Below are 288,358 nucleotides of genomic sequence, written 5' to 3'. Positions count from 1 at the left end.
GGGTGACAAAACCCTTACATAGCAGGGTGACCGCTATAGAGAAATGATCATTTCTCTGAATTGCTTCGGCACACCCATATGGCTTCTCACCAGCCAAGCATTTTTAATGCTGCAGGGGCTGCCACTGCCAGTGCTTTTTTGAGGACATGTTTGATGTCAGACATGACATATGAACATGTGTATAGGGGGTATATATAGACATATATGTCTGTATATATACCCCTAGACATATATAGGTGTGATAGTAGCAGAAATAAATGCTTGCGCTAATGAAATCATTTACAGTAATATATTTCTGCTACTATCACACCTATATATGGCTAGGTGTCTATATAAATATAATTATGTGTGTATATATACCACTATACACAAGTTCAGATGTTTTGCCTGCCTCAAAAGAACCCCAAAAAATGCCAAAAAAACGCTAGCGTAAAAAAAAAAAATGCCCAGGTGGGTTTTTGCTGGCATTTTTTGGGGGGTTTTGAAGGCAGGCAAAACATCTGAACTTGTGCACAGTACCACTATACACAAGTTCAGATGTTTTTCCTGACTGCAAAGAACCCAAAAAAATGCCTGCTTTGAAACCGGCAAGGTGTTACAGCAGAGAAGCCATATTCCTGTGCTGAAAGTTTTCTAATACAAACAATCCTTTTTTTTTATGGTTCCGGACATGCTACAGAGCTGAAACTTCACAGGTACACCTTTTAGACCCCCCAGACACAAAATCACACAAAAATGTTCTTAAAAATTGTCATTTTTGATAAAAAAGTCAATTATTGAAAAAATTAAAAAAAAAAAAGGAGACTTTGGATTTCAGATCTGGGGGGTCTAAAAAGTGTACATGTGAAGTTTCAGCTCTGTAGCATGTCCAGAACCATAAAAAAAAAAAGATTGTTTATATTAGAACACTTTCAGCTCAGGGGGTTGGCTTCGCTGCTGTAACACCTTGCCGGTTTAATAGAAGGCATTTTTTTGGGTTCTTTGCAGTCAGGAAAAACATCTGAACTTGTGTATAGTGGTACTGTGCACAAGTTCTGATGTTTTGCCTGCCTCCAAAAACCCCCAAAAAATGCCATCAAAAACACACCTGGGCATTTTTTTTTTTTGGACGCTAGCGTTTTTTTTGGCATTTTTTTGGGTTCTTTTGAGGCAGGCAAAACATCTGAACTTGTGTATAGTGGTATATATACACACATACATATATTTATATACACACCTAGACATATATAGGTGTGATAGTAGCAGAAATATATTACTGTAAATGATTTCATTAGCGCAAGCATATATTTCTGCTACTATCACACCTATATATGTCTAGGTGTGTATATAAATATATGTATGTGTGTATATTCACCACTATACACAAGTTCAGATGTTTTGCCTGCCTCAAAAGAACCCAAAAAAATGCCAAAAAAAACGCTAGCGTCAAAAAAAAAATGCCCAGGTGTGTTTTTGCTGGCATTATTTGGGGGTTTTTGGAGGCAGGCAAAACATCAGAATTTGTGCACAGTACCACTATACACAAGTTCAGATGTTTTTCCTGACTGCAAAGAACCCAAAAAAAATGCCTTCTATTAAACCAGCAAGGTGTTACAGCAGCGAAGCCAACCCCCTGAGCTGAAAGTTTTCTAATACAAACAATCTTTTTTTTTATGGTTCTGTACATGCTACAGAGCTGAAACTTCCCATGTACACTTTTTAGACCCCCCAGATACTAAATCCAAAGTAAAAATCAAAAAATCTCTTTTTTTTTTTAATTTTTCAATAATTGGCTTTTTTTTATCAAAAATGACAATGTTTAAGAACTTTTTTTGTGTGATTTTGTGTCTGGGGGGGTCTAAAAGGTGTACCTGTGAAGTATCAGCTCTGTAGCATGTCCAGAGCCAGAAAAAAAGGATTGTATGTATTAGAAAACTTTCAGCTCAGGGGGTTAGCTTCTCTCCTCGGTTTTCACACCTTGCCGGTTTCAAAGCAGGCATTTTTTTGGGTTCTTTGCAGTCAGGAAAAACATCTGAACTTGTGTATAGTGGTACTGTGCACAAGTTCTGATGTTTTGCCTGCCTCCAAAAACTCCCAAAAAATGCCAGCAAAAACACACCTGGGCATTTTTTTTTGACGCTAGCGTTTTTTTGGCATTTTTTGGGGTTCTTTTGAGGCAGGCAAAACATCTGAACTTGTGTATTGTGGTATATATACACACATAATTATATGTATATAGACACCTAGCCATATATAGGTGTGATAGTGTAACGCTCCTGCGTTTCATGTATGGTGTGGATTTTCAGCTGCAGAAATATTCCACTTCAGTAGTCATGTAAGAGAGACGCTGAGATACCATTCCCAACCTCAATGACTCATCATGTGTGGAAGGTCTTAATTCAGCTAGTAAATACACACACTCAACAAGCTGGTTCCTAGAGTGACTTTATGTATGTAGTAACACAGTGATGAAGATTTAAGAGACAGGTTGAGTGGAGGTGGTAGGTGACAGACACTTGAAGGTAAGACAGTAGCAGATGGATGCAGGTAGGTTTAGCAATCATGTATGGTAGCAGATGACAGAGTAGCAGGTGGACATACAAGAGTGATCAACCCAGTGCAGGAATAAGTAGCAGTAGTCTTAAGAGCTAGCAATCTAGATATGCAGATGTGATAAATAGTCTTTACTATGCAGAGCTAGATAGTGTAAGCTTAGTATAAGTTTATAGAGGGTTCCCCTGCGGGGTACTTAGCACTGATAGCAATACAGCCGAAGGTTGGTTCAGGAGGAGCGGATGATCCAGAAGCGGGATGCAGGGATCAGCGCAGCGAGGTTCCGTCAGCGAGGTATGCTTGCAAGCACGAAAGCTTCAAGCCAAGTTAGCATCCAGGTAAGGGTGTTTGAACGAACACATGTGAGTGAGAACCGGCGCTTTAAATAGCCATCTAGTCCGGCGCTGAGTGATGACAGCTTCAGTCTTAAAGGTGTATGCGCACCTTTCCAAAAGAGAATGGTGGGGCGCATACACTTGTGAAAAGAGTAATTTAGGGTACCAAAGGTACCGGAACATTACAATACCCCCCCCCTTAAGGCCGGCTCCTGAAGGCCTCTGGAGCTGGTTTGTCTGGGTATCTCGCATGAAAATTGCGGATTAATCTAGGGGCATGTATTTCAGAGGTGTTTAGCCAGGTGTCGTCTTGGGGCCCATAGTTCTTCCATCTAACCAAGTACTGAAGTCTTCTTCTGTAGATACGAGAATCCAGAATCTCGTTTATCTCGTATTCTTCTCCACCTTCAACTTGTACAGGAGGCGGAGGTGGAATATTAGGCCTTATTCCGTGGTCCGGAACATGGGGCTTCAGTAGCGACACATGGAAAATGGGATGGATTTTTAGGTCTATTGGCAATGTAAGCTGTACTGCAGCTTTTCCAATAAGTTTTTTGATTGGGAAAGGTCCCAAGAACAGAGGTCCAAGCTTTTTGCTAGGGATCTTCAGTCTTAAATTTTTTGTTGAGAGCCAAACGAGGTCCCCGATAGTGTACTGTGGTGAAGGTCTTCTGCGAAGATCATAGTACTTCTTTTGTTGACTGTGAGCGTGTGCAATGGTAGTATTTAATAAACCCAGAGAATCCTTTATTTGGGTAAGATAGTCTGAGGCTACTGGGTTGTTTGAAGGAAGGATGCGTGGTGGAAGAATAGAGGGATGAAACCCATAGTTCAAGTAGAACGGACTCTGCTTGGTTGTACTGTGGGTTGCGTTGTTGTAGGCAAATTCTGCCAGAGGGAGAAGATCCACCCAATCATCCTGTTGGTAAGAAGTGTAACAACGTAAATACTGCTCGATGCATTGGTTGACTCTTTCAGTCTGTCCGTTGGTCTGCGGATGATAAGGAGAAGTGAGCTTCTGCTCGATCCGTAGTATGTGACATAGTTCTTGCCAGAACTTAGAAATAAATTGGGATCCACGGTCAGACAGAAGAGTTTTTGGGATACCATGTAATCTAAAGACATGTTTCATCAGGAGTTCTGCCGTTTGTTTGGACGAAGGTAGTCTGCGAATAGCAATGAAATGTGCCATCTTTGTCAGATGGTCCACTGACACCAAGATGGTATTAAATCCTTTGGAAAGAGGCAATTCTACGATGAAGTCCAAGGACAAAACTTCCCCATGGAGTTTGGGGTATTGGTAGACTGCATAGTAGACCGGATGGTCTCGTAGTGTCAATTTTGGACCTGGCACAGACATTGCATGAAGAGACGAATTTTTGTATAGATGTTTTCATGTCAGGCCACCAGAATTGCCGGGAAATCAAATTAAGAGTCTTTGTCATACCCATATGTCCTGCCATAGGCACATCATGAGATAATTCCAAGATCTTGGTGCGTAGGGTAGGTGGTATGTAAAGTTTGTCGTTGTAGTAGAGGAAGCCTTCTGCATCAGTATTTACTTGTGGTGGGGATGAATCCAAACTTATACCATGCAAAACCTCTTCCTTCAAGGAACGGACGACTCCAATAATGCGTTTGTGAGGTATTATAGGAACGGAAGGGATTTCAAAGTAGTTTTCTTCAGTTAGTCATGATAGTGCATCCGCCTTTTTGTTTTTATCTGCAGGTGTGTAGGTCACTAGGAAGTTAAACCTTAGAAAGAATAGTGACCATCGTACCTGTCGGTGCGAGAGAGTTTTGCTAGTCTGAAGATATTGGAGGTTTTTATGGTCCGTGTATATAATTATTGGTAATTGGGTGCCTTCGAGTAAATGTCGCCAATTCTCCAGAGCCAATTTTATAGCAAGCAGTTCCTTTTCACCCACGGGGTAATTTATCTCGGGACTGCTTAGGGATTTCGAAAAAAAGGCGACTGGATGAAGTGGTGAAGTGTGGGTTGGTCGTTGGGAGAGTATTGCTCCTACTGCCATGTTTGACGCATCTACCTCCAGAATGTATTGGAGGGATGGGTCTGGATGGCGTAATATGGGAGCGGAAGTAAACCTTGTCTTTAACAAGTGAAAAGCTTTATTGGCTTCTTCTGACCATTTGAATGGTTTTTTTATGCTAGTGAGCTGTGTGAGGGGTCTCACAATAGCAGAAAAGTTTTTAATGAACTTCCTGTAGAAATTTGAAAATCCCAGGAATCGCTGTAGCGCCTTGCGTGTGGTTGGTGTAGGCCAATCCTGAATGCAGGATATTTTACTCATGTCCATCTCGATTCCTGTTTTGGATATGATGTAGCCTAGAAAGAGTACCTCGTCTTTATAAAACAAGCATTTCTTCAGTTTCACATAAAGGTTGTGTGCAAGCAATCTCGATAGTACAAGTCTTACATGTCTTATGTGTTCAGACAGGGATCGTGAATATATAAGTATATCGTCCAGATATACCACAACACAGACATCTAGTAAGTCTTTAAAAATATCGTTTATAAATCGTTGGAAAACTGCAGGGGCGTTGCATAGCCCGAATGGCATCACAAGATATTCGAACAATCCGTATCTGGTTCTGAATGCAGTCTTCCACTCGTCTCCATCACGGATTCGAATGAGATTGTATGCTCCTTTCAGGTCCAATTTTGAAAAATAGGTAGCTCCACGCACCTGCTCAATGAGCTCAGGGATAAGCGGTAGAGGATAGCGATCTTTTATTGTGATAGCATTCAATTTCCTGTAGTCGATGATAGGTCTGAGACTTGAGTCCTTATTGCGAACAAAAAAGAGTCCTGCTGCTGTGGAAGAAGTGGAAGGTCTAATAAAACCTTTTTCCAAATTCTCATCCAAATAGGTTTTGAGATGGGAAAGTTCATCCTGTGAAAGAGGATAAACATGACCGAACGGCAATTTGCTATTTGGGAGTAGATCAATGCTACAATCATAGTCTCGATGAGGAGGTAATGCTTGAGCATTTTTCTCAAGAAAAACCTCAGAAAGATCCTGATAACATAGTGGTGCAATCTCATCTGTCACCATAGACAGAATCTTCCCGGAAGACGGGAGGTTACACGTATCCTCGCAATAGCAAGAGAGGAAGGTCAAGGACCGTTCCTTCCAATCTATGGTTGGTTGGTGTGTGTGTAACCAGGGAAGTCCCAACACAATGGGAAAGTGGGGTGAAGATATTAAATCGAAGGTAGTAGTCTCCCTATGAGACTCGTTAATAGTGACTAGAAGTGCTTGTGTCTGATCGGTGATTGGACCAGAGGATAATGGAACACCGGTAATAAGACTTACTGAGACAGGTTTAAGTTTAGAAATAATAGGAATTTTATTTGAAGCAGCAAAACATATATCAATATAATTTCCACAAGATCCTGTGTCAATCATGTCCTTAGTAGTAATCCTGTTCTGGTCCCACTGTAATGTCAAACGAACAAAAATGTAAGGGTTAGTGAATGAAGTTGTCAATCCCCCTAGGAGGACATGTGAACACTCACCCTTCTTTTTGTTGACTAGGGGACAGACATTTATCTTGTGATCGGGGGATGCACAGTACGAGCAGAGATTTTCATATCGTCTTTTGGCTTTTTCCATAGTTGATAGCGGTGGGCGTATGGTTCCTACCTCCATAGGAACAGGGTTAACGGCCGGAATCCGAGAGGAAACGAATAATGGCATTCTCATTTTCTCAGCCTTTCTTTCTCGTAGTCTTCTATCTATGGTAATACTGAGTTGTATTAATGCATCCAGGGTTTTTGGTAGATCCGCTCGGGCGAGCTCGTCCTTAACGGCTTCTGATAGGCCAAGCCTAAATTGGGTTTTCAGAGATGCATCATTCCATTCTGAATCAAGGGTCCATCTCTTGAATTCCGCGACAAAGTCTTCTACAGGCCTCCTTCCTTGTTTCAAGGATCTTAATTGAAGATCGGCAGTACTCTGCCTATTGGGGTCATCATATAGGCTAGTGAGTTCTGCTAGGAACAAGGCATAGGAGTTGAGAAGCTGGTCGTTTTTCTCAAAAAGAGAGTCTGCCCAGGCTCGAGGATCGCCTGTTAGGTAAGAAATAATAGTACAAACCTTAATGTGATCAGTAAGGTAGGTACTAGGTTTTAGCAAAAAAAGTAACTCACATGCGTTTTTAAATTCGCAAAATTTTTTGCGATCGCCTGTAAATACCAAAGGGGGATTTATCTTGGGTTCAGGGGACTGAGCAGAGGTAAGTTGTGTCAGTCTAATTACCTGCTGCGACGGAGCCTGATTGTCTTCTTTTAATTCAGCAAGTGCGTGTATTAACGCAGTTACTTGCTGTTTTAATTGTGTCACCTGAGTGGTTATTTCTGCTGAATCCATTTGTGGGTTCGTTCAATCTGTAACGCTCCTGCGTTTCATGTATGGTGTGGATTTTCAGCTGCAGAAATATTCCACTTCAGTAGTCATGTAAGAGAGATGCTGAGATACCATTCCCAACCTCAATGACTCATCATGTGTGGAAGGTCTTAATTCAGCTAGTAAATACACACACTCAACAAGCTGGTTCCTAGAGTGACTTTATGTATGTAGTAACACAGTGATGAAGATTTAAGAGACAGGTTGAGTGGAGGTGGTAGGTGACAGACACTTGAAGGTAAGACAGTAGCAGATGGATGCAGGTAGGTTTAGCAATCATGTATGGTAGCAGATGACAGAGTAGCAGGTGGACATACAAGAGTGATCAACCCAGTGCAGGAATAAGTAGCAGTAGTCTTAAGAGCTAGCAATCTAGATATGCAGATGTGATAAATAGTCTTTACTATGCAGAGCTAGATAGTGTAAGCTTAGTATAAGTTTATAGAGGGTTCCCCTGTGGGGTACTTAGCACTAATAGCAATACAGCCGAAGGTTGGTTCAGGAGGAGCGGATGATCCAGAAGCGGGATGCAGGGATCAGCGCAGCGAGGTTCCGTCAGCGAGGTATGCTTGCAAGCACGAAAGCTTCAAGCCAAGTTAGCATCCAGGTAAGGGTGTTTGAACGAACACATGTGAGTGAGAACCGGCGCTTTAAATAGCCATCTAGTCCGGCGCTGAGTGATGACAGCTTCAGTCTTAAAGGTGTATGCGCACCTTTCCAAAAGAGAATGGTGGGGCGCATACACTTGTGAAAAGAGTAATTTAGGGTACCAAAGGTACCGGAACATTACAGATAGTAGCAGAAATATATTACTGTAAATGATTTCATTAGCGCAAGCATATATTTCTGCTACTATCACACCTATATATGTCTAGGTGTGTATATAAATATATGGATGTGTGTATATACACCACTATACACAAGTTCAGATGTTTTGCCTGCCTCAAAAGAACCCCAAAAAATGCCAAAAAAAACGCTAGCGTCAAAAAAAAAATGCCCAGGTGTGTTTTTGCTGGCATTTTTTGGGGGGTTTTGGAGGCAGGCAAAACATCAGAACTTGTGCACAGTACCACTATACACAAGTTCACATGTTTTTCCTGACTGCAAAGAACCCAAAAAAATGCCTGCTATTAAACCGGCAAGGTGTTACAGCAGCGAAGCCAACCTCCTGTGCTGAAAGTTTTCTAATACAAACAATCTTTTTTTTTTATGGTTCTGGACATGCTACAGAGCTGAAACTTCACATGTACACTTTTTAGACCCCCCAGATACTAAATCCAAAGTAAAAATAAAAAAAATCTCTCTCTTTTTTTTTTTTTTTTATTTTTCTATAATTGGCTTTTTTCTAATCAAAAATGACAATTTTTAAGAACTTTTTTTGTGTGATTTTGTGTCTGGGGGGTCTAAAAGGTGTACCTGTGAAGTTTCAGCTCTGTAGCATGTCCAGAACCAGCAAAAAAGATCATATAGGTGTTAAAGTTAAAGGAGGGTCCCACATCCCTGTTCTACTGAAAAATTATCTTTTTTTTTTCATGGTTCTGGACATGCTACAGAGCTGAGACTTCACATGCACACCTTTTAGACCCCCCAGATACTAAATCCAATCTAAAAATCAAAAAATCGATCTTTTTTTTTTTTTTTTAATTTTTTAATAATTGGCTTTTTTATCAAAAATTACAATTTTTAAGAACTTTTTTTGTGTGATTAATAGTTAATGGGGCATGACCCAGAACCCTAGGCACTTTTTAGGGGCATTTATTGGGTTTTAGGGCTTAAAAATTGTGTTTTTTGATTACCGAAGTTCGGGTCCCATTGATTTCAATGGGGTTCTGAAATCCGGGCCGAACTTTCGGGAAGTTCGGATGTTCTGGCCGAACCAAACTTTTCAAAAGTTCGATCATCCTTACATGTCACTAACTTTGCAAATTCTGAAGCCAAAGACAGTCAGGAATTTACCCTAAGATAATATGTTAGTTATAGGTGAATGTTACTTGATTAAATCTCATCATAATTTTTCATCCTAGAACTCTGAGCATTATTCCGTATGCTGTAATTACTTTGACACTTATACAGTAATTAAGTTAACAGGTGCTGTATTGAATTGTTTTCTTAGTGAATCACCCTCAATGTGTTGTGCTAGGTGTCACTTGTCCTAATGGCTAGTGAGTTATATAAACTTGCCACAATCTACCTAGTTTTTGATCGTGAAATTTGCTAATTCTTGGTTGTAAACAAACAATCCAGTTAATTAGTTGCCATGTACCTTAGTTTTTTCTTTGATCCAGAATAAGAAATAAACCTCAATTTTTCACTCTTCAATAAAAGCTTACTTCTCAGATACCCCTACAAAAATATTTCCAACAACTTCTCCTAACTGTTTGAGATGTGGTATGCCAAGGGATTGATGCTCCAGATATAGTGGGGTTGCCCAAAGATAAGATCACTTTGTGATAAAATATTAGACATATACCATAAGTCATTGGTGTTCCTAGCAATTACCTTATCATCCTTCATCCCTGGACCCATTTCCTGTCTTTATACTCTCCTAAATGTCTTTATCGCTGTAAAATATTTTATCTCAGCCTAGTTTTTTTCACTGTTTGGATATTGTATTATTGGCCGAGGCGTGCTGGCAGTTTCTAGTGGGCGCCGGCATATAACTTATGAATGGAAGGAAATTAAGTATAGAACCTTCTAGAGGAAATGCTGGCCTTAGTATAGGATGTGGCACCAACCCTTCCTTACTCATTCTCCATTCGATCACCCATGTACAGCTAACCCTTTCACGTATTCATGTAACCATCAATTATTATGTTATTCTTTTTCTTTTACACTGTTAAAAATCATCATTTGGCTAATTTTTTTTTCAATTCCTTCATATCATAATACAGCAGTATAATCATTCCAGCACTAACTATTTTTGTCTTTAACTTGTATGACGCTTAGCATAAAGGCAGAATACATGATTACTGGCAACAGAAAACTGTGTTATAAATGTTTCTAACCAGAGCAGTTTATAGAATAAAACACATTTTTATATGACAATACTAAATTATATAAAAACTGAACACATTCCTACCTAGGCAAGAAGAAAATTGTCAGCATTGACCTAAAAGCAGACAATGTACATTTGCAGCATGTAACTATATAGAAAAACAGGTAAACAGGTAATACTGTTTAAAAATATAAATAACCGGATAATACATTTTGCAGGAAATTAAGCTAAGTGAGACAATAAACAATAGCTGAAAAGTGCAATTCTGTAACAAGTTGATACAAATTACTATTAGCTTGCAGCCTGTTAAATAAATAATGCCCTCTAGTGGTCAAATTTGTTGTTGTGCTCTTGACTAGCTCTATGATAAAAGTAAGTGCAAAGCTAATAGCTCACTTAATGCAAATGCTGCAGATGATCTACTAATTGTCTGTTTAATAAATAGGAGTGTATTCCCCCATCTAATATTTTGTAAAATAAAAGATTAGACCATTGGAAGTTGTCCTTTTCTTGTCTCTAGAGACAATAAGTATACTGAGGTTAGGAGAATAGAGAAGTAGAAATTATCCTTAAGAACCAATGTAAACTTGTTTGTAATGGAAACAGGCAGTGCTGTATATCATAATGTTCCTTTACACAAGTATCTAGAAGTGAGTGACAGAGACTGATAAGGAAGAATGGGACCCTAGCCCAGATAGCAGCCTTGGTTTTCCTCATTCCTATGATAATAAGGATTACAATATGCACAGAAAAGTCAGTTCATTTGCATTGTCTGTACTGGCATTGCAAAGCTTCCTAGAAATGCATTATTAGTTAGAAAGTGACAGGCAGGTCCACAGATTTAACCTACTATTCTTTTCTTGGCAAGAACATCTGCCAGACCCTAGGCTGCTGCCTAGGTTGCATTGTGGATAATCCAGCTCTGGTGCCTGTTCTTTGCTGCATAAGGCCCCTTTCACATGAGCTTTCCGATCAGGTCCATCTGTCAGTTTTTCAGGCGGACCTGATCGGATGCTCCATGCACCCCTATGGGGCAGCGGATGTCAATGGTGACATGTCCACTGACACCTGCTGCTATCCGATCCTGTCCATGAAATCTAGATGGATGGTAACCCTATTTTCCATCCGTCTGGAGGATCTTATCGGAGGGGATCGGATGAAAACAGACAGGCGGTCTGTTTTCATCCAATCTCTCATAGATTTGAGCGGGGCTCTGACAGGTCTGTTTCTGCACAGTGATTGTAGATGGACGTGTCATCCGCCTGCTCAGCGTAGATCGGCAGATCGATCCTTGTTGAGAAAAATGGAGTCCGCCGGGTGGAAAGTCTGCGTGAAAGGACTCTAACACTCCTTGGTGCCTACAGCTAAAGTCATGCACAGACAGAATGACTTTATAGACGTAGAATGTGTTCACTGTGTCATTCTGAAATGCAGTTGTAGCATCTTTCAGCATTGGGTGTGCATTCCTGATTGCTCCCTATGGGGTTTATTTACTAAAGGCAAAACCACTGTGCACTATAAGTGCACTGCAAGTATACTTGGAAGTGCCCTGTAAGTGCTCTTGGAAGTGCAGTCACTGTAGATCTGTGGGGAAGATGTGAAATGAGGGGAAGCTCTGCTGATTTCTATCATCCAATCCTGTGCAAGCAAAAATCCTGTTTTTTATTTTCCTTGCATACCCCCTCAGATCTACAGCGACTGCATTCCCAAGTGCACTTGCAGTGCACTTCTAGTGGACAGTGGATTTGCCTTTAGTAAATAAACCCCATAGGAAAAATAAAAACCCTATGCCTACCACAAATACTAATGTAAGGCCAGTAAAGAAAATTTAAAATGAGCCGTAGCGCTGAATTGTCATATACATAAAGTAGCAGCACATTCAAAAGTGTTTCTTTTTCTGATTACACCATAATTGCAGTCTAAGTTTATTTTTTTTTTTTTAAATCAGCAAATGGGACAGTATTTCTTAAAATGAGAAGTGTCCCTTGTGCTGTTGGCTGCTGTCTTATTGGAATTTTCTGTTCTCTGCCCCCCATTGCCCCACACAAGTAATCTCCTGGTGCTTTGGGGGGTTAATATAGCTAATGGACCTGCTATAGGTATTTGTCAAGAGCGACAACTATGCCCACCCTTTCTGCCCCCCCTCTGATCTATAAGTAGAGGATTGGCGGATGAAAAAAAGGTCTGCCTCCACCATTCATGGAGCGCTTTTCATTGATTCAAGCTATAGTACAGCTTCTACAAATGGAGCAGAGGGGCGGAAAAGGTGGGTATAGTCAGCACTGTCAGTAATACCTAGGACAGGTCCAGTGGCTGTAATACCCCCACCACACTGAAAGATTATCACTGCAGGGGTATGGGGGCAGAGGACTGAAGATTTAAAATAAGACAGCAGACACCACCACAAGGGACCCTTCTCATTGAATATAATTATCATCCTTTATGCTAATTTCAAAATATTAAAAAAAAAAAAAACCCACTAACTTAATACAGCAATTAATACATTTAGCTCATAGAAAAAGAAAGTCAGTTTTTGCTTATGAATCAGTTGATGTAGGACAAAACAGTCTTGTAGCCATTTAATGAGTTCTTGAGTGACAGTAGGCTAAAACACAACATAACCTAACTGTAAATGGATCTGTGGTATAAACTAGGGAGGAAATCACTGGGTGTATTGCTGTGAACATAGTGGCAGGTCTCTTACCCTGTGAGTAGTTCATTATTATTAAGGTAAGTGCAGATGGAAAGTGTGCTGCAATGTTCCAAGGTTTCCTCCCAATTCCACACTCCTGTATACATAGCCCTTAAAAGATTTTTTCATTACATCAAGGCTAACCTGGCACCGCTTACTTGCTCAGGGGTGATGTACAAATAGCTGTGCTTTTGTTAGGCTTTATTCCCTGAAGAAAGGTAAATTCAAAAGGCAATTATAACAAAGAACAAGGATACCCTTGTCCTGCCACATGCCTGTGCAGTGTTACATATGTGTGGGTTTCGTCAACCAAAAAACATAGAACAAAGCAGAAACACTGAAAGGTTAACCCAGAACCAAAGCTTGCATTGCAGCAAAGAGTTTTCTTTAACTGTTTCATCCCAGAATAGAGTGCACTATATAACTAAACAATTTATCACGTTCTTAGAGCCTGAATATTTTTGATTTATGATGTTTAATGGAACAGTCAAATTGATCCCATGTGAGGTGCCCTACCGTGTGCCCTGTTCCCATGTAATGTGCCCTGCTGCCCCCCCCCCCCTGTAGTGTGCCCTCCTAACACCCTGTGCTTTGCTCTGCTGCCCCTCTGTACACTGCTTATATCAAATTTGACCCAGAATCGATCATCTGTGCAGAAAAAGCATGCACAAGTTTCATAATAAACAGGTACATTTTAATATTGATTCTATTATTTAAAGTAGATGTACAGCCAAAGCTCCTTTGGCTGTACTTCTCCTGTGGATCACAGGAATGCAGTTCTTTCTGCACTCCTGTGACCCGTTTTTAACAGACAGCCTGCTGAAAGCTGAAGCCTGTTGTCGGCTGACATCACAGAGCCGGTCTAGACCAAAGAAAGATCGCGACCATATGGTCGGGATCTGCCCACATGCCTGGACCGGCACCTAAGCCATCGGTTGCTGCCCCCTCCACAGCCCAGCGCTCCAGTGAGCGCAGAGGAGGAAGGGGTCAGAGCAAAGAGCCAGTGACTCAGAGTCGCCAGTTCTCTGTTCAGGGAGCACTGAGACCGGAGAGATTGCAGTGTTGGATCTTTCAGTTCTCAGTCTTGGAGTTGGCGGGGGACAGATGCAGCATCCACCCAGGTAAGTATGATTAAAAAAACTCTCAAACTTCTCTTATAATGCTACTTATATAAATAAGCATTATTTCAGAGATTCCCATAGATCTCAAACTTCTTGCCTAGGGTTTCTCCAAGGTAAAAAGGTTGAGACACCCTGCTCTACACACACAACAACTAAGGGTGAGGATTTTTAGAACAGATCTTTCCTTGTTTGCCCCATTACCATCTCAAACTCTAACCTGCTGAAAACAAGTAACAGTGCCCTTTTTTTCTGCCCCTTTGCCTAAGTCTGCCCTATCAATTTTATGTGGCAGTGAAACCGAATGCCAGGAAAAGTAAAAATGCTCTTTTGCACTGGGACTGCACCCATACTGCAAGGGTTAAATGCTAATTTCTGTCTAGGGGACATGGAAAAGCAATTTTACTTACCTGACCCTCCATGCTGCCAAGCCCTTCCCAGAAGCCTCTTCTCTCCTGAACTCCAATGGTCTAAGGTCCTCTGTTGTCATCAAGACAAGGCCCATAGCCCTGCACTGAATGTGAAAACGCTGAGGAACAGGCCACTGCTGGAGCATAGGGGAGCACCGTCTGCTGGGGGCGCAGGGGTTAAGGTAAGTCAAAGTGTGCAGCCTCACTGCAAGAGTGGGTTTTTCCTCTTTTTGTTAAATATTCTTTATTTTTCAAACAAGCAAAGTACAGAAAAACAGAATCAACAACAAAGAGTCACCAACAAAAAAACAGTACATTGCAATGGCAGATCATAAAAACAATCAATGGTCACAGAAATAAGGGGCAGGTTTGCTAAATATGTAGAGTGTGCCTATTGGCCAAACAGAGAAGATTCTCATAAAACTCCTTGCCCAGCTGTCCGGGCCTAACCCCCAGGGATGAACCCACAGGGTGGCCCAGAAGTTCTGTGACAGCTGACATAACCAACTACAAGCCTAGGCTGCCACATCAGTAGTAGTCACTTAGATAAGGTGATAAACAAGATAGTCATTAAAGCAAGAGAAAAGAAAAAAAAAAACGCTCCCTAGGGAGCTGGAAAGAGGTGGATTTATAGAGAAAAAGGAAAGAAAAGGGCGAGAGGAAAGGGCCTGGTAGGAGCATGGCCAGGGTATAGGCATCAGACCGGGGGGAGGGACATAGCAGGAAAAGGCACAGGCCTCATCCCAGAAATCCAGCACAGTTTCCCGGCTTAGGGTTTTTCCATTTACTGGAATTGAGCTTACAATTACCAAACATTTTAAAAGCCCCCACATACATAGGCTTACACATGTTTTAAAGCACTGCCTATTGACAATTTTGGATACTTTAATTTGTTGCCATTTTGCGGAAGGCTTGCAATTTAAACGTCTGAAATACTTGGTATCTATTTACTCAAAATAGTCTAGCAGTGTTCACTAAAATTAATATAAGCGTATTGTTTACTGAAAATAAAGATTTGATTAAACAGTTGCATGCATATTGTTTTTAATTCATCCTCCTACAGCCTGTCTTAGGCAAATACTTATCTTTATTGACATGCCTCCATACTAGTGCATACAGGAGTGTGACCAAGAAGTGGCCTTTTGAAGTGGACAGCCCCAAGCCCTGCATCGGGTCTGAGGATTGGAGGCCTTGCTTACATCTGTGTAATTTCTGTTGTCTCTTCATAGAATTTATCCCTGGAATGGTTCAAAGTAACAAGCTGCCAACTACTTCCAGGTATGGCATAGGTAAATGGTTTCTGTAAAGAAAGGTAATATTCCATAAACAGAGCTGAGTTGATACAGCAAATACACTGTGTTAGATTGAAATCTAGCCAACTCGCAGATGACGCCAAGTGCTTTAGTAAACATCATTCGTTCAGTTTCATGCCTTATCTTTTCCTCCATTTCTAAGGGTCCTGGTGGTTCTCAGACACTTCTGCTTACAAAAGGAAATGTTTTTATGTTTGCTCACCATGGGAAGTCTTCCCTTGTAACACTGACACTTTGCACTGCAGACAAATAACTCCCTTGTCTGGTGGATATAAACATCTACAGCAACATAAACTGATACAAAATATAACAAAAAAAAGACAGATATTTTGCACATAAAATAAATACATGATGGAAAAAAACATGTTTTTAAGATAAAAGACAAATATATAACTGTATTAAAACAATGTATTATGCATAATGGAAAATACCCCCTCCAAATGTATTTAGAAATCTTCTTTGTCCAATTACTTAATGTATTAATATCAGATTTTAAAGTTAAAAAAAGCTACATACGGTGCCTCATCAATATTATCACAAAGAAGTGGATCAAAACCTTGGCGGACTTTACTGGTACCAGAAAAGGATGGTAAGTCACAATTTATAAAAAAATGTTTATTACAAAAATTATTTTTAAAGACATCCATAAAACCATCTAGGGAATGCCTAGTAAAATACCATGGGCCATGCAGTCAAAAGTAACTATCTTTGCTATATATTGCTGGAGGACGACGTGTTTCAGAAACATCCTTAGGACCTCATTATCTTGTTAGCAAAGAGCACTGGGATGCATTCTCCAAAACCCAATATAAAGACGGCGGTATGCTGTATGGCGCAAAGCACAAGGGTAGCTATCAGAGTGTAAAACAATCATCTTAATTAGTGATCCCTGTAGAAAACACCACCTGATATCATTAGTGTAAGTCCATATGCAGCGCTATCACATTTGAATGTGGGTAAATGAAGAGATGAAATTCCTCCACCAACTTCTGTGTAAATAAAGCTCAGTGCACCCCGTGAGACACTCCAATCCCCTTACCAGATGAAGGAATAAAATGGGCAACATGCAGTATATCTTGTAAAATGGACATCAATCAAGCTTGTGACGGATTCAGAGAGGCAATGCAAAGTCATTGCTCGAGCTGTGAATCCAAGACTGCAGCCTCTCAGGAAACAATGATGCAAGATTTCAATAAATCCAACTTTATGATTCACTTTTGAGATGGTGGAACAATGTAACAGTTAAAGTGAAGAGAGTCTGTTCATAGTGACAGTCAGTGCCATCTTAAGAGCATTGTAGGCCCACGGGAAATGCAGTACACTTGGGCCTTGCCTACACAATTACTCACGAGAATAAAAATGCAAATTATCGATAAGGCAATATTTATTGGTCAGCAGTGCCAGGCTAACAACAGCTAGGATGGGAGTCAGACTCGACTGTCCTGTGTGCGCCTGTTCCCGTGGATGTGGACAGACATTTCTGCAGTTGTGGGCTCCCCCTCCACGGCCCAAGTGGCCTGACAGCAGCGCAGGGCCGAAAGGCGCTTGCCACCTGCTAAGTTTGGCTGCGTGATGCACACGGGAATCAGGACTAATGCTTGGCTGGGGCTGGGTCGCTGGGCAGGTGGGGCCCCTCGGGCAAGTGGGGCCCTCGGGCAACTGCCCAGCGTGCCCATTCGGTAAGATGGCCCTGGTGACAGTATGTGCCAGTCAAAAGGGATCACCCCCATATGCCGAGTGTCCCGCAGGGAGGAGTATATAATTCCAAACTCTCTGGAATCTGGTGTTCCCAGATTCTGCTTATACAATCAAACTGAAAAAGTTGCGAACCAGGCGAGGAGCTCAGAGGTGAAGTTTAGTCCAGCAGGGTGTCTTCAAACCCTGTTCTGTCTGGAGATCAGATCCCCTCTGTGATCTGTTGGGTGCTGCACTGACACCAATGAATGAGTTGGGTGTCACTATGTAAGGAAGGACACCCTATCCTCCTCTTAGCTCAGCACCCTGAAGGTTGTCACCCAGCTCAGCACATCTCATTGTGGACTATCACACCCCATCCTGTGTTTGAAGACACCCTGTTGGTGGAAGAATTTCACTTCTTCATTTACCCACATTCAAATGTGATAGCGTTGCATATGGACTTACACTAACTATATTGTTTTTACAATTTATGCTTGCTGCTTGGTGATTCACCTTATTTAGTTTAGCGCAGATTGTCTCTTTTTATATTTACTACCTAATATCAACCAGAAACAAAGAACCACATTAAAGTATTCAATTTCCATAAAGATAAAACCACCTTTCTAAACTATATTATAGATAGGTAGCTAAAATGGTATATTAATATCAGAATCATGCAATGGATCAATATAGCAGTCCATTTTTAAAGTATTGAGACACTTCATCCCAAATGAAAGGCAAATGGGTGGTTTGTAAGGGATTTTAGAGGCGTCGAATATGTCATTCAACACATGAGAAAACATATATTCAGATAAAACATTGCTTTTATTCATATAAAATGTTATTTATAAAACCCTATTCATTAACTATAGACATTGTCAGAGTGTATAAAGCATTCCCATCACAATGCCTGTTACCATCTACCTATAACTTTGTCACTATATTGTGAGCATAGTAGGTTTGTCTTTACAAGTGCATCAATGATCACACGGTAGACTGGTGGCACTGACTGTTACATGTTTCACAAGTGAGTTCTGCTTCTTTAGACAGTATGGATATGGAAATGATACTGTATATATTGGACATGTGCAGTAACGCATTCAGACATTTATGATCCCCCAGGGGACACAAAAAAAAGGCAAGGCAGACTCTCAGCTAAACCTAAAATAATTTTTTGGTCTGCAATAGTAGTGGTCCACTTTAACATAGATTCTATGTTTGCCATGTTTTGATGTAGAAGATTGCTTATGGAGTAATTTTGGTTGGATGTTGGCGACTTGTTATTGCCAAAGGAGATCATATTTGTGCTATATCATACAGACATCATTTACAGTACTGTGCAAAAGTTTTAGACCCGGTTCACACTCATGCGAGTGCCGGGTTCGCATGTAATGTCGGAGCGCACTGCTCCGACATTACATGCGATCAGCTGTGCGGTGCGAGTTTAGCCATACAGTTTGTATGGCTAAATTCGCATCGCACCCGGTGCAAACACGCACAGGAGGCATTTTTGCAGCCGCATCAGGATCGGATCGCACAGCGGTTCACACTTGTGCGATCCCATCCTGTGCGAACTGCACGATCGCACTGCGATATGCGATCAAACTGGGGGTGTCGTTAAGATTACATTGACACCCCCAGCGGATCGCATATGGCAGTGTGAACTGCCGGGGGTGCGTGTGCGATGCGGGAAAAGGCTGCGAATTCGCAGCCTTCCCGCATCGCAATAGTGTGACCCGGCTCTTAAGCAGGTGTGAAAAAATGCTGTAAATTAAGAATACTTTTAGAAATAGTAGTTTATCAGTTTATAGTTTATTTTTATCAGTTAACAAAATGGAAAGTAAATAAACAGAAGAGATGTCCAAATCAAATCAATATTTGGTGTGACCATCCTTTGCCTTCAAAACAGCTTAAATTCTTTAACTCTTCTATGTACACTTGCACACAGTTTTTGAAGGAATTTGGCCGGTGGGTTGTTCCAAACATCTTGGAGAACTATCCACAGATCTCATGTCAGTGTAGCCTGCCTCAAACCCATCTGTCTCTCCATGTAATCTCAGACAGACTCACTGATGTTAAGATCAGGGCTCTGTGAGGGCCAAACTATAACTCCCAGGACTCCTTATTTTTCTTTATACTGAAGACAGTTCTTAACCACTTTACCACTAGAGCATTTTGCTGTCTTACGTCTGGGCCACTTTTTGCGATTCGGCGCTGTGCGAATTTAACTGACAATTGCGCGGTCATGCGATGACGTACCCAAACGAAATTTACGTCCTTTTTTTCCACAAACAGAGCTTTCTTTTGGTGGTATTTGATCACCTGTGCGATTTTTACTTTTTGCGCTATAAACAAAAAAAGAGTGTTTATTTTGAAAAAATAACAATATTTTTAACATTTTTTTATATGAAATTCCCCCCAAAAAAGATGTAAAAACCATTTTTTTTTAAAAATTTTTGGCAAATTTGTTTTCTGCTACCCATGTTTGGTAAAAAAATCGCAATAAGCGTATTTTGATTGGTTTGTGCAAAAGTTATTGCGTTTACTAACTAAGGGAAAGATTTATGTCATTTTTGGTGTTTTTTTTTTTAACGAGTAATGGCGGCGATCTGCGATTTTTTTTGCGGGACTGCGACATTGCGGCGGACAGATCGGACCCTTGACTGACATTTTTGACACTTTTGGGGGTACCAGTGACATTACTGCAGTAATCAGTGCTATAAATATGCACTGTTACTGTAAAAATGGCACTGGTAGGGAAGGGGTTAATTTTATTGGAGAGGGAGGGGTTAATGTATGCCTGGTGCTTACTAACGTGTGGGGGGGGGAGGTGACTGAGTGAGCCAGGGACAGATCGGATGTTCAGCTATGCTGAACACTCTGATCTGTCACTCCCTGTCACTTAGGAGATCCGCCCGCTCTGTTTACACAGGCGGGCAGATCTCCAAACTGGATTCCCCGACGATCGGGGCAGAGCATCGGCGATCGCCGCCGCTCCTCCCCTGGCCCGACTCCCGCTGTGAATGAAAACAGCGGGAGCGCGCCTCCGGCGGCGTGCGAGCGCCGCCTACAGGGGGAGGAGTCTGGCGACGTAGGTCTACGTCGTCAGACCTACAAGAGCCACTTTGCCGCAGTAGTACTACGGTACTCAGCGGTAAAGTGGTTAATTACATTGGCTGCATGGTTGGTGTCATTGTCCTGCTTCAGAATACCAGTGAAGTAAGTGAAGCATGATGGAGGTTCATTGCAAGTTTTGGGCTGCATTTTTGCAAATGGATTTGGAGATTTGGTCAGGATCAATGGTGTCCTCAATGCTGAGAAATACAGGCAGATAGTTATTAATCATGACATACCCTCGGGGAGGCATGGGATAGGCCCCACATTTTTTTCTGCTGCGGGAAAATTACCCCAAACATACAGCCAGTGTCATTAAAAACTATCTTCAGTGTAAAGAAGAATAAGGAGTCCTGGAAGTAATGGTTTGGCCCTCACAGAGCCCTGATCTCAACATCATCGAGTCTGTCTGGGATTACACGAAGAGACTGAGGTGTTTGAGGCAGCCAACATCTACAGAAGATCTGTGATTAGTTCTCCACGAGGTTTGGAACAACCTACCTGCCAAGTTTATTCAAAAACTGGGTGCAAGTGTACCTAGAAGAATAAATGCTGTTTTAAAGGCAAAGGATGGTCACACCAAATATTGATTTGATTTGGATTTCTCTTCTGTTTATTTACTTTCCATTTTGTTGGTTGATAAAAAATAAATTGTTAACACTGCTATTTCTGAAAGGGTTCTTAATTTACAGAATTTTTTCACACCTGCCTAAGACTTTTGTACAGTACTGTATATCCACACATAACTAGCTGATGACAAACTTCCTCAGCTCTAAAACAACTGATATAGCACATAGATGGTATGCTAAGAGAATTCACTAGAGATGCCTCCTCCACAGCAGAGAGTGTCCGCCCATCTAATTGTACAAATTACCCATTTGCCTTTTGTTATATCAAAATTTTGTATTAATGGAAATATTTCTCCAAATGTATGTAGGTATCTTCTTTCTCTGATTAACCACTTGCCGACCTCCCGCCATAATATTACTGCGGCAGGGCAGATCGGCTGCGCCCAGTCACATAGTACTACGTGACGGAGTGCACATGGCTTCAGCGGGCGGGAGGCGGGCCGCAGGGAAGAGTGTCGGCGATTGCCGCTGCCCTCCCGCGATCGTTGGAGAAACCGAGAGAAGACCCGCCTGCTTATGTAAACAAAGCAGGAGGATCTTCTGTCAGACAGGGAGAGAGAGATCAGCAGTTTCAGCTAAGCTGAAACTGCGATCTGTCTATGCCTGTCACAGAACCAGTTAGGGGTCTGATCTGTCTGCCGCAATGTCTCAGTCCTGCTAAAAATCGTTGATCGCCGCCATTACTAAAAAAATAAATAAATAAAAAATCCAAAAATCTATCCCGTAGTTTGTAAACGCTATAACTTTTGCACAAACCAATTAAAATTTGCTTTTTGGGATTTTTTTTTACCAAAAATATGTAGCAGAATACAAATTGGTCTAAACTGATAAAAAGATTTAATTTTTTAAAAAATTTTATTGGGAATGTTTTATAGCAGAAAGTAAAAAATATGGAATTTTTTTCAAAATTGTCGCTCTTTTTTTGTTTATAGCGCAAGATCTAAAAACCCCAGAGGTGATCAAATACCACCTCAAGAAAGCTCTATTTGTGGGAAAAAAAGGACATCAATTGTATTTGGGTATAGGGTCGCACGACCACGCGATTTTCCGTTAAAGTATCGCAATGCCGAATCGCAAAAAATGGCCTGGTCAATAAGGGGGTAAAACCTTCCGGGTCTGAAGTGGTTAAAAAGAAGTTACCAGAAAAGGTAACCTAAAGGTTATCAGTTCTTTTGAGAGTTGCACACTTCCAGAGTGCTGAGAATAATCTCCATAAAGAGACATATATGCCATATTATTAGGAAGACTTAATTGAGAGTTATACCTGTATGTTATCAGGAAGATATGCTATAAAATATTTGTATTACCAGAGATATCAAGGAGAGCTCCAGGTTGTCAAAGAGACACCCGGGAGAAATTCACATTGCCAGAAAAGCTGCCTCATTGATGGCACAGATTAAAGTAGAAGTTCAGGCAATACATCCCAACCCTAATCTATCTAAACCTGTAAAGCAACAATTTTATATTTTATACTTACCTATTTTGCAACCGATCCGGTCCGGTCCCAGCATCAGCTGTCAGCGATGGCATCAGTTTGGAGGTGGGTGTAGGAGAGGCAGCTGACAACGGAAGCCCCATAGTAAGGCATTTCACAGCCGTTGTCAGTCCTCTCCTGTACAGACCCTCTGCCGCTGAAGACTGGAACGGAACGGCTGAAGAATAGGTACAGTCAGGTCCATAAATATTGGAACATTGACACAATTCTAATCTAATCTAATCCTTTGCAGTCAATTACAGCCTGAAGTCGGGAACGCATAGACATCACCAGACGCTGGGGTTCATCCCTGGTGATGCTCTGCCAGGCCTCTACTGCGACTGTCTTCAGTTCCTGCTTGTTCTTGGGGCATTTTCCCTTCAGTCTTGTCTTCAGCAAGTGAAATGCATGCTCAATCGGATTCAGGTCAGGTGATTGACTTGGCCATTGCATAACATTCCACTACTTTACCTTAAAAAACTCTTTGGTTGCTTTCGCAGTATTCTTCGGGTCATTGTTCATCTGCACTGTGAAGTGCCGTCCAATGAGTTCTGAAGCATTTGGCTGAATATGAGCAGATAATATTGCCCGAAACACTTCAGAAGTCATCCTGCTGCTTTTGTCAGCAGTCACATCATCAATAAATACAAGAGATCCAGTTCCATTGGCAGCCATACATGCCCACGCCATGACACTACCACCACCATGCTTCACTGATGAGGTGGTATGCTTTGGAGTATGAGCAGTTTCTTTCCTTCTCCATACTCTTCTCTTCCCATCACTCTGGTACAAGTTGATCTTGGTCTCATCTGTCCATAGGATTTTGTTCCAGAACTGTGAAGGCTTTTTTAGATGTTGTTTGGCAAACTCTAATCTGGCCTTCCTGTTTTTGAGGCTCACCAATGGTTTACATCTTGTGGTGAACCCTCTGTATTCACTCTGGTGAAGTCTTCTCTTGATTGTTGACTTTGACACACATACACCTACCTCCTGGAGAGTGTTCTTGATCTGGCCAACTGTTGTGAAGGGTGTTTTCTTCACCAGGGAAAGAATTCTTCGGTCATCCACCACAGTTGTTTTCCGTGGTCTTCTGGGTCTTTTGGTTTTGCTGAGCTCACCGCTCATCTTTTTAAGGATGTTCCAAACAGTTGATTTGGCCACACCTAATGTTTTTGCTATCTCTCTGAAGGGTTTGTTTTGCTTTTCAGCCTAATGATGGCTTGCTTCACTGATAGTGACAGCTCTTTGGATTTCATATTGAGAGTTGACAGCAACAGATTCCAAATGCAAATAGCACACTTGAATTGAACTCTGGACCTGTTATCTGCTCCTTGTAAATGGGATAATGAGGGAATAACACACACCTGGCCATGGAACAGCTGAGCAGCCAATTGTCCCGTTACTTTTGGTCCCTTAAAAAGTAGGAGGCACATATACAAACTGTTGTAATTCCTACACCTTTCACCTGATTTGGATGTAAATACCCTCAAATTAAAGCTGAAAATCTACAGTTAAAGTGCATGTTGTTGGGTTCATTTCAAATCCACTGTGGTGGTGTATAGAGCCAAAAAGATTAGAATTGTGTTGATGTCCCAATATTTTTAAAGATGTTCCAAACAGTTGATTTGGCCACACCTAATGTTTTGCTATCTCTTTGATGGGTTTGTTTTGTTTTTTTTTTTTCAGCCTAATGATGGCTTGCTTCACTGATAGTGACAGCTCTTTGGATCTCATATTGAGAGTTGACAGCAACAGATTCCAAATGCAAATAGCACACTTGAAGTGAATGCTGGACGTTTTATCTGCTCCTTGTAAATGGGATAATGAGGGAATAACACACACCTGGCCATGGAACAGCTGAGCAGCCAATTGTCCCATTACTTTTGGTCCCTTAAAAAGTGTGAGGCACATATACAAACTAATGTAATTCCTACACCTTTCACCTCATTTGGATGTAAATACCCTCAAATTAAAGCTGAAAGTCTGCAGTTAAAGCACATCTTGTTTGTTTCATGTCAAATCCATTGTGGTGGTGTATAGAGCCAAAAAGATTAGAATTGTGTAGATGTCCCAATATTTATGGACATGGCTGTAGGTACAGTGATTTTTGCATTACAGAGTAAGATAGATTAGGGTTAGAATGTGGCAGAGAGCAGGTTTAGTGTTATTTAGGTTTTGCCTGGACTTACACTTTAATAACATACCATGTTAATGTGGCATTACTACATACCTGTTCAGGAACAGTTCTCAGAGGCTGCCCACCAGGCTTTGGAAGAAGTTTAGTGGCTCTGGGCTCAATTCACAGAGAGATATTTTACTCTTAAAATCTGAGATAAATGAACTCATAGATTTTTTCGCACTTTTTTTTGCAATTCACAAAAAAACGCTACTAAAATAAAGCATGAGTTATTTCACTAAGATGTGAGGTATTTTACTCATGAAACCATGTGGTATTTTATCTCATGACACTATGGGATGGGTACAATGGAGAAAGATTAGAACCCCTGACGTTTTTTTGTAATAAAGAGGTAAATGGTTATGCCAACCTACAAGTGAGTGCGGTCCCTGCAGCATACGTATAAATAAAAAAGAAAAAAAGGTGACTAGAATATCAGTCAAAAGGAAGCTGCTTTCACAGGACACACCTGGTGTATAAAGAATCCAAGTTAAAGAGGTTGTAAACCCAAATTTCTTTTTTTTTCAACCTGAAAGAGAAACCCATAATGAGCTAATATGCATCGCATATTAGCTCATTATGAAATACTTACTTTAGAACGAGCCCCCGTCGTGCCGCCCGCTTACCTCTATGACGGGTGACATGTTCAGTCGCCCGTCTTCCGGGATCGCAGCATCCGGCCATCTGATTAGCCGGAGCGGCGGTGACGTCACTCTCGCGCACGCGCGTGGGAGCCGACGGTCACGGCACGGGGCTCTGAAGGAACGGCACCAGTGGCTGTTCCTTCAGAGAGCATGCGCCAGTGATGTCACTGACTGCATGTAAGGTAAATATCTCCTAAACGGTACATGTTTAGGAGATATTTACAGTACCTATAGGTAAGCCTTATCATAGGTTTACCTATAGGTACAACTTGCAGAGGAGGGTTTACTTCCTCTTTAAATTAAGTAAATACAAAATATAGATGTCAAATATTAAATGTCTTAAAAATCACACACATATATAAATTCCAGTTTCCACCAATAATAAAGACAGCTTTGTCACTGGGGAGATTTGCCTTTACTTCCTGTCTCATAGCCAAAACAAGGAAGTGAGAGAAATTCCTGCTAATTAAAAGAATCCCCAGGTCACCATATCTAGTGTCCCCATTGGAGGATTTACTTTTCTGGGACAACCCAAAATTTGGGATTTTCTGTCACTTTTAAATGATAAAGGTAACAGGACAAATAGAGAGGGTAAATCTCAGGGGGGGGGGGGGGGCACAGACAGCAATAACAAAACCTGTCAGGGGGTCAAATCCATCTTTACTTTATCCAAAACTAAAAAAAGAGTTTTGCCTTTAGTTATACTTTAAGTACATCAGCCCCGATAATTCTGTTTTTTTCCATATTTAGGTTTCTATGCATTACTGTTGAGAAACTGATAAAAAAGGCAGAGGCTACTCCAAATTGGCTATTATATTTTTACATTCCTTAAATACCTCATGCCCGCACCGCTGCTTAACTAACTCATGCATTTATTTATTTATTTCCTTAGTGAACTGACTTTAATGCCGTTTTTAAAAAGTATTTACCTCATGTTTTTGGTCTTTGAGGTAGATAACTCATGAGGAAATAACTGGAGTAAATGTGTCACCTGATTCATTTATCTCTTGAGATGTTCTTTAGTGAATTGAGCCCTCTGTCACTTTTACAGAAAATGGCATTTTATATATTATCTGGCAAATTACTTGTGAGCAACCTTTGTGGTGTAGGTCTCCAGTAAGTTAATTAATTACATTACTGCAGTGATAATTTCATGCTTCTTTCACCCAAACAAGTCAAGTTTAGGAAGCAGAAATCTAAATGCAATGTAACTGATGTCTACAAATAATTTCATCTACAATGGAGCACTGCTAAGCATGGATATTCAAAGCTAGCTATGGGTCATCGACTTTTGTTTTATTTGGCGGTTTGTTAGTACTTGTGGTGTAAGGACATTAGGCCGCTACAGGCTATGAGCTTGAGCTATAAACTACTGCAGTATATGTGACAGGCTCTTGCACTTTCTTCCCCTGCTGAAGCACCCAAAGTGGTCATCTCTTCTGCGTAATAATTGGCCTTTCCCTTTTCAGTAATCTCAAGGTTAAAATTTATAGAAAGTTTACATAGTAAAATTTTTATCCATATAAAGCAGTTAGAACATTAAAGTACTTGAACTACAAATATTACAAACATGTACTAGAAGGTAGTATGCACCAAGCTTTTACTATAGTCCAACCATACAATTTAACCACTTTGCCGCTGCTCACTAGAGCTCTACTGCGGCAAAGTGGCTCTTGTAGGTCTGACGACGTAGACCTACGTCGGCAGACACTCCCCCTCCTCGGCGGCGCGCGCGCGCCGCCGGAGGCTCGCTCCCGCTGTGTTCAGTCACAGCGGGAGTCGGGCCAGGGGAGGAGCAGCAGAGATCGCCGCTGCTCTTCCCCGATCATCGGGGAATCGAGTCTGGAGATCCGCCCGCTTGTGTAAACAAAGCGGGCGGATCTCCTAAGTGACAGGCAGTGTCAGATTGCAGGGTTCAGCATAGCTTAAAGTGCGTAAGGGGTTCTTCACTGTAAGAGCGGTAAGGATGTGGAATTCTCTTCCACAAGCAGTCATATCAGCAGGGAGCATTGATAGTTTCAAAAAACTATTAGATGGACACCTTAAAGACCACAACATACAGGGGTATACAATGTACGGTTAAAAGCAAACACACACACACATCATAGGTTGAACTGGATGGACTGATGTCTTTTTTCAACCTCACTAACTGTGTAACTATGAACCTGCGATCTGTCCCTGTTTCACTCAGTCACCTCCCCCCACACACGTCAGTAAGCACCAGGCATACATTAACCCCTCCCTCTCCAATAAAATTAACCCCTTCCCTGCCAGTGTCATTTTACAGTAACAGTGCATATTTATAGCACTGATTACTGTAGTAATGTCACTGGTACCCCCAAAAGTGTCAAAAATGTCAGTCAAGGGTCCGATCTGTCCGCCCCAATGTCGCAGTCCAGCAAAAAAAATCGCAGATCGCCGCCATTACTCGTTAAAAAAAAAACACCAAAAATGACAGAAATCTTTCCCCCTTAGTTAGTAAACGCAATAACTTTTGCACAAACCAATCAAAATACGCTTATTGCGATTTTTTTTACCAAAAATATGTAGCAGAAAACAAATTGGCCTAAAATTATAAAAAATTTTGATTTTTACATTTTTTTGGGGGGGAATTTCATATAAAAAAATGTGAAAAATATTGTTATTTTTTCAAAATTGTCGCTATTTTTTTGTTTATAGCGCAAAAAGTAAAAATAGCACAGGTGATCAAATACCACCAAAAGAAAGCTCTATTTGTGGGAAAAAAAGGAAGTAAATTTTGTTTGGGTACGGCGTTGCATGACCGCGCAATTGTCAGTTAAAGTCGCACAGTGCCGAATCGCAAAAAGTGGCCCAGACGTAAGACAGCAAAATCCTCCGGTGGTAAAGTGGTTAATAAAATATTAAGCTTCTGTAAGCTTAGGAGAGGCCTAATTTCACTATCGCATCCAGCCCTTACAAGTTAACTGATGTTGTTAAATATAACTAATTGAGTCATTGAATATGTCTCATTAAGGTAATAGTTGGTACAGCTGCCAATCATTGGCTACTCCATTGATTAGGCACAGATCAAAAATTATGTTTGTGATGGACTTTAAATTCTTGCATAAACAGCTTTTATTTTTTCTGTAGATTCTTTTGACATTAATATCCAGCACTGCATTGGCCTGGCTAGTGCTGTAGCTATAAGTCGTTGGGCCCGGATGCAAAAATTAAAGTAAGTGTAGCACTGTCCCCGTAGTGCTTGCTGTATGTTAACCTCTTAGGCCTCCCTCTGATTACCTGCAGACAGTTGCTGGGTTTTTTTTTTTTTTTTTTTACATATCCCTCCTTACTCCTGTTTGCTCGTTACTCAATAAGTAGTACAGGGTATTTGGCTTTGTATTTATTGTGGAATTTGGATGGGAGAAGGGAATAGTGAAATACTCCAACTGAACTATTCATAGTAGATAAGGACAACTCTCACTTGGCCTCACCAGATTACTTGTGGAAACAGACAGGATGCGTTTACCCTACTGCCACTTGTATGGAAGAATTAAGTCTTCTTGCTCTCTCTCTCTAGCAGCAGACTTGATGCAACTACTTTATCTTCAGGACGCTCTCTAGCATCCCCTTGACTGACACCCATCAACTGACTCTTCTAGTTAAAGGGGTGGCCCTCACAGGACAGGCCCCATGACATAGATCTGTACTTACTGTAGGCATAATCAGATCCTTCCCAGTGCCTCCCTTTCTAGTCAGCTCTGCAGGACCTTTGGGTTCTGCTTTTCTCTGACTTTCAGGCCCTTGCGTAGACTACCCAAGGCCACATGGCAACTTCTGCAGAGGAGGGGCAGTCGCCCCCGCCCTCCGAGACCCCACTCTCGAGCCGAAGACCCTAAGCACATGTTCCCCTGGCATTTATACAGTCACCCAGCATGCAACAAGGCACTTTCCTCTTCCAATCACCAGGGCTGTAACAATACATGTGCCCTCACTTGTCAGGTTTCCTCCCACTGTCCAACATGCCTCACTATTGGACCAGTCTGAAACATTCAGACAAGCTGAGGTGCACCTGAGCTCCATGAGCAGACCCTATCATTAGACCCTGCTCCCTGGTTGGTAGAGAACACTTTAAATTTACCTGGCAATCTTCCTGGTAAGCAGAAAAACTATACTCTCTTTTAGCACCTACCTAGGAGGGTGCCAAATAAGATCTCACCAAATGTATCTACCATACACACAAATGCTTCATACATTATAATTTGTGCACAGTAGGCTCTCTTCATAACACATGATGATGATGACCAATGATGACTTCCAATCAAAAAGTACAATGGTACAATAAAACAGAAAAGACAAGCATTTCTGAAATAGAAACAGGGAGAGGATCTCAGTAAGTGGTTTCTACCTATGGTCCCCCTGTTGCTACACCACTGGTACTGGCATTCATTCAGAAGCATCTCCTAAAACAACCTGAACTTCTCCTCTTGAATTTTTTCGAAGACAAGCATTGAAAATGTTAATATAATCTGTATATTTTCTGACTCAGTATAAGTCATATCTTTTTTTCTGCTAAAAGTCAAGTGTGGGTTTAAAAAAAATCCATACACCCCCTCTGTGCTTTTAGTGATCGCGACTGCTGATTGCTCAGTTCTAGGTCTACTCGTAGAAGAGAGAAGTGACTGTCATCATCGCTCTCGGCTCTGCTCCTTCAGCATTTTGTCCTGGGCAGGAGAGGAGGCGGACACAGCCAACTATGGATTTCAACCACGCACCAACCAGAGCCAGCTGTCAGACAGGCAGCTGGATGGATCCTGACAAAATTGTTGAGATCTTTCCAGAATCTGGAGCAGCTGCGTCACATCAGCTGACAGCTGGTTTTGGGTCACAGGAAAGCAAAAGTAAGTGCACTCCTGTGACCCACAAGTATGGCCAAAAAAAGGTTTGGCCATACTTTTCTTTTAATTCGTAGAAGGCACAGCTAAATATTGAGAGGTAAGATGCCCTTTCTAAGTAAATCTGGCAAACTTTGCTTCCTTTTTCTTGATCTTGATATGAAACATTGATGTCAACCAGGGGGGGGGTTTCCAAATTTTCTTGGAACCAGCTAAGTAGATCATGCCAACAAGGGATAGGGTCAGAGCAGTGAGATCATGGCGACATGCCCAGCCTCTCTAACTAGAGGAATGGACAATGCCTTACCATGGGGATTATGTCTTTGCCTTTAGATGGCTTTCTGACATTTGTTCTCTACATTTTTCGTGACAATTCTGTTGGGATGAGCCACGTTGATTCATAATAATAGATCATTTTTCACATAGAAGAGTATTTATGATGATAAAAATAGCTTTGTATATGGCTGCATTTGAAATCCTGTATGGCTACCTGCCATTGAAATGAATATCAATACATGTATAGTACCAACAGTTATTCTGAATAAAAATGGACAGCTTGCTCCCACATTTCTTCTGCACGTGCAGATATGTCCTAGACATTTTATTGTAAAACTGCCATGAGTTTCAACAGTAGAGCTGGACTCATATTTCACTTGATTAGTGAACTTGTACCCAGGAGAGGTTTCAGTTGGTTACAAAGGGAGCCAGTTCTTCGGTGCAGCTGCCAAGACCTGTCTGTGGAGGAAATCATACCAAATTCCCTTACAAATTAAGGTGGATAATTAAAGAACAATGGAGACCATTTAATGGTTAACCCATGGAGCTTTCAAAGACCTTCATTTGTAATGCTGTTCTCATTGATTAAAGCTCTTCAAATGTCTGTGTTTGGTAAATTGTTTTCACCCACTAAGCATTCTAGGAGCAGATTATATTGATTTTCTAGTAAAATTGTTTTCCAGAAATATTATGCTTCTAGCATAGACCAGTTGATATGCAAATCAGCCAAACTTCCTAAAAATACTCATATATTTATATACATTTCAAATAAATGTTACTTTTTCCACAAACCAAGAAATGAATGACAAGTATTTTGTTTACTTTAGTATACCTACTGTACATATGGATCATTTTTCTTTTATGGGAATTTAAGAAACAGCAACAAGTTCATGAATTAGAGCAGCAAAACGCTTACCACACATAGATGTATTTAAAGAGCTATCATAAATAAAATAAACACATATACACTGTATATAAAGTTTTTAAGTGACAGAAGTCACTTTCTGTAATTCTCTGATTTCCCTCATCTGATATTGTAATACTGCACAAGGATTCTTGGTAATTTGATGTCCTCTAGTATAACCTTTCTTAACCTTTTTACTCTTAGAGAAAAGCCTTGAAATATGCTTCAGGTCTTGGGGAACCCTTGCTAAAACCAATTTATTGATGGGAAATGCCCCTTACATTTCTGGTTAGTGGAAATCATGCCCCTTTACGGTGGTGGTCAGACTGCTACCCTTGCAGACAGATTAAAAATGAATGTCGGCCAAGTGGTGTTGACCCTAGATCTATGCAGGCATCATTAGATGGGAGGTCAATCAACCCCAGATTATGGAACCCTTAGCAACCTCTGAAATAATCCTGGTTGAGAATGGCTGCTCTAGAGCAAATCATGGTTTTATGTTATGCTAAAGCCCCATACACACGAGTCGAAATTTGGTCGGGAATTTTCGTCCGACGACCGATCTGACGATTTTCGGCTTGTTAGTATGATGCTTCTGACAACCGACTCCGACTTTTCGGCCGAAAAAAATCTGGTGTGCAGGCTATAAAATTTTTGTCCTCTGTCAAAACACGTCTGATTTTCGTGCAGTCAGTACAGATTTCGACAGGGAAAAATCCTATGAGCAAGACTAGGCATGCTCAGAGAAGAAAGAACACAAAGAAAGCAAACCAACACATGACATCACTTCTGAAGTAGAATTCTGTCGGTCGACAAAATTTGTGCGCAGTCTAGAGCACATTCCAACCAACAAAACACCACTCTGGACAAAAGATGGACGACCGGTCGGCGGAAATTCATTGCGTGTGTACTAGGCTTTAAGAAGATACATCATTTAATCTTACTGCTTAGTAAAATCTTCCAAATAATTATGTTTCAAAACAAAACATTCCAATAGAACTTGGAGGGAAGTCATAAAGAATGGAAATATTCTAACATAAAACAGGTTTCAGATCAATAAGGTAAGTGTTCTAGAAATTAGACTCTTGAGATTCACTTACTACATCCAGATGGCATTGTTAAGTCTGTGACCTCACTTTTATCAACTGCAGTTAAAGTGATCAAGTCAGCACAGGGTCAGGTCATGTGTATCTAAACGTATACTGTACCTGCTAAAAAAAAGAGGAAATACGCTTACCTTTCTGTCAACCCATGTCCTAAAGCGCTTCTGTGATGCTAAGTCCCGACCACTGCATGTATTCATAATTTTTGGGTGTTTGGATTACCTATTTCCCCTCCACATGCTGTGGTTCCTCCATAATGCAGGATGAAAGAACTGGCAGGAGAAACCAATGCATATGGTGAGGAAAACGGGCATAGGAGCTATCTGAATAGTCACATACTTGCAGTGGCCAGGGAGCAGTAAAGCAGCGGTTGTCAGAAGGATAAGTATATTCCATCTTCAGGTATGTTTTTAGATCACTAGTGAGACTATCTGTGTACACTATCCGCCTATAAATAGGGTCTAAATGCCAGAATTTATGCATAAAAAAATAACATTCACAAAGTCAATAGTGATATTTTGCCTATTTATGTATATTCATTTATATAGAAGCCTATTATTATTACAAGTTTTTGGATATGGTAGGGAGTCGGGGACTATACACTCACTGGCCACTTTATTAGGTACGCCTTATTAGTACCAGATTTGACCCCCTTTTGCCTTCAGAACTGCCTTAATTGTTAGTGGCATAGATTGAAAACATTCCCCAGAGATTTTCTGGTGCATATTGACATGATAGCATCATGCAGTTGCTGCAGATTTGTCGGCTGCACATCCATGATGCGAACCTCCTGTTCCCTCCACACCCCAAAGGTGCCTATTGGAATAAGATCTGGTGACTGTGGAGGCCATTGGAGTACATTGAACTCATTGTCATGTTCAAGAAACCAGCGGTGAGATGATTTGAGCTTTGTGACATGGTGCATTATCCTGCTGGAAGTAGCCATAAAGGAATGGATGTGGTCAGCAACAATACTAAGGTAGGCCGTGGCATTTAACTACTTTAGTCCCGGAGGATTTGGCTGCTCAATGACTAGGCCCTATTTTGCGATTCGGCACTGCGTTACTTTACCTGACAATTGCGCGGTCGTGCGACGCTGTACCCAAACAAAATTGACGTCCTTTTTTTCCCACAAATAGAGCTTTCTTTTGGTGGTATTTGATCACCTGTGCGATTTTTATTTTTTGCACTATAAACAAAAAAAGAGCGACAATTTTGAAAAAAATTTCAATATTTTTCACATTCTTTTATATGAAATTCTAAAAAAAAAAAAATGTAAAAATCAAAATTTTTTAACATTTTATGCCAATTTGTTTTCTGCTACATATTTTTGGTAAAAAAAATCGCAATAAGCGTATTTTGATTGGTTTGCGCAAAAGTTATTGTGTTTACTAATTACGGGAAAGATTCATGTCATTTTTATTGTTTTTGTTTTTACTAGTAATGGCGGCGATCTGCGATTTTTTTGTGGGACTGCGACATTGCAGCAGACAGATCAGACCCCTAACTGACATTTTTTACACTTTTGGGGGTACCAGTGACATTGCTACAGTAATCAGTGATAAAAATATGCACAGTTGCTGTAAAAATTACACTGGCAGGGAAGGGGTTAACATTACTGGTTATCAGTGGGTTAAATGTGTCCCTAGGGGCGTGATTCTAACTGTCAGGGGGCGTGGCTTGTGAAGTAATCACAGAGACATGCGATCCTATATGGCAGGATCATATAGCCTCTGTGATCACTTCAGGGAGAATGAGAGACAGCTGTGTTTACATCAGCTGTCTTTCCTTCTCTCACAGCTGCGGGAGATTGCGAGTGGCCAGCGGCCATCGGAGCGGCCGGTCACACACACTGGCTCCCCAGCGCGCTTGCCCCCTAGGTTCTCCTGAGCGAGCGATGTAGTATAACGTCGCTTTGCCCAGGAGCGGCTGCCTGCCGCAGTAAAACTGCGGTGGGCGGTCGTTATGTGGTTAAATTTTGCTCAGTTTGTTCACGGGGGGGCCCAAAGTGTGCCAAGAAAACATCTCCCACACCATTGCGCCACCACCACCAGTCTGAACAATTGATACTAGGCAGAAAGGATCCAAGTTTTCATGTTGTTTACAGAAAATTTGCGTCCATACAACTCACTGGATATTTTCTCTTTTTCGGACCATTCTCTGTAAACCCTAGAGATGGTTGTGCGTTAAAATCCCAGTAGATCAGACGTTTTTGGAATACTCAAATCAGCCCGTCTGGTACCAACAACCATGCCACATTCGAAGTCACTTAAATCCCCTTTCTTCTCCATTCTGATGCTTGGCTTGAACTTCAGCAAATTGTCTTCACCACGTCTAGATGCCTAAATGCATTGAGTTGCTGCAATGTGATTGACTGACTAGCAATTGAACAGGTGTACCTAATAAAGTGGCCAGTGAGTGTATATAACAAGTGCACACAGTGTTCACTAAGTATAGAAATTCATTGAGGTGTGTGCAAAAAGATCTGATCAGGTATCTTTCCTTCCTGTGTCAAGGCCTACCCCTAACAGATATGTAAGCCTCTTCTATTAGTGAGTGGCCCATTCTGCCCTATTTTGGCAGTGGTGCCTAGATTTGTGTGGAGATGTCATAATTTGGGATGTGATTTGCGGTCCCAGTGAATTTTTAAAGCCATAGTTCACTGTGTGGTCTTTGATCTATGGACAGCAGGCATAAAGGGGCCAAAAAGGGTAATTTACTATCAGATATATCAGTCTGGATGTCACACCACTTCCTCAAACTCAATCCATCCAAAACCGAGCTAATAATTTTTCCTCCACCATGTGCCCATTCCCCTGATTTCTCTGTCAATATTGATGGAATTACTATCAGCCCATCCCCGCATGTCAAGGTCCTAGGTGTTGTCCTGGACTCTTCAAGCCCCACATCCAATCGATGTCCAAATCTTGCCGCCTTAACCTCCGCAACATCTCCAAAATACGCCCCTTTCTAACCAAAGACACAACAAAGCTCTTAGTTCACTCCCTGGTCATCTCGCGCCTCGACTACTGCAATTCCCTTCTCATTGGCTTACCTCTACACAGGCTATCCCCCCTTCAATCCATCATGAATGCTGCCGCCAGACTCATCCACCTTACCAATCACTCAGTATCTGCCGCTCCTCTCTGTCAAGCCCTCCACTGGCTTCCGCTCACCCAACGACTTAAATCCAAAATACTAACAACATCTTACAAAGCCATCCACAGCTTAGCCTCCAACTAAATCACCAGCCTAGTCTCAAAATACCAACCTAATCGCTCTCTTCGTTCCTCTCAAAACTTTCTGTTCTCTAGCTCTCTTGTCACCTCCTCCCATGCTCGCCTCCAGGACTTTACCAGAGCCTCTCCAATCCTATGGAACTCCTTACCCTTATCTGTCCAATTATCTCCTACTCTATTAGCTTTTAGACAATCTCTGAAAACCCTCCTCTTTAGAGAAGCCTATCCTACCCACACCTAACAACTCTACCTCCATTTTCTCCATCTGCCCACCCCCTCGGTTATTGCCTTTTGTTTCACTTGACACTCCCTTCTAGATTGTAAGCTCTAACGAGCAGGGCCCTCTGATTCCTCCTGTATTGAATTGTACTGTAACTGTATTGTCTTCCCCCACATTTTAAAGCGCTGCGCAAACTGTTGGCGCTATATAAATCCTGTATAATAATAATAATAATAATTTGCATAAGCCAGCCTCCTCAGTTAAAAAGGAGGGGTGATGGCAGTAAACAGCTATATGTGTTTTTAAAGTTGCTGTAGAAAAAGGATCACAATGGTTAAAAAAAAAATGCATAGAGAAATTTTGAGGAAAGTTAGGAGTCTTTACTTTAACCAGTTCTGGATTGGAAGGATTTGCCCCCTTAATGACCAGGCCATTGTTTGCGATTCGGCACTGCGTTATTTTAATGGAAAATTGCGCAGTCGTGAGACGCTGTACCAAAACAAAATTGATGTCCTTTTTTCCCCTACAAATAGAGCTTTCTTTTGGTGGTATTTGATCACCTGTGTGATTTTTATTTTTTTCATTATAAACAAAAAAATAAACGACAATTCTGAAAAAAACCCCAAAAAAAACAAAATTTTTTTCCACGTTGTGCTATATAACATTCCCAATAAATAAAAAAAAAATTAAATCAAATTTTTTTATACTTGTAGGCCAATTTTTATTCTGCTACATATTTTTGGTAAAAAAAATGGGGGGACCAGTGACATTACTACAGTAATCAGTGCTAAAAATATGCACTGTTACTGTAATAATGACACTGGCAGGGAAGGGGTTAACCTAGTGGGTGATCAAAGGGCTAATTGTGAGCCTAGGGGAGTGTTTACTAACTGTGGGGGGAGGGGCTTGTGAAATGACCATAGAGACATGTGATCCTATATAGAAGGATCACAGGCGCTTTGTGATAATTTCAGAGAGAAGAATGGTCGGCTGACGTTCTTCTCTCTCAGTGGGGAGTGATCGCGGGTGGCCGGCGGCAATCTGTGCCGCCAGCCCCGTGCATCGGCATCCCCGTTGCCTATGGGGGGGGACGTTAGCACCACGTGCGCGATCGACATAGTACTACGTCATTTCGTGCAGCCAAGCCAGCATGCCGCAGTAAAACTGCGGGGGGCGGGCTGCCAATGCTTAAAGGATAAGTTCACCTTTGGAAAAAATAATAAATGCACATGTTTTTGCAGGTAAAAAATGTGTATTTATTATTTTTTTCAGGAACCTGCAGAGCATTGCACCCACGATCAGTGAATCGTGGGTGCATCGTCAGGCTCCTGCAGACACTTGCTGCAGTCACTTGCTACTTCTGTTCAGTAGTTCACTTGCTACTTCTGTTCTGTTATTCCTTTATTTACAGGAATTTGTGAATGACGTGGCTGTGTGGTGGAGCCCTGCACAGTCGCGCTGTTTTTGAAATCTGACAGTGCGGAGAGAGGATTCCCCACCTACAGTCAAAGAGAAGTAATTGGGGGTGGGAGGGACTGTTTGGAGTATGTTACATGTTAAACCCTAAATATGAGTATAACATGTAACATGTTCCAGGAGGTGAACTTTGCCTTTTATTCTGAATGCTAGCTTCTTTGGGCAATTAACCCAACTTTTTGTTGTTAACAGGGGCTTTGTTCTCTTTCATTTTATTTTGTGGATGATTTGCAGTCAACACCTTTTTTTAGCTGCTGCCCTGCCTTAGAAAACTTTTTTATATTTTGCTGCCTAATTGGGCTTTTGTGTCAGGGGAAAGGTCTTTTGTGGTTTTGAGGGTTTTAGTTTTTTGGGAGATACTATTGTTTGTTATTTTGCTAGGACCCTTAAACTGATTTTTTGTATTAGGCTTTTGTTTCAAGGGTATTTTGGAGTTTCCATTTCTTTTATTGGGTATTATTTTTAGTTTACGTTGATAAGGGCCTTTTTAAAGTTTTGGGTACTCAATGCGCATTCACTTGTTACTGGCAACTGTTCTTGGAAGAGTGTGCAACTAGACCACCTCACATTATCTAACTCACATTCACCGAACCCCTTATCACCACAAATTAAATACAATTCAGGCATGCACTGATTAGACATATTGTTAGGTTTGTTAGTATTCTTCCACAAAAAAAATCCATAATTTTCTCAGAAATAACTTGAAACTGACAAAAGTAATTGGCCTCCATCACTATTTATTTCATATTTATTAAATATCAGACTTTGCTTTTGTAGCTCTCATTGAGACTCTTGCACCTGACAACTGGTAGCTTTACTCAATTTTCTTGAGCAAACTGCTCGAGCTGTCTCAGATTTCAAGGGTGCCCTTTCTGGATTGCATATTGAGATACAACATTATATTCCCATAGCTGTTTATAGTCATTCTTGGGTGCTTTTAGCTGTGTGTTTTGGGTCATTATCGTATTGGAGGACCAATGATCTGTGATTGAGACAGAGTTTTCTGACACTAGGCAGTCTGATGTGTTCCAGATATCCTTGATGGACTTTAAATTTTAAGAGATGAATGGTGTGATCAGCCATCGAAGTACCTTAACCTTGGAGGTCAGTCTGTATCTCTTTAGAAGCTTTCCTTGGTTCTTTGTCTACCATGTGCACTATCCTTCTGTTCAATCTGGGGTAAATGTTTTTCTTACGACCCCATTAAGGGCATTTGGCTACACTCCCATGGACCTCAAACTTCTTCACAATATTTGCAGCTGTAGTCATAGGAACATCAAGCTACTTGGAGGTGATATTATAGTCCTTGACTTTGACATGCTTGGGGGCAGGTCAGGGTAAAGGGTGGTCGTCATGTCCTCCATGTTTCCCTCCTCTCTGGGTTCAAAGCAAGGGTCACATGAGAGGCCTACCCCAAGGACACGTAGAGCCATTGTCCTTTCCACCTGTCATGCGTATCACTGTTACCTCACTTCCAGTAACAGTATGGGGTCCTGCCATGCATTTGGCACGTACTCCATGCATGCACTTACCTAACTCTTCCTCTTCTGTACCTGTGCACAGGATGAGGGCCCTGATGGTGCAGATCTACTCCTGTTGCTAAAGGAGACAGATAGTGGCCGAAGGAGTGCCGACAACATCTCCCTCGTTGCAAGAGGCTATCTCACACTTTACGACAGGCTTCCAGAGAATCCTTCATTAATTTTGGTAACCACATTTATTGTCACACTGTATTAACTCTTTAATGTCTTCATACCCCAGTGTGCTTAATGACCCAAGCTGTAGACTATACAGGCCGGTTTCACCATTTGTTTGGTACACCATTCTATCTAGCACTTTATTATTCACAGGTAGCGCCTTTATCAACCTCCTTGCACTTTATTTCACTTCTAACCCCTAGGGGTTTGGTTGTTGGCAGCTTACACCTCTATATAACCTACTTTATATACATTGTTTACAAACTCCATAGCGCTGGTCACTTTTGTCTCTTTACTATACAGGCCGGTTACTTGTATTGCACCTCTTTAGTAACTTCAGGCACGGCAACAGCAACGTTTCAAACATTTTACTTGAAGAATAAGTTAACACGATTGCAGAGACAATCGACAGTCCAAAATAAAGTGCCAACATTTCCAAACATCTCTAGTCCCTAATTTCAGGCTTGTAGCTGTCCCAGCATATCTGTTCAAGCAAAAGTCCAATACTGGTTGAGTCCTGGTTGATGTCTGGAATCTAACTTCGGCTTGATAATGGCCAGCCAGGCTCCAGTAACATCATCAGGCAAGACTGGCAGGGTGGACCAGGCATAGACTGATCTCCTTCTTCTCTTCCCCTTGACTTCTCTCTGCACCATCTCTCTCTCTCTGGATCCAAGTCTCTGTCTCTTTTATATCACACAGGACCAGGGATCGGGCTCAGCAAAATCCACCAAGAAAAACCTGGGAATTACAGTAAACCCCTAACTTCTCACTGGGGCAGCAGTAACCACGACCTGCCTGGATGTTTCTCTTTTGCTATCTCTGGTCCATATTCATTGTGGTGGAAACAATCATACCAAACTGTAGAGTATCTAGTTTTAATCATTTAGATATTTTGTCTGACAAATTACCAGATTGAAGATGTGTGATACTTATTACAGAAAACGGTTAGCTTGAAATATCACTATGATCCAATTTTTCTAAATCTTCTCTGGAGTACCAACAAATCTGTCCAGGCCATTTTAGAATATATTTGTAGAACAAGCAATTGTCTTTTTACACTTTGCTGTGACAAACCAAAGACATGCAGGTATACATGACCCGATTGCTTTTAATTGAATCACTTTTCAAGAGGAATCAAGCATTGTTTCAATGAGATGTAAGGATAAAAACAAATTTGTCTATGCTTTTGTCCCTTAATATATACAGTGGGTACGGAAAGTATTCAGACCCCCTTAAATTTTTCACTCTTTGTTATATTGCAGCCATTTGCTAAAATCATTTAAGTTAATTCTTCTTCCTCATGAATGTACACATAGCACCCCATACTGACAGAAAAACACAGAATTGTTGACATTGTTGCAGATTTATTAAAAAAGAAAAACTGAAATATCACATGGTCCTAAGTATTCAGACCCTTTGCTGTGACACTCATATATTTAACTCAGGTGCTTTCCATTTCTTCTGATCATCCATGAGATGGTTCTACACCTTCATTTGAGTCCAGCTGTGTTTGATTATACTGATTGGACTTGATTAGGAAAGCCACACACCTGTCTATATAAGACCTTCCAGATCACAATGCATGTCAGAGCAAATGAGAATCATGAGGTCAAAGGAACTGCCTGAAGAGCTCAGAGACAGAATTGTGGCAAGGCACATATCTGGCCAAGGTTACAAAAAGATTTCTGCTGCACTTAAGGTTCCTAAGAGCACAGTGGCCTCCATAATCCTCAAATGGAAGACGTTTGGGACGACCAGAACCCTTCCTAGAGCTGGCCGTCCGGCCAAACTGAGCTATCGGGGGAGAAGAGCCTTGGTGAGAGAGGTAAAGAAGAACCCAAAGATCACTGTGGCTGAGCTCCAGAGATGCAGTCAGGAGATGGGAGAAAGTTGTAGAAAGTCAACCATCACTGCAGCCCTCCACCAGTCGGGGCTTTATGGCAGAGTGGCCCGACGGAAGCCTCTCCTCAGTGTAAGACACATGAAAGCCTGCATGGAGTTTGCTAAAAAACACCTGAAGGACTCCAAGATGGTGAGAAATAAGATTCTCTGGTCTGATGAGACCAAAATAGAACTTTTTGGCCTTAATTCTAAGCGGTATGTGTGGAGAAAACCAGGCAATGCTCATCACCTGTCCAATACAGTCCCAACAGTGAAGCATGGTGGTGGCAGCATCATGCTGTGGGGGTGTTTTTCAGCTGCAGGGACAGGACGACTGGTTGCAATTGAGGGAAAGATGAATGCGGCCAAATACAGGGATATCCTGGACAAAAACCTTCTCCAGAGTGCTCTGGACCTCAGACTGGGCCGAAGGTTTACCTTCCAACAAGACAATGACCCTAAGCACACAGCTAAAATAACGAAGGAGTGGCTTCACAACAACTCCGTGACTGTTCTTGAATGGCCCAGCCAGAGCCCTGACTTAAACCCAATTGAGCATCTCTGGAGAGACCTAAAAATGGCTGTCCACCAACGTTTACCATCCAACCTGACAGAACTGGAGAGGATCTGCAAGGAGGAATGGCAGAGGATCCCCAAATCCAGGTGTGAAAGACTTGTTGCATCTTTCCCAAAAATACTCCTGGCTGTATTAGATCAAAAGGGGGCTTCTACTAAATACTGAGCAAAGGGTCTGAATACTTAGGACCATGTGATATTTCAGTTTTTCTTTTTTAATAAATCTGCAACAATGTCAACAATTCTGTGTTTTTCTGTCAGTATGGGGTGCTATGTGTACATTCATGAGGAAGAAGAATGAACCTAAATGATTTTAGCAAATGGCTGCAATATAACAAAGAGTGAAAAATTTAAGGGGGTCTGAATACTTTCCGTACCCACTGTATGTCCTGGAGCTAGGCAATTTTACACTGCTGTATCCTAATTGTTGTAGTAAAGCTACAGTCTGTGTTCTTTGTCTCTCATAATTTTGAGCCTAGCCTTGCTATTCAAAATTGTCCTGCTGTTGGCTAATTTAAACTGCTGTATACTGTACATTATCCTAATTCTTATAGTAAAGCCCCAGCTCATGCTCTTTTTTCTACAGTAAATTTGGGCCTAGAATTTCTATTTACACTGCTGTGTCATCTGCAGTCTCCTAATTCCTGGAGAAAAAGACTTGCCCATACTATTTTTCTCTTTTAGTGCCGGTTCACACAGTTCCGACTTGTCAGGCGACTTGGTCACCTGACAAGTCGCGGACCGTGCTGTGCAATTGGAACCGTTCTAATAGGAGCGACTCAAGTCGCTCCGACTTAGAAAAAGGTTCCTGCACTACTTTTGGACAAAGTCGGAGCGACTTGCATTGACTTCCATTATGTGAAGTCGGTGCAAGTCGCGCCGAAGTCGCGGTGCACAGTGACTTTATTAAGTCGCCCCGAAGTCGTGTTGCCATAGTGTGAACCGACACTTACAGTTCTGCCAATTCTCCTTCATCAAAAATGTCCTGCAGTTGACCAGTTTTACACTGTTCTATCATCTGCAGTCTCCTAATTCTTAATGGGAAATTGGCCAGCAGCAGGATAGTATTGTAGTAGCAACAACAGGAACAGCCTTAGCACACTACAGCGCACTACAACATTCTGACTGACCTGTTAGTGCTTGATGAAAAAGCATGCATTGCTCCTAAACATACCTGGAAGAAGATCCTTCTCTTCAAACTGAAATGAATAAGATTGGGGTGCTGCTTCAGTATGTAGGTCAAGCTCCTTGTAAAAGAAAATAAATGTATTTCACACCCATATATTTGATGCCAGTGTATGCGGTCAATGAGACAGTCTGTCAAAATTGTGCTGATAACACCAGGTGCATCCCCCCTCAAGCATGTTTCCTAAAGGATTTGAAAATACACAATGTTGCCTTTAAAGTAGCATAAAACGACTCTCTCTATCTGCTATGATAGAAGTGTTTATATATATATATATATATATATATTGTGACAGGAAGTCAGGTAAATCTGGGAATGTAGTCACACAGGCAGGAGATACATTTCCACCTGATTTAGGAAGTTCACTAATTACTATAGGGTGTTGGCTAGGAAGGCAGACAAACGTGTGCCTCCCGACGCCGTGTGGGCATGGGAGAAGGATTGCTGCCTCCGGAAGCTGTCTCCTGAAGCCATGTGGGCTGGGAGAAGGAGGACAGTCAGCTGGTGAGCATGGGAGAAGACCCCCTGAAGTGATGTGCGCTAAGGAGGGTAACCAAGTGTGAAGACGTCTCAAAGGTGAGAAAACGAACTATTTCTATGTGAAAGAAATAAAGGAATGTTTGCCATGTGAAGAGGCAAGTCAAGAGACATTCTCATTGTGATGAGTTAAGGACATGTTCAATGGACATTTGTGCTGTGTGAAGAGATTATAAATGGACTATTGAGAGTCTGCTGTATGACCAGCCAAGTCTGCCCAACAGTAGGTTGGGGACAGACTATTAGATAGGTTCCAGTATGTGTGAAGGTAGCTGCCCACCGTCACAAGGATTGATTTTGTTTTATTTTATTTTTGGCTGTTTTGAGGCTTGCAATTGTGTGAAGAAAATTGCATGAATAAATCTGTGTTGTTTGCAACCACTGCTCGGCTATCTCTCTGTGAAAACGCACCCCCAAAGGAGTCATCCACGCCTACCACGGAGCTAATCCCTTACATATGGTGGAGGTATGCAGTGGGCAGAAGCAGAGATCCCTGCAAAGAAGTGCATATGTTTGATGAACTTTGTCTGGTGCACGAGATTGCACAATCTATGTGTGCAGGAGAGAAGATCCTGAAAGAAAAAACGTGTTTTAAAGAGACAGCGGTCTCAAAATTTTTTGATGAACTTTGTTGTGTCTGGTGCAAGGGACTGCACAAACTGTGTGCGCAGGAAAAGAGATCTTGCAAGAGAGAGAAAAACTACATGTGTTAAAGAGACAGTGGTCTGAAATTTTTTGCTGGACTGTGAAAAATTTGTTTGTGGAGTTATTGAAGATGGGGCGATCTAAACGCCTGAAAAATGCAAAGATGGATGAAATGACCGAATTCTATGGATGGAGGGGATGTTACCGTCTGAACGAGCCCCATCCATGCCTAAAGAGAGTCTACTAAAGAGGAAGGTTGTTGTCCCTAGCAGCACTGATGAAACTGCTATGGAGACGCAGTGTGCTCAGATGAAAAGTAAGCTCAAAATGGGGGAGATGCTGAAACAGCGGAGCTTTGCAGCTCAACAAAAGGCTCACCAAGAGAGCATGGCAGGCTGGAAACAGAGAAGCCAGCAGCCAATGGAGGTCATCGGTTTGGAGGAAACCGAGTATGTGTGCAGGGCTGAGTTGGATGCCTTGCAATGGAAAATGGAAGAAAAGGAATGAGCCCTGGAATTGCTTAGGATGGAGCATAGAAACGTGCAGGCTCAGGTGTTCCAGTGGGAAGAATCCACTGCTCTTCTTTTTTCCGAGTTGCACAAACGCAGAGAGACTATAATGAAGAAAGATACCATCCTCATGGAAAAGGAAAGTGAAATTCAGACTTTGCAGAAGCAAAGTATGTGTGATATGTTGGAGTTGCGTAATCAGCTGGAAAAAAGTCTTCAGTCTTTGGAAGCTACAAAAATAGACCTGCGGGAGTCGCAGGAACAGAATGTTGCTCTGAAAACGACATTGTCTTTCAGCGACAATGAGAAAAGTGAAAGAGAGGCTAAATTACTGAGTACTGTGTGTGAGCTCACCACTTTGAGAAGTGTGGTAGATGAATTGCGTACGGACTGTGAAAGTTGGAAAGATGAAGCCCAACGTGTCCAGCAGCAGTTAAAAGAGAAAGAAGCCTGTGTGGCAGAATTACAGTCTCATTCCCAGAAGCTAGCCAATGAGGTGAAAACTCTTATGCACGGTAAAGGAGATTAGGAACACAAGAGAAAAAAAATAGAGGCACAGCTGCAGGAATCGCAAGTCAAGGTGTCAGAAGGTGACCGAGTGTGTGCTAAGCTGTCAGAGAAGGCAAACCGATTGCAGGTTGAGTTGGACAGTGTCATAAATCAGCTTTCTCAAGCAGACAGCAAATCTAGAGAAATTGCGGAAGATTTTTCTATCTTGGAATCGCAGCTGCAAGACACGCAGGAACTCTTAAAGGAAGAGAGGTGTCAAAGGCTGAGTTTGAGCACAAAGCTCAAACAAATGGAAGATGTGAAAAATGGCTTCCTGGAACAATTAAAAGAGGAGGAGGAAGCAAAGAAAAACCTATCAGAGCAAGTCGCAACATTGCAAGCTCAGATAGCGGATGTGAAAAAACGCATGGAAGAAAGCGTTGGTTCATTAGAGTGTGTTGAAGATGTGAAAAAGAAGTTTGATCAGATGCTTGGTGAGGAGAAGACTGTGTCTGCAAAATATGCAGAAGAACGCGACCGTGCAAAAACGGAGGCGCGTGATAACGAGAGCAAAGCCCTGTTCTTGGCTCACTCCTTGGAGGAAGCTCTAGAGTGTAAGGTTGAACTAGAAAGAGTTAACCAACAGCTGTGTACAGAAATGGAAGATTTGGTCAGCTCCAAGGATGATGTTGTGAAAAGCGTTCAGGAGCTAGAAAAGTCTAAGCGAGCCTTAGAACAGCAAGTGGAAGAGATGAAGATTCCGTTGCAGGAACTGGAAGAGGAATTACAGGCAACAGAGGATCTGTCCCAAAGAGGGGATAGTGTGCCTGATGCAGTTTTTAAAAGGATCAGAGTTTTGGGGTCTGTCCTGAGTGAGCCTCAGAAATGTGATGACATGTGGCTGGAATCACCCCTTTGGAATAAACCGTTCCTTCAAAAACTTCAAGCATTGGAAAATGTATCATTAGAGCTTCAGCAAACAAAGGAGCTGTGTAAGAAATGTGATGATTTCTCAGTTCAGGCTGAAAACCTAGTGGAGAAAACTAAAGCAGAGAAAACTAAAGCAAGTGATATAAATCTGGGAGAAAAAAGCAAACGCCACCTAGTGGAGAAAATCAAGTCTGTTGGTGAAAACGTGAAGCAAATGAATAAGTGCCTTTCAGGGAGTGTTTCCAAAATGGAACTGGTGAAAGACGGGTGGCAGAAGTTTGATCGTGATCTTGAGATGCATTCCATGTGGAATTCAGATAGAGAAAAGGAACTAGGTGACCTTGAGCGGTCAAATAGTTCAGCAGAAAGTGCATTGAAGAAACCTGTAAAAGAATGTGTTGCAGTTCCATGCTTCTTCACTGATGCAGAGAGGAGGTCTATAATGGATACCACCCAGATCGCTGGGTTCAAATGTGTTGCCTTTGACCCATATGATGATGGAAGGAAAGTTGATAAAGTATAGACATTTCTTGGAACAAAGCTAAGTAAAGCAGAGGTTCTCAAAGTGTTGTGGAAATCATTTGTTGATTGCAGAGAGAGGCATCTTAAGAATGTTGAAGACTTTAAGACTAGCAAAATTGAGTTGTCTATGGATCACGGTCCTCCATGGTGGATTGGACAGACGGTTATGAGGGACAAGCTGTCTGACATTTATGAGAAATCTGTCAATGAAGATGACAGAAACGAGAAGGAGCAAAATGATGCCAAAAATGCAGTTGAAGAATGTGTATATGAGATGAGAGACAAACTGTGTGGCATTTATGAGAAATCTGTCAATGAAGATGACAGAAACAGTTTCATCCGGAAGCTTGAGAATAATAGGAGGCTTATCAGTGAGAGTCAGCAGTGCTTGACACATGCGTGCCTGGAAATCTGTGTCCCAACCCTAGGGTTGAAACAAGAGGGGGGGGGGGTATGTGACAGGAAGTCAGGTAAATCTGGGAATGTAGTCACAGGCAGGAGATACATTTCCACCTGATTTAGAAAGTTCACTAATTACTATAGGGTGTTGGCTACAGAGCTAGCCAGCAAGAAGTTGAAAGGCCTTCAGCTGTTCAGAATGAGGAAATGAGGGCCTCTATAATTTGTCCAAAGGAAGTCTCAGGATTGCTGCCTCCTGTCGCCGTGTGGGCTGGGAGAGGAAGGCAGACAAACGTGTGCTTCCCGACGCCGTGTGGGCATGGGAGAAGGATTGCTGCCTCCGGAAGCTGTCTCCTGAAGCCATGTGGGCTGGGAGAAGGAGGACAGTCAGATGTGTGCCTCCCGACAAGCTGGTGAGCATGGGAGAAGACCCCCTGAAGTGATGTGCGCTAAGGAGGGTAACCAAGTGTGAAGACGTCTCAAAGGTGAGAAAACGAACTATTTCTATGTGAAAGAAATAAAGGAATGTTTGCCATGTGAAGAGGCAAGCCAAGAGACATTCTCATTGTGATGAGTTAAGGACATGTTCAATGGACATTTGTGCTGTGTGAAGAGATTATAAATGGACTATTGAGAGTCTGCTGTATGACCAGCCAAGTCTGCCCAACAGTAGGTTGGGGACAGACTATTAGATAGGTTCCAGTGTGTGTGAAGGTAGCTGCCCACCGTGGCAAGGATTTATTTTGTTTTATTTTATTTTTGGCTGTTTTGAGGCTTGCAATTGTGTGAAGAAAATTGCATGAATAAATCTGTGTTGTTTGCAACCACTGCTCGGCTATCTCTCTGTGAAAACGCACCCCCAAAGGGGTCATCCACGCCTACCACCGAGCTAATCCCTTACAATATATATATATATATATATATATATATATATATACTGTTTGGAAACGGTATCGTTTTTGGTGAACTACGCTGCACTTAGTACAATACGAGAGACTTTGTGCTCATCACCAATAAAGCAAGCGTTGAAGAGGATGAAGAAGAGATTATTACATTTGATCATGTGTGTACAAATTGTCACCATGTGATTGCAAAGCACGAGTACACCTTCAGTGTGGTAGATGAATACCAGGGCGAGATACATCCATAGCCATTCGAGTTGGATGTACAGTCTGGTTAAGGACTGGGATCTCAAGCTTGTCCCCTAATCCAGAGGTTCTGGTGGTGTCTAATATAAAGCACTGAAGACCTTTATGGTCAGAATTTCTGGTAAGGAGCCATCTATTTCTGGTGACAGATTCACAAGTGGTCATGTTGCTCTTTTTCACTGAAGAAGAACTATACTAGTGCACATTAGTTTTTATTTCATCAATATTTTTTTTTATCAATATTTCTTTCATTATTATTTTCACATGAATTTGTGGACTATTTATGAAGCTTATGGACATTTATATATCACTATTATTCAATAATTTTCGCAAACTATCCTTTGCAGACTCTCTCTCTCTCTGCTGTACAGTGTATTAATATATATATATATATATGTATATATATATATATATATATATATATATATACAGTCAGGTCCATAAATATTGGGACATCGACACAATTCTAATCTTTTTGGCTCTATACACCACCACAATGGATTTGAAATGAAACAAACAAGATGTCCTTTAACTGCAGACTTTCAGCTTTAATTTGGGGGTATTTACATCCAAATCAGGTGAACGGTGTAGGAATTACAACAGTTTGTATATGTGCCTCCCACTTTTTAAGGCATCAAAAGTAATGGGACAGAATAACAATCATGAATCAAACTTTCACTTTTTAATACTTGGTTGCAAATCCTTTACAGTCAATTACAGCCTGAAGTCTGGAACGCATAGACATCACCAGAGGCTGGATTTCATCCCTGGTGATGCTCTGCCAAGCCTCTACTGCAACTGTCTTCAGTTCCTGCTTGTTCTTGGGGCATTTTCCCTTTAGTTTTGTCTTCAGCAAGTGAAATGCATGCTCAATCAGATTCAGGTCAGGTGATTGACTTGGCCATTGCCTAACATTCCACTTCTTTACCTTAAAAAACTCTTTGGTTGTTTTTGCAGTATGCTTCGGGTCATTGTCCATCTGCACTGTGAAGCGCTGTCCAATAAGTTCTGAAGCATTTGGCTGAATATGAGCAGATAATATTGCCCGAAACACTTCAGAATTCATCCTGCTGCTTTTGTCAGCAGTAACATCATCAATAAATACAAGAGAACCAGTTCCATTGGCAGCCATACATGCCCACGCCATGACAATACCACCACCATGCTTCACTGATGAGGTGGTATGCTTTGGATCATGAGCAGTTCCTTTCCTTCTCCATACTCTTCTCTTCCCATCACTCTGGTACAAGTTGATCTTGGTCTCATCTGTCCATAGGATGTTGTTCCAGAACTGTGAAGGCTTTTTTAGATGTTGTTTGGCAAACTCTAATCTGGCCTTCCTGTTTTTGAGGCTCACCAATGGTTTACATCTTGTGGTGAACCCTCTGTATTCACTCTGGTGAAGTCTTCTCTTGACTATTGTCTTTGACACACATACACCTACCTCCTGGAGAGTGTTCTTGATCTGGCCAACTGTTGTGAAGGGTGTTTTCTTCACCAGGGAAAAAATTCTTCGGTCATTCACCACAGTTGTTTTCCGTGGTCTTCCGGGTCTTTTGGTGTTGCTGAGTTCACCGGTGCGTTCTTTCTTTTTAAGGATGTTCCAAACAGTTGATTTGGCCACACCTAATGATTTTGCTATCTCTCTGGTGGGTTTGTTAAGCCTAATGATGGCTTGCTTCACTGATAGTGACAGCTCTTTGGATCTCATATTGAGAGTTGACAGCAACAGATTCCAAATGCAAATAGCACACTTGAAATTAACTCTGGACCTTTTATCTGCTCCTTGTCAATGGGATAATGAGGGAATAACACACACCTGGCCATGGAATGGCTGAGCAGCCAATTGTCCCATTACTTTTGGTCCCTTAAAAAGTGGGAGGCACATAAACAAACTGTTGTAATTCCCACACCGTTCACATGATTTGGATGTAAATTCCCTCAAATTAAAGCTGAAAGTCTGCAGTTAAAGCACATCTTGTTTGTTTCATTTCAAACCTATTGTGGTGGTGTATAGAGCCAAAAAGATTAGAATTGTGTCGATGTCGCAATATTTTTGGACCTGACTGTGTATATATATATATATATATATATATATATATATATATATTTATTTATATTTATATGCAGTATATATTTGCATTGGTACATGCCCCCCCATGACAATGCTTAGCTTCTCATGTCTTTTTTTGGACTGTAGTTTGCCTATTAGCCCTAAAAATGGTCAGAATCATCCCCTTGGACTTCAGTGTGAATAACCGTTAAGTTCTGGTTTGCCAAATTTCAAACAAGATTCGCCAAAACCTTGTTCGAAGAACCTTATATTAGCCCATGCATAGTCATAATAGGAGAAGGTTGTGCGTCCTGCTGCAGGGGCAGGAAGCACATGTCTATCACCTCTTGAAGGATAATTCCAACCTAAAACTAAAATCCCTGAATCTATAAATCTCCATGTTCTGACACTAGCCTATCTAGCCCTGTAAAGAAGAAATCAGTGTCCTTACTTTTTTAAAGCCGATCCGACCCGATCTCCAGCGGCGGAAGCTCTACAGAGGACACAGCCAACAACGGCTGTGAAATGAATTAGATGTGACGTCAACCACAGACTTACTATGGGGCTTCCGTTGTCGGCAGTGTCCTCTGCACCCACCTTCACAGCGAAGCCACAGATGACAGCTCAGCTTGGGATCGGGTCAGATGAACTTCAAAAAAGGTAAGTATACTGATTTCTTCTTTACAGGGCTAGACAGGTTAGTGTTAGATTGTGGAGATCTATGGATGCAGGGATTTTAGTTTTAGGGTAGACGTATCCTTTAAATAGACCAGAGGTTGAGATAGTGGTGGGAAAAAGTATGCATTCACTAACAGAGGTCTCATCCTCAGTAGATGTGTGTAAAGTTACACTGGTTTACATGTTTTTACTTTCCTTTTTAAAATATGTTATGGTTATCTGCCTGAAAAGGTTTTGTAATAGCCCAAGAGAAGAGTCACAACAATAAATCTATTACCGAAAGTAATATGGCAGCCAAAAGTGACCATTTAAGGAAGGTGGACCAGATTAAGTAGGACTATGACTACATCAGCTAACACAGACACTTCTAGACTTTCTGGCATAAATGCATAACCCCCTCAGACAGGTACTTTGGTTTGGGAGTTGAGCCAGAATAAAGGCAATAACCCAGAATAACAGCTGTGTTGTCTATTTTATTTAAATTTACAAGTAGGAATACATCCAGACACAGCAGCTTATGATTCAGGACACAGTCTACTGAAAGGGAAACACATATAGGCATGGTAACTCACAGGACCCCTCACATGTTATTGTCAGATGGTTGGGCAGAGTCTCTGGTAAAGCAGAAGTAAAGTTTTTTTTTTTTTAAATGCCGATAGGCAGACTTTTTATGATGTAAGGGACTGTGTACTTTCCAAATATTCCTACCTGCCTGCGCAGCTTAGTGTACAGTCTTGTGACAATTCTGTGGCAGGGTGTGTGAGTTACTGTACATCAAGACTTCTAACTTGTAAGAAGATCTGGTGAAGATAGAAGTGCTGACCATGGAGGGAAACAAGGATATCACAGTGCTGGAGGGGATCACTTTACTAGGTAGGTGTGCCATAATGTGCAACAATGCTGTGCATACTTGCCTATTATGGCAAAATGCTCTAGGTTGCGAGCAAGTTTAAATTTACTTTGGCGTTACCTTGGTTAATTTCTGCTTTAAGGCTCAGGCTTAGCAGTATTTTGTACACTGATAGAATAAGCACTAGACGCCTGGCAATAAAACCAATGAACAATTGATCACGGTGCTTTAACCATTGGGCAGTGGATCTTGTACTTAGTCCGTTGTCTACCTAAACTTGACACAAAAGGCTTCAGACTCTCTTGCTTCTTTGACAAATATGGGACTTTACACACATCCTAACCTAAATTGTTGGAAACTCCATGCTCAACTAGCCTCTCAATGATTAAATCTCTCTTTTTCCAATTTTTGTCTGCAACATGACACACATTGTGGAGGTAGATAGCAAGTACACCATAGGGTAATGCTTTTTGGAAACTTATAGATGACATTTGGAACTTATAGACTTTTTGGAAACTTGTTCCTTTAGACTCTTTCTGGGATACCAGCTTTGGCCACTCAGCGCACTATAAAGGATTCCTGCCAACATTATGGAAATATACTGTATATATGTAAGGGAAAAGGCCCCTACAAAAAGGGGTACCAGAGCAATCCAGGTAGTTTGACTAAGAACTCACTTTATTAATATTCAATTTATTTCATGAAAATAACTTCACATTGAAAAATGTATACCGCCACCAATCACCATTTAAAAATGACAACGCTGTCAATTGTTCCTGCCAACAATGCCTAACCTGTGCCACAATCCATCCTGATCATTGCTCTATTGGTTACACCCACTCAGCGATAGGACCATTGGTTTCCTGATTGTTAAGCCAGCACTTTACTTGACCTGGAGTCCACAAATGGAAACTAACTGAAAAACAAATATTATACATAACAGCCAGTCAAGTTCCTCCACCCCAAACTCAATCATCAATGCCTTTATGAACCTTGCTTCGTACACTGGTCCAAATAATTTCGTAGAGGGGGGAGATTATGGTGTGGGGTTGTTTTTCAGGGGTTGGGCTCGGCCTCTTAGTTTCAGTAAAGGAAACTCATAAGGCGTCAGCATACCAAGACATTTTAGACAATTTCATGCTCCCAACCTTGTGGGAACATTTTGGGGATGGCCCCTTCTTGTTTCAACATGACTGCGCACCACTGCACAAAGCAAGGTCCATAAAGACATGGATGAGCGAGTTTGGGATGGAGGAACTTGACTGGCCTTCACAGAGTCCTGACCTCAACCCGATAGAACACCTTTGGGTTGTATTAGAGTGCAGACTGTGAGCCAGGCCTTCTCTCTAACATCAGTGCTTGACCTCACAAATGCGCTTCTGGAAGAATGATCAAACATTCCCATAGACATACTCCTAAACCTTGTGGACAGCCTTCCCAGAAGAGTTGAAGCTGTTATAGTTGCAGAGGGTGAGCCAACTCAATATTGAACCCTACGGACTAAGACTGGGATGCCATTAAAGTTCATGGGCGTGTAAAGGCAGGTGTCCCAATACTTTTGGTAATATAGTGTACAATTAAGTACTGCAGCACATATCTGTTTCATGGGAGGCCATTGTTCTACTTCAAGAGGCATGCATTACTACCAAGTATATATGAAAATGTAGATAACAGAGAATTTTGTCATTTTCTAAAAAAATTTCTTTGGATGTCATTCAGAGGCCCAAAACTATGCCTAGGCTTACAAAGTAAGATACAAGTCTAATACATACACATATAATATTACAAAAGTATCTACAAAATTATCCCATGTGTTTGGTTTTGATTTGTCTTCATAAAGGCATCATATTTAACACTTTCCAGTGTTATTTTAAGCACAACTACAAGACAAGCAACAGAAATACTTCCATATTACAGAGTGCATTGATAATTATGCTTATGTTTCTTATCACTGCAGAGTCAACAATCACACACTGAGTTTACACTTGGCAGTTGGCTTGGCCAAGAAGTTAGCATCTGTCTTTAAAAGCTACATGATTATTTTAAGTGGATGCAAAAAAAATGGTGCTAACGAAGAAGTTAGTCCTTGTATTAGAAACAATTTTGCAACGACAAATGTATGTTCAGGTGACACAATAGGGCTGATATATAAAAAGAATGAAAGGGAACTTTTGCAATTAGTAATGTGACTACAAGTGAATTGAAGATTGTTAGAAATAAATAAATATATAAATACAATTATTTAATTAATGAGGGAGGCTAATAACCACTTGCTCTTTAATTTGCGGCAGCAAATGTATAAAGTGGTAATTTTACAGCAACAGCCACCCCATTTGATTAGTGTCATCTATTCAAGAGAAAGGTTTTCTGATTAACTTTCAGCTTCTAAATTGGTGGCAGTGTAACATTTGTAGTGATGACCCCCGAAGAAGACAATTAAAGTGTTGGTAAACCCACAACACTAAAATCAGTCTGTATATGAATTCTTGTTATACTCACTGTGGAACCTAGAGTTTATCCTGTGCATTGTGTAAAATGGCTGTTTGATCCTCCCTTTATCTACAGTCTCCAATAAATTTCCTGATAGTACAGAGCCTTGGGGGGAACCTGCTCACTTTGGTGTGTATTGCCAGAGAGTTTTTTTTTTGGGAGGGTTCATGTGATCGGCATCTAGCCAATCAGCACTGTACAGACAGAGGATCAGGAGTCATGCAGCCTCATAGTACAGTCAAATGCAAAGTAAAACTCCTCCTACAAGCTTTAACCCGTGCTTGGCCAGACACTGATAGAAGTCACAAGACTGCTATATACTGATGATGAGAAACGGTATTTAACAGTTTATATTTACTAAAATAATTGCATTTCAATGTTCTGTGTACTGTGGGAGACCAGATATAGTGAATGCAGGGTGCGGGGCTTAGTAACATTCTAACTTGGTCCCCTTTCCTGCTCAGAGGCTTCCTGTCCTGTTTTCAATCCCAGTGGCACACCAACAAACTCAGGATTCAGTCTAGAAATCTTTTTATGGTTTATTGCAGTTCTCAGCCAAACTCATGGCATTTGACCCTCAATGAGTACTTAAACACCTGGAGCTATAGTCCCTATTCACAGTGTTCAGGGGCAGCTTCTGTCCAGTAACCCTGCAATACTCTTCAGTGAAGTTTTCCCTGTCCAGCCCAGCTTCAACATGTAATTTTCCTCAAGCCCTCAGCACATGGCACTTATTGAGGCCTAGTTATAGTTTTTCTGGAACATACATGCCTACTCCCAGGGGGAAACCTCAGGGGAGTGAAAGACTCTGATCAGCTCCTCCCAAATATATATCTTTTCTTCAGCCACGCCTTCTGTGCCAGCCTCCCAGGGATTGGATAAGGTCCAATAATTTTTCATAACCCAAGTGATTGATCCACCACTCTATTTTTGCTGAAATATTTCTAAAATATTCTTAGAAAGGTAGAATTGTGCACAAATAACCGGATATATGTAGTTAATAATAGAGATACCTCAATTAAATTGTTGCAGCAAATTCCAATTGCAGAGGCCCCTATGGATGATACGGTGTCTGTGTTTGTGCCAGAGACCTGAAGACAAGACCTATGATGATAACTGTTGTCCAACCAGCCTGGAATGCAGACCTAGCTATCTGGCACTAATAGTCTCTCCTTCTGATCTGGGTGACAATACAGCAATAGTAGCAGCCCCAGTCCAGATGGTCTCTAGTATCTTTCTCAGCGGTCTTTTATTCTCTCTTTTGGAGTCTCTAACAGAAGCGCAGCACAGTATGTGTAATAGTTTGCCTCACAACAGTATACATTCTGGCAGGTGCAGTAAAGCACTCCCCTTGAGCAACACAGAAACAGCCACAGCAACACAGTCTCTAGTGGGATCAGCACAGCAGCCTTGTTCAGCTATCAGTAGCACAGTCTATGCCCACAGGTCCCAGCAGTAGTGCTCTGCACATTACCTTAGCAACAATACAACACTCCTGGTCAGGCTAGGAGATGTAGTTCCTTACATTTCTGTAGCCTAGTAAAGCACATACCAGCACAGTCCCTGCTGCTGATCTGTATGTAGCATCTTAAAGCCTCTCTCTCTTCGCTTCATCCTTCCTATTCCAGATCAAATGGACAGGAAGTAATGTACATAATTATACATGATACTGTAATATTAGCAGCTAAAAATAGATGGCGGTAGATCCTACACAGTTATCACAGAATCATGTTAATGATGAAAAGATGACATATGGACATATGGACATGTGTAAGGGTCTGTGGCTACAGCATTATCAACATTATACTTATGTTTGATGTTATATACTTATGTTACATATACTTATAGCAGTATAAGTATAATCTAGATTTTGGATGAACAAAGAGAGAAGGAGAAAGCTATACCATAAGAAAAGGAAAGGGTATCAAGGAGCCTATTAGATTCAATTAGGTTATATAAATTTATGATGCAAAATTAATTGTTTGTTTTTACACCTTGCACAGAGGAGTTCTCATGTTTTATCATGTTTATAGAAACATAAAATATGATTTCCAAATAAAAGGATGTCAACATTTTACAGTATTTGACATAACATGAAATGTATATTTGCTACCCAATGTAGCTGTAGCGCACTCCCTAAAGATCCGCTGAAAATTTTGGTCCTATTTCAACTCTGAGAGCATTCTTCCACTGGCTCAGAAAACAGTTTAGGGGTTCTTTTTAGGGTTTTTTTTTATTAGGAACGATGAACTGTGATAAGAGGAAGGTACATGGGATACCCCTATAAACCACAAACTAAACAATATGAGAACCCCTCAATTTCTGGTGGTACAAACGGAATGTCCCACAGGATTCTTAAAGAGGCTGGTGACTTGTACCCCCTCAAGAGTCAAAAGCTACACACAGTCACTTCCCTCCAGCATTGGGGGTCATCAATTAGCCAAAGGATCACTAGTTGCCTCCTGCCGACATCCAGTGGGCACTTCCTAGTGAGGAAGATGTAGACTCACACCACCATAGGACAACTTCCTCCTGACTCTTTTCAGTTAGCTTCCTCCTGACCCAACTTTATCCCTCGACACAGATCTGTGAAAAGCCACCCCAACTAAGCCTAGCTGGGACCTTGGTGTCTTCCTCAAAGCTTCCTTAAGGATCCTCCACCAGGGGCTGAGCCCCTGCCCACGATTTTCCTATTGCACGACTAGATCCAGGAACACTGCCCTACTGCCCAGACCTCAGACTATTTATGGGCTCTTCCCCACCTTCTGGGCACACCTCTTCAGAGACTGGCTGGAGATTCATACATTTTGTGTGCTTCTTTATGCTCCAGCCACCATTTATTACAACCCGTACCAATACATTGAGTTTGTTTACCACTAAATGGCCTTGTGTCTTTTTCCTGGTGCTAATTTACAGCCAAGTTAAAGGTATCTATGCTCTCTGACCTTATAAGTGCTTGCAGTAACTTTTATTCAACCAGGTGTGTTAGAGAGGCTGAGTTTGTTCTTGGAGTCGAGCTGTAGAACAGAGAACTCAAATTACCGAGTGGCTCCTTCAGGGCTAGGGCAGCATTAATAAACCATTCTCAGATACCTCCATAGAAGACTCTATGATGAAACGAGTAAGGGCATGAGCAACGCGGTCACCTGGGCAACGGGGCGCTAAGTAGGCAGCCTCGTTCATATTCATGGATTTCCGAACGCTGACGAGCGGGACAGAGGCCAGTTAGGCTGTTCCCTACGTCTGCGGTTGCTTTCATGCTTTAATATTCCATGCTTTTAACTGTTTTATTGCTGTAAGTGCATATGTGGAGGGGGGGTGGTGGACTAATAAAGATTTTTTGTCCTGGCGATACTGCTCTATGTGCCTTTATACTTTCTCCATATGCACTATCCTTGAATGAGAATCAGCAACACAGAACAGGATATCTTGCTTGATTTCAAGTGGAGATTGTGATGAGGTCAGTCCGGATGAGCCGTGGGGATTAACCACTTGGGCCCTTTTCTTGCCAGTATCTGGTAAGTGAGATTCCTTAGGGAGAGGTGCACTCGGTGAGGTGAAGGGATTTTTTCCAGTTCCGGGTGACCATCCCACCTTTGGACTCTATGGGGACATTTAGGTTGATATAAGGTTTTATGTGACACCCTATGGACATTGGATGGACTTAGTGTTACATCTTTTTTCAGTGACCTTATATAGGAGTCACTTTAGCGCTGCTTGTGGATATTTACCTTGATTTGTCTGTTAAGCTGATATGAATCTTTGTTTTTATGTTCTATGATTTTAGGCAGCAGCTATCCATTATACCTATTTATGATATATACTTGAAACGCTGGGTGATTGAGATTTATTTGTTTGGTATCTTTCTCAATCCTTATTGTAAACCATTCTCATAGCTACAGTATTTGCCTTGTGACTTGCATGCACATTTTTTCTGTTTGAAAAGGAGCAGGCTATTTTCTCTCCAGGTTGACTGGTATTTATTCATTAAAGCGGAGTTCCACCCAAAAGTGGAACTTCCGCTTTAAATAGTCCTAACCCCCTGACATGCCACATTTGGCATGTCATTTTTGGGGGGGGGGGGGGGAGCGGGTACCTAGATTTGACATGTACGCGCTCCCACTTCCGCTCGGAGCGCCGCGGCGCCCTGAGCAGAAGTTCTCCTCTCTCCCTCCCTCCCTGCAATCGTCTGGGACATGTCAGAGGTCCCAGAAGATTGCCGGCCAATCACGACGCATAGCGCAACTCGCGCATGCGCAGTGCGTACCCGGCTGTGAAGCCGCAAACTGTCACAGCCGGGTGCCCACATCAGTGATGCCGGCGCCGCGGAGCAGAGAGGGAGAAGACGGCGCATCGCTGGACCGTGGGACAGGTGAGTGTGCAGTTAGGCTGGAACTCCGCTTTAAAGTAGAAGCATGGGGTTATGAAAAAAAAAACAAACATCCATACCTCTATGATGCAGCTTTGGTGTGATGCTGCAGTTGTCACATCGGCTCAAAGACCAATAAGTGAGTGATTGCATTACTACTGATCACTCAGCTCATAGTCTGTCCAGAGCAGACACTGCTCTTTGCTCTGCTCCTCCAGGACTCACTGGAGCGCTGGGCTGGGGAGAAGTCGGGTAAAGCTGGCTCCGTCTCTCAGCAATGTGCTGAGAGGCGGAGCCAGCTTTCAATCAGGCAGCCAGGTGGATTCCAGTAATATTGTCAGAACCCTTCCAGAGCCTGGAGCGCTTCTGCCTCATCAGCTAATAGCAGGCAATAGCTCACTATCAGCTTACTCTGGGCCAGAGGAGAGCCAGAGTAGTAGATTGGTTCGAAAAAATACTGATTTATAACCTTTAGATGCGGCTAACAATCATAGAAAATACGTTTTTTTTTCTCTAATGATCATCAGCTCTGTTTAGTAGCCATAATGCAGCGTTTTCGTGATTTACTATATTCTCTATGAATGAGTAACAATTGGCCTATATAGAAAATAGCCTAGTAGCAAATTTCCCTTTGGTATCAGGTAAAAAATGTGAAGGAGGATCATTTCTACATGTTTGATTGACGCACCAAGGTTGTATAACAAAGTCAGACATCTGATGCCCCTGGATTCCTCAGGCCATTTTTGTCCTCACATAAAAAACTATGTTAAAGTATTTGGGGCATTTTTCCATAGCAAAGAAAAGGGTATAAAGCTAAATTTTAGCTAATATTTTATGCTATATAGCACCAGGGACAATATTTACCTGTAATGAAGTATATTCCATGCCTGGGTGGCTGCTGCATTGTATAAACATTTTCTCCCCACTGCCATCAGAATGCAAGAAGTGCAAAGTGTTCTGTGATTGGAGGAGGTGGATCCTGTCATTCAATTGTTCATCCTCCATTTATATTTGCATATCTGGAAAGATTAATACATAGGGAGGTTTACTATAGGATGTGGACGGCAGGAAAGATCACTATGACACATGGAAGGCAGGAAGGATCATTATGGCACATGGAAGGCAGGAAGAAGGGATCACTATGGCACATGGAAGGCAGGAAGGATCACCATGGTACATGGAAGGCAGAACAAATCACTACGGTACATGGAAGGCAGCATGGTTGCATGCAGTGCAGGAAATTAACATGGAATGTGTCTTTTCCCACATTGTGTTCCAGTGTGAATTAACCCTTAGGGAGAGAGAGAGGAAAGGATCATTATGGTTTATGGAAGAAAGGAAAGAGGGATCACTATGGCACATGGAAGGCAGGAACGATCACCATGGCACATGGAAGATAGGAAGGATCACTATGACACATGGAAGACAGGAAGGATCACTATGGCACATGGAAGGCAGGAAAGATCACTATGGCACATGGAAGGCAGGAAGGTTTACTATGGCACATGGAAGGTAGGAAGGATCACTATGACCCCTGGAAGGCAGGAAGGATCACTATGACACCTGGAAGGCAGGAAGCAGGAATCACTATGGCACATGGAAGGCAGGGATGATCAATATGGCACATGGAAGGCAGGAGGGATCACTATGACACATGGAAGGCAAGAAGGATCACTATGACTCCTGGAAGGCAGGAAGGATCACTATGACACACAGAAGGCAGGAATGAGGGATCACTATGGCACATGGAAGGCAAAAATGACCACTATGGTACATGGAAGGGAGGATAAATCACTATGGTACATGGAAGGCAGGACAAATCACTAGGTTACATGGAAGGCAGGAAAGCTCACTATAGCACATGGAAGGCAGGAAGGATCACTATGGCACATGGAAGGGAGGAAGGATCACTTTGACACAAGGAAGGCTGGAAGGATCACTATGGCACATGGAAAACAGGAAGAATCACTATGACAAATGGAAGGCAGAAAGGATCACTATGGCACATAGAAGGCAGGAAGGATCACTATGGCAGATGGAAGGCAGGAAGGATCAATATGGCATATTGAAGGCAGGAAGGATCACTATAACACCTGGAAGGCAGGAAGGATCACTATAACACCTGGAAGGCAGGACATAGGGATCACTATGGCACATGGAAGGCACTGAGGATCACTATGGCACATGGAAGGCAGGGAGGATCACTATGGCACATGGAAGGCAGGAAGGATCACTATGGCACATGGAAGGCAGGAAGGATCCCTATGACATATGGAAGGCAGGCAGGATCACTATGGCCCATGGAATGCAGAAAGGAAGGATCACTATGGAACATGGAAGGCAGGAAGGATCACTGTGACACCTGGAAGGCAGGAAGGATCACTATGACACATGGAAGGCAGGAAGTAGGGATTACTAAGAAAGATAAAAAGCAGGAAGAAAGGATCACTATGGCACATGAAAGGAAGAGAGAGAGAGGGGAGAGTTCCCTCACCCGAGGCTGGCTGGTCTCCAAAATCTGGGGCAGGGACATCAGTATCACTGCTTTAAAATGCCCGGGCACAGGGGGACATGGGGAGGAGGTGGAGCAGACCTAGCCCACCTCTTCTTTCATTCTTCAGCCTATAGAGTAGGGAGCAAGCTAGCAGGCAGACAAGTGGGCAGGGGGGATGAGCAGCTGTGCTGGCTGGACAGTGCACGGTGTGGCACAAACCTGACTGGAGGATTAGTGGAGTGAAGTGCCGAAACATGTTTCGGCACCAGGCTTCACTGCGGGACTGTCCCGGCGAATGCGGGACTGTTGGGAGGTATGCACAATGTTCAAAGTAACCAGAGTGGATCAGCGATGTTTATCACATATGCTTCTACTGTGCCAAACAAAGCAAACCAAGTTGTGTGGGTGACCTAAACTTTCTCTTTAAAATAAATGTATTTGCCTAAATAGTTTTCCTTAAAGCGTATCTAAACCCAAGGACAAACATGCGTTACATTGCAGCCTTAGATGTGATTGCTACATTTCTTTTCTTTTTAGGGCTTTTTTGTATGTTAGCACCTGGTGACAATGAACATAGATATTCATGTCCTAGGGTGACACTTCTGTATCTATGGATGGTGCTGTCATTATAGTACATGACTACAGAACACCCCCTCTCTTCCTTGCCATAAAATAGGGGGAGGTGTTCAGTAGTCCTCAGGGATAGCAGGGCACAATAAAGCTGGTGAGAATACAGCACAGACAGAAAGCACAGGAAAGTATCAGCTCACAAGATTTCTGGCAAGATCAACGGGTATCTTTTGAAGATATGACTTAAAACTCATATATGTATATATATATATATATATTTATATATATATACATATATATATATATATATACAAATAGATATAGATATATATATATATATATATATATATATATATATATATATATATATATATATATATACAAATAGATATAGATATATATATATATCTATATCTATAGCTATATAGATATCTATCTATCTATCTATCTATCTATCTATCTATCTATCTATCTATCTATCTATCTATCTATCTATCTATCTATATACATATATATATATATATACATATATATATATATATATATATATATATATATATATATATATATATATATATATATATATATATGTGTGTATATATATATATATAGATATATATACTGTATATATTTGAATTTGACAGACCAAAAGAGACCAAAAAAAGGGAACATTTTTTTCATACTTTAACCCTTTCTTAACAGTAACTGCAGACTACATCATGCTGCTTTATTTCTCATGTACAGTCAAATCTAAATGTATCCAGCTATCTGACATTACACCTTGGGCAAGGTCATTTCATCCAACCTCAAACCACCCTTCTTCAACATCGCCCACCCTTCTGAATGTACACCCTTCCTTCTAGTCACACCCCTCTTTCAGGATTTTGTTTTTCTTGAAAAGAAATAACAAGAAGAGGAAAAAAATAAACTTTTGGGTCTGTGAAACTGAAAAGTAATCTGGGGGCTGGAATCCAGTCCAAACCTCTTGGTCTCTGCCCCTTCTCTCTTCTTACACACTCCCGCCCCTTGGTCTTAAAGAGAATGTACTCATCCTGAATATTCACATGTTATAAAACTCTCTCCTTTGCTGAGCTGGGCTCAGCTGACTGCTGTAGGGCTGCAAGGTGCCACTAGCAGCTGACCAGACATCCAGCTGTTCCTGGAGGAGAGAATCACATCTGTCTGTTGGCACCAGAAGCACAAGCAACCTGATGCCACACTGATTGCTGGGATTGCAACGGTAAGCTCTAGCTATATTTTCTTGTAATATTACCTAGCAATAGTGCAAGGTTTAACCAGATAATGCTTCTGTCAATGGGACAGATGAGGAGCAATAAATACGTGTGGTAACCAATAGCAACCACTTTCAGGTTACTGTAGCCTTACAAGTTAAGGATAGGTTGCTCTGGGTTACTTCTTTTTGGTCTTATTAATCAAAACTAGCAACACAGCTAACATTTTTTTATTGCATGCTAGAAAATCATACCACATTTTTCCGTCACAGAGCGAAGGACATAACATAATAAAAAAAGAACGACTTAAATAGGCTTCAGGGGTAAGTTAAAAAAAAGAGTAGTAAACAGTTACATTTTTGTAACTGCAGTTAATGTTTTGTCTGGAAACTTGTGTGTTTGATATTATCTTGAGACCACATAGTAGTCTAGATGAATCACCAGGCTGAATGCAGAACAGGTGCATGGATTTGTAGTATGCCATTTTTTTTTTTGTTCTGCCAGTTACCTGTATACAGTATTGAGGGGGTCAATAGAGGAGCTTCAGATTCCAAGGGAAATTTGGTTTAATTAAAAGGGGAAAGTGCACTTTGCCGTAACCTATAGCAACCAGTTTGAAATCATCTCTCATTGATCTCATTGTGCTAAATTGATGACAGGTGACATGTGATTAGAAAAAAAGATTACAGATGACACCTGATTGATAAACTGATGACAGATGACACCTGACTGATAAATTGATGACAGTGGCACCTGATTGGTAAACTGATGACAGACGATACCTGACTTATAAATTGATGACAGTGACACCTGATCGGTAAACTGATGACATGTGACACCTGACTGATAAATCGATGACAGTGATACATGATCAATAAACAGATGACACCTAACTGATAAATCGATAACAGTGACACCTGATTAATAAACTGATAACAGGTGAATCTGACTGATAAATTGATGACAGTGACACCTGATTGGTAAACTGATGACAGATGACACCTGACTGATAAATTGATGACAGTGACACCTGATCGGTAAACTGATGACAGGTGAGACCTGACTGATAAATTGATGACAGCGATACCTGATTGGTAAACTGATGACAGGTGACACCTGACTGATAAATTGATGACAGCGATACCTGATTGGTAAACTGATGACAGGTGACACCTGACTGATAAATTGATGACAGCGATACCTGATTGGTAAACTGATGACAGGTGACACCTGACTGATAAATTGATGACAGCGATACCTGATTGGTAAACTGATGACAGGTGACACCTGACTGATACATCGTAGACAGTGATACCTGATTGGTAAACTGATGAGAGATTACATCTTATTGATCACTTGATGACAACTGACACCTAAGTGGTAAACTGATGACATATGACACCTGATTGGTTGCTATTTGCTTAGATTTACTATTAATTGTGGTGCCCTCTGTACTGACATTTAATAAACTGGAAAATGTTCCTATTGTATCTAGTTACCTTAGGCAGGAATTAGAAGTGCTATGGCTAATGAAAGCTAGGTGTTTTTGGCACTGAATTAGGAAAGAATTGCGTAGCATCAGTTCAGTCTGTGTAAAGCAGGATACTCATGGTACAATCTGATAGTACAATCGGTGAATCTCCAGAAATGTGTGAGAACTTACCTAAGCAAACCACTACATTTTTGGATTTAATCAAGTAGGCTCTATTGGAGGTTGTACAATCATGTTTTATTATGTGTGGTCAGCTTAACAGATCTTTCAAGGACGATAGTTCGATACCTTTGTATTTGCAGGATATTTGTGCTATTATGAGTAGGTATCCTGATGGCTGTCCATTAGCAACAGACATCAAACATCAATCGCATCAAAACCTTGTTTAATAAGTTATAGTACACCGACCAATCAAAGCCAATTAGCCATCAACTTCACAACTGCTACTGAAAAGTAAAATATCATTGCTAGGGGTATACTGCACATGGTATGGTTTTGTATTGCCTTAAAAATGCCATTCTACTCAAAACTATATAATATTGTCAAAAGTGTTGGGATGTTGCCTTTACACGCACATGAACTTTAATGGCAATATTGAGTTGGCCCACACTTTGCAGCAATAACAGCTTCAACTGTCCACAAGGTTTAGGAGTGTGTCTATGGGAATGTTTGACCATTCCCCCAGAAGCGCATTTATGTGGGCAAGAAGGCCTGGCTCGCAGTCTCTTCTCTAATTCATCCCAAAGGTGTTCTATCGAGTTGAGGTCAGTACTTTGTGCAGACCAGTCAAGTTCCTCCACCCCAAACTTTCTCATCTATGTCTTTATGGATCTTGCTTTGTGCACTGGTGCGCAGTCATGTTGGAACAGGAATGGGCCATCCCCAAACTGTTCCCACAAAGTTGGGAGCATAAAATTGTCTAAAATTCTTGGTATGCTGATGCCTTAAGGGTTCCCTTCACTGGAACTAAGGGGCCAAGCCCAATCCCCAAAAAACAACCCCACACCATAATCCGCCCTCAACCAAATGGTTTGGGCTAGTGCACAAAGCAAGGTCCATAAAGACAAAGATGAGTGAGTTTGGGTGAGGAAACTTGACTGGCCTGCATAGAGTCCTGACCTCAACCCGATAGAACACCTTTGGGATGAATTCGAGTGGAGACTGCGAGCCAGGCCTTCTCCTCCAACGTCAGTGCCTGACCTCACAAATGTGCTCCTAGAATAATGGTCAAACATTCCCATAGACACTCCTAAACCTTGTGGACAGCCTTCCAAGAAGAGTTGAAGCAGTTATAGCTGCAAAGGGTAGGTCAACTCAATATTGAACCCTATGGACTAAGACAGGGATGCCATTAAAGTTCATGTGCCTGTAAAGGCAGGTTTCCATTACTTTTGACAATATAGTGTATATGTTATTTGATAATGCTGACACATTGATGAGATACTGTATGGCTGTTGGGGTATCTGGCTTTATCTATCCCACCATAGACTCTCATTACTTTGGAATACTTAGCTTATACTTTTTTAAAAGAAACAATAAACAAGATGCGTAAAACATCTTAATAATGGCCAAAGCAGGTGGGCCCACCTGAGAGATCTTGCTGCTGTGATGAATTATGAGAATGCGAGGGCCACTGTATATATTACTAGATTTGTGAAGCAGGAGCGTGTAGAGATCAAATATACTATGTGTATAAATGTCCAGTGAGAATGATATACAATGCACAGAGGATTGTAAGGTGACATAAACATATTATAAGCAGTGTATTTTTATAGCGTTGAAGGATATTATCTGTGTTCTATGTTCTTATATTTAAAAATATGGGGTACTAGGACTGCAAATTCATGACAAATTGGTGAAAGAGACATAGGACTGGGTCAGAGGTAACCTGAAGTCTGATAATTGTTCAATTTTAAGTGCCTGGGCTCAAACATTGCAGTAAGAAGGTGGGAGACCATAGGGTTGGTTTACTAAAACTGGAGATTGCAAACTCTGGTGCAGATGTGCATGGTAGCCAATCAGCTTCTAACTTTAGCTTGTCCAATTAAGTTTTGACAGTAAAACCTGGAAGCTGGTTGGGTTCTATGTAGAGCTGCACTAGATTTTGCACTCTCCAGTTTTAGTAAAGCTCTCCTAAGTGTGTCCATTCTTGCAGTTGACAGACCAGCAACTGTTAGACTTCAGGTGACCTCTTGCCATCAACCTTAGGAATGGCATTTTTAAGATGTCTATCCTGACGTGTTCTTTTTAGGATTCTTTTCTAGATTTCAAGGATAAAATAAAATACTGACTTTCAGACTGTGTAAAGGAGTGCAGTGTGTCATATGTAATAATTCGTACCATTGCAAAATGATAAAAATAATAAGACCTATGTATTTGTTTTCTTCTTAATTGCAGACTGATAAAGTGTATTTAAAATACATAGTATATCTAATTACTACCATCATGCTGTCTTACCAAAACAAATCCATCATGGACTTTCAATCTAATGGGTCATTTATGCTGTCGGCCCTCCCCTTCTCTCTTTTGATTTCCCTCTGCCTCTAAAGGTTCCTCCTATGTTGAGTCCTAACAGTATGGCCAATGATCTGTACTAGAAAGTTGGTTGATATGTCAGTTTTTAAATATGACAAAGCCATTGGAGATTACAGTATATCCCGATGTCATTCAAAACATAAGGCCTTGTTTTTAGCATAGAAAAACTGAAAGGTCTTTGCCCTTATAAGTTTACATGAATATTTGGACACAGGAAGCATTTTATTGTATAAAAGAGAGCAATACTTGATTTGTGGGTATTCTTGTCTAGCTTGGATACCTTCACAACCTTAGTTAGAGTTTACTGATTAGAAACCGGATGTGGACACTCTTTGGATTCCATCACTCCTCCGCCACAACAAATCTCGGCGTGGAAGACAGATTAATGTACCTGTCAAGAACAAGTATACGTATCTGTCAAAGAGAGGAGGTGGCACTAGGCCCAGAGTGTCCATACTGCGGACACACCATCCTCAGTGTATGTTCAGTCATTTGATAGCTAGGACACTGTCGGCAAAGCAGACGACAGAGTCCTAGCAACAGATAACGTATCCGAAAGTAAATACCAGGGTGAGATGCTGGCTGACATCATTTTCCAAATATGGCCATTGCTTTGCTCGGGTAATTACATCAGTCAGAATCCCTGCCCTATATATATTTTTAGCCGCTGGCCGGCGGGAACTCCCAGCTAACAGCTGAATAGAGCTAAAGATGAGTCAATAGGCTGCCATAGCGCTGGCGGTTCCCGGCTTCATAGCAACCAGAAAGCGCAGTTAGATAATCTATCAAAGTCATAACAACTTCCCAGCACAAAATACCCCACACTCAGCACTGGCGTCTCTCTGTATGCCAGAAATAGAATTTGCCACAGACATACAGGTATATTCTAAAAGTGGCCTAAATAGGAACCACCCAAATTTGTAGCACATATGGGTAACCTGAATGAAACTGTCTCAATGCTTTGTTGCATTTGACACCGGACTTTTTCAATGCGGAAATACTGCTAGAAAAGTGGCAGGATTGCTTTATTGAATTCCTCCCAACCTTCCAGGCATATATACCATTCATTTATTTCTACCAAATTGTTTTAAAAATGTAGATGCAGTTTTGCACAGTATATTGCATTTGCTGTGGTTTTTTTAATAGTATGGTATACGGGTTGTACGTATTAGACAATGTGTATCCAAAGGACAAACTTTTTATTAGCTTTGGATAGAAAGAGATAGGGCCAGTAACATTGTTTTTTTTTTTTTTTTCTTTCTATGTCCTTACTGGGGAAATTCACCTTCTTTGTGTTCTGTGACTAGGAATCAAAGTAAGATATAATCCAAAGTTTTGAATTTTCACTGGAAGTTAGGGTACATTTTCTAGTGGGGATGCTTATTCCAGTGACAACTGTCCAAGAGGGGATTTTCTTTGTCATAGAGATTTCCTCTTACTTCCGATTGTGCCTATAGGACAAGATATGAAGGTTATTCTTTCCAAAAACACACAGATGGCAAAAAAAAAAAAGAAAAAAAGCTTTAACATTCCCTACTTCATCTAAAGTGAAAAAACTTCCCTTTAGATATTCTATAAAGTGTACGTATAGGCAAAGCTTTAGTTTTGGATGAAGTTTGGCAGTATAAGTACCTCTGTCAAGTTTTGCTCTGTGTCCACTAGGGAGACTCTCCCTCTTCATTTTCCCTGGTGACCTTTGTGTTAGAGTTAAAAAATAGGGAAATCCAAAATGCCACAGTTGTCACCAGAACAAGAGTTGAGGAGAAATTCCCTAATGGGTACACCTATTTAAAATTGGAATTTGCCTCAATTCGTGGAGATCATCTCTCATTTTCTGTTGTGTCCCCAGGACAAGAAGCAAAAGGAAATCTTCCCAAAAGGAAATTTCTAACGGGTTTTAACCCCCTTTACCCTATCCAAAAAAAGAAAAGGTTTGAACAAATACACACTTTCAGAAAAATGGATTTCCGATGAAGGATAAAAGAGTATAATGCTCTTTCCCTTATACCTGTTATACCTGTTGTAAGCTATAGGGCCTAAATACCTATTATTTGGTAATAATCAGACTCTGGAAGATCCCTTCATCACATGCAAAATCATAATCCAGTACAAGTTGGGAGGTTTTCTGACTAAATAAAGAACAATGTAGTGCTAGGATCATCTCTGCTGTATGAATAATCTGACATATTCTAACCCAATAAAAGCCCTTTTGAAATGGCAACAGTTGGAAGTCTGAAAAATATTGTTTTTACTATATCTGACGATTATATGAGGAAACTGTTGCCATTTCTACAAGCACTGTGCTGTATAACATGCTTTAAGGGAACAGGATCAATATTTTTTTTTTTTCGGTTAACAAACACTTTAAGCCATAATTGATGGCTTGTTGGATACTTGCAAGATATGGCTTACCTTTCTATCAAGTCTTTCAACTTGCAACTTCAAGTACCTTGTTAAACACCAGTGTTCCTCAGCCCTTGCCAGGACTTAACAACATTCTATGGCAGGTGATGGTAAGCCATACCAAACAAGAAACAATTACACTCAAAACATGTGTTTAATATATGACCCTTTGAGAAACATGCTTCCCACGGCTTGGCAATTTCTTGTTGTCCATCGCAATCAATCAGAATCCTTGTTTATGAATAGCAAGAATTTGTATAGCACACTTTTGATACAGCAGCACTTTTATATGTAGTAACACATTTTTTTTAAATTTACAGTTCAAACATTACATTTTGTTTTTTTTCAATTTAAACATAAGCATGTCAATTATATGTTCCCCAGCCTTATATTCGTTTAAGCTTGTGAGTTTTACCATGGATTTTGAAGTATGGGCCTGCTTTATATAAATTGGAGAAAGCCTGTGCTGCCCAATACATCTTCATATGACAGGGCCCCTTAAAAAACTTAGGCTAACTCCAAATCTAGAAAAAGAATACCTTGACTTGTTCCTGAGTTGCATTTATCAGCCCTTCTTGTGTTGGTATCAGACCCCATGGTATATACCAACTTCCCTATGGCACGTGGTTTCTTCCTATTTTGAAGTACACTTTTTTAAAATAGTACTCCTGATGGCACCAAAATGACAACAAACCCAATTACACTATATAGTGGCAGCAGGACTATGTCCTAGTTTGCAGTGTTTTCTGTACATTGTAAGTAAGTGTAGTGTATTGCTATATATATTTTGTGTTTTATCGCTTAGAATCCTCCAAACACTTCCAGTGTTATGATGTATTAAAGCAAGAGTAAAGTCCGCTTTGTGATTTTTACCTAGAGGTAAGCCCTATAATAGGGTAAAATGTAGGTAAAATGAATATCTCCAACACATGCAGCATTTAGTAGATATTCACCCTGAATGCAGCCGGTGACATCACCGGCGCATGCGTTCTGCCGGTCCGGTATACCGTGTCGTACCTTCAGAGCACCGCGCCGTAACCAAGGTCCCCTACGTGCATGCACAGGAGTGATGTCATCGCAGCTCTGGCCACTCACACAGCCGGTGTCCTCAAACCCTGAAGGAAGACCGGGGGAAGATGGAAGCCCTCTCAGCGGCGACTGCATGCCACTGGAGGGCTTCATTTCAAGGTAAGTATTTTTTATAATGTGCTAATATGTAAAAGTTTTTTTTTTTTTTTTTTTTTTTTATTGCAGCATTGAACTACCATATTAATGTATTTCTAATGCCAAAACTTTTTTTTTTTTTTTCAAATTTTGTAGGGTAAGGAATGGTTAAAACCCCTATCGATTTGTTTTGTCATTAGTGTCCCTTTTGAGAGATTTTCCTTCCCTTTCTGTAATTTAAACACAGCAGGAAGTGAGAATAATTCTGTTCAAAGTGAGGTAAGTCCTCCCTGAGACAGTTGCTGCAGGAACCAGTGTCTTAATTTAAAGACTTTCCCTCTATTTTCTGTTCTGGCAGAAACTCAATCTTTTGGATTTTCCCTCACTTTCTTTCCCAGCGACAGTATACAGCAAGGCAAATCTCCCTAATGTGGACACAGAAAGTATTAAAACATTAATTGGGATTCGAACCCTTTGTTACTCGATCAAAACTATGCCTTTAGATAAACGTTAAGTACAAAACTGAATTTCAAGGAAACAAAAGAGGGCGCAAACACCTAGTGCATTACCTCCAACACCATATACATTTACTAAAAAGCCAAAATCAAACTCACAAGAATAAAGTAACTACAAGCGCATAAATCCCCAACTCCAGCATGGTGGAAAACCATATCACTGTAGTTGGAAGCTGATGTTTTTTTTCGGGAGACAAGCCTCCTTCCTCAGAGCTCAGGAGGCTTGTCTCCCAAAACGCATCAGCATCCAACTACAGTGATATGGTTGTCCACCGTGCTGGATTTATATGACGTTGGTGGTAATGCATTAGGTGTTTGTGCCCTCCTTTGTTTCCTTGTAGTGCTTTGAAGTTTCCCAGCTTTAAGGAGAGCAACGTCGCCAGGAACACTGCCTTTGTACAATTGGATGTGGGATTGTGTGAGCATTGAGGCTTGTTAGTATGTAGTACAAGACTGAATTTATACAACTTTAACCCCTTTTAGTGGGTCTTAATGCTGGGAGGGGGAGGCAGTGTCCCAATCACATGATCACTGCGATTGGTTCTCAGAGCAATAACATGATCGGGAGCCTGTCCCATTGGCTCCCAATAACAAACGGGGACTGGTCAGTGTGCTGGGAGTGCACAGTGAGCATGCTTTCAGCACACAAACCCAGAAACCCATGGATTTATATGAGCATAGGCAGGGGAGGTTAAGGCCCACCTGCCCTGCTGCTACATATATATTTTATGGCGGCGAGAAGTGGTTAATATGGCCCTGTTACTTTTAAGTGTTAACATTAATATTGGCGGCAACTGTGCTGACAGCTCAGACAGAAAAAGGGGAACTATAGTTACAGTGAGCCCAGCTGATCCTTATAAAGCAGCTTATGCCACCTTTTACCCTAATCTGAATACAGTGCCTATTTTGTGTTAGCCATGCTGACTGCTTGCAACGTGATTTCTTACAGTGCAAATGGTAAAACATTAACACTTTCATGGAATGAAAATAAAAATGTCATTTTATGGTCCGAAACGAATTAGAAAGAGTTTAAATACAGAAGAAAGAAAAGGAAAGGATGAAGAAAAGAAAGAAAAGCCTAATGCTTGGGCAGACTGAATGGAAATGTGATGTGATGATATAAAAGGTTGGGTTGTTTGTCCCAGTGTCCTGCTCCTATTCTGGTTGCCACGTGCTCTGGAAGGAGTCTAGGGCTGCTTTGGCAAGGACATTGGAGGAGGTGTTCACCAGGAGTCTGGCAGTGACAGGGAGACTGTGAAGTTATACAGAGGAAACTGTGTATTCAAACCGGGGAAATATTCCTAGCTCAGCATGTAATGTACAGTATAAAAGGAAAAAAAGAATAATTGTTCTCCATGGTGAAAAGAAAGTGAGCGACGTAATCTGCGTCAGCGTCACAATTAACTAAAGCTGGACAAGGAACTTTAATCCTAATTAATAGCATCATGCATACACCGGACAGCTTTTAGCTTGTATAGCCTGCAGGTACCTTGGTGCATAAAAAGGCTGCTGTTTCCTTTGTGGTGTGTAGGAGCTATAGGAAATATGTAGTAAAGGCTGGGCAGGGAATAAAAAAAAAAAAAAAAACTGAATGCATTCTTTCCTATGTGATGTTCTTTTTCAGAAGGACCAGGATTTTATACAAAGTCCTGAGGTTAACACTATCCAAGTGAACATTTTACAGCGAATAGGGATGATGGGACATGATGTAAAGAAACTTGCGGAGTCCATTATGTCTCCATGCTTGATATCTGTTGTTCTTTTAAACATTTAGGCTAATGGGATGTGTGTAATTTGCTGCAGGTTTAGGGGTGACTTCAGAGGTCAGGTTAAGCATTAGGGTAAGATTAAAAGTTATTGTAAGTGCCAGCAGTTAAAGCAAACTGTGCTTTGCCCATGCAGGGGAAAGAAATACCGTATTTTCCGGCGTATAAGACGACTGGGCGTATAAGACGACCCCCCTATTACATGATCTAACGGTAATACTTATACTTAGGTTACCTTGGAGATATTATACTCGGCGTATAAGACGACCCCCCATTTTTGGGAGATTTTTTTGAGGTTCAAAAGTAGTCTTATATGCCAGAAAATACAGTATGTTTATTTTAAAGCCCACCTCCTGCAACTTATATGCACCTTTGCATTACTAACCACTGATCCATTCAGTCTCTGAGGGTAATGGCAATACCTGTTATTTCTGGGTACGGAGGAACATGTGATTGGCCCAGCCCTGTGTAAGCTCCAAATAGAATACTGGCTTGAGTTTACACAGGGTAATTTTATTTATTTTCCATAATCTTTTTTATTTTGAGCAAAATAAAAGAAATCCATACAGTACAAACAATGTAGACAGTAGGTAAAGATCTATGCCAGGTGTGCACACTTTGGGTAAGTGATGACATCAAACTCACAGAATATACAGAGTATAACAATAGTAGTACAGTATTTCAGAGTTTTTATATACAATTACCTGTTGAACAGATATATTTGTTGTACTTATATCCCAGAGCATATTTACGTCAACCCCATTATGCATGGTTTGTGAGGCTTAATGTGATCCATTTGCGGGGGCCAGAGAGATTAAAAAGGGATAGAGTAGAAGAGGATGAGAAAGAAAAGAGAAGCGAGTGGGAAGAAAATTTAAAAGAGGGTGAGGGGAAGAAGAGGGGCCATAAGGGAGGAGTAAAAGCAGGGTGTAGGTGGCTCCCGGACTATACCCACTTCCTTAATCCTGTCCATTCACCCTATGTAGGACAGTAACTGTGAACTACCAACTATGGATCATGAATGTATCTAAGAGTCAAAGATATCATACATGAGGTCACAGGAATGATTTCAAACCACGGCTGTCATCCATTCAATATGTATATAAATAGCGTATTTAAAGCCCCAAAGCATCATGTTTCCATCTCACCTCACCTGACTGTAGGAATGGTGTTCTTAGGGTTATAGTCAGCATTTTTCTTCCTCCAAACATGGCGAATCAAGGTAATGCCAAAGAGCTAATTTTTGGTTTCATCTGACTATTGCACTTTCTCCCAATCCTTCTCTGAATCATTTAGATGTTCATTGGCATGACTGTACATGTGCCTTATTGAGGAGGGGGACTCACTATGTTTGAAGGAAGAAAAATGCTGACTAATATCCTAAGAACACCATCCCTACACTCAAGCATCGAGGTGGAAACATTATGCTTTGGGGCTGTTTCTCTGCTAAAGGTACAGACTGACTTTGCTGCATTGAGGGGCCAATGGATGGGGCCATGTATTGTAAAATCTTGGATGAAAACCTTGATGCCTCAATCAGAACACTGAAGATGGGTCATGGATGGGTCTTTCAGCATGACAATGACCCAAGACATACCGCCAAGGCAACAAAGGAGTGGCTCAAGAAGAAACACATTAAGGTCATGGAGTGGCCCAGCCAGTCTCCAGACCTTAATCCTATAGAAAATTTATGAAGTGAGCTGAAACTTCGAGTTGCCAAGCGACAACAAAGAAACCTTAAGGATTTAGCCACTTGCCGACCGCCGCACGACTATTTACGTCGGCGGTCAGCCCCTCACAGGCAGAGCAACGTAGGGCTACGTCGCTAGCCTGTGAGGGTCTAGGGAGCGAGCGCGCACCGCTGGAGGAGCGCTCCCGCGTGGTCACGGACCCCCCCGCGCGTGTGACCGGCGGACCCGATCATCCGCCGGTCACTCGCGATCGTCGGTGGAGAGGGAGAAAGGCAGGCGGCTGATGTAAACAAGCAGCCTGTCATTCTCCCCTATGTAGGAATGGTGATCACACGGTTCTACTATGTAGGACCGTTGATCACTGTTCCTACACCTCAAGCCACAGCCAATCACAGTTAGAATCACGCCCCTAGGGACACACATAACCCCTCCCTCTCAAAAAAAGTTAACCCCTTCACTGCCAGTGTAATTTTACAGTAACAGTGCATATGTATAGCACTGATTACTGTAGTAATGTCACTGGTAACCCCAAAAGTGTCAAAAATGTCAGTCAAGGGTCCGATCTGTCCGCCGCAATGTCACAGTCCCGCAAAAAAAATTGCAGATTGCCGCCATTACGCGTTAAGAAAAAAAACAACAAAAATAACAAAAATCTTTCCCTTTGTTAGTAAACGCAATAACTTTTGCGCAAACCAATCAAAATACGCTTTTTGCAATTTTTTTTAACAAACATATGGTAAAAAAAAAAAATTGGCCATAAATGTTAAAAAAAATTTGATTTTTAATTTTTTTTGGGGGGGGGGGGATTTCATATAAAAAAATTTAAAAAATATTGTTATTTTTGCAAAATTGACGCTGTTTTTTTTGGTTATAGCGCAAAAAGTCACACAGGTGATCAAATACCACCAAAAGAAAGCTCTGTTTGTGGGAAAAAAAGGACGTCAAATTCGTTTAGGTACAGCGTCGCACGACCACGCAATTGTCCGTTAAAGACACGCAGTGCCGAATCGCAAAATAGGCCCTGGTCAGGAAGGGGGTAAAATCTTCCGGGGCTTAAGTGGTTAAAGAAGATCTGTAAAGAATAGTGGACCAAAATCTCTACAGAGATTTGTGCAAATCTGGTCACTAACTACAAGAAACATCTTACATCTGTGCCTGCCAACAAGGGTTTCTCCACCAAGTACTAAGTCATGTTTTGTTTGGGGATCAAATACTTATTTTACTCACTGAACTGAAACTTAATGTATAACATTGGTATGATGTGTTTTTCTGGGTTTGTGGTTGATATTCTGTCTCTATTATTTAAAATACACTTATGATACAAATTATTGACCCTTCATTTTTTTGTAGGTGGGCAAATTTACAAACTGTGCTGGGGATCAAATAATTGTTTTCCCCACTGTATAGCCTTTTTTTTGGGGAATATTAGGTATTCATCAAGGTACATCTATGTTTGTTGTTTCTGAAAAAATAATATTCAACTAATGGACCTTCACTCCCTAATCTTTGCTGGGTAATACATATATATGAACATCTCTGAGGAAGAGAGAATTAGGGTGTATGGTACCCAGGAGATTCAAAAAGGTTCCATTGGCAACAAGCACACATGAAGGAAAAAACAATTTAGCCCCTTTCATGGACTGGTTTGTTGTGCCTTTAGGCCGAAAATGGCAATACTTGTAGGGTTGGAAGCTCAGACTTCCTGCAGTGTCTACTGGTAGACACTTATGCCAAACCCACCAGGACTCTCCTTTGCACGATGCTCCTAATATGCAACCATGCTCCTGGAATCACCTTCCTTCTGACAACATCAAACTTCAGGCCTATAGAACTCTTTCTTATCAATAGTCTTGCCCAGGCAGCAGGCCCGGGAGGCTCAGATAGACAGTACACTTCCCTCCAGGACAAAGCCCCAGAAGCAAAAGAGCTTATCCAAATGTTCACTGTTCCCAGGGACACTACCCAGCAACATGAGGAAGTAAACGATCACCTGAGCATAAGGGAACTCGCAGAAAGAAGATTATATACTGTAAATTAGGCCAGGGTGTTAACAGTCTGGCAGTACTAAATAAAACATAAGGCTTTTCTGCAAATGGCAAGGCTGCTACATAGGTTTTTGCAAATATGTCCTCTTGATGTATGCATCAGCATAAAAATGTTAAAAACAAGTAATGATACCCTGCCCTAAGATAATAAAACAAATGTTGAATAAAAGAGCTTTTAAAATACAAATAAAAATGACAAGGAGCAGTGGGCAACGGCTACATTAGGCACCACAACCACAAAGGCGGGATCATGCGCTTTGAACCCAGCTGTAAGCAGCCATTTAAAACGTGTGTTGTATGAGTTGTATATGGAGGTCCTTTACAGAAGTGGCACAGATCAGATTGATCAGCAAGACAACTAAGACAGAGGTTATATAATTTCTCTAGTTTTTTAAAATCAGAACAGCACTGACAGTAATAACAATGATACAATGAAGAACACCAGGAACTCTTTAAAAAAATACAGTTTTATTTTTTTACCCCTGTTTTGCTCATGATTCTGCTGATGCACACCAAGGAAAACGAATTTTCTCTATCATCCAATGAGACACGAATTTATGGATAATAAATAACTAAAGGTTATACTGCTGCCTTCAGGGAAAAAAATGAACACTAGGAACATAAAAAATGAGGACCAGCCCCCCATAGGCTTTAACACCTCCCACCTCACGTCTACTTCCTAACGGCTATATTTTTTGATTGAATTGGAAAATGTTCTATCATTAACATAGAAATTGAGGGAGAAGAAAGTAGGTGGGCTTTTTAGATTGTGGTTCCCAAGGGTATACCATAGCATATCGCACATATAAGTCTTATATAAATATAAAAATACATATTTTTATTAAATACATACTGTTTGACATATTAGAGATAAAAAGGTTAAAAATCTCTATATGCTATATATAAAAACAGGACACATATGTATGTGTCATACAAGTAGAGATCATATAGTAACATACATCATATAACAGCCAACATGTTTCGCTGGATGAACCGCTTCTTCAGGGCTTCATATCTGGGTTTAAAGCGCAAACATTTCATCTTAACTCAGCGCGTTAGATGTGTTTCAGCTAGGGTGAGACCGTAACTGACACTTATCCTTGCTGACACAAGGCAGCAGCAAAAGCCATTCAGTAAAATAAATTATCTGTATCAAAGAAACCAAGGCAATCGGCTAGCAGGAGATGAAAATCAAAAATGCAAGAAAAAAGTTTACACTCCAAATAGGTCATCAGTCTCAAGGTGCTTAATCACTTGATATGCTAACTTTCCAATAACCAAACATCAAATAAGAGAATCGCTATGCCACGGGTATCAGCAGAAATGGTGTCTGGGTCTCCCCAGAGGCCATTCCTCCAGCCTATTTTTAACAGCTACCAGTAGAGTCACACCTAATACTGAAAACCCTGGAAGTATGTCCAGCTAGCCATGAGCACAGAATTTCCAAATTCATTTAGTAAACTGGTGTTCTCTCTGCAACAGTCATTTGACTATTACTGTTAGTACAAGACTTCACTATTTAGGTCAGGCCAGGTTTGGGGACTTCTTGTTGAGGGTTGGGGCCAGAGTTGTGACAGTTCACCTGACCCTGTTTACGAAGACTCTATTTTATGGGTGTGTATGACTGGCTATTGTTGTGCTGGGGATTCTTCTCATCATTGTACTTGCAGGTTAAGCTAGGGGGCACTGCTGGGAAAAAGAGCCTTTTTTTTTACAGTCTAAACTTGTTGGGCATTGTTTGACATTGTCAGAGACTAGGGAAAACCATACTCTTTATTATTTGCTTGGGCTGAGTTTCCCTCTTTTACTTGGCAGCAAGGCAGCGATTCTGCCTGAACTACCTTTGTGAACTTCTCGCCATGCCTCCTGCAGCAAGGACTGGCAGATGCACACATGCCTGCGCTGCACACAGTGGCCAAATCCTTTGCATGCTCTGCTGTTCTGTGGAATTAGCGTGCTAGTCTCTGAAGCACTTTTTTCTCAGACGCAGCTTCCTTCCATGCTCTGGAAAACTGCTTGGGTCCTTTAATCCCTTGAGTGACGGATTAAGTAGCTCCATTTTTAAAGCTATATACCTTTATTTACATGTAAGCAATATGTCTGACACCAGTTTATGATCTGTCAAAAGAGAATCAGAAAGCATAGAAAAATGTCCATACATCTGACCTGTCCATCACCTCAAATGTTATGTGCGACACAGTGCTGAATGCAATCGGTGTTCTGTCTCAGGCATGCTTTTCTTTAGCTCATGTTTGCAGATCAATATGGCTTATGTGCTGGTCAATGGAGCAACAGTGTAAGAAGGGCTTCTTATGATCACCCTTTGTTGGAGACCATCTTTTTGGCTCTTCTCTGGATGAAATCATTAAAAGGAGTACTTAAACCACATATGCAAAAAAAAAAAAATAATAAAAAAAAGATCAACAGTGCAAACTCAAACATTTCTATTCTATTTCAAAACAATCTCTTTATTCCTCTAAGTCAGGTTCAAGTTCCTGAACCCACATGTTTTCTTCCACTCCCTTCAGGGAATTAAATATGCCCTAAGCAGTCTAAGAGCTCAAAACCCATTGATAAATTTGCTTCAACATTAAAGTCTACCACCACAAGCTCTATCATAGGTGGAGTCTAAAGGCCTTCACAAACTTATAGGAAGCTTGCATTGACAATGCTCGGCTGTGGTATCAACAGATTATAAAAAAGAGTTTCTCTTTCACCCTAATTTTTCACTTTGTATATTTCCAGTTATTCATGGATTGTTAAATCAGGGAATTATTGTTCCCAATCCTCCAACCGAAAAATGTAAAGGTTTTTATACAAATCTGTTTACCGTTCCGAAACCCAAAGGATGCCTTGCCTCTCTGACTTTTTAGTTCAATGTGTCATGCACAATACAGACTTTGGATGGCTTCTGAACTTTGTGAAGTCATCTATCTCTGTCACATCACTTTGATTTCTTGACCCTTTTTTTTTTTTATACCTTTAATGTTAAGGTCTTTCTATCCCTATGAGAAGTTGACAAAACTGCATATTTTGATTTGGCAACTTACAAAGACCCCTGTATGAACCTATTCAGAACAATTCCTTGACATTGTTATTCTATGCCTTTTTGTTGCCATCACTTTGGCTATAAGGGTTTATGAGTTATTAGCATTGTTCATTAAGGAGCCCTATTTGATTTTACACTAAAAAAAGGTTGTTTTGAGACCGAGGACCTCCTTTTTGCTGAAACTGGTCTCTGCTATTTACCTTCGTTATAATATTGTGTTGCCTTTATTGTGTCCAGCACTGGTGTAACCAAAGGAGATCTCTCTCTCCATTGGCTGGATGTGCTGAGGGTCATCTAGTGGCGCTTTTCCACTGCATAGAACCGTACCGGCTCGGCACGCTTTTGTGCTTTTCCACTGCGGTACCGCATGGTATAGGGTCGGAACAGTTCGGTACGATACGGTATAGGTTTGCTTTTCCACTGCATGGAACCGAACGGTACGGTACGGTACGGCTCTGAAAAAACAGTACCTACTCGATTGTGGTTCCAACAGGTACCAAACTGGTACCATATCCCACAATCCTTTGCATGCAGTCACTACTAGCCACTGATTGGTCAGAGAATCCCACCCACCCCATTGTTATCCCACCCACTTAACTTTAGTACTACTTTAGTGGAAAAGCAAACCTATACCGTACCGTACCGAACCGTTCCGACACTATACCATGCGGTACCGCAGTGGAAAAGCAAACCGGGCCAAGCAGGGCCGAGTAGAGCCGAGCCGGTACTAGCCGGTACTTGCAGTGGAAAAGTGCCATAGGTTTACCTCTCAGGTCAGTGTTTCTTTTAGGCAGATTGATTCCCAATTTGTTATTCCAAAGGTCCAAAAAAGAGAGTTTTTAGCTTCCAGATCCACTATTGATAAGTGGATTCAACAGGTTGTTGAGCAACCCTATGAGTTGCAAGACTAAGTACCTTCTTTTCCAGGTAAAGTTTACTTGATTGGCGTTAGAACTGTGATTCATTCTTAGGCTTTTCATTATCAGGCTTCTGGTGATCTCCAATCTAATGGCACTTTTCCACTGCAAGCACCGGCTAGTACCGGCTCGGCTCTACTCGGCCCTGCTTGGCCCGGTTTGCTTTTCCACTGCGGTACCGCATGGTATAGTATCGGAACGGTTCGGTACGGTACGGTACAGGTTTGCTTTTCCACTAAAGTAGTACTAAAGTTAAGTGGGTGGGATAACAACGGGGTGGGTGTGATTCTCTGACCAATCAGTGGCTAGTAGTGACTGCATGCAAAGGATTGTGGGATATAGTACCAGTTTGGTACCTGTTGGAACCACAATCGAGTAGGTACTGTTTTTTCAGAGCCGTACCGTTCGGTTCCATGCAGTGGAAAGGTAAACCTATACCGTACCGTACCGAACCGTTCCAACCCTATACCATGCGGTACCGCAGTGGAAAAGCACAAAAGCGTGCAGAGCCGGTACGGTTCTATGCAGTGGAAAAGCGCCATATGAGACTTTAACCTCGTCTTCTGCTTACATGTACTCAAAGTTTAACAAGTTTGGTGTATCTGTCTCTGAAGATAGTTTCTGCTGAAAAGATCTGCAAGTGGCTGTTTATTACCCTTGTATTGATTTCTTTGATCTGGTTCACCTGTATCTTTTTTGGTGTGCCTGCCCAACTGTTTAGACTGCTTTTGCCCTTAGTTTCGTATTATCCATAAAGCTGCGTCCCCCATGGACAATGAAGAAATTGGGATTTTTGTACTCACTGTAAAATCCATTGACAGACACAGCTCCCTCTTCATTTGCTATCCTTCTTCTTTGTACTGCTACAGTTAAGCAAGTGTTTGGTGGGAGGGGGTTATGGCCTCTATGGGCCCGGCCTTTGGTTTTCTTTGTACTTAACCTAAACAAATTAATGAATAAACAAAGAGTCACAACCATATGTTACTGGGATTTTGCTTTGGTGTTTTCAGGATTACAATTTGGAAGAATGGGTTGAACTTATTGGCTAAATTGGTGCATTATTAGCTATACTAAAAAGATTAAACTTGATAATATGAAGTATATTTCAAGTTCATATCATATTCCTCAAATCATGGATTATATATGAGTATAATACTCAAGAAAAACTCTATATTGTTCACAGTCTCTACATGGTCAATACTTTTGCTAGGGTACCATGTTCACTTGCTACAAGGAATGCTAGTCTCATGAAGTTGTTCTCTATGAGTATCTGTAGGTTTTGAACTGTATTCTTCCGATTCCCAGCAAAACCTAAGACAGACTGGTAGGTTAACTGACTGCTGATTAGCCTGTCCTTAAGTACATATGTCCATGTTTATATGGCTCTGGTAGGGAGATTAGAGGTCTTTACAGGAAAGGACTAATGTGAATACTCCAGTGCACTGTGGAAGATGTTAGTGCTGTTGAAATATGCAAAATGCTAAAAATTAAAAAAAAGTACAATTACCTTACTAATTGTGTTTAACATTTACCACACATAAAAACAGGGTTAACAGCTGATGTCCAAGCAAGCATCTTAATACAGAGCTAAAATACATATATGGTAGCTCTTTGCCTGCCAAAAGGATTTGTCATATTGTGCAGACAGTTTATGGAATATGGGTAAAACTTTTTTCCAGCTAAACAGGAAAGGCTGACCTCTAAAAAAAAAAAAAATCCTTTTCTTGGACAATACAGGGATGACATTTAGGGAATTAATAATTATTGGGCTTAAAGCACAAATTTGTGTAGAAATAAAACAAAATACCAAAAAAATGTAGTTATATTTTTATTAAAATATCATTTATAGGGCTGCGCATCTTCACTTACCTCACGATTCGATTCGTATATGATTATTAGGGTCACGATTCGATACAATTCGATTCCACGATGCATCACGATGCATCACGATTAACGGAAGTAAGCAGAGCTGTTGCGCAGGAGAGCTAGGCGGGAAGCAGACGCCTACATGCGTCTTATCCAGCAATGACAGAAGAGGGAGGGAGGGGGGAGGACACAGAAGAGGGAGGGAGGGGGGAGGAGCCAGAAATAGATTATTTGGGGGGTCCGCATCGATGCAGAATCACGGGTGGCCGCATCGCGATGCATCGATGCAACGATTATTTTCAACAGCCCTAATCATTTAAGTGGTGTTACCCTTTAAACATGTATTACTTTTATGCATTCCTTGCATTAAAGTAAAATAAACTCCACACTAACTGTTTCCCCCCAATCCTAAACACTTTTCTGACACCTCTCACAGCTCCAGTGCCACCTCAGCTGCAGCACCACGCGTCTTGACTGCTGAGAAGCATAGGCTCATTTATGAGCAGCTAATAAACCAATACCTTGCCCCCCAAAAAGACACAGAAGCTGATTAAGTTGGAAATAGGGCAAGGCCGCAGCTTTATTGAACTTTGCAAAAATAACAACTTTCCAAATGTACCAAACAACAGTGCCAGTCACGGTTATACTGTGAGCACCAGACAATGCCAGTCACAGTTCTACCGTGAGCACCCATAAAACATGAACTTACATGGTCTAAGAGGCCTGTCCTTACCATCAGTGCCAGACAGACATTAGTCTGACCCCAGAATTTAACTTGAGGGCATAGCCCATAAAGCAACATCAATTGCTGGCAAGGTCAAAACCGCCAATAAAGCTGTGACAACATCAATTGCTGGCATGGTCAACTCTTGTGACAGCTGAATCTCCTCAGAGCAGTTGGATGTGCCCCAGCGTAGCCTTTTCCTAGAGTTCAGGCTCCACCCAGTCACCTCAGGTCTTTGTAGCCAATCCCAAGGGAGCTACTTAACTTCTCTTTTAGGTTCACACCCACAGTGATGCCATGCTTCCAGCAGTCAAGGCTCCCTTTCCCTAAAGGAGGTTCAAGGGGCCTTCATTCTTCCTGGTCTCACAGGAGAGACAATAAGCAGTGGGAGCCATAGGCTCCTTCTGCTGTCAGACAAACTCCTGTGAAGAGGGTGGGGGGCATGGCTTGCCAGCACACACAGCTCGGCTCAGGAGCGTGCACACATGGGTGCACCCTTTGCATATGACTTGCTGAGAGGGTATCCAACGGAAGAGTGTGTACCGCTCAGGTGAGTATACTTGGTAAAGTCTCATGTAGGTGCTCGTCCCGACTCACCACCATATATATATCAGAGAGACAGACATATTTGATGCACACCATCACTGGACTTGATCAAATTTAAATCTTTTATTTCTCCATAGTCAGATAAACAGCACAAAGGACTAGAAATCTGTTGACACATTTCACACAATTAAGTGCTTGTTATAAATAAGTACTTAATAGTGTAAATGGCGTAAACAGCTTGCTAGTCCTTTGTACTGTTTGGCTTTGGAGAAATAAAAGATTGGCACTTCAATCAACTCCAGCGGCAGTGTGAGGCCATCATCTCTTTCTCTTTGCTGAGAGGGTATTTAGAAGAAAATGAAAGAGGAAGGGGACCCCCTAAATGGGACTGTAGCGGGTAATAACTCATATATATGTCAAAAAAAGGTATTAATTTATTAATACAAAAATGAAAAGTATATACAGTTTACAAATATATGTTCAAGTACAAAAAATTACTTTAAAATCTCAGAAATGGCGACTGAACAAAGTTAAATTGTGACGAATGGGACATGGAGGAACCTGGGGTTTGGTCCTGGAGACCCTACGCGTTTCAAAAAGTCTCTTCCTCAGGGGCCTTAGACCATTTCTGAGATTTTAAAGTCATTTTTTGTACTTGAACATATATTTGTAAACTGTATATACTTTTCATTTTTGTATTAATAAATGTATACCTTTTTTTTACATATTTATGAGTTATTACCCGCTACAGTCCCATTTAGGGGGTCCCCTTCCTCTTTCATGCTCACTATTCAGTAGAGGGATGAGGGTTTTTTAACTCACCATTCACCTTTTCCTGTACCCAACCTCCATACCAATTTTTCTGTATTTAGAAGAAAAAGGAGTAGAGAGTGCCAGTGGGGGAACTTCAAAAAGAAGATAAGCGAACCCTCTGTGCAATATCATTGCACAGAGCAGATAAGTATGACATTATTTTTTTATTTTAAGAAAAAAAAATAGCCTGCAATATCACTTTAAATGCATTTTAAATGCAACTAGTATAAAAGCTTAGGTTTGGCTTGACTTTAGCCTTTTGTAATCCTACATACAGGAGCACTCAGACTGGAAGTGGGCTGGTTAGCACTAATAACCAGGCTAGCTATGCTGTCAGTCAGGGCTGTGTATATCTCAGGACTGGATGGAAAGGATAATTTTAAGTAAAAAAAAATGTGCCATCTATTTATTTCAACTGTTGTTCCCCAATTCAGACAACCAGAAGCAATACACCTTAACTAATATCCCACCATTGCCATCAAAAACATCATGAACAGGGGTACAGAGCTTACAGGGAGGAGGAAGACTGGATGATGCACAGTAGTCATACATCTGGAGAATTATCGTGAGAAGCCAAAACCTACCAAGATAGTGACTGCGGAACAATATGCACACATCAATACCGCTGCCACAAAATGTCAAGAATCATGCCCATGGTGTAACTGGCCAAGAGCCTTATTTGGTGTAGGAGGAATGGGGAGTGTGAGCTTCCTTTAGTAAGGTGAAACAGTTATTATATATACTAGAAAAAAAACTAAAATTGCTAAGGACCACACTAAGTGAAATAATACCATATGATAAGGAAATAAGACACTTACCATCAGCCAACTGACAAATTGGATTGGCGTGATCCAAGTAACTTAACAGAACAATAAATATACCTGTGCTAAAAAGAAACAGGTATTACAGCCTTCAGTACTACCAGCCACCACTAGAGGGAGACACACCCAGGAAACTACAAATCTTGTATACAATCTGGCACACAGGTTATGTACCTGCTATTTTTACATATGTCTTCAAGTTATCCTCTGAGCTGGAATCCTCCCACACTTCTACTTTTCTATCACCCACTGACTGGCCTGTTGGCAACAGACACACATCACTGACAAGTGAGCATATAGGTAATAGTGATATAATGCAACATTGTCTCTAGGAGCCATTATTTTTTAGCTTAGTACAGAAAAGGCTGCTTATTCATTTTGAATATTTCCTATTCCTAGGCAGGCAGCGCAAAGAAATATGTACAGAAGTAAAAAAGACAAAAATGACATACAGACCTTTGGCTATGTGCTATAAAATAAAAAACAAGAAACCCCCAGAAATAAACACTACTTTTGGTGGGGAAAGAACACTAGAAATCTCGTAATTGCTGTGTTTTTGAATACACTTCCCTTACAAATTACCCAGTTTTTTTTTTCTAGCTACCCAATTTATAGAGGTATGGATGGGAGACGGACTCCAACCTTTGGACAATCACCTTTGGGGTGACACCAGGCTTTTTGTGATGAAAGGTCTTGCTCCCTGAAGTGGTCACAGGTTGCATAGACCGGTTCCAAAGCTGGGTCAAAATTAGTATTTCCATCAACAGCGCATCATCCAGATCGCAATGAGTTCAAACACAACACGAATGTCGTAAACAGAGCCCTTAAAGTTGCTTAGTCAGGCCCTAGGCTGTTGTATAGGGCCAGGACATTCTATTTTGTATCAGTATGTAGCCTATAGCTTGTACTATCAGAAGAAATAGGTCTGATCTCCCTATGACTAATATTTTGGATCTTTAGATAGATGAAAAATATACCCTCTGCAGGAAATTCTTTGAATAACACAACAATATCAGTGTAGGTATAAACTGCAGACTATTAAAATAAATTGGCACACAGTTACTCTCAAGAAGCGCTTTGGGTAATAATCAGAAAGTCCACTGGGTTTGGTGTAAACTTCAAAATAAAAACAATTTTATTATTCAAAAAGTTCCAAAAAGGTATAAACCACTGAAGAATGGCATATATCGTGAATACATTACCCCAAAAGCCCGCCTGGCTGACCCCGAAATGAAAGCCACATGCCCAGATCGATAGATGGAGCCAGTTGGATACCAATCCTGCAGCTGGTGTGTGGCACGTCAATAGCGTGCGTTGAGAAGGAAGGGGGAAGATGGTTGCCGAGCACTGCAAAACAGAAAAGAAGACTGATCACTGCTTAATCACCTGCTGCTGACTGGGAGCCATAGAGTCAACAGACCGGATGGTAGGGGAAGCCACGGTAGCCTGTCGCCTTCACCATATAGGCAGAGGGCAGGAGGTAAGGGGAAGCCTCTGGCGGTGTCGAGGGATGTCAAGCACTGCAGCCTAGGGATGACGTCACTGGCGCAGGTCCTGGCGGAGAATGGTGTAAACACACCACTGACGGTCTCCGTTGATACTACAATCCTGGGCCCAGGAGAGAGATGGAAGTGAGGAGCCAACACTGTATATTGTTTAGGCCAGCAAGAACAGCCCAGTCCATTTTCGGCATCCTTGTTCCCCAGGATAACTTTCCCTTGCAGCTACAGGTCTATTGTTTATTAACCTGTCACAGACCTCCTTGGCACCTAGTCACGCTGGTTGTGTTTTTGATATTAAAATAAATTAACGTTTATTTACAATTAGTCACTTTACAAACACCACTAACATTTTTAATAATATGCTGACACAGGCACTAGATTATTTTCCTAATTATTTGCTAAAGCCTTGGTATGTCTGTTGACTTAAACTAAATATTTAATTTCCCCTACTGTAGATAGCCTAACTCCTAACTAAAATTTGGCAGATAATAATCTGCGTTTGACTAACTTGACTCATGCTGTTGGATTTCCGGGCCACGTCTGTCTAAAGTTTTGTAATACTGCAAATAAAAATGACCAAATTTTGAGGTAGTAGGATATCTAATGGGGTAGCAAAATAGTGCACAGAAAACCAATAATAGATAGAGCTACCCTTCCACCACTAGGTGTAGATTTTAAAATGGTTATTGGCCAGACTCTCCTAAGACGACTAATGGCTAGAATTCTTTCTGGATGATAAAGTGTGTCTTAGATGAGGTGCTCCAGATGATTTTTGATGTAATGAAGTGTGTGTGATCAGATCTAAATGATGTCCCTCAGATGATGTCTCTATCAGATGAACTAGTGTGATTCGATGTGTCCCCCCTGATGTCTCTCAGTAGATGATGGGCATGTCTCCTGTCTTGATGGTGAAGTCTGATCCCCTTTTCAGATGATGCAATGTCTTCCCCTCCCCTCCCAGTCTACTTGACTTGTTATACAATCAGTGGGGACAATACACTCCTAAAAGTCTTGATAAACCTTGCACAGAAGATGTAACCTTCTCTCTGATTGGTGGATCAGGTTACTGTTCAATTATGTATTTACCTCTGCATTAGCTCCCTTGGCCACTGGGTGGCACTCCGAAACTAGAAATGTTTATCTTCAGTTTTCCAAGGAGAACGCATGTTATAGGACAAATTAATATTTTACTATAACAAATGTGATTTGATCTAAAATGTATAGAATGCCTTGGAGGGAATGATTATTTTATAATTTATGTTAGCAGAAATCAAATGGAAAATTACAACTATAAATAGGTGGAATTTCATACATAACAAATAAAATATTAGTCATACACGCAAAGAAGAAAAAGATAATTTGCAAACCTAAATCATTACTTGATTATGGCTACATTATCACCCACACATATATACGATAATGATTCAAAATAAACAAACATAACTAAAGTAAGCTTTATGAATCATTTTTTAGATAATATAATATTTCATCCTAATCAAGTCTTTTCGCATAGTATTTTATATGTCGAAACAGCGATGTGCCTTTTTGTACCTTTTGCCCAAAACGAAATAAGCCTCAACAGTGTCACTAGATTCTTCTTATCAAATGATGAAATGCACAACTTCCTTGCTATAAAGGTTGCAGTCACCTATAAACGTATTAATATTCATGACTGAGTTTTGTGTGTATCGATATCCTTTGAAAAGTGTCCACATATTTTCAAAGTTAACATTTGTACTGCCCTCCTCAATGATTTGAATTATAATTTTTCATAGCACTGGAATACAGAACATGTTCATATTAATTTTTGGTTAAAGTTCTACAGAAATCTTGCAGCCTAAAGCCTAGTACACATGGGCCGAATGTCGGCTTCATCGGCCGGTTTAATAGAAACCGGCCGACTTTCGGCCCGTGTGTATGACAGCCAGTCCAACAGAAGCTGGCCGTTCAGCCAGCTTATGTCGAAGCCTCATACCCCAAAAAGGTGTCCCGACTGGCTTCCAGTCAGCACACCCCCCCCCCCCCGTCAATGGCTGAAAGCGCTGACTGGAGTGTTCTGGCGGGGGCAGGGGGGCTACTAGTAAAACTAGTAGCGTGTATGAGACTTTTGGAGCAATAGCCAGGTTCATTTGTCCTGTTATTTTGTACAATAGAAAGAAAGATGAACTAGTGTGGTTCGATAATTGTTAATAGGACCATGTATCTTGATATGAAATGATAAATATATATATATAAATATTTTTTCCATAAAGTTCTGACAGGTGGTTTTTTAGGTGACAGTATATATTAACTTTATCTACATCACAAGCCTTCAGGGTATCTTAGAAAAATGAATTGGCAGCTAGGTGTTAATTCAGGTCTGCAGGTCTAAGCTGTTTATTTAGATTCTAAATTGTGAACATTTGGCCATATCGCTGAACAATGAATCATGAACATATTTGTGATACTATCATCTCTGCTTCTACGTTTAATGTTACAAGGTACCCCATCTTATTTTAGGACCACTGAAAATATTTTCTCTGAATTTTGTGTTAAATGCAGTTAAAGAACATTTCTTTGCACCTTTTCAAGAAGTAATCTGAACTTTCTCACATTGTTTCATAGAATGTGTGTGTGTGTGTGTGTGTGTGTGTGTGTGTATATATGCATAGGCATTGATAAAAGCACTTTTCCTTGAAGTCACATATGGTGCTTTCTGTAAGTCGTTCCATACACAGTAGTAAGCCTAACCGAGGAGAGCCCCACATGTAATATGATGCCCTCAACGGTCTCCTATTTTTCTTATATACAAGTCTGCAAAATGACTAAATTGTCATACACACACCATCCTTGCAGGATACACTCTTAAATAAATGTTGCATAACCTTTGCTGATTGTTATTGTAATATATCAAACGTAATGGAATTCCTGCTCAGTCATTAACATTTGCGGACCAGCAATAATCTTTTGTAGACTAAATTAAAGGCAACAGTGTGCTGGAGGCAGTTAAATAAGTTTGTAGTTCAAATTTTCTTACATTTCTTGGATTCCACTTTCACATTTAGCTAAGATTAATGTGATTGCTTGGCAAGTCTAAATTACATTTGGTAGGGTAATCCATGGAAATACTTTATATTAGTTGATACAGAAGCACAAATACACATTAGCACCCTAAACTACATTCCTCCAACTTAGAAACTTCAGAAAGCAAAGGAGTGAATTCTAATTCACAGCATGTTGAAATGAAAAACAAATTAGGAACCTTTAGTGCAGGTACTATTGCCATTCTCTAAAACAAAACACAAATTCTAGTCCCTTGTGTTGTGTAAGTTGACCGGGCTGAATACGAGTTCTTGTTTAGTGAGATAAAGTTGTGCTGCCATTCTGAGTGGAAGTTCCTTACTAGCTGAGATTGTTACAGTGAGACACATCAAGTGGAGACTTGGTTGTAGCTGCAGTAGACATCTAGTGGAGGTCAGCTAGTGTGAGAATACATTTTTATAAGAGTAGCACCCTCCTAGTTAGGTTGTTAGGCAAATGTAGTTCTCTTTGATCTCTGTAATCAGTGGGGCAATTGTTGATTGCTTTAGGCTGTTCTGTCTTTCATAGGCTGTAGGTTTGAATATTTACCCTTATTCTAGACTCTTCTAGAACATAGTGGGCTGGAAAGTCAAATAAGCAGTCAGAATATTTATGGGACTCCACCAGCCAATCCCTGGGGAGAAATGTTCAGTAGATGGGTGAAGAGTACATAAATAGTCTAAGGTTTTGAATAGTCAGCTTCTTGTCCTACTGGAGGAGTCCCTAGCCTGAGGGCTTTGTCCCTCTGGGCAGACTGCTGGAGTTTGCTGCATGTTCTTAGAGGTCCCAGCTGTGAGCTGGGGGACCTACTTCTAGAGATCCTTTTCTGGAGCTAATCAAAGGCTTTCAGCTAAGGACCTTGTCTGGAGAGCTCACTGAAGGGTGCCTGGTGGAAGTTAGAAAGGGTCTGGCTGTCCTGTGGCATTGTGAGAATTAACTTCTCCCTCACTGAAGAGTGTCTGGTCGATACTGGAAGGAGGCATCCGGTGATCCTGTGACATTATGAGTACTGGCTTGAACTCAGGGTCCTAGTGACTGTGTGATGCTTCCTTTGGGTATAACACCCAGTGGTTGTTCTGAATTAGATAGCTTTTAAAAAGGACTCAGTTCTGCCATCTAGGGCTGCACAATATTGGAAAAAAAGTACATTGCGATATTTTTTTTTCAACGATATATATTGCGATATTGAGAAAGCCGTCAATCCAGGCTAAAGTCAACAATTACCTAGGGATCAACATGGGATGAGTATTGCAGCAGCCTTCTTCTGATTGTGTTACTGCACTGGCACTGGGACAGCCAGGGTTAATATTGCTGGGATATAAGTCACGGACATGGACTGGACTGGAGTATTGCAGGTAGCAGCAGCACAGCCTTCTTTAATTTAAGTCAGATACAGCCAGGGTTAATAATGGTATATAACTAAAGTCAGATACAGCCAGGGTTAATAATGGTATATAACTATATATTGGTATATACTAGCAGGCCAGGCAGCACTAGGGATAGACAGACACTTGTGGCAGTTGTGGAATCTTGATTAGGCACAGTTACTTTCGGGACTCACAGTGGTGGATGGTAGGAGCCGGTAGAAGAACATCCGTGCAGCCCACACGTTCAGTGAGTCAGTCTGCCCGTGCCGCCCTGCAGCTAGTTCTCTTGATGGGCGGCACAGCGAACCAATCACGCCGCGAGTAGCAGCACAGAGCGAACCAATCAGGTGTGCAGGCACACGTGATTGGTTAGCTGTGCTGCTGCACACGGCACACGCTGCTCACCCCTGGCGCTGAACTGTGAGTCCTCCTCCCCGAGTCCTTCTCCCTGCCTCATTAATATCGCATCCTCGGCGATGCGAATATCGCCCACCCCTGCTGCAAGATAGTCGATAGCACATCGACTATCGTTCAGCCCTACTGCCATCTCTACATATTCCTGCATACACAATGTTAAGGGAAGCTTAGCAAAATGGAGTATCTTCCTTCAAATATTTAGTAAAGTTGGAGTATCCCATATCACCCTACACCCTATCCAAGTTCTTCAGAAATAAAAATCCTAAAAAGACATCCCCTAAACTGAGCCAGTAAACTGTTGACGTGTACCTGGCTAAATAACTGTTGATGTGTACCTGGCTAAATAACAGTGGCTCATTCAGGGGTAGAGCTACATAAGTTTTGAAAGTGCTCAAGGATATAGACCTGATGGAGGACCTCCAATGAGAGTAAACTATGGGAACAGCCATGACGTAGGTTGAGCAAATCAACAAAAGTAAATCGTTGTTGACATAACAGCAGCATGGAACCCACCATGAACTGTGTTAGGACCCTCAGCATTGGTCTGTCCTGCTAAAGAGCATGGGCGTGTGTATCTATCTAGGTGTTAGAAATTAATCTACATCCCCACGAAGAAGCCAAAAGCTTACTTTTAGATACCGTAAATCTTTTTATCATTCTCAAAGGATATACAGTATATTTCTTTCACGCATTACTAATACTGAGAAATTAGGAATAGTTATCCTATTTAGGAAATAACAATGTGCAGTTATAAAGAGAAAAGGCATTATATTTTATTTGTTCATTTCAATTACATGCAAATTTAAAAACACTATATACCATGTGGATGCAATCTTTTTCTCACAATGTACAGTATATACAACACAACATCTATACAACATTTATAAGCATTTCTCTATATTACCCTTGCATCTCTAGCAAAAAGGTCCGGTCTTTAGTGGCTGGGGGGCACTTTTTTAATCTAACTGCTAAATAAAAACAATAGACTCCCTCCAGTATTCATTTAAAGAAAGAACTACTTTTGATTTAGTAATGTTACCCAATTTATTCATATGAAGGGTGAGTTGTATTGATAGGTCTACTTTAAAGATACCTAGTGTCGTTTCCCATAAAATCTCTAAAACTTTTTTGAAAAAAAAAATCGAATTTCACAATATCAGTGACTTTTGATAAAATCTATTACGTCACATAATCCTGCAATCTATACTAGTGGCTTTTGATAAAACTTTTTAGTAATCAAATAATCCTGCAATGTATAAAACAATTTCAACATTACTTTCCATTTACAGTAGGTAGGTGAATGTGTATTTTGGATGTTCTTCTATAAAGGTCCATTTTGTGGGACCACACGCATGGCTGTTTTAAATGTTCAGCCCAGACTTGCTTAAGAAAATGTTGCTTTTGTGGGTATAGCTTTAACCTTCATCAAGTTTTGATTCTGAAGTTCATGTATACCTTTTAGGTGTCAGTGACACATGCAAAAGCAGTTGTTTTGTCCGTGTGTCCGTGTGTAAGGGCCAGTTCACACCACATGCAGTCCAGTGTATTTTTTTTCTGCATCAAAAACGCATGGATAGTTGGTTATATGGTTTTCAGTGGCATAGTTCACACCAGTGCTTGCAGTTCCAGTGCGTTCCAGTTCCAGAAAAAAAAAAAAATAGAACATGCTGCATTTTTCCTGCACTGGACAATACTGGAACGCTGTAAAACGCTTCCAAAAATGCACTGGAACACACTGGAATGCACCTAAACGCACCAAAATGCACTGGAACACAAATGTCCCTTTTTAAGGTTAAGAAAAAAAGGGGGGGGGTTACACTGGACTGCATCAAAAACGCACCAAAAACGCAATGGAACACATTAAAAAGACGTCAAAAACGCGCACACAGAAAAGCATCTGGAATGCATCTGGACTGTGTTTCTATGGTGTGAACTGGCCCTTAGTTGTTCTTTCATTGTGTTCATATGATGTACGTGCAGTAGATGATTATCTGCTTTCAGAATAGTGCGCTTGTTACCTTGGATTTTTATCACGTGTCCTCTACTTAGCATTTAATTTACAGATAAAAGTCTACCTTGCATCTAGGGGAGATCTTTTACTAACACAGCCAGACTGTGACCATCTGTATTGACATATACTTGGATTCCTTGGCCTATTTTTTTTTAGCAGTAATGCTACATGTACTGTATCTACATGATAATTTTGGGTCGAGTTTTGTGAAAAATGTGACATGTTGTTCATGGGCGTATGCATCAGCATTTGGTTTGGTTAGTAATTATTGTTTTTAAAGGGGTTCTATTGTCATAGCATACGTTTCATTTTATAACATTAATGTTGTAATAACAATACAAACAATAGTTATTTTTGACAATCTAGTAAAAGGCTTACTTGAAAAACCTCCTTTCATGTTGTGAGTTCTGCCTGTCTGTTGGCCATCCCTTGTCACAACTTCCTGGATTCTCTGAATGCTTTGCAGCTTCTCCTCTGGTGTTTGCATTCAGTTTCTAAGGACTATGTATCCCATGGTACCTTGCTGCCTGCTATCAGCGAATGCTGTACTGACTCCGCCTTCTGAAACTCCTCCTCTCAGCACCTCTGTAGTTCAGAAGGCAGGCTTTGTAAAATTTGTGACACAGCAGTGCTACCGACAGGGCATAGTAATTACGAGTCACAGATATCATGGAAGTAAATGTGGTGGGGATCTTCACAAAATAAGCTTACACACAGATCGTTTGGAGTAATAGGAGTACAAATATTTAAAATGCAATGTGAAAATTAATATATCATTTTATATTTTAAGAAGAGGTGGCTGAACTGAGTTTTGCAACTTTGAAATGTGTTAGTAAAACTGTACATATCATCGCAACCAGTTGGTAAATTTCATCTTGTTTTATTCCTGGAAAATGAGGCCATTCATTTGGTGGTAAATTGTAAAAAGTATCTCCTGATTTTTTGATTTTTAAAGATAGTAAAAAATATATATATAATTTTTAACTTTAGCAGTGTATTTCTTGCTATTGCTTTAACCCCCCCCCCCCCCCCCCAAAAAAAAAGCAGATAAATTCTACTCCTGTAGTTTGTGGCAATACAATAAAGTGCATTTGTCTTTTTTTTACCCTGCCTAAAACTCTTTGACTCTACCATGGCACTAACCTAAATCAGGTGGGTTTTTCAACTAGTGATCACTGCAATAGCCAATCTTAGGCTTTCACAATGATCATGTGATCGGGAGGCGGTGCTTCTGTCTCCTGATAGTTAGTATGAGACCAGAAGCTGCCTATGACAAGTTGGTTTCTGTACTGAGGGTGTGTCCCACCACAACCACAGGTGCACATATATGCGGCACCTCGGAAGAAGGCCAACATCTATGATATCACATATATGTGTGAGGCTGGTGGCAACAGGTTAAGGTGGGATTTAACCTGTTCTTTTTCTTACCTGTTACATTTACTTACCAAGTATTAAATAAACTTCAAAATAAGCCTTCATTTATCTCTGTCGCTGAAACCAAAGCAGAGCATTTTAGCCTCAAAGTTTGCAGTGGTGGCGGCGATGTCAAACTGGCGGCCCTCTAGCTGTTGCGGAACTACAAGTCCCATGAGGCTTTGCAGTTACAAATATGACTCCCATAGACAGAGGCATGATGGAACTTGTAGTTCTGCAACAACTGGAGGGCCCCCAGTTTGACACCCCTTCCTTTCCGCTGACTGTACACATATATGTGGCCCCACGGAAGTGGGTCTTTATCCATAGGGTTGCATATATGCGTGTCTGTGTTTCAGTCACTGTACACTCCGCTAGTGCTCAATCGCTGTATGCCCCACCCCTGAGTTTGTTTCTCCTCTTCAAAGGAGAATAAGATATATTCTGATCCTTGCTAAATTGTAAACAAAGAAGTGTGTGTAATAATAAAAGAAAGAAAGAAAATGTATTTAGGCTGCATTCACATGTCAGCGTTCGGATCGCGGGCAGAACCGCCGCGGTTCCGCCTGCGATCCGGAGATTATTGCAAATCGCGGGACGCCTAGCGTTGCCCGTTGATTTGCAATAGCCCCCCAAACGCCGAGCGATGTTGCCGCGATTTCCGCCTGCCGAATCGCGGCAACATCGCGCAAACAAAATCGCGGGACTCAATACGCTCCAAAGAAGCTCTTGTACTTCTTTGGAGCGTATTGCCCGCGATCCATACGCTCACATGTGAGCCTTAGATCAGGGTTCAATGTAGGTCAGAGTTAGGGCTAGTGTCAAGGCACGGGTCAAAGGTCAGAGTCAATGATCAAGGTCAAAGGTCAGGGTCACTGTATTTTAGGTAGGATTAAAAACATTTAAATTAGTTTCAGTTACTGTCAGTGACAGTGTGTTTAAGGTGGGATAAAAAAAAAAATGTGCACTATTGTTTCTGGGCCATACTACAGGTACAAACATCAAATAACATACACATATGTGGTACCACTTCAAACGTCAGCATCAGGAGAATTTATTTTGGGGTGTTCTAGCAATAGCAAGAAATACACAGCTACATTTTAAAAAAACATTTTTTTTTTTACTATTTTTGGCCAGTTTTCATTTGATAAAAAATGGAAAAAAATATAAAAAAATAATCAGGAGATACCTATTACCATTTACCACCTTATGAAGCCCCAATTTTTCCTCTCCTGGATACACTAGTAGTTGCATTGATATATACAGTTTTACTAAAACATGTCAAACTTTTTGGCCATTAGGATTTGTTTTACCCTCTCTCATTAACTGGTTCAGGACCAGCTCATACTAGCAACTTTGTGTCTACAAATCTGTTTATTTTCTCTGGTGATTGCAACTGGCTACAGAGTTGCTGCTGTGGCTGACTACATTGCTGATCTAGGCAGCTACAAATCTCTAGTGTGCCATGATCATCAGCAGCTGCATTGGATTACATTAGAAGTTACAGAAGCTGGGAATTCTATTGGTAGCACTGAATGCTACAAAAAGACAATCGCTCAGCAACTGAGCTACAAATCACGTGGGATTTCTGTGACATAGATCATTTAGGCCTCGTACACATGGGGTGTCTGTTAAAGCCCCTCTGAATGCCAAAACTATCATTTAGGTCTCGTACACATGGGGCATCTGTTAAAGCCCCTCTGAATGCCAAAACTCCTAGTAGGAAAATGCTGCTAAAAAAACACTCTAAAAGCCTTATATTAAAGTGATTGTGAAGTCTTGTGCTTTTTTTTTTTTAAATAACAAATATGTCAAACTTACCTCCACTGTGCAGTTGGTTTTGCACAGAGCAGCCCGTATCTTCTTCTTCTCAGGTCCCTCTTCACTGCTCCTGGCCCCTCCCTCCTGTTGAGTGCCCCCCACAGCAAGCAGCTTGCTATTGGAACACCCAAGCCGAGCTGCAGCTTTGTGTGTCCATTCAGACTTTTGGCCCGCCCCCTCACCTGATTGGCTACCTGACTTTGATTGACAGCAGCGGGAGCCAATGGGAAGGAAAGTCCAGGACAGCCGAGGGACTCGTGGACATCTCTAGATAGAGATGGGACTCAGGTAAGTATTAGGGGGTGCTGGGGCGACTGCTACACACATAGAATGCATTAAGATAAAAAAAAGAACTTCTGCCTTTACAACTCCTTTAATATTAATAAAAAATGTGTTGCACTATCAATATAAAGTGCATAAATTCAATCAAGTAGGAAATTCATTTATATTAAAAACTGTAAAATAGAATGTGTTAAAAAAAATCATAAATAATCCAGTAAAGTCCTTCAGAAAAATGAAGTAGAGAAGTGTTCTTGTGCAAAAAGTTAATTTACACTTGTGTATAAACAAAAATCCATATTTCAGTGTGTATAACAAAATCTTCACACCCAGACATGCACACCCAACTCTCAAGTTGCTTACCAGCTACTCTGACCCCAAGATGGTGGTCTGGCTGCATTTTATTCATGTATCTCCATGGGATGGATGGATATCAGGAGCCAAGATTCCAAGATGAGTTACTATACAATCAGGATGTTCAACAGTGGGCACATCTACTCTGGCCCCAAGATTGGAGTCTTCCAGCACTTTATCCCAGTATCCCCATGGGATCGATGGAGATCAGGAGCCAAGATTCCAAGATGGGTTACTATACAATCAGGATGTTCAACAGTGGGCACAGCTACTCTGGCCCCAAGATCAGAGTCTGGCTGCACTTTATCCCAGTATCCCCATGGCATGGATGGATATCAGGAGCCAAGTTTCCAGGATGGATTACTATACAATCAGGATGTTCAACAGTGGGCTCAGCTACTCTGACCCCAAGATGGGAGTCTGGCTACATTTTATCCCAGTATCCCCATGGGATGGATGGATATCAGGAGCCAAGTTTCCAGGATGGGTTACTATACAATCAGTAGTGCCCACTACTACAGTGATTGTCAGCTTTTCCGCAGCCCCTTAGGTATGAAATATGCATACTTGCATATCAAGGTGGACCAATGTAAGTTTGCAATACAGATAATAACTCATATAGTATAAATGTAAATATAGGAGAAAGAAAATGCACATAAATATAGGAGAAAGAAAAGTGCTGAGACCTGGCTTTATTTTCTTATTCACTGCTTTTATTGTGAATATTGAGGATGAATTGCTCTATAGTGGCTATAAGGAAAACTTGGTCCCAAGAGGGGGTTTAATACAGCATGCATGCAGAGAAAGGTATATAAAAGTCAAAAAGTTTATTGTATATACATAAGAAAAATATAAAACACAAACAATAAGGCTAGGTGTGAAACCAGGCCTGTTTACAAATACAGATAAATATACAGAACAGACAGAGTTCAATCATCTGTGCCGTGACACATTTTACCAAATTCACTAATCAGCATACAATAAGCCAGTAGACAGTGATTCGGGAATAAGGTGATCCCGACATGTTTGGAAATCTGTTGTTGATTTCTTCTTCAGGGGAAGTAGCACAGAAATGTCTGTTATTAAAGATATTTGATATACTGTAATTAGATCAACAATGAATTAAAGTATTAAGTGCATAAATAAGTCATCCAACAATGTAAAAATAAACCACAGAGTAACTACAAGTGTTACAGTCAAGAATTTTAATTGTCTGCGCATGTGTAAAATGAACCAGGCGCTTAAGAAGAACACCTACATGCGTATATGTATACATATACGTTTTTTAGACTTACCCTGAGTATGTCTGTAAACAGTTAGGGCAAGGCCAGCATAGTAACCATCATGGAGTTACAAACAATCCTCACTTGGTATCTTCAATAGGTCTATGTGAAAATCACAGCACGGTCTATATGATGGTACAGGAGTCCAGAGGGAAGCCTCCCATCCAAAAAGTTATAAGGATAGTATCGTAAGACAAAAGGAGAAGGTGGATCCTCAAAATAGGATGTTTTGTGTAACGCCACAAAGAACGGGTTCATAAAGGACTGAGTCCCCCCAGGGAATCATCCCACGGGAGGGGGGGGGACCTCTTCCTCCGCCCTGGAAGGGTGATCCCACGGTGAATCCGCCGCTGGAACCACCCTTATCGAAAAGCCGACCGCCCTCCGTTTAAAAAAATACCAGGGTTATGGCAGCTATCTGCTGCCATAACACTGGTATTTAGCTTTAAACGGCCGACGTATATAGTCGCTGGGCGGTGGATAGACTTTACTTTGTTGTGCTCCTTAGAGAATGTGGTGATTATCCTAGTCGTGTTATCTTCTTTTGGTTTTGGTTTTGGAAACACTAAGTCATGTCTGTCTAGTTTTTGAACTCTGTTGTAAGCTCTTTTAAGAGACTTTCTACTGTATCCTCTCTCTAAAAATCTCCTCTTTAGTATATCCGCCTCCAATGCAAAAGATTCTGGGGAGGTACAAATAAGTTTGGCCCTAAGATATTGGGAGTAAGGAATGGAAGTGATTAACGCCTTGGGATGGGAGCTTTGGGCATGAAGGATGTTATTACCCGGGGTCGGTTTGCGGTAAAGGGCACACGCAAAACCCGGGTCATCTGTCTTAGAAATTTGCACATGCAGGAACGTGATTCTATGTGCATCATGTTCCATTGTAAATTTAAGATTAAATATATTTTTGTTCAAAGTTTGTAGAAAACTGTGCAAAAGGGTCTCCGTGCCATCCTATAATAACAGGAAATCATCTATGTATCGGTACCATGCAAGTACATGGTCCAAATACATAGAGAAACCCTCCTCTCCAAATAAAGTGCGTTCCCACTCCCCCAGGTACAGGTTGGCGTAGGCCAGGGCACAACACGTGCCAATGGCCACGCCCTGTACCTGGAGGTAGTGGGACCCTGCGAACGAGAGCAGGTTGTGACGAAGTACATATTCTAATGATTATATAATGAATTCATCAAAGGACTTTTCCTTCCTATGATCTTGTGACAATATATGTCTGATGGTTGCTACACCCAAATCGTGGGGAATTGAGCTGTACAAAGCCTCGACATCCACAGTGGTGAGTATGGTGTTGGTTGTAACGTGGACACACTCCAACATTTGGAGAAGATGGGCTGTGTCCCGCACATAGGAGGGCAGGGATGTGACAAAGGTCTCAAATGTTCGTCGATGACTCGACTAAGATTTTCAGAAATAGAACTATTCCCGGAGACAATGGGCCTCCCGGGAGGGGGGGGGGGTTGGACATTTTTGTGCACCTTCGGAAGGGCATAGAAGGTAGGCATTTTAGGATACGTAGTACGTACAAACTCCCATAGTTGCTTAGAAATCACATTTCCATAATAGGTCAGATCCAATAAGGTATAAAATTCCAAACAAGATTTATTAATGAAAGATTGGTTAGTGCGTTTGTACCATTCAGAATTTTGGAGCAACTTTAAACACATTCCCTCATATAGGCCATTATCCATAAGGACGATATTACCTCCCTTATCAGCCAACTTAATGGTGAGCGAATTGTTCTCAGCTAGGGATCGTAGTGCATTTTTTTGTGATAAGGTGAGATTACTTTTGGTGTCTAAATTGGATCTTAAATTTCCAATATCCTTATAAGCAAATTTCAAAAAGGTAGCTACGGCTTGATTGGAGCTCGGAGAGGGATATAACGTGGGTGTTTTTTTAAACTTAGAAAGTGAAGTGACTGGAGGAGGGGGAGAAAGTGATGTGTCCAAATCAAATAACACCTCCAAATCCAGCTCGTCAATAATATTAGTGGATTCACTTTCCTCCAAATCCAATATTTTTAAACGGGCCTGGTTTCACACCTAGCCTTATTGTTTGTGTTTTATATTTTTTTGATGTATATACAATAAACTTTTTGACTTTGATATACCTTTCTCTGCATGCATGCTGTATTAAACCCGATCTTGGGACCAAGTTTCCCTTGTTGCACAATTTATTAGGGGGACAGCATGACACCTCATGATATATATCATCCTACACACAACTCTTTCCTTTAATCTTAATGACAGGTGTCAGTAAGGGCTTATTTGAAAGCCTTTATGGGCTTGTTATGAAAATGGATATATTTAAATGTCCAAACCCTGGCCACCAATGAACAGTCTCTGTCACTCCCTTGAGAATACAAAAGCAAGTTATTTTTTACTTGCATTTGCTGACATGTATTTGTCTGTTCTTTGAACTGTGCTGTGTCTTGACCTATTGCAGTATAGATTTTTATAGAAAAACCATCAGTCAGTGAAGCATTGTAGGAGAAGTTTACATGAGTACTTTATGGCAAACAGAGCTATTATAACTTGTTGGATAAAACCAAAAAATAAAGAGAAAGGGTAAACTAGAGCAGTATAGTTTTGCTGTAGAAAGAGAAATAGAAATTACTAACAGGTGGTAGCAATGCTTACTATAGCACCACCTACTGTACAATCAATATAGTCCTGGTAGGATGAGTTGTAACTGTTTCTATAATCCGACATATTATTTGAAAATGCTTTTTCATTTGCAGGCTAAAAAAATTGCACTTTACGTGACAGGAAAAAGACTATCTGTTAGTTCTATTGCAGATTATTGCAAGAAGGACTAAAGGGGGGTACACACTATAAGAAAATCGGGCCAATTTTCAGATTTTCCTCATTGTTTCATAGCAAGTCGGAACCGAGGAAGGAAATGAAGTAGGAAAATTCTCCTATGACAAAGGCTTTTCTTTGTTGTTGTTTATTATTTCTGATCATGTGGCAATCTTTACGTTTTTTGATTTTTCTTGTACGAAAATTGTAAGAAAACGGTACAGCTTAAACAAAAATTGTTTGGTTTCTGTACAAGAAAAGCTTTGGAGTTTGTCCCTTCAGAAATTTTTGGTTGGAATTGGCTGTGGAAAGTTTTGTACACAGAAAATCGTACAATCGTTCCTCGGACAAAAATGTTCGCCCCATTCTCATATAGTGTGAACGACCCTATAGAGGCTTGGTGCTATGCAGCTCAAAATTAAGCAGCCCTGGGAGGGGGGGGGGCTTTGTTGTAAATTCCTGTTTATTAAGTTTTGCAGCCCTGGGGTTTTATAAGTACATAAGCAAATCCTTACAGTTCTTGGAGGACCAAAAGGTTTTTTTTAAAAGGGGAAGTCCACACTAACACTAAAATCCCTACATCTACAGGCATAGATGATCTAAGACTAACCTATCTTGCCCTGTAAAGAAGAAATCCATGTACATACCTTTTTTGAAGCCAATCAGGTCCAATCTTCAGTAGCGGAAGCTTTTCAGAGGACAAGGCTGACAACAGCTATGAAATGAATGGGAAGTGATGTCACCTATGTGGGGCTTCTATTGTTGGCTGCCTTCCTCTGCACACACCTCCACAGCAAAGCCACCGCTGACAGCTCAGCGTAGGACCGGACCAGAGCGGCTTCAGAAAAGGTATGTATACTGATTTCTTCTTTACAGGGCTAGATAGGCTAGTCTTAGATCATTGATGCCTGTAGAAATAGCAATTTTAGTGTTGGGGTGGACTTCCCCTTTAACTGTCATCACAGTCAATTTTCTCCTATGGCGGAGTCAAGTATCAAAGGTTTACAAGCTGCTGTTAGTTTGCAGTAAAACATGGTTTTCATGAGTGTTCCACAGGAGGTCACAATAACTTAGCACTCTGTGACCTTTTGGCCTGCTAAAATAGACAAATTACAAGTCTTGAATGGCACTACATACTAGAAAATCTATTACTGTGGCCAGCTCTCGGAGGCACCCTGGTAGTGGACTTTGAAAACGTTAATGCAGCAGTTATTAACATGTATGTAAATCCAAAACCATAAATGTAATCTATTGTAGTTTACCAGTCCATGGTGTGTTGACTGGATTCTTTTTCTTTTTTTTAATCTTCCTTTACTTTATTTTCTCCCAGTAATCCTGCAAATAATACTTTTTCTGTAGCTAGGTGGCTTTGTCACTCCTCCACTCTATGGAAGGAGTCATGATTGTCACCCTAGGCTGCTCGCCTGATATGGACTATAAACATGTCTGTATCTCCATTACTTGGGGGGCATGGCAATTGGTAGTTTACATAAGATACAGTAGCTAGGAAGGAAGATGTTCTTTGGTACAGCTCCCAGGAAGTGACAAGGACACTGCATTTCTGGCAAGCTCAACAGGTATTTTCTGTATTTGCTGAAAGTGCTCAAAAAAAAGGAAATTAATGCAGCCACCACATTTAAACTGCAATATATTACATTTTTCATCTTTGGATTAGTTACCTTCCTTTCACACTTGTGCAACTTGTCATGCAACTTTGGACATCAGAGTTGCACGACATGTTGTTCCCAATGTTTTCCAATGATACTCATTCATATATGCGCAACTTAAAGTTGCAGCAACTTCAAAGTAGTTCATGCACTACTTTGGTCCTACTTTCATGCAACTTGAGGGCCATAGACTTCAATGGTAACCCTCAGAAGTTGCATGAAAGTCGTACCTGAATGTTATACAATGTAACTTGTGTGCAACAGTTGTCCATTAAAACTGGTCAAAGCCATAGTCGTATCCAAGTTGCACCCATCCAAAGTTGCGTCAAAGGTGCATCACTGTTGCACCAAAGTTGCACTCCAAAGTCGGCGCAACTTTGGAGATGTACAAGCGTGAAAGGGGCCCAAATGAGCTGAATCAGCGTCTATACCTGTTCTGTTTCACAAGGACTTGTTGGTAATTATTTGCTGCCATTTGTTCCAATTTACTTATTTCCCATTTCTAACTTATAGATCTATGTTTTTTCTCCCCTAACTCCTGATTTAGTGACTTTGCTGGTCATCCACTAATACAAGTGCAAGGGTTAACGTCCACTTCCTAAAAATGTAAGTGTTCCAGCAGCATGTAATACATGCTTCCTGAGTTTAAAAGTCACCTAAGCATGACATGTGCCTTGTCTGCCAAAGACAGCCAGCAGTGGGAAAAGAAACTCACTAATAAGTTCATCAGGCCACACTCATTGGCATCAATAAGTCTTTCCTGTGTGATAATTCAGTTAATGACGATATAATCATAGCTACATGGAAAAAGCAATGAGCAGTGCCAGGTTTATTGGGTATTCTTGTGTCCCACTTCATAGACTAGCTGCCCACCTCAAGGACACTCCCTCTCCTTCCTGTTACATTCCTTTGTGAAATGTCCCGAAGGGAAAAATGACTTTGTGTTGATTTGTCTGGGCTGTGTGTTCACCTCCAAATTAGTCTTTTATGAAACAGACGGGCTCAGAAGACTTAATTTCATTAAAAACATTCTTTTCATATTTTTATAAAGCCCGGAAAATCCACGGTGCTTATGCAGGGAATGCAGTCGGAATGTAAATGGGCTTATTGTGTATTAGGTACTGTATCATATAAAGCAAGTGGGTTCACGAAGCATGGGAGCAGAAAAAGTTAACTATATGGGAGTCTGCATCTCAGGATGTCAAATGTACTTAGTACCATCCATAAAATACTTTAGCTGTGTGTTAACAATGTGCCTGAAAATTACCAATATCCATGTTTATGGTGGTCATGTTAAAAAAAAAAAATAAAAATTCTGTATAAAACGGCAAACAAAATGAATGTGTTAGGCCCCTTTCTCACAGGGTGGATCTGCTCGTCGGACTCCGCTAGCTCAGCAGGGGTCACTCCGTGATCCCTGCTGAGCAGGCATATGACAGGTCCGTCTCTGCTCACTGTGCTAAGATGGACCTGTCAGAGTCCTGCTCTCCTCTATGGGAGATTGGATGAAAACAGACAGCTTGTCGGTTTTCATCCGATCCCATCCAACCTGACCTGTTGGACGGATGGAAAACGTATCGCCATCCGTCTGTTTTCAGCGGATCTTGTCGGATCATATGACAGACGGGTGTCAGCGGACACATTTCTTTCCATGGAGGATAATGGGTTGCCCAATCAGGTCCGCCTGAAAAACGGACAGGCGGACCTGATCAGTCCGATCATGTGAAAGGGGCCATATGGGCCTACTAAAAGTCCAAGAAGGTCAGGGCAAGGGCCAGAGCCAGGATTTCTATCGTTTTGTTATCCATTGACAAATTTTTTTATTGTAAGGCTGCACAGATGAAACAATAAAGAAATAATTAGACTTATTACACATACAACAAAATATGACCCAATATTTGGCATACACCATTAAGCGCACATGGGGAGGAAGCTAATTCAAATTAACAGTACTTTATCATACATGGGCTGCAACTACAATAAAAGAGACCATATTAAAACATAAGTGTCAATGAACTGAAGTGTAAAACCACTCTAGTAGCGCTCCATCAGTAATATACACATTACTTAGAAACACCTAATAGTGAGTTGTGACCCTATTAAGTCAATTACTTAAACTTGTGAAAGTGTCTCTAGGAAAGTGAAATCCATAAGATGATAGTTGATATCTTGATGCTCCGTGAATCCAATCACCAGAATTACACCAAGTGAGTCCCACTCCCCTTTGACTCAACACTCATCGAAAGACAATGTATATTTACCAGTTGATCAAAGTCACACCTAAGATTTCATCCAGGGGCTGGTAATCTGCAGTAACAGGATATACAGTATATCAAGTGCTGTAACGTAAGTAGGTAACAAAACAACCCCACAAAGCGTAATACCGTTCATTTTTTTTATTTTAAATAAACCTTCCCCCTTTTAAAATTACACTTACAAACAATGAAAAAAATTTAGGGTTTACAATCAATCAACATATAAAGCAGTCAGATTTACACCATGAGTCTGTAACTGGCATCTCGCAGCACTCGCTCCTCATTATGCGGCGGTGTCCGTCACATCCGGCTACGCGCCCACGTCACTTCCGGTTGCTGTATGGTCTCGACCTGATGCTTCACACTATTATCTTACGGATGTCACTCTCCTAGAGATACTTTCACCTGTTTGAATAATGGACTTGATAGAGTCACAACTCATTATTGGGTGTAATAAAGTCATGTTTATATTATTGATAGAGCGCTACTAGAGTGGTTTTAAGTTTTAGGTTGTTGACACATATGTTTTATTATTACAGATACTGTTACACAGCTATTGATTTTGTAGTACTACTTTATATGGTAATGATTACCCAGCGTGTATATATTTTTTTCTTGTTATCAATTATCATTCAAACACTGTTTGAACTCAAGATTTTAAACTTAATTACTAATGTATCTACTTGAAGTGCTACCAACCTCAGTCCCTCTGACACACCTTTTTAAATGTTGATTGAAAGTCACTGCAAGCACATATAAGGACAAGAGTATAGATACCTTTAATTTTGCTGTGGATTACTACCAGAAAATAGACACAAGACCATTTAGTGGTAAATGAAATCAATATATTGGTAAAAGTTAGAATAAAGGGTGGTATGAGCATAATTGAGCATGCAGAAGGTAGATTCGGACACAGTCTGCTAGACAGTGCAAAAGTTATACCAAAGCAACTTAAAATAGGGTTCTGTAGGGGTGTTTCTTGGCAGTTAAAGTGTTACTAAACCCACAACAGTAAAATCAGTCTGTATATGCAGTAAACCATGCTTGTTATACTCACTGTGGAACCTAAGGGGTTAATTCTGCACATTGTGTAAAAAGGCTGATTGATCCTGTCTTCTCTGATCCTCCCCTTCTTCCACAGTCCACAATCCATCTCCTGATAGTACAGAGCAGGGCAATCTGCACATGCTCAGTTTGGTGTGTATTGCTATAGAGTTTTTTATTTTTTCTTGGGGGGTGGGAGGATGCATGTGCTCAGTGCAGGTTCAATCGGCACTGTCCAGGCAGAGGGTCAGGGGTCATGCATCCTCATAGGACAGTAAGAGGAGAATGAAAACTCATCCTACAAGCTTTAACCAGTGCTCGGCCAGACACTAATAGAAGTCACAAGACTGCTATATACTGCTGATGGGAAAAGGTATTTAGTAGTTTATATTTACTAAAATAATTGCATGTCCATGTACTGTGTACTGTGGGAGACTCCCCCTCGAAACACTTCAGAATTTGCAGACCTGTGTGTCATCTTTCCAACATATAACAAGCTTGCATAGCAGTTCTGGCATTTCTCCAGCTCAGTCTCTAGTGGAAGCAGGTCATGACCTCAAGGCCCTTTCATAGACCCAGCGACACAGCTGCAGTGGTCCCTGCGGTTACAAGTATAATCACTTTGGGTTGCCTGGAGCAATTCCGGTCCTCAGCACAGTATAAACGGTATCCTGGTTATGTTCTGGTTATTTCTTAGTCCTTCAGCACACAAGCTCCACTTGCTGTCCCCAGATGTAGGCACAGCAAGGGGGCTTTTTAGTGGTTCCGTTCTTTTCTCTTCCTCTCTTGCCTCTGGGTTGGTCCCACAACACAGAGCCAGGGGTCCTCTTACACTCTCACCCCATATTGCATTGCTGCCTCCAGAAGAATTTGCCCAGGAACCTTCTCAGATCTCCCCCAGGGCTGAGTGGATGCTGTAGTTTAAGCCCCAATTACTCTGTATTGTACTGAGATCTAAGGGGGCCTACATGTCCCATGATCCCCCTCCAGTCCATTGTAATTGGCCCTCCAATGCTTTTCAGGAAGGAGGGGGGAGCAACTAGGGGAATCATGAAGCTCGCCCTAAAAACAAAGCGGAAAGCGGCACCCCTCTCCTCTGCAGAGGTGGCTGGGGCAGAGGGGAGAACGAGGGATCCACACAGAGCAGTCCAGCCTGCTCTGCCGCTGTTTACAGTGGGGCCACTTCAGCCGCACACCCAGTGGGGGAGGGTTGAAGTAGGAGAGCGACGGCAATGTACTTCTCCAGCATCTACGTACACACTGTATAATATTATTGTATTTGCACAAGTTTTGTTTATTTTTATGAAAGATTGATCATTTTAAACAATTTTTGTGGGAGGCTGGGGGAGTGTATACATATGCCCCATACATAGAATTACATGGTTCTCTTTGAGACTCCAATGGCATATCAGGATGGAACTCAGAGGGTATGGTAAAAAATTGAAAAGGACTTCTTATGGTGTGTGCTGTCCAATAAACATACATGCATTGCTCAGGCCAAAATGGGAACGTACAACATATCTGTTGCAGGTGCTCGCCTTGGCTCACCACCGTAGACATGAAAATACCAGAGTTCCAGCACGGTGTGAAACATTGACCTGTCTGCCTGTCCCCTGTCTGTTTGGTTTTACGATGAATAAAGGAACTTCATAATCTTATCTCAGCTGTGGAGTGCGGCCGGCCGTATCTTTCTCTGGTATGGTGTCTGCTGTACTGGATTTGTCTTAAATGGTATGTGAAGAGAGCAGGTATGCTTTAAAGTGTAACTAAATGCAAAACGTGGTTTTTCTTCATTTTGACAGAGTAAGGAAATCCTGACTCCAGTCAACTGTTTCTTTTTTATCTGTGCCCTATTGGAAAGATTTCCCTTCACTTCCTGCCCCATAAACAAAACAGGAAGTGAAAGGAAATCCCTCCAAAATCCGTAACTGGTGTCGCACTGGAAGATACTTCCTCTGTAAGTGCTCTGAAACCAAAAATTTGGGATTTTCTTTTAAGTTTACTTTTGATGATAACAGTAAAAAGCAAAAATAGAGAGGGTGAATCTCCATATCGGGGGGGGGGGGGGCACAGACAGAAATAAAAACTGACAGGGGCTGTAGACCCTCTGCACTCTATCCAAAAAAAAAAAAACTTCACAATATGTCTTCAGTATACGCTTATTACTATTATTTTTTGCTTGTTGACTGTTTAACTGTTTTTGAAAGGACAGGATGGAGGTTGTTAAAGGCAACTAAGACTTTCTTTGATCCTTTACCATACATTTTCTTTCTTTAAGAGCACAGTTTATTCAAACATATTTATCCCTATGTAGGGGCCTTTCTGAGGACCTCCACCCTCTTGGACATGCTAGGAACAGCTCCTATAAAAGTGTTTTGGAGGAAATATGTTTAAAATTCAGATGCCAGGCTGCTTGACTGCTAAGCCTGGGCAGGATATGTATATAAATGCAGGTCAGGTCTGGAAAATGCAATTTTTGACCACACATAACTGACATCTAAAAGTATATAGGTCTTTCAACACGACAAATGTCAATCTGTATATTTATTGCTGACAGAATATGTACTGTTTAAGGACTCCCCCTGTCCTACTACTACTTCCCTTTGCAGAGTAGTAGAACTGGAATAGGAAAGATCAGGCCTGCAGATGTAGGCGCAGCCTAAGTGGAGGGCATACATGACTGGGTTTGACAGCCTAGGCTCAGGAAACCAGGGATTAATTGAGAAGGAGTAAGAAAAATAGATAGATCTTACTTGATTCGTGGAGGACGGGGTTGGGCAGGGTGCTGCCCTGGTGGTCTCTTGGTGGTAGGTGGTGCTCAGGGCATCAGTTGCAAGGGGACAGTGCAGGGAAAGATTCTTCCTCCCGCCCTCAGTTTTTTGTTCATGTTAGAGGGGTGTCTCCATTTTTCATAGGGGCGGGGGCCAGTTTTTTGTCGTAACAACAGGCAGAGATCAATGGGTTTTAAAGGCAGGGGATGGTTGCGTTCTTTTGAGAAGGATGGGTTGGGCCCATCTTCGGTATGGGTGTGCCTGCCCTGTTAAGTGTCAGAAGTGATATGTGATTGATTATTTGGCTGTATCGGCTGGTGTATTGATAAACAATTGTCTCCGAGCCGGTTTAGTTGCAGCTGGGGGCCATAGAGATGCGAGTGAGTGCCAGATACAGCCGGTTGGTCATTCAAGGGGTGCCTTCAAAATCCTAAGACCTAGGAGAAGTGCAGATAGTTACAACAGGCTATTAGGTTCTGTTATGTTTTTCGAAGTATGTCATTTTATGTAACTAAGAGCTGTAACATGGGCAATACCCCAGTCATAGACTGGATTGTGTGCCTGCCTTATGAGCACTTCACCTACTAACAGATGTAACCAAGATATGGTAGGTAATAATTAGCTCAACACCAACTGGAGAAGAGAAGATACTTTGTTGCAAAACTACATCCTATAATACAGTCCTGCATTAGCGGTGCAGCATTAACTAGCTGTCAGTATGTGCTGCAAACAGTTTCAATATTTACATACAAATGTTTACTATATTAAGCCTCAGTTCACATTATGAGCCACATGTGAATCACACAGGAATCTCACTACATTCCTTTACAATTAACATGCGATTCAGTGCAGTGCGATTTCAGCCCATTCACTTTGAATTGGCTCAAATCGCACCACATCACACCAAAGACATGCTTACACCTTTTTTGTAGATGCACTGCAACCAGATTGCATGTTCGTTTTGGACCATACAATTTGGTGCGATCCAATGCATGCAAACACTCTGCGTTTGCGACCTACATTTAGGGTGTGATTAACTTTGTATTGACACCTGCAGAAGATCAGAAGGGCAGTGCGATTGGAATGCGGTGAGGGAAACACGCATGGGTTGCGGCCTTTCCCACACCACATTAGTGTGAACCTAGGCTCGAAGTTTTACATGGTTCACACTTACAGTTCGGCAGGCCATCAAGTCTGCAGGATATGAATAGGCCCCAACAATCCAGGGGTTTTATATCCTGGAATTCCATTTGGGATTTGAGTCTCTTATACAGGCAATATAAGCAGCATTGCAGCAAAAGGGTCATGCGCAGCAGCAAATGTTCTTTCATAATCCCCAGGAGTTTGTATACTTAAAGTATAACTGAAGGCAACAGTTCTTTCTAAGTTTTGGCTAGAGTGGAGAGGGATTAGAGCACCTTTCAGATTTTTATTGCTGTCTGTGGCCCCCCGTTAAGCGGATTCCCCCTCTCTATTTGTCCTGTTTACCATTATCATTAAAAGTGAAAGCAAAAGAAAATCCCCAGATTTTGGGTTGTGCTCAGAAAAGTAATAGAGGGGAAATCTTCCAATGGGGATACTAGTTTTGGTGGCCTGGGGTCCCCAAGGAATTCCTTCTTTTGCAGGGATTTTCTTTCACTTCCTGTTTGGCTATGGGAGAGAAAGTAAAGCTAAATCTCTGCAGTGGGACACAGATGTTGAAACAAAGTCTGTCAGGGGTTATAACTCTCCCTTACTAAGTTTTGCCCATAGTTGAACTAATTCTGGCCCCTTTTGATGTTCACTGCAGTTCAGCAGTAGTTTCATCTTTTTGGGTCCTGGTTATCCAATAGCAGATTGTTTTCTGCTTCTGTATATATAATATATAAATATATATATATATATATATATATATATATATATATATATATATATATTTATATATAAATATATACAGTATATATATATATATATATATATATATATATATATATATATATATATATATATATATATATATATATATATATATATATATATATATATATATATATATATATTATATATATATATATATAAATATATATTATATATATATATATATATATATATATATATATATATATATATACTGTATATATATATTGCTTTAGCGAAAGTAAACATAAACGGTCCAAATTCTGGCATTATGAAAAAACCTCCAGTATACCTATCCCACTCCAAGGTTTATGGTTCCTGTCTGCTTCAGGGGGTTGCAAAGACCACAGGAGCTCAGCAAACATTGCCTCATTCACCAGAAAGGAAAAAATATGAAAAGTAAAAATGAAAGCCAGCTTCCCACTGCGTATGCACGGGCCACGCTGTGCTTTGTAAATGGACACGTCACAGATTCCAGAAGGCTGCAGACAAAGGGGCGGGGGGGGGGTGGGAGGGGCAAACTTCTGCTTGCATAGGCAGTCCAGGCAGAAGCAGGAGTGGGTACCTGTCAAAACCAGGTCCCCGCTCCTTCCCCCCAAAAAAACAAAAATACATAAAGATTACAAAAGTTAAAGGGGGGAGGGGGGGATGGAAAAGTAGCAATTTCCACATTTGGGTGAGTTCTGCTGTAACATTATATAGAAAGGGAAAGCTATTATTATGTATACATTGTATCATGTGACCAGATGCCTTGGCATATCATCATGTTACCAGCCTCTATGGTAACCCAGAGCAGTATTTTTTCCAGTGCTGGTTGATATTTTTCCATAATTTTTCATAAAACAAGGTAGGGTGAGTGGGAGGGGGCTGCAGTTCCTTTTAATTTTATGCTGACCATAGACAGGACACATTTTCTAGTCTAATAAAGACTTGACTTGTTTCTTGTCTGATATACTGGCAAATTATAAAATAAACATCATTAGAGCAAATGACCATATTGACAATTTGCAATGGTTGTTTAATTCAATGGCAATAATTTTCACTATTGAATGTGTTAATTCAATCAAATCTTTGTGAACATTCACACCATTTATGGCCAATTTTAGGATTACTTGAGAAAGCTAGATAAATAGATAAAGAAAGATAAATAGAGAGAAAATTGGAATTCGTTGACAGTAGGTCTAAAATACAGTATGGAAAAAAAAAAAAAGCTCCAATGCTAATAGTATATTACATAATTAAAAAAATGTACACACCATAAACTATAAAATAAATATCCACCTTTGGAAGGTGGATTTAGGGAAAGAAATTGTGTAGAAGCAAGGATGACCAGCAAATTAAATGTATAAAAAGTTCTTTATTGATCAATGAGCAACAAACAAAAAAAATAAAAATGACAGCATCTTTTTGCATTTTGTCACAATGCAAATGTACATTTTCCAAGAGAGCCAAGAAACAATTTTTGTCTCTGTCCAACCTTCATATTTGCCTAGTACAGATTTCCGTTATACTTAAGCTGGATACACACTATACAATTTTCTTTAGATTTTTTTCCTTTAGATTTACCAAAACCATATTATGTGAGGTCAAACCCAACACTTTCAATTAGAATGCAATCAGGCAGGCCCTTGTACTACATAATTGAAGGTAAATCTAAAGGAAATCTAACAACAAACGTTGTATGGTGTGTATCCAGCTTAAGGGCTGACAATACACTTTGCTGTGGTCATTTCAAACTTGCTTTCAACAACAAAATAGTAATTCCTGAGCTGAGGTATCTCTTAGATTGTAAGCTCTAACGAGCAGGGCCCTCTGATTCCTACTGTATTACAGTGTATTGTATTTGTACTGTCTACCCTCAAGTTGTAAAGTGCTGCATAAACTGTCAGCGCTATATAAATCCTGTATAATAATAATATCACACAGTGATATTTATCTGCTCTTATTTGATGACTCTTTAGTTTTAGTATTGCAACCTATATAAAACACTGTGCTTGCGTATATCCACAGCCAAGAACAGGGGGAGCCAGGCAAAACAAATCTAGTGCAATAAACACAACTAGTATTATCAGGTTTAGACTTTGTGGCCTCATAAGCTTCAAAGTACCAAAAGTAACAGGCAGCTGTTCCAGATCTGCTATGGGGCTGACTACTGGCGTGTTAATCTCTGCAGAAATGTAGATGTTGGGTACGCACAACAAGAGTAGATAATGAAACTAAGGAATAAGCCTTGCCAGAGTCAAACCAACACAATACAGCATTAACACGGGAGGAAGATCACATTCAGTTTCCTTCATTTTCATCTTAAAAGGTCTGAAAATGCGAGTTTCCTTAAGGCCCCTTTCACACATACGGTCTATTCAGTTCATCAGTTCAGTCACGTCAAAAGGTATCAGTTTTTCATCTGTTTTATAATCCGTTTTTCATCCATTTTTCATCCGTTTTTCGTCCATTTTCATCTGTTTTTCATCCATTTTTCCATCCGTTTTTCATCCATTTTTCATCCGTTTTTCATCCATTTTTCATCCGTTTTTTTTTTTTTACATCCACTACCAATGCAAAAACGGATGAAAAACGGACCGTGTGTCCATTTACATCTGTTTTTCGTCCAATCCGTTTTTTTGAAGGATGAAAAATAGGGCATTCATCCATTCCAAAAAAAACGGACATTGACAGAAGCGGATGAAAACGGATGTTAATGGATGATCATCCGTTGTCATCCGTTTTTACATAGAGATGAATTGATGTCCGTTTTTCATCCGTCAACGGATGGATGAAAAAACGGACAAACGGACCGTATGTGTGAAAGGGGCCTTAGACTACAGAAAGTTCCTTTCCCTGTAGGTCTTGCTGCAGATCCTCATACTACTGCCAGATTGCATGTCATGTCTAGATCACATTTTCAAGTATTTACAGGTTCGCTGTATTTGGGAGATGAGCGCTTTATTGTGTTTACCACAAGTGCGATACTCAAGACCAGAACCTATCCCAACATTCCAAACTGAGTACCTAAACCACATGGCCATGTCCCAGGGAATAAAGCGAGCAATCACTCCCCTACAATAATGCGTCTCAAGCAGTAACAAGACCAGATCATATTTTCAAGTATTTTTGAGACAAAACTGCCATATTGCAGCTGATTATTTCTGCCAGGGAACTTGGCCTGCTGGTCAGTGTTAATTTTGGCAGCAAATTTCGATTTAGTTTTAGTCTTAGTCTTAGGACTAACATGGCATTTTAGTTTTAGTCCCATTTTAGTCTTGCAAGTGTTTTAGTTTTAGTCGTGTTTAGTCGACTAAATCTCCAGTACATTTTAGTCGACTAAAATCATTTTAGTCGACTAAAATCAATTGTGTTTAGTTAAATATTGCATTATTTAAGCATTTCTGTAGACTTTCAAAACTTATTATACACTTCTGGAGTAAAAAAAACACATTTATGGTTTAAACAAACTACACGGACACAGATTCAGCTATATATATATTTATATAACGCCTTTACTCTGTAAAACCAAGTTTTGTTACAAAAATATTACTTTTTTGAGCAACAGCTTCATTCCTTGCTATAAATGCATGCTACTTTTCTGTTGTTGAGAACAAGTATCCCAAAGCCCACCCACACACTGCGCAGTCAATAAAAGTCACTGTGTGGACAAATGCTTGCACGAGTGGGACATACCAAAAAGGAAGATCCTAAGAGTTATAACAGACAAGAGGAGTAATATGGTGGCAGCATTTAAACAAACCACAGCAGCAGCAGAAGAACCACCCAGCTCTAGTGAGGAAGACTCCCCTATGACAGAAAGTAACTGTGAGACTGAGTCCAAAATTATTGGCCTGTGGTCGGTGAGCCATTTTTTTATTCTTTTGCATGATGACACTACAGTCAATTATTAAATGGGTATGAGATGAATGATCCAGCTGCTGTCTGCTTTACTGGTATATCTTTGTTATTTTTCCACTTTATTTGTATCTCGTGTAAAACTATTCCCATAAGATATTGGACCGGACATTGTGGTGCATACCTTGTGGTCCACATGATGCAGCAGAAGGAGGAAAGTGTTAACCACTTTCCGTCTGCTCACTCGAGCACTACTGCGGCAAAGTGGTTGGTTATCGTCTGGCGACGTAGACCTACGTCGCCAGACACTCCCCTTTCTTGGCGGCGCGTGCGCGCCGCCGGAGGCTCGCTCCCGCTGTGTTCAGTCACAGCGGGAGTAGGGCCAGGGGAGGAGCAGCGGCGATAGCCGCTGCTCTTCCCCGATCGTCGGGGAATCGAGTGTGGAGATCCGCCTGCTTGTGTAAACACAAGCGGGCGGATCTCCTAAGTGACAGGCAGGGTCAGATTGCAGGGTTCAGCATAGCTGAACCCTGGATCTGTCCTTGTGTCACACAGTCACCTCCCTCCACACACGTTAGTAAGCACCAGGCATACATTAACCCCTCCCTCTCCAATAAAATTAACCCCTTCCCTGCCAGTGTCATTTTTACAGTAACAGTGCATATATATAGCACTGATTACTGTAGTAATATCACTGGTACCCCCAAAAGTGTCAAAAATGTCAGTCAGGGGTCTGATCTGTCCGCCACAATATCGCAGTCCCGCAAAAAAAATCGCAGATCGCCGCCATTACTCGTTAAAAAAAAAACACCAAAAATGACAGAAATCTTTCCCTTAGTTAGTAAACGCAATAACTTTTGCGCAAACCAATCAAAATACGCTTATTGTGATTTTTTTTTTACCAAACATAGGTAGCAGAAAACAAATTGGCCAAAAATTTAAAAAAATTTTGATTTTTACATTTTTGGGGGGGGGGGGGGGGATTTCATATAAAAAATGTGAAAAATATTGTTATTTTTTCAAAATTTACGCTCTTTTTTTGTTTATAGCGCAAAAAGTAAAAATCGCACAGGTGATCAAATACCACCAAAAGAAAGCTCTGTTTGTGGGGAAAAAAGGACGTAAATTTCGTTTGGGTATGGCATCGCACGACCGTGCAATTGTCAGTTAAATTCGCACAGTGCCGAATCGCAAAAAGTGTCTCAGACGTAAGACAGCAAAATCCTCTAGTGGTAAAGTGGTTAAGAGAATCTTTGATAAAGCAAAATCAATAGTGAACATCTTCAAGTCTTGCATTACATTGCAACACTGAAGATATTGGAGCATTGTGGACTTACTGTTTTAAATGACTGCCATACATGCTGGTCAAGTACTACTACTAGTACATTCAACATGATCGAAAAACTCCTCAATATTGAAAGACAACATGGGATGGGATGCAGCTTGCTCCCTTCCTAGTTAAATGGAAAAAGCTCACTTTATTGCATGACCTACTGCTGGCTTTTGCAGAGCAGAACATACAAAAAACTACAGAGTGACACCATGTCCATGTCCCTGCCCTCTTTGATTTACTCTCTTCTCAGCCACCTTGAGGACTTTAAACAGAACACTAGCTATCAAGACCTTGCCACAATTGCACAGAAAATTAAAGAGAATGTGAGTCAGCATTTTGCTTCATTCATTCTTAGATCCAATTAACTGATGAAATGTTCTCGCCACTGCTTGCAGCAGTGGCTTGTTTTTTTGTCAATTCTGCTGTCTGTGAAAACCCTTCTTGATGTGGCGGATGAGAATATTCAAGAACTGCTTAAGAAGGCAGAGGAATATGTCCATGCCATAAGAAAATCCTCATTGCCCCACTTACAAGATGAGGAGTTGTCTGACTCTGAAGAGGATGTGTAAGAAGAGGAGAATATTGAAAAATCACAGGAAGTGGAAGAAACATCATCCACATCAAAGCAGCCAGTATTTCAGTTTCTTTCAAAATGCCGTAGAATACCCAGGCAGAGCATCTCCCAGTCCCCAAACAGGAAGCATAGAGGAGCAGATCGGTCTGACTGGTAATCCAGTGCACATAATCCATTTTGTTATGGCCTTCTCACTGGCCTCATTGGCCTGTTGTTCCTTAAAGTAAATTTTGTATTTTGAAACACTTAAAAGAGCAGTGCAAAATAGTTTGCTGTGGTGGTGCACTGGCTTGACTTGGCTCGTCTTTGGAGGTTTTATGTATCTGTGGGGTTGAATTAGGGGAAATAAAAAAAAAAGTTATTTTGATTTTACTTTCTCTCTCACCCCACACAGTCAGCTCTAATTTGTCTCTCTATAATACTACATGTATGGCCCTTCCCAGGGCCAGCCTTAGGCCTTTAGGCACCCTGGGCTGTTCAAAAATTATTGACAGTATCCCTGTATATATATTTTGGCGAAATACTTAAATTCTGGGAAAGCAGCACTGCAGCAGCTTAGAGATATTATGAAAACACTCCCATTAAGATTCAGTGACTAAGTGCACAACATGGCAGACAAACAAATGGCTATTACTTCAGAATAACAGAAGGTATGCAATGTGACTGCAAGAAAGTTTGTTAAACAAATCCCCGCAATGTACATGGATAAGATTGTTCTCAACAAAAGTGGAATTAAGTGTGTACTGTGCTTAGCTTTGTATGAATTTCGGAATGAATTGTCTGGAATGTCCACAAATGATGCTTTAGGTTTGCTGTATTTTTACCAGCGGGTGTCGCTCCACATGGTTTGCAAAGGGTCTTGTTGTCCTTAAAATCACAGCTCTGGACTGTCTGAGGACAGTGAGGAGGCCTGTAATGGTTCAGAGTGCTCTGGATGGTTGTCTGAGGAGGCCTGTAATGCTGCATAGTGCTCTGAACGGTGGTCTGAGGAAGCCTGTAATGCTGCATAGTGCTCTGGACGTGGACGGTGGTCTGAAGATGCCTGTAATTCTACATAGTGCTCTGGATGGTGGTGTGAAGAGGCCTGTAATGCTGCACAGTGATCTGGATGGACAGTGGTCTGAGGTAAGGCCTCAGGCCTGCTGTTGTTGTAATGTACACTACACTCACAGTGGGTGCTCTGTCTGCTGTCTCTGCTCTGGATGTGGGCAGTTGTCTTGTGACTCATGAGTTGGGACAGAGGAGTGGGACTCTCGTCAGGACTCGGGAGGCCTGGCTGCAATGCTACCCTGGTCTCTGGCAGTCGTCACGGTGCACAGAGTTGTTTCAACTCGCTTGCTGGGAGGGGAAGCAGGCAGAGCTCTGTGAAAACCGGAAGTTAGTTCACAAGGGTAACGCCCCCGCGTCACATTTTTGTTTAGCTTTCATTCGTTATCAAAAATGGATTTGATTTTCGTCATAATTTTCATCAGTGGACGAAAATGTGCTCTACTTTTCGTTCCGTTTTCGTCACGAGTTGACGAAAATAACACTGCTGCTGGTGAACAAAAGTACATTTTATTTTAGACAGCTAGGTCACCCTTTGGTCTTCTAACAGATGTCCACCGAGTTTGTTCCAGGTTGTGGATCTTCAAAACTGTACCCATCTGAATCCTTAACAAAACTGTAAGGAATACAAGCATCTTTCACAGGTGTGTAACACCTTCCATTTCTAAGCCATAATGCCAAATGCACAATTCGCCATTCTTCATACACGGCAATGTCTGTTATTGAAGACGTGATTGGAGTTGCATTTTGTTAATATTACCTCAGGAAATGTTCCCCTAGAGCAAAGGCCTCCTTGCCCACAAACATGATTAGGTATGCCACTTCTTCTGTACTAGGCCATAATTTGTCAGCAGAAATATTTAGTTAATTGTTCCTTGGAGTAGAAGTTCAGGCTATTCCAAACTAAGCTTAAACCTTCTCCCACCCTCCTTCTAACTCCTATTCTAACAATCCTGTGGAAGGAAAATGCATGGGGCATCCATTGTCAGTTGTACCTTCTCTCCCCTGAAACTGCCGCTAGGTTGTATTTACATGACAGGACCAAAGTGCTCTGAGAATAGATACGTATGACCATCTTCCTTTTATAGGCTAACTAGAATAGGATTTAGAAGGGGGTGAGAGCAGCTTTAAGCTTAGTTAGGAATAGCCTTGACTTTTACTTTAACCACTGCTCAAGTTTGGAATGGTTAAAGAAGGTGAAACGGCTGCTAGTTCTTGTTGGTCCCATTATATCCCAGGTTCCAAGACAAATTAGTAATCAGCATCCAATACGGCCAGTAAAAAAAAACAACAACAAAAATTTCCACTACACAGTGGCATTTCCTGTCAATAGTGCCTAAGCAGTTGGGGATATTGGTGCATTGCAAGAAAGGTGAGCAATCTCTCTCCATCTTGCTTGTATGGGAACTGGCATAACCATTTTTCACAAGGTTCTGCATGTTAATTGCACAATGTAATAGATTGTGGATTTGCCCAAGCTGAATTTAAAATGCATGGAAGCATAAAAATCTTTTGTAGCCAGAAACCTAAAAAGAAAAAATATATATCATATTGTAGACTTTTTATATTAGCATAAACACTTAAGACAAGTTGTCAGAGTGTGAAAGACAACTACAGGAGGAAACCGCAAAAGCAGAAAGAAGAACACAGTAGTGGCCTCCGGGGCCCAGCAGCTAGATGGATGGGGTTGTGCTCTTATAAGTTCTTCTTGTTTGTAAAGACTACTTTACTGGGCTCTCTCATGCTATATACAAGACACATTTAATTTCCACAACCAATAACATCACCTCGATAAAAACATGTGCGGCAACACAGGATGCAGATCCCAAAGTGGTCCAAGTACAGCTCAGGTTTCATCACAGTGGTTGTGCAGAACCAAACAACTGGCTTCCATTTGTTTCTCAAACCAAGGTCAATGTCATAGAGAAGAGGACCAGATAATAGGGGTTCTTAACATTTTCACAGAGCAGAGGTGGTCAGAACAAAGTCTGTGGTACTATTTTGCTTAGTCTTTGGTTCCACTTTTAAAGAAAGTAGATAAAGATAGAGGTGTAGCCCTAAGGCTTCATGTGCTTCAGTTTGTTGTTGTATATCTGTCGTCAGATGTCTCACCCAGACTGTGCAATCCAAATTCTCTCTTACCACCCGTTACTCCTCCCCAACAGCAATATGTTTACCACTAAAAGCAGCAATCTTATTTTCTGTAGCCCTATAATTTACGCTTTCTCCCCAGACATCTGCCTCTCTTCTGAGGTCACCCAGGCCCAGCACACCCCTGACTCCTGTCACAAGCTCTCAGACCAGCTATTCGCCCTTGGATGAGCAAGGCATCTCACTAATTCAAACTAGGCCAACCTATCAAGTTATGACCACTTTCAACCACAGGCTACTTGAGTCAAATACTCAAGGTTAGAGCAGCCTTGAGAAAAGGTCACCATCACTGTTAAAGATTGATCAAAAATTATCCTTAAAATGCACTATTTACTGGATTTTAAGTTACAAAAAAAAAAATATGTTGCATTGGTATTTGCCAAACCTTTTGCTTTAGAAAAACATAGTTGTAGGCTAAAGACTGCCGTTTTATGAATATTTACTTACCCAGTCATGTGAAAAACAATTTCCTGTTTATCTACACATGATTGTTTGATTAAAGAGAATATTCATCCAGTTTATTTTTTGAAAATGTAAATAGTCATTGACATTCAAGCTAGACATATATACGTATACAGTATTTATATATATATATATATATATATATATATATATATATATAGTATCTCACAAAAGTTAGTACACTTCTCACATATTATTTTTATTATTAAAGCGGAGTTCCGTCCACGAAAATGTTTTTTCAATAAAAATACCCCCGGGACAGTCAGGGCTAGTACATTCCACAATGGATGGCCTCTGTTCTGTCCCGGGTCGTGCTTACCTTTTAGAAGAAATACTTACCTTTAAAATTTCTTCTCCAGCGCTGCCATCTCGCATGTAGGCAGCTGAAGCCAGCGCGTCCTCTTCTGCATCCTCTTCTCCCAGAATGCGCCTGCACCGGCCCCGCTCGTCACTTCCGGTGCGGGTGCTTCATCCCTCCACAGCTTCTGGGCATGCCCAGAAGCTGTTTAGCAGGGAATGAGCGCCCGCACCGGAAGTGACGAGTGGGGCCGGTGCAGGCGCATTGATTCCTGGGAGCGATGACGTTCAGCTCCCAGGAATCAATGCAAAGAGGAAGTGACGGCGTGGGCCGCGGCTGCAGAAGGAAGTGGAAGAAAGGTGAGCATGTTTTTCTTCAATAACAAGGTAAGTAAACAAAAAAAAATCGTAACTATCCATGTCTTTTTCAGGTGACCAAAAGCAAGCGGATGGCCCAAAATCGATTATGTCGATTTTGTGGCCGGAACTCCGCTTTAATATTTTACTATATCTTTTCATATAACAAAGCTGAAGAAATGACACTTTGGGGGTTATTTATTAAAACCGGAGAGTAAAAAAATCTGGTGCAGCTCTGCATAGAAACCAATCAGCTTCCAGGTTTTATTGCTAATGCCTAATTGAGCAAGCTGAAGTTTGAAGCTGATTGGCTACCATGCACAGCTGCACCAGATTCTGAGGGTTCCAGTTTTATTAAATCTCCCCCTTTGCTACAATGTAAAGTAGTGAGTATACAGCTTGTATTTGGCCCAATTAGCCATTTTCCCTCCCCGGTGTCATGTGACTTGTTAGTGTTACAAGGTATCAGGTATAAATGGGGAGCAGGTGTGTTAAATTTGGTGTTATCGCTCTCACTCTCTCATACTGGTCACTAGAAGTTCAACATGGCACCTCATGGCAAAGAACTCTCTGAGGATCTGAAAAAAAGAATTGTTGCTCTACATAAAAATGGCCTAGGCTGTAAGAAGATTGCCAAGACCCTAAAACTGAGCAGCAGCATGGTGGCCAAGACCATACAGCGGTTTAACAGGACAGGTTCCACTCAGAACAGGCCTCACCATGGTCAATTAAAGAAGTTGAGTGCATGTGCTCAGCGTCATACCCAGAGGTTGTCTTTGGGAAATAGACGCATGAGTGCTGCCAGCATTGCTGCAGAGGTTTAAGGGGTGGGGGATCAGCCTGTCAGTGCTCAGACCAAATGCTGCACACTGCATCAAATTGGTCTGCATGACTGTCATCCCAGAAGGAAGCCTCTTCTAAAGATAATGCACTAGAAAGTCGCAAACAGTTTACTGAAGACAATCAGACTAAGGGCATGGATTACTGGAACCATGTTGTGTGGTCTGATGAGACCAAGATAAACTTAATTGGTTCAGATGGTGTCAAGCGTGTGTGGCGGCAACTAGGTGAGGAGTGCAAAGTCAAGTATGTCCTGCCTACAATCAAGCATGGTGGTGAGGGTGTCATGGTCTGGGGCTGCATGAGTGCTGCTGGCACTGGGGAGCTTCAGTTCATTGAGGGAACTATGAATGCCAACATGTACTGTGACTTACTGAAGCAGAGCATGAACCCCTCTCTTCAGGGACAGGGCTGATGGGCAGTATTCCAACATTATAAGGACCCCAAACACACCTCCAAGACGACCACTACCTTGCTAAAGAAGCTGAAGGTAAAGGTGATGGGCTGGCCAAGCAGGTCTCCAGACCAAAACCTATTGAGCATCTGTGGGGCATTATCAAACGGAAGGTGGAGGAGCACAAGGTCTCTAACATCCACCAGCTCTGTGATGTCGTCATGGAGGAGTGGAAGAGGACTCCAGTGGCAACCTGTGAAGCTCTGGTAAACTCAATGCCCAAGAGGGTTAAGGCAGTGCTGAAAAATAATGGTGGTCACACAAAATATTGACACTTTGGGACCAATTTGGACATTTTCACTTAGGGGTGTACTCACTTTTGTTGCCAGCGGTTTAGACATTAATGGCTGTGTGTTGAGTTATTTTGAGGGGACAGCATATTTACACTGTTATACAAGCTATACACTCACTACTTTATATTGTAGCAAAGTGTCATTTCTTCAGTGATGTCACATGAAAAGTTATATTAAAATATTTACAAAAAAGTGAGGGGTGTACTCACTTTTGTGAGATACTGTATATATATATATATATATATATATATATATATATATATATATATATATATATATATATATGTATATATATATATATATATATATACATATATATATGTATATATATACATATATATATATATATATATATATATATATATATATATGCACACACACACACAAACACACACACATCAAAGGGCCTGGTATAGGTTTTGGGGGGTACCCCATGCCGTTTTTTTTAAAAATTCTGTCATAGGGTTCCATTTAACAACATAAATACAGGGCACTTTCACCCCCTTCCTGCCCAGAGGAATTTTTTTTAGCTTTCAGCGCTCATTGGCATCTATGGGAAATATTGGTCAGCTTGACATGGCACTGCTCCATCTTTAACATTGGTGTCTATGGAAAATATTGGACAGCTTGACATGGCACTGCTCCGTTTTTAACATTGGCGTTTATGGGAAATATGGGACAGCTTGACATGACACTGAGCCCTGTTTTTAACATTGGCATCTATGGGAAATATTGCTCAGCTTTACATGGCACTGCTCTCAAACATTGGTGACTATGGGAAATATTAGCTAGTTTGACATGGCGCTGCTTTAACATTGGCGTCTACGGGAATTCTCGGTTTGCTTGACATGACACTACTCCCGAACTATAAGTGACAGGGACACAAAACTTGGGGAGCACCGAGAGGGGACCCAGGACTACAACATATCTATACATTTTAAAAGTAGGGTATGCCTGTACACTACACTGACTGCATTAAACTGACTGAACTCACTATCTACTAACTACCTGCCTAACCTCTGTTATCACACACTATACACAGCTGCCGTGTAAGCAACAGCCTTATATAGTGTGGGCTTTTCATTCATGGCTCTGACAGGACACTGTGCTGTGATTGGCCAAAGCATGCAGGTGCATGCTCTGGCCAATCATCAGCAAGCACTGCAACAGCGCAGTGCATTATGGGGCACTCATCGGCAGCCAAACTTCCCGTTGAGCGCCCAATTTGTTTGCGTATTCAGCAAACACACGAACAGCCGATGTTCGAGTCGAACTTACGTTCGACTTGAACACAGAGCCCATCCCTAGTTCTGGCAGTTGTTGTAATCCCTCTCCACTTTGTTTAACAAATTCATTGATGGCACATCTACAGAGAGGTAAACAATGAATGATGGAGCAGAGGTGTCTCACCCCAACCGAAAGGAATGATATACAGGCTGTGGTGTTAAATGGTCTATTTTATACAGTGGATTATGCATAACCTCAGAAAAATAAGTAACGAAATAAACAAACTTTCCTTTCAACATATATCCTGGTAAAGTGAAAAAACCTTTTCAGAGTGTGCACTTAGATCGTCATATAAGGTTCAAAACTTGCATTTCAGTTCATTCAACAAAAGATAAAACCAAAAGCCACGATTTTGACACCTCCTTTCCCTGCGAATGGCAGTTGCCAAACCAAGGATTCCAGCACTCAGTCACCAACCATGAAGGAAGTGATGTCACAGGAAATACACCTTTAATAAAAAGACACAACGCAGGACAACACAGCGCAGCACAACACATCAAAACACGATGCATGACAAATCAAAAATGCACATAATAATAACAATGCACTACTAAAACATACCTTAACACATGTGTGCTCACTGTGATGTAACCTCAGCCTGAAGGGATAAATCCACCCCGTGATAGCTGGGAGCTGTTCAGAGTGACATCTGCTCAAATGCAAAAAAAGAATGATAATTATGCGAAATGAAAGAAGAGAGTCCAACCTCAACCAGGAAAAATGGCATCTAGTACTATACTTCTACATTAGAACACTCCGCAGCTTACAAAGCTTATTGACCTTCAGACTATGAGTGGTCAACTGTATTTGAAAGATTAAGAGAGGCATCTACGTGGGTCCAAACAATCTGCTTCGTTATCCAAAGAAAAACTCCTCCTCTGTCCAGGTACAGCATCCCAAGTATATGAACATAAAACACCGGAGCAAACTTTTGCCTCTGATGACATCATGTATGACGAAATGCATAGGGAGGAGCCTAGGATGCAAGACTGCCATCTTGAATACTGGCCAGTACTACTGATTGTATGAAGCGGGATTTCTATGGGGTATATAGAGTGCTCTTTTATTCACAGAAATATGTGAGTGCTTTTAATCATTTTTAATAAAATTTGCTTTATTTTATTACACTCTTGAAGGTGTTTGTTCTTGTGTTTTATGTCATATACTTGGCACGCTGAACCTGGAGAGCGGAGGATGTCTCATTTGGATAGCTGGGCTGATTGTTTGGCAGGGCCCAGGTGAATACCTCTCTTAATCTTCCAAGCGCAGTTAACCACTTATAGCCTGAGGATCAATGAGTTTTGGTAAGCTGCAGAGTTTTCTAATGTGGATGTACAGCACTAGATTCTATTTCCTGGTTGAGGTTTCACATGAATACCAACTGGAAGATTCCTCTCTTTTTTCTTTTGACATCTGATGATACCCTTTGCTATATTATTCTTCCCTTTGGGAACATGTTACATGTTCCATCCGTGTTTAGGGTGGAACATGTAACATGTTATTTTTTGCGCTATAAACAAAAAAAGAGCGACAATTCTGAAAAAAAAATATACAGTATATATATATTTTTTACTTTCTGCTACAAAACATATCCAATAAAAAAATTAAAAATATCATTTTTTCATCAATTTAGACCAGTTCATCAATTCCACCACATATTTTTGGTAAAAAAAAAAATCCCAATAAGTGTATATTGATTGCTTTTTGCCATGTTTTTTTTATTTTATTTTTTTTTTAACTAGTAATGGCGGCGATCAGCAATTTTTAGCAGGACTGCGACATTGTGGCGAACAGATCGAAAACCTAACTGACACTTTTGACACTTTTGAGGGAACCAGTGACATTACTACAGTACTCAGTGCTAAGAATATGCACTGTTACTGTACTAATGACACTGGCAATGTAGGGGTTAACACCAAGGGCGAGCAAAGGGTTAAGCGTGCTCCTAGGGGGGATTTCTAACTGTATGGGGGATGTACTCAATAGATAAACACAGAGACCTGTGTTCCATAATAGTGGAAACACAGGATCCCTGTGTTCATCTGTGACAGAACGGCGGTCTGCCTTGTTTACATAGGCAGACTGCTGTTCTGTCTCTATGGGGAGCGATTGCAGATGGCCAGCGGACATCGTGTCCGCTGGACCCGCTGATTGGCTCCCACTCTGGCCATCAGCGGCACGTGCACACCCCCACTATCTGTTATGCGAAGCGACATACAGGTACGTGCTTTCGCATAAATAAAGCCGACCTGCCACAGTAAAACTACAGCGGCTGATCAACAAGTGACTAAAAGGTGTTCTATTGGGTTGAGGTCAAGACTCAGTGAAGTCCAGTCAAGTTCCTCCACTCCAAACTCGCTCCACCATTTCTCTATGGACTTTGCTTTGTGCACTGGTGAGCAGTCATGTTGGAACAGAAAGGGGCCATCCCCAAACTGTTCCCACAAAGTTGGGGGCATGATATTTTCCAAAATGTCTTGGTATGTTGACGCTTTGGGAGTCCCCTTCACTGAAACTAAGGGGCCAAGCCCAACCGCTGAAAAACAACCTCACATCATAATCTCCCCTCCACCCAATGATTTGGAGGGGTTGCCCAAATCTTTTGGCAATGTAGTGTGGATGAGGGAGTTTGGGATGGAGGAACTTGACTGGCTTGCACAGTCCTAACCTCAACCCAATAGAACATCTGTGGAGACTCAGAGCCAGGCCTTCTCATCCAACATCAGTGCCTAACCTCACAAATGCGCTTCTGGAAAAATGGTAAAAACATTCCCATAGACACACTCCTAAACCTTTTGGACAGCCTTCCCAGAAGAGTTGAAGCTGTTATAGCTGCAAAGGGTGGGCCAGCACAATATTGAACCCTAGGGACTACTGGGATGCCATTAAAGTTCATGTGCGTATAAAGGCAGGTGTTCCAATACTTTTGGCAATATAGTGTATGTTCTTATATAATTTTTGTAAATGTTTGCACTATAGATTATCATAAAATTGAGCGTCATAACGTTTTGCCCTATTTATTTATTTTATTTCTACATCAGCACTACACTTTTGCACATTGACATTAATACAGTATTAGCGGGTCAGGTCTGGAGGTTGTTTATTCCAAGCATGGATTTATACATTTCTTTTATAAGATACAGATAAGTAGCATAGGAATGAGGGAAACTTGTAGATCGCCCTACTGTTTGTTTAGCAGCAATTGTCTGCTGTTCAGGCAACAGGGCCACATTTTAATTACTCGTTCACACTATGTGCGGTGACCTGCTTTTCTGCACACTGGATAAACACTTTTGTGTTCTATTTGCCTTCGCGGTGAGACTTCATTCATGTTACTGCAAATCAGCATGGTGTGTCGCAAGACAGTGTGGGGACATGCTATGCCATCCTTTATTCATATAATAGGGATGTGGCATGTGGTTATCACATCATGGACCACTACAAAATTAAGTTAAAGCAAAAATGTCCACAGTCAGCTCATCTGGCTCCATGCTGAGTGTCACTGTCACATCCCTGTTCAAAGGGACAGTCACAAAGCAAGTACTGGTCTGTAGCTAAATTAGGACCTGATGTACTAACTTTTCTTTGTGAGCCTCCTAGCATGTGGCATTGAACAAAGTGGAAAATTGTTTTTATTGAGTAAGTAACTAGGGAACTGTAGGCAAATATGAGGAATAAGGTGAGTATACCAGAAAACCTCAAAGCAATAAATGCATTATGATATGAAACGTAGGTTGGCGCTGCTGTCCGTTGCCCACCTCAGGGCGGACTGGGCTGGGGGGCAGGTGGCAATTCCTCCCCAGGCTACTCTGATGCCACTTTAGTGGTGCCCCAAGAGGCTGGACTGTGTCTCAGCAGAGGCTGTAGGGCTCTGAGCTGACAGAGTCTCTCTCTCACAGCCCATAGCCAGCACTGACAGTTCCCCCACCGAAGATCGATCGATCAACTCGGGTATAACTAGCCTGCTGGATTTACTTGCAAATTGCTTGCGATTATCGTTAGTATTTGTATCTGTAGCACCTTCCTAGGTAGGTGCTAGTGAGAAAGTATAGTTTGTGCTCTGCTTACCAGAAGAGCTGCAGGTAAATCTATATTGTTCTCTGTCTACCAGTGAGCAGGATCGGTTAGTGAGGTCTGCTCATTGTGCACAGAGTACAACTCATTCTGTCTAGAGAGTGTTTCACACTGGTCAAATAGGGAGGCATGTTGCACAGTGGGAGGAAACCTGAAGAATGGGTGCATGGGCTTTTGATACAGCCCTGACAATTGACAGAGGGAAAGTTGCCTCGGTACATGTTGGGATACTGTATAAAAACCAGGAGCACATGTTCTTGAGGTCTTTCATTGAGGAGCGGAGCCCCGGAGGGAGGGGGCAGCAGGCCTCCTCCTCTGCAGAGTTGCCATGCAGCCTCAGGGGGTCGTCTTGAGGGCCGGAACCCAGAGGTCCAGGGAAGACTGAGAGAGGAGACACTTGAGGATCTGTCTTGGCAGTACAGTGAGTACAGAAACTCATGTCAAGGGGTCTGACCTATGGGGGCCACCCCTGCTCCTAGGATAGTCAGTGGACAGGTGTCAGCAGGAAGAGGATGCTAGTCAGAGTGTCCTGAAGGTAGATTATTGTCCATCAAGTCGTCTTGTTAGAGAGCAAAGAGAACAAGAGACTCAACCCCATCCACCCCCTAGTGGCAGTGTGGATTACCAGCCTGGCTGTTCCATACCTTTCTAAGCAGAGTTTTGAAGATAGAAGTCCTCAAACATTGTGAATACTTCAATTGGAGTATCCCAATATTCCCTTCTCCTATCCCAAATTATAAAAAAAAAAACAACAAAACAAACAACACCCCTAGACTGTTCATTCATGTGACGAGCCATTGGGAACAAGGAGGATTCAGAGACTTGTTCAAGTAAAGATGTGCTGGTAACCAGGGGAGCCCGCAAAGTCAATATCCAGCAGTCCCTGCAGTGCTACATATCTATTTGAGTACTATAAGTATACACTCATAAACATGTGTGTTTGAGCTTTGGGATGCACACCATAATGCAATAGGCTGTGCACACCTATGATATGAAATGTACTGTATATTTACTGCATTGAACATACTTAGCAGATAGGTCCATCACATTCATACACTAGAACGTTTTCTGTCCATTGGTTTTGGCTTGAAAGTCCCTTATTTCACCCTAAAATGTTCAAGTAAAATGAGCCTATTATTTGATTCCAAGATGTTTATAATGAAAACATAGCCAATTCTAAACCCAAATTAAATGAGAAATTCAGGAATTTTTAAGTCTTGTGTCTTTCTGCCCTACTGATAGGACACCACACCTTGTCCTATTTCTTTTTTTTTTTTTTTTTAAACAAAGAACGAGTTCATTTTTTAGTGTACAAAAAAATGAAAGCTTTATAACAAGTATAACTTTTTTCTTGTTGTGTTTTCCCTTCGTTTTTACAGAAGTAACCAGTTGCTTACTTTGGCGTTTTCCCAGCTAGTTCTTTCAGAGTTACAATAAAGCCTCATTTTGCTGCTGTTTTCTTTTAATTCAAACCAGAAAACGCCAGTCGTGGGTCTAGCCAAACAGGAAAAAAATTGTTCCGATAATTGATCGACTTTTACTGACTGCTGAAATTAACCCTCCAGAATCAAGCTGAGTACAAACCATTCATTCTTTGGTCCTCACAACCATGTCTGTATCCCTGTTTTTGATGCCATTTTCTAAGCTGCATCTGAAATATCACATAGAAGAATGAAAACATGACTAGACCTTAAAGAGTTCTAATTCTACTATGTCTACGACTGTGCAGCTTTTGAGGGGATGGTAATGATTACTGTGAAATAGTGACCGTTGGTAGAATCCTAGCCAAAATTCTTCTTTCTAGTTTTGGATACAGTGGAGAAAGGTTACAACATCTGTCAGGTTTATATTGGCATCTCTGTCCTCATTGATGAGATTCATCCTCTCTTCCTGCCTTGATGGCCACCATCAACAAAACAGGCAGGGGAAATCTGTTACTGGAACAGGAGGGGGAATCTGTCAATGGACACCATTTCTGGTGACAACTATCAAAATTAAAATTGCGCTTAGAGCATTTGTTTCCCCGAACATTTCATATTCCTGATATGTGCCTGCTTTACCATGTACTTGTATGATGAAGTATCCTGTACTCTTTGTATTGCATCCTTTATGTGAAATCTCTGGTGTTCCTGCCAGTCCCTCTGCTTTCCTATTAAAAACTGACCACACTAAGCTGGAGAACACAGCATGGTCAGTTCTCTAGCTATGCTGGTAACTCAGTGTGCTCTCCTCCAATGATCAAACTTGTCCTGATTTGCTCCTGCTGCACAGCCATTCACTGGGAAGCTCAGTGTGCTGCTTCTCCCCCATCCCACACCCCCAGCTCTTATGCAGCTGAGAACAGAAGGAATGTGATCACTTATAAAAAATAGAAAAAAATTGTATTTATAATGGTTTTTATAGCTATACACAAATGTTTTGCCTTTCATTTCGATTTTAAACTAAATAGGTTGTTTTACAAGGTTATCATTTACAATCACTTTAATTTTGATTTTTGCTCTGATAATCTGTGGAGTCTCTAAGCGAGCAAAACCGAGTCGTACCATGCAGTGGAAAAGCACCATTAGAAACCTGCCCAGTAGAGACAGCAATAAAGTGGAACCAGTAGTTCTAGCTGTTCTTCACTCTTTCCCAGCGGTCTTCAAACTGCAGCCTGCATGCCAGATGTGGCCCTTTGCTCGCCCTTATTCTGTATGGTCCCTAGGACACTATTCTTCCCACTGATATGAGGCACTATTACTTCCACTGACATCAATGCTGGGTCACTATTCCTCCCACTGACACCAACGATGGGATTCTTTTCCTCTCACTGAAACCAACGATTGGACACTATTCCTCCCACTGACACTAATGTAGCACCCTACTGGTAGGTGCTAGGTAAATGTATAGTGGCTTTGTCTGCCTAGAAGCAGGGCCATGATATCTTTTTGGTAGGTTGTCATGGTTTCAAGGTGTGTCTGCTGAAAGGGGAGTTTCCCACTGGCTCTGTGAGAGGGTTCTCATAGGGCAGTGGAGGAAACTCAGTCAGGGATACATTCAGGCTTGTAACTACCCCAGAAGGCAGATTCTGCCGCAAAGGATTCTGGGAATGGGTATAAGTTTGAGGGAGAGCATGACTCATTGTCTTTGGCGGGAAGCAGAGTCCCAGGAGGGAAAGTTTGGCTGTCTCTCCTCCTGTCAGAGGAAGCGGATGTCTCGGGTGCTGCCTGAGAATCCAGAGGGTGCTGAGTTGAGCTGAGGGGGATCCGGTGTGCCAAGAACCAGCGGAGAGCGAGAGAGGTCCAGTCCCAGGAAAGCCTACACAGGTGGTGAGTACTGAGGATTGCCCCTGGGGGTCTGCCTAGTGTCAGAGGGGCTCATTCCAGAGAAGGTTCTAGGATCCAAGAGTCAGCTAGCTGTAAAGGGGGTACCTAGTCAGAGGACCCTGAAGTGATAGAGGGGGTACCTAGGTTGAGGACCCTGAAGTGGTAAAGGGGGTGCCTGCAGTTTGGGTCCTGAAGAGTTAATGCACTGATTGAGTTAATCAGTTGAGAGTTGCAGCCATACAGGAATACATAGCAAGCTACCTCAAGCCAGGGCAAGTCTGGGCAGTGTCAGATGGTCTATGTTCTACAGTCCTGGATCTGCTAGACTTAAATCGGAGTTCCAGCACAGCTTTCAGAGATACAGTATGTTCAAAGCGTCAGTAAGCGTTGGCTAGCGTCGGCTGGCGTCAAGACAGCGCTAACGGGCATTTTTACTACAAAAGTCCCAGAATTGTACATAGTCGAGCCAAAGGATTATCCCACTCATTCCCTTCTCCCATCCCCTAAACTACAATAAAACAACCAAACAAAGATGCAGGAGTTGTCAATGTGTCAGTTCTCACACCCAGGGCCGCCGCTCACATGGGCTGGAGAGGTAACCGGTAAAGATGGCAGACCCACCTCAGGCCACAGGCCTGGAAACCTTGCTACACTAACAATTTGGTAATTTTCCTCTCACTGACACTAAGGTTTGGACACAATTTCTCCCAGAGACACCAACAATTGGGCACTATTCCTTCCACTGATTTCAATGATGATGCACTATTCCTTTCACCAACACCAATGATGTGGCACTATTCCTTTCACTGACACCAATGGTGTGGCACTATTCCTTTCACTGACACCAATGATGTGGCACTATTCCTTTCACTGACACCAATGGTGTGGCACTATTCCTTTCACTGACACCAATGATGTGGCACTATTCCTTTCACTGACACAATTATTGGTGCATTATTCTTTCCACTGACACCAATAATGGGGCACAATTCCTTCCACTGATACCAACAGGTGGCACTATTTCTTCCACTAATACCAATGATGGGGCACTATATCTCCTACTGCTGACTGCAGGAACTAGAAAATGGATTGTTGGACAATCCATTTTCTAGTTCATATGGGATGTGGCACTTAATTACATTTATGTGGGCTCAGCTTACTGCTACCTGATAGCGCATTCAATCCAAAATAGACTGCAGGAACTCATTTTCTTACTCCCATTGACCACCAAGCCTGAGGCACTATTTAATCCCACTGATGATGGGAAAATTTCTACTTTGACTGGCAACAGTATGGCTTTTCCTAAATCTGAAGGACTATAGGGTCCCTTTGTTTAGAAAATTTTGGAGATCCATTCTCTATTCTATCTAAACTAAAAAAAAAAAAAATATATAATACAATTTGGATGGAGTACCATTTTAAAGCTGAATTGGCAAACAGTTCCAATAAACACTCAGATAATATATACAGTATCTAAGTGTAGCACCCTCCTAAGTAGGTGCTAGGTAAAAGCATTGTTTGCTCCATCTGCTTATCAGGGGAGCCTGATCAGTAGTTTTGCCTGTGTCCATGTGTGATTCACTTGGTCTGAGAGAGTGTCCCCACTGTATCCAATAGGGAAGCCTGTTGGACAGTTGTGGAAACCGAGCCAGTGACACACAGGCTTTTGTGGCTGTCCCAGTGGGAGGGCACAACAGTGGTGCATCCTGGGATAGGTCATAAAAGCCAGGTAACATGTGACAGGGCGTATTTGGGCGGGAAGCCAGGTCCCAGGAGGAGGGTGACAGTTTGTCTCTCCTCCTGTCAGCAAGAAAGGTGGTCACAGGCAGTCGGCCTAGTGGATCAAGTGTGTGATGCTGAGCCAGGATGTCATGGATACTGACAAGTGGAGCTGAAGGCAGAGCAACCCAGTGAAAAACAGTGGCCGTGAGTACCGGGAAACTTGCCAGGGGTCTGCCCAGGAAGGGGACCACTCCAGTGGGGAGTCAGTGGACAAGGGGCTAGCATGCACGGGAAGTGAGAAAGGGGGTGTCAAGTCAGGACCCTGAAGAGAAATCCAGTCAGGAACCTATTTTCTACTTCACTTCAGTGGCAAGGTGAAGCAGCGGCCTTGCCGCACTCATTACAGTTAGTGTCCTCAGAAATTGTGCATAGTTCAAGTTGGAGTATCCCACTCATCCCTTCTCCCATCCAAGTTCTAAAATAAAACACGAAAACCAAATCCCCTGGACTGTTCATTGTCTGAGCCAAGTCTTAAAGTGATACGTTTTACGGACTGTTGCTGTGGGTAACCCAGGGGAATCCACACTCAGCAGCTCCCTAGGGGGCAGTGCTACATAAGGTACCTGTTTTACCTTTCAAATGATTTCTGTCCATTCACTCCTAAGATGAGATTTACACAGCCCTGAAACAAGACATACCTGTACTCATAGCACAGGTATATCTTGTTATCTTATTTCTGTTGCAACACAGGTCAATGACCAGACCAGACCAGAACCTAGTAGCTCTCCCCCACCTTGTGTCTGTTTGCCCCAGGTTGGAATGGTGCCCACTGTAGCATTTGCAGTGGCAGAGCAGTGTAGGACTGGCCATAAGAGGGATTACTTTGACGCAGTTGGCCGGCTTAAGCATGTATTGTAATATGTGTGAACAAAAAATCCCTGTTTTTCATTGAGTAGTTTGCTGGAAAGGATGTATAGAAGTGTGTAGAGGGTCCATCTATAATTTGTATTGTTACACAGCCCTGACACAGAGCAAAGTCCAGTCTGGCATGACAGGATACCTGATTTGGATCTGCTACAGATCACTAAAATGTATAGGTCTCTGCCTCGCCCCCATCCTGTGAACAGACAGTAAACGGATGTAAATGATGCATTTATAATAAAGAGCTGCATCAATTTTGTATCTTTTATATCTGCTTGGAATTAAGCTTTTCGTGTTAAAACTGAAAAAAATATACACCATTTAGATAAGATTTTTGTTATTTTCAGCAGATAGCTTTGTAAAAGGTTGTCGACTAATACAGTAGATGCAATCACCTAATAATGGCATCCGCCAAATGGATGTGGCTGTATAAGGTCACTACCTCTCTGCTTCTTCTCCTGACAGGACACTGTTTTCTGATTTTCTAGTTTTCTTGTCTGTCGGAAAAGGTCTGGATGTCAGAAAGGGCTCTTTGTAGTGAAAGCACAAATCACACAGAGCTCTACTCCACACCAACTCCCTGTTCTCTGCCCTTTCTTTTCAATGCAGTTTAGGGAACTGTTCTTCCCTTACTGAACTGCATGAAGCAAGTTCATGCATCTTGATACCTCAATTGTGTTATTTTCCATAAACTGTATGTTCTTATCCTGGGTGTATCCTTGATGGTACACAGCACAATGTCCATTGCTTTGTATGCTGCTGCTACTTATTTCTCTGTATGCACACTATATAGTATAATTATAATTGGTTTCCATGCTGGTTTAGTCTTTAAAATCTGTTCTTCGATATATGGGGATAGTGGACAGTACCACTGCTTTCTGCTTGTTAAAAATTATTCTCAGTATCTATTATTGTATGGGCGCCGCAGAGCATTGTTCCCTTCTTCTGAATTCTGGGTATAATTTGTAGTATCTGTTTTAATTATTTATTCATAGATTTACTGCAGGTAGCATGCACTTGTCTGGTAGATATCATTCTTGGCATGTGTTCATTATTAACTGTGGATGTATACTGTACAACTTTCTATACAGCTTCTATGCAGAGCTGGGTTTTGCTTCTCTTGGCCATAGACATTGCTTCCCATTGGGGCTTTCTTTTAAAGGATAAGTCCACCCTAACACTAAAATCCCTATATCTACAGACATCCACCAAAGAACACTAACCTATCTAGCCCTGTAAAGAAGAAATCATTATACATACCTTTTTCGAAGCTGATTCGACGCGATCCCACACTGAGCTGTCAGCCACTGCCTCGCTGTGGAGGTGGGTGCAGAGGACACATCCAACAACGGAAGCCCCATAGTAAGTCTATGGGTGACGTCACTCCCCATTCATTTCACAGTCGTTGCCAACCGTGTCCTCTGCAGAGCTTCTGCTGCTGGAGACCAGGTTGGATCGGCTTCAAAAAAGGTATGTATACTAATTTCTTCCTTACAGGGCTAGATAGGGTAGTCTTATGGCACTTTTCCACTGCAAGCACCGGCTTGGCTCTACTCGGCCCTGCTTGGCCCTGCTTGGCCCGGTTTGCTTTTCCACTGCTGGTACCGCATGGTACGGTGTTGGAACGGTTCGGTACGGTACGGTATGGTTTGCTTTTCCACTAAAGTAGTACTGAAGTTAAGTGGGTGGGATAACAACGGGGTGGGTGGGATTCTCTGACCAATCAGTGGCTAGTAGTGACTGCATGCAAAGGATTGTGGGATATGGTACCGGGTGTGGTACCTCTTGGAACCACAATTGAGGTGGTACTGTTTTTGAGAGCCGTACTGTTCGGTTCCATGCAGTGGAAAAGCGCCACCGTACCGTACCAAACCGTTCCTACACCATACCATGCGGTACCAGCAGTGGAAAAGCACAAAAGCGAGCCAAACCGTTCGGTTCCATGCAGTGGAAAAGCGCCATTAGATCATGGGGCTCTATAGATGCAGGGATTTTAGTTTTAGGGTGGACTTATCCTTTAATGATCCCCACTCTATGATAATTATTGGGGCCATGAGGGCCTGGCCTTGTGCTTTATTACAGAGATCCTAGTTTTCCTGTTGCATTATCCTTAAAAAAATATATATATATTGAGAGTAGTAAAACTACACAATGGCTAGAGCAGATTACAGACCCAGGAACTCAAGTACAGAGATATCACATAGAGAGACCTAGACAGACATCAGAAATTATAAGGATGTTTAAAGTAGATCTAAGGCTGGGTTCACATGTGTGCGCTGCGTTTTTTGGCACAGTGTGTGTTTGGGCGCATTTTATCCACATTTTTTGGGCACATTCTCATTGACCTCTATTAGAATGCACATTTTCATGAAAACAGAACTTTGATGCACTTTCATGAAAATGCGTGTTCTAATAGATTTAAATGGGAGAGAGCCTAAACAAAATCTTCAAAACTCAGCACACACATGTGAACCCAGTCTTAAAGCAAAAACTTTTTATTTCATTGTGAAATGAGAAAAGGAGAGTTATAACCCCTGTGAGTTGAAATCCCTGGTTGTCACCAGAATCATCAGAACAATTGGCCTCATTGGAAGATTTCTCCTCCATTCCTGTTCTGGTGACAACACAAATTGGGGATTTTCCATACCTCCCAACTGTCCCGGATTTGCTGGCACTGTCCAGAGATTTGATATAATTCCCCGCGTCCCACAAATCCAGGCTGAATGAAGAATGGCACTTAGCTCCAGTAACTGTCCTGCATGCCTTGTGGGGTTTCCAAGATCCCACACGCTATGGTCACCTCCTCTATGGAAGCTGGCATCTCTCCTTGCCAGCTGCTTTTTCAACTTACTGCAGAGTGCACAGAAGCCTACTCCTTGGCGCTGATGAACTCTGACACAGGAAAGGAGGAGGAGCTGTGTAGGAAACACATTGCTGTGCTGCATCTGAGCTACTCTGTAGATTTGCAGAGGAGGGCACACAGTGATCAGTGGGGGGGATCAGGTAACCCAGATTTAGGCTGGGAGGAGTTATTGGGGGAGGGGAGAGGATATGTGCTGGGGGGCACTTTAAAAGGGGAGAGGACTAACTTGATGATAGACAAGGGGACAAATAAAACTTTTTTTTTTTTAGTTAGAGTTGAGTAACGGTCACTCCAGGACTCCTATTTGTCCTATTTACCATTATCGCTGAGAGTAAAAGTAAAAGAAAGTCCAACAATTTGGATTGTCACTAGAGAGAGGTAAAATCTTCCAATGGGGACACTAGTTCTGGTGAGTTTGTTGACAACCAAGAATACTGTCACTGTGGAGGAATTTCCTTTCACTTCCTGCTGTGGCTATGGGACAGGAAATGAAGGAAAATCTCCCCAATGGGACACAAATGGCAAAAATAAACCGACAGGAGTTATAACCCTCCCTTACTCTATCCAAAATGAAAAAAAAAGTTTTGCCTTTAGTTCTACTTCACTTACAACTCAAGACAGGGCACTTTCACCCCCTTCCTGCCCAGACCAATGTTCAGCTTTCAGTGCTCTCACACTTTGAATGACAATTACTCAGTCATGCAAAACTGTAACCCTTTTTTTCACACAAATAGAGCTTTCTTTTGGTGGTATTTAATCACTACTGTGTTTTTTATTTTTTATGCTATAAATAAAAAAATACTGAAAATTTTGTGAAAAAACACATTTTTCTTTGTGCCTGTAATACAATTTTGCAAATTAGTAATTATTCTTCGTACAATTTGGCCAAAATTTATACTGCTACATATCTTTGGTAAAAATAACGCAAATAAGTGTATTATTTGGTCTTTGTGAAGGTTATAGAGTCTACAAGCTATGGTGCCTCTTACACCTGATCACACCTGATGTACAGAAGGCCTATCTCATTTCTTGAGACACTAACAAGACAAGTACAAATACCTCCAAAATGACCCCTTGGAAAGTAGACATTCCAATGTATTTAGTAAGAGGCATGGTGAGGTTTTTTAAGTTATAATTTTTTCTCACAATTCTTTGCAAAATGAAGATTATTTTATTTATTTATTTATTTACTTTTTACAAAATTGTCATATTAACAGGTTATTTCTCTCACACAGCATATGCATACTTGCAACTACACCCCAAAACACATTCTGCTACTCCTCCTGAGTATGGTGATAACACATGTGTGAGACTTTAACACAGCCTAGCCACATACAGAAGCCCAAGTAGCACCGTCAGGCATTCTAGGAGCATAAATTACACATATAATTTCCTGACAACCTATCGCACTTTTGAAGGCCCTGGAGCACCAGGACAATGGAAACGCCCACAAAATGACCTTATTTTGGAAAGCAAACACCCCAACATATAATCTTTGAGGCATAATGAGTCTTTTGAACTTGTCATTTTAATTGTGTAAAGAAATTAAAAACGCATTTTTTTTCACAAAGTTGTCCATTTATACAATATTTCTAACACATAGCATGTACATAGCAAACATTGCACCCCAAAATACATTCTGTTACTGAGTATGGCAATACCACATGTGTGAGACATACACAGCCTAGCCACATACAAAGGCCCAACGTTCAAGTAGCACCGTCAGCCGTGCTAGGAACATAAAATACACATCTAATTTCCTGACAACCTATCATTTTTGAAGGCCCCACATAGCATGTACATACCAAGATTTATACTCCAAAATACATTCTATTGAGGAAAGGGTAAAAAAAAGTATTACCTGTGGTTTTAGTAGTGCAGTTGTCCACAGAGGAGAGCATTGGTCCAGGCAGCAGGCAGAGACATGCTTAGCGACAACAATAGTAATTATCCAGGCAGCAGGCAGGAATATTGTCTATAGTCACTGTACTGGGATATTGTCAGCACAGCCAAATCATTTGTCCAAAGGAATTGTCCAGGCAGAGACATGGTCAGCACAGCCATATTATTGGTCCTGGTACACTGTTACCTGCAGAAACTCATTATTGTACCGCTCTCCAGCCCTTCATAAACATACTGCTTCTTGCTACAGCTAATTATTCCCATAGTACAGATAGCAGGCAGAGGTGTGATCAGTTCATGTGGCAGGCAGAGGCATGATGGCAGTAAAGCAGCAGCAGGCTGAGGGCCTCGGTCAGGTAAGACCTGGGCACAGGGCTAGAGGCTTCTCCCACCCAAATCTCTTTAAAGCCTCCGGGCTCCAGACCCTAATCCGGAAATTACAAAAACTCTGAGAGAAACAAAGAATTTGTTTTCTCCATCTTGAAAAACAATTGTGGAGCCCCTCACATATATGAGACCCTGTGTACTACAGTAGCAGGGCAACAGAGCAGTTCAAGTGGAAGGCAGGAGCATAGTCGATAAAACAGGCCAGGGTCATTTCACGTGAAAGCAGTCCAAACGGTAGGCAGAGGCATAGTCGAAAAACAGACCAGGGTCAGTTTACATGGAAGGCGTGGTTATTTGAGGAAACATGGAAAATGGTCAGCACAGATGATGAAAATGGGGAAATGATTAAAAATATGGGCTAATATTTTAGGGATGTGTAATAAAGTCGGAAGCATTCTCCAATGCACAGGCAGGGTTGGGAGGGACACTGGGGACAATGGTAGCTGGTATCTGTACGAAATCCACTTTTGCTGCATACGCGACATCTTTTTTGACGTCTTGGGCCTGCTTCAGATGGTGGAATGTTGTCCAGGAAGTGGCGCTCATGAAGTTGGCTAAAAGCATCAGAGCGAAGGTTTTCTGGGGGGGATCTTTGTTGATAGATGAGGGACATGACAATTTCTTCGATGAATTTTAGGAAAGGGGTGGGGCTTTCCGTGGATTTGGTATCAATAATATATGCGTTATAAATGGCCAAATTAATTAAATAAATTGCTACTTTCTTGTACCAGAAGCTGGACCTCCTTGTTGCCAAATAGGGCTGAAGCATTTGATCATTAAAATCCATCCCCATGTAAAGATTATATTCTTGGAAGCATGTTGGCCTTTGAATGGGACCTCGTCTTCTTTGAACCTCAACTGTGGTGTCATTATGGATGGTGGACATCATATATCAAAAATAGTGTAAATAGTAACCGCGCTTAATATTCGACCAAAAACTCAAAAGAGTTCAGAGCAGCAACTTAAATGTGACAAACATCCTAAAAGCATAATAATAAAAAAGCTGCGATAAAATGAAAAGACCAAAATGAATTATCTGTGAAAGTCCTCGTAAAGTCCCATAAACAATTAATATGTGAATAAAGAAAAAAGTGAATGATGGCATTAATTGTACGTATTGCTTACCAGAAACAGCAGATTAGATCGCCTGATAAGAGGAATGTAACTCTCCAGATCCAATAAGAATCCAGGGGAAGACCCTTAGGAGGGATTCCAGGCCTCAGACGACACGATAGACTCAGTGGGCATCAATCAAGTGCATATAAAATAAAAAAGTTCATAGCGTGATACTGTATTTGAAACGGAAGTGCACACACTAGGTATAAATCCCCTAAGTGGATGAATAAGGAATAAGTGCTAGGTATAGTAAAAGACCACCACCAACATCATAGGCTGCTTACCAGATGCAAAAAGATTGATGACATAAAAGAACAATAGTTCAAAGCCGCCACAGATCTATCACATGCGACAGGTTCAGTCCATAACTGTAACCACCACCAACATATACGACTGCTTACCAGAAATAAGAATGGTGCAGGCAACTATCTAGGAACCAGAGATTCGGAGGTCCCCAAGGATATGGATTCAATATAGTGCCCCTCAAGCTCGCGTAATGGACCAGTCCCAATCAGAAGAAATTGGATCCAAGGATATTCCCACATGTATCAATGAGTAGTCACATGTAGAAAATAAAAAGCCCCATAGCGTAAAACCATTAAATTTATTGCACATAAAAAAGGGGTTACACTTCGGTCAGCTCCAAACACCCGCCCTCACGTCTCGTGTAGGTGACGTCAGCACGCCGCGACCATCATCATATATACATTCCTGCTTTCCTTCCACCTCAAGGCCAGCCCTTTGTTGCTTCTCAAAGCTGCTTTTTTCCCCCCTTCGCATTTTTTTGTTGACCAAAGATTGTGGGAAGCCCATCCTGTTCTTTCTTGTGGTTCCGCAGACCAGAGTTTTTGCAAGGTGTAGGTGTCTGAAAAGAGGCAGACTGGTATAGTAGTTATCCAGATATATATGATAACCTTTGTTCAACAGTGGGTATGCCAGGTCCCATACAGTTTTTCTGGTTGTGCCCATGTAGGCCGGGCACTCAGGGGGCTGGAGCTTCCTTCATATATGCGGAACGCATACAGATATTCTGTGGCTCTTTCACATAACTTTTGTTAGGAAGATATTGTTTTATTCCTAGGCGGCCTGTAAAGTGTACCAGGGACTCATCCACAGATATGTTCTGATCAGGGACATAAAGTTCTGCAAATCTTTGGGGAAAAAAATGTATGAGTGGGCGAATTTTACATAATTTGTCATAATTTGGATGGTTTCGGGGATGGCACTGGGTGTTGTCGCTGAAGTGAAGGAAGTGCATAATCATCTCATATCGGGACCAAGACATTATGGCAGAATAAATGGGCATGTGGTGGATAGGGTTGGTGGACCAATAGACATGTCCTTCTTTTTTCTTTGTAAGCCCCATGTGTATAGTGAGGCCCATAAACAATTTGAACTTCTCTAAAGTCAAATCTCTCTACTAATGGGCGGGCATAGGATGATTGGAGGTTGTTTGCAATATACTGCTAGGCATAGAGATTGGTCTGGTCCACAAGAAAAATGCAGCAATATGTTGGGCAAAAATAAAAGAAAATAATTTTCTGAGAAATTCTCAGGATTGGCCTGCACACCTGGCTGTGCGGTAAGAGGGTGAAAGCTTTATGATCCCGAGTAGGAAGGCAGCCATGTTCAGTTGGCAAGAGCATCTGGGAGGTATGTAGTGGTCCTGACTCTTGGGGGATGTGACACTCCAGTTCTGGTAGTTGGGAGATTTGAAATTCCTGCACTGGTACTTGGGGGGTTATACTGCAGCGTTGGTGCTGGGCATTGGCATTTGATCCTGGGGTCTATCGCTGGTGGCAGTGCTGGTACTGGGCCTAAGCATTTGATCCTGGCGTCTATCGCTGGTTGCAGTGCTGGTACTGGGCCTGGGCATTTGGTCCTGGGGTCTCATGCTGGCAGCTGCCTGGTTTTCAGAGCGCTGTGCCCTTTTAGGAGGGACCCATTCTTCCTCCTATTCTGTCGCCCGATCCACTGCTATCAATTAGTTCAAATCCTGAATTGGATTCGGAATCAGAATTGAAATCTGATGAGAACTCTCCGCTGCTCTAATTTTTCATGGAGAGGATCTGAAACACCTCCTCACTGTTGTACACTTTTTTGGACATGATGCTGGCTGTGTGACGGTACTTTGGTGATGGGCTGTGCGACGGGTGACAGATAACTGCTGACAGTCACTTATGGGTGACTGGTGACGGTGACTGATAAGTGACAGGTGACGGCCAGTGATGGGTGTCTGATGGGTGACAGGTGACGGTCACTGATGGGTGTTTGATAGGTGACAGGTGATGGTCATTGATGGGTGACAGGTAACTAATACTGATGGGTGACAGGTGACGGTCACTGATGGGTGACAGGTAATGATTACTGATGGGTGACAGGTGACGATCACTGATGAGTGATCGATGACAGTCATTGATGGGTGACAGGTGATGGTGACTGATAGGTGACAGGTGACGGTTACTGATGGGTGACAGGTAATGATCACTGATGGGTGACAGGTGTTGGTCACTGATGGGTGAATAATGACGGTCACTGATGGGTGACAGGCGACGGTCACTGATGGTTGACTGACGGGTGACAGGCGATGGCACTGATGGGTGATAGGTGACAGGCGATGGTCACTGATGGGTGACAGGGGCACCGCTGATGGTACTGATGGCAGTTTCTGATGGGTGCCAGGTGCACTGAAGTGGTGACTATTGGGTGAGAGGTGCAATGGGGGCTGAAGTATGTACACATCTGATGGGGACAGGTTATCTTATTTTGTGTAGCGTAAACTGACAAACACAGATCGGTAACTTACTGCTCCTGGCTCTTCTCTCCTCACACTGGAGAGAAGAGCTGGTAACAGTCAGTTACCACTCTGTGTTTACATTTATGAATGGCTGTGAATTGATTACGGCTGATCACGTGGTGAACAGGCATTGTCATTGGCTGTTTACCACTGTCGGTGACGAGCTGTGTTCCTGGGAAAGCTACCACCGACATAACTGCGCAGCGTGCTTCTGATTGCGTGCATGCGCAGTCTACACAGCAGGCAAAGCTATGTGATTGACTGTGATTGGATCCCAGGGCATCAAGTGGTAAATTGCCATGCTCATTGGCTGTTTACCCCCTGTCAGTGATGAGCTGTGTCTTGGGGACACGCCACCGACAGTTCAGGATTGCACGCACCCGATCGCATGCATGCCCTGCTTGAATGGCCCGATGTCATATGACGTCAGCCCAGAAGGAGAGCCACACTGCTCCGCCATCATTTGACGGTGGGCGTGCGGCAAGTGGTTAACCTCTTGCCGCCCCGCGCTAAAGCCGAAAGACGGCTACAGCGCTTGCCTAAATTGCCTGGAGGGCCTCCATGTATGTCCTCCCGTGCATGTGAAGCCTATGCGCCCTCTACGGGGAGACACGTGGCTTTCTCTGTGATCAGCGAGTCCATGAGACTTGGCTGTTCACATGAGACTCGGCTGATCACAGATCAGAGTAAGGCGCCGATCCCGGCCCCTTACTACGTGATCAGCTGCAAGCCAATGACAGCTGATCACGTGATGTAAACAGAGCCGGTAATCTGCTTTTTTTTTTCCTTATGCTGACAGCGTGAGGAGAAAAAAAAAGCCGATTACCATCTGGAGTAAACAGGACATCGGTCCAGCACACTACAGACCCACTGCTGCTAAGCAGTGCCTACCAGTGCCACCTACCTGTCCCCACCAGGGCCACCTACCAGTGCATATCAGCACTGCTAAGCATTGCCCACCAGTACCACCTACCAGTGCCCACCAGTGCCACCTATCAATGCCCACCAGTGCCACCTATCAGTGCCCATCAGTGCTGCCAATCAGTGCGTCATCATCAGTGCCACCTATCAGTGCTGCCTATCAGTGTCACCTACCAGTGCCCATCAGTGCCACATATCAGTGCCCATCAGTGCTACCTACCAGTGCCACCTATCACTGCCCTTTAGTGCCACCTATCAGTGTCTTTCAGTGCCACCTATCATTGCCCATCAGTGCAACCTCATCAGTGCCCACCAGTGCCACCCCATCATTTCCCATCAGAGCCACCTATCAGTGCCCATCAGTGTGGCCTTATCAGTGCTGCATATCAGTGCCCATCAGTGCCACCTATTAGTGCCCAACAGTACAGCCTCATCAGTGCAGCCTCATCCGTATCCACAAGTGCCACGTCATTAGTGCCCATCAATGCTACCTATCAGTGCCCATCGGTACTGCCTATCAGTGCCCATCAGTGCCGCCTATCAGTGCCCATCAGTGCAGCCCTTCAATGGCCATCAGTGCAGCCTCATCAGCGCACATCAATGAAGGAGAAAAATTACCTGTTTGCAAAATTTTATAACAAACTATTCAACATCCCCCCCCCCCCCCCCACAATTTTTTTTTTTTTCTTTTGTTGGTTTAGCAAAAAAAAAAAAAAAGTAGTGATTAAATACCACCAAAAGAAAGCTCTATTTGTGTGAAAAAAACAATAAAAATGTCATATGGGTACAGTGTAGCATGAACACGCAATTGTCATTCACAAAGTGACAGCACTGAAAGCTAAAAATTGGCCTGGGCTTAAGGGGGGTTTAAGTGTGCAGTAAGCAAGTTTTTAAACATTATATGACACATAATTCACGTGTCTGTGAAAGCAAGCAGCAGTTCTTTGTATTGAGAATGTGAGTTGGAAGGCACGGAAGTTTCATACATGAAGGCCAGCGAAAGTTTATAATCACTGTCATGGGTACCAATTGGGGTCTGTGCTTTGCTAAGTGTTTGTTTTATTTTATTTTTTAGGCTGCAAAAAATCATGAGAGCCACCAAAAAAGTGTCATTATAATATGCTTACAGATGTAGATTAAAGTACATTAGATCAATCAACAGACATAAAATGTCAAGTTAATTACAAAGAAAACATCCTGGCAATTTACATTATAATCATCCCCACAAATGTAAATATACAAAAAAGCGCTATCCCATGATGTGCTACATAACATCTTCCTAACAGCTGACCATCATTCCACTGACAGGGGCACTGCTGGGGTGAACTTCTCAAGGCCTGTAAAGGATTTCTTGCTGCTAAAATTTACCTAAACTGGAACAGAAGTAGCAAAAATAATTTAAATTGAAATTTCATTTTTTTTGGAAAACAAAAATATAATACATCCCTAAGTGATCTTTATACACTGCAAGGATTTGAGCAAGCAGTATTGCATATCTTTGCTTTATTTTTCTGAAGATACTGATGGAGGCCTTACCAGCACCTTCGAATACAGACTTCTAAGAGGGCAGGTCTGTCTTTACTATACCCACCTAATTAGCCAGTGGTATAATAAGAAAAACTACAGCTCCCTCCATCCCCATATGCATGCAGGAGTATTACAAAAGATGAAAGCTCTGTTGCAGGGAACGCTTGTAACTTGGCTTCATGCTTTCTGTGCATTTTCTGAAAAAAGCAGAAAGCCAACCACCTGAGTAGGTGCATGAGATTACTGAGGAGTTCTGAATATTGTGAGTACTATTGCTTTGGTTGCAAGGAAGACCATTTTTTTTTACAGTATCTCACATAAGGGAGTACACCCCTCACATGTTTGTAAAAATGTTTTATATCTTTTCATGTATAGTGTAAATTTGCTGTTCCCCCCAAAATACCTCAACACACTGGCAACAAAAGTGAGTACACCCCTAAGTGAAAATGTTACAAGGTCTCAGGTGTGAATGGGGAGCAGGTGTGTTAAATTTGGTGTTATCACTCTCTCATACTGGTCACTGGAAGTTCAACATGGCACCTAATGGCAAAGAACTCTGAGGATCTGAAAAATAATTGTTGCTCTACATAAAGATGGCCTAGGCTATAAGAAGATTGCCAAGACCCTGAAACTGAGCTGCAGCATGGTGGCAAAGACCGTACAGCGGTTTAACAGGACAGGATCCACTCAGAACAGGCCTCACCATAGTCGATCAAAGCAGTTGAGTGCACATGCTCAACGTCAGGTGGAGGAGCGCAAGGTCTCTAATATCCACTGGCTCCATGGTGTCGTCATGGAGGAGTGTAAGAGGACTCCAGTGGCAACATGTGAAGCTCTGGTGATCTCTATGCCCAAGACGGTTAATGCAGTGCAGGAAAATAATGGTGGCTACACAAAATATTGACACTTTGGGCACAATTTGGACATTTTAATTTAGGGGTGTACTCACTTTTGTTGCCAGCTGTTTAGACATTAAGTGCCGGTTCACACTTCCGCGTTTGCGGAGATCGCATGTAATTCGGAGCACACTGCTCCTAATTACATGCGATCTGATGTGCGGATGCGAGTTCAGCCATACACTTTGTATGGCTGAATTTGCACTGTATCCGCACCAAACACGCACATGAGCCTTTTTTTGAGCCGCAGTAGAATCGGATCGCATAGTGGTTCACACTTGTGCGATCGGATTCTGTGCGTACTTGCAGATCGCACTGCGATATGCAATCACAACTGGGGGTGTCGTTAACTTTTAATTGACACCCCCTGCATATCGCATATGGCAGTGTGAACTGCCAGATGTGCGGATCCGATGCGGGAACACGCTGCATATTCGCAGCGTTCCCGCATCGCAGAAGTGTGAACCGGCACTAATGACTGTGTGTTGAGTTATTTTGAAGGGACAGCAAATTTACATTGTTATACAAGCTGTACACTCACTACTTTACATTGTAACAAAGTGTCATTTCTTCAGTGTTGTCATGTGAAAAGATAGAATAAAATATTTACAAAAATGTGAGAAGTGTACTCACTTTTGTGAGATACTGTAAATATTTTTGTGTATGCAATGGTTTTGTCTTTTTTGATTGGTGTTATAATGATATACAGTAGAAGTCAAATCTGGAGCTAGTGTGCTCCTTAAAAGGACCCTAACAGGGTAAAAAAAAAAAAAAAGAAGGAAAAACCAGATCATAGACCTGTATTACTATGGTTACGTGATAGATTACATTTTTGGGGTTTTTCGAGATCACACAAACACTTGTAGGTAAAATTAAACTTATATAACAGTTTATTAAGTAATATCAAATAAAGATAACAAATGTAATATTACTGAAAAATGTAAAAGAATACTATAGATGCCTTTCGCCAAGGAGTCCCCTGTCTTTGCCACTTGGCACGATGATCAAATCAGACGTGTGCATAATGCAGCTCTGGTACGGGACTAGTTTATTCCAATTTTGACTGTGGTTTATATAGAACTAGTTGGTAAGTAGGAAGCAATCATAACCCTTTGGAAAGTGATATTATTACCCTTTAATAGAGATAGCACTCAGTCAGTTAAAGCAAAACCATCCTTATTTGCTTATGTTACCCCTCTACCAGGTTTTTGAGGCATTCTTATACATTAGTGAGCTAAAATCAAGATACTGGTAACCTCTGTCGCCCAACTTCCTTGCATTCCAGGGGTGCATCCTCTATGAGACTCTTGAGCATTCAACGCTTCAAGGACTGTGAGATGCCTGTGTCCCCCACCTTGCTCTATGATTCTGTCATTCGACCTGTAAGTCACTGCTGAGTCATATAGTGTATAAGGTTTGTAGGATGAGACCATGGCATGTAGTAGGGGACATAGGCACCCGACAATTCCAGGATGAATACTAAAGAGAATAATGAAGGCGACAACAGCTCTGAGAGCAGTGAGGTGAGTATAAAAAGCTCTTCTGTTGCAGAAAACTTTAAACCAGATTTTTTTTTTTTTTACCTTTTTTACCTTTTTTTTTTACCATGGTTGCGTTAAAGCCCAACTCCAGGCAAAAATGAAATGTAAATAGTGCATTGAGCATTGTACATTGTTACCTTACTCTTGAGTCTTGATTCCGAACACCTCTTCCTAAGCCATCCTGCAGTGTTATGAATCAAAGTCTGAGCTTCCTCTATGAGCCAAGCAAATTTCCTGCCCTGACCAGGCAATTTTCCCTGCTCTTTATCTTCTTGGGCATTGGTCCCTTCACTGCCCTTCACTGCCTCTGGAGCCTATGAGAGAGGACCTGGCCACTGGAAGTGTTGCCCTCACCAATAGGAGGTGTCCACCTCAATCACAGAGTGATGTGGACACCTGAGGAAGGACCCCAGGAAGTAAACAGAAGAAGAGATAAGGATCATCATGTGGCCATGGCTTTAGGTGAGTAAAATGGGCATTTGCATAGTTTTTTTTTTATACCAGCAGTTAGTTAGAGAGAGAGAGAGAGAGAGATGGGGGGGGGGGGGGGGAGCTGCTAATATGTTGGTGCTGGACTTTAAGTCTTCAACCCGCTTCTTGGTGTTCAGAGGATTTGTGTACAATATCTGCAATTGCCCTGTAGCTGAAATATACAGTGCCTTGCAAAAGTATTCGGCCCCCTTGAACTTTGCGACCTTTTGCCACATTTCAGGCTTCACACATAAAGATACAAAACTGTAATTTTTTGTGGAGAATCAACAATAAGTGGGACACAATCATGAAGTGGAATGAAATTTATTGGATACTTCAAATTTAACAAATAAAAAACTGAAAAATTGGGCGTGCAAAATTATTCAGCCCCTTTACTTTCAGTGCAGCAAACTCTCTCCAGAAGTTCAGTGAGGATCTCTGAATGATCCAATGTTGACCTAAATGACTAATGATGATAAATAGAATCCACCTGTGTGTAATCAAGTCTCCGTATAAATGCACCTGCACTGTGATAGTCTCAGAGGTCCGTTTAAAGCGCAGAGAGCATCATGAAGAACAAGGAACACACCAGGCAGGTCCGAGATACTGTTGTGGAGAAGTTTAAAGCCGGATTTGGATACAAAAAGATTTCCCCAGCTTTAAACATCCCAAGGAGCACTGTATATGCTTGAAAATATAAAACATGCCTGTAAGGCTGCACAGATAAAAGATATTGTAGAGCTAGTTTAAAAACTGGAAGAAAGAAAGAGTTTTGTTGTTCACAGCAACCATTTCTTATGTTCTGTTTATAGACTGCAATCCCAGCCCCAGTTTGCTACTAAAGAAGGCCCAATAAGTGCTATACCTGCCCCAAGCTGTCATGTTAGCAGCACATCTGGTTATCATTACAGTTAATGTCTTTTTTGTAGTTACTCGTTTTTACTTTATGGGCATATATTCATACTAAAATAGCAGCAGAATTAGGACCATCGTAGCACAAAGTGGGAAGGTGACATTTCTGTTGCATTGCCACTTTTTTTTTTGACATTCAGAAATAACTCTGTGTCATCATACATAAGGCCTTCAAGAATGCCTAGCCATAACTAGTAAAAACAACTGCACTTTTTTTGAAAGCTCTTTGTACTGTTTCCCTTTATTGCTCCTAAAAATGTTCCATTTTATCCAAACCACAGGCTCCTAGGTTCTTAGAAGGAAGGGTGAAAGGATATTTCTTAAATACCCCAAAAGACTGCAGTATAGTTAACACTTATTTTCTGCCTGGCAGCTGATAGTAAAAGAGGTGTGATCAGATTGCAGGCACTGAATGAAAGACATACTTCACCTTTTAAAACTGGACAAGAGTTTAAACCAAACATCATGGACATAGTTAAACATTGTAGGTCCCAAGTGGTTGTTGTAGTAAAACCAATACTTTCACACTAAATGGGTTGATGGCCATAAAGGTTTCAAGTAATCCCTGACCTGCCAAGTGAATTCTCTGTTTCAGTTGAAAAGTTTGGTCCTGTTGACAGTAGGGTTACTATGGAAGTGGTTATATAAAGGGGGGAGAATTATACATGTTTTATAATCTGCTGGGTTGCAAAGGGTCAGTTGCAGGTTTTATATAGTATGTTATCCTAGATATATTTATTTAAGAAATGCAATGCTATCTGAATTCTCTTTTATACATTTTTTATTATAAAGTTTAGAGTATATACAGTATGTATACCATACTACAATATTTTACAGAAATATGTTAAAAAATATAGAGAGAAGCATTTTAATTGAAAATTCAGCTGTGTATGAACCTGTGTCGATGGGCTTTTGTTCATGTCAAGTGGGATTTGCAATGCCATATAATCTAGGAGGACAGAGGTCAACTTCATGTTAACTGCACCTGTCAATGAATTCTGCTGAAGGCGTCTAAAACTGATGTCAAATTGATGCAATCAACACAAACCCCAAGTCAGTCAGCTTTGATTCCTATATCACATGGTAGTGGTGCAACTATAACAGAGGTCACTCCATGGTTACAATGCCTAACCATACACAGGTGTTCTTTGGACTGCCTCTTGAGCTAAGTGACTAACACGTACTGGTGCTGGTACGTAGTGGTGCTGGAGGCCAGCAGAGAGAGGGCTTCCCTTGCAGCTATTTCCCAGGCTCCCCTGAAGGTGGAACAGGAGGGGTCAGGCCCAAAGCAGCACAGGTCCCCTGCTGGGATGCTTGCGGGGAAGTTTTGACTAGGAAACTTGTCAAAGGAACCTGATAATACAGTTAATGGACTGGAGCAGTGTCTGCAGACAAGTGGCGCCCATGAGACATATCAGGACTTTGGTAGCACAGAGAAAGGGAGAGAAGTCGGTTTGAAGCCAAGGTCAGGTGCCAGGTGAGATTCAGAGCAAGCATGGTCAGATGGATAGTCGGGGTCAAATACAGGAGAGCAGGAAGAGAGGATCAGTTAATCAAGTCAAGGTCAGGTACAGAGGTAGGCAGGAGACAGGTTCAGGACAAGCCGAGTCAGTAACAGGAAATCAGAGGAACAATGCACTTGGAGGAGCCAAAGATCCACCAGCAACTGCAGATACTGACTGGTTCTTTATAAAGGCTGTTTGGCGCCAAACATGGCTGGGGGCGTGCATAACTCTGCGTGCACCTGTTCGCCAGTGCCCATTTTTGCACGCCCCTGTGCATTTGTTATGCACTAGTGCGAATTCTTGCGGCCATGCAAGGTACTGGCTGGGATGCCAGGTCTTTGAGCATCTCTGTTGTGGACAGTGCCCTGACAGTGACCTTGGCCTAACTTGGTATAATATTGATATGTACTTCTTTTCTCTACCAAATGCTCACCTCTACTGAGAGATGTATGTAGACTATCATTGTTGACCTCTCTTTCCGAAAATGTTAATTCCCTGGTTGCCATGTAAATCACTTGGCTTCAATAAATTCTGGGTCACTAATAACTGATCCAGAACGGGTATGCAAGTCAGGTGTTATGATTTTACTGTAACATTTGTGATATACATGCTTGTTCTGGGCCAGTTTGTAGCAAAGAGTCATTTCTTCAGTGTTGTCACATGAAAAGATATAATGAAATAATTACAAAAATGTGAGGGGTGTACTCACTTTTCTGAGAGATACTGTGTGTGTGTATATATATATATATGTCACCCAGTAGGGCTAGTAACTAAGCAAGCATAAAAAGGATAACAATGGTAATAGCACAATTTAGCATACAAAGTTATTAACAGTAAGGACTAGGCATAAGATGACATTTGGCACTCAGATCAGTATAAACAGTAGCATGGCCATCTCAAGTGCACCAGTAATAAAGTTTAATATACTGAGTGCTAGAACTATTCTTCCAGAGCGTGTTTATGGCGGCAATGGTAGTTCTAGATCGACTGGGTATGCACTGTCCAAAAGAAAAGGAGAATGATAGTGGAAGGGGCAGGGGAACAAGGGTGCCTTGTAGAATAATTATTACAGGAGTGGCACTCTTTGAGATGTTCTTCTGCTGACTATCGTTGGGGTCCTTTAGGAGCATCTTTGCACTTAACGACAGTACCAGCTAACATGAATGTAGTATTAGATTTTAGATGTCGTAAAGGTTCGGTATATTGCAATATAGGGTTGGTAAAGGTACAGTCTAGGTTTGGAATAAGTGTAGTATGAAGTGCAGTTGGGATTGGGTACACTTGGTGTCCTGCTCTCAGTGGCTCAGTCCCTGCTAGTAGTCTCAACAATCAGCGAATAGCCCTCTTACCAGTCCAAAGGATGCTGTGGTGACCTCTCGACGTAGAAGGGAGCCCCCACTCGGTCTCTCCCTGAAATCCTCAGGTTAAGCTGAGGGTTTGTGGACACTCCAATCTCCCTGCTGCAGTGATGCAGGTGCTGCGGTGTGGGTGGTGCCAGGGGCTGACTGGCAACTTTCGGCCCAAGGGGCAAGTACAAACCAGAGGCCCATGGTGCAGTGACTCGGCCCTCCTCCCACTCTCCCTTTTCCTGGCCTCCTCCTGACCCCCATTCCAGGCTGAAGCTCCACTCCAGGTACTCTCTACTCACTGGCCGAACTCGGGGCTGGCTGGGGGAGGAGATTCTCCAGTGGGGCATGGAACCAGCCTCTGCTCAGACACAGTTCACACCATCCATGCTGAGGAGGAGGCCTGCGCTCTGTCCTTGTCTTCATCCCGCACTCAGTAGGTCAGCAGTGGGGAAATTTTACTTCTCTTCACCAGGAATCCTTTAGGCATGTCTGTGACAGAAGCAGTGCAGCCTTTTTACAGGGCATGAGAGCGGCCCGAGGGGCATTTTCCCCCCTGCCCCCTGGCCCAGTTCTCCCCTGGGTGGTGCTGCTCTGTCCCCTGGTGATCTAACAAATGGTCTCAAGCTCAGATCCCCACTGGTATGGTTTCCAGCTGGCAGGCAGAGGTGCTCTCTTTCTAACTCCATTGATGCTAAGATGAAGAACTTTTCTGGATAGTTTAATAAAATTCCTCTCTCTACTTCTTCTACTACATAGTGCATATTGGGGTCTGTAGTGTAACCATTATAGTGTAGCCATTATATGGCTGCTGTCTCAAACTACAACTCCCAGGATTATCAGCGCTCTGCATAGAAGTCTATGGGCTTTCTTGGCTTTAGCTCTCCCCCTGCTGGCCAGAGGAGAATGGTGCAGCATAACATCAGTAACTCAGTAGAGGAAGAGAAGGATAAAAGGCAATGTCTCCTTCTCCATATTGATGTAGCCCAGCACTAGGGTATATATATATATATATATATATATATATATATATATATATATATATATATATATAAAGATTCAAGTGCACTAATTAAGCTACAAGCACAATTAGTTCTAATGTAGTTATTCAGTGGTTATTGCTCAAGTAATGCAAAACTACTGTATGTAACATAAACTGCAAATGCTATTATGATTTCAGATATACTCAAGACCTGACTTACATATATAAACATAGATATTAAAAATAGTGTGCATTCAAAATAGTGAAAAATTATTTGGAATATAATTGTTTTTTTAGATGCAGAGTATAAGAGTAAATCTGTAAAACAACAATTTTATTAGAGGTCCTTGTGCCTTGAAGAATGAAAATAAAATATTGTTTAAAAATGTTATATACTGTATACATAACAGTATAACATGGTTTCGTTGCTTCCCGTTTAATCTTGTACTGAAAGTCTTATCTTGGCAAAATTAAAAAGCAGGATAAAAGGTTCCCAATCTTTCTCTCATTTTGCTCCCTCTAGTGGAGAGCAAGAAAAGCAGCAATTCTAAAAGTAAAGCTAGTGAGCAAACCTATATAACACAAAGAGAAATAGATTACTTATAGAAATGTATATTTGTTTTCTGTTATTATTATTATTAATAAAAATAATTTTAAAATTTATATTTTTATTATCTACATATTGATTTGGGAAGCATTGAACCATGACTATTACAATGCATTTTGCAGGAAGTTCAATGCCAAGTAGAACTAAACAATAACAGCAGAGTTCTGCAACTGTGACATTTGGAAGGGCAAGAAGAAAAAGTGAAATGACGGCATACTAGACTGTAGACTAGAACACAAGACTAGTAAAGCATTAATTTAAGAAAACCTAAAACAAATGAATCTACTGCTAGGGTATGTCTACACAGCCAGTACACAAATGCACTCCTCAAAAAAATTAAAGGAACACTTTTTAATCAGATTATAGCATCAAGTCAATTAAACTCCTGGGATATTGATCTGGTCAGGTAAGTAGCAGATGGGGGTGTTAATCAATTTCAGCTGCTTTGGTGTTAATGAAATTAACAACAGTGGCACTAGATGGGCAACAAAGAGGCAATCTCCAAGACAGGAATGGTTTTACAGGTGAAGGTCACTGAATTTGTTTTCACTACTCATCTTTTCAAACTGTTTTTCACTAGTTTTGCATTTTGGTTAGGGTCAGTGTCACTACTGATAGCATGAGGCGATATCTGGGCCCTATAGAGGTTGCACAGGCATTACATCTCCTCCAGGATGGCACATCAATACATGTCATTGTCAGAAGGTTTGCTGTGTCTCTCAGCACAGTCTCAAGAGCATGGAGGAGATTCCAGGAGAGAGGCAGTTACTCTAAGAGAGATGGACAGGGCCAAAAAAGGTCCTTAACCCATCAGCAGGACCGGTATCTGCTCCTTTGTGCAAGGAGGGACAGGATGATCACTGCCAGAGCCCTACAAAATGACCTCCAGCAGGCCACTGGTGTGAATGTCTAACCAAACAATCAGAAACATGATGGTGGCTTGAAGGCCCAACGTAATCAAGTGGGCCCTGTGCTCACTGCCCGGTACCGTGGAGCCAGATTGGCATTTGCCATTGAACACTAGAATTGGCAGGCCCACTATGGCACCCTGTGCTTTTCACAGATGAGAGCAGGTTCACCCTGAGCACATGTGGCAGACGTGAAAGGGTTTGGAGAAGCCATGGAGATCTGTAACATTGTTCAGAATGACCCTTTTAGTGGTGGGTTAGTGATGGTCTGGGGAGGCATGTCCAGGGAGGGAGCTACAGACTTCTAAAGGCTAGACAGTGGCACCCTGACTGCCATTAGGTATTGGGATGAAATCCTTGGACACATTTTCAGACCCTACACTGGTGCAGTGGGTCCTGGGCTCCTTCTAGTGCACGATAATGCCCGACCTCATGTGGTCGAGAGTATGCAGCCAATACCTTGAGGATGAAGGAAGTGATACCATTGAATGGCCCCCATGCTTACCTGACCTAAATCCAGTAGAACACCTCTGGGACATTATGTTTTGGTCCATCTGATGCCCTGATCCAGATCTGGGAGGAAATACCCCAGGACACCATTCGTCATCTCAAAAGGAGCATGCCCTGACATTGTCAGGCATGCATACAAGCACACGGGGGGCCATACAAACTACTGAGTACCATTTTCAATTGCTGCAATGAAATTTCAGCAAAATGTACTAGCATGCTGCTTCATATTTTCACTTTGATTTTCGGGGTGTCTTTGAATTAAGCTCTCTGTAGGTTGATCATTTTCATTTCCCTTAAACAATGTGGCATCCTTTCCTTCCTAACACATTACCCAGTCCATATCAGTATAGATATCCAGCATGATATTTTTTCCCATTGAGATCTGATGTGTTTTTTAAGTGTTCCTTTCATTTTTTTGAACAGTGTATATACACTATATTACGAAAAGTATTACGATACCTGCCTTTACACGCACAAAAACGTTAATGGCATCCCGGTCTTAGTCTGTAGGGTTCAATATTAAGTTGGCCCACCCTTTGCAGCTATACCAGCTTCAACTCTTCTGGGAAGGCTGTCCACAAGGTTTAGGAGTGTGTCTATAGGAATGTTTGACCATTCTTCCAGAAGCTCATTTGTAAGGTCAGGCACTGACGTGGATGAGAAGGCCTTGCTCGCAATCTTCGCTTGATTTCATCCCAAAGGTATTCTATCGGGTTGAGGTCAGGACCCTGTGCAGGCCAGTCAAGTTCCTCCACTCCAAACTCGCTCATCCATGTCTTTATGGACCTTGCTTTGTGCGCTGGTGCGCAGTCATGTTTGAACAGGAAGGGGCCATCCCCAAGCTGTTTCCACAAAATTGGGAGCATGGAATTGTCCAAAATGTATTGGTTTGCCTTAAGAGTTCCCTTCACTGGAACTAAGGGGCCAAGCCCGACTCTTGAAAAACAGCCCCACATCATAACCCCCCCTCTACCAAATGATTTGGACAGGTGCACAAAGCAAGGTCCATAAAGACATGGATGAGTGAGTTTGGGGTGGAGGAACTTGACTGGCCTGCACAGAGTCCTGACCCCATCCCGATAGAACACCTTTGGGATTAATTTGAGTGGAGACTGAGAGCTAGGCCTTCTTATCCAACATCAGCGCCTGACCTCACAAATGCGCTTCTGAAAGAATGGGCAAACATTCCCATAGACACACTCCTAAACCTTGTGGACAGCCTTCCCAGAAGAGTTGAAGCTGTTATTGCTGCAAAGGGTGGGCCAACTCAATATTGAACCCTACGGACTAAGACCGGGATGCCATTAAAGTTCATGTGGGTGTAAAGGCAGGCGTCCCAATACTTTTAATAATATAGTGTATATCAGAGCCCCATAGCAAAAACATTACAGGGTCCCAGGTTTTTTTCCCACCACCAGTTTAAAAGAAACCTGACTTCTTTACCTTGAGTCACTGACCTGGAAGGAAATGCAGATTAGAAATGGCAGTGTAAAGACATAGGAATCATCATTCTTTTGGCCATTTTGCCATATATAAAAAAACATAAAAAACAATGCTTGGTATGATGCCTAAAAATAATTGGAAACTATAGTCACTCTATTTTCTTAACAAAATAAAAAATATTACCATATTGCTCCTGTCATGTGATAACACAAGATCAGCACTGGACAGCTCAGCAAGTACTTCTTATTGTTTATTTTAAAGAGGAAGAAACAGCAAACAGTTGAATTCCCAAATGAGACATATAATGTATGTCAGTAGTGTCCTATCTGAAAACAATGTTTTCTAATCTAGACATCCCTATCAGATAACACAACCAGGATCTGGCCTATGACTAGATAGTGAAGAAGATCGTATCTGTGCTTCCCCTAATATGAGCCAGTTCCCTGTGCAATGTAGAAAAGCTGGATAGGCTTACAGTGCTGCCCCATCCAGTCATAGACTGTGGCTGTACAGTGAAAGGCAGAATGAGGTACAAAGAAAATACAAATAGGGATATTTCTACAAATACAAAATGCAATTAACTTGAGTATTTTATATGGATACACTTGCACTATTGCTTCAACCCTTTCATTGTCAGCATTTTTTGCACATGTTTAAAAAATCATTTTAGGCCTGAAGACTACGTAAAACCCCCAAATATAAAGCCCCCTATGTGATGCATTTTTTTCGGTGACAGGTTCTCTTAATTTCCAATGTACTAATCCCAACGCACACTTTCCTGTAGAAATGGCTGTGCATATAAACGAGTGCTGTAACGACCAAGGGCTGGAACCATGTCAAGTCAAAGAAATCAAAAGTAGCCAGCACACAAAGGATCTCCAGAGTGGGTCCAGAGCTTTTATCAGTAATCAGATAGTTACAGCAGATTGCATAGAGCTTTAATCAGCAATCAGATAGTTACAGTAGATTGCATAGAGCCTTTATCAGCAATCACATAGTTACAGTAGATTGCCTAGAGCTTTAATCAGCATCACATAGTTACAACAGATTGCTCAAGAGCTTTAATCAGCGATCACATAGTTACAGCAGATTGCATAGAGCTTTAATCGGAGATCACATAGTTACAGCAGATTGCATAGAGTTTTAATCGGAGATCACATAGTTACAGCAGATTGTGTAGAGTTGTAATCAGAGATCACATAGTTACAGCAGATTGCCCAGAGCTTTAATCAGTGATCACATAGTTACAGCAGATTGCATAGAGCTTTAATCGGAGATCACATAGTTACAGCAGATTGCATAGAGTTTTAATCGGAGATCACATAGTTACAGCAGATTGCATAGAGCTTTAATCGGAGATCACATAGTTACAGCAGATTGCATAGAGCTTTAATCGGAGATCACATAGTTACAGCAGATTGCATAGAGTTTTAATCGGAGATCACATAGTTACAGCAGATTGCATAGAGTTTTAATCAGAGATCACATAAGCCTAGTACACACGCAACGATTATCGGCCGACCGATCGTCCGTCTTTTGTCCAGAGTGGTGTTTTGTTGGTTGGAATGTGCCTAGACTGCACACGAATTTTCTCGCCCGACAAAATTCTCCTTCAGAAGTGATGTCATGTGTTGGTTTGCTTTCTTTGTGTTCTTTCTTCTCTGAGCATGCCCAGACTTGCTCGTTAGATTTTTTCCCTGTCAAAATCTGTACTGACTGCACGAAAATCGGCCGTGTTTTGACGGCCAACAAAAATTTTATAGCCTGCACACCAGATTTTTTTCGTTCGAAAAGTCGGAGTCGGTTGTCGGAAGCATCATACTAACAAACCGAAAATCGGCAGATCTGTCGTTGGACGAAAATTCCCTGCCAATTTTCGATGGGTGTCTACGAGGCTATAGTTATAGCAGATTGCCAATAGCTTCAATCAGTGATCACATATGCACAGCAGATTGCTCGAGAGCTTTAATCAGCGATCACATAGTTACAGTAGATTGCTCCAGAGTTTAATCAGCAATCACATAAGTACAGCAGATTGCTCCAGAGTATAATCAGCGATCACATAGTTACAGTAGATTGCCCAGAACTTTAATCAGCAATCACATAGTTACAGCAGATTGCTCCAGAATTTAATCAGCAATCCAGAGGTCAGAGACATTCACACCAGTGGCCTGCTGGAGGTAATTTTGTAGGGCTCTGGCAGTGCTCACCCTGTTCTTCTTTGTGCAAAGGAGCAGCTACCAATCCTGCTGATGCGTTAAGGACCTTCTACGGCCCTGTCCAGCTCTCCAAGAGTACTTGCCTGTGTCCTGGAATCTCCTCCATGCTCTTGAGACTGTGCTGAGAGACACAGCAAACCTTGTGGCAATGGCACATATTCATGTGCCATCCTGGAGGAGTTGGACTGCCTGTGCAACCTCCATAGAGTCCAGGTATCGCTTCATGCTACCAGTAGTGACACTGACCCTAGACAAATGCAAAACAAGGGAAAAACAGTCAGAAAAGACAAGTAGGGGAAAAAAATGTCAGTTGCCTCCATCTGTAAAACCATTCCTGTTTTGGAGGCCATCCCATTGTTGCCTATCTAGTGCACCTGTTATTCATTTCATTAACACCAAAGCAGCTGAAACTGATTAACAACCCTCTCTGCTACTTAACTGACCAGATCAATATCCCAGGAGTTTAATTGTCTTGATGCTATACTCTGATTAAAAAGCGTTCCTTACATTTTTTTGAGCAGTGTATATATATATATATATATATATATATATATATATATATATATATATATACTATATTACCAAAAGTATAAGGACCCCTGCCTTTACACGCACATGAACTTTAATAACATCCCGTTCTTAGTCCGTAGGGTTTAATATTGAGTTGGCCCACCTTTTGCAGCTATAACAGTTTTAACTCTTTTGGGAAGGCTATCCACAAGGTTTAGGAGTGTGTCTATGGGAATGTTTGACAATTCTTCCAGAAGAGCATTTGAGGTCAGCCACTGATGTTAGACGAGAAGGCCTGGCTTGCAGTCTGCACTCTAATTCATCACAAAGGTGTTCTATTGTGTTGAGGTCAGGATTCTGTACAGGCCAGTCAAGTTCCTCCACCCCAAACTCGCTTATACATGTCTTTATGGACTTTGCCTTGTGCACTGGTCCAAATCATTTGGTGGAGGGGGGATTATGATGTGCGGTTGTCTTTCAGGGGTTGGGCTTGGTCCCATGGTTCCAGTGAAGGGAACTCTTAAGGCCATTGCGGGAACAGTTTGGGGTTGGTCCTTCCTATTCCAACATGACTGCGCACCAGTGCACAAAGCAAGGTTCATAAAAATGTGGATGAGTGAGGTTGGGGTGGAGGAACTTGACCTTGTTTTGAAAGGTCTGCTGTCTCCATTCATAAATCTCTTTTTACTTTTCATTCATAGTAGCTGTGGTTTATCACACACTAAAGATAAGTAGTGTCCCTTGGGCTTACTCATTTTTTTTAAATTAAATAATTTCAATATTTTTATTATTTATTCTGACCAATTAAATTAATTATTGCCCAAGCGCTTGATGAGGGTAAACGCGGCTTAAAATGTTGCATACTTTTACAAGCATCAGGCTTTTTGTTTTTGCCAAAGCACTGCTGCCAGGATGAAGGCTTCTAGCAGAGTTTTGAAAATTTCCAGTGTGCATGAGACCCTATAATTGTTTGCTAGTTGTCTGTTTGTTGCTGACCCAGAATGACCTGACTACTCTTGCTTGCTTGCTGCTTGCCTAGACCTCTTCTTGGGCCTGACTTCTCTCTCATCTGCCACCTATATGGACTTGATACTGTCCCATCTGCAGCCCCATGAACGGTCTCCACACATTCATCGCTATGTTCCAGCCACCCTCTTGGCAGGGCAAACCAGATGGGCATAACTTGGTGTTAGTTTTCAGCAAAATAAACAGGGACAACTTGAGTTCCCAGCCCATCCCCACCATTAGAAGCTCTGGTGAAAACCAACTGCTACTTAGATTCTGTGCCTTGGGTGAGCCCACGTCATCTGCCAGGGGGGCACTGTAACAGAGACCCTGTCAGTGGTGCCCTCATTCATCAAACTGATCTAGCCATTGTGCAACTCCTCAAATTCTAGAACTACAAAAGAGCTGAGATTGTCTAGGTTAAAACATTTAATTTATGGGAGTAAGCAATGTAAAATAACAAATTTCAACTTTGTCTATTTTTTACTATAAAAAAATGTGTCATTAAAGGAAGCACCACTACTTGAATGGGATCACTTAAATCAAACCTTCCTTTCTAGCTGTTAGAGGCACTGCTAAAATCTTCAGTATCTAATGAGTGGATTGGATGCCTGTTTCATCCCACTGCTTGCTGTAGGGTGTCCCTTCATAGCTGCAGGGACACATTAGTCCAGACACAGGATTCCAACACCACTGGAAGTATTGAATGCTTAAGAATCAAGCAGAACTTCTATCTCTGCAATTGAGTATAGATTTGGTTCAATGGATGCCTTGATGGCAAGTAATATAAATGTTTTTTCCAAAGCTGTTTTTAATTAAATTTTGGTATTTTATTGCCAGTGAATTTTACATTTGTTTAGTTCTTCATAAACAGTGGAGTTTTACTTTTAACATTCACTTAGAGATGCAAAAATTCCAGCAGGATGGGGATGTAATTTGGCCAGTTCCTGACTTGACCTCACTCATTTGTAATATACATTTTTCTGCACTAAGCTCATTCTTCCCTGGATCTTTTAGCCATGGTTTTTAAACTGGATTGTTGTTACTATGTAGCACTGCCATACAGTAGGAGATGATCCAAATGCCAAGTGATAGGTGAATAATGTTGTATCTTCATTATGATTTGTTTAAAGTAAACATGGAGCAGTCATAATCTAGGTTTATGAGCCATGGATTTGCAGCCAAAATAATAAAATTGTTTATTTTAGAACAAATATTACAAAAGTTACCTAGCACACTTATCAGCTAGCCAACAATTAAAAAGAAATTACACCATGTTAAAACAGGTTTTAAAATTAACTTCCAATTGAATATAATTCATTACTAAATTATTATTTAAATCAACTAAGGTTTACTTCAAAAAGCGGATTTTTGTGACCATAGAGGTGTTTTTGTCAAAACAATTCCTTCAGAAACCGCACCAGCTTCCTAATTTAGAATTATACTGATACACTCAGTGAATATTTTAGCAAAATTAAATCACACCTCAGATTTAACCTTGTCAACATCAATGGAATATCTATGCAGGAGTTTCAACATACACACTGGACACATACAGTATCCTAAATGTATTCTATATTGACCTCTGCTTCAGAGAAACTATTTTATATGCCTAAATGGGAGCAGAACCCGAAGGAGACCCTGGAAGTTAAGGATTGGAGTAAGTTAGCACAATATACATCTAAATCATATATTAATAACTTGCTGATTGAAGCAAACTATAAGGTCCTTTTGCGGTGGTACATGGTGCTGGCGAGAGTAGCGTCCTATGTCCCTTGTGCGTCCCCGCAGTGCTTCAGAGGTTGCGGTATGAATGGCACTATGTTCCATGTCTGGTGGACTTGCCCAAAAGTTAGGCGGCTCTAGATCTGTATCTATAATTTAATTTAGTCACTCAAGTGAGCCTCGTTAAATCGCCACTGCAGGCACTGTTGGGGCGCCTGGTAGAGGTGACGTTGAGATGCACAAAAAGACTTATAGCCCTTATATTTGTAGCAGCCAAGGTCTCCAAAGCCAGGTCTTGGAAATCCCTCATGGTTCCCTGCAACCTACTAAGGTCCAAATTATCTTGGATAATAGTAAACGAGCGCCTATCACATCAGTGATTCTAAAGGATAAACTTGTCTCGTTCAACAAGACTTGGGACCCCTGGATTAAATACCTGTTGAATGCCCTGTGAGACAGATATGCCATGAAATGTTTGTTGAATCTTTTTCTTTTCCCTCTCTTTTTCTGGGATAGGGTGCAATTTTTTCTCTCTCGTACTTTGTTTCCTTTCTCTCCTTCTATTGACTATATCCCCTCTACTTGTTCCTCCATATCGCCCCTTCCCTGGGCGCTCAGGCCAACTGGGTATTCGCGACTACTTAAGAGTTAAGACTGGGCGATACTTCAAACAGGTGTATCCGGTTCTTGATAATTTATTGCAATTCTTTCCTTCCTACATGTTATTCCACACCTACAGATTTCTGTGCTAGAGGTAAGTTCTTTAGCTCTAAAATTGCATTTTTAAACTGTATACTCCAAAGTTCTGATTTTCCTTAGAGGGGCGGGAGGCAACAAGAAGAGTCATTATGCATATTTATCGTTTTATTGCTGATTTCCTCCTTTAAATTGTTTTTTCTTAATCATGATTTATAGGTTCATAATGTGAATGACAATATAGTATGTTTTATGACAGTTTGTAAATGTCGCAAATATTTGTACCCTGGTTTCCAGCCAATGAATTTATTGGCTGGAAAATGGTAAATGCTGGTTTTGTATACTTTCTAAATTTTGAATTAAAAACTAAATTATTGTTTAAATATTAAAAAATAAAAGTGTGTTACAAATAAAGTTCTTCATGATTTTATACTTTCAATCTAGTTACATTTGCTTTACTTTTTCAGTTTCAAATAGAAGGAAAGGGGCATTTAGGGCCCCTTGAGAACACCAGTATAGTGGATCTACCATTATAAATCCACACTAGAGGGTATATTTACTAAAATTGGAGAGTGCAAAATCTGGTGCTGCTCTGTGTAGAAACCAACCAGCCTCTAGGTTTTATTGTCAAAGCTTAATTGAGCAAGCTGAAGTTAGATGCTGATTGGCTACCATAAACAGCTGCACCAGATTTTGCAATCTCCAATTTTAGTAAATCAACCCCTTTATTCCTATAAATATGTGGCAGCCATACTGATACTGCCTCATCAAGGCCCCCCTGTGTGGTGTGGACCCTAAAGCTGACCACGCATTAGTAAATTTAAGAATGAAAACTCTCATTGTTATTCGAAAATAGTGCTAAAAAAGTTTGTTTTTAAAGCCTTACTCCAGTTTTTATTTCACTTTAAATAACTCGTTTGGGCCTGTTCTTTCGTAAAGACACGGGAACATACCAGAACCCCATCACCACACAAAGGCAACTGAAGGCTCCACAAGCCAGATCCAGCAAACTAAAACAAAAATGGCAACCAGGCAATTTAGAACAAATGGTTTTTGCCATCTGATCTCTCTGTTAGAAAACTGTACCCAAAGGGAACACACAAAAACTAAAACATATTTTTAATAGAGTGGGGAAGTTTTAGAATTCCTTCAATGTCATTACTTTTGTCTGTGCCTTCATGTCCACGTAATAATCACATTTCTTATGTTGTTATATTATTTCATATATTAAAGGCCAACATGTAAGGAATAATCTACCCAGTGGGGTTGCAAAGATAAATACATACCTGACAGAAAAAAAGGAATTGGTGGAAAATAGGGTTTTAATCTAAAATAAAAACTCTTTTACATAAAGTAACACTCTAAATAAGGAAAAACCAATATCTTTGGGGAAAAAATAAGCTGCTTGCCATAGCTAAAATAGGGTTGTAGTTGTATTGAGATATATTTTTCTCCAGTGTATTATTTTAAAGTCAGACACCCTTCATGTTAAAAGAATTTAATGTGATAAAATAACTGATTTGCTGATGTAACAGCTCTAGAAACTTCAGTGAATTTCACAAAAGCAGAATTAATTGCGTGATCAGGTTTCCATTCATATTTTCAGTCACTACTTTTTGAAGAAAAACCTGAGATTTGTAAATTTTCCATATTCTTTCAAATCATGAATAATTTGATCAATCTCTGTTTATACCATAAAAAAGTTTGAAATACTGTCATCAATCTGTCAGGATTTGGAAACTTCTATGTGAATAGACGTCTTTATTAGTAATACCTCCCAAATGTCCCATTTTTAATGGGTGTATCCCATTTTGTGGACCCTGAAGGAAGTGGGGGCTAGTGAAGTAGGCGCAGTTTGGGCCAAGGCTTTAATGGCCCAATTATTTATTTTATGACTTTGCCACGTATGAATAACTTCTCTGTGAGGGAACTGATGTTGTAGGTTAAGTGGCCCTTTAAAATACATGCCACCAACAAGTAAAGAATGTACTACATTTTTACCTTGGGAGAGAATAGGTCCAGCAACAATCTAGCAGTGCTTTACACAGCCTACATTTCTTTATTGTTCTCTGAAAACCTACTGATACTATGTAATGTCACCAAGATTTTTTTTGATAAAGTTTGAATCTTTTTTTTTCTTCCTCTTAAAAATTTCTATAAGAAATTATTTATAAAGGCATTTCTGAACTCTGTCTCATTCCCATGTCTCTGTTCTTAACAAGAAAAAAAAAATCCTTTTTTCCTCTGGAAGGAATTTTTTTTCCTCTTAAAAAAAAAAACACATTTCAAAAGTACACGGTATAGGTTTTGGCAAGTGAAGCGTCTTTCCACGAGCCGAGGAGGGGGTGAGAAGCAAAGACCTCGATTTTTTTTCCTGTTAACATGCTGATTGAAATTCCAGAATTTTCCAGTCCTACTTAGTTTTATGTTGTGGTCTCTCCCGGACACATCGGGGACTTTGAACGCATTTCCGTATTTTTTTGCTTTGTCTTTGAGGTCATTCCCAAAACCGATTAACAAAAAGGAGTGTTACGGCATATGAAAACACAATGCGTTCAACTGTGAAATCCAAATGGTATAGAATGTGCAGACAACATTTATTTAAACTTATTCATGTTATTTTGTTTTGCATACACAACATTGTTCAATAAAGAGTTACTATTTTAAAGTGAAAATTCCTAAATGCAGTATTCCTTAGCAACCAAATAAAACCCATCTTAAATGGGACTCACTTAAGAAGAGTGAATTATGCTCAAAGTTACTGCAAATAGGAGTTAGCATTTAAAATAGAAAGTCAACTGAATAAGGCTTACAGTCTGATTAACGCTTATACAATACCATACATATAATCAGGGCTTTTTTTCAGTGGGAACATGAGGGAACGCAGGGAATGCGGGGGGGGGGGGGCAGTTCTGGCCCCTCTAGCACTGCATGTATGTAATGGCAAGGGGTGCTGGGATATGTTGGAGGATCTATTAATGCTAGCTGTTGGGGAATTTATTGTTGCTGGAAGGGGTCAATAGTTGGGGGGTCTGTTGTTGCTGATGGGGGATTTATTGTTGCTAGGGGAATCTACTGTTGTGTAGGGATCTACTGTTAAGTTAGGTGTCTATTGTTGCTGGGGGATCTACTGCTGAAGGAGGAGGTCAATTGTTGTTGGGGGAGGATCTACTGTTGAATGAGGGGTCTATTGTTGCTGGCTGCTGAAGGGTCTATTGATGTTGGCTGCTAGGAGTTGTGAAGGAATGTTGTTGAAGTGAAACTATTGTTTTGGTGGGGGGCATCTATTGTTGCTGGGGGATCTATTACTGGTGGTGGGGTCTGTAATTGCCACCCTGCCCCCTGGAGGCATCTATTTTACTGCTTTTCTTGCTATAATTTACTAATTCGATACAAATTACTTAGCACCAGAAAATGTATTCTGTATTCTCTAAAAGGGGTGGTACTGGGAGATGGCTAGGGGGTGGTACCAATAAATGTGCTCAAAGGTGGATAGGGGGAGGAGACTAGGGGTGACTCGGAAGGGGGGAGTACCTATTCTTTGAGAAAAAAGCTCTAGATAGTATCTTTTTTTCTGTCCGAAAAAGAGGTTGACTATAAAATCTATTCTACAAAGGAATGAGCAACCAATTTGGATCTTTCTTTGCATTTTAATGCCCGGCTCTACACTTTAAAATTAACATTAGGAATCTGGTTGGGTTACAGTAATTATAAACTTATTAGGTTTAATAACTCTCTCCACTGTATATAAGGCTGTACTTTTGTAAAGTTTTTCAAAAGTATTTACTCTATGCTTATGAAACAAGCAGTGGGAACGTAAGCTTGCAATGGGTACCATGGGAATTCTTGACAAAAGTTGGAAAGAGAATGACCTCAGATCTCATCAGTGGCCTATAAAGGTTAAAGCTAGAGCACCTATAAAGCTCCTTTCTGTCTTTTTAACAAGATTGGTACCTCCAATGATTTTCACTGTTTGTGCATATTTGTCTTCTTTTATGTACTAACAATAAATATGTATTATATGTATTATATGTTATATATAATATATGTTATATTATATGTAGTATTAATATGTATTATTTCACCAAAGCTATTTTAGGTTTACAGTGTTTTTGCACGCCACTCAAAGCAGTAGATTTTTCCCATTCATGCCCAACATGCCTCATTCGGCCTATCCATCTTGCACCCACTCTGCTCTGTCTTCCACCACCTGTTTCCTCCTATTTCATCTTCTACCATCTTTGTCAACTACTTTTTCTGCCAGCACTGTATGCTCCAGCTTCCACCCATTCCATCTTCCGCACATGTGGCTTGCTCTATTTTCCACCTGCAGTGGCCTCTCCATCCTAAATCCATTTTTTTCTACTACATCTTCCATGCACTCTGTCCACACTTCCCTCCACCCAGACTACCTTAAATATACATTATCCAATAGTTTGCTATTGTGAATCTCATCGTGTGTGTTTTTTTCAACAGATCTGCATGTCATTTTGGTTGAACCAGAAGAGCACTATATAATAATATACAGTGACAACACCAGGTAAGAATACATCTGTAAAAGTGCACTGTAACGGATCTTTGTACCCCAGCTGGGCACATCCGCCGAATCTGTGTCTCCTGTCCTCCAAACGCACCCACAGCCTGCAGAGAAGACATATCCAGCCCTTAACCCCTCAATCACGAGACAATCCACACAGGTGTTGAGGGTTAACCATGCAGAGCTTAAACTGTTTATTACATTCCAAGACAACAGTTACACACAGCTAAGGGGCACTCCCCTTAGCCCTGCATGGGGGGGGGGGGGATGAGACAAGGACCAACCAACAACCAATGAGAACTGAACATTTGTACATTTGAAACTGCAAGTCTTAATACACACCCCCTGCGGAGAGATGTCTCCAGCCCAGCTCAGGCTATTGTCTGTATCATGAATCCACACACTTAGACACAGAAACAGGAGGGGGGGGGGGATGGGTTGTAACATTACATTACATTAACTCAATGCCATGAGTCAGTTGTTCAGAGGATGAATAAAGGGAAAATAAAATGCAATGTCCCAAACTCATAAGAAAATGACACAAAGGGGTTTACAATCCAGGGACAGGGTGATCCGTCACCCATAGTGACGGCTAGTACCGTCACATCTCTTCCCCCCAAAGGTAGACTAATCCAGGTACTAGACCTCCAACTGGTCTGTGCCTGAATTAGTCGGGTAACAAATCCCAAAGAGTCAATGTCTGTTTGCCTGGATAATTCGTTGGCGTTGCCGTTTTGCTTCCCAGGGCAGTAGTGGATGGTAAAGTCAAAAGGCTGCAGCGCCAAACTCCAGTAGCTTCTGGCCCATAGTCTGTCGGTAGGAGGCTTGCGCACAGTCCCCTCCAAAACACACAGTGACAGTGGGTTCTGTCACATTTCTCCCCTTTTAAAAACAGACTAACGAGGTTCCTGACCCTCAACTGGTCTGAACCTGCGTTAGTCACAAACTTCCACCCCAGGCAACCAGGAAAACTAAAAGAACGACTCTGGCGCTGGGGAGCAAAATTGCACATAGGGTCTCCCATGAATAAAAACAGCCGCTGCAGAGTGGGAACAACTGTCTGCACTCCTCTGATCCGGGGCTGGGTTGCAGATATTGGGGGGAGCTGAATAATCCTCTGCCCTGATGCCAGCGCTTCCGCTGGTAGGGAATGTAGGCTGGCAGGGCTATGAATTTGGGGAGAAAAAGATACTTGCTTTTCTCCTGGTGTAGTTGCCAGCCGTTGAGAAGGTATCTTGCAGAGACTGTCTCCCGGATTCTTCATCTCTGGTTCTGATGCTGGGCAGAGACCATCAGTGCTCTCTCCTGTAGCCAGCGCTTCTGCCGGGGGGATAAACACTGGGGTAGTGTCCAAGTGCTGGGGAAACGGCTCACTGAGGTCATCCCTCGGATTCCCTGGATCTACCTCTGAGGGTGGGCAGAGGCCAGCGGCACTCTGCCCCGTAGCCAGCGCTTCTGCTGGGGGGATAAACATTGGGGTAGTGTCCAAGTGCTGGGGAAACGGCTCACTGCGGTCATCCCTCAGACTCCCTGGATCTGACTCTGTGGGTGGGCAGAGGCCAGCGGCACTCTGCCCCGTAGCCAGCGCTTCTGCTGGGGGGATAACCACTGGGGTAGTGTTCAAGTGCTGGGGAAACGGCTCACTAAGGTCATCCCTCGGACTCCCTGGATCTGACTCTGAGGGTGGGCAGAGGCCAGCGGCACTCTGCCCCGTAGCCAGTGCTTCTGCTGGGGGGATGAACATTGGGGTAGTGTCCAATTGTTGGGGAGGGAGAATTGCTTCCTCTACTCCCGGTGGGGATATCTGCTGTTTGGAAAACAGCTCACGCAGATCCTCTCTCAGACTCTCCGGATCCAACTCTTTTTCTGATGCTGGGCAGATGCCAGGGGCACTCTGCCCTGTAGCCAGCGCTTCTGCTGGGGCACCAGATGAGATACTCTGGACATGCTGCTGATCACCATTTCCCAGCCTTCCAGCGCCTGTCTCAACTCCCCCTTCTAAGACCTTTATGCTATTAGCTTGTCTCGCTGCCTGGGGGACCTCCGGTGCGTTCCGGCATTCTAGCGCTCGCAGGGCCCTCTGTATCATCGCTGCTTCTTCCATTGCAGTTAGTACGGGAAAACGCAGGGTCACCCCTGGCCACATTTGCTTCTCATCTTTGTGACTGTCTGCTATTTCTCTCGGACAGTCCCAGGCAACGGGAGCCATGCCAGGCTGCTGATCACCGTCAAACAGCCGCTTGTAGGCAATCTCGAGCTCCCATTCCTGCTCAACCAGGAACTCTAATTCCTCTAGGTCACATGCCTCGTCGGGGAGGTCCAGCACCTCATCTCGGAAATCCAGAATGTGTTCCAGCCGCCACTCCTCATCGCTCCCAAAGTCTGGGTCTCCGTACATTTTTTGATGGAGCAGCCCCACGCCGCCATAGCCAACACCTTCTGTCGGCCTGCCATCTGCTGTACCTGGCCACAGTTGAGCCGCGAACCACCGGAGGGCTCTGTAGCTGGCGTCCAGCCTAATTTCCTCCTGGACCAATCTTCCGAGCTCCGTCTTCCCCTCCTCTCGCGGTCGTTCCCTCAGGAACACCTCTCGCGCACGGTACTGCTTCCGGTACATCTCTGTGGAGGAGGGAAGGATCTTCCCCTGATGGTGCCGCTCGTGGCTTAGCGCCTCATGCCAGAGTTGCCGGCGGATCACATCCTCCCAGCCGAGCCTGGTGTGCTCTGTCGCTGGTCCCCGATGGTGCTTCCGCATGCCTTGCAGCCTTCTCTCGAACTCCGCTCTCATGCTGGCTGGTCCCCGTATCACTCCTCGGCAGCTGCCCAGATCTTGAATCCTGGTGGTGGTTTGGATGTCCTGGACTGCAGGAGACATCCCACCGCTGCCAACCAATGTAACGGATCTTTGTACCCCAGCTGGGCACATCCGCCGAATCTGTGTCTCCTGTCCTCCAAACGCACCCACAGCCTGCAGAGAAGACATATCCAGCCCTTAACCCCTCAATCACGAGACAATCCACACAGGTGTTGAGGGTTAACCATGCAGAGCTTAAACTGTTTATTACATTCCAAGACAACAGTTACACACAGCTAAGGGGCACTCCCCTTAGCCCTGCATGGGGGGGGGGGGGGATGAGACAAGGACCAACCAACAACCAATGAGAACTGAACATTTGTACATTTGAAACTGCAAGTCTTAATACACACCCCCTGCGGAGAGATGTCTCCAGCCCAGCTCAGGCTATTGTCTGTATCATGAATCCACACACTTAGACACAGAAACAGGAGGGGGGGGGGGATGGGTTGTAACATTACATTACATTAACTCAATGCCATGAGTCAGTTGTTCAGAGGATGCATAAAGGGAAAATAAAATGCAATGTCCCAAACTCATAAGAAAATGACACAAAGGGGTTTACAATCCAGGGACAGGGTGATCCGTCACCCATAGTGACGGCTAGTACCGTCACATCTCTTCCCCCCAAAGGTAGACTAATCCAGGTACTAGACCTCCAACTGGTCTGTGCCTGAATTAGTCGGGTAACAAATCCCAAAGAGTCAATGTCTGTTTGCCTGGATAATTCATTGGCGTTGCCGTTTTGCTTCCCAGGGCAGTAGTGGATGGTAAAGTCAAAAGGCTGCAGCGCCAAACTCCAGTAGCTTCTGGCCCATAGTCTGTCGGTAGGAGGCTTGCGCACAGTCCCCTCCAAAACACACAGTGACAGTGGGTTCTGTCACAGATGGTAAAGTCAAAAGGCTGCAGCGCCAAACTCCAGTAGCTTCTGGCCCATAGTCTGTCGGTAGGAGGCTTGCGCACAGTCCCCTCCAAAACACACAGTGACAGTGGGTTCTGTCACATGCACTTTAGACAAACATATTAATTTGCCATTGATAAAGACAAAAAAAATCACCTCACAGATCTGGTTCCATAGCAGTCTTCTGCAAGTAGTAATTGATTGATAACTCACATGATTCTGATATCAGCATAGTGGCAATGTTTCCTTCATAGCAAAAAAAAGGTCAATTAAAGTATGGTATTTGGTGGTTGGAATTGCTCTTTAAAGTTATTGTGGTACCAAAACACACCAGCCCTGTAAAAGAACATGCTTTGTACTAACCTGTCTAACAGCCTGTGTCTTAAAATGCTACTACTTAGTTGTCCTTGGCCACCATAGGCTTTTTGTATTTCCGGGTGTTTCAATACTTGCTCCTTCTACTGAAAGCAATGGTTTCTTTTGCTGGCTTGTACATCGCCACAGGGTCTATAAGCCTGTGTAAAGTACCATAGTATTTGGCAATGATGTATCTGACCAGTTGAATACTTGCAGCCCTGGAATGCAGTCAGGTGGTGGTGTTTCGAAAACACAAATTTCCAGAAAAGTTAATTGTACCAGCAACAGTAATGCTGAACACCGAGATGCAAAATAATATTCTTCATTTATTAAAATAGCCACCAGGAACAAGTTCTTTTTGGACACGTTTCCCACTAGGCACAGTGCTTGCTTATTTATTTGAGAAAAAGCTGTGCCTAACTTGAAACATGTCAGAACAGAACTTATTCCTACTGGCTATTTTAATAAAAGAAGAATATTAATTTTCATCTCGTTGCGCGGCATTACAGCTGCTGATACAATGGTACAATGAGATGTTATTGTGGAGTGTGAAGCTGGATCTTGCTTGGAGCAGTATGTGAAATATTTGACATTTCCAGAAAGGCTAATATAGAGCACATTTTTTACAGGGCAGCTGCAGTGACAAGGTAGTTTATTTTGTATAGAGTAGTTAGAGACTCTATTGGGTTTTCTTTTATTGCGTTCTACTCCCCCTATCCCTACTGGAGAGATTTCCCCTCACTTCCTGCCAGGAAAGGAGGTATTGAATTATCTCTCCAATGTAAGGCGACCAGATTTTCAAAATGAAATTCGGGAACATTTTTATTTTTTCTTGGTATGGTAAATTATTATATAAGCATATCTTCCTCAAATTATATACGCAGGGTATTTGGTATGTGTCTATGGAATGATTGTATGATATATACCTTATTTCTCACATTTCACCCATGAGATTAAAAAAAAATGATAGTTCTTAGAATTTTTTGGGATATGACTACCAAATGTTAAGATAGGATAGAGAAAAAAGTTTCAATGCATATCTCTTTATACTGCATTTCCTTCTCTCTATATACTGTATCTCTCTTTCTCTATATACTGTATATTCCTCTCTCTGTATACTGTATCTCCCTCTCTATATACTGTGTTTCCCTCTCTCTATATACAGTTTTTCCCCCTCTATATACTGTATTTCCCTCTCTCTATTTACTGTATCTCTCTTTCTATATATACTGTATTTCCCTCTCTATGTATAGCAGGGGTGGGCTGAGCCAGGGGGCAGGGTGACAATTGCCCCCCAGGCCGCCCTAACTTATATTTAAAATGGGTGCTGCCCTCTGACACATTTTTTTTTCTTCTTGTGGACTCAGGGGTTTATGTGGAAGTCAGGCCAGGGGCACGGCCACGGCGGCCGCCAACTAGCTGATGGCGCAGTTGCATTCTGGGAGTTGTAGTCCGTGACCGTGCTCAAGCTCCTGGTGGGTGGAGAACTGAAAGCAGTTCAATGGGGGTTCAATGGGCCACTTGACTGGACTTGCCCCCCCCGGCCTAAGGCTGCCAGCCCTCCCCTGATGTATAGTAGATCTCTTTCTCTCACTTGGGACCCCTTGGGGCTCTTTCTGTACCTCAACAATGTGGTTCTGGCTTTCCGCCGGTCACATGTAGTCTCTCTGCAGGCTGCAGCAAATGGTCGGTCGTGGTGTGGCCCCTGGAGCTCTATCCCTTTAAAGGAGAAGTACAGCCAAAGCCCATTTAGATCAGTGGCACAATTAGTGTTTGGGTCAAGTAAGGGTCAAAGCTCAAAGGTCAGGGTCAGTATATTTTTAAAACTTTTTTAAATTAGTAATCAGTGTCAGTTAGTGTCAGTGTGTAGGTAGGACAAAAAAAAACTCTATTGTTTCTGGGCTGTACTACTGGTACAAACAACAACGAACATACACATATGTGGTATTGCTTTGATCGCCGGGAGCAGGAGAATTTATTTGGGGTTTTTCTTTGGTGGTAGGTTATGATAGTAACAAGAAATACACAGCTACATTTTTAAAAATATTTTTTTTACTATTTTGGGCCAGTTTTTCTTCGATAATAAGAAAAAAATCAGGAGATATCCATTATCATTTACCACCAAATAAAAGCCCAATTTGCCTTAAAAAATATATATATATATATATATAATCCACCTGAATGAACAAAGTAATTGTGATGATATGTACGGTTTTAGTATTACATGTCAAAGTTGCAAAATTGTGCTTAGGCATTTAGATTTATTTTACCCTTAGGCGTGAAGGGGTTAATTTACCCGTATATTGTTGGTCGTTCTCTAACGTCTGTGGGTGCCTCAATGACCCTAGATGACGAACAATGGTAACAGTTATAAATAGGATGTGATTCATGATATAAGGATGTCATTATTAAATGAATATTTGTTGAGCCCCTTAAAGCTATGAGTCTGCCAGTATCTGAATCCAGTCAGTTTTCCATTCCTTAAGACTTGTATGGATTGAGAAGCAGTTCTGACAATAACAAAAGCCCACTCTTGCCATAAGGGATCATGAACAGTTGTGAACATGGGTAAATTCAAGAAAACTCCTCCAATAATTGAACTACCCAAGAGTAGGATTTAATTTGGATTCCTATGCTGGCCATACAAGTAATTATGAATTGATTGAGTATAGATGCAAAAGTTTCAGATGATATTCGGCTTGAAAATTACAGCTTGACTAAATGATATCAAATAAGGGTGAAGGTGGCCCAAGCTGCATTGGGACCACTGCCTCTACAGCCACATAGCAGTCTTCATCTTCAAGAACATTTTGGACTCTATAAGGCTCCTCTGAGGTACACCATGTCAGTGGATCTTTGTTCTTGGATTTATAGGATTTACAGGTAATATATTTTTTGTGTATTCTCAAATGTATAAGTGTTTTTACAGGGATTCCAAATGTGGAGCTCCGTGAATCTATTTTGTGGCTTTGATACACCTTTTCATGACTCTACAGAAATACACAGATTTGACCTTGAATATTTCCAGATTTTTGGGCCTCTGTTCTCTATTTTAAAATTTGGAACTCCATGACACTGTACAAAATGTTTACACACCCCCTAGGACTTTTTTTTTTTTTTAACACATTACAATAAATCATCTTTTCCATTGTTGTTGGTCTTCCTGATTAATCCAAGTTGTTGGTGGTGCTGGTGTTGCTAATTATTATTCACTAAGATGCTAATGATCTTAGCAAAACAAGCTCTTTAATTATATTTCACTTTTTAAAATTCTTCATTGTCTTTTCTCGCCTCCATTCTTTGTCCAAAATGCTGATGGTGTTGCTTAACTGACCAAAAAAAGTCTCAAAACACTATTTTATTTTTATTTAAATACATTTAAGGGTACAAGGGAACTCAACAGGGATGATTTGGTTCTCATAATTTCACATGAAAAAAAAAAACACATTTTACCTTATAAAAACCCTAAAAAATGATTAATTTAAAGTGGCACACAAATAATGGGTGTGGATCAGGATATCTGACATAGCAGATTTTTAAAAAATATTTACTTATCTCTTTACTTATAAATATATATATATATAAATATATATATATATATATATATATACATATATATATATACACATATATTTTGGATTACAAAAATGCAGTATAATATTGTATTTTCTATTTGATATACTGTAGGTTTACAAATTTCAAAAATGGGCAGATATTTAACAGTGTAGATAATATATTTGCACATATTTTTTTCTTATTGGTGACACCTCAAAGGACGCCTGTGGCTCCTAATCAACACCCCCTAAATACTTATGCTAGCTGCCCAACTGTCATAATCACTATTGTTAGCAACTCTATTTCCCTTCACTTTTGTTACTAATTATCACCTTTACTACTTTCTATTAAATTACCTTAATTGCCAGAATTCCTCCGTTCCACCACACCCAGATATATACTGTAAATAAGGCTGCAGGGGCATTCCAATCCATAGACCATATATGTAGAGGCACATGATATGAAGTCCTTAACCACTTTACCACCGGAGGATTTTGCTGTCTTCCGTCCAGGCCACTTTTTGCGATTCGGCGCTGTGCAACTTTAACTGACAATTGCGCGGTCGTGCGACGCCGTACCCAAACGAAATTTACGTCCTTTTTTTCCCACAAACAGAGCTTTCTTTTGGTGGTATTTGATCACCTGTGCGATTTTTACTTACGCTATAAACAAAAAAAGAGCGTTTATTTTGAAAAAATAACAATATTTTTAACATTTTTTTATATGAAATTCCCCCCAAAAAAAATGTAAAAAACAATTTTTTAAAAAAATTTTGGCCAATTTGTTTTCTGCTACCTATGTTTGGTAAAAAAATCACAATAAGCGTATTTTGATTGGTTTGCGCAAAAGTTATTGCGTTTACTAACAAAGGGAAAGATTTCTGTCATTTTTGGTGTTTTTTTTTTTAACGCGTAATGGCGGCGATCTGCGATTTTTTTTTGCAGGACTGCGACATTGCGGCGGACAGATCGGACCCTTGACTGACATTTTTGACACTTTTGGGGGTACCAGTGACATTACTGCAGTAATCAGTGCTATATATATGCACTGTTACTGTAAAAATGACACTGGCAGGGAAGGGGTTAATTTTATTGGAGAGGGAGGGGTTAATGTATGCCTGGTGCTTACTGACGTGTGGGGGGGGGGGGGAGGGGACTGAGTGAGTCATGGACAGATCGGATGTCCAGCTATGCTGAACAGTCCGATCTGTCACTCCCTGTCACTATGGAGATCCGCCCGCTTGTGTTTACACAGGCGGGCGGATCTCCACACTAGATCCCCGACGATCGGGGGAAGAGCGGCGGCGATCGCCGCTGCTCCTCCCCTGGCCCGACTCCCGCTGTGACTGAAAACAGCGGGAGCGAGCCTCCGGCGGCGCGCAAGCGCCGCCCAGAAGGGGGAGTGTCTGACGACGTAGTACTACGTCGTCAGACGATAACGAGCCACTCTGCCGCAGTAATATTACTGTGGGCGGTGGTAAAGTGGTTAATCTCAAAACTTCTACCATTGCCACTGAACTGAAAGAGGTCATAGCCCTTAAATGTGTATTTACCTGCTGACATGCCTCTCACAGTATGGTCCAACTGTTGCGGATTATACCCTTTTTCCACAAATCGATCCTTAATCACCTGGGATTGGGATATAAAATCCTGATCGGTTGTGCAATTCCTTCAAATCCGCAACAGTTGCCCTTTAGGGATATTCTTAAGCCACTGTGGGTGGTGACCACTATGTATTGGTAAATATCCATTGCGGTCTGTTGGCTTAAAATAAGCATTTGTCACAAGTTGATGATTCTGCAAGCTCACACTTACATCCAAATAATTGACTAGATCGCTACTCCAATTAAACTCCAACCTGATATTTTTAGTATTGTGGTTCAATTAGTTAGCAAAATCAATTAGAGATGATTCTGATCCTGCCCAGATGAAGAATAAATCATCTAAGTACCTTTTATATGTGAGTAGCTTCTCGCTCTGTCTAGCAGATATACATCTATCCTCCCATTCACCCATGAAGAGGTTTGCCAGGCTGGGCGCCCATCGCGAAACCCCTCTTCTGGGTGTAGAATCCACCCCATACCAAAAGCAATTATGGGAAAGACAGAAGTCCAGTGCCATTCCCAAAAACCTCATCTGATCATGAGGGAGATCCGACCTTTGACTTAACGCCCAGTTCAAGGCCAATAGAGCGTCACGGTGTTGGATTATTTTATATAAGGATGCTACATCTGCGGTAACAAGGAAAATATCTGGTACATCAGGTAGTGTCACCCCCTTTAAGAATTAATAGGAAATCTTTAGTGTACTTTAAATAGGCTCTAGTACATATTACAATTTCTTGTAAGAATCTGTCTAGATATTCTCCTACGCGGGCTGTGACAGAACCTATGCCATTTACTATGGGCCAACAGGTGGATTTAACTGATCCTTATGTATTTTAGGTAAAGTGTATATGGTAGGTGTCTTATTAAAACTGGGCATCAAATACCTTTTCTCCTTTTTGGTTAAAATCCTTGTATCATATCCAAATTCCACCAGAGTATTTAGATCCCTCCTATACACTTGGGTTGGATCCCTCTCCAATAATCCATAGGTTTCAGTATCATTTAACATATTCGATAGCTGGGTATCATAAAAGGTTTTGTCCAAAATGACTACCCCACCTCCCTTATTCACTGGCCTTATAATACCTCTTTCTGCTTTTCTAAAGCCTCGATTCCTTCCCATTTGTATCTGGGGTTAACCTCCCTCCTAGGCTTTACTTTTATAAGGTCTTTAATCACTAATTGCTTGAACACTTCTACATGTTGATTGGATGGTTGAGGGGGGTTGAATAGTGAGTTATTTTTTAGCCCACTATTTACTCCTATTCTCTGCATCTGACTTAAATTAGGATTCTTGCTAATGTTTACATTTGTATTCAAGAAATATCTTTTCATATTTATCTTTCTTATATCCTTCTGTATATCCATATAAACATTAAACTTATTGACCGTTTTTTTATCCCACATTTTAGTCCTGCATTTAAGATATTGACTTCCTTCTTATTTAAATCCACATCTGCCAAGTTGTACATACCTTTTAATTAATTTCCCACCTTCTTTTTTTGGACCCTTCTTCCTGCACAGCATCCCCTCGATGTTGCTCTGAAGGGGGCTATTGTCTCTCCTGAGGTTTGCTCCAATGAGAATACATCTCCTCCATTTGTCCTTTCAATACTGGTCGGGTACCCCCCCGTTCTGCCCCTCCATGGTCTGCTTCCTCTTCCCTGCCCACGTCCCCTCTTCCTAAAAAAGGACGAACTGGGGTGTAGCTGGAATCCTCGCACTCCTCTAGAGGCTCATATCTGTTGGACTTAGGTATCCTACCAGGGGTTTGATAATGCATCGTATCCTGCCTTCTATTATCATTAGGCTCTTGGTACTGTGGATGCCTTTGGTATTGGTATGGGCTTCCTATGGGATAGGGTCCTTGGGCTTCTTCCCTTTTTATCCTTACTTGTTGCCACTGATTGTTCTTTGGACCCCTTGGTTGTTTCCCATTAACTACTACTTCACCCCTTTTTTCCAAACCTCTTCCTCTTCAAGACCATGGTTACTATATTCCTGTTGTAGTCTTTAGGGATGATCGAACGGTTCGGGTTGACAATCGGTTCGGCCCGAACATTGGGTGTTCGAGTTTCGGCCGAATTTAGAACTTTTTGCCCAAAAAGTTCGGAATTCGGCAACCAGAACCGACCAAAATGCAATGGTTCAGGAAATGGGCTTTAAAAGCCCGTGATTGGACCAGAACCATTAGCAAAAGCCAATTAAGGGGGCAGGAGAATGCTAGGAATGTGATTGGCGTGACTAGGGGGTCCCTAGACCAATTATTAGTGAATATGCCCCCCCAGTATATAAGATAGCCCCCGCCAAATTCCTAGCATTGTTACAGGACATGGAAGAGAGTGGAAGCAGTTCTGTTAATTTTACTTTAAAAGTGTCATTTAGCATTTATTAGTGTGAGGAAAGGGATATCTAGTGTAGTTTGAGTGCTCCTTTACATTTTAGTTAGCTTCAAAAATTTAGTTTCTGTAGGGAAAGTGTGAAGTGTCAGGGTGACCGTAATGTAGTGTAGGGTGAACTGACAGTGACTGCTATGGCAGGGTGACCAAACCCTTCCATAGCAGGGTGACCGCAATAGAGAAAAGCTAGTTTCTCTCAAGTCACTTTCGCTTCAGGGATATGGCTTCTCACCAGTCAGCATTCTTTATGCTGCAGGCGTTGCTAGTGCTTTTTTGAGGACATGTTTGGAGTCAGACATGACATCTGTATATATGTGTATCATGTGTATAGGGGGTATATATACACACCCATGTCTGTATATATACACCTAGACATATATAGGTGTGAAAGGAGCAGAAAAAACTACTTGCGCTAATGAAATAATTACCACCAATATATTTCTGCTCCTATCACACCTATATATGTGTAGGTGTGTTTATACATATAAGTATGTGTGTATATACACCATTATACACAAGTTCAGATGTTTTGCCTGCCTCCAAAGAACCCAAAAAAATGCCCAAAAAAACGCTAGCTTCAAAAAAAAAACGCCCAGGTGTGTTGTTGCAGGCATTTTTTTGGGGGTTTTTGGAGGCAAGCTAAACATCTGAACTTGTGTATACGGGTATATATACCACTATACACAAGTTCTGATGTTTTGCCTGCCTCTAAAGAACCCAAAAAAATGCCCAAAAAAACGCCTGCTACTAAACCGGCAAGGTGTGAAAGGAGAGAAGCCATATTCCAGATCTATAATTGCACTAATACAAATTATCCTTTTTTTTATGGTTCTGGACATGCTACAGAGCTGAAACTTCACAGGTACACTTTTTAGACCCCCCAGACACAAAAGTTCTTAAAATTGTTTTTTTTGATAGAGAGCCAATTATTGAAAAACAAAAAAAATTAAAAAAAATAAAAAATACAGCTACAGAGCTGAAACTTCACAGGTACACGTTTTAGACCCCCCCCCCCCCCAGATACTAAAAAATGACAATTTTTAAGAACTTTTTTTGTGTGATTAATAGTCCCTGGGGCATGACCCAGAACCCTAGGCACTTTTTAGGGGCATTTATTGGGTTTTAGGGCTTTAAAATTGTGTTTTTTGAATACCGAAGTTCGGGTCCATTGATTTCAATGGGGTTCTGAAATCCGGGCCGAACTTTCGGGTAGTTCGGATGTTCTGGCCGAACCGAACTTTTCAAAAGTTCGATCATCCCTAGTAGTCTTCCATTAGGGGCAAAATTGGGGATTTGCCACAGGTATATCTAATTTTTCCTGAAGTCCCCTACATCTCTGTGGAACTTCTTCACTTTCTTTTTAGTTTATCCCTGTCTATTTTTTCCAATTTTTTCTTAGTATCTATATTGAACTTCAATACTTGTAAATCTTTATGAGGTTCTATCTGTATTTGTAAATCCTCTATCTTCTTTTCCAACATTTAAATTTTTTTCTTTTTCCTTTTAAGGACCAATTCTTGCAATTTAAAACCTATACTATTAAAAAAATCCAACCATTTAGTGGTGGATATAGTTAATCATTAAGCCCATCCTGAGGGGTCACCTCCCACCGCAAACTCCTCATGATTATCCTATCTTTGAGATATTGCTTAAAAGTGTATATATCCCACCATGTACAAATATACATACCAAGGTGCATGTAATCTATGGTCTGGTGAGTGTCCATTACCTTAACCACTTGCCGACTGCCGTACGACTATTTACTGCAGCGGTCAGCCGCTCCTGGGCAAACCGACGTAGGGCTACGTTGCTCGCCCAGGAGCCTGTAGGGGGCGAGCGCACACCACCAGAGGCGCGCTCCCACCACCGCTCGTTCCCAGTGATCCCCGCGCGTGTGACCGCCGGTCACTCGCGATCTCCCGCAGGAGAGGGAGAAAGCCGTCTGTCATTCTCCCTGATGTAAGTGCAGAGACTATACGATCCTGCTATGTAGGATCGTATGTTTCGGTGGTTACATCACAAGCCACGCCCCCCACAGTTAGAATCGCGCCCCTAGGGATACATTTAACCCACTGAGCACCAATAAAGTTAACCCCTTCCCTGCCAGTGTCATTTTTACAGTAACAGTGCATATTTATAGCACTGATTACTGTAGTAATGTCACTGGTACTCCCAAAAGTGTCAAAAATGTCAGTCAGGGGTCCGATCTGTCCGCCGCAATGTCACCGCCCCGCAAAAAAAATTGCAGATCACCGCCATTACTAGTTTAAAAAAAAAACAATAAAAATTACATAAATCTTTCCCGTAGTTAGTAAACGCAATAACTTTTGCACAAACCAATCCAAAAACGCTTATTGTTATTTTTTGTAACAAAAATATGTAGCAAAAAACAAATTGGCCTACAATGTTAAAAAATTTTGATTTTTACATTTTTTTGAGAATTTATATATAAAAAAATGTGAAAAATATTGTTATTTTTTCAAAATTGTTGCTCTTTTTTTGTTTATAGCGCAAAAAATAAAAGTCGCACAGGTGATCAAATACCACCAAAAGAAAGCTCTGTTTGTGGGAAAAAAAGGACGTCAATTTAATTTGGGTACAGCGTCGCATGACCGCGCAATTGTCCGTTAAATTCACGCAGTGCTAAGTTGAAAAAAGGGCCCTGGTCTTTGAGCAGCCAAATCCTCCGGGGCTTAAGTGGTTAAAAAAAATAACAAACATGTCGTACTTTTTTTGGGTGAAAATTTCTGATTGTTGAATGTTAGCGCCGAATCGCAAAGAGGGAGCACAAACGGCGTGGTGAAGGAGCACATTATCAAAGTTTCTAAGAACTTAAACACCTCTGAAGAGCGCCTGTTGTGTGGACTCTATGGACTGCTAGTTATTGCAATCAGAGTTATTTTGATAAAACAAGAACGGTTTATAAAGATAATATATCAGCGCTGCTAATGTTATTGTTCTCATGTTGGCAGAGGCACATTGGGTAAAATAACATCAATATTATATGGTAATCAATGATTTATAGCAGCAGCTACTTATTAAAACTTATGGAAAACCATTAATTTTTTTGGGTGAGTTTTTTAAAATCCCCTTAACCAGAGCGCTGGGTGAGTGATTGCAGATGACCTCACATTAGCAACCACTATTGTTTGTATTAATTCACTACATTATATTCAAAATTCCTTTTTTTTCCTCTAGTCTTGCAAATATATTGCAAAAAATATATATATACTTTCTAAGCACTTGACACTTTAGCTCAGAATCTTCCTATTTCCCTTGTGGTTTCAGAAAGACTAAACTAAACTATCTTTAGCAATTTCACAGTTTAAAAAATAAAGACATTATTTTTAAGGCGGAACTCTACACCTTCATTAAAACATTATTTTACACTTAACTTCTCCTTTAAATTGCAATTTCACTTTTCTTAAGATTAAAATCTATCGGATCAGTTTCCCCAGTAGAGGAATTTCTGTACCATTAAATGCATGTAATTTAGTAGTGATGTCATTTTTCACACATATAATTCCAATTAAACAGTGCCTTTGGCATGGGCTTAATAATATATGCCCAACACATTCCATAAACTTACCAATAGTTGTTGAAAACCTCTCAACAATCAGACAAAATGAAAAACCAGACAAATTATAACATGTAATAAAACCATACTGTAAATCTATAAATATATATATATATATATATATATATATATATATATATATATATATAAAACATTTCCCTATTATACAAACCTGTTTTAAATCCATGAGCTCAGCTATGTAAACCAATTCATTTCCAAGCAGCTTGTCCGAAAACAAAATCTATTTCTAATAACAACAGCATATCGAAACATGGGTGTCCCTCCTCAAGGCAATTACGGGGCATCTCTAAAGAAAAATGGCAACTTCCATTTTTTTTTTCTATTAAGATTAAGAGATGCTGCCCTGCTTTGCAAACATTTCCTGTCTGTTGTAAACTCTCCAGGAGCTGTTCAACCATATTTGTCAAATCTATTCTCGGAGGCAGGGATTTAATGGACACACCTAAACTCCACATCTTCTTGTACATGTAAGTAACCCGAAACCACAAAAATTTGGGGTTCAGGATGTGTCATTCTGTCAAGGAACTGTCACTAACTGTTCCATGATACTCCAGAGCACTGACATTTGGGGACAACATTCTCCTTAAAGAAAGATAAAAAATACCCATTATCTTAAACAGCTTCTGGCATTCTCAGTTGAAGAGGGAAATACACAGTATTCCCCAAATCACCGCAATCTAAATTTAATGAGGGGGTTACAGTAATCCCCATCATTGGTGTACTAGCATTGGGCACATTTGTAAATGGATTGAGGGCATCTAATATCAAAGTATTCTGCACACTGGGCAAGGATTTCCAAATTTCATTCATTATTATATCTTTACTATGAGCTGTTAGCTTTTTATTTTCTCTCTTATAGTAAATTAATTTTAACTAACAATTTAAAGCTAGTTTTTATTGAAAAAAAAAAAAAAACTCTCTTTATGCATCCTGTAAGCACAAAAAACAAATTATGCGAGCAGACCTATGTATCTTTGAGAGTGCAAATAGTCAATGCACAGGAAAACTGGCACTGAAATAGCACCGTCAAAAACTTTTCAACTACAGCTTAAAGCTGCAAATTGCACACCGAAAAATACTCCTGTTCTGACTCCTTGAGACCATCACCATGCCTCTTTACCCTTAGGGCAGTCATCAAGAGACACATTAATAAATCTACTTACCAATTACTATTTGTAAGCGTAATAAGCACTCATAACTTTAAGGGTAAATAGCAAATGTACGTACAGAAGCACTTACCACTCACGTTATCTGGGTGTGTGGAAGGGAGATTCGTAACCTACCGTACTTTTGTCCCTATTCCTGTCTAAATGTCCCTACCTGTTCCTACCTGGCCAGGCTTTTTAATATCCCCAGGAGCTCTATGCCTCCAGTGGCTCCCAGCAATATTGCAAGTATGTCTCCTAGTGCTACCTCAGCGCACAAGGAGAACGTGGGCAACCCAGGTGCAATTTAGTAGTTAAACAATTTAGCCACCTTGGGCGGCCACGCCCCACCCCAAAGTACTAAACTAAAATACTAAACTAAAATTACAGACCATATGCGACAATATATATCTGAGCAATCGGAGAAGACATATGCAATGAAGCAACTGCCATCCGGTTCTCTTCTATTAACACTCAACCTACTAACCCACTGTGAGTCCGTTATATGAAGGCAACCAATAAGGTGGTCCTACCTAACCCAAACTTCTGACACCACAAACTCTTAACAACTCCTTTTCCCTACACTTCTGTTACTAATTATCACCTTTACTACTATCTATTAAATTACCTTAATTGCCGTAATTCCTCCGTTCCACCACAAACAGATATATTTAAGGCCTTGGAAGCAACGCTCTCAAACCCAAACACCGTGTGTCATAAAAGTGTTACTTGTTTATTTCCGGGGATTATAGAATATTATTTAGTATACAGAACAGTATATAGCTGGGCCTGCCCACTCATGGTTTACCTCCAATCATGGCCAGGCTAAATACCTCTCTCATGTATAGACATTTTATTCATAACATATCTTGCCTGACAATGTACAGACAGTATTTTACCAGTAAACAGGTTATTACATCACTTTGTCCCAAACTCTAGCTTCCGAATAGCCCAAGACTGCAAAAAGACTTTCTATTTTCCATATAAATCTTTACTTCCTATTTTCTGACTCTACAAGAAAAAATATAGTTAAGGGGATACTCTAGCCATATGTTTCAATAAAAGCACAAAGCAGTGTAAATATTAGGATCCCCACAACTATGTCACAGTATTTGCTACTTTACATGCTCTATAAGGATCAGAAGATGGTATGGGCTACCCACAGACATTGAATGGTGGCTGAATTTGCAGGCATATCCACAAACATACAGTATCTCACAAAAGTGTGTAGACCCCTCACATTTTTGTAAATATTTTATTATATCTTTTCATGTGACAACACTGAAAAAATGACACTTTGCTACAATGTAAAGTAGTGAGTGTACAGCTTGTATAACAGTGTAAATTTCCTGTTCCCTCAAAATAACTCAACACACAACCATTAATGTCTAAACCACTGGCAACAAAAGTGAGTACACCCCTGAGTGAAAATGTCCAAATTGGGCCCAAAGTGTCAATATTTTGTGTGGCCACCATTATTTTCCAGCACTGCCTTAACCTTCTTGGGCGTGGAGTTCACCAGAGCTTCCCAGGTTTCCATTGAAGTCCTCTTCCACTCCTCCATGACAACATCACGAAGCTGGTGGATGCTAGAGACCTTGCGCTCCTCCACCTTCCGTTTCAGGATTCTCCACAGATGCGCAATAGGGTTTACAAACTCAGAAGATGCTCACACTATTAACAGATCTATAAATAATAAGAAAAAAAACTGCTTCCGAGTCACCCCTGCAGTAGGTAAAAACCAACCGCTGACCGTTGACGGGCTTACTTACTTACTAAAAGGAACTCTCAACAGAAGTCAACTGAGGACATCGGGTATACTGGTGCAGTAGAAAAACTTTATTAGTAGGCGAAAAAATCATTGATTCCTAGATGAAACAATTACACTCCTTGTATAAAAACGTACACAATTAAAATCAATATCATAAGTCACAGGTGAATCTGCATATAACAAACTCTACAAGAAACTATACTGTACTTATTGGGTATCATCACCTATGGAGACAAACATACTATACCTAGCTAATTATCTGTTTGTCTCCATAGGTGGTGACACTCACACCACCATCTTTTATAGACATACCTATGATCAAACATTAATTGGTCCAATCAGGTAGAGTATGTCTGTCCTACTGCAAAGAGGAAGAAAGAACTATCTGCAAAATAGGAGTACTGTCGTGCAGAGATAGATGTGTGATAACCCTGCACGTCATACATATTTGTAAGTTTGTAAAGGCTGTTTATAGGAAAACTGCAGGTTGGTCTCAACACTTATAATTGACCCAAGCAAATGCAAGATCATCTTTTCAATGCTGCAGCGAGTTCTTATATGATCCAAACACAACAGCTGCTTTGAAGTAGATTAGAAACAGATTAGAGAGAGATGTGACTAGAAATTCATCTTGTGATTTGGGTAATTAGCATACAGTGCTGAATGGGTATTTTGGAAAATAGAATAAAAACATTATTGCATCTTTAAGGGAACTTAAAGCACGTGTTTAAAAATAATTCATAAATATACCATTTTTATATGGGTACCACTTTCAAAGTAAAGATGAATTTCAGGTTTGGATATTTTATACATAGTTACTATGACGTACCGGGTGCTGGGGGCCAATGGAGAGAGGGCTTCTCTTGCGGCTAAGTTCCGGACTTCCCTGGAGGTGAGACAGGAGGAGTTGGGCACAAAGTAGCACAGTTCGCCTGTGGAGTTGTTTGCAGCCGAGGACTCAGGGATACTGCTAATGTATTGAGCAGAGGCTGCAGGCAGATGGAACCTGCGAGGTGTGATAGGTCTGTAGAATCGCTGTGTCAGAAAGATAGTTGGTAAAAGGCCAGGATTAGGAACCAGGTGGGTAACAGAGCCAACAAAGTCAGGTGAGAAGCCAGGGTCAAACACAAGAAGCAGGCAGAGGGTATCTGTAAAACAAGCCAGGGTCGAGGACTGGAGCAGGCAGGAGACAGGTCAGGAATAAGCCTGGTCAAAAACTAAGGATTACAGGAGCAAGGAATCACAGGAACACAGGTAACAAGCTGAAGATCAATCAGCAATTTCAACCACTGACAGGCTTCCTTATAAAGGTCCATGTGAATTGCTGGTGGAGATGCTGGGTCTAGAGTTCTTCTCCAACCATTGATACCCTGACAGATGCTGGATCCTAGAGTTGTTTCCCTGCCGTTGGTGCCCTGACAGTTACATTGGTCCAGCATGACATCCCCATACCATCTCTCCACCTTGTCCAACCAGAGAACACTTTGCATGCATTCTCTGAATGATGCCCGTGTTAATCGGCTGACCTTCTGTGACCCAGAAGTAAGTGGAGATTCACTGGAGTAGCGGTGTCTTCTTCAGTGATTTCCAGTGGAATCGGCCAGGTTTGGTGTGTACAAAGTAACAATGGTTCAAGCTGGGAGCAATGTAACTATGTATAAAATATCCATATCTGAAATTATTTTTTGAAGGAAAACCTTAATACTAGTTGCCTGAGTTATGGCTAAGTACAAGAGTTCTAACTTCACTGGCTACATGCCCATTCCAGGTATGTGAGCCAGAAAGTACTGCAGCAAGAGACAGGGAACTAGCATTGTCACAAAGCCAGCAATTGCAACCTCCATGTTTCTCCTAGTACAGGTTTAATTTTAGATTAAGACTTTTCGATTTTTTGGAGCACTTGGAACAGCGATTTTTGATTTCTCTTGAAATCCACTTTCTAGGGTGAGTATTCACTTTGTGAATATTCACACTGCCATGTTTCACATGCACTAAATGTGCAAGAATAGAGCATGCTGCACAGCTTCTCCATATTCTGTCTACTCCAGTTTTAGTAAATTTGCCTCTATGCCTTCAATTTTAGCTCTACTGAGGAGTAATAAAAGCCAGAGAATTATCAGCAACCAATATTTCTTGGTGCATCAGATGCCTCAACCGTGTACAACATCAGTGAAATATCAGGTTTTGTGAGCCAAGGGGAAACTTCTACCTTAAGGACGTTACATGGTTATATAGTTAATCTGGTTGAAAAAAGACACTAGTCGATCCAGTTCAACCAACATAAAAAAAAAAAATCTTAAAAACACACAAATAGAAAACCTCTATATACACTATACTATACCCACAATTGATCCAGGAAAGCAAAAAAAAAACAATAATGAATAAAGCATGATCCAATTTGCTCCAGAGGGGGAAAAAATACTTCCTAAACTCCCAAGAGGCATATTCCCTGGATCACCTTTACCCATAGATGTTAGTATCCAGTTTTATCCATTTGCCGACCACCCTATAGCAGTCTTACTTACGTATATATATATATATATATATAATCCTGCACTTCCGGATAGCCGGTAGGTCACAGTGGGAGCTCATCAGCAGGTCCTGTTGATTCGATGTTCTCCTGCACCCGCTGATCATTTGGTACACAGGGATAACTGTGATCTGCCTATTTAAATAATCCAGATCGCCATTCTATCAGTAGGGAAGGCATTGATCCTGTGTTCCTGCAAGAAACATAAATCAATGCCTTCCCCTAAGAAAAGCACCTCCCCCACAGTAAGAAAAAACTGGCTATGCACACAGTTAACCCTTTGATCACCCTTGTCACCAGCCAGTGTCACTATATTAGTGTACCTGGTCTCCAAAAAGTGTCAAAAGTATCAGTTAGTGTCCCAACTGTTGCCACAATATTGCAGTCCCGCTATAAGTCGCTGATCGCTGCCATTACTAGTAAAATAAAAAATAAAAAACAAATTAAAAAAAATATGCAAAAGTTTGTAGATGCTATAATGTTTGCGCAAACCAATAAATATACTCTTAATGTGATTTTTTTCATTTTTTTATTGGCTGTGTTTTATAGCAAAAAGTTAAAAATATGGGGGTTTTTTTCAAAATTGTTGGTCATTTTTGTTTATAGCGCAAAGAAATTAAAAACACAGAGGTGATCAAATGGCACCAAAAGAAAGCTTAAATTGTGGGGAAAAAAAGGACATCAATTTTTTTTGGGTACAGCGTTGCACGCCCGCGCAATTGTCAGTTAAAGTAACGCAGTGCCGAATCGCAAAAAATGGCCTGGTCATCGAGAGGGATTAAATCTTCCAGAGGGCAAGTGGGTATAATGTGCCTTATGGAAAGAATCCAGACCTTTTTTAAAACAATCTGAGTTGGCGAGAACCAGCTCTTGAGGGAGTCTACTCCACATTTCCACAGCTCTTACTGTGAAGAAGCCTTTCCGCATTTGAAGGCTAAATCTCTTTTCCCCCAGACATAAAGAGTGCCCCCTTGTCCTCAGTGATGACCTTAAGGTGAATAACCATTCACAATATGGAACACTTACACTATGTATTTAAACATGTTGATCATATCCTCCCTAATTTCCTTTCTCTTTCTTGCTGGTATGCTTAGGTTCCACCTGCCAATTAACTACTGTATCCCTGGGAATGTTTTCCTGATTATAATGTTTACTATAATTTAATTCTGTGCCATCTCCCTCATCTCAACTCCCCTTATACATGCTCCCCCAATATACTACACCTTCGAATGTACACTATGTTCTGATCTCTATATGCTGTCACTCATCCCCTCTGTGTCTGCGTTCACCTATGTAACATGTTCTGTGCCAGTAAATAGGCTGATAATTGTTTTAGTGAATGCTGATGAATAGTAATTCATGGCTAGATGATAGAAGCCATGCACACTCTGTATATAAATGTGTGATTATATGAGGAGTTATACAACTATAATGCACAGTCAATGGCATACCTATATGCTGCATTTGTCCATCAGTAGGTTGACTACACTGCTATATGTATGATTTCACCTCTTGGTGCCGATGGCACCTAAAAATGTGGCCACTCGGCGGGTGGGCCTTGGCGGTGAGTGGCCGCATATTTGTGTGCCACACTGCAAACACAGCTGTGCCAAGAGTGAGCACCCTGCGCTCTCCTGGTGTTCTGCCGAAAACTCCAACTTGCCGAGAACCCCAACCACTTCACTTTCGTTCACTGTACACCAGAAGTAATTGGTGATTTCAACCACTTGGTGTTTTCACAGAACACCGGCAGCCCATACACTCCGGTACACACTATAATGAGTGGACATTGTTAGTCCACCCATTAGTTGTCGCCACCTTGGAGGCAGCCATGTTGTTGGTTACTAGCGGGCGGACTAAGAATGTCCACTGTACCGGAGTGTATAGGCTGCCCCCTATTCTGTGAAAACACCAAATGTGTGGAAATCTCCAATTATTCCTGGTGTAGAGTCACCGGAAGTGACGTGGTTGGAGTTCTCGGGAAGTTAGAGTTTTCGTCAGAACACCGGCACAGTTACTGGCGGCTAAGAAAAAGCTCCCAATCACTGCTTGCGATCAGGAGCTTTCTGATCATGTGACTACTATGGCAGCTAATCACAGCAGTCACATGATCATAAACCCCACCTCCCAGCATCTGAAGCCCCTTAACAGGCCGTGAGGCGCTGGTGCCAAGGGATTAATTATATTTTAAAGTGTGTCCAAGTTCATGGGTTTTTTTTTTTTTATACTTTTGAATAGAGTGAGGAAGGGTTCGAATTTTTCATTTTTGTTTCTGTCCCTGCTAGGGAGATTCACCCTAATATTCCTGGTGACCATTGTCAGTGAAGGGTCATCTAAAACTGGAAAGTTGTCACTGGAACAGAAGGGGAGGGGAAATCTTCCAACAGGGACACCTGGGGATGCTTCCTCACTTTTGAGTTGGGATACAGGAAGCACAAAACAAGATGCAACAGACGTTATAACCATAAAAATGTAAAGTTTGAGCTTTAGATACACCTTAATATTGCCAGATGCCTTTAGTATTAAGTTATGCTTCAGCACTGCCATATGGTAATGTAGCGCTACCCCCATAGGGGCCCCTGGTATTTTCCCGTGTCTTCCCTTGTTTCAGCCCCACAGCCAGGCACACAATGTTTCCCACAGCCAGGTGCCCAACTACCACTTGTTACTCCAATGACCAGTCTAGGGGTTGTAGTGTTTTTTTGTTGTTTTATTTCGTTTAGGAACTTGGATAGGAGAAGGGGGTATAGTGGTATGCTCCAATTGAACTATACACAATTGAGGAGAGCTCTCGGTAGAACTGTGTTGCAGACTGTACTGAATAGAGCAAAGTAATTTTCTTAGTAGAGGGAATTAAAAGGGCCCTGCTGTTCAAGACACCCCACAGTTCAGGTGTCCCCTTTAGCCTACATCCAGCAGCTGACTTCTAGCACTCAAAGGGGAATTCAGCAACATCAGTCTCTAGGATTCCTTTAGGGGGTCTTTACTCACAAGGCCCTGGTTGCAGGTCACCCTTTTCCGTGATACCAGACAGGATTTATGGACATCCACCTTCAGTTTCAACACTGTTCAGGCCCTCAGGTCGCCCACCTGAGGCCTCATGGCAGCCTGTGCTGAGGAGGGGCAGCAGGCCCCCCTCCCCAAATGGACCTCACCTCTCTGGAGGAAGACCCAGATCCCATGTGCTCACCAAATCTAAATACCAGCACCCAGCATGCTTAGGGGCACCACTCCCTGTAATTAGCTGTGAGGGCATTCATATTTATGTTGCTGCTCTGTATAGTTCAATTCTGTTCAACCAGAACCTTCCAAGGCTGCCAGGATACAGAAGAGCCTATTGCAGCAGCAGCACTGTGAGTCACACAGGATACCATCACTAAGCAATTATAACTTTCCTGTTAAGCAGACAAGCTGCTACGTTTTACCTAGCAATCTCCTATTAAAGTGTTTGTTACCCTAACACTTCATATTCCGGATATGTTCCTGCTGTACCATGTACTTGTATAATAAAGTATCCTGTTCTCTTTATATTGCTTCCTTTGTGTGAAATCCCTGGTGTTCCTGTCAGTCCCTCTGCTTTCCTATTAAAAACGAATCACACTAAGCAGGAGAGCTCACCATAGTCAGTTCTCTAGCTATGCTGGGAACTCAGTGTACTCCCCTCTAATGATCAGGCTTGTTCTGACACTCCCCTGCTGCACAACCATTCATTGGTTAGATCAGTGTGCTGTTGCTTCTCCTCCCCCAGCCTTTGTGCAATTGAGAGCAGAGGCAATGTGATCACTTTAAAAAAAAGGGAGAAAGGGTATTTATAATTGTTTTTTTTATATATCTATACAAAAATGTTTTGCCTTTCATTTCTATTTTAAACCGAATGGGTTGTTTTACAAGGCTATTGTTAACAATCACTTTAAGTAAGAGACGGCAGTGTATAAACTAACTACATTCTAGCACCTATCTAGGAGGGTGCAATAGTAATATGTAAATAGACTACGGGGTTGTTGAGTGATGTTGTACACTGCCTACCAAATGTTTCGGAAAAGCAGGAAATGTCATTTTTGGCAAATATGATTTATAATCGCAGATCTGCAACAGAAATCCTATTGCCAAGACACACATATGCGCAGGCCATCTTTCTGTAAACAAGGTGTGTACCAAGTGCTAAAGGATAGCCTAATATTTTATTTCTGTTTCCTCTTTGCTCTCTGACCCAAGTTATGTGCTTTTATTGTAATAATAGAGCGGAACATGCTGGATGTTGCTTCCCCCTTGTAACTTTACACACCTAGGAGCGGGGCAGCCTCTCCCTTTATTATGTCTCAAGTCTTCTCGGTGCCCAGCAGACCGCACTGTCCCACAGAAACTTATTTGAATGTAAACCGAGTTCCTAGGCAGCTTTTTCTCATTTTCAAACTATTTCATATCAGACCTTGGCCTGTCGTTTGTTTTCTTTGAATTTGGTTGAGAAAATGGTCTACATTTTTAAGGATATATCTGCCTAGGAATCTTGGCAGGCGAAGAGACATATATCTAAACACACAGCAAATCTGAAACAGGAGGCGCCTATTAGCAAGGAATAAACAAGAGTTTCTGCTAGCCTTGGAACAGGAGCATGATGGAAATAGATGATACTGACTAGTGACAGAGGGTTGGTGCTCTTAAACCAGTTCTTACTTTCTTTGCAACTGGTGCATTTACGCTGCAGGCGCACTGCTTGTATACCCATTCTGATCACTTTTCTCTAAATTAATAATAGCAGGCTATTTTATTTTTTGCACATTTTATTCTCCTCTTACCGGCTTCCTTTCCGAGTAATTGTTGGTTTTCTTCTAAATTATGTCACCCGTGCATGCGCTGTTAGCCCTTGTAACAGAACCGCCGACCGACACTGTACTTGTGGTATTCCATCAGTATACGGCTTCCTCGCAGTCATGGACATAGATATCAAATCCTAGCCGCCCCCATACCAAGCTAGCCGACAACTTAGCTCGTACAAGTTTTGGAACCTTCTCCTTTATTGAACAGTTTCACACTCAATTTATTCACACATGAGCACATCCCCCTACTGGTCAAATTACTACACAAAGACCCAAACTAATTATCTAGCCATCTGGACAGAACAATGTGAGGCCATTAACATTTAACAATGGGACAGGCAGATTTAACACAATAGGAAATGTGTGGAAGTGCGCTGATAATTGTTAACCGTGTAAAGCTGCAACCAAGAAGCTGTGCCTAGCAAAATGATGTGTAAAAATAGGTTGGTGCGCTAAACAAATTGTGTGAGACAACAAAATTGTTGAATTGACACTACATACAGAGTGCGTGAAGTGTGACAATAACTCATATACACATATCAAAATATACAATTCCAAACAACTGAAGTGACCAGAATGTCCAAAACTGTGATGTACAACAAAATCAAAAGTCCATCAGGTGATAACAAATAAACTGAAGTATCTTGACGTGTAAGTGCTTGAGATATTCAAGGAAAGGTGATGTTAAAGTGATAAAGGATCCCACCACCAGCTGACAATCCTGCTTACCAGATAGATAAATTTCTTAGGTATTAATTCTATGCAATGGCATGCACAGTTCACCCTGGTGTGACACACAATGGAGCCTCTTACCAGATGTCTCTATTAACTTGCGTATCTGAGATAGTTCCCCTGGTTGGATTGGATGATGGTGTTGGTATCCTCCTGAGTGTTCCCCAGACTATCAGATTATACACTCTTCTAATGATATAACTATATAGCTTGTGGCTCCAGTGCATACCATGTAATGAAACAAATGAACCGCCCGTAGTGTATTATGCTTGGTTTATTGAAAAAACATAGGCAAATGTACTTACAGGAAACAGGTCTTGGTATTGGCATATATGTGTGGAGCCTTTCAATATCCAAGGTGTCCGTGCTGCAGCCGGACCCAAATGTAGAATGCAGAGAAATTACTGCTTTACGAGGCAGTAGCAGGATTGTCTAACCAAATTTTCCAGACTTTCTTTTTTGGGAACCCCCTGCTTAGGTAGGTGGCTTTGTAAAATGGAACCATCCTATTTACCAACCCCTTCCAATGGGTCAGGGAGGGTGTCACTGTTTTTTTCCAGTAAAGGATTAGTGCCTTGCGTGTGTAAAAACACAATAAACTAAGTAGAGTGCATTGAGTTCTGGTGGGTGGCAGACCTTCCACAAGACCGAGAAGGCAAACTGAAACCGTCATGGGCAAGGGTAAGGAAGTTACCTCAGTTATACATTGCAGGACCGATCTCCAGAAAAAGATGTCATACTTACCTGCTCTTTGTAATGGTTTTCTACAGAGCAGCCCTGATCCTCCACTTTTCTGGTCCCCTGACAGTTCTCCTGGCCCCTCCCTCCTGCCAAGTGGCCAGTTAGCAAGGCACCCTGAGCAGGCTCACTCCCGAGCTGCTGCTCTGTGTGTCCTTTCACACACGGAGTGCGGGTTGGCCCATCCCCCAGTCTCTCCTCATTGGCTCACTGGCTGTGGTTGACATCAGTGGGAGCCAATGGCTCCTGCTGCTGTAGAAAAAAGACCTGGAGCTCTCGTGCCCATCGCTGAATCGAGATGGAGGGGGGGGGGGGGCTGCTTTTTAACTTCATATACAGAATTCATGAAGGTAAAAAAAAACCTTGAATCTTTGCAAGCACTGTTTTTGCATTTGGATTGAATAATGTTGTGTTTATTGCTGTCTGCATCCCCCCTACGGAGATTGTCCCTTCTGTTTGCACTAGTGACTATTGTCACCGAGACAGAAAGTCATGGAAATTCAAAATTTTCAGTTGTTTTACAAACATTGAGGGGAAATCTTCCTATATGGATTATCTGTTCTGGTGGCAACTGGGCAAGAGGGTATCTTTCCTTACTTTTTATAGATTTTTCTCTCTTTTCCTTTTGCATTTCCAGGACAAGGAGGGAAAGCAGATTCCTTAGTGGTAAACAGACAACAAAAAAAAAAATGTTCAGGTGTTTTACCTTCTCCCTACTTTATTGGAAACTGAAAAAATGTTTTTGGCTATACATTTCGCTTCAAGCAGTGAAACTTTCTGATTTGGGTTTATCTCCAAATAGACCTGCAATCCATGGTGGTTCTAGGAGGACTAAGTATAAACAAAAAATCCTGGCGCTGTGGTTGCGGTGGTCAGATGGCGGGGCTGGGATAATGGGGTCGGACAATGTCTCAAGGGGGTCCACCTTAAATGTCACGTCCAAGTCTGGGCTGCTGCCTACCCTAACCCAGATTCCAACTGGGTGGAGAGAATAACAACACAAAAAAATCGGGTATGATGGCGCTCCCAGACAAAATGACATAAAAAGAAGAATGAAAAAACTTGGATGCTGCTCGGGATCTGGATGGTAAACTTGTTTATTAAAATCAATAAAATAGGCTCCTGGTCAAGGAGAAACCAATGGTGTGCCAGGGAAGTAATACTGAGCATGTAGACATGGTACCAAAGGAGATAACTCAAAAAGCAAGGAGGACCCAGAGGCAGGAAAACAACGCCTTACCACCAGTAAGGTCTGGATGGTGTGTCACCTGTTGATGGACTGACTGACAGCCTCGATCGAATCGGGAATCTTCGCTGCGGGTGAGTCTCCGGATGGGGCGATGCCTGGGGTGAGAAGAGGTTGATGGGGAGGTGGTATCCTCAAACCCCGACCTACAGCTCCGGTGGTGGTGTGCGCCCGAGGTGGCAGCGGCCGCTGCTCGTCAGTCCCTGCTGACGCGGCGCCGGGAGATGACGTCACCAGGTGCCTAGCGCCGACATGCGCACCAGGGGCTGGACCAACGATGTAGCCGGAAGTGTGGAGGTGGCTCACCAACGACCCGGCTCTTGCTCCACCAAAGGATCACCTGACGGAGCTATTAGGGAGTGCCACAATTGGAGGGAAATGACATGTTTCGGGCCAAGCCCTTCTTCAGATCAGATCTGAAGAAGGGCTTGGCCCGAAACATGTCATTTCCCTCCAATTGTGGCACTCCCTAATAGCTCCGTCAGGTGATCCTTTGGTGGAGCAAGAGCCGGGTCGTTGGTGAGCCACCTCCACACTTCCGGCTACATCGTTGGTCCAGCCCCTGGTGCGCATGTCGGCGCTAGGCACCTGGTGACGTCATCTCCCGGCGCCGCGTCAGCAGGGACTGACGAGCAGCGGCCGCTGCCACCTCGGGCGCACACCACCACCGGAGCTGTAGGTCGGGGTTTGAGGATACCACCTCCCCATCAACCTCTTCTCACCCCAGGCATCGCCCCATCCGGAGACTCACCCGCAGCGAAGGTTCCCGATTCGATCGAGGCTGTCAGTCAGTCCATCAACAGGTGACACACCGTCCAGACCTTACTGGTGGTAAGGCGTTGTTTTCCTGCCTCTGGGTCCTCCTTGCTTTTTGAGTTATCTCCTTTGGTACCATGTCTACATGCTCAGTATTACTTCCCTGGCACACCATTGGTTTCTCCTTGACCAGGAGCCTATTTTATTGATTTTAATAAACAAGTTTACCATCCAGATCCCGAGCAGCATCCAAGTTTTTTCATTCTTCTTTTTATGTCATTTTGTCTGGGAGCGCCATCATACCCGATTTTTTTGTGTTGTTGTTCTAGGAGGACTCTCTATCCTAATTTTCTAGTCCCCCAAGGGCAAACCCATCGAAACAGAGAATAAATGCAAAATATGGTCCCTTTTTGTAGTGATACAATAAATTATTAAGTTAACCAACTAACCAAAAAAAAGTTGTTCTTTTCAGGTCTGTATCACTCCGACATTCAGTGCTTCAATATTTTGAGCCAGGTGTTTATTTGCAATTATAGTTGTTCCATTAATATCCCAAATATATTAGACTAGGGAAAAATCAGGTGAACAGATGGGCCGGTATTTTCGCTTACCCGCTTGTCTAATTATCATTGGACATTATCTTTCTATAGAATGTTGCTATTAAATGTGTGGTTTATACCGCATTCACACTGAAGCGGCACGACTTCGGGGGGCGACCTGTGAAGTCGCACGCAGCACGACTTCGGCACGACTTGCACGGACTTCATAAAATGAATGTCTATGCAAGTCGCTCCAGGTCGCCCCGAGGTAGTACAGGAACCTTTTTCTAAGTCGGAGCGACTTGTGTCGTTCCTATTAGAACCGTTCCTGCAGCAGTCAATGGACCTCGACGGTCCGCGACTTGTCAGGCTGGCAAGTCGCCTGACAAGTCGTATTAGTGTGAATGGAGACTTAAAGCAGTATTTACCTCTGTATCTTCATCATGTCTGGAGATCCTTGTACCCGTCCCTTAACAATAACCAACAGTACAAACAAATGGCAACCACCTCAACCTATAACTGGCCTTTACAGCAAGGAGCACATGGAATAGTAATGCATGTCGAAAAACAACAAAGAAAAATTCCCAGCTCACTTACAGTATCAGCCAGCCTGCAACAAACCAAATTGACCCTAAATAATAAATGCGTAATTGAATTGGTGAAGGGACACGTTGGATACCTTTGCTACCATTGTGCTATTGTTGGGTGTTCAGTGCGTCCCTATAACTTTAAGGAGGGTTGGACTTCCTCCAGGAATTCCTCTCCCTAATCTATCCAGTATTATATATGTGCTCCAACCTAGGAGACTGTCAAAATTATAGAGTTAGGACTGCAATACACTGGGGTGCCGTGACATGGCCCTTCAGCTTACGCATATATTTGCAAATGTGTGCAAACTAAACCCCTTGTTTTTAACCTGAAACTGTTAGACAAGGTCAATTCAGTTTATTGCAGGCTGGCGGGTAGGTGAGCTGGGAATTTCTGTTTCTTGTCTTTTTCCTCAACAACCAACTGAGATGATCTCATACACCCAATGACCAGCCAAACCATCTCTTTCAGAATCACTAATATACAAGGTGTACAAGGCTCTGGTCAGCACCTCCTCTTACTTTTCTCCCCACATTCTGACTATGGGCAGAAAGATATGAAACTGTATTCAAATTATGATCAAATATGTTGGTTGTTTATATGTAGAGCTGGCTCAAGCTTTTTTGAGGCCCATATGTAGAAATAATTTAGGAGGTTTCCATGGTGCATTTCTTTTCATTTTTTAAAGGCTAAGCTCTATCGATATGACGATTTTTAACCTATCTATTGCAACCTAGCCACTTTAAACTTTAAACCCCCCCCAACATCTAAGCTGACTTATCTGTGTAAGAAAGATGTATATGCTTACCAATTTTCAGGCTGCTCTGGTCCAGTCATGTGATCTGGCTCCCCTGTGTCATCCAACAGTGGCTACACGGGAGAGAAGGGAGCACCAACATTGGATGGGCCATAGAAGCCTATGGGAGATGTCACCTGTCAATATCAGCCTTTGTTGAGTGCTCTCTCCTCTTCCCTGCAGCTGCTGCTGGCTGACACAGGGGAGATCACATGCCAAGACCCGAGCGCCCTGAAAATTAGGAAGTATATACATCTTTCTTACAATGCTTAGGGAGTTAGGATGGGGGAGGGAGCATTTTTAAGGTTAATTAGGTATAGCCTGGAATTCTTCTTTAAATCTCAATTTAAATGGCCGGGTTTGTGTACACATAAACATACACCTATAAAAGAACTGAACAAAAAGCCTGAAAGCTAAACTGTCTGATTGTGAACTAGAAGGACCAATCCGAAGGCCTGATGTATTAGGCTCCATTCACATTAGGTAGCTCCGACTTAGGGGGCGACCTGTGAAGTTGCGTGCAGCGCGACTTCGGCGAGACTTGCACAAACTTCACATAATGAAAGTCAATGCAAGTCGCCTCCAGGTCGCCCCGAAATAGTACAGGACCCTTTTTCTAAGTCGGAGAGACTTGTGTCGCTCCTATTAGAACGGCTCCTGTACTACACAGTGGGAGCGGGAGGACCGCGACTTTTCAGGCTGACAAGTCGCCTGACAAGTTGGATCAATGTGAATGGACACTAAATGTGTTCTTGCTAAAAACTGCAGCTACTTCTCTTCAGCCATCTATTAGATTCAAACCAGACCAAAAGCTTTTTACACTGAACTTACTCTCAGCATTTTAAAATCGCAATAGTATTGAACAACATGCATGAATACCTTTAACAGACGCTATTATACAAACAAAGGAAGTTTTTAAAATGAACATTTTTCAGTTGGACAAGATAAAACATATGAGTTTGCATTTGTAATGCTTTATTAGGTAAAACAATGTGCACTACTTTATTGGATAAGATCATACATATTTCCATTTCTATTAGGGAAAGAAAGCCAAATGGCCCATACAATTTAACCCTATTTTGGCCATATGTTCCAGAATATGGATTACTTGGTCTGAGGTTTGAAAGAACAGTAGAGCTGAGGGAGTATTTTGGCTGCTCACCTCTCTTCTATGTAATCTCTGAATCATTGTTCTCCACAGTGAGACATTAAAGCAGCCCGACAAAACTTTCACATTTTTTAAGTGCTGCAGGATCTGTTCCACTGTAAACAATGGAAAGTATTCTAAGTCTTTGCAAGAGAGTGTAAATATGCATGTGGAACACAGAGAAGGAATTCTGGCACAGCCGGCACACAGGTGAACAGAATTCACTGTGGCATAATGTCTGACATCTCCGACTTTCCAGTTAGCTGTTCTACTCCATTTGTATAACAATTGCACCCATTAAGCCTTATGCACTCTGGGCATTTAGCCCTAGTGCATGTATCTCTGACATATAGGTGCAAGTGGAGGACACAGGTGTACCATCCAGCCTTGCTGCCGGCAGCCTGTCAACCTTAGAGGTTTAGAGCTGCTGCAGCTGGACATTGCTGTAAGGCACACCTAGCGGTACTTACACAGAAAGAAGCAATGCCCATAATGCATCTTGCTTGTGCTCCATTCATTGTTCCCAGGGCACATACGGCACTAAACATAAGCACTACTTGGTTCACTGGCCAGCTGCATCAGCTGGCTTATGTCAGGCTGCCAACAGCAGGACTGGACGGTGCACCGATACCTTCCACCCACACCTCATGCACCAGGGCTAAATGCCCAGTGTGGCCATGGCCTTAGACTGCAGTACAACATGGTTCTTCAATAACTATATTGCTGATGACATGCTTTGATGTCTTTGCTTCAATGTATCGCTGAAAGTATCCCTGTGACCTCAAAACCCATGATAAGATCATATCAAATAGGCTGTTCACTTTGCAAGGGGATTTTCACTTTTCAAAGGAGGTTTACCATAGCTTAGTGAATGTAGTGAAATTTCAAGAAAATTCAAGAAAGCCCAATTATATGCAAGGAAAATTAGAAAAAAAAAAAACTGTATTTTTGTTTGCATGTGATTGGATTATGGAAATCAACAGAGCTCATCTAATTCATTAAGCTAGGAAAATTCTCTTGTAAAATTAAAATTCCCCTGCAAAGTGGACAGCTTTTTTTTCCTTTAGTAAATCAACCCTATGGTCTTCATCCTTTTCTCTCTATCTCTCTCTCTCTCTCTCTCTCTCTCTCTCTCCAGCTGTTTTTTTTTTTTAAAAACACGCACCTACACATATACACTATATTTTCAAAAGTAGTGGGACACCTGCCTTTACATGCAAATTAACTTTAATGGCATCCCAGTCTTAGTCCGTAGGGTTCAATATTGAGTTGGCCCACCCTTTGCAGCTATACCCACTTCATCTCTTCTGGGAAGGTTCACCACAAGGTTTAGGAGTGTGTCTATGGGAATGTTTGACCATTCTTCCAGAAGGGCATTTGTGAGGTCAGACACCGATGTAGAAAGAGAGAAGTGCTTATGCCGCTGTACAGAACACTGGTGAGACCTCACTTGGAGTATTGTGCGCAGTACTGGAGGCCATATCTCCAGAAGGATATAGATACTCTAGAGAGAGTCCAGAGAAGAGCTACTAAACTAGTACATGGATTGCAGGAAAAAACTTACCAGGAAAGGTTAAAGGACCTTAACATGTAAAGCTTGGAAGAAAGAAGAGACAGAGGGGATATGATAGAAACTTTTAAATACATAAAGGGAATCAACTCGGTAAAGGAGGAGAGCATATTTAAAAGAAGAAAAACTACCACAAGAGGACACTGTTTTAAATTAGAGGGGCAAAGGTTTAAAAGTAATATGAGGAAGTATTACTTTACTGAGAGAGTAGTGGATGCATGGAATAACCTTCCTGCAGAAGTGGTAGCTGCAAATACAGTGAAGGAGTTTAAGCATGCATGGGATAGGCATAAGGCTATCCTTCATATAAGATAGGGCCAGGGACTATTCATAGTATTCAGATATATTGGGCAGACTAGATGGGCCAAATGGTTCTTATCTGCCGACACATTCTATGTTTCTATGTTTCTATGATGTTGAGCGAGAAAGCCTGGCTCGCAGTCTCCACTCTTATTCATCCCAAATGTGGTCTATCGGGTTAAAGTCAGAACTCTGTGCAGGCACATCAAGTTTCTGCACACCAAACTCGCTCATCCGTGTCTTTTTTTGGATCTTGCTTTGTGCACTGATGTGCAGTCATGTTGGAACAGGAAGGGGCCATCCCAAAATCCTTCCCACAAAGTTGGGAGCATGAAATTATACAAAATGTCTTGGTATGCTGAAGCCTTAACAATTCCCTTCACAGGAACTAAGGGGCCAAGCTCAACCCCTGAAAAACAACCCACATAGTAATCCCCCCTCCATCAAATGATTTGGACCAGTACACAATGCCAGGTCTATAAAGACATGGATGAGGGAGTTTGGGGTGGAGGAACTTGACAGGCCTGCACAGAGTCCTGACCTAAACCCAATAGAACGCCTTTGGGATTATTTTATAGTGAAGACTGTGAGCCACACCCTCTTGTTCAACATCAGTCAACTGATGTGCTTCTGGAAGAATGGTCAAACATTCCTATAGACACACTCCTAAACTTCATGGACAGCCTTCCCAGAGAAGTCGAAGCTGGTATAGCTGCAAAGGGTGGGCCAACTCAATATTGAACCATATGGACTAAGACTGGGATGCCATTAAAGTTCATGTGCGTGTGAAGGCAGGTGTCCCAATACTTTTGACAATATAGTGTGTGTATATATATATATATATATATATATATATATACTGTATACACACACACACACACTATATTACCAAATGTTTGGCCCCCTTCCCATTCCAACATGACTGCGTATCAGTGCACAAAGCAAGGTCCATAAAGACACAGATGAACAAGTTTGGGGTTCAGGAACTTGACTGGCCTGCACAGAGTCCTGACCTCAACCAGATAGAACACTTTTGGAATGAATTAAAGCAGAGACTCAGAGCCAGGCCTTTTCATCCACATCAGTGCCTAACCTCACAAAACCTCACATTCTGTAAGAATGGTCGGACATTCCCATAGACACAATCCTAAACCTTGTGGACAGCCTTCCCAGAAGAGTTGAAGCTGTTATAGCTGCAAAGGGTGGGCCAACTATGGATGCCATTAAAGTTCATGGGCGTGTAAAGGCAGGTGTCCCAAAACTTTTAATAATAAAATGTATATATATATATATATATATATATATATATATATATATATATATATATATATATATATATATGAGACAATAGACAAAAGGAGTAAGTAAGAATTGGGAAACTCACTCACCTAGCGCTTGCCCTAAAAGAAGCTAAAATGAATGATAGCAGCTGCTATACACTGAAATCTGATTGAAATAAAGGTGTGAACGTAGCTCTCAATGAGGCATCCTAATCACACTAGCAGCGCTAAGATGAAATTCCTAAAAAAAAGGGAATTCTAAATGAACATAAACCACTACACTTGTATGCACATAGATCAAACATGCAATGTGTAAAGGTGGAGCAATCTCCTATTGATAATGCTCATAGCACTTGACATCCATATAGATGAAGGTAAAATTATTATCCAAGGAGTTCATGTATAGTTCATATGGTTCCAAATGCAGTGTATCCTTCACCACAGTGCAAGCGTATGAATGGCTGGACCACCTTCACCACACCAAAGTGTGTCCCCCGTAGCAATGCACACTCACCGGACCAAAGAACAAATTAAGCCTTTAAATGAAACAAAGTGTCTCGCATCAGACAGTAGTAGCGGTCACTCCGGGTCTCTCCAGCATCTACCAACAGCTGATATCCAGACTGACATGGGCTCCATTAGATGTATACGGAAACATGTGGCATATAAAGCAAACAGAAGGGACCCATAGCGTAATTCAGTAAAACCACATTTATTGAAACACAGAACTTCCCATTCCCCAATGCCAATGCACTCACATGTAAACAGTTCAAATAAATCATGTATAGAACCTGCGTCTGTGCCAAGAAATCCCCGCTGTATTCCACTCACCGCACCTTGAGCGAGTGAGTTCCGGGTACGTGACGTCAGATGTGTCCAGGTGACTGCGTGCTCATGCCCTTACGCGTTTCATCATCACGGACTTCTACGGAGCGGTGAGTGGAATACAGCGGGGATTTCTTGGCACAGACGCAGGTTCTATACATGCTTTATTTGAACTGTTTACATGTGAGTGCATTGGCATTGGGGAATATGGCTTCTTTTAAAAGACTCTTGGATATGCATCTCACAGATCACAACATTGAGGGGTTATGGAAAATGACCGAGCCACTGACACACACACACACACACACTCCTGTACAGGTTAAACTGGATGGACTGTTGTCTTTAGTCAACCTCAACTGCTATGTAATATTACATACAGAAAATTAATACCTGAATATTCTATCATTCTTTGTTCATTTATTGCATTTATTAAGACAATAATTTTGCCTAGTATTACAGCCCCCTAGAACAAATGTTCCCTGTCCTCTTCAGATCAGAGGTTCCCCCCTTCTGAGTTTTTTTATTCTTAAATTATCGTTGCAAGGCAGTAGGAGTAAAATTATTTACTGACAGCAATAACTGGCCAGGTCACAAGGCCTTCTGTAGGCTGCTGTGATATTGATTGAGGGTAATACAACTATAAGTATCCCCCATCCCCTCCTCTGCACCTAGACAACCTTTCTGCCCTAATTCCATTCTCCTATGATTTTCAGTAGACTGCATATTAAACAATCACTTGTGTACATAATCAATAGCTGTGGCTCACCATTGGATTCTTTAGATACACTTGGCAGAGTGGACAATACTGCGTTGGTGTCATGCTGCTTCACATGGCAGTTCTCTCTCAGCTATGATTTTCCCAGATGTTATAAGTCCTGTTTAAAGCTGTCAAACCTTTTCTATCCTCTACAGTCCTCCTGCAGTCTTTGTCATGGCACCTGTATGTTTAAAGCGGAGTTCCAGCTGTTTTTATTTTAAAACACACACCTACACATATACACTATATTGTCAAAAGTATTGGGACACCTGCCTTTACATGCAAATTAACTTTAATGGCATTCAGTCTTAGTCCGTAGGGTTCAATATTGAATTGGCCCACCCTTTGCAGCTATAACAGCTTCAACTCTCCTGGGAAGGCTGTCCACAAGGTTTAGGAGTGTGTCTATGGGAACGTTTGACCATTCTTCCAAAAGCGTGTTTGTGAGGTCAGGCACTGATGTTGGACACTAAGGCCTGGCTTGCAGTCTCCAATTTATCCCAAAGGTGTTCTATCGAGCTGAGGTCAGGACTTTATTGGCCTTGCTTTGTGCACTGGTCTGAATCATTTGGTAGAGGGGGGATTATGGTGTGGGGTTGTTTTTCAGGGGTTGGGCTTGGCCCCTTAGTTCCAGTTAAGGGAACTTTTAAGGCCTCAGCATACCAAGACATTTTGGACAATTTCATGCTTCTATCTTTGTGGGAACAGTTTGGGGATGGCTTCTTCCTGTTCCAACATGAGTGCACATCAGTGCTCAAAGCAAGGTGCATGAAGACAAGGTAGAGCGAGTTTGGGGTGGGGGAATGTGACTGGCTTGCACAGGCCAGGTCCCGACCTCCACCCAATAGAACACCTTTGGGATGAATTAGAGCAGAGACTGCGAGGCCTTCTTGTCCACATCAGTGCCTGATCTCACAAATGCTCTTCTGGTAGAATGATCAAACATTCTCATAGATACACTCCTAAACCTTATTCACAGCCTTCCCAGAAGAGTTGAAGCTGTTATAGCTGCAAAGGGTGGGCCAACTCAATATTTAACCCTACGGACTAAGACTGGGATGCCATTTAAGTTAATGTTTAAAGGAGGCCGTCCCAATACTTTTGACAATATAGTGTTTAAAGCGGTATGAGTAAAAAATGTATGTCTTAGCATTATTTTTCTTTTTGAAAAAATTATTTTGCTCTTCCCTGCACTGAAACTCACTTGGTGCTTCTCCCGGGATACAGTGCTCGTGCATTCACATATCGTAGAATGCGTGGTGCACGAATACCACAATGCTACAAACGGAGGAGCACCATATAAGTTTTATCAATCACAGGAGCCAATGCGTTGCCGCTTTCCGGAAATTACCTCTCCCCTGTACCGCTGCGGCAAGGTACAGGGGAGCACTGGAAATAAGGTACATATATTGCTGAAAAAAATTGTTCAGTAGTCACGAATGCTGGGGCGAAAAGTTTAAAAGATGGGTGGAACTCACGCTTTAGATCTGCACTATCTTGGAGCTCGAGTTTTAGAGAACTTTCCACTAGAGACCCAAAGAAATACATATATTTCTGGTCAGTGACTCATTCTACCAGCAGCAGCCATCCATCATTTAGCTCATTGATTACAGAAAAGTAAATTGTATTCAATTGAAGAGAACCTGTAAAACTGAAAACTGAGCAACTGGAGAGTGCTATTTCCTTTTTTTATTCTTTTTTTTCAAAAGGCTACAGAGACAATTTACAAGCTGATTGGCCACTGGTGGAACTCATGTGCTACATTTTACTGGATAAACCATTATAAAAAAAAGTTAAACTGTTTCATAATTGTCAAAAGGTATTTGCATTTAAAGCAAGTGTGTGCCCCCACTTTTTAATGGTCTCGCATGGGATTAGGGTAAATGGGAGAAAATCTATCCTAACCTGGAATTTCATTGAGCAGCGTTGACAATTATGGGCTTGTGGCAAACGTGCTGTTTGTAACTATTTTGGACAGATCTAAAGGACTGTAATAGTGATTTGAGGTGCTACAGATTTCAGAATGCAATATTCAGCTTTGATGTATAACCAGTCCATTAAGAGCGATTAGGAAATATAAATTGCAGTTGAAGTGGAAATGCTAGAACACTTAAGAAAGGAGTAGACTGATAAATAGTTTCTTTGAAGCCAAATAAAATGATAAAGCCTCCTTGTGAAAAGCTCATAGCCATTAGGACCAAATACGATTGTTATACCAAGTTGGAGCCCTAGATTCTTTTTTGTATACTTTTAATGTGCTATAAAAATGTATTTTAGTTAATATTTGAAGTGTTATTATTATTTTGCACATATCCTAAATGCCATTGGAAGTTAATGATATTAAAAAGAGAATAGAGAGGTTGGGGGGGGGGGGGGGGGGTTATGGGAAAATTGTGATATTTTCTATTTTGTCTTTATTAAGCATTCTGTAAAACTGATTGAAATTAAATTTATAAAAATTACAATAAAAAAAAAAAGTTATGATGTTAACACTACTTTACCCAATGTGTAGACATCAGTAAGACAAGTTCAACAGGAATTAAAGGATGAGATGGTAAAACACATTCACAGACATCTGGCTTCGGAAGAGGAATTGAGCATAATGAGACATTAGCAGGGCTGCCAGCTGTCCAGAGATGTATAACCAGTATATAAAAAATAGAGGTTAATTAAGGAAACCTGTGAGGATATAAACATGGAAGCTGCCACTGTTGACTTTTATTTAGAAAGTGAAGGTTCCATGGCTGTTTTCCTGATCATGGCTTACTATCAAGTCAGTTGCTGATCTTAAACAGGCAGTTAAGTCTGAATAGCCTAAACTCTCCTAAAGCATTTTGTTTGTTGCAAGTCAGAGGGGTGTCACGGAACCATGAACCAGACGTACAACAACAGATAAGTGAAAATAAGAAGGCTTTATTGAAAATCAAGCTGTAAAGCAAAAGTCCAAACGGATGGCAAAACCGAAGCAGAGTCTTTGCGAAGCCAGAGGTCAGGAGCCAGGAGGGTAGTCAGACGAAGCCAGGATCAGGAACCAGCAGGGTAGTCAGACGAAGCCAGGATCAGGAACCAGCAGGGTAATCAGACGAAGCCAGGATCAGGAACCAGAAGTAGCAGCAGTCTTAGAAGCATGTGAACACAGGAGGACCAAGCAAGGAACTGAAGCCACAGACCTCCTATATATATGAGCTAGGCATCCAGCTCCTCCCAGTGGGAAGGAGGAGCCACAGAGTGGGAGGCTACAAGAAACCCAGAAACCAAGATGGCCGCCAGCACATGTCAAACGAAGGAGAACAGCAAGAAGGTAAGACCATGACAGTACCTCCCCCTCAAGGGCCCCTCCTCCGCGGAGTAAAGAACGGTTTCTGAGGGAAGCGTGCGTGGAAGGCACGGAGCAAGGCAGGAGCATGGACATCTGCGGAGGGAACCCAGGAACGCTCCTCTGGACCATAACCACGTCAATGAACCAAAAACTGCACCCGACCGCGGACCAGGCGTGAGTCCAGGATATTGCTCACCTCATACTCCTCACGATTACCCACTTGGACTGGACGAGGCCGAGGAACCGAGGAAGTGAAACGATTACACACCAGTGGCTTCAACAGGGAGACATGAAACACGTTGGAGATCCGCATGCCAGGAGGAAGCGCAAGGGCATAGGCTACCGGGTTTACCCTGCGAAGCACTCGGAAGGGACCAACAAAGCGAGGCGCCAGCTTGGGAGTGGGCACTCGAAGGTTGAGGTTGCGGGTGGACAACCATACACGGTCTCCGGCCTGGTAGGAAGGAGCAGGCGCTCGTCTGCGATCAGCCTGGAGTTTCTGGCGCTGCGCAGAGACCTCAAGGGACTTCTGGATCTGTACCCAAGAAGCACGTAGGACGGAAAGGTGATCCTCCACAGCCGGAATATCCTGGGGAGAGAATACCTCCGGTAACACGGCAGGTTGGAACCCATAATTGGCCATGAAGGGAGACGTCCCAGAGGAAGAGTTCACCGCCGTGTTCCTGGCAAACTCAGCCCAAGGCAGGAGGTCAACCCAATTGTCTTGGTGATCGGAGACATAGCAACGAAGGAATTGCTCCAAGGCCTGATTGGATCGTTCTGCGGCCCCATTGGACTGAGGGTGGTAGGCCGAGGAGAAGGAGAGATGAATCCCCAACTGGGAGCAAAAGGCGCGCCAGAACCTGGACACAAACTGACTCCCCCGATCCGACACAATCTCCTTGGGCAAACCGTGCAACCGAAAAACCTCCCTGGCAAAAATCGTGGCCAACTCCTGTGCAGAGGATAACTTCTTGAGAGGAACACAGTGGCACATTTTGGAAAACCGATCCACAATCATGAGAATGACCGTATGGCCTCGGGATGCAGGGAGGTCCACAATGAAATCCATCCCCAGGTGTGACCATGGGCGCTCCCCGGTGGCTATGGGTTGCAGAAGGCCCAACGGAAGGTGCCGAGGGGACTTACTCTGGGCACAAACGGAGCATGCCGCTACATATGCGGCGATGTCGGAACGTAGGGAAGGCCACCAGAACAGACGTGAAACAGCCCAGGACAGCTGATTCTTTCCAGGATGCCCCGCGGTCTTGGAGTTATGGTAGGTTCGCAACAACCGAGTGCGCAACTCCTCAGGCACAAAACATCTGCCGTTGGGTCTCCCAGAGGGAGCACCAGATTGAGCCGCCAAAATCTGCTCACCCAGGGGAGAGGTCAGGCTGGTGCGAATGGCGGCCAGGATCTGATTCGGAGGTATGACCGAAGTCGGAATCGACTCCTCCCTGGACAGGTCGGAGTACTGCCGTGATAAGGCATCCGCCCTGATGTTCTTGGAACCGGGTAGGTAGGAGACCACGTAATTAAAACGTGACAAGAACAGAGCCCATCTGGCCTGACGTGGTGTCAATCTCTTGGCCTCAGAAAGGTAGGTCAGATTCTTGTGGTCCGTCAGGATGAGGACCGGAACCACCGAACCCTCGAGCAAGTGCCTCCATTCTTTAAGGGCCTGCACGATGGCCAATAACTCCCTGTCACCAATCTGATAGTTGCACTCCGCGGAAGACAGTTTCCGGGAGTAAAACCCACAAGGAAGCAGAGGACCCTCTGGTGTTCTACGCTGAGACAGAAGGGCGCCTACTCCCGTCTCAGACGCGTCCACCTCGAGGACAAAGGGCAACCCAGGGTTGGGATGCGACAGAATCGGAGCCGACACAAAGGCGGACTTTAGAGCCTCAAAAGCTAGGATGGCCTCGAGCGGCCAGACCTGGGAATTACTGCCCTTCCTGGTCAGATCCGTGAGAGGCTTGGCTAGCATGGAAAAGTCCCTGATGAACTTCCGATAATAATTGGCGAAGCCTAAAAAGCGCTGCAGGGAGCGAAGACCACTGGGCTGGGGCCACTGTAAGACAGCCGAAACCTTCTCAGGATCCATGGAGAACCCCTCAGCGGAAATGATGTAACCTAAGAAGGTTACCTGGGATCGGTGAAATTCGCATTTCTCAAGCTTACCGAACAGCTTGTTCTCTCGTAACCGTTGCAACACTCGTCTGACATCCAGAATGTGGGTCTCCATGGATTCAGAATATACCAAGATGTCATCCAAATAGACTACCACACACTGCTGCAACAGGTCACGGAAAACATCGTTGATGAATTCCTGAAAGACTGCGGGCGCATTGCACAACCCAAAGGGCATAACCAAGGATTCATAATGACCGGTCCTGGTGTTAAACGCGGTCTTCCACTCATCGCCCGCCTTGATCCTTACGAGGTTATATGCCGCCCTCAGGTCGAGTTTGGTAAAGACCGTGGCCCCTTTAAGGCGATCGAACAGCTCGGAAATCAAGGGTATTGGGTAAGCGTTCTTGATCGTGATGCGATTGAGACCCCTGTAATCGATGCAAGGCCTCAACCCACCGCCCTTCTTTTTCACAAAGAAAAATCCAGCCCCTGCCGGGGACGAGGATTTGCGAATGTGTCCGCGTGAAAGCGCCTCCTTCACGTACTCCTCCATGGCCTCATTCTCCGCTACCGACAGTGGATAGACCTTGCCACGAGGAGGAACGGCACCAGGTTGTAACTCGATGGCACAATCGTATGGGCAGTGCGGAGGTAGGGCAACCGCGCGCACCTTATCGAATACATCCCGGTACTCCTCGTATTCAGGAGGCAACAGAGAGTCTGAGGAAGTACACAGCAACTTGACAGGCCCATGGATGCAACTAGCCCCACACTGTGGTGACCACGAGAGGATCTCGGCCGATCTCCAATCGAAAGTCGGATTATGCTTCTGGAGCCAGGGGTACCCCAAGACCACCGAGTAGTGTGGAGACGAAATAACCTGGAAGCAGACCGACTCTCTGTGAACGGCACCAATGGCTATCCCCACTGGAAGGGTCTCATGAGTCACGTGTGGCGGCAGAAGGGGTCTGCCGTCTATCGCCTCAAGAGCCAGTGGAGAACCTCGGGACTGCAGAGGAATGGAATTGGCGGCAGCGAACACACTATCAATGAACAAACCACCAGCACCAGAGTCCACCAACGCCTGGGTCGTCACTGAGCCCCCGACCCAGGAGAGGACAACAGTGATCAGTGGTTTGTCAACACGGGAAACCGGGGACGAGGAGACTCCACCCAAGATCTGCCCCCGACAGGATCTCAGGTGCGAGCGTTTCCCGGACGGTTCGGACATGCCAACCGAAAATGCCCACCGAGACCACAGTACATGCATCGGCCCTCGCGTCTCCGGAGTACCTTCTCCCCCTCGGACAGGCGAGCAAAGCCCAGCTGCATGGGTTCATCCCCAGCCAAGTCATCCCCAGGAGGCGTGGGAGGAGAGGGAGGCACGGGTGGGACAGCAAAGGTAGGCGCCAATCTGTTAGGAGGCCTCCGCAGACTCTCCTTAAAGGAAGGTCTCTCCCTGAGTCGGGTGTCAATCAAAATCAGGAAAGAAATAAGAGACTCGAGCTCCACTGGTAGGTCCTTAGCTGCAACCTCATCCTTCAAGGCATCCGAGAGACCATGAGAGAAAGCAGCGACCAGAGCCTCGTTATTCCAGCCCACCTCTGCTGCCAGGGTACGAAACTCAATGGCGTATTCAGCTACGGATCGTGAACCCTGTCTGATGGACATAAGGAGCTTCGCAGCAGAGGCAGCACGAGCCGGCACATCGAATACCCTCCGAAGAGAAGCAACAAAACTGGAAAACTCGGCAACCACCGGATTGTTGTTCTCCCATAAAGGGCTGGCCCAGGCCAAGGCCTTGTCCGAGAGCAGCGAAATTAAGAAGCCCACCTTTGATCTCTCAGTAGGAAAGGCATGTGGCAGCAACTCGAAATAAATGCCCACCTGGTTGAGGAAACCTCGGCACTGAGTTGGCTCTCCCCCAAAGTGCTGTGGAAGGGGGGCAGAACCGGTCATACCCCGAAACACCGCAGGCGCAACAACAGGTGTCGGGGTAGACTCTGGCGCAACAACCGGAGCGGCAGTAGGAGCGGGCCCAGGAGCGATAACCGACCCATCGGCAACGGGAGCGAAATGAGCCGTGCGTTCAAGCAGGATTTGCAACGCCACGGCGAACTGACCCAACAGGTGATCCTGCTGATCAAGTCTGGCAACCAGCGTGGGTAGCGAGGATGGCCCTGTACCGTCAGAATTCATGGCTTGGTCCTAATGTCACAGAACCATGAACCAGACGTACAACAACAGATAAGTGAAAATAAGAAGGCTTTATTGAAAATCAAGCTGTAAAGCAAAAGTCCAAACGGATGGCAAAACCGAAGCAGAGTCTTTGCGAAGCCAGAGGTCAGGAGCCAGGAGGGTAGTCAGACGAAGCCAGGATCAGGAACCAGCAGGGTAGTCAGACGAAGCCAGGATCAGGAACCAGCAGGGTAATCAGACGAAGCCAGGATCAGGAACCAGAAGTAGCAGCAGTCTTAGAAGCATGTGAACACAGGAGGACCAAGCAAGGAACTGAAGCCACAGACCTCCTATATATATGAGCTAGGCATCCAGCTCCTCCCAGTGGGAAGGAGGAGCCGCAGAGTGGGAGGCTACAAGAAACCCAGAAACCAAGATGGCCGCCAGCACATGTCAAACGAAGGAGAACAGCAAGAAGGTAAGACCATGACAAGGGGTTGATTTCTAAAGGCAAATAGGCTGTTCACCTTTCAAGGGAATTTGCAATTTGCAAATTTGTCCTTAGCATAGCAAATAAGGTGAAACTCTAATGATTTCTACTATGCTGGAGGTGATTATAGCTATCCACTTGTCCACTTGCAACAGAAACAGTGTTAAATTAGGACTGTAAATTCAAGTAGTAAAACAAAACCTTCTGCGCTCAAATGCTGTCTGATGGAGTAGAAAGAGGTGCACTACAAACTCAGATGTAAAGAGAGCTGTTTGGTCTTGCTGCCCCCTTCAGGATCAAGGGTATCCAGAACCACTGGTAGAAAAGACAAAAAAGAAAAAGAGGGGCGCACCGACCTAGTGCATTAACATAAAACCATTTATTAAAATATTAAAATGTGTACAAAGTACTCACAAGACTGGTGTGATACAACACACATCAAGAATAGCATATACAGTCTCCAAGGTAGCCAGGTCCCAATTGTGACGAATGGACATGCAGATGGTCGCATGGGGCTGCTGTGGCTAGGCTGACGCGTTTCAGGGGCGAGCCCCCTTCCTCAGAGCCAGAAAAAATGCTGCTAGATCACAAGCCGAACGGCCGAAGACTAAATGGGAGTTGGCCCCACCTCTTCCTGCTCCCCCCTCCCCTTTGTTCCGCCCTTGGGGTTGGGGCGGAGCAGGAAGAGGTGGGGCCAACTCCCATTTAGTCTTCGGTTGTTCGGCTTGTGATCTAGCAGCATTTTTTCTGGCTCTGAGGAAGGGGGCTCGCCCCTGAAACTCGTCAGCTAGCCACAGCAGCCCCATGCGACCATCTGCATGTCCATTCGGCACAATTGGGACCTGGCTACCTTGGAGACTGTACATGCTATTCTTGATGTGTGTTGTATCACACCAGTCTTGTGAGTACTTTGTACACATTTTAATATTTTAATAAATGGTTTTATGGTAATGCACTAGGTCGGTGCGCCCCTCTTTTTCTTTTTTGTCTTTTCTTAAATTAGGACTGCTTGGACCTTGAAGAAGTGGGCGCACCCGAAAGCTTGTCCTGAAAAATTAGATGTTTGTGCAAATAAAGAAAAATTATCATGGACACTATTCAATTGTTTCTGTGACTTCTACCATCCAGTCATGTACAAGCTAAAATATCGTAATTTTTTCTTTGCCCTTGACTGGGTATTCTTTGCAAAGTGAATTTTCACCATTTTCACTAAGATAAGGGAACATTCATTGGAATGTGAACAGCTTATACGACTTCAGTAAATCAATCCCAATGACTCAATAGATAGGGTTGTTGGGATAACCACTCCCAGACCAGGCCTTTCCTGGCATTTTTTGTTGTACATGTAACAATCAGTGTTTTTTGCTAGAAAATTACTTAGAACCCCCAAACATTATATATTTTTTTAAAGCAAAGGGCCTATAGAAAAAATCAGTGGGTTTGCAATTTTTGATGTCAAACAGTATTTGCGCAGCGGTTTTTCAATCGCAATTTCTTGGGAAAAAATACACATTTTAAAGCAAAAAAAAAAAAACACATTACATAACCTAATTTTTTGGTAAAATATAAAAGATGATGTTACCCCGAATAAATAGATACCAAAAATGTCACACTAGGTAGGTTTGTCAGGATAAGGATAATAGACCAAGAGCCTACACCTCCTCAAGTCGGCAATTGCAGTTCCCACGTTTCTGTCCTCATGGGTTCACTTTTCTCTTTCTGAGAAAAGTCTGATAGCATAAAACCAACATAAAATGTTTTCCCCAACATTTATCAATAACCTAATACTTCCATGTACACATAAAGAAAAAATGATTAGGTGGCACTGCTAAAGGTGTACAGCCTGCTGTACTTATAGCAATCTATACAGTGATACAAACCTGCCCAATCATTACATACATATTAGTCTTAGAAAATATTTAGTGACCGGGATGGATGCATTTGCCAGATAGGTAGTTTTTATCTGTACTTCAATTTGCTGATGAACAGTTTAATTCACAAGAGACTTAAATTGAACTTGCCGTATCCAGTTCTGTTCACTGCAAGTTAATCAGTGTACTACGAATCAAACCACAGTGAAGAATTATCCTTACATATCAACAACACCCAAACTTAGCCACAAATTGGTTATTTAATATAAAAGCACATTAATCATCAGTGTGTTTGTATCCTAACATTTGTCATTTATGCACATGGAAAAGGCAATTAATAACATTTGCTTATTTTCTGCTGTTATGTTATAGTTTCTAAAAAGGCTTTTTACCAACTTCCAACTCACTATACATGTGTTCCAGTAGTGATTCATTGAAACTATGCATATTGATACCCACAATAATCATTACTGATGAAAAGAACTGTAATCTAAAGCTGGATACACACTATCCAACTTTTGTGGTTAGATTTCCTTCAGATTTACCTTTTTTATGTAGTGCAAGGGTCTGCCAGATTGCATACAAATTGAAAGTGTTTAGGGTTGACCTCATATTATATGGTTTTGGTAAGTCTAAAGGAAAAAGTCTTCAGAAAATCTTATAGTGTGTATGGCCCATAAGGCTGCCTACTTGGTTCTGGCCTAGCATGATAGAGTGGGAGAAGTCAATATTATGTAAATGGAAAGATAAATATATATGGACTACCCTTTTGGCTTCAAACCAGCATCAATTCTTCTTCAATTACTTGCACACAGTTTTTGAAGGAACTAAGTTCCTTCAAAAGTAAGTAAGTTCCAAGCATCTTGGCAAACTATCCGCAGTTCTTCTGTGGATGTAGGCTGCCTCAAATCCTTCAGTCTCTTCATGTAATTGTGGACAAACTCAATGATGTTGAGATCAGGGCTCTGTGAGGGCCAGGCCATCACTTCCAGGACTCCTTGTTCTTCTTTATGCTGAAGATAGTTCTTAATGACATTGGCTGTATGTTAGGGATTGTTTAATCTTATATAATATCTTAACCACTTAAGCCCCGGAAGATTTTACCCGCTTCCTGACCAGGGCCTATTTTGCGATTCGGCAATGCGCGACTTTAACGGACAATTGCGCGGTCGTGCGACGCTGTACCCAAATTAAATTGATGTCCTTTTTTTCCCACAAACAGAGCTTTATTTTGGTGGTATTTGATCACCTGTGCGATTTTTTGATCATGCGCTATAAACAAAAAAATTTTGCAAAAATAACAATATTTTTCACATTTGTTTAAATGAAATTCCCCCCCAAAAATGTAAAAATCAAAATTTTTTAACATTTTAGGCCAATTTGTTTTCTGCTACATATGTTTGGTAAAAAAAAATTGCAATAAGCATATTTTGATTGGTTTGCGCAAAAGTTATTGTGTTTACTAACTAAGGGATTTGTCATTTTTATTTTTTATTTTTTTAACGAGTAATGGCGGCGATCTGCAATTTTTTTTGCGGGACTGCGACATTGCAGCGGACAGATCGGACCCTTGACTGACATTTTTGACACTTTTGGGAGTACCAGTGACATTACTACAGTAATCAGTGCTAAAAATATGCACTGTTACTGTAAAAATGACACTGGCAGGGAAGGGGCTAACTTTATTGGAGAAGGAGGGGTTAAGTGTGTCCCTAGGGGTGTGTTTCTAACTGTGAAGGGATGTGGCTGTTTGTGTAACAACAGAGAAATACGATCCTACATAGCAGGACCGTATGATCTCTGTTCTTACACAGGAGAGAATGACAGGCGGCTTTGTTTTTATTAGCCGTCTGCCTTTCTCCCTCTCCACCCAACGATCGTGAGTGACCGGCGGACATCGGGTTCGCCGGTCACATGCGCGGCGGGGTCTGCGAACGAGCAGGGATGGGAGCGCGCCTCCGGCGGCCCGCGCTCGCCCCCTAGAGCCTCACAGGTTAGTGACGTACCCCTATGTCACTTTGCCTGTGAGGGGCTGACTGCCGCCGTATATAGTCGTGCGGCAGTCGGCAAGTGGTTAAAGAACAAAAAGAAAGCAAGGAAAGGTCTGGGAGATATGACCCTCCCAAAACCCTCCTAAGGACTTTGAAAGATGTAAGGTTTGTCACGTAATGAGCACATTAACGAATAATCATTATAATAAAAAAACAAATGTATTTGTTAAAAAACTACTCAAAAAATGTACATGTGAAGAAAGGAGTAAAGTTACATAATCTCCAATACAATCTCTGATTGCTTGTTTGTTGGGAAACATATTAGGCGGTCCAACACGTTTCACGGAACATATTGTTCATCAATTGCTTCCTCAGGGACCATAAATGTTGGCTAAATTGTTTCTACAAACACTTCAGAACATAGAAAATCTTTCATCTCTTGAGCATGGACCGCATGCAAGTTACAGCACATATTTAGCAGCCAAAAATCTGCCCGACAGCATAATAGAGCACCGGCGGGGGTGGATTTGATGTACACCAGACCGTGCCTATAGCATTAAGGCAGATAAAGATAAAGGTATTAAATTTGTTCATAGGTTTTGGTGGAACATACTCTCAACACTTATCCAAGGTGTATAACTCTTCTTGAGTGAGTACCACCTTACTAAGGTTATATCCTACTAGGTTTCTTTGCTGTCTGTCTTCCGTAGGAAGATTTACTTCCTATATTTGTCCTGGTGACCAATGTCTCTTGCACAGAGAGTACCGGGAAATATTTCTGAGTTGACACTGACAACCAGGATTGGAGTAGACAAGGGAGTAGAGTATTGCCTCCTAGGAGGTATAAACCCAATGGAACCTCAAATCTTGTCTGAATAGTAAATGACTGTCATCCATGCTTGCGGGAGTGGCTCCCTGAGGAAGCAATTGATGAACAATATGTTCCGCGAAACACGTTGGACCACCTAATATGTTTCCCAACAAACAAGCAATCAGAGATTATATTGGAGATTATTTAACTTTACTCCTTTCTTTACATGCACATTTTATGAGTAGTTTTTAACTTTGTATAACAAATAAATTAGTTTATTTATTATAATGATTATTCGTTAATGTGCTCATTACATGACAACCCCACATCTTTTAAAGTCCAATTGTCTTAGGAGGGTTTTGGGAGGGTCATATCTTCCAGCCCTTTCCTTGCTTTCTTTTTGTTCTTTAATAAATTAATGGATGTGGATGTGGGTAGTTGTTCCTAGAACTGATATATTCGATTAACTGTATGTCTTATCTAATCTCTAGAGCAGGGTCTTCAAAACAAAGGTGCAGATTACTGTCCTTTAGACTTTGGAGGGGCCTGGACTGTGGTCAGTGGGAGTAGTAAAAGTCCTGGCATTGGTGGGAGTGAACAATGTCCCATCATTGGTGTCAGTGAGAGGAATAGTGCTCCATTGTTGGTATCAGTGAGAGGAATAGTGCCCCATCATTGGTGTCAGTGAGAGGAATAGTGCCCCATCATTGGTGTCAGTGAGAGGAATAGTGCCCCATCATTGATGTCAGTGAGATGAATAATGCCCCATCATTGGTGTCCATGAAAAGAATAGTGGCCCATCGTTGGTGTCATTAAGAGACATAGTGCTCCACCATTGATGACAGTGAGAGGAATAGTATCCCATTTTTGGTGTCCATGAGAGGAAGAGTGCCCCATCGGTGTTGTCAGTAAGAGGAGTAGCACCTTATTACTTGTGTCAGTGGGAGGAATAGTGCCGCATCATGGGTGTTATTTGGAGGAATAGTGTCCCAGCATTGTTGCCAGAGGGAAGAGTAAGTGCCCCATTGTTGGTGTCAGTTGCGAGATTTATGCCCCTTTGTTAATATCAGTGGGAGGATTAATGCCTCAAGGCCTAGATACAGGAAAGCAAAGCCCCCAGGCCGCAGTTTGGAGACCACTGCTCTAGAGGAAAGGATTTGTTTGTGGAGTCAAAACCAAATTTATCATGGGGTTATTTACTAAAGCTGGAGAGTGCAAAATCAGGCTCACTTCTGCATAGAAACCAATCAGCTTCCAGGTTTGATTGCCAAAGCTTTATTGAACAAGCTGAGGTAAGAAGCTGATTGGTTTCTATGCAGAAGTGATAACTAAGGCTCTTGCTGACGTCAGCTTTTTTGTTTTATTATCACTTTTATGTAGTCAATAACATTTGCTATATGGAATAAAGAGTTGCCGCCTCTACTGGTTTATCCAGTTCTGGTGTGAAAGGACACACTGAGACTGGGCACCTGTGTGTGGATCTTACATTCGAATTGGGCTCCCCTCCCAGTGAGCGTTGCTTCCCCTAGACTTTCAATGCAAAAGTGAGCCTGATTTTGCACTCTCCAGCTTTAGTAAATAAACCCCCATATGCCTAATATTTTCTTACTACATTTATGTGGTGTAGTGGTTAGCACTTTCACCAAGCAGCAAAAGGGTCGCTGGTTCTAATCCCAACCACAGCACTACCTGCCTGGAGTTTGCATGTTCTCCCTGTGCCTGTGTGGGTTTCCTCCGGGTATTCTGGTTTCCTTCCAAAGACATGCTGGTAGGTAGTTGGGTCCTGTCTAAATTGGTCCTTCTATATGAATGTGAGTTAGGGACCTTAGATTACAAACTCCTTGAGGGTAGGGACTGATGTGAATGTATATGTAAAGCGCTGTTTAAATTGACAGCGCTATGTAAGTACCTGAAATGATAAAATACATTTTATACCGATCAATACTTTAGCTTCTGGTATGTAGTTGTGTGTGCACCTCCCTTGAAACCAGCAATATACTTTTGGAATATCTGTATTTTAAACCGAATACTGATTGTTTTTTTTTTTTTTTAAATGATTAATCAGTAGTAGGAATATCCTTAAAATAGTGATGCACAGATGTGCAGTGTCTAGATACGTCAGAATGTTGTGGCGACAAAATGAAAAGCCCTGTTACATGCACAGCTTTTGTCTGAGTGATCATCCAGGTCATTAAATGTCTGCTAGGCTGCTTGTGTAGCTACAGAGCCAAGCACGGGGCCCTGTTGCATTTTTGTGGCTATTGAGACCTCCGTGCGGTTTGTCTGCGGCTCTGCTTTCGCAGATGTTTTTTTCATCCAGTGGTTACCTTTCCTGGCTCTATATTAACCCCTCTACTATTGGAAACAGTCCAGCTGTGATTTGCCAGGCAAAAAATGTGCCTTAGTCTTTTTAGGACTGCTACAAGGAAGCAAGGGAAAGCTCGGTACTGTCGAGCTCCTTGGTAGCCACTGATCCAGCAAGTGACTTTGTATAATGTATAAAGCAACCAAGCCTGAACATTTCTAGAATTCAGCAGGGCATGAGATTAAAAGTCCCAAACCTCAAACGTAGCTCTGAGTGAAATGTCTGGTATGGAAATTCAGAAAACACTCGGCAGTAACACAAGAACATACCGGCAGAAAGATTAAAAGCTAAAGTAAAATTTAACATCTCCCTATTGAAATCATGTCTCTGTTTTACGTGGAGATAATCCGCAAAGTATTTCGTTTTACCTGTCACTCATTATCGCCTCCTGGATATATCATTTTTTTCTTTTTCTGGTTTCTAAACTGCAGAGACAAATTTTTGTCAGTTTCTGCACAAAAATGCCCTTATGGCTTTGTGCATGTAAGACATACCGATAGCTGGGCATAATAAGTACACCTTTCGATTGCCACTCTGGCTCATCAAACACCTGCTAAAGATAATAATGCTTCATAGACTTACACTATATTGTCAAAAGTATTGGGACTCCACGCACATGAACTTTAATGGCTTCCCAGTCTTAGTCCATAGGGTTCAATATTGAGTTGGCCCACCATTTGCAGCTATAACAGCTTCAACTCTTCTGGGAAGGCTGTCAAAAAGGTTTAGGAGTGTGTCTATGGGAATGTTTGATCATTTATCCAGAAGCACCTTTGTGAGGTCAGACACTGATGTTGAACGAGAAGGCCTGGCTCGCAGTGTCCGCTCTAATTTATCCCAAAGGTGTTCTAACGGGTTGAGGTCAGGTCAGTCAAGTTCCTCCACCCCAAACTCGCTCATCCATGTCTTTATGGACCTTGCTTTGTGCATTGGTCCAAACCATTTGGTAGAGGGGGGATTATATTGTGGGGTTGTTATTCAGGGGTTGGGCATGACCCCTTAGTTCCAGTGAAAGGAACTCTTAAGGAGACATCATACCAAGACATTTTGGACAATTTAATTTTCCCAACTTTGTGGGAATAGTTTGAGGATGGTGTCTTCCTGCTCCAACAAAACTGCACACCAGTAAACCTCTGTATTGACCTCAACCCGATAGAACACCTTTGGGATGAATTAAAGTGGAGACTGCAAGCCAGGAATTCTAATCCACATCAGTGTCTGACCTCACAAATGCGCTTCTGGAAGGATGGTCAAAAATTCCCATAGACACACTCCTAAACCTTGTGGACAGCCTTCCCAAAAGAGTTGAAGTTGTTATAGCTGCAAAGGGTGGGCCAACTCAATATTGAACCCTACGGACTAAGATTGGGATGCCATTAACGTTCATGTGAGTGTAAAGGCAGGCGTCTCCCAATACTTTTGGCAATATAGTGTATGTCATTCTAAAAAAAAATAAAAACAGTGGGCCCTAAATTTCTTTTAAAGCATTCATACCCAACATAACAAACTATGAGTTTCTCATATCCTTCTTACCCAAGTCCAAATTCTACCTTAAAAACTGTTACAGATTCATATACAGATTTTGAAAAACATTCTTTTTTTGTACTTCCCATCATGATTACATGAGCTACATTGTTTATAGCTGCGCCATTGTGGACACATGGTTGGCTTCAGTGTAAACATTTCAAGGCTCTGATGATTGAATATTGAATGCAATTTAAACTCCAGCCTTTCCTTTAATCCTCACCCAACCATCTTCTCTCTCCTGCTAAGAATCCAGCATCTCTCATAGCTCTGAACTGTGTGAGCTTCTCTCAATGTGCAATAGAAGCAACCTATTACCTAACAGTTCCTATCCTACTCCCAGGGCGGGTGGTATCCATCATCATCCAGCCCCTTCCACTTCAGCCTGGCTCCCAGTGGGCCACCTCCTTCAAATATTTGGACAGCAAGCAGTGTCTGTAAAAGACGGCTTTTGTTAGATGTGAGCGTTACCAATGGGAGTGTGCAGTCCATATGATTGTCTGCAAAGAATAGTTTTTTTAGCAAGTTGTAACATTCCAAATTCTTCCTCTCAATTCTGTCAGTTGATAGGGATCCTACTGTACCTAAAAGGTTGCATTCATAACGAGGTGGTACCATACTCCATATGTTACATAACTTTTTGCACAATACCACCAACCGCTGTTGGAGATGCCAGAAGGGAAAAGGAACACTACTCTATATCTTTTGGTCTTGCCCCAAACTTAAATATTATTGGAAAGAAGTGCGGAAGATTATCCAGAAAATCACTGATTGTGAGATTCCTGAAGATTCTGCTTTTTTTTCTTGCTACATGTTTTCGGCCATCTCTGTGAAACTCTATGAAAAATTAATTGTACGTCACCTGTTGAACACCGCCAAGTCCTGTATCCCCCTTCATTGGAAAGCAATCACCAACTATCAGTTGCTGGCTTCACAAAGTAGAAGAAATCAACAAGATGGAAAATGTAATACTCACGTCGCAACATAAGCATGAACTGTACTCCAAGACCTGGGGCCTATGGAATATGTTTGTCTTCTCTGAAGAGGGGAAAGCTCTTTTAGGTCCATAATCTAACCATCAGGAAATATCCTTTGAATCTCTTTATTGATTCTTGGCTCAAGATATCACCTCACACTGCAACTTTTTCCCCACATCTCCCTTCCCCCCTAAACCCCCTCCCCCCCTGTATATATATACATACATATATATATATATATATATTTTCTCTTTTCTCTCTCCCTCTCTCGCTCTCTTTCTCTAGCTTTCTCTATTTTCTCCTTAATTCTCTGTTCTTATATAAAATAGTAAAAGGAGTGGGCGGCTCCACACCTCTTTATGAGTGGTTTACCTCTTAGGATATGTATAGAGACAATAAATCCATACTTGAAAGACTCTATGTTGATGATTCCTTAAAGATTATGTATTTCCAATAATGACTTACTGATTTGCCATGTTTGATACTATCCAATTGGAAATGTTGATGTTTATATACAAATGATGTAAAGTTTTAGATCTACCTTTTCCTGGATTATATTAAATATTGGAAAAAAAAAAAAAGTTGCATTCAAATTTAGATTGGTTGGATTGGCAAATTGAGAAAAGTATTGGGATGCCTACCTTTACATGCACATGATCTGTAATGGCATCCCAGTCTTAGTCCGTAGGGTTCAATATTGAGTTGGCCCACCCTTTGCAGCTATAACATCTTAAACTCTTCTGGGAAGGCGGTCCACAAGGTTTAGGAGTGTGTCTATGGGAATGTTTGACCATTCTTCCAGAAGCGCATTTGTGAGGTCAAGCACTGATGTTGGACAAGAGGGCCTGGCTCGCAGTCTGCATTCTATTCATACCAAAGGTGTTATTTTGGGTTGAGGTCCAGACTGTGCAGGCCAGTCAAGTTCCTCCACCCCAATCTCGCTTATCCACGTCTTTATGGACCTTGCTTTGTGCACTGGATCAAATCATTTGGTGGAGTTGGGATTATGGTATGGGGTTGTTTTTCTGGGTTTGGGGTTGGGCCCTTAGTTCCACTGAAGGGAACTCTTAGGGCATCAGCATACAAAGACGTTTTGGACAATTTCATGTTCACAATTTTGTGAGAACAGTTTGGGGATGGCCCTTCCTGTTCCAATATGACTGCGCACCAGTGCACAAAGCAAGGTCCTTAAAGACATGGATGAGATAGTTTGGGGTAGAAGAACTTGACTGGTCTGCACAGAGTCCTGACCTCAACCTGATAGAACACCTTTGGTATAAATTAGAGCAGAGATTGCAAGCCAGGCCTTCTTGACCACATCAGTGCCTGACCCCACAAATGTGGACACACTCCTAAACCTTATGGACAACCTTCCCAGAAGATTTGAAGCTGTTATAGCTGCAAAGGATGGGCCAACTCAATATTGAACCCTACGGACTAAGACTGGGATGTCAATAAAGATCATGTGCGTATAAAGGCAGCCTTCCCAATACTTTTAATATAGTAATATAGTGTATATATAGTGCAAGGATATTATCAAACTTAATTGGAGACTCTTACCTTCTGCATATTTCTTGCTGTGTGTGAAGTGGTGGGTGTCATTTTCCGAGCTACATAATAATTGCCAGTAACAAGGAAACTGTAGAGCACCTCAAGTCACTATGGTTACATGAAAGCAAACATTTTTTTTTTGTCTCCTTTTAGGACAGTACTAAATGTGAGTTTAGTTGCTCAGTTGATTTTATATAGATGTCATTTATAGGACTGGTCCAGTAGCAACTATATATATATATGATATATTTTTTGTAGCAAAAGTAGAGATAAAAATTAAACTCCAGATAAAAAGCTAAATATGTATTAAAGTTATACATATGGGAGCTCATAGGATTTTCGTTTGTGTCCACCCAGAACTGAGATGTACTCAACCCAACCATATAATATACCAAGACTGGTGATCCGACTTTTCTCTGTTTCCATTAAGTCATACAACTAGGTCTTCTCGCTACCCTAAACCTGTAGTTAGACATTAGGATCAGCAAAAGATCTCTTCAGCACATGTGCATGCAGGACACTTCATTAGCCCTAAATACTGCCGCCTATCCTGGGTAATCCTGTAAAATGGATTACAAGTTTCTAAATCTAATTCAGATATTTACATTACTTTAAAGTAATACTAAAGTCTCTGTGTTTTTTTTCCTATAAAAATAACAAACATGTTATACTTACCTTCTCCGTGCAGTTGGTTTTGCACAGAGCAGCCCAGATCCTCCTCTTCTCAGGTCCCTCGCCGGTGCTCCTGGCCCCTCCCTCCTGTTGAGTGCCCCCACACCAAGCAGCTTGCTATGGATGGGGGCTCCCCAGCCAAGCCGCAGCTCTGTGTGTCTATTCAAAAACAGAGCTACAGTTCGGCCCGCCCCCTCTTTCTCTGAGGAGAGAGAGGAAGACGTCATCTATGACGAAACGCGTCGGAAAAGGGGTGCTGACGTCACCACGTGATACCCGGAAGTCGGGAGGCTGTGTTCTGGTTGGAATCTGCCAACATCTAGCGCTATATTTTCTAATATGTGAGTTTTTTACCTTATTCTAATAAAATGTTTCCTTACGTACTTCACTATCTGTGGCCCCCTTCTTTCATGTTCTTGTTTGGGAGTGCCGGGCTCGGATTGTCTACATTGCGGTGGCTGGTTTAGATCACGGCTCCCTGCCGGACCTGTCAGGCATAGGCATCACGCCATCTACTGGATCCCATTGGAGCTTCTTTTGATTACATCTGATGATTGTCTTTTTCTTCCCTCTGGTAAGCGCATAGCGTGGCCTTAGCATGCAGCACTGAGTGTGGAAGAAGTCACATTATATGGTGAAGGATTCCTTTCTTGCACCTGGCACTTATATTTGGACTCCTTTACGTTCTATACCTATATGATATATATGGACATTATGTTATGATTTGATTTATTCATTCACTGCCATGGTTTATTTATTTGGACATTATGGTATGATTTGAAGCAACTGCTCACTGTCACAGTATTTTTGGTTTTATTTTTTGGTTTTATTATCACTGTGTCAATTTAGCGTGGCTTTTCTTTTGCATTTACATAGAATGCATTAAGATTTAAAAAAAAACTTCTACCTTTACCATTCCTTTAATGTAAAATGACATTTTCTATATATAAGCGTAACTATATTTACTTACGTATTTTATAGGTGCCTGGAGTTTGCTTTCAAACTTTAAGTGTTATAGATACATTTGAATGATTCTAACAATGTTGATTCTAATCTATTTCTTTGCAGCTATACCTTACAGTATATTACTATTTATATTAAGCTATACTCTTTCTACCACTGTCTGTATCAAACGTTTGCTATATCGTTTAAACAGAGAATTCCTAGTAACAAAAGAGTTTAATTTGTTTACTAAGGAGGTGTGCAGGCAGCATTTAGATCCCCGGGTGGTCAAATGACTTGCATTCTATTTCTAATCGCATGTGCTATGACTTAGTAAGGATTGCCTTTCTGTAAGGTCATCAAGGACATGCTCTGCTTCTTAATACTTAGCTTGACCCAAGGCACCCAGTCACTGCAGATTCCAGGCTGAGCTTACCGAATGTAGAAATTCCAACTATGCAGACAGCATGTCCCAGTCACCTTTGCAAGGGATGATGTCGGCATGTGGCCCCTGAAAGGCTTTACTGTGTAGCTAACCTGCCACCTATTGTACAATAAGAAGTTCTCTTGTGTGCGCTGGTAATTCTGTCTTAAGACAGGCTATTAACATTTTATAGTCACATTATTGTTTATGATATAAATATAAATGCATACACAGGGAGACAAGAGATGTGCTTGGCCCTTCTAACAGGGTGAAGTTGTTGAGGTTGAGTTTTAATGGCATCCCTTTGTTTGTCACAATAACTTTATTATGACATGCGCTCAGGGCTTTTTTTTCTCAGAAAATACAGTAGGTGCAGGAACTCAACCACGACCCCCCCAAAACCCCCCCCCCCCAACACATATACCCTCCTAACTGCATCAAACAGTGGGTATGGTCAAATTCCGATAACAGTGGGGGGGGGGGGTCTTAAAGGGGCATTAAATACCAGGAGGGCATTGTGTACAGAGTGCAGAGTTTGGTGGGGTTAAACACAGAGTGCAGAGTTCAGAGGTGCTCTATATGCAGAGTTCGGGAGTGCGCTACACACAGAGTGCAGAGTTCAGGGGTGCTCTATGTGCAGAGTTCGGGAGTGCGCTACATACAGAGTGCAGAGTTCAGGGGTGCTCTATGTGCAGAGTTCAGGAGTGCGCTACACACAGAGTGCAGAGCTCAACCTTCTTCCACAGTTGCTAACCTCTGCATCCCCATCCACATCTCACTTTCACCCCTCTTCTTCTCTAGTACCTCTCTGCACACTGTGGGTGGCCCCACCTCTCTCACTTGTAGGGAGATCATCCAGTAGGAGTGTCAGTATCCCCACTGCATCCTGGGCACCTGCATCTCCCTTGTGCCCATCCTGCCCTCAGTGGGAGCTGCTCAGGTGATCAGATCTTTGGAAGCCATTGGGAGAAAAGCTGTCACTTGTAAACACAGAAACCAGACCCCTGTGTTTACAAGTGATAGTGGTGAGCAGAGAGCAGGGGGTCTGAGCCAAAGGTGGTGGAACCAAGTTCCACCAAGTTCCACCAAGTTCCACCAAGTTCCAGCTGCAAAAAGGCCCTGCATGTGCTTAAAGCAGTAGTAAAGCTCGCTTTCTGTTTTTTACCTATAGGTAAGCATAGTAAGGCTTACCTGTAGGTAAAAATTATTATCTCCTATACGTGCACCATATAGGAGATATTCACCCTGGATGCAGTCGGTGACGTCACTGGCGCATGTGCTTTGAAGGACCGGCATACCGCGCTGGACCTTCAGAGCTTCGTGCTGGAACCGAGGGCGTGACATCATCACGACTCTGGGCCACTCACAACACTAGAGCCCACAAACCCGGAAGAAAGACCAGGGGGAGATGTCAGCTCTCTTAATGTTGACAACACGCCGCTGGAGGTCTTCGTTCTAAGGTAAGTATTTTATATTGTGCTAGTATGCATACTAGCACATTGTGCAATTGCCTTTCAGGTGTTTTTTTTTTTTAAACTCTGCCGCGGTTTGCTACCGCTTTAAAAATTTCAGAGAGCACTGTTATGCAGGATAAGCATAACTCCCAACTTTTTGAGATGGGAACGAGGGACACCCAATAGCGTAGGAGATAGATATAGGACACCCCCTCTGCCATGCCCCTTTAAAGGAGAATTATTTAAAAAAAAAAAATGATTAGGTAAACCCTCGAGTGCTTTTTTTTTTTTTTACCACTACTATTCCTTTATTATATATATATTTTGAAGTTTACAAATGCACCCAGATAGCAAGGATAACTTGCCACAAATTTGCATCAGTGTTGAATTATAAGGCTTAGGTTCACACTAGCTGTGGCCGTGGCTCACAGCAGGGGGTCCGGTTCGTCTCTTCCCAGATAGCAAGGATAATTTACCACAAATTTGTCACAGTGTTGAATTGTAAGTCTTGTTAACTTGCTGCAAATTTTCACTGGTAAGTTGTACATTTGCAGAGCACTTAAAGCACAAGTTCTAGTTAATACTTTTCCAATTAGTAGCAAATTTGTGTGGCAAGTCCCTAGCAAAGTTGCAGTGGTGAATCTACAGCAAGAGCTTTACAAATCTGCAGCATGGAAATTCAGCCACAGTGACCCCTGTGGTGGGATGACTATTGCACAACATAACTGAACCAGAACTTGCAGCAGACTTGCAGAATGTTTGCAAAGAAAGTTGATCTGGAGTCATGCAATGCGGACTTGCTGGAATTGTGCAGCAAACTTATGAAAATTGGCGAGTCTAGCAATAGCTCAGCAAGTAATTTTCAAACTTGCAGCTCAATTACTTGCTATCTGGGTTTTCTCTGTTTCAGATGTGAATCAGGTCCAAATTTTTGCCCGAATTAGGACCTGAAACAAAGCCAAAGACGCACAGGACCCTTTTCCATTGAGGACTGTGGACACCCGGAGGTTTGTGAAGCGCCTTAAAAGCTGGTCCCACTCTCGTGTCATGCAAATTGGATGCAGGGAAACCTGTATCCAATTCGCATAAGTGTGAACCCAGCCTAAGTCTGTTAACTTGCTGCACATTTCCACTGGCAAGTTGTAAATTTGCAGAGCACTTGAAGCACAAGTTCTAGTTGACACTTTTCCAATTTGTAGCAAATTTGTGTGGCAAGTCTCTAGTAAGAGCAAAGTTGCAGTGGTGAGTCTACAGCAAGAGCTCTGCAAGTCTACACAGGGCCAGATTAACGTAGGGGCTATTGGAGCTGCAGCTCCAGGCCCCTACCTTTATATAGGCCCCGGGTTGACCATATTCACTGTTACCGCTCTTCTGTCACTTGTAAACACAGAAGTCTGGCTTCTATGCTCGCTTCCCCAGGCAGCTCCCTCAGAACCTCCCCACACAGCACGAAGGCCAGACAAGGAGGGACAGTTGCCGATGCATGGATGTGTTTATGGGCTTCAGAGACAGCATCCTATGTTGAATTAGGCATGCATGGCTGCACCCTTCCTCCTCTGGGTGCATGCCAAGGCACGGCCCTTAAGGCCCTTCAAAATCCTCAGCACCAAGCCCATGATGCTCTTAATCCGGCCCTGAGTCTACAGCATGAAAATCCAGCCACAGTGACCCCTGTGGTGGGATGACTATTGCACAACATAACTAAACCAGAACTTGTAGCAGACTTTCCAAAGAAAGTTCATCTGGAATCATACAATGTGCACTTGCTGCAATTGTGCAGAAAATTGGGAAGCCTGGCAAGTCTAGCAAGTCATTTTCAAACTTGCAGCTCAGTTGTTTGCTATCTGTGCAGAAATTTTAAAAATTAGATGAACAGTTTAGCACTGGGAAACACTTTTTGAAAGATAAAATGTGCTTTTTATATACAACTATATAAATCAGACCAAAATGAGAGACAAATGACAAATGAGAAGGAAGGAGGGACAGATAGACTTCAAAATCAGGGACGGTCCCTCGAAATCAGGGACATTTGGGAGTTATGGGATAAGTTCTGAATACATATCACTTATGTGTAAATGATGTTGAATCATCATAAGTGGGCATGGGCAAAACATAAACATTTTGGGGACATAGAGGGCACCTTTCACATGGTAACATAGATTTCAAAACATAACATAACTAAATTTAAAAAGGTAAAGCAAACAAGCAGCAATATTTAAATTTGTATGGGTTTAATACACTACAGATATATTTAGTAACCACATCCTGATTTATATATAGAAATACCAAAAATAAAAGGAAGGATGGGGCGTTCATATGCACTTCACATTGTCAGAGAATATATTTTAAAATATTTCTTCATGATTAAATAGATTTAAAATACATTGAAATATGAGATTTATAAAAACCCTCCTCATTACTATAAAATGTACTTATACTATAACTACCAAGCCTCCATATCACCCCACATAATTTAGTACTTCCTCCAAGAGAACGTGATCATCCTGTTCCTTGTCTCAATATTGACGTGGGTATTACTGATAGGGTGATATATATTCTTCTACATATTTCTTAGATCAATGGATTACCTCAGGAGGAGCATGGGAGATGAATATTAGAATAGCATAGATTGGGTTGATGATATTTGTTGTCCATGGCCTATTTGTACCCATTCCTATTGTCTTGTTATGTTGTAATATTTTGACGCATACCAATAAATAAAGAATAAAAAAAAAGAAAGAATAGCATAGTACAGTTGAAAATCCAGAGAAAATCTCTGGTAGTATTCCTAGTTGCTGCTATTCAGACACAGGCAGAAGGGTTCTCTGAGGACCATTGGTGAGTCTAGCTCTGTTTGGTCCTGTCACCCTTTGTCTCTAACTGAATATTATGTGTATTCCATTCCCTCTGTGTACTCCAATCACAGATAACGCCTCAAAATATTCTAATCTAAACCTCTAATGCTACGTGATTCCATTGTAATGGGTGCACACTACAATAAAAGTTCATTTGTAAAAAAATATTAATAAAAAATATTAATAAAAAATGATTAAAAAAACACTACACTACAATATCTTAAGTTATGTATATATATATATATATATATATATATTTACCCGTTTCATAACCTATTGTATAACTCCAGACCCCCTCACTGGAGAATATGTGGTTGCTGTGATGAAAATGAAGCAGAGAGATGAGGGGATACAATTTCACTGAGATGTATAGGATATTAAGTTTTACAGATTGGACACATATATCAGAAGGCTGTAAGGCAGTGGTCAAAGTAAAACATACTGCAAGTATTTGAGCTACCACAAGAGCTTGTGGTCTTGGAAAGTTGATTTGTTTGCATGCATAAAGTGCATAACACTTTTAAACTGTTATATATTGCCTCTGTCATTACTGCAACAGGTAATAAAATAAATTGTTTACTACTAAAGCAATTATACAACCAGACAGGTCATGGTGGGCTAAAAGGAACCAAAAAGCCCAAAGATGGGGGCTTTTAGTCCACTGCACCACAATCTGTCTGGTTGTACTGTGGTGTTAGTCCATAAGCCCTACTCTATAGACTGCACTGACGATGGTCAAGTAACCTGAAAAAGATTTATGAAGTTAGGAATTATTGACAATACAATAAAAAGGCTGTTGCACACTGGACATGTTTTCTTCTGCTCCTAGGGGTGTTTGGCATTTACATTTTTTCTTGTCTCTAAACGTCCCTGCATGTTAGCCTATGTGTCCATGCAGACGTAGGCATTTAAAGAAGTTTAGAGGCAGGGCTGTTAAAAAGCAGAAAAAAAAAACACAGCTAGTGCGACCAGGAGCAACAGAGATTTGGCAGAATAAAAAAAGATGGATGGCCTATAAGTGTCCGAACATGGCTAAGCGCTAGGCATGTTTAGCGCTTGAACAATAATTTAGTTCAATGGCCAGAATAACTTAGTATTCTGGCCAATTAAATGAATAAACCCCCAAGCGACTAAAGCGCCTAAACTCGTTACATGCCTTTGCAAGCGTCAAACGTTTTTTCTGCCAAAATGCTGCTGTCAGAAGGAAAATAATCTAGGAGAGTTAGCAAAATGCCAGTGTGCATGAGGTTTAGGCTATATCTGTGCAATAAACCAGCAGCTTTAGATGTACTTGGAGTGATTTACATGTCTCTGCCCACTTTGCTAAAAATTAGGAATAAACCTCCTATTTTTTCCATCTTTAAAGGAAGTGAGACATGCAAATACCTTCTATTTTAAAAAGACATTATTGTATTTACAATCAAACAAAAGATAATACCATTCTGCATATACCATTAGATTTGAGCCTTTTTGATTTTAGAGACCTTTATTTATGGTCCCTGACTTTTGCAATGAGGCATATATTGGAAACTTTTATTATTATTATTATTATACAAGATTTATATAGCACCACCAGTTTGCACAGTGCTTTACAACATGAGGGCAGAGAGTACAGTTACAATACAAATGAATACAGGAGGATTCAGAGGGCCCTGTTCATTAGAGCTTACAATCTGGAAGTTAGAAAGCCATTCATGACAGCATGCTTACTATTGTGATCTGGGATTGGCTACAGCTAATCACATGCTACAGGGTGCTGTAATTGCCCAGGTGCCATGTGATAGCTGTGGGCCAATCACATAATCACAATAGTAAGCAAGCAGTCATGAATTGAAGCCATTTAATGTGATCAATATGTTTGGTCAAAGCCAACACAATGCTCATATGTAAAAGCCCAACTCTGATCTACAATAAAAACCTAATCAGAGGATGTAAAAAATTGAATTTATGAAAAATCTGCAAAGTGCATTACCCATCAAGCCAACAAAGGAATAGATTATCTATATAATGTCGATATCCAATAAAGAGACGGCTTTACCCTAGGGCCGGTTCACATCAGGAATCAGACAGGAATGTGCTTGCGTTCCTATGAGATTCCTGTGCAATTTGAATGCTGTGCACTGCATCATGCCATAAGTTGTGCATGCACTAACTTAAAAAAGCACTGCACCTGATTTACATAGTACTTTGGTACCATGCTATCTGGTGCAGGCAAAAACACAGCGTTGAAGGTTTGGGGTGTCGTTACCTTTATACACCTGCAGCAAACTGAAGACACAGCGCATTTTGAACGCGGTTTGGGAAATACGCACAATTGTGAACCTAAACTGAAAATTGAAGTTTAGCAAGAATCTTCATTAACAGTTTATGCTTGTTAAAGAGGAGCTTCAGGCCTCCCCCCCAACAAAAAAAATGTAAACTTAGCAGCTACAAATACTGTAACTGCAGACTTTTAATATTAGGGCACTTACCTGTCCAGGAATACAGCGGTGTCCTCAATTAGCTATCGGGTGCTGGTGCTGCCATCCTTATTAAGGGAAACCGTCAGTGAAGCCTTGCGGATGGTTTCCTACTGCACATGTGCAAAGCGCGCTGCACTTTATGAATGGGCCGCAGTCTTCTGGGACTTGTGAAGTGTGCGGGGGAAGGAGGAGGCAAACTGAGTGAGAAGTGGGAGAGGGTACCTGTCAAAACCAGGTACCCGCTCCCCCCAAAAGGTGCCAAATGTGGAAGGGAGGGGGGAGGCAGATAAGCGGAGCTTCCCCTTTTGGGTGGAGCTCCGCTTTAGGCTAGCAAGGAGCTCCAATAAGCATCTGCAGCAGCAGGCCTATGAAATTACAAGTAATGCACATCTCCAAATGAAAGAAAATAGTGTGTGTAAGACAAAACTCAGTTGAGCTGTATATTCTATTGACTTAGAGAAACCCAGTGTGCCCACAGTTCAAAAAGTTCTAGGTAACGTTTTTAAGACTTGCACAAATAGTTTGTGGGAGGGAGAAAACAAAGGCCTTTGGACAGAAGGGACAATTGAGGAGCTTTTTTTTTTTATTTTAATCGTTTTTTTTTTTTTTTTAGAATAAAACTGTATATCACTACAAAACCAGAAATAAGTCAAATAGTTGAGAGGAATGCAAAATTTGCAAGAAACTACAGGGAGAACATATACACCAAAATATCAACTGGTATAAAAGAGGTAAGTAAGAAAAATTAGAAATTATAGAAATGAAACGAGGTATAGGAGGTATAGGAAAGCATTCCTATCCTAGGGTCCGTTCATGTAAGTTGTCAATCCAGTTTTAATTATACTGGTAAGAGGTTGGCCTAAGAACTATATTGCAAAGATAGTCAGTCCTTAGGAGAAAGGCATAGGATTGAGGACATGTTTTTGTAGTTATAATGAGGAATGGGAGAAAGGAAAGGGGGCTTATGCAAGGGTCCGGAACTCTTCATAGAGTCCATAAACATAATCCAAGGTAACCATTTGTTTTAGAAGGCTTTAAATGGAGAGCAGTTTTGGCCAGTATTTACCATTAGCTTAAACAGAGTGGCCTAAACAGTCATAATAAAAAATTATGATACTGTATAAGGGGTCAAAACACAAATAGTATGCAGAACTGAGCAAAACACAAATATAACCTGAAAATACTGAAAGAGCGCATAGTGAGACACCACAATTAGGTGGCAATCGGGTTTTGAGGAAATGCATTGCAGCTGAAAGTAACATCTTTCTTTAGGTGTTATCTTGATTATTTTTATAAAGAAAAATGTGGATGTAGGCATAGATTTTCCGCCTCCTCAGTAATAAGGTTGGAAGTGGTCTGACCTCTTAAAATATTTGAGAACCACTTAAACCCTAAGTTTGTTAAAAAAAAAGTAAAAAAAAAAAATCATCACAAGGGACGGTAATTATGTTTATCCAGTTCTGGACCGGAAGGATTTGCCCCCTCAATGACAAGGCCATTTTTTGTGATTCGGCACTGCGTTACTTTAACGGACAATTGCGTGGTTGTGCGACGCTGTACCCAAATAAAATTGATGTCCTTTTTTTTCCCACAAATAGAGCTTTATTTTGGTGGTATTTAATCACCTCTGCAATTTTTATTTTTTGCGCTATAAACAAAAAAAGAGCGACAATTCTGAAAAAAAAAAAACAATATTTTTCACATTCTGCTATATAACATTCCCCAAAAAAATTTAAAAATCTAAATTTTTTAACATTTTAGGCCAATTTGTTTTCTGCTACATATTTTTGGTAAAATAAGCATAGTTTGATTGGTTTGCGCAAAAATTATTGCGTCTACTAACTAAGGGAAAAATGTATAGTTTTTTTTACTAGTAATGGCTTCAATCTGCGAATTTTAGCGGGACTGCGACATTGCCATGAATAGACTCTGCAGCGTGCGTTTGCCCCATAGCTGCCTACGTCGGTTCGCGCAGGAGGGTCAGCCTGCCGCAGTAAATCTGCGGCGGGCGGTCCTTAAGTGGTTAATGAGAAGCATCCCTTGTGCTGCTGGCTGCTCTCTTAGTTGATATTCAAAGTCCTCTGCCTCCCTCTCAGCATCATACCTGACTAGCTTGATCCAAAACTTGCTTTGGTATATAAATATTTCATGTTACCCTTTACATTTTTAAATAACTAAAAAATGAACATCCAGAAACAACTGCTACCTTTTAAGAAGGACATTTCAGTGCCAGCAGAGCAGCTGGGGAGGAAGTAAACTCAGATGAAGACTGTGGAATGGCATTTCATAACAGGAAGGGCCTATAATGCACCTAAGACTTGGCACACAAAGATGGTAAGGAATGGTAAAGAACACAACTGCAGAACAAAGCAATATCAAGCTTCAAGATCAAAACTGAATCCCAGTCAGACACAGCTTTTAGGCCATTTTAGTAGATGAATCCTATTTGCAGTAGAAGATTTTTTCACACTAGTGTCATACGAATCATTGGATGTATGGTTTTCCACTCTGCTATCTCTTAACACTGTAAAATATAAATTAGAAATGTTACTATTTTATGATGTTTTTAAAAATGACCTAAAAAATCACAAAATGGAAAGTAAAGGATATAAAAATATACACTTGCTAGAGCCATGCCAGCATAAAATAAAGAATATTACATGTTCAAACATTAAAGTATATCTATACTTATGTAAACTTTGAACCCACATGCTCCAAGCAATCTAAAGTGCCCACTAGATACCTTTAGAACAGCCGCAATAGAAGTTATGTTTTTTGCAGATAGATCTGATGCACAGTGGGTCACACATGTACTGCACTGCCCTAGGCCACTGCCTAAGTGAACTAAATATACATTTAGCCATGATATCACATTACATTTTTCAACCCCACAAGGCCACACGCTATACATTTTAAAGAATATAAAAACCATTACATTCCAACATATCTACATAGAACTCCTTCTGTTGAGTCAAAAGATTTTTAGGCACAAGGGTCATGGTCAAACACATGATTATATTTTGGGGATACATGCTTGCTATAATTATCTTATGAATAAACTAAACCTTACTGTGTACTGCTTATCCACTTCACAGAAAAGTAGATCTGAACAGCATCATAAACCACAGTCCACAGTCTCAGCAAGAACTCATTGTCGCATACCACTATGCTGTATTTAATTTCTATTTATAGATTTCTATTTTGATTTATAACTTTTTTAGCTTTAGGATATAAATTCCAAATTTAATATTCACCCCCCACCCTAATCTCTAACAAAACTGTGGGCACATAAAAAGGTTACCATTTTGTAGATAGAACAGACACATTCTACATGTTGTGGCCTTGGTAGCAGCTTGTGAGAAACCTTACTTCTCCACATCTTCTGTATTAGCCATCAAAAGACTGAATATGATCATAATAATACACATTTTTTCCATTTTATGAAACACAAATCAATAATAGAACAAGGTATGGTAAGTCAATATTTCAAGAAAAGACCAGAGAGACCAAAGGCAACACTGGTGACTTTTTCCTCATTAAGTACTGTCCAATTGCCATTAGAGATGGGCTGAACACCCCCGGTTCAGTTTGTGCCAGACCTCTCTAACATCGCAAAAGTTGAGAGCCGAATAACGAACGCCATTGAAGTCTATGGGACCCAAACTGGAAAAATCAAGAGTGCCCATTTTGAAGGCTAATATGCAAGTAATTGGGCATAGAATGGTTTATGGGGGTTCGGGTACTGCCCTGAGGGACATGTATCAATGAAAGAAAAAGTTTTTAAAAAACATCACTTTTAAATAAGCAGTGATTTACTGATGCTTGAAACAAAAAAAAATGAAAAAGTTTCTTAAATATAGTGCCTGTTGGGGATCCCTTAGTCTAAATGTAAAGTGGCGCATCTGTACCGTGTAAAGAACCTGCTGCAGCAAAAATGACATTTAGAAAGGCAAAAAAAATGAAATTTTCCCTGCAAGCTTTCTTTATTTTATATATGTATATCTGTATGATGAGGCCACAATTTAGTGCACTTGGAACAAGATTAGAGATTTTTTGGATACATTCTGGTGCCTCTTTCGCAGACTTTGGATAGAAGTAACAGGTGTGGAAAAATTGGACTTTGGGTGTTTGTTGAGCCTTCACACCATAACCCTATAAAGGCACTGTTGATGAATCAAGTAATGCCTGTGCATTGTCAAGGAGCAAGTGGCTGAAGCTGTGTTCAAATAACTCAGCTGACTCTTCCATACATGATGCTGGGGCTATGGCAGGAGTAATTGTGAACAAGGAGGCAGAATAAGGCCACTTTGGCAGCTGCAGTGGACTGCACACTTGTCTCTGCCTGGGTGATAGAGGATGAGGAAGATGAGGATGGTTTAGCAAGCCAGTCAACCACCTCCACTGCACGCTGTGGCTGAAATGCACGGGCAACATCACTGAACAGAGGAAATGGTGCCCTGCCTGAGAACAGACCACGTCCATCTTTACCTGTAGACACAGACGCTGCTGCCCCCCCCCCACAGTGTGGGAACATCTGCCTCTCCTTGTTGGCCTCCCAGAGTTGAAGGGGGGAAGGCTTATTACCGAAATGTAATAGAAATGGGGAAATGTGTACTTGGATGCAATTTAATCATTGGAAAGTGGTGTTTGGTGCATTTTAACTTTAGTTCTCACTACACAGACACACTCCACTGACACACTACAATATACTGTAGTAAAACTGCACTGATGAACTTCAATATACTGCTGTAAAAGTGCACTAATACTGTTCAGTATACTGCAGTAAAAGTGCATTAGAGCACTTCAATATACTGCCTTAAAAATGCACTAACGCAGTTCAATATACTGCAGTTAAATTGCACTAATGCACTTCAATATACTGCAGTAAAAGTGCACTAATGCAATTCAATATACTGCAGTAAAAGTGCACTAATGCACTTCAATATACTGCCGTAAAAGTACCCTGACGCACTTCAATATACTGTAATAAAATTGCACTACCGCAATTTCATTTACTGCTGTAAAACTGCACTAACACACTTTAATATACTATAGTAAAACTGCACAGACACACTTCAATATACTGCAGTAAAACTGCACTGATGCACTTCAATATACTGCAGTAAAAGTGCACTAACGCACTTCAATATACTGCAGTAAACGTTCATTAAAGCACTTCAATATACTGCAGTAAAAGTGCACTAACACACTTCAATATATTGCAGTAAAAGTGCCCTGACGCACTACTTTACTGCAGTAAGACTGCCATGACACTCTATACTGACACACTTCAATATACTGCAGGTAACCTGCCCTGAAACAGTAAACTGAAATTTCAGTAAAAATGAATGGGCACACTACACTCACATTGCACTATCATTATATTTACACTAAACTGACACTAAAGTAAAAATGAACGGTTGCACAACACTCACGCTGCACTATCACTATATTGACACTACACTGATAGTTTACACTCACAATAGAATCACAATAGCACACTATAGCACACTAACTCACTAGTAGCAATAAACAGAGCCCTGACCTATCTCTCTCCACTCCAATATCACACTGCAAATGGCTGCTCTGGGAAGGATCCTTTTATAGTGGGAGGTGGGTCCATGAGCAATGAGACATGATTGGGCATCATTACTTTTTCAAATCATGGCTCTGACAGTGTTCTGTGCCCTGATTGGGCAAATCCTTTATTGCTTCAGCCAATCAGTGCATTGCGGGGCACTGGTTGAACGCCTGGTTGAACACCCCAACATTTGGGGCGTTCGCCGAGCGGGCAAACAGTCAATGTTCGGCCCGACTTTATACTTTTCTCCTATACTTATTGCCATCTGTACTATTAAAATATCTTTTTTCAAACACTGATCTCCAGAAATCTTTTGTAATTGTTTGTTCTCCACACAGTAAGTGTCATATTATTTGTAACAAAACTATTGCAACAATATCTATTATATAGATCGTTGTTTTTTTTTTCTTTTTAACTTCTGCCCACCTCCTCCTGGCAGCCCTTTAACTGGGTCCAGCCACCATGAACGCATATGTGCAATGCGTGGGCATTAGGTCTTACCCTTCCTGGTGCCACACATACAATGTTCATTACAAGGTCGCCAAGGTTAAAGCAGAACTAATTTCTGGCATTTTTTTTTTTTGCAAAAGAGCATGCTAAATATCTTTTTCAAAAAATAATCTTTTCCCAACACTGCTTGCAACTTTTCTTTTCCAATGCTGTGTATAGTGAACTTATTGGGTAGGGAGGTTAAACCTTGGGGGGAGGAAAAAGGGGGACAAAGGGAATGCTCGGAGACAGAAGGAACAAAGATAAGGAGGGGGACGCCCCCCAATGGCACAGAAAGAAAGAGGAGGGAGAAATATTGGGTAGGAAAAGGGAGAATGGGTATAAGATATTCCTGCTCTCAGAGTTAGCAATATCAACTACTCAGTAATGCAAAGCAAAATTAAATTGTCCTTAGATATAAGATCAGCATAATTAGAGGTGAACATAAAGGTAAACCTGCAGGCCCATATTTTATGCTCTACTCAGTGTTCATACATAAGGCCTTCTGTGTGGTATATGAGATCAACCACACATAACAACTGTTGTATTGTGGGGACAGTAGACTGCTTGCAAAAATGAGGGATAAGTGATTTGGCAGCGTTCAAAAGATAGAGCATGATAGAGCGCTTATATTGGCCAATTGGTTCAGCCGTACAATGAAATAACACAACCCTTGGGTCATTTGGGATAGGATAGCCTTGTATAACCTCAATCCATTGTAAAATGGAGGACCAAAAAAGTTAAATGAGTAGGCAATGCCACGACATATGGGAATGGGTGGAAACAGCCCCACAACCTCTCCAACATAGTTCAGAAGACTCTGGGAACACTTTGTGAAGATGAGCTGGTGTGTGATGAGTGCTTGTTGTTAAGACAGCTCATTCATTTGAATAGTCTGCAAAAAGCACTAGGACGTGGAAAAGGTATTACTTTGCAGAGCTGCTGTAGCTGTACCATGCAAAACACGCAGCCCCAGATTTTGTTTTGTGAATAACCAGGAGGAAAACAGAAGGAGATTCAATTTTTTGTCTTTAGCATACTGTATATGTTCCAAGTAACCATACCTTGTGAATTTAGTTGGGATAATTTAGGGACATCATAATTCTAACATTTTCATAAAACAATAAATTGCATTAAATGTAGATATTGCTACTCTCTTCTTAAAACATGCTATCAGATGTACATATTGTACATATTGCCACCCTGTATGATAAGATATATAAAATATTTCTATAGAATTCCAGAAACCAGTGCGTTCATCTGGCAGAAAAGGGGTTAAGAATTGGTAAAAAAAAAAAAGCTTTTGAGTAACTCCCTCCAAACCAATGAGTAAGCCCCCTCCTCATGTACATATGTGTATATTTATGCATGTGATCGTGTTTGACAAATGTTTAACTTGAATTGTCTTGTCAGCTGTCATTTGCTTATTAAACAAGTTGCTAACATTTAAAGACCCAGACTCTCTTAGACAGTAGAAAAATATTTTTCTTTTTCAGATTTTTCTAATTCTGCCCACCACACTCCCTCCTTTCTTCTCTTCCTTTCTTCTCGTCAAATTCTCCGTCAGGCTCCAGTTTCAGAGAAATATTGATGTAAAATCATTTTACCGCTGGGGGCCTTTGACATGAAAGAAAATGAGGTTTCTGTTTATGTTCTCTCACTATAGACTTTATTACAAATAAAACTAAATGATCTAAATGAATACTGTAGTTAACAGTTTGACTACCAGGGGTGCCAGCCCATGCCCACTTTTTCTCTTTTACTGGCATGGGTAAAGGTCGTTTAATGACCCAGTCTCTGCACTGGGGGCTTTTTGTAATGTCAGAGGCTTGGCAGATATGTGAAAGACTACAGTTTGAATACAAGTATTTTAGTTAGCAGAGTCTGGAAAGCGTCCATACTTGGTTAAGTTGAGGGAACGGGAGCACAAAGCAAATTTACTTGACACCATTTATTTTTAGAGCTGAGAGAGTTATCTGACTAGTGACACAGCCTTCCATGCAATCTTTAAAAATACAGTAAAACCTTGGATTGCGAGCATAATTCGTTCCGGAAACGTGCTTGTAATCCAAAGCCCTTGTATATCAAAGCAAATTTCCCCTTAAGAAATAATGGAAGCTCAGATGATTCATTCCACAACCATTTATTCATCTAAATCCTTCAGTCTATAGTCCACACAAAAAAATTATAGCAATGTGACTTCAAGGCAACATCGAGGCAACTTCAGGGAATGCCTGGGTAATCTTCCTGTAATGTCAAATCCAAATCACATCAATTAAGATGAGGATCCACCTTAGGCATTTGAGCTTTTATTACACTTGAAGAAGCTTGTGCTTTTTTTATTTTATTTTATTTTTTTTTTTTATTGAGTTTCTTTCAGCTTTTTTGAGAATAAGCGTTTTTTTTTTTTTTCACAAACCCTCCTTAAAGTCTATTGGCACGAGTCGGATAGAAGTCGCCTTGAAGTAGTACTTTTCTAAAGTAGGAGCGACTTCAGTAGTGCTAATTAAGACAGCTCTCCTTGACTAAAATGGGATTTCTCTTCTCTTTTTGTATTCAGTCGTGACGTGACACTACTAGTATTGCAAGACCTCCCTTGCTTATCAAGCTAATTCATAAACAAAATTTTGCTAGACTTGTAAAACACTCACAGACCAAGTTACTCGCAATCCAAGGTTTTACTGTACATTTATTGTGTACCTTAACAAGTGTATCCTAATGTGTGATAAAGGTGGTCCTGCCACTGTGTAAAAAGAGGTAAATAACATGTAGGGTTTTCAAGGAAGCTCCTGAATGAATATTATGTGTGCTTTCTCCGGGTTTTATAATTCCCAGATTGGATTTAGGAGACCAGAGACTTCAAAGAGTCTTGGAATGGACAGCGGGGTTGATTTACTAAAGGCAAGTAGACTGTGCACTTTGCAAAGTGTAGTTGCTTCAGGTCTTAGTAAATGAGGTAAAACTTCACTTTGCAAAGTATACCCAATCATATGCAAGTAAATTTAAAAAACAGCATTTTTGCTTGCACATGATTGGATGATTGAAGTCAGTAGGCAAAGTGCACAGTCTACTTGCCTTTAGTAAATCAACCCCAAAACTTCTTACTCTATGTCCTGAGACCAGCAGGCTGTGTGTATAGGTGTGCACAGCCACTATAATCAAGGGCCTGATAGTAATGTAGGGCTCAAAGTGGGAGACAGGAGGTTCACTGCCCAGAGGACAGGGTATAGACCAGAGCAGTAAGAAAGCTGCAAGAGAGAGGTGCAGAGTTGCATGTGAGCACAGTGATTATGAGAGATGGTCTGAGCAACCAGACCAACGGCCAAAGCTTGAGGCCTGAATAGCAGCACTGCAATAGGAAGACAGAAAGCCTGATGTAATTTTCTTTGTGTTTGAAATAATGGTGGAACTCCCCAAAAGGGCAGCGATTTTGTTGGAAAGTAAAATTGGACCAACAAGCTCTACAACAGCATTTCCTGGCTGGACTGAACTCATTGGGAAGCACTAAACTTGAGTGAAACCCCAAGAATATCACATTAGGTAAAGAGACACTGTCACTTGCCTATTAATAGCAGAGTGATTGTATATCCTAAAAGCCGCTAAGCACCAGTTCATGCACTCCAGCTCCAATACCTCAGTATGAGGGATATATTTTTTAAATGTATTGCTTGAATAACTTTAAACAAGAAACGGAGTCTCCCATAATCTTTGACCCGTTTAATAAAGAGGCTGTCTTTGGAGGTTTATTTCAGGCTCAAAAAGTACTTTTATGCACTGGAAAATTTTCTTCCCTCCTTCTCACAAGCCTGGATTACTTAGAAGGGCACCACTCTCCGCTATGAAAAATATATATATGAACATAGGGGCTGTTACCCTAAATTTAACATGGGTTAACATGAGTGTGGGATGGTTGGTTATCTATACTTGACTTAGCACCTGTGGAGTTAGTCTTGCATAAGTTGTTGCGTTAAGGCTGGTTGTATGTATGCCCGTCTGGGTTTTCTTGTAGATCGCTCAATGGTCTGACTATTCCAGCTGGTGTGAGTCCCTGTTTTACCATTATGTAACTTGTATTATCATATGTTCTAATAAAGCAAGTTCTTCTGTATTTTGATACTGTGGCACAGAGGCAATGAATTCTGTTTTGGTTTATTCAATATACATCTGCCCCACTGTATAACTATTGTTACCCAATGCAGTTTCCAGGTGGATGCACATTAATAGAGGGACACATTCCTCTAGACTCTGGAATTCTACTGAGTACAGGGGAATAGCCAGTACTCTGAGACCCTGTGATAGCTGTCTCGGTCCAAGCTACCTTTGGCATATCCTGAAAGCACATCAGGATCTCCTCAAGGTCTTTACTCACAAGTCCCAAAGACCGTTGGCACCTTCTGTGTTCCCCCAGACACAGTCCAGTGAAGGGACAATCCTTCTCCAGACCAGATCTCTTGTGGTAAAGTTCTACAGCCAGCTCTTTAGGAAATCAATCCATGCCCTCAGCCCTGACACTGCTGAGGCCTAAAGAACAGCTAGACAGTCCATGGTTTGCCTCCGGGCAGCAGCCCCTGAGGCTTTAAAAACATGCTGAGGAGAAAGAACACTCTATGCAGGGCTTCGGACTCTTTATCACATCCCCAGCCACCTTCTGGACACTACTCTGCAGGAATTGGCTAGGCCATGGAAAATATTCAGGCTGGTCATTTAAATCCCCCTCCCTGTGTTCTTTCAGAGGCAGGGGGGAGCAATCAAACTCCCAGCCTATGAAACCCTGAACAGACCAGAACAAACAATCACTGCTCCCTTGACAACAGAATTAGCCAAAAAACGAAATTTGCCTAGCATCCTACACTAGGAGGAGGCTACATCAAGAACAATGCTTTCCCTGTGTGGCTGATATCTTACCTCAATTGTTGAGAAGAAAAGCATTGAACTGAACAGTTGACAGTTCCCTCTAATGGCTAAATTACCTTTTTATTTTTATTACAAAAATATTATGAAAGAGCATGCAACGTAAAAATATGACTTATAACATCGGCTCATTGACTATTTATTTAATTCCCTTATAACACCACATTCATATATTTGCAACACAAACTATTTAACAAGAGACTATAGCTTATACCATAAGATCTGTGAAGGAGTGAGAGAATGCCAACAGTAGAAGCCAGTTAGGTTCTACTGCATACACATGTGCTGACAGGAAGAGATTGAACGGGGGGATGACCATCAGTGTGCTACTTCTTCATTGTTCATTCAGTAGTTTTGCTGCAATGAACGTTAATGTTCTGGGAGTGCTTGCTGTGTGATGCAATGACTAGACAGCAAGACTTTTTTTTAACAAAACTACAAATTCTGTAGCAAGTAAAATAATTCCCAGATATGTTTTCCAACTATACTTAGCAGATTGCTTGAAGCTTAGAATAAATACAGCCTGCTGAGTAAGGACATACTGGGGGGAATTCATAAAGAGCGCTGTTTTTTAGAATTCCATTGGTCTTCTACAGCAAAATTGTCTGTGCTTGTGCCAGATTTATGTACCGGTCACAAAAGAGTACATGAATTCGTTAGAGGCCAGCACTGAGGTCAGACTGTCTATACTGAACGTTGCTTTCTTAGTGTGCTCCCTCTGTCTGTGCCCCTGCAGCCGGTCCAGAGGTCTTGGGATTTTCATTCCCCACTCTTGTCCCTATTATCAGTCAATGCTTACGGGACATACCCAATTGATTCTGATTGGTCAGTGCTGACACAGTGACAGACCTAACCAATTGGGATTGATCCCGTCCATACTAAAAGTGTAGCTGATGAAGAGGGAGAAGAGTAGGGATTTCAAATCCCTGGATTGCTGGCCCGGCTGTGGGGGCACAGACAGCTCAGCAGCCTTAGAGGTAAGTACCTGGGGGGATCAGTGGGGTGGAGAGGGTGTCCGGTGTTTGTTTACCTTTACATTTTTTCTGTAAAAGTGAACTAACACTTTTAAAGAAGAATAGCAGTCAAGCCAATAGAAAAGAACACACAGAGGGGTGGATTTACTAAAACTGATGCACACAGAGGCTGGTGCAGCTGTGCATGGTAGTCATACTAGCCAATCAGCTTCTAACCTCAACTTGTTCATTTAAGCTTTGGTAATAAAACCTGTAAGCTGATTGGTTTCAATGAAGAAGTGAGCCTAATTTTGCACTTTCCAGCTTTAGTAAATAAACCCCAGAGTATCTATATTTCTACTGGTTGTTACCGAATGTAGAAACATTGCAGGTATGGGTGTGCGTTCCATACAGCCTTACTTATGACATAAAACATTTTTCAAAGAAACACAGATATGCTTAATATAGTAATGCAAAAGTGATCATAGCATTGGCAATATCTTTTTTGATACCCAGTCATTGCAAATACAGTTGGCAGTGTGGATCATTTTCAACTTATATTTCAGAAAAGTAAAGACTTTTGAATGCTTTTTTAAATGGTTAGTAGCAGGGGCCCACAGAGGATTATGGAGAAACTCCGCAGGAGCAGAGACACCAGCTGCTAACAACAGATAAACATACTGCGTTACAATGAAGCTGATTTTCAGTTAAGCATCTAACCAGATAAAATACATACCTATGGCACATTTTATACCTACGTAAAAGACTGAACTTCTGTTTAGCCGGTTCCGCGTTACAGTGTCCTGCCTGCCTTGTCTGAAAAGCACCTGATTTAACCACTTCAATACTGGGCACTTTTATACCCTTCCTGCCCAGACCAATTTTCAGCTTTCAGCGCTGTCGCATTTTGAATGACAATTGCATGGTCATGCAACGCTGTACCCAAATTACATTTTTATCATTTTTGTCGCCACAAATAGAGCTTTCTTTTGGTGGTATTTATTCACCACCGGGTTTTTTATTTTTTGCTAAACAAATGAAAAAAGACCGACATTTAAAAAAAAAAAAGTTTTTCTTAGTTTCTATTATAAAATTGTGTTTTCTCCTTCACTGACAGGCACTGATGAGCAGGACTGATGAGGTGGCACTGATGGGCACTGGTGAGGAGGCACTAATATGCAGCACTGATAGGTGGCACTGATATACATCACTGATAGCCGGCACTAATGGGCACTGATAGGTGGCATGGATGGGCCCTAAAAGATGGCACTGATAGGCAGTACTGATGAGGGGGCACTGACAGGCATTACTGATGGGTACCGATTGGCATCTGTGATGGGCACTGACAAGCATTACTGATGGGCACTGATTGGCATTCTTAATCGGCACTGATTGGTGTCTAATGGGCACTGAATGGCATCTGTGATGGGCACCTCTAATGGAGGCTGCTCTGATAATTAATGTGCTGATTATCAGCACAGAACCCCCCCCCCCAATCAGGGGAGCTGCCGATCGGCTCTCCTCTGCTCATGCCTTGTCAGGGTGAACTGAGGAAAGGCAGTTACCAGCACTTCCTGGTGACCACTGTGATCAGCTGTGATTGATGATTGGACACACCACACCACTGATCGCCGCTCTGCGCGCCCTATCCTGCTGGATGTCATATGACGCCCAGTCAGGATAACTGAGACACCTTGCAGACATCATTCCACAATAGGCCGGTAGGCAAGTGGTTAAGTAACACTTACAGATCTTGTCCTTCCCCCAAGCTGTGTCTGGACAGTAAAAGGAGAATCAACACACTGATTATTTTATCTCTTTGTAACTGTGCTGCCTCCTCCTATCAGCATGTCCCTTGTTAGCACATTAGCACAACTGATTTGCTTCTCATGCTGCTTCTCCCTCTCCCAATCTGAACAATGCTGCAACAGGCAGATACCAAGCCAGATTCAGGTGTTTAAACTGGTTGCATTTAAAATGCATTTAATGATATAAAGGCAGTCCCCAGCTTACAAACAAGATAGGTTCTGTGGCTTTGTACTTAAAGTGATTGTGAAGTCTCGTTTTTTTGGGGTTAAAATAACAAGCATGTTATATTTACCTGCTCTGTGCAGTGGTTTTACACAGTGGCCTGGATTCTCCTTTTTTTTTTTCTTTCAATTACGGGAGTGAATTTCCCTTTCTAGGAGTAGATTTCCTCTCACTTCTTGTTGTCTCCCTCCCTTTTTTAAGTAGAAGTCGGATGTTTTGTAACTCAGGGACTGACTGTATTGATTTATACACAGCTACATTAACATGTGGCTTTTCTGTCTGCCTGGATTTCAGCATAAAATGTACTAGAACAGGTCCAAGGTAGTGTATACAACAAGCAAACACAGGGGTGCACCGGCCTAGTGCATTATCCTTTAGAAGGTTTATTAAAAAGAAACTTTAAAATACTCACAAACGAGTTCTTGATAAAAGCATATCACATAAGGAACGCAGTCCTACTCAGAGCGCAAGGAACTGGTGCTTTGCACCAAGGTAGTGTATCTTTTGAGTGAAAAAGAAATAAAAAAAGAGAGGGTATTTATATGACCAGGCCCGGAATTAGCTTATCGGGAGCAGCGGGAGAATTTAGTTTTTTTGGCCGCGAGGGCCGTTGCCATGGCCAGGGGCGTCACAAGGGGGGTTCATGGGGGGCGGACCGCACCAGGGTGTCCATCGGGGGGGAGGGTGACATCACTCTGCCTGAGGCAGGAGCCCAAGCTCCCGATCCGCTTCTCTTTATCTATGCGGGCAGGCAGGCATCGCATTGCCGCTGCACCGCATAGTGTGATGACGTGAAGGAGAACTGGAGAAGGACTTCTCTCCTCACTTGCTCATCCTCCCGTTCTGAGCCTCCCCTCCCTGCACTTTGCGCTCCCTGGCCTGACATCACGTTCACGTGGGCGGAGGCGGAGCTAGTCATGGTGACGGCAATGCTAGGGTGAGGTGAGTAGGTGAGGTGACATGAACATAGTGGCATTAAACTTAAGGTGCCCAGACAGATATAAGGTGCTTCTTTTTGATTTGTGCTGCCTGTTAAATAGTCTGTAACTTCAGTATGTTTATTTGTGCTTGTCTCAGCAATTAGTTTATTCACCCTTAGTGTGAGTGTGAATTTGCTATTTCTCCTCCTCTGTGTGCAAGGGCCACTCCCCAGACAGATTCGGGCCAGCAAGGACCCCCTGCATTTTAAGTACAGATGTCCTTCTAGTGGGTCTCTCTGCTTTTTTCCCAGCTCCTCTTTTGGGTATGTTCCTTTATATCTGGATGCAATTTTTTATATTTCTCCCCCCAGTGCATGAAAGATGAAACAGGGGAGAGACCCACTAGATGGACATCTGTACTGTACTCAAAACGCAGGGGGTCCTTGCTGGCCCAAATCTGTCTGGGAAGTGGCCCTTGCACACAGAGGAGGAGGAATAGCAAATTCACCCTGACACTAAGGGTGAATAAACTGATTGCTGAGACAAGCACTGCATTTGATAAATTTAAATTAGATTTTTTTCTTAATTTCAATGTTTGGATATTTATGAATACTAATTCTTAAAGAAAATAGATTCTGATACTGTCCTGTTATTTACTGTTCTAATAAATCTTCACTGTGAAGCAAAACTTAGAGCCGCTTCACACTACTCCGACTCAAAGTCGCCCCGACTTTGGGCTACTTTGAAGTTGCCCGTGCAGCGCGACTTCATCGCGGCTTGCAAACGACTTCTCATAATAGGAGTCGCTCCGACTTCGCCCAAAAGTAGTGCAGGAACCTTTTTCTAAGTCGGAGTGACTTGAGTCGCTCTGATTAAAACGGTACCAAGTCGCCTGACAAGTCGGAGTAGACTGAACCGGCTCTTAGGCTACTGTATTTGCACTGAATTGGAAATGATGATATTTTTTGAAAACTACAATGAATTACAAGGCTGTAGAGAACAGTGCGCCATTGCAAACTTATATTCTGAGGTTTTAATTACATTGTTTTAATATAGTCAGTCGTGAACTAAAGTGGGCCGGTCTAAGGCATGAAACTCCAGGGCTGAAAATGAGTCCCACTCCGGCCCTGTACTGTATATGACTAATAATATTTGAAGAGAAAGAAGACCAGGAAAGGATTAAACTTGATCCTATGAAACCCAGCTACAAACCCCCATAAACACGATCAAAAAATCGAATGACAGATTGTCTGGATTTTTTTTTTTGCATGCTAGTCACATATCGAAAATAGAGAGGTTACTAAAGTTATGAAAACTCTGGTACAAGAGAATAAAAAATCGGAAGTGATATAATGTGTTGTAGTGTAATTGTATTTTCAGACGACAACTGTACTGAATAAACAAAAATCGTATGATCTGGTATCGTACGAGAAATTTTTTTTGTGCGTGTCCCATCGCATAATATTGGATGAACCGTCTTGATCGGCTCTCGAAGCTGTGTAGTAACGATCCGATTAACGTACGATCAGTATTTTTAGTTCCGATATTCAGATCGTTTGTACGGGTCATTCGTTTTCTATATGAGTTTTATGCTCATGTTATTCCTCAATGTAACATTTTTAATATTATTTTTACACTGTACTATTAGTAATAGTGGATACATATTGGGACTCCTCCTATTGCTGGTATTTGAAAGGTTGCCAACACTGGATCCCAACACATTACACAGACTTTTCCCAGATGTAATATTTCAATCACTACACGTGTGCTTTAAAAGTTAAAAACACACATACATTTTTGCACCTCCACCCGGGCTATACTGCAAAGCCATTTTACCTACATCCATGGCTTAGTTCACTGTTTTTTTACTCAAACTTAAGCAAGTAGGATTTAGTGGTCTTAGGTATAAAGTTTTATGAATTCTAAAAGAAAGACATTTTGTTACATCCATTACTAAATGCATCAAAGCTATGACGTCTTCTTGAATGGGTCATTTCAAGAGTTGTGTAGGTTGAGTAACCAGATAGGCAAAAATTGAGTAACCAGATACCTACCATAAGTATAGACCAGCCTAGTGCTAGTCAAGGTCAGTTTTCAAAGAACTCATGGATTTCAGCTATCACAAACGTAATTATTGAATGTTAGAACAGAGGTCTGCAAGGCTTTATAGTCCACTCATCATATTGAGTGCACACACAAAAAACAAAGTGCTGCAACCCAGGAAGAAACCATTTCATAAGTGCTCTACCTGGCAATGTCATTACTGGTCTCTAAGTTTGCCTATGTAAGTAAACAGAAATGTATACAGTATATAGATACATCTGCTGAATTCTTTAAAAAATTTGTATTTTATTTTATATTTCATATTTTTATCAATTTACAAAATGCAAAGTGAGCGAGCAGAAGAAAAATCTAATCCAATCAATATTTAGTGTGAAAACCCTTTGGCTTCAAACCAGCATTAAATCTTACACTTAGATACTTTTTCATTTATAAGTATTTTATTACACCATCCAGCACAGCTTCTTACACAATGAATAATATGAAACAAATATCAGTGTGCACATATACGCAAAAAGAAAAGATTCAGCACCATAAGCCCTGGGGCCACAAATGTGTAGTTGTTGTAAGCCAGTAGCCTCCCCTGGGGTGACCGCACTTTGCCTAACAACTGAGAAATGGTGTCAAGCCAGACACATAGGACTTCAAGAAAGTACACACCCAGGTAAGGTGCCAGAGCCTCTGCACTTTAAAAATTTCTGAAACATGGTGTAGGTTTTTAATTTTGATAGCAAAAAGTTGGATAGATGCTACAATGGGAGCTAGTGGGGGGGGGGGGGGGGGTTGGGGGGCAAACAGAAAAATGGGAATGTTTTAACAAAAAATAGGGGGAAAAAAGAGAGGGAGGAGTTCCAAATTTGTTTTGCAGCTGAGAGCTTGAGAATCAAGCATTGGCACAAAGGCCAAAAACAACCAACTTCCAACAGTCAGGAGGGTATCTGCTAATTAGGGGAGGTCAACTAGTTTTTCTCTGGAAGTATTTTTTGTATCCAAGGAGTACTAAAAATCATACCAGTAATACTATGTTTTGCAAAATGTTTCTTCTTTTCTGTGTATGGCCACTGTGAGGTGTTCCATCTCATTGATTACATTAGCCATGGCTATCCACTGTCAAGGTCCAGGACATATAAACATAGGAACTAGGGTGCAGAAAAATGGCAGCAGGTACTCTGAACTGATGAGTCAAAATGGAAAATATTTGGCTATAGCAAGAGGCAGTACAATAATGAGTGTCTGCAGGCAACAGAGAAGCATGGCGGAGGTTCCTTGCAAGTTTGGGGCTGCATTTCTGCAAATAAAGTCAGAGATTTGGTCAGGATCAATATTGTCCTCGATCCTGAGAAACGCAGGCAGATACTTATCCATCATGCCATACCATCAGGGAAGCGTGTGATTGACCCCAAGTGTATTTTGCAGCAGGAAAATGACCCCAAACATACAGCCAATGCCATTAAGAACTATCTTCAGTCTAAAGAAGAACAAGAAGTCCTGGAAGTGATGGTTTGGCCTCCAAAGAGCCCTGATCTCAACATCATCAAGTCTGTCTGGGATTACAAAAATAGACAGAAGGATTTACAGCAGCCTAAATCCACAGATGTTTGGGACAAACTACCTGCCAAATTCTTTCAAAAACTGGGTGCAAGTTACACCAATATTGATTTGAACTAAAGAGAAAATAGATGTGAGGAATGGATTTTTTCTGCTACCACTTTAGACACACTACGGCCATAATCTTTAAAGTGTTACTAAACCCAGGACCCTGCATTTACTATATCTGGTTTCTCACAGTACACAGAACATGGAAATGACATTGTTTTAGTAAACATAAACTGCTAAATACCTTTTCTAATCAGTAGTATATAGCAGCTTTGTGATTTCTATCAGTGTCCGGCAGAGCACTGTTTAAAGCTTGTAGGAGGAGTTTTCATTCTCCTCTGATTTTCCTATGAGGCTGCATGACCCCTGACCCTCTTTTTTGACAGTGCTGATTGGCCCTGTGCTAATCACATGCACTCCCCCCTCCCCCCCAAAAAAAAAAAAAAAAAACTCTCTATCAAAACACACCAAACTGAGCTTGTGCTGAGTGCCTACTATGGCTCTGTGCTATTAGCAGATGGATTAGGGACAGTGAAAGAAGGGGAGGATCAGATAATACGGCATGAAACAGACTTTTTACACAGTGTAGCGGATTACCCTCTTAGGATCAACAGTGAGTATAACAATCATGCTTTACTGCATATACATGTAGCAGAATTTCCAGGCATTGGGCCTGATATGGGTCTGCCATTGTTAGCGGTAACACTTCCAGCACATTCAAGTTGAAAACCCAAGTGTGAGAGCTGAGACAATGACAATTCTTTGATTTGTTTTGTATATTTTGTAATGGGGATGGGAGAAGGGAATGAGTGGGATACTCTAGCTCAACTATGTTTAACTGGGACACTTTGTAGAAAAATGTCTGTTAGCGCTGTCCTGACGCCAGCTGAATGCCGACCAACGCTTCCTGGCGTTTGAAAATACTGTTCTGCTGAACTGTGCTGAAACTTCGACTTTAACTCCTTGGTTAACTCAGAAGATCCAGGACTGTAGTAACACTTGACTCTTGGCACTCTGTCTAGCTCAAAAGTCCTGCAAATGGCTCCCTCCAGCCCTTCACTGACTGAGGTAGATCCTTGTAACTGCTTGTGCTGCTGCAACCCTTAACACTGTACACTGCACATTTAACTCTTCAGGGTCCTGTCACTAGGCGCCCCCTCTGACACTTCAGGGTCCTCTCACTAGGCACCCCCTTTATACTAGCTGGCTCCTAGATCCCTGGAACCTTTACCACAGTGGTCCCCTCTACACTAAGCAGACCCTCAGGGGCAATTCACTTTACTCACAAACTTGCAATGCTTTCCTGGAACTGAACCCCTCTATCTCCACTGGTCCTCGGCACACCGGATCCTTTCTACAGCTCAGCTCAGCTCTCTCTGTACTCTCAGGCAGCCACCCGAGACACCCGATCCTTCTGACAGGAGGAGAGACAGCCGTACCCTCCCTCCTGGGACTCTGCTTCCCACCAAAGACGCTGAGTCATGTGCTCCCCTCAAACTTATACCTACTCCCAGAATTCTGTGCGGCAGAATCTGCCTTTCTGGGGTAGATACAAGCCTGGGTGTGCCATTGGCTGGATTTCCTCCACTGCCCAATGAGAGCCCTCTCATTGAGCACAGTGGGGAGACTTCCCAGTCACAACAGCCTCATCTGGGAACCATGACAACCTGACTGAAAATCATGGTCCTACTGTTAAGCAGACAAGGCCCACTATACTTTACCTAGCACCTACCTTGTAGCGTGCTACATACAGACTGATTTTACTGTTGTGGATTTAGTAACATCTTAAAATCAATCAGGTTTTTTTACAATCATTTTAAAACAATTTCATAGAATAGATATTACAGAAACATACGTATAACTGCATTACTCACTGGTGACTGTAATGCTGTTCCTAACATAGTTGGTAGTCATATACCCATAAGTACAGTGAAAAGCTAAAAGTATCAGTAACATGAAGGAGCATGCGTGTGGCCAATGTTTCTCGACATGTTTCACGATTATGACTGCTTCCTCAGGAGGTCTGGGAGTAAATTTTATCTATAATGTAAAAACACATAATATAATAAGATACATGATATGAAAAATGGGAGAGCAAGAAGTACAATACTTAAAGACGCAGGCTGCTGAGCGAAGAACCCAAATCTTACTCAGAAATTTAAAACCACCAGACCAACCAAGAGGCAGTATTATGTACAAAGAAATTATACATACCACAGGAAATTTAAATCATAACATGAATGGCAGATGCAAAGGCAGGGACATCTAAACATGATGGAGAAAAAAAGCCTCCCAGAGGTGTCACTAGGAGCTATATAGTGGGCGAGTTTATATCAAGGCCAGGCCATATAAACATCTGCCCAAATATCTGTGAAGGGTTAATAGAGAATAGAGAAATAGATACATCTCCAACTCATTGATTTGACTTGGATTTCTCTTCTGTTCATTTACTTTTTTTTACTCTTAACAATTGAATAATTCATTAAAAGTGACACTGATGAAACTAAACTATTAAACCTTCTATTTCTGAAAGCTTTCTGAATTTACAGCATTTTTTTCACACCTGCCTATAACATTTGAACAGTACTGTATCTATAGATAGACATTTAATATATGGGTTATATGGTTGTACTAATGATAAAAAAATAAATAAATAATCACATGAAAAAAGACTAAAATAAATTAATCTAGAACTAATATGGATTTCTTACAGATTGAAAAAAGCTTAAAGTGACAAGGGTAAATTACTTATTTTCCAAAAATAATCCATACAAATTCACTTCTTAAACACTTCTCACCCAGCCGATTGTAAAACGATAGCTGGGGCGAGAGCACTACCATCCTGGGTGGACGTCATATGATGGAAATTTGGAGGAGGCTAAAAGCAATAGAAGGTACTTTTCTGAGTTAGGAATACAGGCTTAAATAAGCCTAAAATAGTCAATTTAGTGTCACTTTTAAAGTTAAATTATGCCAGTGATAAAAAGTTAAATTACTGTGAGCCTAAAGTGGTAAAATGGGGCTTCCTACCAATAAATAAGTGGACTTCAGTGTCATACCTCCCAATTTACCAATAACGAGAGGTCTATCCCCTCAAAGTCCTTACATAGCCACTGACCAAATCCGTGCAACCTTTACAATGCCACCATCCAGTAGCATTGAACAATGGACAAGCTCTTGTGCCCAGCGCACCTTATCCATAACCGCAAATGTTTTAATGCATACATTTTAATGTAGAAAACCTTGACCACATGGTCTTGCAAGTGGGTGGATACCCAGGGTAGGCAATTTTACTAGATACAGTACTAGGAAGTTTATTGCAATCTAAAGGTCGAGGCATCATTGAAGCAGATATTAATCTCAATTTTTTACTCCATCTGTTTTTGCAGATTTATTTCAAGATGTCCCTGGGACGTAGCACTTTATTCCTTTTGGTGGCTGCTGTGGGATCTGTGTCTGGAGGTGGACCAGCTGGAGGAGCATACCCTCAAATGAAATACATGAATCCAATGATTAAAGGGCCTTTGGGTCCGCCCTTCAGAGAGGGGAAAGGACAATATTTAGGTAAGATTAACTCGGTGTTAGAAGCTGATCTTAGTAATAATAATGTAGATGGGTAATACCTGTATTTCTAGTATGACAAGAATTAAATAAAAGTAGCAAGATTTCTCTATAATTGGCTAATAGCTGAAAATAAGAGCAGCATTGAAGGGTAAGGTGCAGTAACTTATAACAACCTTTCATCAGTTTTATAAATAAAAATGAAAATTGATTTCTGATTGGTTGTGGTGACTTTATGTGCTTTGTTGTTTTCCATAAGCTTAATTTTACTTTTATTTAAATCTACTTCTGTCAAGTAATTACACATAGTGCATTTTGTCAACAAGTTGGTGTAGCACTTGTATCAGAGCAATACAAGCATGCAAGCGTGCAGAAGTTTTACCTGGAAGCTCAAATACCAATTGGGCATTATTCATTAAAGTGACAAGCACTCACATACAAACATTTATTGTTCAAGTGCAGTTTTGAACACAACTTTTCATTGAGAAAATATACAGCCAATTTTTAAAAACACTAGAAAAACCTTTTAACGTCACGAGCTTGCCTGCGTTTGGTTCAAAACATTAGTCTAAATGTCAACTCAGTGCTGCACAGTACTTTAGTCTGGTGCCATCTGCAGGGCATCCAGATGTTTGCATGTGATGATTGTGATGTAGCTTCTAGTTACATTTGGTTCAGTTTTTATGCAGTAATTCAACTTCAAAATCAACTAAAAACATGATGATCTATTTTGAAAAATGTGTGCAGTGCCCAGAATATGTGCAGATATGTTGGCACAATACCCTGATAATGTGTGTCTGTATGAGTGTCTATTCTTCCTGCTACAAATGGTTATTGAATGCTAGTGTTCATTCTCTATTTTTACACCAACTCCACATGAAACAGTATATTAGAAAATAACACACAAACGTCAAGCTGAAATGTTATTTTATATTACTATTTTCCTCTGTAAGGTATTCAGTACAGAGAATATTCGTTAAATAATAGTAAATGCCCCTACCCAGAATTGAGGCCATACAGCAAGTCTAGATTTTTTCATTCTTAGCCCACTGCAAATGAGTGCCAAATCTTTTTATCGCATGATATTTTCATCACTGTAGTATTTTTGCTGCTGTTATCACCATGATAGTATTAAGTTTGCTAGACGCTTAAAGCTTAACTCCAGTCTAAATTGCATTCTTTTCTGTAAATACATTATATATATATATATACATATATATATATATATATACAGTGGGTACGGAAAGTATTCAGACCCCCTTAAATTTTTCACTCTTTGTTATATTGCAGCCATTTGCTAAAATCAGGTTTAGGTTCATTCTTCTTCATTCTTCTTCTTCATGAATGTACACATAGCACCCATACTGACAGAAAAACACAGAATTGTTGACATTGTTGCAGATTTATTAAAAAAGAAAAACTGAAATATCACATGGTCCTAAGTATTCAGACCCTTTGCTGTGACACTCATATATTTAACTCAGGTGCTTTCCATTTCTTCTGATCATCCTTGAGATGGTTCTACACCTTCATTTGAGTCCAGCTGTGTTTGATTATACTGATTGGACTTGATTAGGAAAGCCACACACCTGTCTATATAAGACCTTCCAGATCACAATGCATGTCAGAGCAAATGAGAATCATGAGGTCAAAGGAACTGCCTGAAGAGCTCAGAGACAGAATTGTGGCAAGGCACAGATCTGGCCAAGGTTACAAAAAGATTTCTGCTGCACTTAAGGTTCCTAAGAGCACAGTGGCCTCCATAATCCTCAAATGGAAGACGTTTGGGACGACCAGAACCCTTCCTAGAGCTGGCTGTTCGGCCAAACTGAGCTATCGGAGGAGAAGAGCCTTGGTGAGAGAGGTAAAGAAGAAGCCAAAGATCACTGTGGCTGAGCTCCAGAGATGCAGTCAGGAGATGGGAGAAAGTTGTAGAAGGTCAACCATCACTGCAGCCCTCCACCAGTCGGGGCTTTATGGCAGAGTGGCCCGACGGAAGCCTCTCCTCAGTGTAAGACACATGAAAGCCCGCATGGAGTTTGCTAAAAAACACCTGAAGGACTCCAAGATGGTGAGAAATAAGATTCTCTGGTCTGATGAGACCAAAATAGAACTTTTTGGCCTTAAATTCTAAGCGGTATGTGTGGAGAAAACCAGGCACTGCTCATCACCTGTCCAATACAGTCCCAACAGTGAAGCATGGTGGTGGCAGCATCATGCTGTGGGGGTGTTTTTCAGCTGCAGGGACAGGACGACTGGTTGCAATCGAGGGAAAGATGAATGCGGCCAAGTACAGGGATATCCTGGACAAAAACCTAATCCAGAGTGCTCTGGACCTCAGACTGGGCCGAAGGTTTACCTTCCAACAAGACAATGACCCTAAGCACACAGCTAAAATAACGAAGGAGTGGCTTCACAACAACTCCGTGACTGTTCTTGAATGGCCCAGCCAGAGCCCTGACTTAAACCCAATTGAGCATCTCTGGAGAGACCTAAAAATGGCTGTCCACCAACGTTTACCATCCAACCTGACAGAACTGGAGAGGATCTGCAAGGAGGAATGGCAGAGGATCCCCAAATCCAGGTGTGAAAGACTTGTTGCATCTTTCCCAAAAAGACTCCTGGCTGTATTAGATCAAAAGGGGGCTTCTACTAAATACTGAGCAAAGGGTCTGAATACTTAGGACCATGTGATATTTCAGTTTTTCTTTTTTAATAAATCTGCAACAATGTCAACAATTCTGTGTTTTTCTGTCAGTATGGGGTGCTATGTGTACATTCATGAGGAAGAAGAATGAACTTAAATGATTTTAGCAAATGGCTGCAATATAACAAAGAGTGAAAAATTTAAGGGGGTCTGAATACTTTCCGTACCCACTGTATATGCAGTAAATATATAGATATATCTATATATTTATATATAGATAGATATATCTATCTATCTATCTATCTATCTATCTATCTATCTATCTATCTATCTATCTATCTATCTATCTATCTATCTATCTATCTATATATATATATATATATATATATATATATATATATATATATATATACAGTATCTCACAAAAGTGAGTACACACCTTACATTTTTATAAATATTTTATTATTTCTCATCTTTTGTCAACACTAAAAAAAAATGGCATTTTGTTACAATGTAAAGTAGTGAGTGTGCAGCTTGTATAACAGTAAAAATTTGCTGCCCCCTCAAAATAATTCAACACACAGCCATTCATGTCTAAACCACTGGCAACATAAGTGAGTACACGCCTAAGTGAAAATGTCCAAATTGAGCCCAAAGTGTCAATATTTTGTGTGATCAACATTATTTTCCAGCACTACCTTAAACCTCTTGGGCATGGAGTTCACCAGAGCTTCACAAGAGTCCTCTTCCACTTTTCCATGATGACATCATAGAGCTGGTGGATGTTAGAGACTTTGCGCTCCTCCTCCTTCCGTTTGAGGATGATCCACAGATGCTCAATAGGGTTTAGGTCTGGAGACATGCTTGGCCAGTCCATCACATTTACCCTCAGCTTCTTTAGCAAGGCAGTGGTCTTCTTGGAGGTGTATTTGGGGTCATTATCATGTTGGAATGCTGCCCTGCGGCCCAGTCTCCGAAGGGAGGGGATCATGCTCTGCTTCAGTATGTCACAGTACATGTTGGCATTCATGATTCCCTCAATGAACTGTAGCTCCCCAGTGCCAGCAGCACTCATGCAGTCCCAGACCATGACACTCCCACCACCATGCTTGACTGTAGGCAAGACACACTTGTCTTTGTACTCCTCACCTGGTTGTCACCACACGCGCTTGACACCATCTGAACCAAATAAGTTTATCTTGGTCTTATCAGACCACTGGACATGGTTCCAGTAATGCATGTCCTTAGTCTGCTTGTCTTCAGCAAACTGTTTGCGGGCTTTCTTGTGTATCATCGTTAGAAGAGGCTTCCTTCTGGGATGACAGCCATGCAGACCAATTTGATGCAGTTTGCGGTGTATGATCTGAGCACTGACAGGCTGACCCTCTACCCCTTCAACTTATAAAGCAATGCTGACAGCACTCATACGTCTATTTTCCAAAGACAACCTCAGGATTTGACGCTGAGCGCATGCACTCAACTTCTTTGGTTGACCATGGCGAGGCCTGTTCTGAGTGGAACCTGTCCTGGTAAACCGCTGTATGGTCTTGGCCACAGTGCTGCAGCTCAGTTTCAGGATCTTTGCAATCTTCTAGGCCATCTAGCCTAGGCCATCTTTATGTATAGCAACAATTCTTTTTTTCAGTTCCTCAGAGAGTTCTTTGCCATGAGGTGCCATGTTGAACTTCCAGTGACCAGTATGAGAGATTGAGAGTGATAATACCAAATTTAACACACCTGCTCCCCATTCACACCTGAGACCTTGTAACACTAATGAGTCACATGACACCAGGGAGGGAACATTTTCATTTAGGGGTGTACTCACTTTTGTTGCCAGCAGTTTAGACATTAATGGCTGTGTGTTGAGTTATTTTTAAGGGACAGCAAATTTACACTGTTACACAAGCTATACACTCACTACTTTACATTGTAGCAAAGTGTCATTTCTTCAGTGTTGTCACATGAAAAGATATAATAAAACATTTACAAAAATGTGAGGGGTGTACATATAGGGCTCCAAAATTAAAGTCCTGAGCTACTAGTAACCAGGCCCTAAGAGTTACTTGCCACCAGTTGCCCCACCTAACCCCTATTATCTCATGAAATGACACTATTAAATGTTTTATGCGGAATTAAGTTACAAAAATAAATTTTAACCACAACAACTTTAGAAATATTAACATAAAGCATATTTCATTGATCTGACTGTGATAAATAAAATGATAAAATATGATTGGCTACTGTAGGCACTGTACACATCATTACTGTCTTGTTAAGTAAGTACGGTACTTTATTGCTATATTAAATATAGCATTTAGAAAATTAAAACCAATGAATGACACTTTCACTGATTTAGGATGCATAGAGACATATAGCGGAGCGCAGCACTGGACAGGGGAGCGGGAGCTTCCAAAGTTAACTTTTCCTATTAACAAGCTGTTAGGCAATCTGAGAAAACCAATCACCATCTTGTTAATAGGAAAAGTTAACTTTGGCAGCTCCCGCCCAAATCCCCTCCCCGCCCCCACCTCATCTAGCTCGTGTCTGACTCCCACTGTATGCCAGGCCCTGTTAAGAGAATGACAGGGGGCAAAGGCTAGGAGGAGAATCGGCTCCCGTTGGTGGAGGGGGATTATGTTGTGGGGTTGGACTTGGCCCCTTAGTTCCAGTGAAGGAACTCTTAAGGCATCAGCAACTATGTGTGAACAATGGACAAGACATGGATAACCGAGTTTGGGATGGAGGAACTTGACTGGCCTGCACAGAGTCTTAACCGAAATCCGACAGATCACTTTTGGGATGAATTAGAGCAGAGACTGCGAGCCAGACCTTCTCGTTAAACATCAATCCCAAATGCACTTCTGGAAGAATGGTGAAACTTTCTCATAGACACACTCCTAAACCTTAACCTTGTGGACAGCCTTCCTATAAGAGTTGAAGCTGTTATAGCTGCAAAGGGTGCGCCAACTCAATATTGAACCCTACGGACTAAGACTGGGATACAATTAAAGTTCATGTGCATGTAAAAGCAGGCTTTCCAATACTTTTGACAATATAGTGTATATATACACACATAGTTTGTATATATTATAGTAAACACCTGCTGGTATCACCACACAAAGTAGCCCCCTTCTTCTTTGACCCTCAAACCGAGGAAGGTCAAATTCAAAGGACCCACCCAAAAGACGACTGCTCCACTCTTAGCTAAACTTTTGAAGACGTAACAATATGTTATGGACTGTAATCTAGTATATAATACATGTATGTTTTTTTTTTATTAAAATAAAAACATACACACTCATATGACCCAAGTGCGGGTATAGCATTATTAAATGGAAGATAAAATATACAAGGTATATTTCCCATGCCACGTGAGGAGACCTATGAGTGTGTAAGGACCTAAATAAATTAAATTAAAATAGTGTGATTCGCAGCTGCTATAGTAAAGTGTGAGTGCTCAAAAATGGATGGAGTAATCAATAAATATGTGATTACCTATAGCGCTTGCTTAAAATGAATTGGTAAACAATCTGATAAATTACATACAAATCCCGTGATGAATTACAAATTGAATAATAAATAATGTATAATAGTGATGAGGTAAAATTGCAATAAATATGAAATACGGTAAAATAAAACTGTATATATATCAAAATATATAAGGACAGGTAATATAGAAAAATATCAATCACAAAAAATGTCCTTAGAGTGCAAAAATTAATAAATTCATGTGCAATTAAAATATAAGTGCAAGTAAAAAATTGAACACAGTAGTGACTCTAAAGACGTCTAGCCAATGACGAAACGCGTTAGGTGGAACGCACGTCCTGACGTCACACAAGCTCAGTGGAACGCAAGCCGGAAGTGCCGCTCTCCACCTCGTAGCTCACATTTCTTTACTCCATCCATTTTATAGCATTATTAAAGGATGTATAAAATGCCAGCAGGCATGAGGACAAAGTCACCAAACCAATCCTTCAATGTCTAAGGACATTGTGATGTCACAAGACCCACCTTGAAATTGTGTATGTGTACCTGCTGAGAACATTTTTTGATAGATTGTGTCCCCATAAACAGGAGGTAAGGAGTGTAATAGGCCTTCAGCTGAATAATAAGCTCATCATTTAGAGGCCATAATATTCAGTGTGTACAGTGTAATGTTAAAGCGCTTTTAACCGTTTGTACCCCAACTAGGAGCAGCTCAATCACTTCATCACTGAATCTTCAGATAAGCCACAATGTGTCTGACTGCAAGCAATGTTCCAAGGCCAGTTGTGATTCGGCAAAGTGGAAGGAATTTGACAAATGATATCCGGACATTCATACAATAAGCCAGAATGTTGCCAGTATTGCCAGACCTATGATAAAATACACTTATCTGTGCTCATGACTCCATGCAACAAAGTACAAAGCAAACTGCAGTTGCCTTTTGTAATAGCCCTATATAATTAATAGTTGTCCTGACTGGGAGTGCAAATCCAAGTGAGTGCAACAGATCTTAGTCAATTGAAATCCATAATGAGGAAATCAACCAGAGATCATAATGTTCAACAACATGCATACTGTAATGTAGCAAATGCTGTATGTTGCAGGTAGAGTCCCTTGACACTGGATGCCCACTAGGAGTGGCTCTAGAATCTTCAAAAAAGACACATTTTGTCTGAACACCAGTCAGACACTGTGGCTTATCTGAAGAAAATCATGCCCAACATTCCTCCATCTGGGACCCCTTCCAGAAAGAATGCCCTCTAATCAAGGTAACAGACTTAAGCTGGCCATATACTAATGGAATTATCTGCTGCCTCGTTCCTCCGCTATCTGCATGAGTGACTTCTAAAAGCTTTTCCGACTTCAAGAGATAAAAAAGTGAGGGAGGATGAGAGCTCAAGCATAGAGCCTATGGAGGGGGATGTGTCTTGTCCCTCCAGTCAGGGCTCAAAGCTCTCCTCACTGAGTTCTGCAGTGTGAAATTTCAAACCCCCCTCCCTTTCTATAGAGAAAAATGGCTGGTACACCTTATGTAGGAGGATTTGTCTCATCACGTTGCATCACCCGATGCTAGTCACTTCACTGGGTATATGTAAGGGTGTGCAATCCCTTTAACTTTATCAGAGGAAAAACCAAGGTAACTGGTTTCAGTAGCAGCCTCAGAACATAAGGAATGGGAACAGAATTGTATCCCAGAAAGATTAGGTTTATTTAAAGGAAATTACAGTAAAGGAAAACTGAATCCTGGTTAATGGATAAAAATCAAAATGAACAAAAAAGAGGAATGTTGTCTAAGACTCCTGATTGAAAGATATTCAGATACTTTTTAAAATAGAGTGGCTTGTCAGATGTGACAATCAAATGACTTATACCTAACTGGTCAGTTTTTCACCTTTGAGTCAAGATACGGGCACTGTAGCTGAAGCCTCTATTATCTTATCAGTGGATTTGCTTGATCTATGTGGTGTGTGCTTCCTGATTTTGGTATTGTGGTTGTTTCATGGAGTGAAACGTGCTCTTGGAGGGGCTGGCACCCAGTCTGAGAGAAGAACCGAGAGCAGAACAAATTGAAGGTGTTTAAATGGCGCCATTCTTTACATGTGGTTATATATCAGACAAAACAGCCATTAAAAATGACCAAGAATTCATGCTGTACTTACAAATTGTCTTTATTGGCACGGATAAAAGAAACACATATAAGCACTCCTAAAGCAGAACTAAACACATTGATTTAACGGTTTCCAAAAAACAGTTACATTCTAGACATGCCGTGAATGATGACTGTCACAGTTGATTGTGCTCTCAACCAAACTGTCAAGCCACCAACAAGCTGGTGTCATAACTGATCACAGGTGCAGCACCAGGAATGGCCTTGGATGCAAAGGCAGAGACGCAACAGGGGCTGAATATCTTTACGTTACACTTTACATTCAGAAAAAAAGAGAATGAAAGAGATAAAAACTAAATTTTGACTACCTTTACATAGGCAGTGTGCACTCAAAGGCTGAGGAGCCAATAGTTATGATGAGAAAATCAAACCTTTTTTGTCTGCTAGTGGAATTGTACATAAGTAGAAGCCAAGGGCCAAAAAACAAAAAGCTGTCTAGAAAATGAAGAAAACCACCAAACAAATTTGAGACCTAACAAAAAAAAAAAAAAGAAGAAGAAAAAGCATGAAAATAAAAGTATGATAAAGAAAAAACATATGTATATATTTGTCAAAATAAATTAATGTCAAATTAAAAACAAAGGTAATTAAAACTTTGAGGGTGAATGGCCAACAAGTTAGTGGCCAGTGGCTAACAGTGAAACACCAGGGGCTGATCTTACACCTGGGTTATCATTAAGAGTTGAGCTGGATCTACCCCCTTCATGGTAAGAAACTTGCTGTACAATGAAAGTAAGGAGTACTTGAATACCCGGAACTAAAGTTTGAATTTCCCTCTCCTTGTTCTCCTTAAGAAGCTGGATCTGTGAAAATTTATTAAATGAAACCCCTGGATCAATTGATACATGTTGTAGCCAAAAGTCTCCCTCATACAATTTGTGATCTACCTGACAGCCACCCTCCTGGATAAACTTGCTGCTGCTTGTTTGACCATTATAATTTATGGTCCTGGATATCTGGTAAGAAGCCTAAGTGTGAGGGGGCTGCTGGTGACGGATCCCTGTACTTTCGCTTTGCATGGATTTTTTCCTTTATTGCATTGTTTGTACCTATGGACTTTTTTGCATTTATGGACTTCGTTTTTGTGTTGCATTATTACTATTGAGTTTCATTTTGCGCAGGAAAACTTTTTCATTTTAATCTGCACAATTGAATGATATTTATTGCTGGTATGTTTATTTACTGCACTAATTGGAGCACTGCTTATTTTCTATTCATAATTTATCAACTGGTTTTATGGTTTGCTAAGTGGATCCTATTTTTCCTTATTTGTACGGAGCGTGGATTTTACTCTCTTTTCCTGTAAGGTCATGTGTTGTAACATCCAACGGTAATGACAGGAAGTTAAACAACTGACAAAATAGAGGTCCCCTAGAGACAGATTTTAGATGTCTGTGTTGTATCTCCCTTTTTTTCATTTAATGTGTAATTTATTAAATTTAAACCAGTATCATTTAGGTTTTCTAATCTGTGAAATATATATATATATTTTTTTAAGTCCTGTGGTGTAGTGAAACACACTCAAAAACTTAACACCTGGTGTAAAAAGAAAAGTGTGCACACAAAAGTGAGAACAGGAAAAAGTGCACAGGGTGTACACATGGTCCTCCTCCGAAGAGGAAGGACCCTTGCCCTGATCCTCCGGGGTACAAGGCTCCTGACAGGGACTGGGGTACTCACTGGCCCACATGGCCGAATTCTGTGAACTCATAGGGTTTCCAATGTTTTTTTGAATTTATGTAGCATTTTCTAGAACTGGGAATCTCCTATATTGGAGTGATCGAAAGCAAAAGGCATCTTTGTTATGATACAATGAACTGTGTTCCTGAAGCAAAGGGCCTAATTTACTAAACTGCTAGCTTGTGAAGAGAAGCAAAGGGAATATAAACATCCGGTTTCCTGAAAGGGAATATAAAGAATAGAACTTCTGCACGTAAAGGGATGCTGAAAATGGACAAAAGATACTTCACTGTATATTGTCTATTTCAGTGTTTCTCAACTCCGGTTCTCAGGGCACACTAACAGGCCAGATTTTAAGTATTATCTTGGGTAGATGCAGACTAGAATACTGCAATCACTGAGCAGCAAATTATATCACACGTGATGTATTTCAGTTTTCTTGCAAACCTTGGCCTGTTAGTGTGCCCTGAGGACCGGAGTTGAGAAACACTGGTCTATTTTCACAACCCAGCAATGCAGATGTAGCGTATTGGTGTGTCAAGCTATATGCAAATATTGCGACTGATCCACTTAAGAAATAGAGACCACCCACCTGGCAGAGAAGAGACTACTTCCTTTCCAGTATTTACTAAGCTTAGTGGAGAATTAGTGTATCTCCCTTTTCACATACATACATGTACACACAATTTCTGAAACTCTCCTAAGTACAATGCTTGCTATTTAAACTCAAAAAAAGTGCCTACTACAATAAACAATTGTAATTTAAAAAATATGAATATTTAAAAGAACTGCTTTCATTTATTTTTTTCTTTTCTCAAAAAAATGGAATTTCCCCTTTTTTCTGGTATCTGGTAAATGCCCCTAATCTGCAAATAATGTAAGGGAGTGGAATCTAAAAAATGAGAAAAACAACATTGTGAATTACTCAAATGACCACGTTTATATTATGTTACATTCCCATCGTGAGCTGCTTGTCCAAATGCTTCCAGGGTGAAGTATGACTGTATGTCTGCGTCTTTCAAAAGAACCGTATGGGAATGTGAAACAGCAGCCCATTCAAAATCAAATTATATTTAGCAATTAAATTCAAATTCATCACATATGTGGATGTGTGCAGTGGTGTTTATTTGGAAAATAAATGGGAATTTAGAGCGGAGAAAAGTCGCTTTCCTTTTATGGGGATTTAAAGTACGCAGAGCTCTCACATTTAGTTTTATGGCTAATTTAGATGTACAGCAGAATATGCAGTCTTGGCATTCTTTGAAGACTAGGCCTCCATCCTAGTGCTTGCAATCTATATATAGTATAGTAGCATTAGTGCCTCCCTTTTTCAAAGGATTAAATTTGTCAGAAAAAGAAAAATGTCATTTAGCATGGATTCATTTATCATCATAAATGATCACATAACACTGGGGGGGAAATTCTTCATCTTGGTGTTGTTTATATACAATGGATATCAGAGGTGTGCACTCATTAGCACATGCTAATGTCCAATGTATTTATTTGAAAGGAATGTATTGAGTTGTTCCATATCTCTTCCTTTTTATTATATGCGGGAAAAAATAATAAAATTTAAAATGTTGTATTTATTTTTAGTTAAATTTGAAAAACCAGAAAAGCAAAAATAACACTGCGCTAGAGTACAGAAGAGCTGAAATACACACTCCAAACTCTATTACGACAAAAAGTGCAGCGCTAAAATACCAAATCAATGTTCATATAAAAACGGTGCTAAAAAAAAGTCCATAAAGATAAGTATTATACGCCGGATCCACAAAGGTAGTCTTAGCCAAGAAAGAATCACCGGTGAAGATAGATATATATGGTAAAGTAAAGGGTGATTAGAAATTGAATGCTTCACATCCAAAGTGAGCATATAAATCTCTTTACCAGACCATAAGACCACTAGATAATAGGTGGTATATTTAGGCATAACCAGGTGGATCTCCCACGGATCGTGTTGGATAAAAAAACGCTCAGAAGATTAAGAAATGAAATCCCGAAAAAAATTTAAAAAAACAAAACGCTCCTATAGTGTATTAAAGGATGACAATTTTAATGAAGAATAAAAATGATGCACTTACAAACTTCAAAGTAAGAATTGTCATATAAGATAAACAAGTTGCGGGGTTCCTGTAGGTTTGTCCTTGTGTTGACAGCACCGGCAAGGAAACCAGCCAATCGAGTATCGTTAGCGCAATGACATCACTGTTGTGGACCACGCCCAATACGTTTCGTCACAGATAACATCCTCTGGGGTTGGCTGATACTACCTTTGTGGATCCAGCATTTAATACTCATCTTTATGGTCTTTATTTGTGAATTACCGCATGTGGACTTTTAATATTTACTTCTGGCAACTAGCAAATGGCACATTCAAGGCAGTTTTTGTGTCAATTTACTGCTGTGCTGTGAACAAACTATTATAATTTGGCCTCCTGCTGTTCAGCTTTATTCAAACAAATATATAAATGATAAGAGGAGGGGGACATCTCTCCTCTAACAGAGCCCCATGTATATTTTCAGTTAAAGAGAGACAGTCTAGAGGCAGCTATATGATACCGTGTTGACTCCAGATCCTGTTTTATGTCTTTTGGGATAGGTAAATTCTAATAACCTGGATTGTGATCAGACAGTGGCTATTATGAGATCTCTTTTTATAATACGGAAGCTGCTAGCCTTCCATTGGGTTTCACCCAACCCTCCTACCCTTGGGGACTGGATTCAGAAAATGAATATATATGTAATGTTTGAAAAATACACTTATGTTCAGCGCAACACCTTTAAGAAGCTTGAAAGGATATGGAGAAAATGGATAGATGCATCACATTCCTATTTCCATTGAAATCCATAATAAAGACTGGGCACACTTTTAGTAGAGGGGGAAGGCCTGTCAAAAAGTTTTCTTATATACTATTTGTTCTGGAGTATTTCTGAATATTTTTTTAATATCTGTGAATATCTTGGGAAAATTGGATGATGATGTATCAAATGTACTGATGCGGATACTGTTTAAAGTTTTTTTGTTGTGTTTTTATTTATTTGTTAGAAAAACTTAAAATATAAAATCTGAATAAAAAAAAAAAAAAAGAAGAGAGATCATGTAGATTAGCAGCTAATGGGCTTTTTTACTTGAATGCTCAGTATACTTTGCAAACAAACCATAGTGGAACCACTCCTGTTAAAAGGTTACAGTAGTGATGATAAGAGGTAATGATTTTGTAGAAATGATTAAAACTATAAAGCATAACTCCAGTCACAAATAAAAAGACAAAAATTAAAATCCTAATAAAAGATATAATAAAAATTAGCCGTTTCTGCATTATTTACCTTTGAATCAACAGCTGTCTTTGACAGTAGTTTATTTCTACCACTAGATGTCTTCTCTCTTATAGCCGGCATCATATATGTATCTTTCTCTGAGCCCGAGCTGTAATGGACGGGTCCCAGCCTGTGACTGGAGAAGAAGCGCAGTAATGAGCTCATCTCCTTGTCACACTGTTTTCTCCTCCTATCAGCACGCTTCTTGTCAGCTGTTTTCTCCTCCTATCAGCACGCTTCTTGTCAGCATATTCATTTACTGGCTCTGTGTGTTGCTTCTTCCTTTCATACTTCAGCCCTGATGTACAGGGACTAGAAGAGGCTGATACAAGCTAAAATGACAAAAATAAACTGCTTGCATTTAAAAAAATGATATTCAATGGTGTGTTACTGTTCATAGAAAACTATTTATCTTCAACGAAAATGGTAGAAATTATTACTGACATTTTTTACATTAAATGGGCTATGCTGCGAATAAAATCAACTTTTTGAGAAATACATTATAAAAAATAAATAAAAATGGCAGTGGCTTTGTTGCACAAACATGTCCACATAAAGAATTGCTCAGTAAATGTTTACTTTTGGGTCATGCTGCATCATGTTAAAACTCAAACAGCAGCCCTGGTTGATTGATGCTATAGTCTCGGTTGTTTTTGCATCAATTTCCCAGGTTGGCCTCCTGCCCATGTAAAGTTGTAACACAAATATAAAGCAGCAATTTTTTATGGGAGCTAGATACATGTCATCATCAAGCTTCTATGTTTAGTAGTGTACAAACCTTTCAAAAATGCTTTATAGAAGCACTTTAGTTTTATTTACACCCTTAGTGCTACACTCATGGGAGATATAAAATTTACAATTTAATCAAACTATTTGCATAAATATGTATTTTGTACAGAGCTAAAATAAGGATATTAATCTGTACTTCACACAATGGATAATACTGTGTCCTTCACACACTGGGAAAGCCCATTAGAACACTATTTCTTTGTATACTGCTCTCAGTAATAGAAAGTGACCACAGAGTGATGATGACCTCATGAGTGTCCTGATTGTCCTTTATTGTCCAATCACAGGTTGGGTACAAGTAGCTGACCAAGCTGCATTACTTAACTGCAGTAAACAAAAGTGATAATGCCATCTTGTATATGTAACTGTTCACATAGATTTCAGGTTTACCAATGTTTGCATCTTACAAACAACTTAACACACTTAATGTTTCCATTTTCTCACACATTTTTTGCAACTTTGAGACTGTAGAACAATACAGCCAGCCATAGATGGATCCAATCTCATGTGATTTCATCCATCTATGGGCAGGCTGGTTGTACTGAAGTCAGTTCATCGACTGATTTGACGGGAGTCACTTTGGTTGGGGAGCCCGTGGAACCCAGCTTACCTAGGAGAGGTTAAGAAATCTCTCTCTCTCAGCTCCCTAAGCCCCTCTTATGTGTAAGTCACCCTGTGTCTATTAGGGTGACCAAGGAAATGATGGACAGGTACTTAATGGACACTGAGAATATGGTTTGGATTACTAAAATGGGACAGTAATATTTATCCACAATATCGCTCAAGGAATTTATGAAGACTCTGGGACTCCAGGCCGAGCTGCCTATTGCCAAGAAGAGACTGCTTCACACAGTCAGACTCATAGCAGATGCTAATATCATCAGCTCAACCACCTGTCTTCCACATATTGTTGAATATGCTGATTTACTCACCTGTTATCTACTGTGAGTTCTGTGTTTACACTTATGATAATGTGTATTGTACTTCAGGAGCACGAGGACGACAGTCTGCTAGTTAATTAGCTCAGGTTGATTGAATCACTGTCATCTATTAGTTGCTGGTGGAAAAGTAGAATACTGTTTGTGTTGGTTGTTCTTTAGATAAGGTAATTATATTTCTGTACACAATTTCATCTGCATATGATAATGTAATCAGGATCCTGACCCCGTGTGGTAATTTGATCAGGAGGGGGATGTTTCCCTGTGCTGTATATATTGTGTGTGAGTCTGTTCAATAAAGTTGTATATTCCAGGTCTATACAAGCTAAATTACGTCCAGTCTTGTATGGAGGGGAAGTCTCTGTGCTCAGACTGGAGGAAAAGGTATTTCAACGGAAGAACATTGTTGATCGCGGTTCCATTACAACTGATTTCAGTACAAACAGCTTGTTGGATTTCTTGCACGCAATCATTGTGCTCTGTAGCAGGGATGGCTCCCCACTGGCAAAACACAATAGCACTGTGGAAATGATTCCCCCATCAACATTGAATGTGTTGATGGAGAAATCAAGGGATTCTCGTTGCCGTAATGAAAATTGGATAATCTATGGCTTGCTTTAGTCCCACATTCCATAGTTTTTTTTTGTTTGTTTTGTTTTGTTAGGGCACAAGTCATGTTAGGTATTGGGTCAGATGACAGCAGATGACATTTTAAATCATTGTCATGCTCAACTGTGAATTTTTTTCTATAAGGTGCATACTGCAAAGAATAAAGCAGCTTAAAGAGGTTGTAAACCCCTTTTGTTTACATTTACCTATAGGTAAGCCTACATTAAGGCTTACCTATAGGTGCTATAAATATCTCCTAAACTTGCACCGTTTAGGAGATATTTACAGTGCATGCAGCCGATGACGTCATCGGCGCATGCGCTCTGAAGGAACAGCCACCCGTGCCGTTCCTTCAGATCCCAGTGCCGTGAACGGCGGCTCCCGCGCACATGCGTCGGAGTGGTGTAATTGCGCCCCCGGCCAATCAGATGGCCAGAGGACGAAATCCAGGAAGCAGGACGGCCGGACATGTCGGCCGTCCTGTCGGCACTGAGGGGGCTTTGTTTTTAGGTAAGTACTTCATAATGAGCTAGTATGCGATGCATACTAGCTCATTATGCCTTTGTCTTTACAGGTTGTTTTTTTTCCACATTTTTTAAACGGGTTTACTTCCTCTTTAAGCAATACCTATAAATATGTATGTGACATCAGCTAAAAACAAAATTGGTAAACTGTACAAATATGAATATACTTATATATGAATATAACAATATATGAACCACTAGGACCGTGGTCTCCAAACTGCAGTCCAGGGGCAGAATGCAGCTCTTTACTTGCCTTTTTCCAGCCCTTGGGCTACTATTCCTCCCATGGACACCAACAATTGGGTAATATTCCTTCCACTGAAACCAATAATGGGGAACTATTCTTTACATTGACACCAATGATAAGGCACTATTCCTCTCACTCACTCCAGTGATGGGGCATTATTTCTCCTACTAACATCAATGATGGGCCACTATTCCTTCCACTGATACCAACGATGGGGCACTATTTCTCCCACTAATGCCAAGAATGGGGCACTAATTCTCCCACTGACACCAACGATGGGGCACTATTCCTCCCACTGACACCAAGGATGGGGCACTAATAGTTCCTATAATACCAAAGATGGGACATTGTTTACTTCCACCAATGGCAAAACATTTTCAACTCCAGTCTGGCCCCCTAAAGTCCAATAAACTGGCCCTTTGTTTGGAAAGTTTGGAGACCCCTACTCCAGGATAATGATGTAATAAAAATAGTACAATTGGAGTTAAGCATTCCTTTTAGTAAGTCAGGTTCAGTTCAGCTGAGTGTTTGACCTATTCTGCCATCTATTAAAAAAGATTACACAATCTTGTTTACTTGTGCTTCTTAACCCATGTTCAATATGGCCAAATCTTAAAAACAAAATCACACAATTTATTTTCTGGTGCAACATGATCCAATCAAAAGAGATTTGGGGGGATCTCAGCATGTTTCTAAATGATTTCTAATGACTTGGCCCTATATCAGTTCCACAGTCAGGCATAATATTTGCAAAAGTGAGAAATTCAGCACTGTTGCAATTCTCCCTAGTACTGGGTGTCCCTCAAAGACCAATGCAAGAGTACTCTATATAATCTTGAAAGCGATAAATGGGAAACACAAGGGTGACACCTAAGGATCTGCACATATCTCCTAATCATGTCTGCATTCATTAGTTTACTCCAATAAAAACAATAAACAGGAGTGGTGTTTATGAAAGTTTACCATGGTGGAAAACACTGGTCTAAAATAAAATTTTAAGGAAAAAAAGTTGAACCTTTTTTAAATATTATTTTTGGAGAGAACAGTGCATGCATACGTAAAAACATTATCCCAGTAGTGAAAGAAAGTAAAGAAAGTATAATGATGTAGGAATGTTTTTTCTTCCTCACCTACTCAGTCATATTCAGTTAGTGAGGATCAAATCAATTCCTGTTCTGACTTTATTCCCATTGAAATGTTTTTTTTTTTTTTTTTTTTTTTAAATTCTATTTATTCAATTTTTCATTCCCATTGACATATTGACAGGAATAGATCAACCTAAGAGTGGCTAAAACAGAAAGAACTCTAGAATTTTAGATTGGTCATGTAAATTCTTGATCTCATTCTCGTTAAAATGCTGTGGTGGTAATAATTCAGATTGCTGACCCGGTTCAAAGCACCCCCCCCCTCTTTTATCCCTGGTGCAGGTTTCCTTTCCCTTCTCCATCTACCCCTCTGTCAGGTCACCTGTGGGACCAAGTTAGCAGCACACCGTGGAGGTTGTGGACCCAACGGCTAAATGCTGAGGGTCGATGGTTCTGAGAAGCAGCTACACAGGGTCGCAGCCACGGTCCTGGACATGGAGTTACAGCATAAAATTCCTCAGGGCGCGGAGTCTAAGAGCCAGCAAGTTTTCACCAGGGCCCTTGATGGTGAGGATGGACTTAGCTGCAGCTGACTTCAGGTCGTGGCCTCCAGGGTGAATGGAGAGGAAACAGCAGTCCAGGGCAACAAGGGATAGTCGGGAGAACAAGCCGAAGGTCAGGGCAACAAGCAGACAGGGATGGTCAGGCGAGCAAGCCAAAGTCGGTACACGAGAGTCAAACGTAGAGCACATGGCAGGAATCAATCAGGGAAGCCTTCACACATTCGTTGCTTGGGCAAGGTTGGCTTGCAGCGCACGGGTTAAAATAGTGTTTCCTGTTAGAGGCTGGGGTGAAGCCTGCTGAGAAAAAATTACTTAAACACACAGTTGTGAGAGCACGGTCCCTTAAACTGATACACAGACCAGAGAGGTAAGCAGATAGTCAGGGCATGAAACATTACTGCAAATTCATGACACACCCTATCCTATGGACAAGGACTAAACCTACAGCCGCATTACCTCTCTCCACTCTGCTCTCATATGGTGACTAGTTTCAAAGTGTATCTAGTGTAAACTGATGCAAGTCTGTTGTTTATTCTTCATACCTGGGTTGGATCTGTTCTCATTTAGTGATACCTTACTTTTGTATGTTGAAAAACTCAATAAAGTTTCTTTAAAAAAAAAAGTTGTGGTGTGGTCTAAAGTATTGTGTTTAAGACAGGGTAAGCCAAAATATATGGTTTGCATATAAAAATGGGCCAAAACCTCCTAACCACGCACCATGGTTTTATTGCACATTATAGCAGTATCTTTATTGAGATGAGCACTTACATATACATATGGTAGTGGAACATGTTCTGTGCATTAATAAACATATAGTGAATAATGCACCTACTTACGTGAAATCACCAGCAGCACAAGTGAAATAAATGAAGTAATAAACAGAAATAGTTAATTAATAAACAAAAAATGTGAAGCAAGTACTTCTATCTATGGGAGTACTAATATAACTGCAAGTCCAAAACTATTAGTAACGTGATAAGTGCAAAGTCCAAAAATTAAGTGAGTCCAAGATTGGGTTTTTGGACTATGCACTTCATTTTTGGACTATGCACTTATCACGTTACTAATATTTTTGGACTTGCAGTTATTATAATACTCCCATAGATAGGAGTACTTGCTTCAAATTTTTTTTTTATTAATTACCTATTTCTGTTTATTACTTCATTTATTTCACTTGCGCTGCTGGAGGTTTCACATAAGTAGGTTCGTTATTCACTATATGTTTATTTTTGATTTTTTTTGAAGCAGCGGCATACATTTATTTCTATTGATTTATGTTAATTGAATTTTAGCGCAAGATATTTCTATTTTATTTGATTTATTTTATGTGCATTTTCTGTTAAATTATAGTGCCTTTTAATTTTTAATTAGATAACATCAGATCCTATGAGCCATTCATGTGGAAATCCAGATATTTGTTTTGTTTAACCTAAACTAACCTATACAGTATCTCACAAAAGTGAGTACACCCCTCTCATTTTTGTAAATATTTTATTGTATCTTTTCATGGGACAACACTGAAGAAATGGCACTTTGCTACAATGTAAAGTAGTGAGTGTACAGCTTGTATCACAGTGTAAACCTGCTGTCCTCAAAATAACTGATCACACAGCCAATAATGTCTAAACCGCTGGCAACAAAAGTGAGTACACTCCTAAGTGAAAATGTTTAAATTGGGCCCAACTAGCCCTTTTTCCTCCCCGGTGTCATGTGACTCGTTACTGTTACAAGGTCTCAGGTGTGAATTGGGAGCAGGTGTGTTAAATTGGTGTTATTGCTCTCACTCTCTCATATTGATCACTGAAACGTCAACATGGCACCTCATGGAAAATGACTCTCTGAGCATCTGAAAAAAAGAAATGTTGCTCTTTATAAAGATGGCCTACGCTTTAAGAAGATTGCAAAGACCCTGAAACTGAGCTGCAGCACGCCGGCCAAGACCATACAACAGTTTAACAGGACAGGTGCCACTCAGAACAGGCCTCGCCATGGTCGACCAAAGAGGTTGACTGTACATGCTCAGCGTCATATCCGGAGGTTGCTTTGGGAAATAGACGTATGAGTGCTGCCAGCATTGTTGCCAAGGCTGAAGGAGTGGGGGGTCATCCTGTCAGTGCTCAGACCATACGCCACACACTGCATCAAATTGGTCTGCATGGCTGTTGTTCCAGAAGAAAGCCTCTTCTAAATATGATGCACAAGAAAACACACAAACAGTTTGCTGAAGACAAGCAGACTAAGGACATGGATTACTAGAACCATGTCCTGTGGTCTGATGAGACTAGGATAAAATTATTTGGTTCAGATGGTGTAAAGCGTGTGTGGCAGCAACCAGGTGAGGAGTAAAAAGACAAGTGTGTCTTGCCTACAGTCAAGCATGGTGGTGGCAGTGTCATGGTCTGGGGCTGCATGAGTGCTGCCGACACTGGGGAGCTACAGTTCATTGAGGGAACCATGAATGCCAACATGTACTGTGACATACTGAAGCAGAGCATGATCCCCTCCCTTTGGAGACTGGGCTGCAGGGCAGTATTCCAATAAGATAATGACCCCAAGCACACCTCCATGTTGACCACCGCCTTGCTAAAGAAGCTGAGGGTAAAGGTGATGGACTGGCCAAGCATGTCTCCAGACCTAAACCCTTTTGCGCATCTGTGGGGCATCCTCAAACAGAAGGTGAAGGAGAGCAAGGTCTCTAACATCCACCAGCTCAGTGATGTCCTAATGGAGGAGTGGAAGAGGACTCGGTGGCAACCTGTGAAGCTCTGGTGAACCCTATACCCAACAGGGTTAAGACAGTGCTGGAAAATAATGGTGGCCACACAAAATATCGACACTTTACTGTCCAATTTGGACATTGTCACTTAGGGGTGTACTCACTTTTGTTGCCAGCAGTTTAGACATTAGTGTGTTGAGTTATTTTTAGGGGACAGCAAATATACACTGTTATACAAGCTGTACACTCACTACTTTACATTGTAGCAAAGTGTAATTTCTGCAGTGTTGTCACATGAAAAGATATAATAAAATATTTACAAAAATATGAGGGGTGTACTCACTTTTGTGAGATATTGTATCTATGTCATTGTTTTTCTTGCTCAGAGTTTGATTAGTATATGGTTGACAGAAGAGTTGTTTACACTATGGGAAGGCATCAGAAAATTAGAAATGGAGTAGCTAAAATGTCAAACACCACCTTATGCTGAGCTTTTGTGTGCCAGGTGTAATATAATAGGATTTATTATGTGTCAAATACTATATAAAAAGTCATATTTGGTGCCAATTAAATTTTGCTATTACAGATTTAAAGCCACAAAGCTTGTGCAACCTTTACAGCTCAGTACAGATGAGTACAGAGAAGACATGAATTTAGCAAATTTACTTTTGAATGTGTTCACTAATTCCACATTGTGACACTACAAGGCAAACTTAGAAAAACAACACAAGTCATTTAAAATGACTAGCATAAGAAAGGAAGCTTAAAAACAAAAATGGTCACTTTGTGCACTGGAATATTATTTAAGTAATATATATAATAAGTCTAGGCACTACCCATCAAAATAAGGCCTCGTAACTGAGAAGCATTTGTCAAGCTGGCAAAGACTTCTTTCTTAACCACTTCAGCTCCGGAAGGTTTTACCCCCTTAATGACCAGGCCATTTTTTGCGATTCGGCACTGCGTTGCTTTAACTGACAATTGCACGGTCGTGCAATGCTGTACCCAAATAAAATTGATGTCCTTTTTTCCCACAAATAGGGCTTTCTTTTGATGGTAGTTGATCAATTTTTGCGCTATAAACAAAAAAAGACCAACAGTTTTGAAAAAAAGTAACAATATTTTTTGAATGAATTTATTGATCACGTGGTAAAATGTGAATGTGCTATGGGGAACAGGTCTCTCCTTTATTATAAGATCGACGTCTAGTGACGATAGATCGAAGATAATGAGCATATATATATATATATATATATATATATATATATATATATATGGAAACCCCTTTGGTTGACGATTAAACTGAGTTGGAAGGAAGGTTCCCCCTTTCCTATTTCTTTCCCTGTCCTTTCCTCCCTCCCCCCCCCTTTTTTTTTTTTGCTTTTTTTTGTTTTGTAGGTAAAATGCTATGATCAATAATTTTATTGCAACATTTTATGTTGATATTTGTTTTTTTTTTTTTTGTATATGTGTATTATTATTTTGTGGAAAATTACAATAAAAGAGATTTTGAAAGAAAAAAAATCTAATTTCTTTATCAGTTTAGGCCAATTTGTATTATGCTATTTTTGGTAAAAAAAAAATCCCAAAAAGCATATAATAATTGGTTTGCACAAAAGTTATAGCATTTACAAACTATGGGATAGGTTTATGGACTTTTTAATTTTTTTATTAGTAATGGTGGCGATCAGCGATTTTTAGTGGGACTGCGACATTGCGGCGGACAAATCTGACACTAAGTGAGAGTTTTTGGGGACCAGTGACACCAATACAGTGATCAGTGATAAATAATATGCACTGTTACTGTATAAATGACACTGACAAGGAAGGGGTTAACATCAGGAGGCAATCAAGGTGTAAGTGTGTTCCTAAGGAGTGTTTTCTAACTGTGGGGGCAGTGAACTGACTGCAGGAAGGGAGAGATCGGTGTTCCTGATTACTGAGAACACATGATCTCCCTTCCTATCTGACAGAACAGCCGTCTGCCTTGTTTACATAGGGAGACAGCCATTCTGTCAGTCTCCTTGACAATCACGGGAGGCCAGCGGCCGTGTCTAATCACAGCAAAAGTGCGGCTCCGGCGGCGCGCCCCCCCTAGACCCTTAAAGCAAAATCGCCTATATATACGTGATTTTGCGCTTAAGGGCTGCCCTGTCGCAGTATATATATGGTGGGCAGTCCAAGTACTGACCTGAGCGCCATCGCAATCCAGAGATGTCAACCAGTCCCTCAGCCGCCCGGGACTCTCCCTCCTGATTGGCTGAGACACAGCAGCGGTGCCATTGGATCCCGCTGCTGTCAATCAAAGTCAGTTAGCCAATCAGGAGAGATTTTAATTTAATAAGGTGTGCGTGCGTATATTACAACTAACTGGTAACAAAACGCCTTCTTAAAAAACTATTTTTGTCATTTGAACATCTTACTGCTTGTAATTTGAACACCACCATTTTGTCATTTGACTCAAAATTCATTCAAATAAAAATAAAAAGAGTAAGATCATTAAATACCCTTTCCTGCCTTCTTAGTTTTTGGTGTATCTTTAGTGTATGTGTTGTTTTTTGAGTTTTTTTTAGACAACAGTAAAAGAGTTGCTATTTCTGTTGTCTAAAAGCACCAAACAAAAACCTAAAAAGCCATGTCAAGCACTAAAAGACTTTAAAATGCCTGGAATGACCCTCAAACACCATTGTTTTACCTTCTCTTTTAACCTCAATATATTTAACCTATAAGTGATTTTTATTTTTTACAAAAATGGCAAATATTTATTTTGTAGATTTTGTTGCAGCCAAGCAAAATCATTCATGCCCACTGCTAGGTATGCCATATATGCTGGCAAAAAATAAAAAACGATATTTGATCTGTTGTGGTATGGTTTCTAGAGTTTAGTATCAAATATACAATGACTAAGTATAATAAAATATGCAAAGCCATATCTGCAGCAAAGTCTAATACATAATAAGATCTGATGATTTTTATAATTTGCAGCACCTTATGAGTTTATAGCTTTACACCTTTGTAAACAAGCAATTATTGAATTATAATTAATTCATAATTCGTTCTTTTTTATCTTTACAGATACACCCCCGATGCTTCCAATGGATCTTAAAGGAGAACCTGGCCCAGCAGGAAAACCTGGTCCAAGGGGACCACCAGGACCACCAGGACCCCCAGGAAAACCAGGCATTGGAAAACCTGGCTTACACGGACAACCAGGCCCTGCTGGTCCTCCTGGTTTTTCCAGTATTGGAAAACCTGGTTTACCTGGAATGCCTGGTAAAAGTGGACCGAAGGGATTACCTGGTTTGAAAGGGGAACCTGGAATGAGGGGTGAACTAGGACCTAGAGGGTTACCTGGTTCTCCCGGTATTCCTGGTCCTTCAGGAATCTCCACTAATGGAAAACCAGGTGTACAAGGTTCTCCTGGGCAACCAGGCATTAGGGGTGAACCAGGGCCAAAGGGTGAACCAGGACTTCGTGGAGAGAAAGGTGGTAAAGGAGAATCTGGGATTGGAAAACCAGGAATTCCTGGAATTCGAGGGCCTACAGGTCCATTGGGGCCCATGGGGCCACCTGGTCCACAAGGGAATGGAAAACCAGGCCTAGTTGGATTACCCGGGGCTCCTGGAGACAAAGGAGATGTAGGTCCACCTGGGGTACCTGGTGTAGGGGGACTGCCAGGACCTCAGGGCCCACCAGGAAAATCTGGAGTTGATGGCATTGGTAAACCAGGCTTAGATGGATTACCAGGATTACAAGGACCAGTGGGTCCTAAGGGGGAACCAGGCATTCGAGGTTTGCCAGGTTTACCAGGATCACCAGGATATGGAAAGCCTGGTCTACCTGGTTTGAAAGGGGATCGAGGACCTTCTGGGATGCCAGGTGCAACAGGAGATAAAGGTGAGCAAGGTGTAGATGGTGAATTAGGTGAACCAGGGCCGCAGGGAATTATTGGGCCACCAGGACTACCTGGATTAATGGGGTTACCTGGAAAAAATGGTTTGCCTGGCTTGAAAGGTGACGTAGGACCTACTGGTCCTCCAGGTTCACCAGGACTTCCAGGAAACCAGGGTCCCAGTGGATTTGTGGGTAAACCCGGGATACCTGGTGAAAGGGGTCTTCCTGGAACCCAGGGACTTCAAGGGCCAACTGGACCAAAGGGAGATGGTGGGTTAATGGGACTTCCAGGTTTGCCAGGTCAAGTAGGTAGCCCAGGGTTCAAAGGAGAAGGAGGAATTCCAGGACAACCAGGTCCTAGAGGTCCAGCAGGCATTCCTGGGCTGCAGGGGGCATTAGGCCCTCTAGGCCCACAAGGACTACCAGGTCTGAAGGGGGAGCCGGGACTACCTGGACTACCTGGTAACAGCATAACTGGTCAACCAGGTCCTCTTGGCCCCATGGGCCCACCTGGAGTTGCAGGTCCCCCTGGTTTAAATGGGCAGCCTGGGCTTCCAGGTCCACCTGGGCCACCTGGTCCACCAGGAATATATGGTGATGGAACCATTGCTGGTCTACACTTGCCTGAAGGTGGTGTGGAAGGAGGTTCTGTTGGGAACGACAAACCTGAAAAGCCTCAGTACGGCACTGGAGAACTGTCTGCTAAAATAGCCCCTGCATTCACTGCCATCCTGACTACACCATTTCCTCCATCTGGCATGCCCATAAAATTTGAGAGGACTTTGTACAATGGTCACAATGGTTATAATCCTCTTACTGGAATGTTTACTTGTACTGTTCCTGGAATCTATTATTTCGCTTACCATGTACACATAAAAGGCACCAACATCTGGGTTGCTTTGTATAAGAACAATGTGCCTGCTACCTACACGTATGATGAATATAAGAAAGGTTATATGGACCAAGCTTCTGGAAGTGCAGTACTAGAACTTAAAGAAAATGACCAAGTTTGGGTTCAAATGCCGTCAGATCAAGCCAATGGATTATACTCAACAGAGTACATTCATTCTTCTTTCTCTGGCTTCCTCCTCTGTCCTACATAATGGACATACCTTTCCACCCTTAGTTATAAACTATCTTTGAAAAAATGACATGCAAAACAAATGAAAACTTATCTATCCATACATATATATCCACTGGGAAAAAAAGCACAGAGAAGACATGAATACTTGTTTGAGGGGTCAAATTGAAGCAAGACCTTTCTAAGTTCCTCTTCTGACAAAGTTGCATTAAGGTCACATTCTTACAGAGTGACCTAAAACAGAACAGGCCAGCAAGCTTGTGGCACAAATGGCCATACTATGCAATTTGATGTTCTTCAGCTTAGAACATAATGGAATTTTCAGATCTTCCCTCAGAATTGTGTTTTTTCTTTGTAATTTATCTGCATCTGCAACATGTGTTGATTAGTATTGTAGTTTAAGAACACTGCACTTACACGCAATGAGGATGGTTCTGCCAGGTTGACCACAGTTTCAAATTTTCCGTATTCTGCCTATTAAGAAATGTACACTCTTTATACTTTTTTTTTCTTTTTGTATTGCATATGTAATGTTGTGTTTGATGGCATCATAAAAGGTATGAACAAAGTCAGAAAAACTTTGGGTATAGGTTTGTTTAGTTCTGTACAATACAAAGATTCAGAGATAACATTTACCTAGGTTATCTGGTAACTTTTTGCTTTGTGAACTAAGTACTAAGCAAACAAAAAAGGTGAAATGGGAGTTCTACTGTGAAATATTTGGCCCAGGGGACAGCCTTAAATCAGTTATTTCGTTTAGATGCATTGCTATCTTCAGGGCAGACTTGCTCAATTTTTTATAACAGTGGACTCTCAATTAACACAGTCCTGTTAATTCATCTTCAGGCCTTAAGCAGACCATACATGTTGCAAATTTCTTCTCTGCAACCACGGGTTTCAGGAAAGAAACTCCTTCAATTCCCCCATCAACACAGACAGTGTTGACAGGAAAATCCCTCCTACATAGTCATTGTATTCTCTCAGCAGAAGGGGGCTCCAGCGGAAGAAAGTGATTATTGCTAGCGGCTATAGCAACCACTAGCAATAATCACATGTAAGATCTGGCAGGCTAGTCGTACCCAAGTTGATCAATCAATCAACTTGGTACATTAGGCCTGCCCATACATAGTTTGAATCTTGGCATCTGCTGAATCTCGGCATCTGCTGAACGGCCGAGAATCAAATCATCTATGGCCAGCCTTATGCTATCAAACTAATTGCTAACAAATGAAATGATGACCTGAAATCATATCATTTAAACAGTATATGGATGACAAGCTCTATTCAGCACCAGAATGCATTATTTGTTGGTTCACAAGGCACTATGCAGTAAAAAACGAAACAATAAGTTCTTAAAAAGTCCTATTACTATTAAAAGACCCATTCAGTTCCATTCAGTGTTACATTGGCATTTATGTGTTTGACTATTTTGATTAGTCAGTTTTTGTATTTTTTTTAGTTAATGATAAACAGTTTCATAATTAGTTTCCTGTAGAATTTCACCTAATGAAAAGTTTGTGTTAAATTTAAAAGCATTGAAAATGTAAAACATTGGTAGGATAAAGTGTCTTCTGGTAGAATGATTTTCTGAAAAACACAAGACAAGTTTGGTAATAGAGCAAAGTAATCAATAAATGTTGCAAGATAGTGAGTACAAACTGATCAAGGAGATCCTAATATGGAAAACATGTTTAGAAACAAATATAATTTAGGCCTTATTCACACTTCCAGTAGTAGGACTAAACTTGCCTTGATATAGGACCCACAACACATACGGAAAATTATTCAGATCAGTAGAGGCGGTTTACATCTCTGCACTCCAGCATTTGTAATTTAGTTTATGGTGCAGCAAGAGTTTTTAATCATGTGTTTTCTTACATTTTTTCCTTCTGCATTTTTATTTTCCCTTATATAAAGGCTTTGAAGTTTCTGCTGTTGGGATAAGCACACTAATATAGTTAATACATGCATGCTGCATGTTTCCATTTGTTTCCTACGGGCATGAAAATGCATTAATTGTATAGTGCAGGGTTGAAGTCGCTTTTAAAATAAACCAGTGAAGTTTTGCTCATCTATCTTATAAAATTCAACAGAATTTGAATATTTTTTACTTTTTAACGCAAAGAAGCTCAGAATAAATGAAAGTTAAGCCCAGGTATTTGTAGAGTAAAACTTGGGAAAAATGTACTATTGAAATGAAAAGTTAACATCCACTTTAGTTGATTAAATTATTCTTTTCACCTGCAGGCCTTCTTTACTGGATTGAGCAGTTCTATTCCTATAAGAAATCATCACAACATTTTTTGATGTACTGAATTTGGATTTTTAAAAAAACCTAAACAAATTTGCAATTAGTATGACTAGAATTTATGTCTGAGCAATAACAATAATATGCCCACCTACTCACCTATTTGTTTAAATAATTAAATTAATAATCTTCCTGCTGCTGATAAGTAAGGATATTCTACTTGGAACTCTTGCTTATCAGTTGTTTCACAGTCATGGTAAAGTATAACTAAATGAAATCTTTCTTTTTAGCTTTGGACAGAGTATAGAGGGATTAGGAAAACCTCGCAGGGTATTATTGCTGTATGTGTTCCTGTTAGGGAGATTCACCCTCTATATTTGTGATATCTGTTATTTTCACTAAAAAGGAAAGTGAAAAAAAATCCTGAATTTTGATTTGTCCCAAGAACAGTAATAGAAGGGAAATCTTCCAATGGGAACACTAGTTCTGGTGAATTCCCTCATTTTGAAAAGATTTCCAACCACCTCCTGTTTTACCTACGGGAAAGAAAGTGAAGGGAAATCTCCCCAATTGGACATGGATGGCAAAAAAAAAAAAAAACCGACTGGGGTTAAAACCATCCCTTACTCTATCTAAAACAAAAAAAAGTTTTTCCTTTAGGCTGCATTCACATGTCAGCGTATGATCGCGGGCAGAACCGCCGCGGTTCCGCCCGCGATTCGGAGATTTATTGCAAATCGCGGGACGCCTAGCGTTGCCCGTTGATTTGCAATAGCCCCCCAAACGCCGAGCGATGTTGCCGCGATTTACGCCCGCCGAATCGCGGCAACATCGCGCAAACAAAATCGCGGGACGCAATACGCTCCAAAGAAGCTCTTGTACTTTTTTGGAGCGTATTGCGTCCCGCGATTTTGTTTGCGCGATGTTGCCGCGATTCGGCGGGCGTAAATCGCGGCAACATCGCTCGGCGTTTGGGGGGCTATTGCAAATCAACGGGCAACGCTAGGCGTCCTGCGATTTGCAATAAATCTCCGAATCGCGGGCGGAACCGCGGCGGTTCTGCCTGCGATCATACGCTGACATGTGAATGCAGCCTTAGTGTTATTACTTCAGGTTACTCCAAAACTACCACTATTTGAAGCTATCTGGCTTTCTCCGGCTACCCACAGAAAACAGCATTGCTGAAACTTGGTGGATTTGCAGTGGCACAGCATAGCTTAGTAAACCAACTGATCAATGGAAGTTCCAAGTAGAATACCACTGCCAATCAGTAGCTAGGGACAAGTACAAACACTTTCCACTTTCGTGCTCACAAAAGCTAAAAAAAATGTTAATTTTATACTACGCATTGAGTATTTTAATATATAAATCACATTTGCTGATACAATAAATAGTTTCATGTATCTACTTTTTTGACAGTTGTTTATGGAGGTTGACCAGCTTTTACAAAGCTTTTCTATTTGTTGTTTTTTTGAGGTACCTGGCCTAGTCTATAAAGTTATCTTGTGATTTACATAATGTGGCACATAGTTTTTTTCTTTACAGTCATTCCCAAAAAACATTCATTTCATGGCAACCAACTGCTTTGAAACTATTAATTACAAATTGTGTAAGACATTTGGAGCCTACTTGACTAACTTTATGTGAACACTATTATGTTTTGCACCATGATAGAATCAAGGATGTTGTACAATGCTTTGTCAGTTATTGGGCACAAAGGATTTTTAGCAGATGTATGTCTCATTTAATTTGTTTAGTATTTCTATTGTATGATGCTTATGTTATTTTATTTTTGCGTGGGTGGGGAGGGATTGTTTAATGTTTCTTTTCACCATTCAGTGCCTTTTTTAATAAAATACTGTTTATTGTATTCTTTTTTTACTCAATTGTTTGAAATGGTGCTATACCCTACTTACCAATGTTATATATTCATATAGAGCAAAATAATCTCATTCTTGACAGTGGTTTTAAAGATATCATTCCTGTTTGGTCCTGCTAATCTCATTGAATTTGTATTGATTGTGCTTGAATTGTATTGGTGTAATGAAATTTTTTACTTTGCATCTAATATTAACCATGTCACTACAGGTACAGGCTGTGAAAATGCCATGGTCACAAGTCCGTAAATGCCTCTAATTCCCCAATTCTGGTGGTGTTTATATAATGTGTCTCCATATAGTGTGCAGACACAGTGCCGCAAAGAACATCTTAAACAGATTGAAGGGAAGAATGAATTTTCCCCTGAACTAATGTAGAACAATTTGCTTACAAATCATCATCATTTCTGATTCTAGAGAGGATTGTGGCAATGGCAAGCAGTGCTAGAGAGCCCAAGCTTCATTTAGCCAGGCCACAGTCTCAAGCTGTTTCTTGGAGACTCTTCACCAAGTTAAACTTGGCTAAACTACTCCACTAATAGCCTCCAAAGACATGCATATAAAAAGCTTAGACATTCTTACATATTTATTTACAAATCTCTCTCAAGTGTGGTTAATGAAGGATAAAAATTGATGCCGGTAAAAAATCTTAAAGTGAACTGATGCCCAGACTATGCATACAAACGTATTTACATATTCTTAACAAGCAGTAAAAGCACCTCCAACTTAAAAACAAGCCCTCTTGTACCCCTGTAGTTATAAGCATTGATGATAAACAAATCTTTAAAGTTTACAAAAGAGGCACCATCTCTCATGGAAAACAGAATCTTGCCAGCCTGCCAGCCTTGTATGAAACTTACTGATCCTTCCAGGAAACATTCCAGTTTTGGTGGTTTACATCCTCAATACCATACCCGGGAATCAAATAACTAACTGTCCCTCTCTCCTCTATCGGGCAAACTATCTTCCAATGCTGTCTCACTTGTCCTCTCTACTAGCCTCTTGGCGACCACTTTGTGTCTCCTAGTTTGGTTGTATTGCAGTTAAAAATGACCTTACTCCCTAAATGTTGTACCTCTTTAAGGTCCTCCTGGGCTCAAACCGCTCTTATTTGTTTTGGGCTCTGTATACCAATGCGTCTGGGATACTGTTAAACCCAGAGTCCCTAGAGCAGTATTACAGCAGAATAAGTTACACAAAGGCTTGGGTGTTCCCAATTTTCTTAGTTACTATCATGACGCTCAACTAGCCTCAGATCACACTCTATCACACTACTTCTGAGACACTGCTATGGGTCGGTCTTGAGGCAATTGATCTCTATCCCTTGTCAGTTACTAATATGCTGTGGATAACGTGCACTGATCTATTTACTTGACTTCACTGTCCATTACAAATTGTGTCCCCTTACAGCCCATTATTTTCTTTCCTAAAGCATTCAGCTTTCTAACCAGTCTATTCCAACCCAGCTTCATTTCGACTCTGGCAAGCCATGGGTTTGACCTAGTGACAGATAATAACCTGAAAACATTTGCTGCACTATGAGAACAGGTTCAGACGCTGCCCCGGAAATACCTTCATTATCTTCAGATTGCTCACTTTTTTAGGTTCATCATACACACTCTTCCCTCACCAGTCTGTTCCTTTTTGAAGGTATATGCAAATCTGATCCGCATGCCCCAGGTATTATATCACGTCTAAATAATCATCTCACGTCCCCTTTGCCTAATATGCCATCTTATACAGCACAGTGGTCTAGAGACCTTGAGGTGGATCTGGAGTCGGAGGATCGGGATTCTGTTTGGGCGACCACTAAATCCTCCTCTCTGAACATTTTAGCACTTGAAACAAATTTTAAAGTTCTCATGCACTGGTATTTGGTCCCGGTAAGAATTGCCAAATTTTTACCCAGTTACTTCCCACTGTGTTTCTGTGTGCGTGGTCAAGAGGGTACTTATCTCCATATCTGGTGGGCATACCCAGTCATTCAGCTATTTTGGATTGACATTTTCCAAATGGCCTCCATCCTGGTTGACACCACGCTTAATCCGGACCCATCACTTGCATTACTGAATCACAATACCTTGGACTGCACTAGAGCTCAGTTCCACCTCATATTGCAACTCATGATGGCAGCCAAACAAACTATAGCGCATGCCTGGAAGTCCCCCACCCTTTGTACCATTGAAACTAAAGGTAGGGTCACCCAGGCTATGACACACAGCAAAATTGAAGCAACTATTCAGAATAAAATTCCAAAACACCTCAAAATCTGGCAACCCTAGGTGAATAGTTTTCTTCCACCAGACTTTGACGAGTCCCTCCTGGAACCTTGAGGCATGACCTCTCATGACTACCATGGCTTGGGCTGTGGGCTTGCCCGGAGCAGTCGACCTCCTTTCTTTCTTCCTCTCTCCATTTTTCTATTTTTCTCTCTTCCGTCTTTATCATTTTACTTCCCTTTATCTTCCCTCTCCCAAAAAAAACAGAATTTGATTTTTTGAGGTTACCTCTTTATACACCTCCTGTCTACCAGTTCTGGATACTTTTGTAATTGTTCCAATGTTGGTTCTCCTGTCATTTGATTTAATATGCTTTAAAGGCCCTGCGCCTCTTTTTCTTATGTACGCTGCATAGCTAATGTGTCCTTGAACTGGCATACTGTTGAGCTTTGTACCTGCATGTATGCGTTATGTTCCCTTTATATTAGAATCTGATTTGTACTCTTTTCTGTGACAATAAAAAGTTTGAAAAGAGAAACGTACTGGTCCCCTACTGTACATTCCAGGTTTCAATTCACTCATCTAACACACCAGGATGAGAAAACTTATTTTCAAAAAAAGTTTTTTTTCTGAGAGATTTGAAAAATACAGTCACATGGCTAAAAATAAGGTTCCTTAGGCTTTGCTGTGATCTTTGATGATTTTGAGAATGAATTACTTCACAGTCAAAGCAGCTAGTGTGGTCAAGGATGGATGGTTTAAAACTCTTTTACTGCTTGTAAAAATATGTAAATGTCCATAGTATGAGCACAAGTACACAGTACTTAATCTTTAAAATATTATAAATGCATTCCCAGCTGTGGGATAGATAGACTATCTGGCTTGCTTGTCGTTAGGGTACCTAGCAGTACTTTGATTCCAATAACACAAAAGCCATATTTTTCGCATAAAAGTTTGGTTAGTTATTTCTATAATCTTCAGTTGGTTTCTCTCATTCAGCCAGTGGGGCTGAACAAGAGAAATCTGCACATCTATGGCTAGGCCCTACTAAAAATAAACTTAGCTACATCTATACTATACTATAATCTATCAGTGAGTTTTAGATTGTTTTTACAGTGCTTCTGTCTTATAATAAATTGTAAAGAGGAATTACCTTTTTTTTTTACTGATGATCATTGAAGCTGATGTATACTGCAAGATCTTTATTCTACAGTATATGGAGAAAGGTCCACATCTACGCATTCGTACCACTAAAAGGGCTGCATGATTTTTTTATTTCTTTTTTTACAGCTTGAAATGCTCAATTTGATAGCACTGGTAACTTTGCTTCATTTATGGCAAATTTTACTATTCACATTAAACAAAAATCACTAGAATGATGCCTAAAAAATTATGTTGCTCAAGTGTCCAAACATATTGTTTAATTATTGAATATATTTTAAGTTTACAGGAATAGCCAATATTCATTGTACAAGCTAGTCTTGTAACATATCCATTGCATGCCCATGTGTTTTATAATGATAAGACTGTCATCGCAGCTGCACTGTAGTAACCTATGTAGGAGCTAAGCTTGCCAAGTAATAATCAACCATCATTAATCAAAAAGACAAATATATTACTTGAAGCTGTTCCCAACAAAAAGTGATACTTGTTCACTTTCCACCAAAAATATTAAGACAATTATGAATTGAATCATTCTAAGAAAACCAATTAAATTAATGGTTTGAAAAGCAATCTAAAGAGCAATTCGGCAGAACTCTAGAAGCTGTCATCTGACACATGGTTATAAATGGTGTTCTACTGAGAATTTGCCCTGTTCTGCACACTATCTGGGCCCCTGTCTGTGGGTGGCTGAAACAGGATTTCT

The 288,358-nt window shown here is 41.4% G+C and overlaps 1 protein-coding gene across 1 annotated transcript; it reads left to right on the top strand.

Moving 5' to 3' along the window:
• The first annotated feature begins 62,677 nt into the window (after window positions 1-62,677).
• Window positions 62,678-281,027, top strand: COL8A2 (collagen type VIII alpha 2 chain). The gene is made up of 4 exons (XM_082246680.1): window positions 62,678-62,879; window positions 167,402-167,465; window positions 254,226-254,400; window positions 278,248-281,027. The coding sequence occupies exons 3-4, from the start codon at window positions 254,238-254,240 to the stop codon at window positions 280,167-280,169; spliced, it is 2,085 nt and encodes a 694-aa protein (XP_082102806.1). The 5' UTR covers window positions 62,678-62,879; window positions 167,402-167,465; window positions 254,226-254,237; the 3' UTR covers window positions 280,170-281,027.
• The last annotated feature ends 7,331 nt before the right edge of the window (window positions 281,028-288,358 follow it).

The sequence above is a fragment of the Pelophylax lessonae genome (genome assembly GCF_965119305.1).
Source record: "Pelophylax lessonae genome assembly, chromosome: 2".
Lineage (NCBI taxonomy): Eukaryota > Metazoa > Chordata > Amphibia > Anura > Ranidae > Pelophylax > Pelophylax lessonae.
This window is presented reverse-complemented; position numbering and strand designations above follow the sequence as displayed.

Bases quoted from the DNA above. Each gene is read 5' to 3' on its own strand.
- COL8A2 (XM_082246680.1), top strand. From the start codon at position 254,238: ATGTCCCTGGGACGTAGCACTTTATTCCTTTTGGTGGCTGCTGTGGGA. The intron at 254,401-278,247 runs GTAAGATTAACT...TTATCTTTACAG, and splicing joins GGGGAAAGGACAATATTTAG to ATACACCCCCGATGCTTCCA.